The 232,792-nt window shown below is 39.5% G+C and overlaps 2 protein-coding genes across 9 annotated transcripts; both read left to right on the top strand.

Annotated features, from left to right (window-relative positions):
- The first annotated feature begins 69,278 nt into the window (after positions 1-69,278).
- Positions 69,279-146,348, top strand: PHF6 (PHD finger protein 6). 7 transcript variants are annotated; one of them, XM_078362891.1, is made up of 12 exons: positions 69,279-69,405; positions 73,458-73,641; positions 73,884-73,985; positions 89,050-89,183; positions 89,447-89,490; positions 108,441-108,610; positions 108,780-108,923; positions 110,322-110,426; positions 112,524-112,657; positions 120,597-120,723; positions 134,143-134,316; positions 145,984-146,348. In XM_078362891.1, the coding sequence occupies exons 2-10, from the start codon at positions 73,504-73,506 to the stop codon at positions 120,721-120,723; spliced, it is 1,098 nt and encodes a 365-aa protein (XP_078219017.1). In that variant the 5' UTR covers positions 69,279-69,405; positions 73,458-73,503; the 3' UTR covers positions 134,143-134,316; positions 145,984-146,348. The 7 variants fall into 7 exon arrangements, with proteins under 7 accessions (XP_078219017.1, XP_078219019.1, XP_035143612.1 ...); XM_078362893.1 differs by having other exon boundaries at positions 108,444-108,610; positions 145,984-146,092; XM_035287721.3 differs by lacking the exons at positions 134,143-134,316; positions 145,984-146,348 and adding exons at positions 72,538-72,618; positions 121,057-124,169.
- Positions 146,349-152,346: 5,998 nt separating this feature from the next.
- Positions 152,347-195,631, top strand: HPRT1 (hypoxanthine phosphoribosyltransferase 1). 2 transcript variants are annotated; one of them, XM_035288167.3, is made up of 9 exons: positions 152,347-152,684; positions 163,508-163,614; positions 165,389-165,572; positions 178,106-178,171; positions 182,398-182,415; positions 185,808-185,890; positions 193,651-193,697; positions 193,871-193,947; positions 194,981-195,631. In XM_035288167.3, the coding sequence occupies exons 1-9, from the start codon at positions 152,460-152,462 to the stop codon at positions 195,026-195,028; spliced, it is 855 nt and encodes a 284-aa protein (XP_035144058.2). In that variant the 5' UTR covers positions 152,347-152,459; the 3' UTR covers positions 195,029-195,631. The 2 variants fall into 2 exon arrangements, with proteins under 2 accessions (XP_035144058.2, XP_035144057.1); XM_035288166.3 differs by having other exon boundaries at positions 152,347-152,486.
- The last annotated feature ends 37,161 nt before the right edge of the window (positions 195,632-232,792 follow it).

Consider the following 232,792-nt stretch of genomic DNA (forward strand, 5'->3'; position numbering starts at 1 on the left):
CATAGAGTTGTTTGTAATATTCTCTGATGATGGTTTGAATTTCTGTGGAATCTGTGGTGATTTCCCCTTTATCATTTTTTATTGCATCTATTTGGTTGTTCTCTCTTTTATTTTTAATCAATCTGGCTAGTGGTCTATTTTGTTGATCTTTTCAAAAAACCAGCTGTTGGATTTATTGATTTTTTGAAGGGTTTTTCGTATCTTAATCTCCTTCAGTTCAGCTCTGATCTTAGTTATTTCTTATCTTCTGCTGGGTTTTGAGTTTTTTTGATCTTGCTCCTCTAGCTCTTTCAATTTTGACGATAGGGTGTCAATTTTTGATCTCTCCATTCTCCTCATATGGGCACTTATTGCTATATACTTTCCTCTAGAGACTGCTTTAAATGTGTCCCAGAGGTTCTGGCATGTTGTGTCTTCGTTCTCATTGGTTTCGAAGAACTTCTTTATTTCTGTCTTCATTTCATTGTTTACCCAGTCAACATTCAAGAGCCAGTTGTTCAGTTTCCATGAAGTTGTGCGGTTCTGGGTTGGTTTCTGTATTCTGAGTTCTAACCTGATTGCACTATGGTCTGAGAGGCTGTTTGTTATGATTTCAGTTGTTTTGCATTTGTCAGCAGTGCTTTACTTCCAATTATGTGGTCAATTTTTGAGTAGGTGTGATGTGGTGCTGAGAAGAATGTGTATTCTGTGGATTTGGGGTGGAGAGTTCTGTAATTGTCTATCAGGTTTGCTTGCTCCATGTCTGAGTTCAAGCCCTGGATATCCTTGTTGATTTTCTGTCTGGTTGATCTGTCTAATATTGACAGTGGAGTGTTAAAGTCTCCCACTATTATTGTGTGGGAGTCTAAGTCTCTTTGTAAGTCATTAAGAACTTGCCTTATGTATCTGGGTGCTCCTGCATTGGGTCTATATATGTTCAGGATCGTTAGCTCTTCTTGTTGTATCGATCCTTTTACCATTATGTAATGGCCTTCTTTGTCTCTTTTGATCTTTGTTGCTTTAAAGTCTATTTTATCAGAGATGAGAATTGCAACTCCTGCTTTTTTTTGCTCTCCATTTGCTTGGTAAATCTTCCTCCATCCCTTTATTTTGAGCCTTTGTGTATCCTTGCATGTGAGATGGGTTTCCTGGATAGAGCACACTGATGGGTTTTGGATTTTTATCCAATTTGCCAGTCTGTGTCTTTTGATTGGTGCATTTAGTCCATTTACATTTAGGGTTAAGATTGTTATGTGTGAATTTGATACTGCCATTTTGATGCTAAGTGGCTGTTTTGCCTGTTAGTCGTTGTAGATTCTTCATTATGTTGATGTTCTTTAGCATTTAGTGTGATTTTGGAATGGCTGGTACTGGTTGTTCCTTTCTATGTGTAGTGCCTCTTTTAGGAGCTCTTGTAAAGCAGGCCTGGTGGTGACAAAATCTCTGAGTACTTGCTTGTTTGCAAAGGATTTTATTTTTCCTTCACTTCTGAAGCTCAGTTTGGCTGGATATGAAATTCTGGGTTGAAAGTTCTTTTCTTTAAGAATGTTGAACATTGGCCCCCACTCTCTTCTGGCTTGTAGTGTTTCTGCCGAGAGATCTGCTGTGAGTCTGATGGGCTTCCCTTTCTGGGTGACCCGACCTTTCTCTCTGGCTGCCCTTAGTATTTTCTCCTTTATTTCAACCTTGTTGAATCTGACGATTATGTGCCTTGGGGTTGCTCTTCTTGCGGAATATCTTTGTGGTGTTCTCTGTATTTCCTGCATTTGAGTGTTGGCCTGTCTTGCTAGGTGGGGGAAATTTTCATGGATGATGTCCTGAAGAGTATTTTCCAGCTTGGATTCATTCTCTTCATCCCCTTCTGGTACACCTATCAAATGTAGGTTAGGTCTTTTCACATAGTCCCACATTTCTTGGAGACTTTGTTCATTCCTTTTTGCGCTTTTTTCTCTAATCTTGGTTTCTCGTTTTATTTCATTGAGTTGGTCTTCGACTTCAGATATTCTATCTTCTGCTTGGTCGATTCGGCTATTGAAATGTGTGCATGCTTCGTGAAGTTCTTGTATTGTGTTTTTCAGCTCCTTTAATTCATTCATATTCCTCTCTAAGTTATCCATTCTTGTTATCATTTCCTCATATCTTTTTTCAAGTTCCTTAGTTTCTTTGCATTGATTTAATACATGTTCTTTTAGCTCACAAAAGTTTCTCATTGTCCACCTTCTGAAGTCTAATTCCGTCATTTCGTCACAGTCATTCTCCATCCAGCTTTGTTCCCTTGCTGGTGAGGAGTTTTGGTCCTTTCTAGGAGGCGAGGTGTTCTGGTTTCGGGTGTTTTCCTCCTTTTTTCGCTGGTTTCTTCCCATCTTTGTGGATTTATCCACTTGTCGTCTGTGTAGTTGCTGACTTTTCGATTGGGTCTCTGAGTGGACACCCAGACTGTTGATGATGAAGTAATTCTGTTACTTGGTTTTCCTTCTACCAGTCTAGCCCCTTCACTGTACGACTGCTGAGGTCCACTCCAGGCCCTGCTTGTCTGGGGTGCACCTTTAGCAGCTGTGGCACAGTGAAGGATGCTATCAGTTGCTTTTTCTGCTATCTTTGTCCCAGGATGATGCCTGCCAAATGTCAGTCTTCTGGATATAGAGGGGTCAGGGAGCTGCTTGAGGAGACAGTCTGTACTTTTTTGGAGCTCAATTGCTGAGCTGTGAGCTCTGTTGTTCATTCAGGGCTGTTAGGCTGCTATGTTTGATTCTGCTGCAACAGAGCTCATTAAAAAAAACCCTTTTTTTCTCAAATGCTCTGTGGTGGGGGGTTCGGGCTTTATTTTTGGATGTCGGTTGAGGTGTCCTGCCCAGCTAGGAGGCTGACTAGCCACTGTTTGCCTGCCGAGGCTCCGCCCTGCTGTTGTGTGGTTCGTCCTGTTGCTGCAGGCTCTGCTGTGGTCTCTGCCATGCCCTGCGGCAGAGTCTCTCTGTTGTAGCGGGTTGCCTCGGCAACAGCAGGCTGCGTCAGCAGTTGGCATATATCTCAGTATGGACGGGTTGCCTCGGCAATGGCTGGCTGCGTCAGCAGTGGGCGTGTATCTCAGTTGGGGCGGGTTGCCTCGGTAATGGTGGACACCCCTCCCCCACAGAGCATCTCGGACCGTCTGTATAGGGATGGCTTGAAATCGTGGTTTTGTTCGTCCCACTGGGCTACCCCAGATGCTCTGTCCCTGCAATCCCCAGGGCTGGCCTACTGTCCAAGTCTCATTCAGTCTCAAGCCCAGCCCTCTCAAGTCTCAGGTTGCCAGTTCAACAGGGCACCCGGACAAGCGCGCCCTGTGGGAAGCGCTGGGTAGGGCCGGCCGCCGCCACCCCAGCTGCCGGCTTCTCCAGGCAGAGGTACTGCCTGGCATCCCGCGTCTCCTTTATACTTGGGAATTTCCCCATTCTGTGGGCAACAAAGATCAGTCTGGAAATGCAGCTCCGACTCACCTCTCCGCGGATTCAAGGAGAGCTCCAATCCTGGGTGTTCTCACAGCGCCATCTTGAGTCCTCCCTCCACATGCACTTTTGAAGGATGTGTATTCTGCTCCCATTACATGGAATGTTGATATATGTGTCTGTTAGATACATTTGGTCTAAAGTGTAGTTCAATTCCAAAGTGTCCTTATTGATTTTCTGTCTGAATAATCCATCCCATGTTGAAAGTACAGTATTGAAGTCCCCTATTTTATTGCTGCCTATTTTCCCCTTCAGATCTGTTAATGATTGCTTTATATATTTAGGTGCTCCAAAGTTGGGTGAATATATATTTATAGTTATCATATCTTCTTCATAAATTTGCTCCTTTATCATTATATAATAAACTTTTGAATCTCTTTGTACAGCTTTTTTACTTAAAGCCTATTTTGTCTGATGTAAATATAGTCACCTGTGCTCCCTTTTGATTACCATTTGCATAGAATTTGTTTTTCCATCCCTTCTCTTTCAGTCTGTGTGTCCTTAAAGCTGAAGTGAGTCTCCTGTAGACAACATATATTTGGGTCTTGTCTTTTTATTCATTCAGCCACTCTGTGTCTTTTAATTGGAGAATGTAATCCATTTCCATTCAAAGTAATTACTGATAGAAAAGGACTTGCTGTTTCCATTTTGCTAATCATTTTTGTGGCTTTCTTGTACAACTTTTGTTTCTTTTTTTGTCTCTTACTCTCTTCCTTTGTGAGTTGATGATCTTCTGTAGTAGTATGGTTTGATTCCTTTCTCTTTCTCTTTTGTGTATCTATAATAGACTTCTGCTCTATTACCATAAGCCTTACATAAAACATTATATAGTGATAACAAGCTATTTAAAACGAGTAACAACTTAACTTCAGTTGCATACAAAAACTACATTTTTACTACATACAGATGTAATTGTATTTAATTGATATCATGATTTACATCTTTCTATATTGTGTATCTATTAACAAAGTATTGTGGCTACAGTTATTTTTAATATTTTTATTTAATATCTGATTTTAACAACCTTTATACTAGAGTTATGAGCAATTTATATGCCACTATTACAGTATTATATTATTTATATTTGTTTATATATTTATTTTTACCAGTACATTTTATACTTTCATATATTTTCCTGTTACTAATTAGCATCCTTTCATTTCAGCTTGAAGAAATCACCTTAGTATTTATAATAAGACAGACCTAGTGGTGATGAACACTCTCAGCTTTTCTTTGTCTGGAAAAGTCTTTATCAATCCTTTATCTCTAAAGGACATCCTTGCTGGGTAAAGTATCCTTGGTTAAATGGGTTTTTTTTTAATGTTTTGTTTTGGCACTTTGAATATATCATCCCACTTTCTCCTGACCTGCAAAGTTTCTGATGAGAAGTATGTTGATAGTCTTACAGTGTTTCCTTATATCTGAGGAACATATTTTCTCTTGTTTTGATTTTTGATAATTTGATTATAACATGTCTTGGTGAAGACTTCTTTTGGTTGAATCTGATTGAAAATCTTTGAGGTTCATGTAACTGTATGTCCACATCTCTCTCCAGATTTGAAGGTTTGGGGTGATCATTTCTTTAAATAAACTCTCTGACCATTTCTCCTCCTCTTCTCATTCTAAAAATCCTATATTGCTAATGTTAGCTCCCCTGGTGGTGTTCCATAAATCTCAAAGACTTGCCAATTATTTTATTTATGAAGGGAAGGGTAGGTCCCTGATAAAGCCAGTATATAATTGAAAGTGGCTGTGCTCCAGAATTCTGCAGGAAAAGTTTTATTAACATTCCTGTAATAGTTAATTTAGTAATTTCTTCAGAAATTGTGCTATATGTTTTGCTTTCCCCAACAATTTCTGTTATAATCACGATATTTTCTGTTCCATGTTTTATCCAAAGATTATTAGATACATAGGTTGTTATAGAAAGAAGTTTTCCTTTCCAATTAGGCTATTGGCATGTTAATGAGCTGATCATGTCTTTGACAAGAAGCTGAATCTCACTTAAACACAAGTTTCTGGTATATGAAAGAAGAGGATTACTGCTATGTCAATTAAGTACATGCTCTAGTTTATAATTTAAATCCCATAGAATTTTTTAATCATGGGGAATTTATTTTTACACTGCAATGAGAGAATATGAATGGTTAGGTTTCTATGTAATGACTTTACCAACTATTTTGCCAGTCAGTGAAAAGTTCTTCCTTTACTTGTTTGTTGTGAATGATACTGGATTCTTGCCAATTCAGTAACAATTACCTGACATTGTCATCTAAAAGAATCCCACTTATAATAGATTATGAACAAATGTGAACTGAATTGATGAATGATGTGTTTTTTGTGTTTATTTTTCATGGGGGCAGTACAGAGTCATAAATAAATAGTTTACATCACAATCTGGCAACCAATAAATTAAATCCATCATCATTCATGATAAGTCAGATGCCAGAAAGCAGATGGACAGTGGCACGATGACACTTTTTAATGAACGTGGCCTATATTTATTCCTAGCCAAAGCATGTTATATAGGAGTTCAGACCAAAAGGCTAGGCAAGAGTGAGGGTTAGACTATTAGAAGTAACAGGTCTTTCTGTGGTCAATTTCTTTATTTTCTCCTTTAAGCAACTGATCTCCTCTTAACACCAGCTCCTGAATGAAGTCTTTATATTGGGATGTAATATTTTTTAACAAAGCCACAGAGCTTGGGTTTGTTGAGACTAAGCTAAATACTTACTGCTCTGCATTGCCCCTTGTGGATAGGCAAAGGGACTATGACATGGATTTCCTGATAAATTGATATAAGAAACAGCTTCATAAGAGGAGATGAAATAATCAGGGATTGAAGAGTCTTAGCATCTGTAATAGTCAATAAACAAGGACAGAATTAGTCTTAGCTTTAGATTGCTTGCTTGAGGATGGCAGTGGCTTGGGTCACTGGGGTCCTTGCCCTGACTACTTTGTCTTGTTTCATAGACTTTGTCAGCCCAGTTTTTCTTTCCTTCTTCAGAAATGTATTGAAACATCTATAAACTCCAACCTGAACAGCACACACACTTAGGTAGCAGTGTCCTTTCCTGGTATACCCAGAAACTACTGGACAGTCTTTGTAGCAGGTTCAAATTTCTAACTTTCTGCAGTCTTCCTGCTATCTAAATTTTTTAACTGAATTTGAAGCATTGCAAGGATCCTTATGATCCACACAATATGGCCTGGTCCCAGATCCCAAGCACTACCAAGTTCTGATGTAACTTACCTCATCTTAAAGGTCAAGTCAGCTTCTAAGCCTACTTCCCATCAAGAATTTTTTGTGTATCCCCCATTTGTACCAAAAATGGGTTGTCAACATTGGAGCCATGAGATTTCCATGCCGACTGGTATACAACTACCAACATAGGAATTATTCAAGAAAAAGAAATTAGGAAATAATAGACACATCCTGAACTGTTTCTCCATATGTTTCTGTAGGACAGCTATCCCTAAACTTCCAAATAGTGGAGGCTCTACACCTAATAGTAAAAAACAAATATGGGTACTATTTATTGAATACATACTAGGTGTTTGGCACTTAACACAAAACCCTATGAGGTCTACCTATATATTATTATTATTATCTATAATATGAGTACCATTTTAATATTGGAGGATGTGAAGCTCAAAGAGGGCATAATACTTGCTGAAGATTACAGAGTTAGCTTGTGGCAGAATGGGGATTCTGATTGGTGACATTAGCAAAATGGTAGACTAGGAAGTCCCATTCCTTGTCCTCCCATGAAAACAACAAAAAGCTACGACATTTGGGCCAAGATACCTTTAGGATAACTCTATAATCAGGTTAAGAAGTTACATCTCATATGAGCACAAAACCAAGTAAAACTGCTTTGAAAAAGAGTAGTTTCACTTATCTGTGTCACACCGTCCTCCAAATCTGCACAGCTCAGTGTCACAAGAAAGCCACTCAGCCCATGATTTCTCCCCATAATAAATAAAGTGTGAAGTACATGTCCAACATCCCCAGCATTTTAGGGCATTGCCAAGAGATCTACTTTTGCCTTAAGTCATTCACAATGGCGAAGCAACTAGCATAGCTAAAATGCTTAAAGGAAGCTTAAAAAAAGAAAAGAAAAGAAAAGGAGCTCTCATTGGCCAGAAAGGCTCTGCAAAATTGAGAGAAGGCATACAGTCTTGAGACTTTTCCTGCAGGAGAAATAGTGTAGCTCTCAGCAGCCTGAAAAGCATTGCAAAATTGAGAAAACACGCACAGTCCTGAGACTTCTTCTGGAGGGAGGGAGAGAAGTAAGGCTTAAACCAAACACCCTGGCACTTTAGACACTGTCTTAAGAAAGAGGGAAAGGAGGGTCTCAACAGCCAGCGCAGCTCTGTGAGGTATACAGGAAGCTCACAACCCAGAATCTTGCTCTTCAAGAAGGGAGTGAAGTGGAATTTATACACAGCATTCCTGTGTACTCTCAAAGAGAAAAGGGGTTGGTGGCTCTCAGCAGCAGACATAATTCTTCAGGATAAGGAAAAGTCTCACAACCTAGAATCTTCTTCAGGAGGAAGAGAGAGAAGTGGAGGTTGAATGCAACATCCTGGCATTTTAGTGCACTGGTTTCGAGAACAGGAATGGAGGTTTACAGCAGTCTTCATGGAATGACAACATTTGGAGAAGGCAATAAAACCCCTGAGGCTTCTCCCCCAGGAGGGAGTGGAAAAAGTGGAGCGTGCACACCCATAGAAAATGTTTGAGAGGCTTCCAGACTCTCTAGCCAGGCTGATTGGTGAAGGTCTTTACTTGATTTTTTTTAAGTCCATAAAGACTAGAAGAGATGGTTGCTTCTTCAAATGTGCATATACCAAGGCAAAGATACCAGGAATATGAAGAATCAAGGAAATATTACACTACTAATGAACAAAATAAATCTCCCATAACTGACCATAAAGAAATGGAGATCTAATAATTGCCTGACAAAGAATTTAAAATAATTGTATTTAAGAAAGTCAGTGAGCTACAAGAGTACACAGACAACTGAACATAATCAGGAAAACAAGACATGAACAAAATGAGAATATCAACAAAGATATAGAAGCCATTAAAAAAAATTAAATAGAAATTCTGGAGCTAAAAATACAGTAAGCAAATTGAAAAGCTCAATAGAGAGATTCAACAGAAGACTTGACCAAACAGAAAAAAAGAATCTGTGATCTAAAAAATGGGTCATTTGAAATTAATAGTGCTGTCCTGTTAGAGCAGAAAGGAAGGCAAGACCAAACTCAGCTGGTGCCCGCTCATGGAAGGAGCATTTAAACCAGCTCTAGCCAGAGGGGAATAACCCATCCCAGTGGTCCAAACATGAGTGCCTGAAAACCATGCCACTGAGGGCTACAGCACTCAATGTCTCCAAGTAAACTTGAAAGGCAATCCAGGCCACGAGGACTGCAAATATTAGGTAAGTCCTAGTGAGTGCTGAACTAGGCCCAGAGACAGTGGACTGTGGAAGAGCACCTGACATACTGAGACACTAGCTGGGACAGCCAAGGGATTGCTAGCATCACACCTTCCCTAACTCAAGGCTGCACAGCTCATGGCTCCAAAAAAGACCCCTTTCTTCCACTTGAGGAAAGGAGAGGAAAGAGTAGGGAGGACTTTGTCTTGCATCTAGGATACCAGCTCAGCACAGCAGGATAAGCCACCAGTCAGAGTTGTGAGGCCCCCATTCCAGGCCCTAGCTCCCAGATGACATCTTTAGACATATCCTGGGCCAGAAGGGAACATGCTCTCTTGAAGTCCTGTCAGCATTCATCACCTGCTAACTAAAGAGCCCCTAGCCCCCGAATTACCAGCAGTAATACCCAAGTACTACATCAAGGGCCAAATACTACATCAGGAGCCTCTGAGACCTGCTGGTTTCAGATACCAGCACAGCCACAGGGGAATAGAGCAGTGAGTGGGCTCTTGGAGTCCCTGATTCCAGGACTTGACTCTGGAATGGCATCTCTGGACATTCCCTAGGCCAAATGGGAGCCCACTTCCCAGAAAGGTGAGTCCTAGGCCAGGCAACATTCATGACAAGCTGACTTAAGAGACCTTGGGCCTTAAGGGAACATCTATGGTAGACTGGCAGTACTCCTCACAGCCTAGGATGATGGTGGCTAAGGGGCTAGGCTCTGATTTTGAAAAGAGGAGGAAAGAGTGGAAAGGATTGCATCTTGTGATTTGAGGGCCAGCTCAGCTGCAATACAATAGAACACCTGGTAGACTTCTAAGTTTTTTGACTCTAGTCCATGACTCCTGGATGACACTTATGGACCCAAATGGGGCTGAGTGACCTTGCTGCCTTGAAGGGAAGGGGCCAAGTCTGGCTGGCTTTTTCACATAATCATTATAGACCCAGGGTCTTGAGTGAACATAGGCAGTAGCCAGGGAGTGGTTACAGCAGGCCTTGGGTGAGACTTAGGGTTGTGCTTGCTTCAGGTCTCACTCAGTGTAGTCATAGTGGTGGTGGCCATAAGGGTGCTTGTGTCACTTGACTCCCACTTTAGGTGGTTCAGAACAGAGAGAGACCCTGTATAGTTGGGGAAAGTACAAGAAAAGAACAAGAGTCTCTGCCTGGTAATCCAGACAATTCTCTCAGATCTTGTCCAAGACCATCAAGACAGTGCTTTCATGAGTATACAAGAACCACTGTGTTACTGGGGTATCCCCTAAAGAGGATAGAGCTTAGATCACAACACCTAAGAGAAAATCACTGTCACTAGAGGAAGACAGGAAGGAAAGAAAAGAGGAATGCGAGACCATAAAACAACCAAAAAACAAATAACAAAATGGCAGGAGTAAATCCTTACTTATCAATAATAATGTTGAATGCAAATGGACTAAACTCTCTAGTCAAAAGACACAGACTGGCTGAATAGATGAAAATACAAGACCCATTGATCTTTTGCCTACCAGAAACACACTTCACCTACAAAGACACACATAGACTGAAAATAAAGGGATGGAGAAAAATATTCCATGCCAATGAAAACCAAAAAAGGGCAGAGGTCACTATACTTATATCAGACAAAATAGATTTCAAGACCAAAACTATAAGAAGAAGCAAAGAAGATCACAATATAATGAAAAAGAAGTCCATTTAGCAAGAGGATATAACTATTTTAAATATATATGCAGCCAATGCTGGAAGCACCTAGATATATAAGTATTATTAAAGCCAAAGAGAGAGAGATATCCCTCAATACAGCTGGAGACTTCAACACCCCACTCTCATCATTGGACAGATCTTCAAACAGAAGATCAACAAAGAAACATCAGGCTCATTCTGTCCTATAGACCAAATGGAGCTAATAGATATTTGCAAACTATTTTATTCAAGAGCTGCAGAATACAGCATTTCTCCTCAGCACATGGATCATTCTCAAGGATAAACCATATGTTAGGTCACAAAACCAGTTTTCAAACATTCAAAAAAAATTGAAATAATATCAAGCAACTTCTCTGACCACAATGGAATAAAACTAGAAATTAATAGCAAGAGGAATTTTGGAAAAGACACAAATACATGGAAATTAAACAATGTGCTCCCAAATGACCAGTGAATCAACGAAGAAATTAAGAAGGGGAAATTGAAAAAATTCTTGAAACTAATAATAATGGAAATACAACATACCAAAACTTATGGGATACAGCAAAAGCAGTACTAAGAGGGATGTTTATAGCTACAAATGCCTACATCAAAAAAGAGAAAAAACAATCTAATGATGCATCTTAAAGAACTAGAAAAGCAAAAACAAACCAAACCAAAAATTAGAAGAAAAGAAATAATAACAATCAGAGCATAAATCAGTGAAATTGAAATGAATAAAACAGTACAAAAGATAAATGAAACAAAAAGTTGTTGTTTTGAAAAGATTTTTTTAAATGGTAAACCTATAGCCAGACTAAGAAAAAAAGAGATAAAATACAAATTGATAAAATCAGAGATGAAAAAGAAGACATTATGACTGATACTGCAGAAATTCAAAGGATCATTAGTGCCTACTATAATCATATATATATGATTTTTTAAAAATCAAAAAAAGGAGTATACATTATGATCGGATGAGATTTATCCTTGGTATGCAAGGTTGGCCCAACATGTGCAAATCAATTATACATGCACCACATGAATAGAATGAAAAATGAAAATCACATGATCATCTCAATAGATGTAGAAAAAGCATTGACTCAATTCAATACCTCTTTATTATAAAAATTCTTAACAAAACTATGGAAGGACTATATAAAGGCCATACATGACAAGCCCACAGCTGACATTATACCAAATGGTGAAAAATTGAAAATGTTTCCTCTAAGATCAGCAATAAGATAGGGATGCTCACTCTTGCCACCTCAATTCAACATTCTGCTGGAAGTCCTATCCAGAGCAATTAAATATTAAAAGAAGAAATAAAAAGAATACAAATGGGAAAGGAAGAAGTAAAATTGTCTGTTTGCGGATGATATAATCGTATATATACAAAACTTATAAAATTCTGCAAAACTCTGAACTAATAAATGAGCTCAATAAAGTAGTTGTGTTTCTATACGCTAACAACAAACCATCCAAAAAGCAATTAAGAAAATAACGTCATCTAAGATAACATAGAAAAGAATAAAATACTTAGGAATAAACTTAACCAAGGAGGTGAAAGACTTGCACACTGAAAACCACATTACTTTGCTGAAATAAATTAAAGACACTAATAAATGAAAAGATATCCTGTGTCCATGGATTGGAATACTTAATATTGTGAAAGTGTGCCCAATAACCAAAGCAGTCTACAAAATTAAATAAATTAAGTTTATTAAAAAGCAATAATAACCTTCACATGGATCCACAAAAGACCAACAATAGCCAAAATGATCTTGAGAAAGAACAAGGTCGGAAACATCACATTTCCTAATATCAAAATATTTTACAAAGCCACAAGTTATTTTTTAAAGGTATGGTAGTGGCATAATGACAGACATACAGCAATGATACAGAGAGCCAGAAATAAACCCATAAATATAGAGTCAACTGATTTTCAACAAAAGTGCAAAGAACACACAAGTAGGAAGGATCTTAAACAAATGGTGTTTGTTGAACTTGATATCCTCATGCAAAATAATGAAATGATATTGGAGCCTTATCTTACACCATACACAAAAATAAACTCAGAGTGGATTAAAGACATGAATATAAGCGCGGAAATTGTAAAACTCCTAGAAAAAAAACATAGGAGAAAGCTTATTGACATTCGTTTTGATAATGAGTTTTGGATATGACACCAAAAGCACAGGTAACAAAAGTGAAGATAAAGTGGGACTACATCAAACTGAAAGTTTCTGCACAGCAAATGAAACAGTCAACAGAGTAAAAAGGCAATCTAGAGAAGGGGAGAAATATTTGCAAGCCACATATCTGATAAGAGATATTTGTCAAAATAGATAAGGAACTCCTTCAACTCTAAGGCAAAAAAAATAAATAAATAAAAATGGTCAAAGGACTTGAATATACAGTTTTCCAAAAAAAGACATATAAATGACCAACAGGCATATAAACAGATGCTAAACATTATCAGGGAAGTGCAAATCAAAACTAGAATGAGATCTCACTTTATACCTGCTAGCGTAGCGATTATACTATGTAAAAAATAAGATTAAAAGTTCTGGCAAGGATGTGGAGAAATGGGGACTCCATACACTGTTAGTTGGGAGTATACAACAGTGCAACAGCTATGGAAAGCAATATTCCTCAAAAAATTAAAATTAGAGCTAACATATGATCCAGCCATCTCACTTCTGGGCATATATACAAAGGAATTGAAATAAAGATCTTTCAAAATTTATTTTTTATGTTGCAATTTTTTACAAACCCAGGTCAGGTGGAGGAAGAAAGATCTTAAAGAGGTCTCTGGATTCTCTTGTTCATTGCAGCAGTATTCTTAAGAGCTAATATAAAGAAATAACCCACATGTTCATCAACAGGAATGGATAAAGAAAATGTGATATAGGCCGGGCGCGGTGGCTCAAGCCTGTAATCCCAGCACTTTGGGAGGCCGAGGCGGGTGGATCATGAGGTCAAAAGATCAAGACCATCCTGGTCAACATGGTGAAACCCCGTCTCTACTAAAAATACAAAAAATTAGCTGGGCAAGGTGGTGCATGCCTGTAATCCCAGCTACTCAGGAGGCTGAGGCAGGAGAATTGCCTGAACCCAGGAGGCGGAGGTTGTGGTGAGCCGAGATCGTGCCATTGCACTCCAGCCTGGGTAACAAGAGGGAAACTCCGTCTCAAAAAAAAGAAAGAAAGAAAGAAAGAAAGAAAGAAAGAAAGAAAGAAAGAAAGAAAGAAAGAGAGAGAGAGAGAGAGAGAAAGAAAGAAAGAAAATGTGATATATGCACTCAATGGAATATTATTCAGCTTATCTCAAAATAGCTTTAAAAAATCCTATCTCAAAATAGCTAAAGGGGAATTTTCTATGCCCCCACCACCAAGAAATGATAAATGTTAGAGGTGGTGGATATGCTAATTACCCCAATTCAGTTGTTACACAACGTTTGCAGGTATTGAAACATCACATTGTACCCCATAAATATATACAATTATTATGTCAGTTAAAAATAGCATTTTTTAAAAAAGGTGTTATGTATGTATATTGTATGCCTAGAATAACCACTAAAAACTATACAAAGATATATGCTCAGAAACACTATAGATAAATAAACATTTACTTGTAAAAAGTGTTCAGGTATGTTGCAGGAATGTATGGAGAGGAAACAGAGGAACAAAAAGGAAAAGAAGCAAGATGTCACAAAAAATGGCAGCCTGGAGGAAGCCAGGGCTCTCACACCCCAAAAGTAACTAATGAGCTTGCAAAAACTGTCAGAATGAACTGTTATAGAACCCCAGAATATAATAAAAAAAAATTACTATTGTTAGGAAAATGATTAAAAACCCCTGCTTGTCTGCAATAAGAGAGTGTTGTGGTATTTAAAATTGCTTGCTTACCATCCCCCACACCCCAGATGGTGGCAGCTGTGAGAATGGCAGCCTGTACTCCTGTGCAAGTTCCTAGTGCCAGAGGAAGCAATATGGGCCTTATCCTCAAAGAATTGTAGTTGTCAGTCTCAACCTGTCTGGCAGCTTCCTTAAGAACTAGCACAAAGGTTCGCCTTTGTTTTGCCTTACTCAGAGCTTTCCCAGGGCTAGAGTGGCTTCTCATGTGGCTTTTGCTGAAATCATTTAAAGCACAGATATTGTCTCCCATTGCCTGGGTCAAGGGACAACGGTGAACAGACAGGCCAAAAAGCTAAAGAGAGTGAACATTGAAAAAGGGGATATAGGCAGAAATAAGGGCTTTTAAAAGATGCTTCATATAGTGTGGAATTGAGAAAGTCACAAGCACATCCAAGGCTGGACATGTGCTCAAGAAAGGCCTGAGATCACCCTAATGTTTCAGCTATGACTGGCTTTCAGTCTTCACATGAGCAGGAAATGAAAGATAAGACAGAATTTTAAACAATCTGGCTAAAATCTGCAAAGACTAGAATAGTACTTTTTTCCTTTTCTATTTTTTCTTTTTTCTTTTATTTATTTATTTTTGTGAGACAGGACCTCACTCTGTCACCCAGGCTGGAGTGCAGTGACACAATCACAGCTTACTGTAGTCTAAACCTCCTGAGCTCAAGCAATCATCCCACCTCAGCCTCCCAAGTAGCTGGGACTATAGGCACACACTACCACACCCAGCTAATATTTGTATTTTTTGTAGAGATGGGGTTTCATCATGTTGCTCTTGAACTCTTGAGCTCAGTCGATCTGCCTGCCTTGGCTTTCCAAAGTGCTGGGATTACAGGTGTGAGCCACCGTGCCCAGGCTTTTTCTTTTCTTTTCTTTTTTTTTTTCCTTTGAGACAGGGTTTCACTCTGTCACCCAGGCTGGAGTGCAGTAGGGAGATCACGACTTACTGCACCCTTGACCTGGGCTTGGATGATCCTCCTGCCTCAGCCTCCTGAGTAGCTGGGACCACAGGCATGCACCACCATAGCTGGCTAATATTGTTTATTATTTGTAGAGATATGGTCTCACTATGGTGCCCAAGGTGGTCTAGAACTCCTGGGCTCAAGTAATCCTTCTGAGCCCAAGCCTTTTCTTTTCTTTTGTTTTGTTTTCTTTTTAATCCCTCCCAAAGTGCTGGGATTACAGGCATGAGCCACCATGCCTGGCCCATGGTTTTCTTTTAAAATTTTTCTTTTCTTTTCTCTTCTTTGCTTCCTTCCTTCCTTCCTTCCTTTCCTTTCTTTTTTTTTGCTTCAGACATTTAAGGTAACTCTGTCAAACACTAGCTAACCTCTATGGTAATAAGAAACAGACGTCAGTGGCAACATATGAGAAAAAAATGCAGATTTTACAAGTAGTTTAGAAGAGTCATGAAATAAGCCAACAACAACAACCTATCACAAACAGCAACACCAAGCCACGGAGAAGGAGAAGGATCTGATGTCCAGAGTTGCCACATTACAGTATTCCAAATGTCTAGTATTCAACAAAAAATTATGAGGCATGCAGGAAAGCAAGAAAGTATGATTGATTCACAGGAAAAAAAAAAGAATAGAAACTGTCTATGAGGAAGCCCAGGCATTGGACTTACTAGACAAAGACGTTAAATGAAAATATGATCAAAGAGCTAAAGAAAACAAAGAATGAAAGAAAACCAGGAAATTAGTGTCTCAAAAAATAGGGAATATATCAATAAAGAGGTAGAAATTACAGAAAGAAACCAAATGAAATTCTGGAGCTGAAAAGTACAGTAATGGAAACAAAAAATCACTATGTGGGTTCCAACAGCAGTTTTGCAATGGCAAAAAAGAAAAAAAAAGATTCCGTGAACATGAAGATAGCCCAGTTGAGAGCAAACCAGTCTGAAGAGCAGGATGAGAAAAGAATGAAAAAAAATGATCGGAGCCTAAAACCTGTGTGACACCATCAAGTATACTAACATACACATAATAGGAGGTTTACAGTGAGATAAAGAGAAAGAACAGAAAGAATACGTAAGAAACAGTGGCAAAAAACTTCCCAAATTTGATGAAAGACATGAATTTACATATCTAGGAAGTTCAATAAATTTAAAAGATTCACACCAAAATATGTTGTAGTCATGTTGCTGAAAGCAAAAACAAAGAGGAAATCTTGAAAGTAGCAAGAAAGAAGCTACTCATCACATATAGGGAATCCTCTATGATATTAACAGCTGATTCCTCTCTGAATCCAAGGAGGCCAAAAGAAAGTAGGATGACATATTTAAAGTGCAGATCATGGCCAGACACAGTGGCTCACATTTATAATTCCAGCACGTTAGGAGGCCAAGGTGGGAGGATCACTTGATCCCAGGAGTTAGAGACCAGTCGGGGCAACATGGCAAAACTCTATCTCTACAAAAAATACAAAAATTAGCCAGACATGGTGGCATGTCCCTGTAGTCCCAGCTACTCAGGAGGCTGAGGTGGGAGGATTACCTGAGCCCAGAAGCTGTGATCATGCCACTGCACTCCAGCCTGGGTGACAGAGACCTTGTCTCAAAAATAAAAAATGAAAAGTGTGGATCATATATGTGATATGAGTCTTATATCCAGAGTTTATGAAGAACTCTTCCAACTTAACATAAACACAAAGAATACCATTTTAAAATGGTCAAACCATCTGAATAGACATTTCTCCTAAGAAGATATCTGAATAACCAATAAGCACATGAAAAGATTCCTGACAAAATTATTCATCTAAGAAATACAAATCAAATTTGTCATGGAATGTGGTTCATAGCCACTTCATGCCCACTAAGGTGACAATAATAAAACTGAAATAGTAACAAGTGTCAATGGGGGAGTAGAGAAATTGGAACCTTCAAACATTGCCAGTGGGTATGTAAATGGGGCAGCCATGCTGGAAAACTGTCTGTAAGTTTTTCAAAATGTTAAACATAAAATTGTCATGTAACACAGTCGTTCCACTCTTAGGGATATACCCAAAAGAACTGAAGATGGTACTAAAATTAATGCTTGTGAAAAATGTTCGTAGTAGCACTATTCACAATAAAATCCAAAGCAAGAAATCATTTCAATTTATAAAATACTGAGTGAATAAACAAAATGTGATACATCCTTAGAATGGAGTATTATTGAGCTATATAAAGGAATGAAGCGAGCAGGGTGCAGTGGTTCATACCTGTAGTCCTAGCATTTTGGGAGGCTGACGTGGGAGGATTGCTCGAGGCCAGGAGTTTGAGACCAGCCTGGGAAACATAACAAGATCTCATGTCTACAAAAAATTTAAAATGAAAATATTTAGCCATACATGGTGGCACATGCCTGTAGTCCTAGCTCCTCAGGAAACTAAGGTAGGAGGATGGCTTGAGCCCAAGAGTTCAAGGCTGCAGTGAGCTGTAATTCACACCACTGCACCTCCAACCTAAGCAATGGAGTGAGACCTTGTCTCTTAAATAAAAAGGAAAGAAGTTGTCAGCAAGTTGGCAGAATAGGAGGTAACTGGTTTCAGTACCCCCCCCACCACCTCCACAGAAATTCCAACTAACAGCTATCCACAGATAAGAACACCTTTGTGAAAATCTCAAAACTTGGGAGTGATGCTGACACCTCCTTGTGGACCATAGAATCAAGAAAAGCAAAAAAACTCACCTTGTAAAGGTGAGACCAGCCAATAGCCAATAGTCCACCCACAAAGCCAATCTAGTCACGCCCAAAAGGATGGTCAGCAGTTCTACTAGGCTTGAATTCCTAGCCAGCCACCTTGCCCAGCCTCAGATGCCATCCCAAGGTTCCACCCAGGTGGACTGTAAACCACCAAGTACACTTCTGTGGAGCATAGCCACTGGCCACATCTATTACATCTAATACATTGGCCATATCTAAATGAAGACTCTGACCAGTGTCTAAGCTCCACACAGTCAGAGCAACATCCACCACCATACACTTCTGCAGAGTATAGCCACTGGCCCTTCATGACCCAGAAGTCTGAAGAGAGACTCGGCCCAGCCTCTAAGTTCACCCTGAGGCTCTACCTAGGTAAGGAGACATGTGCCATCATGCACTCCTTCAGAGTATGGCCATTGGCCCTGCCCAGGTCAGGAGTCCAAAGAGAGACTCAGCCCAGCCTCTAAGCTCACCCCCAGGCTCTGCCTAGGCAGGGAGAGACCCACCACCACTTCTGCAGAGCATGGCCACTGGCCCTGCCTAACCCTGGACTCTAGAGATGTGACCCGGCATCACAGCCCAGCTAGGGCACCCCACGGCAGGAAGGTAAGCAACAACTGCATGTGCCTGTGAAACATAGTCACCGGCCCCACCCAGCCCTGGAATCTGAACCGTAACTTGGCCCAGCCTCAGAGTTCAGCAAAAGGATACAACTAGGCAGAGAGACAAGCCTGAAACATGCATTTCTACAGAGCGTAATCTCTAGTCACACCCATCCTGAGCAGTCAAGCAGTGACTATACCCAACTTGGAGCCCAGTGTGCAGCCCTGCCCAGCTTCAGAATACAAACAGCAGTACTGTCAAGTAAGGGAATACTGACTGGAAGCCTGTCTGATCAGAGGCAAGTGCAGTTCCCTGGCAACAGCTCTACCTGACCTCAGAGACCAGCCAGTGGCCCCTACACACAGCACAGCCCATCCAAGTGCACCACCTGATCTCAGAGCACACGAATGTGACTCTGCTTAACTAGAGAACCCACCAGAAAGCTATGCCTACCCGTGGTTGTTACCAGCTGGCCCATTAAGAATCCCAGGGAAATCTTCTACCACTTTTCCTCAGTGGTCCTCATAATTATCATTTAGACAATATGCTTCCGATATGCTTTTTAAAAAACTTATTATGGGTATATAACAGTTGTATCTATTTATGGAGTGCATATGATGTTTTCATACAGGCACACAATGTGTAATGATTACATCAAGGTAATTGGTGCATCCATCACCTTCGGCAGTTATCATTTGCTTTTGGTGGGCACATTGCAATTCGATCCCATCGGTTGTTCTTAAATACACAACATATTATTGTTAATTATAGTCACTCTATTTTACCACATTAAAAATTGTTTTTCAAGGTTGAAAAGTACAGTTTCAAGTTTTAAAACTAGATATCTTGGCACTGTGAGATAGTCTTAAAAGATACAGAAAAAAATACTTGAAATGTAAGCCAGCAATATAGACTGTAGTACCATGTCTGGATTAGATGCTAGTAGATGGTGTCAATAATTCTGGAGACTGAAAAAAATGTATACTAATTTGGCTAAATTCATTTTGTTTATAAGTAAATTGCTTTCCAACCAATTCACAAAAATCTTAAATTTTGTTTGTGGGGCCTTCTTTCTAACATTAATTATCTTCTTACCAAAAAAAAAATTGTCTTCAACATTCTGCCCAGGAAGAGGTGAAACGATGAACACATGTCTAGTACATGGCAAAATTATAGTTTATGAACTAAATTGTTTTTTTCTATAAGTCTGTTTTTGAAGAGCTACAGAGAATATTGTTGTTGGTCAGTGAGTAACAAAATCATAGCTGATAAAACTAAGTCAAAGCACACCAGATCATTTTCTTCTGTCATCTCTGAGGTTTGTGACACAAAATATGTAATACCATCTGATATACTGCACTTGTTTAGCATCTCCCTGATTAGAAAAGTGTTCACATCTCTTATCATCTGATCCTCACAACAATTCTGTGTAGACAATATTATCCATATCTTACAGATGAGGAAACGAATATTGAAAGAATTTAAGTGATTTTCCCATTTGACTCACAATGACAACAAACAGTTCCAGGATTTAAACACAAGTCTGCTGACTCTGGTCTCTTTACTGCCTCAGAGCTGCCATGCTTTAACTTGTGAAGGATACATTAGGTCTCATAGCAACAACCTGTTGCTCCATCAGTAACTAAGCCAACATGATTAAAAGTCCAAAATAGATGTTTCTTATGCTGAACTCCTTCCAATGTAAAGAGTTATAGCAAGTGCTACAGTTTTAAAATATTTTGACATTTTAGTTAGGATTTCTCAGAATGTGTATCAATATGTGTCATGAGAACAGATAAGTTATGTCATTGTCTGATCGGGGTAACTGGCTTAGTGCTCACTAAGCCTTATGTATTTTCTTATTTTCAGAAGAAACAATGTATCATAAATATATGACTTGTGCAACCCCATAATAATAATTACAAGCAATAATAATAATAATACCTATCAGATACTGAGCATCTATAATAAGCCAGATTCTGCTGGACACTATGTACGTTTCTTCACGAAATCATTTGTGAGGGGTGTGTGTGTGTGTGTGTGTGTGTGTGTGTGTGTATCCACAAATATATACATATATATTCTTGTGAGTAATATAACTATTTCTCTCACTTTATAGAGGAAGTATTCAGTGGCCAGAGAGATGTAATAATGAGATTGAGACCACATAGCTAATAAGTGGGAAAGCTGGAATTTAAACAGAGACTGACTCCAAAATAAATTCTGTTAACTAATATGCTTCTAACACAAGAGTATGAAACCATGTATGGTTTCAAAAATGAAAGGATTCTTAATTTAAAAAAATGAATAAATAAATAAATAAGAAAAGCAGGAGCACTTAGTCAAATTATGGGTTATTTTGAAAACAACCTTTAAGGGATCATTTCAGTTATTTTATAGAATTCTCTCTCCCTCCCCCTCCTCTCTCTTTATATATGTATACTTTCTAATAGAACAGAATCTATCCCTATCTATGTATCTATATAGAGACATATGTATCTACATATATTTATATTTAATACTTTCTAGTTCACATTCACTTTTTTCTTTAACTTCAGAGAAATTATTAGTGCATAGTGGTACGTTCAATTCCATTACAACCCTACAAGGTACTTCCTGCCTTCACCCATCTTGTGATTTTGTCTCCCTAAAGTGAGAAGCCTAGTTCTCAACAATATTAACCCATTTAATCCAATACACATAGAATAATATATATCTCCCTGTATATTTGTAACCATTAATCATCTTCTCTTTATCGCCTCCCACCTACACACTCTTTCCAGCTTCCAGTAACTATCATTCCATTCTTTACCTCAATGAGATCAATTTTTGTAGCTCCCACATGTGTGTGAGAATGTGCAAAATTTTTTTTCTGTGCCTGGCTTATTTGCTCAACATAATGTTCTCCAGTTCCAACCATGTTGTTACAAATGACACAACTTCATTCTTTTAGTGGGTGAATATAATAGTATCCATTGCGTACATGCATTTTCTTTATTCATTCATCCATGGAGGGACACTTAGGTTGGTTCCATATCTTTGCCATTGTGAATATGCTGTAATAAACAAGTGAGTGCAGGTATCCTTTTGCTATACTCATTTATATTCTTTTGGATAGACACCAGTAGTGGGATTGCCAGATCCTATGGTGGTTTCTTTTTTAGTATTTTTGAGAAATCTCCACATTGTTTTCCACAGTGGTTGAACTAATTTACATTCCCACCAACAGTGTACAAGAGTTCCCTTTTCTCCACATCCTTGCCAACATCTGTTATTTTTTGTCATTATAATAATAGCCATTCTAACTGGAGAAAGATGATAGTTCATTGTGGTTTTTGATTTGCATTTCCCTGATGATTAGTGATGAACAGTTTTTAATATGTCTTTTGGCCAGTTATATGTCTTCTTTCTTCTTCCTCTTTTTTTTTTTTTTTTTTTTTTTTTTTTGAGACAGGGTCTTGCTATGTCACCGAGGCTGGAGTGCAGTTGCGTGATCATAGCTTGCTGCAGCCTCAAACTCCAGGTCTCAAACAATCCTTTACCTCCCAAAGTGTTGTGATCACAGTTGTGAGCCATTCTGCCTGGCCTGTATATCTCCTTTAGTAAATTATTCATTCATGTTCTTTGTCCACTTTTCAATGGGATTATTTGTTTTTTTAATTGTTCACTTGTTTGATTTCCTTGCTCTGGATATTATTCCCTTGTTAGATGAATAGGTTGCAAATATTTTCACCTATTCAACAGATTATCTCTTCAGTCTATTTATTGCGTCTTTTGCTATGCAGAAATTCAGTTTAATATACTCCCATTTGTCCATTTAAAAAAATTGTCAGTGCTTTTAAGGCCCTCGCCATAATATCTTTGCCTAGACCAACATCCTGAATTATTTTCCATACATTTTCTCCTAGTGGTTTCATAGTTTGGGGTCTTACATTTAAGTTTTTAATCCATCTTGATTTAATTTTTGTATATGGTGAGAGATAGGGGTCCAGTTTCATTCTTCTACCTATGTATATTCAATTTTCCCAGCATCATTTATTGAAGAGGGTTTCCTTTTCCCTAGTTTATGATCTTGACACCCTTGTCAAAAATCAGTTGACTGTAAATATGTGGATTTACTTATGGGTTGTCTATTCTGTTCCATTGGTCTTTGTGTCTATTTGTATACTAATACCATGGTGTCTTGATTACCGAAGCCTTGTAACATATTTTGAAATCAGGTAGTGTGATGCATTCAGCTTTGTTTTTTGTGAGTTTTTTGTGTTTTGGAGTTTTGCTTGTTTGTTTTGCTTTTGCTTAGGATTGCTTTGGCTATTTGGGCTCTTTTTTGATTCCATACGAATTTTAGGATTGTTTTTTCTATTTTCATGAAAAATTACTTTGGTAATTTGGTAGGAATTACATTGAATCTTTAGGTTGCTTTGGACAGTATGGTCGTTTTAACAATACTAATTCTTCTGATCCATGAGCATGGGATGTCTTCCCATTTGTTTATGTCATCTTCAATTTCTTTCTATCAGTGTCTTGTAGTTTTCCTTGTAGAGATCTTTTATCTCTTTGTTTAAATTTTTTCCTAGGTATTTTATTTTTTGTAGCTATTGTAAATGGGATTGCCTTCTTGATTTCTTTGTTGTCTATTTTATTACTAGTGTATGGAAATACTACTGATTTTAACTTCCAGTTTAATGGAAAAGGAAAAAAAGAGAAATACTACTGATTATTGTATGATTTTGTATCCTGCAGTTCGACTGAATTTGTTGATCAGTTCTATGAGTTTTTTGGTTCTACAAGTCTTTTGGCTTTCTAGATATAAGATCATGTCATCTGCAAAGTGGAACAATCTAACTTCCTCTAACATCCCAGTTTGGATGCCTTTTTCTTGCCTGATAGCTCTGAGACTTCCAGTACAATGTCGAATAGGAGTGGTGAAAGTGAGCACCCTTGTTTGTTTTAGTTCCTAGAGAAAAAGTTTTCACCGTTTCCCCAAGAATGATTTTAGCTATAGATACGTCATATATGGCCTTAATTATCTGAGGTATAATCTTTGTATGCCTAGTTTGTCCAGAGTTTTTTTTTAATCATGAAGGGGTGTTGAATTTTGTCAAATGCTTTTTGTATGTTTATTGAGATGATTGTATGACTTTTTTTCCTTTATTCTGTTGATGTGATGTATCACGTTTTTTAATTTGTATATATCGAGGAATCCTTGCATCTCTGGTAAATATCTTACTTGATCAATCCCATTACTGGGTATATACCCAAAGGATTATAAATCATTCTACTATAAAGACACATGTGCACATATGTTTGTAGCAGCACTATTCACAATAGCAAACACTTGGAACAAACCCAAATGCCCATCAATGATATACTGAATAAAGAAAATGTGGCACATATACACCATGGAATACTATCCAGCCATAAAAAAGGATGACTTCATATTCTTTGCAGGGACATGGATGAAGTTGTAAACTATCATTCTCAGCAAACTAACACAGGAACAGAAAACCAAACACTACACATTCTCACTTATAAGTGGGAGTTGAATAATGAGAACACATGGACACAGGGAGGGGAACATCACACACCAGGGCCTGTCATGGGGTGGGGAGCTAGGGGATGGATAGCATTAAGAGAAATACCTAATGTCAATGATGGGTCGATGGGTGCAGCAAACCACCATGGCATATGTATACCTATGTAACAAACCTGCACATTCTGCACACGCATCCCAGAACTTAAAGTATAATAAAAAAAATATTGGTTGATCAAGGTGTATTATCTTTTTCATATGCTGTTGGATTTGGTTTGTTAGTATTTTGTTGAGGATTTTATACCTATGTTCACCAGGGATATTATCTGTAGTTTTCTTTTATGTTGGACTTTTGTCTGGTTGTGTTATAAGGGTTATGCTGGCCTCATAAAATTAGTCAGGGAGAATTCCTTTCTCTTCAGTCTTTTTTTTTAACTGTTTGAGAAGGATTGGTATTACTTCTTTATACAAGTTCAGCAGTGAATCCATTTGGTCCTGGGCTTTTCATTGTTAGGAGACTTTTTATTGTGAATTCAATCTCCTACTCATTATTGATCTGCTCAGGTTTACTGATTCAATCTTGGTTATATGTTTCCAGGAATTTATCCATTTCATCTAGATTTTCCAGTTTTTTAGCATATAATTGTTTACAATAGTCTCTGGCTTTTTTGTGTGTTTTTTGTGATATCAATTGTAATATGTCCATTTTAATTTCTGATTTTGTGTATTTGAGTCTTTTCTCTTCTTTTCCTGGTTAATTTAGCTAGTAGTTTACCAATTTTATCTTTTTGAAGAACAACTTTCATTCCACTGATCCTTTGTATTTGTATTTTTTTTCTTAGTCTCTATTTCATTTAGTTCTGCTCTTATCTTTATTATTTTTTTTCTTTTTCTACCTTTGGGTTTGGTTTGTTCTTGTTTTTCTGATTCCTTGAGGTACATTGTTAGATTGTTTATTTCAAATCTTTTTTTTTAATATAGGCATACATTGCTATAAACTTTTAGCACTGCTTTCACTGTGTTCGATAAATTTGGGTATGTTGTATTTCCATTTTTATTTGTTTTAAGAAATTTTCTGATTTATCTCTTAATTTCTTTATGGACTGAAAAATGTTCAGAAGCATGTTTAATTTCCATGTATTTGTGTAGCTTCAATGTTCCTCTTGGTATTGATTTCTAGTTTTATTCCCTTGTGGTCTAAAAAGACACTTGATATGATTTCAACTTTTAAAAAATTTGTTGAAATTTGTTTTGTGATCAAACACATGGTCAACCCTGGAGAGCATTTGTGCTGATGAGAAGAATGTATATTATATAGTTGTTTGATAAAATGTTCTATAAATGTCTGCTATGTCCATTTGGCCTAGAGTACAGTTTAAATCCAATGTTTCTCTTTTTATTTTCTGTCTAGATCATCTGTCTAATGCTGAGAGTGGAGTGTTGAAGTCCCCCAATACTCTTGTGTTGACGTTTATCTCAAATATTACTTAGTAATATTTGCCTTAGGAATCTAGGTGCTCAGTGTTGTGTGAATATATTTTTGAATTGTTATATTCTCTTGCTGGATTGATCCTTTTATTATTATATAATGACCTTCTTTGTATCCTTGGTTTTACTGTTTTTCACTTAAAGTCTGTTTTATCTGATGTAAGTATAGCTACTCCCGATTTCTTTCAGTTTCTGTTTGTTGCATGGAATATCTTTTCTCATCCCTTTACTTTCCGTCTATATATGTCTTTACAAGTAAAGTACATTTCTTGTAGGCAGCACATAGCTCATCCATCCTGGGCAAAACTGGAAGCATTCCCCTTGAAAACAGGCACAAGACTCGGATATGCTCTCTCACCGCTCCTATTCCATATAGTATTGGAAGCTTTGGCCAAGGCAATAAGGTAAGAGAAAAAAATAAAGGGCATCCAAATAGGAAGAGAGGAAGTCAAACTATCCGAATTTACAGACAACATGATCCTATATCTAGAAAACTCCATATTCTCAGCCCAAAAACTCCTTGATCTGATAAACAACTTCAGTAAAGTTTCAGGATACAAAATCAATGTACAAAAATCAGAAACATTTCTATACACCAACAACATGCAAGCTGAGAGCCAAATCAAGGATGTAATCAAATTCCTAATAGCCACAGAAAGAATAAAATACCTAGGAATACAGCTAAACAGGGAGTGAAAGATATCTAGGTGAAAGATATCTACAAGGAAAACTATAAAACACTGCTCAAATAAATCAGAGATGACACAAACAAATGGAAAAACATTCCATGCTCATAGATAGGAAAAATCAGTATCATTAAAACAACCATACTGCCCAAAGCAATTTATAGATTCAATGTTATTCCTTTTAAACTACCATTGGCATTCTTCAAAGAACTAGAAAATAAACTACTTTAAAATTCATATGGAACCAAAAAGAGCCCAAATAGCCAAGCCAATTCTAAGCAAAAAGAATAAAGCTTCCTTCTGCGCACTTGTGCCCCAGGTATTTCTCATGTTCTCTCCAAGATATTCTAGTCCAGGTGTGCTTACCTATTTATAATTTTGGTTCTTCTTTCTGGAGAGGGCAAGTATCTGATGTCTCTAGTCAAGCATCTGGAATCAAAACCTTTCTCATGTTCACTTATGTGAACATAAATTTTCACTCGTCTGGGGTAAATGCCCAGGAATGTAATTGCTAGGTTGTATGTCAAGTATGTGTTTAATTTTATAAGAAACTGTCCAACTATTTTCCAAAGTGCCTGCACCATTTTAGATTCTCAGCAGCAATGTATGAGGGATCTAGTTTCTCTGTATCTTCACCAGCATTTGCTAATGTCAGTATTTTTTTATTTTAGCCATTCTCATATATATGTAATAATATTTCATTGTGGTTTTAATTTGCATTTCTCTAATGGATAATGATGTTTAAACGTCTTTTCATTTGCTTATTTGCTTATTTGTAGTTTTCAGCACACATCTCGTATGTGTTTTGTTAAAATTATACCTAAGTATTTTATTTTACTTGGTGTTTGTTAATGGTATTGTATTTTCAATTCTGATTCCACTTGTTCATCACTAGAATACAAAAATACAATTGATATTTATGTGCTTATCATGTATCTAGTGATCTTATACTTGTGAAGTGCTTTGCATGTAAGATCTCAGTGCTTTCTGGTAAATTCATTAGGATTTTATATTTAGACAAGAAAACATCTTCAAATAGGGAAAATTTTATTTCCTCTTTTTTTTTTCTTTTTTGAGATGGAGTCTCACTCTGTTGCCCAGGCTGGCGTGCAGTGGTGTGATCTTGGCTCACTGCAACCTCTGCCTCCTGGGTTCAAGTGATTCTCCTGCCTCAGCCTCCCGAGAAGCTGGGACTACAGGCAAGTGCCACTAAGCCCAGCTAATTTTTTGTATTTTTATTAGAGAAGGGGTTTCACCGTGTTAGCCAGGATGGTCTCGATCTCCTGACCTTGTGATCCGCCCACCTCAGCCTCCCAAAGTGCTGGGATTACAGGCATAAGCCACCGCACTGGGCCTATTTCCTCTTTTCTGATTTGTATGTCTTTTATTTCTTTCTCTTACCTTCTTGTACTGTCTAGGACTTCTGGTATATGATGAATAAGTGGTGAGAGCAGACATCCTAGCCTTGTTCTTGTTCGAGGGGAATAGCATTCAGTATTTCACCATTAAGTAAGATGTTAGCTCTAGGTTTTCTGTAAATGTTCTTTATCAACTTGAGGATGTTCTCCTCTATTTTTAGGTGAGCGTTTTTTATCAGGGATGAGTATTAAATTTTGCCAAATGCTTTTTCTGAATCAGTTAATGTGATCAGGTGTGTTTTTTCTCTAGCCTGTTAATATGGTAGATTGCACTGATTTTTGAATATTGAACAAATCTTGCATTTTTGGAATGAACCCCACTTGGTTGTAGTATATAATTCTTTTTACATGTTGCTGGATTTGATTTGCTAATATTTAGTTGAGGATTTCTACCTTATCTTTTATCTTTTGTTTGTTTGTTTGTTTGTTTGAGACAGCATCTCACTCTGTTGCCAGGCTGGAATGCAGGTCGATCTCAGCTCACTGCAATCTCCTCCTCCTGGGTTCAAGCGATTCTTCTGCCTCAGCCTCCCAAGAAGCTGAGATTACAAACGCGTGCCACCACATCCAGCTAATTTTTGTATTTTTAGTAGAGATGGGGTTTCACCATGTTGGCCAGGATGGTCTCGATCTCCTGACCTCATGATCCTCCTGCCTTGGCCTCCCAAAGTGCTGGGATTACAGGTGTGAGTCACCATGCTCACCTGGTCTGTCGACTATGTTCTCCCTTCAGCTTGCTTTGGGTTTATTTTGCTCTTTTTTCCCCAGGTTCTTGAGGAAACAGCTTAGATTATTGCTTCAAGAGCTTTATTTTTTTCTAAGTATTTAATGCTATAAATTTCTAAGAACTGTCTTAGCTACATCCCACAAATTTTAATATATTGCATTTTCATTTTCATTCAGTTCAATATAATTTTGATGTTCTTTGAGACTTAATTGAGCCATTAAATTATTTGCATGTGTGCTGTTTAATTGCAGGTGTTTGGAGATTTTCCTTTTAGTTCTCTGTTACCAATTTTTAGTGTGAAAACATGGTCAGAAAACAATCTACACATGCTTTTCATTCATTTTAATTTTTAGAGGTGTGCTTTATGGCCCAGGATATGGTCTATTTTGGTCAACATGCCATGTACTTTTGGAAAGTAAGTACGTTTTGCTATTGTCAGGCAGTGTTAGGTTCAGTTGATTAATGGTTGTATTCATTTTCTATGGCTGCTGTAACTAATTATTACCGACTTAAATGCTGAAAACAACACAAATTTATTATTTTATAGTTCTGTCATTCAGAAGTCTCGCTGGGCTGAAAAACAGTATGTCAGCGGGGCTGCATTCCTTTCTGGAGACTCTAGGGGAAAATCCATTACCCTGCCCTTTCCAGCTTTGAGAGGCTGCCCACATTTCTTGGCTCATGATTCTCATATTCCATCTTCAAAGCCTGTTGTGGGTTGAGTTTTTTCACTTTATATCACTTTGACTTCCACTTCTGTCTCCCTCCTCCACATTTAAGAATCATTGTAATTACGTTTAGCCTGCTCACATAATCAAGAACTAACTCCCTATTTTAAAACCAATTGACAAGCAACCTTAATTCCATCAGCTACATTAATTTTCTTTTGCCATGTAATGTAAGATACATACAGGTTCTGGGGATTAAAACATGGATGTCTTTAGGGGAGATATTATTCTGACTACCGCAATGGCGTCTTTCAGTTCTTCTGTATAATGCTGATTTTCTATCCAGTAGTACTATCTATTGCTGAGAGAGAGGTTATTAATGTCCCCAACTATAATTATGGATTTATCTGCTTCTTCTTTCTGTTCTACCAGTTTTTGCTTCATGTGTTTTGAAGCTTTGCTCTTTGGTGTACACATTTAGGAGCACGGTGTCTTCTTATTGGATTGAACCTTTTGTCATTAACGTGATGTCCCTCTTTATATCTGGTAATATTTGCTCTGAGGTCTGTCTACCTTATCTGATTTTAATATAGCCACTCCTGCTTTCTTTTGATTGATGATTGCATGATATATCTTTTCTATTCTTTTACTTTCAATCTCCTTCTATCAGTACATTTGAAGTGAGATTTTATAGAGAGCATACAATTGAACCCTGTTAATTTATCCACTCTGCCAATCTCTGTGTTTCAGTAGATGTACTTACATTTAATAAATATTAATGTGTTAGGGTATATGTCTTCTATTTTATTGGTTTTTTCTTTCTGTTCATTCTTTTTCATGGAGGTAAAATTTATACAATTTAAAATTAGCCATTTTAAAGTGTATGATTCAGTGGCATTTAGTACATTCACAGTGTTGTGCAATCACGCCTCTATGTAGTTCCAAAATGTTTTCATAGGTTGTCTCTTCACTCTGTTGATTATTTTCTTTGCTGTGAAGAAGGTTTTTAGTTTGAGGTAATTCCATTTGCCCAGTTTTGCTTTTGGCGTCTGTGCTTTTGGGGTCATATCTAAAAGTCATTGCCTAGACCAGTGTCATAAAGCTTTTCCCCTAAGTTTTCTTCCATGGGTTTTATAGTTTCAAGTCTTATATTTAAGTCTTTAATCCATTTTGAGTTGATTTAGTGGTGTGAGATAAGTGTCCAAGTTCATTCTTCTACATGTGGATATCCAGTTTCCGTAACACCATTTATTAAAGAGATTTTTTTTCATTGTGGGTTCTTGGCATCTTTGTAAAAAATCAATTGGCTGCTAATGCGTGGGTTTATTTTTAGACTCTCTATTCTGTTCCACTGGTCGATGTGTCTGTTTTATGTCAGTAACATGCTGTTTTGATTACTATTGCTTTGTAGCATATTTTGAAGTCAGGTGATGTGATATCACTAGTTTTAGTCTTTTTGCTCAAGATTGCTTTGGCTACTCTGGGATTTTGTGGTTTCATATAAATGTTAGGATTGTTTTTCTATTTCTGTGAGAAGTATCATTGGAATTTTTATAGGAATTACATTGAATCTATAGATCATGTTGGCTAGAATGGACATTTTAACAATATTAATTCTTCCAATCCACAAACACCTTTCCTTTTTTTTGTCTTCTTCAAGATTTTCACCAATATTTCATAGTATTCAGAATACGGGTCTTTCATCTCTATAATTAAATTTAGTCCTAAGTATTTTATTTTTTGGTAGCTATTGTAAATGGGATTGTTTTCTTGATTTCTTTTTTAGATAGTTCCTCATTAGTCAAAATCATACAAAAATCAGTATGATTTTTGTATGCTTATTTTGTACCTGCAACTTTACTGAATTTGTTTATTAGTTCAAATTTTTTTTGTGTGGAGTCTTCATGGTTTTCTGTATATATCACCCTGTTGTCTATGAGCAGAAACAATTTAATCTCTTTCTTTCCAATTCAGATGTATTTTTATCTGGCCCAATTGCTCTTGCTAGGACTTTCAGTACTATAGAGAATAGAGTAGTAAAAGGAGGCATCCTTGTCTTGCTCCTGATTTTAGAGGAAAAGCTTCTAGTTTTTTAATATTGAATGTAATGCTGCTGGTGGGTTTGTCTTATGTGACCTTTATTGTGTTCAGGTACATTCCTTCTATATCTAATTTGTCGAGAGTTTTTATCATAAAAGGATGTTGAATTATGTCAAATGCTTTTTCTCCATCTATTCTGTTAATGTGACATTGCATTTATTTATTGATTTTTATATGTTGATTTAGCCTTGCTTTCCAGGGATAAATCTCACCAAGCCATGGTGTATAATCCTTTAATGTGCTGTTTAATGTAATTAGCTAGCGCTTTTTTATTTTTTTGAGACAGAGTGTCACTTCGTCACCTAGGCTGGACTGCAGTGATGAGATCTCCTCTCACTGCATCTTTGACCTCCTGACTCAAGCAATCCTTGCACCTCATCTCCACAAGTAGCTGGGACTACAGGCACATGCCACCATGCCCCAGATAATTTTTTGTATTTTTTGCAAAGACAGGGTTTCGTGGTGTTATCCAGGCCTGTCTCAAAATTTGCCCACCTTGGCCTCCCAATTTGCTAGCATTTTGTTGAGGATTTTTTCATTTATGTTCATCTGATATATTGGCATGTAATTTTCCATTCTTGCAGTATCTTTATTCTGGCTTTGATATCAGGGTAAGGCTGGCCTTGTTTATTGAGTTCAAAACTGCTCCCTCCTCTTCAATTTTTTGGAAGAATTAGGAAAACTGTCCTAGGCCGGGTGCGGTGGCTCACGCCTATAATCCCAGCACTTTGGGAGGCCGAGGCGGGTGGATCACGAGGTCAAGAGATTGAGACCATCCTGGTCAACAAGGTGAAACCCCGTCTCTACTAAAAATATAAAAATTAGCTGGGCATGGTGGTGTGCGCCTGTAGTTCCAGCTACTGAGGAGGCTGAGGCAGGAGAATTGCTTGAACCCAGGAGGCGGAGGTTGCGGTGAGCTGAGATCATGCCATTGCACTCCAGTCTGGGTAACAACAGCGAAACTCCGTCTCAAAAAAAAAAGAAAGAAAGAAAACTGTCCTTCAACGATGAAGAATAAATACTTTCCCAAACAAAAGATAAGCAAGTTCGTTACCACTCAATCTCTTTTTCATATGTATAAGATTAATCTATGTCATAGATTCACTTAAATTGCCTACTTATTTATATATTTTGTGCATATACAGTCATGCATTACTTAATAACAGGATACATTCTGAAAAATGTGTCTGTCATTAGGCAATTTTGCCATTGTGAGAACATCATAGTGTATCCTTACACAAGTCTAAATGGTATAGCCTACTACACATTTAGGCTGTATGTTACGACCTATTTCTCCTAGTCTACAAACCTGTACAGCATGTTACTGTACTGAGTACTATAGAAAATTGTAACACAATGGTAAGTATTTATGTATCTAAACATAGAAAAACATTTCTAAACAGTAATCCCAGCACATTGGAAGGCTGGGGTGGGCAGATCAGTTGAGTTCAGGAGTTTGAGACCAGCCTGGGCAACATGGTGAAAACCTGTCTCTATAAAAAAAAAAAAAAAAAACCACCAGAAATTAACCAGCCATGGTATCATGCACATGTAGTCCCAGCTACTCAGGAGGCTAAGGTGAGAGGATCACTCGAATCCAGGAGGTCAAGACTACAGTGAGCCAGATCATGTCACTGTACTCCAATCTGGGCAACAGAGTGAAACCCTGTCTCAAAACATATTTGAATATGGTATAAAAGATTAAAAAAATGTTGCATCTATATAGAACACTTACCATAAATGAAGCTTACATACAGGACTAGAACTTGCTCTGAGTGAGTCAGTGAGTAAGTGCTGAGTGAAAGTGAAGGCCTAAAACATTATTGTACACTACTGTAGACTTTATAAACACTGTACACTTAGACTACACTACATTTATTTTTTAATGTTCTTGCTTTTATAATAAATTAACCTTAGCTTACTGTGAACATTTATAAAGCTTACTTTATAAACTTTAAAATTTTTAGCTTTTGAATTATTTTATGTTAACACAGTTTAAAACACAAGCTCATTGTACAAGTGTACGAAATATTTTTTTATATTCTTACTCTGTAAGATTTTTTCTATTTTAAAATGTTTTTTCACTTTTTAAACTTTTTGTTAAAAGCTAAGACACAAACACATACATCAGCTTAAGCCTATACAGAGGATCAATATCACTGTCTTCTACCTCGATATTTTGTCTCACTGGGAGGTTTTCAGGGGCCATAACATGCAAGAAGCTGTCATCTCCTGCGATAACAATGGCTTCCTCTGTAATATCTCTGGAAGGAGTTGCCTGAGACTGTTTTACAGTTAACTGTTTCTATAAGTAGAATGAATATACTCGAAAGTAACAATAAATTCTCCCGAATAGATATGCTTACTATGACCTTCCAAGTTGTCATCTGTACTCATCTTTATCATCCTAACTTCATGTTTTTTGATATGTGCTTTGCAAGATGGTCTCAGCACTATGTGGATTGAGTAATGGGATTTGAATGAATATATTAAATAACTTCATACCTAGGAAACATGAGTAAAATTTAACATTGGTTTCTGAAAATATTCACATATTTTGGAATACCAAGGTGCTCAAAACTCAGTTCTGATACATTATGCCTTTGATTTTTAACCCCAAGCGGCAGTTTTTTTAAATTGGCCTTTTACCTGTATATAAATTAATAGTGCCTGCCACCACCATCAAATAGACCTGGTGCTCTAATGCCAGTTGTACCTGAGACACTTGCTGTCATGTCTTCATTGGCATAATAAAATATGGCTACAAAGATAGGTTTTCAGGCCAGGCGCAGTGGCTCATGCCTGTAATCCCAGCACTTTGGGAAGCCAAGGCGGGCATGTCATGAGGTCAGGAGTTTCAGACCAGTCTTGCCAACATAGTGAAACTCCATCTCTACTAAAATATATATATATACAAAAACTTAGCCGGATGTGGTAGTGTGCACCCGTAATCCCAGCTACTTGGGAGGCTGAGGCAGGAGAATCGGTCAACCTGGAAGGCAGAGGTTGCCATGAGCCAAGATCATGCCATTGCACTCCAGCCTGGGTGACAGAGCAAGACTTTGTCTAAAATAAATAAATAAATAAATAGTCCATGTTGGTTACGATTAACTTTGCCCCAGACCTCTGATATAAGGCTCTCTCAAATGTGACTGTGTGAATCTGAATGGGATGATAGACTTAGTTCTGTCTGCTCAATGCCATTGTGCAGAGAAGCACTCTAATGTACAAGCTTTTTAATACTATAAAATATAATTGCTGAAATTAAGTGCTACTTTTTAAGAGGTGAATTAATGGACAGCCTGGTCAAATTCAAAGCTTTTGATGAATAAATCTTGACAAATGGAACTATTCCATTAATAGGCAAAGTGTAACAAAAGCCTATGTAGATGGATAGTATGTAATTTCTACACCCGTCTCTGTATCACTGTATACCAATCAAGAATCTTGCGACAATAAAAGAACATAAATTAATTAATTAGCCATAACAGTATAGTATAGTAAATATATAAAGCAGTAATCATTTATTATCATGATCAAGTATGTAATGTACATAATTGTTATGTGCTGGACTTTTATACAACTGGCAGTACAATAGGTTTATTTACACCAGCATCACCACAAACACATAAGTAATATATTGCACTATGAAGTTATGATAACTACAGCATCAAAGGTGATAGGAAATTTTCAGCTTCATTATAATCTTATGGGACCACCATTGTATATGTAGTCCATTGTTGACCAAAATGTTATCGTGCGGTATGTGACTGTAGTGTAGCTGGCCCCTTAAAAGGATGTAATCAAGTCACAATTTATTCATTTAAATAGAAGTTTGCATAGTGCCTTTTTTATCTGGGGCATTTTCTTGGTCTATTTTCTGTTGCTATAACAGAATATCTGAGCTGGGGTAATTTATAAAGAAAAGAAGTTTATTTAGCTCATGGTTCTACAGGCTGGGAAGTCCAACATTGGGAGGCTATATCTGGTGACTTCTGTGAGAGCCTTGTTCTGTATTATAACACGTCAGAGAAGCTGAAGGAGAAGAGGGCACGCAAAAGGAAGAGTGAACAAGAGAAGCTGACCTGCTTTATAACAATCTACTCACGAAGACTAACCCAGTCCCACAAGAACTGATTCTGTCCTGTGAGAATGAGAACTCATTCAGCAGAAGGGCACCAATTCACCTATAAGGGTAGAGTCCCCATGAGCTAAAAAATACCTCCCATTAGGCCCCACCTCTTAAAGATCCCACTTGCCAACATTACCACACTGGGACAAAACCTTAATATGAACCTTGGTGGGAACAAACCATATTTAAACAACAGCAGGTAGCCTTACTTTTCAAGGAAGTAGTAAAAAATAAAGTATAATACATTTTTCTATGAAACTTTTTTTTCTGGTTCATTCTGTTTCACATTTTATTTAAAATGTTCAAAAAATGAGGATACTTAGGTCATGTACTGGGTCAAACTTCCCTAACTCAAGCTTTCTCATTATAGCAGTTAGTCTGTGAATTCCTAAGCACTAGTCAATAAAAATCTATGGAAGTAGAAAGCTTTATTATTCATTGTGAACTCTATTAAAAACTCAACCAAACTGTATATTTTGTTCTTAGACATCACTCCTGAATCTAAGATTAAAATTTTGAGTTCACTTTTTGCCCTCAAATGATATTTGCTTTAAGATGCACTTAGGAACATTTTAACATTTTGTTGTATTATTCACCAGACTTCCCTCGGCCTTCTGTGTCTACGAAGTCCAGCTCACTCGTTTTCTCTGTAATGCTATAGAGGAATTAGAGTAGAGGCTGGGGTCTCTGATGTGATTACAAAAGAGTCACTTCTAAACTAAATAGGTGAAAAAGAATCTAAAGTTTTCTAGGTCAACCTGCATTTGTTTAGGTCCAAATGAGGTTTGGTGAAGAAGTTGGAAGGTAGAAGGTGTCTAGACCTTATACCATCTCTAGGGTAGGAAACAGGAAAAGCATTTTCATATCATTGTAGACTTTTGAAGTCTGGAATAATCAAAAAACCTTAAAGATTATCTACTCAAGTCACCCATCTGATGCTAAAATATACTTTATAACACCATCACAAACTAGCCTCTGCTCAGACATCTGCAACGATAGTTAATAAAGCCAATTCCATTTTTCTTACATTAATTTAAAATCTGTTGCTTCCACCAATTAATGCTAGTTCTATTTTATGAAGCCATTTAGAAAGAGATTAATATCTGTTCCTCAAATATTTGAAGACAGATTTCATATCCTCCACAACATGGCATCACTAAGCTGAATACCCTTCATTTCTTCACATATTCCTCCTACGACAGTGGTGGTGCTTAATAAATATTTGCAGAATGAATGAATAAGTGGTTACTCTTCTTTGAATATATTTCTGTTTATCTACAAAATTTCAAAAAATAATATTTATGAAGTACTTACTATGTGTTACTTCACTTAATCTTCACAGCAATCCTATTATCTTTACTTTACAAGTGAGGAAACTGAGACATCAAGAGATTAAGTCACATGCCTCAAATCATAGATTTAGAAATAATGAAATTGGAATTTGAAGTAGGGCAGTGTAATGACAATAAAGCTCATATTACACTATTCTCTATTCTTAAAAGTGTAACTCAAAAATAAACACCAACACCTCAAGTGTAGAACAGAGTAAAGTATGATGAGCACTACTACATTACATTTCCACTAACATAACCTAACATCAGTTTAATATTTGAAGGGACAATTAAACTCTATTTGCACACATTCAGCTTACTCCTTTAAAGGGACAGCATTCTCAAACTGTACTCATGCCGTTGGTTTTTTGAATTCAAGTATATGAACTTGTATTTTTCCCCTGTGAAATTCATGTTTCTTGATTCAGTCCATCTCTCTAACTTGCCAATCTCTTTGAATTCTAATCTTTCTAAATAATATAGTTGGCATTTCTCCACGTTTGTGTTGACTGCAAAACAAATTAGCTAATCCTACTTTCTATATCTTCTGGAGAAGATTGATGAGCATAAAAAGGCTACAGGAAGACCGCTGTGGCAAACCACTGGAAACTTCCTTCAAGGGTGCCATCATTTCACTTTCACTTTCATCTGCACCCTTTGAGCACGATCATTCTGCCAGTTGCCAATTCATCAGATTGGTTAAACAGTCAGCCCATTCATAGCAGCATTAGTCACAATAGCCGAAAAGTAGAAGCAACCCAAGTATCCATCAACAGATGAATGGATAAGCAAAATGTGATATGTGCATACAAAAAATTCAGTCTTAGAAAAAATATGAAATTCTGATACATGTTATAATATGAATGAACCTTGAAAACATGCCATGTGAAATAAGCCAATCACAGAAAGACATATTGTATGATTCCACTTATATAACATATTCATAGAGACAGAAAGTAGAATAGAGGTTACTGGGAGCCAGGGGCAGGAAGAAATAATAAGTTACTGTTTAATGGGTACAGATTTTCTGTTTGGATTGATGAAAACGTTCTGGAAATAAATACTGGTGATGGTTTCACAAAATTATGACAGTACTTAATGCCACTGAATCGTATGTGTTAAAATGGTAAATTTCATGTTTTGTGTATTTTAGTATTTTTTAAAAGCCAGTCAACCCATATTCGCTCACTTGTCAAACAGCCCTTGTCAAATGCCTTGCTGAAGTCGAGCACTGTACCTATACTATATGATCAAGCAATTCAGTAATCCAGTCCATCTGCCTAAATTACCCTATCAAAGAAAGAAATGAAATTACACATATATAAATTTTCAATTGGCCCCATTTCTATCCAAGTACTCAAAAACATTTTAAATACTGCTTGCTAGAATCTTACTTGTGTCAACATCAAGCATGACTTTGGGGGAAAATACTCTGTAGTATATTAGGTATCAAGCAGCTAGCATTCATCATTCAAAGCATTGTCTTGCATATTAGGTATATCCTCATTTTACATGTGGGGAAAACTGAGTCTCAGAGAATTACTTTTGTGACTTGACCAAAGTCACATAGTAGTTAGAGTCAGAGCCAGGATTCATCACATGGTTGTCTAATTCCAATGACTTTATATATTCCTCAAAGCTCTTTTGCCATCTTCCACTCCTGCAAGACATTTCTTTTCTTCACATTTCTTCAATCAGAGAAGAAAAGAACACAATAAGAGTTGAAGAGTTAGGTGCTTCTCTATGTTATCTATCAAACTGCATCATCAGCTTGAAACACCAGGTATATATCTTTCCTAATATTCCTCTGCCTGGTGCTCTGAATATAAAGTTCCTAAGAGTCTTTTTCAGTTTGTAGCATTTACTGCAAGTTTCAGATTTTTTAGAGCTCCTTGTCACTATTCAAAACGAGCTATTGCACCCTTTTTGTATTTGTCTTTGCTTGTATGTCCTTCTCTTTTTGTTTTCCTTCACTTATTTTTTTTTCAGTCAGCAAATGTTAATACCAATATGGGGTAGGCACTGAGAGTATGGTGGTTAGCATGATGAACACCATTCCTGTCCTCATGGAGTTTATAGTCTAGTGGGAAAAACAGTTGAGAAGACATTTTTATCACAATACCAAAAGTGCTATGATCAGGGTAAACCACTGAGTTCCGTGAAAGCTTAGAGGAGGAAAACCTAATCTTAACCCTATTAAAGGTGCATGGTAGGATAAGTGGAGGGAGATAAGGCAGGACTATGGGAATCTTCCAGGAAATGACATATGAAGTGAATTTTAACGGATTATTGTTAGGCTTGAAGGAGAGGGCAGGGAAAGGTATTCACAGCAGAAGGGCCAAAATGTTCAAAGGCCAAGAAGGAAAAGAGAGTTAGATGACTTCAGGAATAATGAATAACATGGTATGCTAAAATGTAGGATGAAAGCAGAGGACTACATTTGTTGGAGTTGGAAAAAGTAATGTAAATCACAATCATGCAAAACCTTGTAAACTATCCATAAACTATCCTAAGGTCAGTGGACTTTATCCTGAAAGATATAGGAAGTGTTTGATTTGAAGCAGGGAAGTAGCATGAGTTAAATGTCTTATTTGCCAGTCAATCTGAAAGCAGAGTAGAGAATGAATTGGGTGGGGGTATGAAGAATGGAAGTGTCAAGACCAGCGAAGAAGATGCTATATGGGATAGAAGGCCAAAAACTTAAGAGAAAAATCTCTAAAAATCAAAGCAGAGTTTTCTAGTCTCCTGTTGCTGAGGAGATTAAGAGCAGCATCAAGGACTCTCCAAGGAGAGGGCCCTGGTAAGCATTGCAGGCCCTGGAGGGCTCTGCTCTGGAACAAGGGAGAAGCAAACCAGTCCAAGCATTACCAAACCGCAACCAACCTTAACTAGCTAAGCCCCTGACTAGGAAAAGATGATTGATGACTAGAGCAAGGATTCATCACAATATTGTCTATTTCCAATGACTTTACATTAGGTTGATGCAAAAGTTATTGCAGTTTTTGTCATTACTTTTTCATGGCAAAAACTGCAATTACCTTTGCACCCACCTAATATATTCCTCCAGGCTCCTTTGCCTTCTTCCACTCCTGCAAGACATCTCTCTTCTCCACAATTCTTCAAACAGACTAGCATAAGATGATTGATCACTCATTCTATCTGTCTAGCAGAGAAAAGCTCTAAGAAAGGGATGAACACTTTCTGGAGGAAAAGAACATGATTGGGAGTCAGAGTCCCCACAAGTTTTATATACAACGTCCAACTTTTAATTAAAAATTACTAGGTATACCACAAGAAAAAAAACCTATGGAAATGGACCCATAGGGAATCCAGATATTTAACAAAAACTTTAAAATAAATGTAATTAATGTGTTGAAGAAAACAGAGAAAATTAATAAAATAGATGGCAAGATGGAGAATTGCACCACAGAATTGGAATCTATAAGAAATCATCAAATTGCCAGGTGTGGTGGCTCATGCCTGTAATCCCAGCACTTTGGGAGGCCGAGGTGGGCAAATCACCCAAGGCCAGGAGCTCGAGACCAGCCTGGTCAATATGGTGAAACCCTGTCTCTACTAAAAATACAAAATTAGCCAGGCATGGTGGCACATGCCTGTAATCCAAACTACTTTGGAGGCTGAGGCAGGAGAATTGCTTGAACCCAGGGGGCGGAGGTTGCGGTGAGCCAAGATCATGCCATTGCATTCCAGCCTGGGCAACAAGAGCGAAAGTCTGTCAAATAAAATTCTAGAACTGAAAACCAATATTTGAAGCTAGGAACTAAATATAAGCATTTAACAACCTAGACCTGGGGGAAGACAGTTAAATGCATAGCGTCCAAGTCAAAGCACAGAGAGAAAAAAAGAATAAGAAATTTAGAAAAGGGCTGGGCGCGGTGGCTCACGCCTGTAATCCCAGCACTTTGGGATGCTGAGGCGGGCAGATCACGAGGTCAAGAGATCGAGACCATCCTGGCCAACATGGTGAAACCCTGTCTCTACTAAAAAATACAAAAAATTAGCAGGGCATGGTGGTACATGCCTGTAGTCCCAGCTACTCGTGAGGCTGAGACAGGAGAATTGCTTGAACCCAGGAGGTAGAGGTTGCAGTGAGCCGAGATCATGCCACTGCACTTCAGCCTGGCGACAGAGTGAGACTCCATCTCAAAAAAAAAAATAAATTAGAAAAGAACGAACAGACATGTGGGACACATTGCAAATATCTAATATATATGTAATTTATGGCCCAGAAGGAGAGGAAAAAGAACAAATGGGGCAGAAGTAATTTTGAAGAGAGATAATGGATGAACATTTTTCTAGATTGAGTAAAGACATCCAAGAAATTCTGTGAACCACATGCAGAATAAATGCACACACACAAAGATACATACAGGCAGGTCATTGTAAAACTGTTGAAGATCAGAGTCAAAATCTTAAAAGCAGCAAAAAAGAAAATGAACAAATTACCTTCAAAAAAGCAAAATAAGTCCTAAAACTGACTTCTCCATTCCACCTTTGAACACTTTTAAATTGACTCACTTAAAATCAGGGATACATTTATGATTCTGCCTTTAGTTCTTCTCATCACAGCTCCAACTTACTGTCAACACAGTTGCTTTCTTTCAGTGCTATCAACACTTCCATATTATCTGCAGATTCTCCATAGTGAGGCCGGTACTCAGTCGGAGGCATTATGGTATAATGGAAATAGCATGGCTCTGCCTCTAATGAGCTGTGTGACCTTGAGCAAGTTGGTTATCTTCTCTAAACCTCGGTGATGCTTCTCATCTGTAAAATGTAGACAGAATCCACCTGTTAGTGTTAGTGTGGCAATTATGTAAGAAATACTTTTAGCACAGGAGACATTATGATATAGGAGGTCTATAAAGACAGCCAATATCTTCTTTTTTGTTCTTTTTTAAAGACTTTTTTTTTTAGATGGAGTTTGGTTCCTGTTGCCCAGGCTGAAGTGCAATAGTGCAGTCTCAGCTCACTGCAACCTTCACCTCCCGTGTTCAAGCGATTCTCCTGCCTCAGCCTTTTGAGTAGCTCAGATTACAGGCATGAGCCACCACACCCAGCTAATACTTTTTTTTTTGTATTTTTAGTAGATACGGGGTTTCGCCATGTTGGCCAGGCTGGTCTCGAACTCCTGAGCAGGTAATCCACCCTCCTTGGCCTCCCAAAGTGCTGGGATTACAGCCATGAGCCACCATTCCTGGCCAGACTATTTTTTTAGAGTAGTTTTAGATTCACAGCAAAATTGAGGAGAAGGTAGAGAGATATCCCATATATCCCCTGCCCCCACACATGCACAGCCTCCCAATATTTTCTTTTAAGAGATAAAATTTTCAGCAGAGCAAGTAAACAGTTTACCAGATGCTTCACTTTCTGCAGAAAGAAAAGATACTTCCTCCATCTGATGATAAAGAGTATGATGGTGATCATAATGACTCTAACTACTATTTATTGGAGCACTCGCTATGTGCCAATTTACCTTTATTTACCCTGAACAGCAGCCCTATAAAACAAGAACTATTATCATTCCCACTCTACAACTGGGGAAACTGAGGCTTAAATAAGTTAAGTGACGGCTGGGCACAGTGGCTCACGCCTGTAATCCCAGCACTTTGGGAGGCCAAGGCAGGCAGATCACGAGGTCAGGAGATCGAGACCATCCCGGCCAACATGGTGAAACCCGTCTCTACTAAAAATTTAAAAATTAGCTGGATGTGGTAGCACGTGCTTGTAGTCCTAGCTACTCTGGAGGCTGAGGCAGGAGAAATGCCTTAACCTGGGAGGCGGAGGTTGCAGTGAGCTGAAATCAAACCACTGCACTCCCCTGGCAACAGAGCAAGACTCTGTCTCAAAAAAAGAAAAAAAAGTTAAGTGATATGCTTAGAGTGGCAGAGCCATGATCCAATCCAGTACATACCTGACTTTGAAGTTTGTGCTTGGATTGTTAGATGACCCCCACCACTTGCCTATGCCAGGCTGGCCACCGTCCTTGGCAAGTCTGTTCACACAGTCCATATGAAAGATCTGTGTTATACCCCACAGTGGCACCACTTCCATTCCTCCTTCCATCAGCCTGACTCAGTTTACTCCATGGTTTCTTCACTCTGTGATCTTTGTACTTGCACATGAATGCCTCTGGAGTCTCAAACTATGATATTTCCCTGATTTTGTCTTTTAATGTAGTTACCATTCCACTGTATTGAACTTTCCTTTCTTCTCCACTTTTCACTTGTCTCAATGACATCTCAGTCCTTTCCCAGAAGTTTCCAGTCTCCTTTAGTAAGTAACACTGTTTCAGTTTAGTAATTAAGATTCAATCATGCCGATTCCTAAGCTTCACTCTAATTTCATTCAAAGCACTCTCATTAGGGCAGGGAAGTTTCCAGCAGGGGTCTAGACCAGAGTAGGGAGTTTCCTTCCCTATTGCTCTCTCTGCCCTCTTCTCTGCACCGAGGACTTTAGAGTTGGGATAGGAAAAAGAAAGTGGAAAGCAGACTGTCATTGTGTCTGACCATCTGTAGTGAGAATCCTCTCCCCTATTTATGGGTCATCATTACAGCAGAGTGGATAGTAATAATCCTCAAAATGTATATAATACACCCAGAGGAGATGCAAGATGCTCCGTTTGGTGCTGTAAGAAAATATTAGAACTTCTACCTATAATTTTTCCAATTAAAATAAAATTTTAAAAGTCAGCTTTACTAATGTTTAATGTGCATGTTGACATCAGAAGCTTCCCTGAATCCATGTATCAGACAATCACACACAAGGGCTAGAGGACTCTTGAGTAAGAGGGAGAGTTCCACAAAGCAAATGGCTTGCCAGCAGTATTCTACCACATGCCTTGACTTTTGCAATTTACCTGTGGAGGGTTGCTATGGTTTGAATGATAGCATCCCCTCCAAAATTCATGTTGAAACTTAATTCTCAATGCAACAATAGTAAGAGGCGTGGCCTTTGGGTAGTGATTCAGTCATGAGGCTCTGCCCTCATGAATGAGATTAGCACCCTTATGAAAGGGCTTAATGTTGAAGGGAGCATTCTTTTGCTTTCCCACCTTCCACCATGAGAGGACACAAAGTTCCTCGCCTCTAGAGGATGCAACAACAAGGCACCATCTTGGAAATACAGATCAGTCCTTTAAGAGACACTGAACCTGCTCGTGCCTTGATCTAGGAGTCCCAGACTCCAGAACTGTGAACAAAGACAAAGGTTAAATGTATTCATGCCTATTATCTAATTTTAGCTAAACCAATCCAAATATAAGGTAAAAATGATTTGAGCAAACCTTTAAAAAGAACCCATGGAGGCCAGGCACAGTGGCTCATGCCTATAATCCCAGCACTTTGGGAGGCTGAGGTGAGCTGATCACTTGAGGTCAGGAGTTTGAGACCAGCGTGGCCAACATGGCGAAACCCCGTCTCTACTAAAAATACAAAATAAAGTAAATCAAAACAAAATTAGCCAGGCATTGTGGCACATGCCTGTAATCCCAGCTATTTGGGAGGCTGAGACAGGAGAATTGCTTGAACTAGGGAGGCGGAGGTTGCAGTGAGCCAAGATCGCACCACTGCTCTCCAGCCTGGGCAACAGAGTGAGACTCCATCTCAAAAAAAAAAAAAAAAAAGAACCCATGGATTGAAATGATTGATAATAATGTAAGCACAAACAAATGAGAAAATGGCAAAGCAAATGTTTCTCATTCTCCCAGTATAAGCGCTTCTTCCCTGCATGATCTGTACATGTACCCCAGAACCTAAAGTACGATAAAAAAAAAAAAAGCACTTCTTCATCTTTGGTTCCCAGTGAAGACTGAGACACTGTAAATAGATATGAAAAAGTCAGCCAAAAGTTTTTCTTCTTTTTTTCTTTTCTTTTCATTTTTTTTTTTTTTTTGACAAAAGTCTTACTCTGTTGCCCAGGTGTACAGTAACAGCTCACTGCAACCTTCACCTCTCAGGTTCAAGCAATTATCCTGCCTCAGCCTCTCGAGTAGCTGGGATTACAGGTGGATGCCACCATGCCCAGCTAATATTTTTATTTTTAGTAGAGACAGGGTTTTACCATGTTGGCCAGGCTGGTCTCAAACTCCTGGCCTCAAGTGATCCTCCTGCCTCAGCCTCCCACAGTGCTGTGATTACAGGCGTGAGCCACCGTAACTGACCCAAAAGTCATTCTAATTATCAAGAAGACTATTATAAATATCAATTTACATTCACATTTTACATCTAGTTTGCTTTACTTTGCAGTCTCATTCTATACACTTCAATATAAATACTTGCACTGTAAGCATCTCTCCTGATCCAATTCTGTTGCCTGCTCCCTTTATTCTTTGGCATAATATAAAGAGATGGAGGGGGCAGACACCATGGCTCACTCCTGTAATTCCAGCACTGTGGGAGGTTGAGGTGGGAGGACTACAACATGGCAAGACCATATCTTTACAAAAAAACAAAAAATTAACCAGGCGTGGTGGCACGTGCCTGTGGACTCAGCTACTCAGAAGGCTGAGGTGAGAGGGTTGCTTGAACACAAAAGATTGAGGCCGCAGTAAGCTGTGTTCGCACCACTGTGTCACGAGCATGGGTGACAGAAAGAGAACCTGTCTAAAAAAAAAATAAAAAATAAAACCAATTTTAAGTTAATGGATTAAACATACCAAACAATCAAAATTGTCAGACTGAATAAAGATAAACTACATATGACTTAGAAAAGATAGACCTTAAATATACTGTTGAAAGTAAAAGAACGGAGAAAGGTATATCCTGCAAGTACTAACCACAAGAAAGCTGATACTGCTATACTATTAATAACATCAGACAAAACATGCCTAGAGATAGAGAATAATATTTTGTGATGATGAAAGAATCAATCTACTAGGGAAATATAACACATCTTAAAGCTACATGCACCCATAACAGACATAAAGCAAAAATTAATGGAACTAAAAGGAGAAATAGACAAATCCATAACCATCATAGAAAGTTTAAACAAATGCTTTTTAGTAGATGATAGAACAAAGAAACAAAAAATCATTAAGAAGCTAAAATATGTAAATAACAAAATTAACCATCTTCTCTGTCTCTCTCTTTCTTTCTATTTTATATATAAGTACATAAGTACATACGTGCCACATGACAACATTTTGGTCAACAATGAACCACATATGGGATGGTGATCCCATGAGATTATAATGGAACTAACTGAAAAATTCCTATCATCTAGTGACGGCATAGCCATCATGACATCACAACACAATGACCTTTTAAAAACAAATTTAGTGAGGCTGGGCACAGTGGCTGACACCTGTAATCCCAGCACTTTGGAAGGCTGAGGCGGGAAGATCATCTGAGGTCAGGAGTGCAACACCAGCCTGACCAACATGATGAAACCCCCTCTCTAATAAAAATACAAGATTACCTGGACGTGGTGGCACATGCCTGTAATCCCAGCTACTTGGGAGCCTGAAGCTGGAGAACTGCTTGAACCTAGGAGGTGGAGGTTGCAGTGAGCTGAGATGACACCACTGCACTCCAGCCTGGGCAAACTCTGTCTCAAAAAATAATAATAATAATAATAAAATAAAATAAATTTAGTGTAGCCTCAGTGCATAGTGTTTATAAAGTCTACATAGTGTACAGTAATGTCCTAGACCTCCACATTTACCCACCACTCACTCACTGACTCACCCAGAGTGACTTCCAATCCTGCAAACTCCATCCATGGTAAGTGCCATAGATGTTGTATCATGTTTTATCTTTCAAACTGTTTTTTTGTTTACTGTTCCTTTTCTATGTTTAGGTATACAGAAACTCGCCATTGTGTTACAATTGTCTACAATATTCAGTACAGTAAAATTATGTACAGATTTGTAGCCTAGGAGCAATAGTTTATACCCTATAGCCTAGGTATGTAGTAGAGTATACCGTCTAGGTTTGTGTAAGTATAATCCATAATGTTGTCACAATGACAAAATCACCTAACAGCACATGACTGTATAAGGAATGAGAGACAGGGAGGGAGGTTTGTTAATTTTGCTATACACACACACAACACACACACACAAACACTCTACCCAACAACAGAATATGCATGATTTTCAAACGCAAATGTGACATTTACCAAAATTGACCATATTCTAGGTCCTACAGCAAGTGTCAACAAATTTCAAAGGATTCAAATTATTCAGATTATGTTCTCTCACCGCAATAAAAGTAAGCCAGAAATTCATAGCACAAAAATGACTAGAAAATTATTGGCTGGGCATATTGCCTCATGCCTGTAATCCCAACATTTTGTGAGGGTAAGGCAGGCAGATCACTTGAGCTCAGGAGTTCCAGACCAGCCTGGGCAACATGGCAAAACCCCATCTCTACCCAAAATACAAAAATTAGCTGGGTGTGGTGCTGCACACCTGGAGTGTCAGCTATTCGGGAGGTTGAGGTGGGAGGGTCACTTGAGCCCAGGAGGGAGAGGTTGCAGTGAGCAGAAATCACACCAGTGCACTCCAGCCTGAGTGACAGTGTGAGACCCTGTCTCAAAAAGAAAGAAAGAAAGAAAGAGAAAGAAAGAAAGAAAGAAGAAAGAGAAAGAAGAATTTTCAACTATGTGGAAAGTAAGCAACATATTTCAAAATAACGAATGGGTCAGACAGTAAATCACAATGGAAATAGAGAACATTTTAACTGAATAATAATAAGCATAAAACATTTCAACATTTCCAGAATCAAACGCTTCAAAGGATATTTATAGCTTCAAATGCATATATTAGAAAAGAAGAAAGGCTTAAAACCAGTAACATAGTCTTCCATCTCAAGAAGCTAGAAAAAGAATGGCAAATAGATATCAAAAAAGAAGAAAGGATCAAATAATAAAGATAAGAAAAATAATTAACTAAAATTAACATGCAATAGAAAAAAATTGATAAAGACAAAATTGGTTTTCTGAAAGGATAATAAATTGTTTATCCCTCTAGAAAGATTAATCAAAGAAAAAGAGAGAAAAAACACCAATCACCAATATGAGAATTAAAAAGCCTATATCACTATAGGTCTTACAAACATGAAAAAATAATATCAGAATATAATGAAAAAAAGTTAAGGCCAATAAACTTGAGAATTTGTATGAAATAATAAATAGCTCAAGATCACAATTTGAAGCTAGGCATAGTGGTAAACACCTGTAGTCCCAGCTACTCAGGAGGCTGAGGAAGGAGGATTGCTTGAGTACAGACGTTTAAGTCCAACCTGGGCAACATAGGAAGACCCCATCTAAAAAAAAAAAAAAAAAAGTGAGTTGGACACAGTGGCTCATGTCTGTAATCCCAGCACTTTGGGAGGCTGAGGTGGGCAAATCACGAGGTCAAGAAATGGAGACCATCCTGGCCAACATGATGAAACCCCTTCTCCACTAAAAATACAAAAATTAGTTTGGTGTGGTGGCTTGCGCCTGTAATTGCAGCTACTCAGGAGGCTGAGGCAGGAGAATCGCTTGAACCTGGGAAGTGGAGGTTGCAGGGAACTGAGATAGCGCCACAGCACTCCAACTTGGCAACAGAGCAAGACTCCATCTCAAACACAAACAGGCCGGGTGCAGTGGTTCATGCCTGTAATCCCAACACTTTGGGAGGCCGAGGCGGGTGGATCACAAGGTCAGGAGTTCAAGACCAGCCTGGCCAACATGGTGAAACTCCATTTCTACTAAAAATACAAAACTTGGCTAGGCATGGTGGTACATGCCTGTAGTCCCAACTACTCAGGAGGCTGAGGCATAAGAATTGCTTGAACTGGGACCTAGGAGGTGGAGGTTGTAGTGAGCCAAGATGGCGCCACTGCACTCCAGGCTGGGCTACAGAGCAAGATTCCATCTCAAAAAAAAAAAAAAAGTACACAACTTACCACAAGTGACTGCTATAGTCTGAATGTGTCTCCCAAAATTCATATGTTGAAACAATTGCTAAAGTAATAGTATTAAGGGGTTGGGGCTTTAGGATATGATTAACACATGAGGGCAGAGTCCTCATAAATGAGATTAATGATTGTATAAAAGAGGCTTCTGAGAGCTCTGTAGCCCTTTCATCTCTTCCACCATATAAGGACACAGCAACAGATCTTGCCATCTTGGAAGCAGACAGCAAGCTTTCACCAGACATCAAATCTACTCTAATATGGTGATGCTTGTGAAAATAAATAAATAAAAATGAAAAATGAAAAACAAAAAAGAACAAAAAAATCTGCTGGCTACTTGATCTTGAACTTCCCCTTTCAGAACTGTGAAAACTAAGTTTCTGTTGCTTATAAATTATCCAGTCTAAGATCTTTTGTTATAGCAACAGAAATGAAGTAAGATATTGACACAAGAAAACATACGAAATCTAGTTACCCATTACAGAAACTGAATCACCTTATTAAGCAACTTCCCAAAGAAAACCCCAGAACCTGGATGGCTGTACAAGTGAATGCTCTTAGAAATCTAGGGGAAAAAAGAAAGTTAATCTTCACAAACACTTTCAGACAATGGAAAAATGGAACAATATGAATTATTTTTATGAGGACAAAATGACATTTTCCTCAAAACCTGACAAGGATTATAAGAAAAGGAAATTACAGAAAATTATCTCATAAGCATAGATTCAAAATCCCTAAATACAATATTAACAAAGAAACCAAGAGCTACATACAAAGAACAATACATCAGAAATACGATGAGTTTATTCTGGGAATGTAAAAGTTAACAGTTTAAAATGAATATTTACAAAATAAACAGAAAAAGGAATAAATCTTATGACCATCTTGATAGCTGCCAAACAAATTTTAAATACAACACCCATTCATGATTAGAAAAAAATACTCAGAGCAAACTAGTAACAGAAAGGAATGCTCTTAGTCTTATAAAGTATCTCTACAAAAAATCAACAGTAACATCACTTAAGGATTAATTATTATTTATTTTTTAAATTTATTTAACTGATATTTTAAGTTTGGGAGTACATGTGGAGGTTTGTTACGCAGGTAAATGTGTATCACAGAGGCTTGTTGTACATACTATTTAATCACCCAGGTATTACGCCCAGTACCCAATAGTTATATTTACTGCTCATCTCCCTCCTTCCCCCTTCCCCCTCAAGTAGAACCCAGTGTCTGTTGTTTCCTTCTTTGTGTTCATAAGTTCTTATCATTAGGTCCCACTTTAAGTGAGAACATGTAGTATTTGGTTTTCTGTTCCTGTATTAGTTTGCTAAGAATAATGCCCTCCAGCTTCATCCATGTTCCTGAAAAATAATTATCTCATTCTTTTTATGGCTGCATAGTATTCCATGGTTAGTATGTACCACACTTTCTTTAATGATCAATTATTCAAACATTGTTTCCTGAGATCTGGAATGGGAAAGTGTTATTACCACTTCTGCTCAGCATTAAATTTGGTATCCTAGTCAATGCAATAAGACAGGAAAAAGCAAGAAATAAAGAGTACATGATAGGAAAGAAATAAAACTAGTATTTGTAGAAAACATGATTGTGCACAAAGAAAATCCAGAAGAATCTACAGAAAAGCTATTAAAATTAACGAGCAAATTTAGCGAGAGAGCTAGATATGTTTATCTTTTTAAAAAAGATCAAGTATACTTCTATATGTCAACATTAAATAAATATAAAATGAATTTTTTTTTAAGATAGAGTCTCATTCTATTACCCAGGCTGGAGTGCAGTGGTGCAATCTCGGCTCACTGCCACCTCCACCTTCCAGGTTCAAGCAATTCCCTCTGCCTCAGCCTCCTGAGTAGGTGGGATTACAGGCACCCACCACCATGCCCATCTAATTTTTGTATTTTTAGCAGAGACGGAGTTTCGCCATATTGCCCAAGCTGGTCTTAAACTCCTGACCTCAGGTGATCCACCTACCTCAGCCTCCCAAAGTGCTGGGATTACAGGCATGAGCCACCACACCCAGCAGAAATTTTTAAGATATCATTTACCATATTATCAAAAAATCAAATAATTAGGGAAAAATGTAACAAAGGATATCCAAGAGTTTTATACTAAAAACTACAAAATTACTGAGAAAATTCATTAAAATTTCATTTTAAAAGTATTTTATTTTTTAATTTTATTTTTCCATAAGTTGTTGGGGTATGGGTGGCATTTGGTTATGTGAGTGAGTTCTTTAGTGGAGATTTGTGAGAATCTGGTGCACCCATCACCGAGCAGTATACGCTGCATCACATTTGGTGTCTTTTATCCCTCACCCGCCTCCCACTCTTCGCAGTCCCAAAGTTCATTGTATCATTCTTATGCCTTTGTGTCCTCATAGCTTAGCTCCCATATATCAGTGAGAATATACAACGCTTGGTTTTCCATTCTTGAGTTACTTCACTTAGAATAATAGTCTCTAATCTTATCTGGGTCATTGCAAATGCTGTTAATTCATTCCTTTTTATGGCTGAGTAGTGTTTCATCATATATATACCAGAGTTTCCTTATCCACTCATTGGTCGATGGGAATTTGGGTTGGTTCCATGATTTTGCTATTGTGAATTGTGCTGCTATAAACATGCATGTGCAAGTATCTTTTTCAAATAATGATTTTAAAAACAGAGGGATATGCCATGTTGATGGAGTATAAGAATCAATAAGATGAAGATGTCAATTCTTTCCAAATTGGTCTATAAACTCTGTGCAATGGCAATCAAAATCTCAACAGGTTGTTTTCATTCCATTAAGAAATTGACACATTGATTCTAATATTTATGTGGAAATGCAAACAGCCAAATAGCCAGGATGATCTTGAAGAACAATGCTGAAGGACTTATACTGTAACACATCAAGACCTGTTGTAAACCTGTAGTAACTAAAACAGTGTGGTATTTGCACACAAAAAGAAAAATAGATTATTGGAACAGAAAATGGCCAGAAACACATTCACATATATATAGCCATCTGATTGATGATAAAGGTGATAATAAATAAAATGGGGCAAAAAGATCTTTTTAGTAAATGGTGTTAAACATATTGGATATTCCTATATACATTAATTAATAAATCTTGATCTGTTACATCACACCATATATATACACATATATATGCAAAACATTTAAGTTTTAGATGTATTGTGGATGTAAATGAGAATGCTAAAGCAATAAAACTTCTATAAGAAAGCAAAGGAGAGTACCTTTATAACCTTAGCAAAAGCAATGATTTATTTAAATGAACCAAAAGAAAAATTAAAAGGATCAAAAGGCACTAACCAGCCAGTCACAGTGGCTCATGCCTTTAATCCCAGTACTTTGGGAAGCCAAGGTGGGTGGATCATGTGAAGTCAGGAGTTCGAGACCAGCGTGGCCAACATGGGGAAACCCTATCTCTACTTAAAATATAAAAATTAGCTGGGCATAGTGGTGGACACCTGTAATCTCAGCTACTCATGAGGCTGAGGCAGGAGAATTGCTTGAACCTGGGAGGCAGAGGTTGCAGCAAGCTGAGACTGTGCCACTGCACTCCAGCCTGGGCGACAAAGGGAGAGTCCACTGCAAAAACAAACAAACAAACAAACAAACATTAAAAAGGTACTAACCATAAGAGAAAAGCTGATAAACTGGAGTACATTAAATTCAATAAATTCTTTTTATTACGTGACACTACTAAGATAATAAAACGCAAGGCACAGAGTGAGAAACTAGAATTGTAAATTAGATAGCTGACAAAGGGCTTTCTTGTATCCAAAACATATAAGGAATTTCTGTAAATTGGCTGGGTGAGGTGGATCATGCCTGTAATTCCAACACTTTGGCAGCCTGGGGCAGGAAGATTGTTTGAGGCCAGAGGTTTGAGACTAGCTTGGGCAACAGACTGAGATCCTATCTCTACAAAAAAAATGTGAAAAATTAACTGGGCATGGTGACATGCACCTATAGTCCCAGCTACTTGAAAGGCAGGAGGATCCTCTGAGCACAGTCTGAGGCTGCAGTGAACTGTGATCACACCATTGCACTCCAGCCCTGATGACAGAGTAAGACCCTGTCTCTAAAATAAATCAATAAATACATTTAAAAAAAAAAGAATTCCTGCAGATAATTAAGAATAGGGCAGAAAATCATGTAGAAAAATGGACAAACGACCTGAATAGTCATTTCCCTTTTAGCGCTGCTTTAGCCACATCCCACAAAGTTTGATATATTGTATTTTCATTTTAATTAATTCAAAATAATTTCAAATTTACTTTCAAATTTCCACTTTGATTCATAGACTGCATAGAAATCTGCTGCTGGATTTTTAAGAGCTTGAAGAGTTTTTTGTTTTTGTTTGTATCTTTCCGGAATTGATTTCTACTTTAGTTGTTTGTTACTGTCAAAGAAAATCTCCATTCTACCAACTGTGTTCTGTTTTATGACTCAGCCTTTCAGGCTTGCTTTACAAGAAATACTAAAGGAAGTTCTTCAGGCTGAATATGAGTGACCCCAGATGGTAATTTGAATCTTCGCAAAAAATCAAAAAGCACCAATAAAGGTAATTTTATAAATATGTAGTTATAAGAGACAGTATCAATGCATATTTCATCTCCTTTCTTCTCTTAATTTGAAAACCATTTTATTAAACAAAATGTATATAATTATATTGTTGTACCTATAACATAAAAATGGCATACATCTGACAATAAGAGCACAATGGAAATGGGTTGGAGCAAGTTGTATTGGAGTAAAAAACTGATGCTAAGTAGTAACTGAAATCCACAGGTTCAAATGGAGAGAACCAGAAATGGTAAATAAGAAAGTAAACTCCTTAAAAATATACCTGTTTTCTTTTCTCAGCTTCATTAGTAGACATAAAATTGTATATTCTTTTTTTTTTTTTTTTTTTTTTTTTTGAGATCGAGTCTTCCTCTGTGTCCCAGGCTGGAATGCAGTGGTGCAATCTTGGCTCACTACAAACTCTGTCTTCTGAGTTCAAGCAATTCTCCTGCCTCAGCCTCCTGGGTAACTGGGATTACAGGTGTGTGCCACCACACCCTGCTAATTTTTGTATTTTTAGTAGAAACAGGGTTGCCATGTTGGCCAGGCTGGTCTCAAACTCTTGACCTCAGATGATCCACCTGCCTCAGCCTCTCAAAGTGCTAGGATTACAGGCATGAGCCCCTGCACCTGGCCAAAATTATATATTCTAACAACTATACCAATATATGTTTGGGTTTGGAGCACACATAAATGTAATGTCTATAACAACAGCAAAAAAGGGGACGAGAGAAGAGAGCTATATAGCAGTAATGCTTATTATGTATGTCACTGGAATCAAGCCAGTATAAACGTGAAGTAAATTCTGATAAGTTGAAATGTACACAAGAAGCCCTAGAGCAACCACTTAAACTCAGAAAATATAGTGAAGAAGATCATCAAAGGAATGAAATCATTACACTAGAAAATATTCATTTTTTGCAAAAGAAAGCAATAAAGAAGGAATACAGGAACATAAAAGACATGAGAAGCATAGAAAACAAAAAGTGAAATTGCAATGTAAATCCAACTATATCAATAATAAAATTTAAAATAGATGGATTAAACAGTCCAGTCAAAAGGCAGAGAATGTCAGACTGGACAAAATATAACAAGATCCAACTATATGCTGTCTACTGGAGGAGACGCATTTTAGATTCAAAGATACAAATAGGTTAAAAGTCAAAGGATGAACAGAGATATATCATGCAAACAGCATCCGTAAGAAAGCTGGAGGGGGTATACTAACATCAGACAAAATAAATACTAAGACAAAAGTCATTATTAGGGACAAAGAAGGATATTTGTATAAATAAAAGAGTTGACCCACCAAAAACGTACACCAAATATAAACCTACATGCACCTAAAACAGAGCCCCAAAATAATGCCAGAAGTAAAAACAAGGAGTAAAGGGAGAAATTAAATGAATCAACAGTAATAATTAAAGACTTCAGTACCCCACTTTTAATAATGGATAGTGGGCTGGGGCGCAGTGGCTCACTACTGATAATCCCAGCATTTTGGGAGGCCAAGGTGGGTGGATCACTTGAGGTCAGGATTTCAAGACCAGCCTCGCCAATGTGGTGAAACCCTGTCTCTTATTAAAAATACAAAAAGTAACCAAGTGTTGTGGCACACACTTTTAGTACCAGATACTTGGGAGTCTAAGGCATGAGAATCTGCTGAACACAGGAGGTGGAGGTTGAAGTAAGCTGAGATCATGCCACTGCACTCCTGCCTGGGTGACAGAACAAGACTCCATATCAAAAAATAATAATGATAATAATGCATAGAAAAATTAGACAAAAGATCAAAAGAAAATAAAAGTCTTGAAAAACACTATAAACCAACTAGAGCTAACAGATGTGTATGTAAAGAACACACCAAACAACAAAAGCACACACATTTTTTTTAAGTGCACATGGAATATTTTCCAGGACAGACCATATGTTAGGCAATAAAACAAGCCTTAATACACTTTGAAATATTAAAACCACACAAAGTATGTTTTCTGATCAATATGGAGTAAAATTAGTAGACATTAACAACACAAAGAAATTGGGGGCCGGGCGCGGTGGCTCATGCCTGTAATCCCAGCTCTTTGGGAGGCCGAGGTGGGCGGATCACAAGGTCAAAAGATGGAGACCATCCTGGCCAACATGGTAAAACCCCGTCTCTACTAAAAATACAAAAATTAGCTGGGCGTGGTGGCATGTGCCTGTGGTCCCAGGGAGTCTACACAGGAGTCTGAGGCAGAAGAATCGCTTGAACCCAGGAGGCAGAGGTTGCAGTGAGCCGAGATTGTGCCACTGCACTCCAGCCTGGCGTCAGAGCAACTCCATCTCAAAAAAAAAAAAAAAAAAAAGAAAGAAAGAAATGGGAAATTTATAAATTTGTGGAAATTAAACCACACATTCCTAAATAAACAATGAGCCAAAAAAGAAATCATAAAGAAAATTACAAAATACTTTGAGATAAATGAAAATGTAGACACAACATATTGAAATTTATGGAATGCAAGTAACATATTATTTGTAGCTATAACCACCTACATTAAAAAAGAAGATTCAGATCAATAGCCTAAAAATCCACTGTAAGAAACTAGAAAAGAAGAACAAACTAAACTCAAAGTAAGTAGAATAAAATAATAACACTTAGGATGGAAATGAATGAAATAGAGAATAGAAAAAGAATAGAGAAAATCAATGAAACAAAAATCAGTTCTTTGAAAAGAGTAAGCATATTGAAAAACATTTATCTAGACTGGCCAGGGGAAAAAAAGAGAGAGAGAAGTCAATTCACTAAAAACAAGAATGAAAGAGAGGACATTGCTACCAATTTTCTAATATAAAAATGATTATAAGAGAGTACTATGAACAACTGTATGCCAACAAATTAGATAACTTCAGTGAAATGGACAAATTACTAAGAAGACACAAGCTATAACTGATGTAAGAGAAAATCTGAATAGACCTATAATTAGTAAAGAGATTAAATTAGCAATATTAAAAGTACTCACAAAAAAGAAGCTGCACTGGTGAATTCTACCAAATACTGAAAGAATGAATAGCAGTCCTTCCAAATTCTTCCAAAAAATAAAAGAGGAGAGAATACTTCCTAACTGATTTTATGAGGCCAGTATTACTCTGACACCAAAACCAGACAAAGTCATAGCAAGTGAAGGAAACTAAAAACCAAAAATTCCTTATGAAAATGGAAACAAAAATCCTCAACAAAATACTAGCAAGCTGAATCCAGCAATGTTTAAAAAGAATTATACACCATGAACAAGTGGGATTCATCCCAGGATTACAAGACTGTCTTAACACGCAAAACATCAATTAATGTAATACACCATATCAATAGAATAAAGGACAAAAACCACATGATCATCTCAATAGATGTAGACAAAGTATTTGACAAAATTCACCACCTCAATGATAAAAGAACTGAACAAACTAAGAATTAAAGAAACTTTCCTGATCTCATAAAGGACAACTGTGAAAAACCCGTAACTATCATGGTTAACGTGACTCTTAATAGTGAAAGATCAAAAACTTTCCACCTAAGATGAGGACAAAATATTCTTGTCTCATCTCAACACTTTTATTCAACATTATTTTAGAGGTTCTAGGGAGAGCTTTGACAAAGGAGAAAAAAGCATCCAGATTGGAAATGAAGAAGTAAACCGGTCTCTATTTGCAGATAACATAATCTAGTATATAGAAAATCTTAAGGAATACTCTAAAAATGTGCTAGAACTTTTAAGTGAGTTCAGTGAGGTTGGGGATACAAGACCAATGCAAAACTCAATAGGACTTCTATATACTAGTTATGAACAAATTGAAAATGAAAATTTAAAAATTATTCAGTTTACAATAGCATCAAGAAGAATAAAATACATAGGAATAAATTTAACAAAAGAAGAGCAGACTTGTACATTGAAAACTACAAAATAGTATTGAATGAGATCAAGGCCACATGCAGCGGTTCACACCTGTAATCCTAGCATTTCGAAAGGCCCAGGTGAGAGGATCACTTGAGCTCAGAAGTTTGAGACCAGCCTGGGCAACATAGTGAGACCTCGTCTCTATAAACAATTTTAGGCTGGGTGCGGTGGTTCACACCTGTAATCCCAGCACTTTGGGAGGCCGAGATACGTGGATCACTTGAGGTCAGGCATTCGAGACCAGCCTGACCAACATGGTGAAATCCCATCTCTACTAAAAATACAAAAATTAGCTGGGTGTGGTAACGCACCTATAATCCCAGCTACTCGGGTGGCTGAGGCAGGAGAATCATTTGGACCTGGGAGGCAGAGGTTGCAGTAAGCCAAGATTGCGCCACAGCACTCCAGCCTGGGTGACAGAGCAACACTCTGTCTGAAAAAAAAATTGTTAAATTAGCTGAGTGTAGTGACACGTACTTGTTTTACTACATTCCAGACTGGGTGACAGGGTGAGACCCTGTCTCAACAACAACAACAACAAAAGAAATTAAAGACTTTAAAAAATGAAAAAGCATATCATCATGGACCAGAGGACTTGTTAAGATGGCAATACTCCCCAAATTGATCTACAGATTCAATGCCATCTTTTATAAAAATCCCAGCTGGCTTTGTTGCAGATTTTGATAAGCTGATCCTAAAATTCATCTGTAAATTCAAAGGACTCAGAATAGCCAAAACAATCTTGAAAAATAACAAAGTTGGAGGATTAACACTTATTTCAAAACTAATTACACAACTATAGTAATGAAGATAGTGTGGTACTGGCATGAGGCTAAAGATACCAATCAATAGAATAGTATTGAGACTCCAGAAATAAACTCTCACATTTATGGTCAACTGATTTTAACAAGGGTGCCAAGACAATTCAACAGAGGAAAGAATGTTCATTTCAACAAATGGTGCAAGGAAAGCTCAATATCCACATGCAAAAGATTCAAACTGAACCCCTACCTCCTAGTATATACAAAAATTAACACAAATTTATCAAAGGCTTAAATGTAAAAGCTAAAATATCCTCTCAAAAGTATTTGATCATGGAATACATATATTTTATTAGGAAAAACCATCAGGTTTTTAGACTTGTAGGATTAGTTCCAAGCTCTTGAAAAATATTCATTCGCTTTGTTCTCGGCATCTATGAATTAATCATGTAGGTTCATCCATGTCTGCAATGTCCATCATTTTTAAACACTGCAAACCACATTGGATGCAATTGTAACTTAACCCTCTCTTTCTTAGAGAAAGTGTCTTTAAAGTACAGAAATAACTTGAAATTGTGAAATTAAAATTGAATTCCAAATAAGTTAATGTTTTAATAAAAATGAGAAAGTTTTATTTAATTTGACTCTCCTTTTTTTGGTGTCATTTTATTTGGCGTTCCAAAGCTGTCTGATTTCCAAAATTTACATTTGTACTGTCTGCTGAATATGCAAATAGATGAGCAAAGCTTAGTTTGTTTTTAGACAAGATATCAACAATCTTTTTTGTTTTATGTTTTCTGCAGTTTCATTTTGATCATCATAGAAATCAAGAAGGTGATTTGAAACTCTATTTTTCAAATCAAAGAACCTAAAAGGTAGGGGAAATGGTGATTTGACAAGTCGCTTGATATGCTACTATACAAAGCATGACTTCTGGTAAAATCTGACAGAATCAGAGCTACACTGTATGAGGCAAACACATCTCATACCCAAATTTCCCCTTTTGTTCACGTCGCAACCTCTTAAACAGGAAATGTAACTTTAGTCAGTTTCATGTATGAATGATACAATGATACATGTTTGCACATGTGGCATACTTAAGCTAAATTAGTGACGGTCGATTTCGAATTAACATTAGTGTCTTTGGGGAAGATCAAAAGCTTTTCATTGGTTATTTTTATAGAACTTATCTGTCTCATCCTGGACTTGTGAGATTTAGTTTCCATATGTGCTTTCATATCCTTGCCTCTGCCATGCCTAGTCCCAACTTATTTTCTGCTTATTGCCCAGTATGCTCTGTTCTGGTTGTTTACCTCCCTAATGCAAGTTGTGTGTTTCCTTCTATTATTAAAACAACATTGTCACTTAGCCTTCTGTTTGGTAATTTCTGGGTCAAGCTGGGGTTAGTATTGTAATCATCCTCTTTTTATCTGAACACTTAGAACATGTGGTTACAATATTGATAATGTTAAAAATCTCAGTAGCCCTATCTCCATACAAATCACCCTGGTAATCCACAGACAAAGTCAAAGATACAATGTTAACTGTTCATGATTGCAATGCCCAGAAATTGCACACTTAAGTTACATCCCTTGGAGTGATGCAACAGTGAGTAATCCATTATTGTGAACTACAAATCATGGTTGCCATCATGAGTGGTCAGGGTTAAAAACAAGCACAGGGCTGGGTGCAGTGGCTTATGCCTATCATCCCAGCACTTTAGGAGGCTGAGGCAGGCGAATCACCTGAAGTCAGGAGTTCGAGATCAGCCTGGTCAACATGGTGATAACCCCGCCTCTAGTAAAAATACAAAAATTAGCTAGGTGTGGTGGCTCATGCAAGTAATTCCAGCTACTCTGGAGGCTGAGGCAGAAGAATCACTTGAACCTGGGAGGCAGAGGTTGCAGTGAGCCGAGATTAAGCCATTGCACTCCAGCTTGGGCGACAGAGTGAGACTCTTGTCTCAAAACAAAACCAAAAATAAAAAATAACAGTGACAGTGGCTATGGGTATCTATGCCATAGCCACCAGACACTAAAAACAGTGTTACTTTCAACTCTTATTTTGGGAGACAGGGTATAGGTCTGGTACCTTTGCCCTAAAACTTGAGCAACCATTGCTGAAAAATGAGACTTTTTTGCATCCTGGGGAGGGCTTTCCTAGAATACAGAGTTTTTAGCACTAAAACTGGGATAGTACCAAGGAAATCAGGATGATGGGTCACTCTGTTATGCCTTTGGTTGCTTTCCAGAGTGCCGAAAGAATTGTTTTTGACATCTTTGTCCAGCTTTATAGTAGCTGCTTTGGAGATATGTTAACTTCCTTAATTCATCGTGCTGGAAGTACATATTATTTTTAGTGTGTCTCTGTCTCACTAAAATGTAAACCTGATGAAAATAGAGATTTTTGTCTGTTCTGTTCACTGGTGTATTGCATGTACTTGATACACAGTAGGCACTCAATATTTTTTGATGAATAAATGAATTAATAACATCTGAAAGAATTTGGACAATAGATTGGAGGAGAGAATAATCAAACGGGATAGGCTAGTTAGTAAGCTAGTAGAGAGGTCCACATAAGAGATGGTAGAGAAACTGGAGACAATGAAAAGTAGACTGACTCAAGAGATAGTTAAGAAGCAAAATTGCAGGCTGGGCACAGTGGCTCAACCTGTAATCCCAGCACTTTGGGAGGCTGAGGCGGGCAGATCACCTGAGGCCAGGAGGATTAGACCAACCTGGCCAGAATGCTGAAACCCCATCTCTAGTAAAAATACAACAACAACAACAACAAAATAAAATTAGCCAGGTGTGGTGGCAGGTGCCTATAACTCCAGCTACTTGGGAGGCTGAGGCAGGAGAATCACTTGAACCTGGGAGGCAGCGGCTGCAGTGAACCAAGATTGTGCCATTGCATTCCAGCCTGGGCAACAAGATGAGATCACTCCACTGCACTCTATCCTAAGCAACAAAAGTGAAACTCTGTCAAATAAAATAAAAATTAAAAAATAAACTTGATCACAAGGTCAAGAGATCGAGACCATCCTGGTCAACATGGTGAAACCCCGTCTCCACTAAAAATACAAAAAATTAGCTGGGCATGGTGGCGCGTGCCTGTAATCCCAGCTACTCAGGAGGGTGAGGCAGGAGAATTGCTTGAACCTAGGAGGTGGAGGTTGCGGTGAGCCAAGATCGCGCCATTGCACTCCAGCCTGGGTAACAAGAGTGAAACTCCGTCTAAAAAAAAATAATAATAATAAAAAATAAACTTGAAAGAGAATTTAAAGATCTTCTGGTCTTCCTTCATATTTTACAGAATATAAAAGCATGTCCCAGAAACAAGAAGTGACTTTCCAAGTTCAAAATGAAGTGATAGAAATCCGTTAAGAAGCCAGGGCTCCCAATCTCTAGACTAACCAAGGGCACTGCTCCTTTTCGCGAAATCATTCACTCATTCAACGAATATTTCTTGAGTGCCTACTGTGTGAAGGTACTGCTACCGGCACTAGTTTTTAATCATGCTACTTTTTCATCTGCATTCACCTCTGGTGACTAATAGTTGTATTCATAGTGCTGAGGCATTCGGTAAGCAGAGTTGACTGACAGCTGGGTGTGGCTTACAGCTGGATCATCCACTTTCAATTTATAATCACTTCTTAGTGCCTGAAGGAAGAGGAAATAAGTGGTGGATTAACATATGAAGCAATTAGAGAATAATATACGTTATAAGGTATATAATTAAGTGCTAAAATGCATTGCGTGACTGTAAGTGCAATAGGGAGGAACAGGAGCTAAGGCACGGAGTACAGTGCAATCTTAAATAGGACAAAATCTTTCAACAGTAGTACCCATCGGATCTCTCACATGTTCATCTGAGAAAGTTCAGCCAACACTTACTGGGCAGGCACTGTGCTTGGTGCCTAGGAATATAAAAAGAATAAGACATAGTCCCTTCTCCCAAAGATCTAGTGACAGATGAAATACTTATAATGTTAATATAATACAGTATATGATGGAAATAGAGGTCTGGCCGGAGCGTTATGGAAGCAAAGAGGAGGGCAGCTTTACCTAATCAAAGGACAATGTCAAGGCTTTTTGGACCCTGACATGTGAACTGAATCTTCAAGGCCACTAGGTCTTAACTAATCCAAGAAAGTTGCAAGAGCAGTTTTAGAAAGCAAGAACAGCATGAATAAAGTTTTTCCCTTATCAGGAAAACTGGAGACTAAGTGAAATAAGATAAAAACCACTCTGTATCACTGACTATAAACTAGCTCTTGTAGCTAACTTTCATTGAGCTCTATGAGCCAGAAATTGTGCCTAAATTTCTCACACAACCCTCACAAAAATCCTTGAGAAAAGTACTCCTAGCATCCTTAGTTTACAGATGAGACAATGAAGGCACTGAGAAGTTAACCTGAAACCAGGATTTGTGTCCAGGTCATTTGGTTCTTTGCCTCCCTGTCTGGATTATGTCCTATTGTGAGTATTAGCTTCTCACAAATCTTATCCATATGGAATTACTCTACTTTTTAGACTTATTATAATAATATTTGAGAGGAGTATAGATCTATCTGATCATGTTGTTTAATCAACAACCAAAATAGGGCTGTTGGTTAAAGGAACAAAGGTTCTCAAGGTCACTGGAGACCCAGTGGCAAGGCTAGTTATTCATGTGTGTCCTCACTAAAATATATGCCTAAGAATGATTTTAATCAGAATGAAGTCTCCTGGACATTCCAATGTAACTGATAAGACAGCTATGTTATTATTATTTTTTTCTATTTTCACTTTGATGGCTGCAGGTCAGTGGTTCTCATACTTTTGTGTATATCATGATTTCACCTGGGGAGCTTGTTTTAAATATATAGTTGTTGGGCCCCCATTTCACACATATGCCAGAGTCATTGGGATAGGAATTGGGCTGCTAAATTATAAACAAATTCATGAAATGATTTCATTCTATTTCAGTTCCACTTTTCCCCATTCTTCTTTACATTCTCCTTCCCTCTCCAGGGCCTTACTTCAGTAAATTTACTGAGTGCCTACTGTAGACCAGGTGCAGAGTTCTATGGACTGAGGATAGGGCAGTGGACACAACAAAACAAAGCTCCTGCTCCGATAGAGCTTCATTCTGGTCAGGAGACAGATAATTAATACATGAATAAGTAAATAAGAGGCAGTACAGCACAGCGATTAAGAGCTTGTGCTCTGGAGCTAAAACAAGTGTAGCCCTGAAACATGGTTCTTCCTCTTCTTGGTTGTTTGACTTTAGGCAAGTTACTTAATTGCTCAACAGTTTCTTCCTCTGTGAAATGGGACTAATAATATTCCCTGCTTCTCAGTGCTATTTTAAGGAGCTAATAAGATAATGTACATAAAGTACTGAGTACAGTGCTTAATATATTGCCTGCAGTCAGAGTTAACTCCTTTTGAAATGACTCATTACTGTACCAGTACAGTGAAGTTTAGTTGCTTCTCCAATATTGTCATCAGTGTATTAAGTTCAGCTTCTGTGTTTATCAACAATGTTTCTGTGTAGTAAGTGTATTACACAGAGACAATGTTTCTGTGTAATACACTTACTACGCAGAATTGAAACAATGTTTCTATGTAATAAACAATGTTTTAGAGATGTTCCTATGTCCCTAAAGCATTTCCCCTTCCACAGTTGCTAGTTTCCCGAGCAGTGTCCATAGCATACCAGCTTCAAACTGCTAAACAAGGAAGAAACTGACAACAAAGTCCATCAGAGTCCCCAGCTCCTCGGTTAGGTAGCTGAGTAGTTCGCTAGGCTGGTTAGAATTAAGAATGTTGGGCTGGGTGCGGTGGCTCAAGCCTGTAATCCCAGCACTTTGGGAGGCCGAGGTGGGTGAATCACGAGGTCAAGAGATCGAGACCATCCTGGCCAACATGGTGAAACCCTGTCTCTACTAAAAATACAAAAAATTAGCTGGGCACGGTGGCGCATGCCTGTAATCCCAGCTACTCAGGAGGCTGAGGCAGGAGAATTGCCTGAACCCAGGAGGCGGAGGTTGCGGTGAGCCGAGATCGCGCCATTGCACTCCAGCCTGGGTAACAAGAGCGAAACTCCGTCTCAAAAAAAAAAAAAAAAAAAAATTAAGAATGTTGGCCAGGTGCAGTGGCTCATGCCTGTATTTCCAGCACTTTGGGAGGCCGAGGAGGGTCGATCATCTGAGATCAGGAGTTTGAGACCAGCCTGGCCAACGTGGTGAGGCCCCGTCTCTACTAAAATTACAGAAATTAGCCAAGCGTGGTGGCATGTGTCTGTAATCCCAGCTACTCAGGAGGCTGAGCTGCAAGACTCACTTAAACCTGGGAGGCGGAAGTTGCAGTGAGCCAAGGACGTGCCACTACACTCCATCCTGAGTGACAAGAGCGAAACTCCATCTCAAAAAAGAAGAAAAAAAAAAATGTTATAAAGCCTCACCAATACAGTAAGTGAAAATTTAAAAATAAACAACAAAAACTAAGTAGACCCTTGGGCCAACACTAGTAGGTAGATAATCAGATGATATGACAGTTAAGGGATATATTTTTTAAAAACATCTTTCATATTTGTTGGGACAACATTCACAATCATCATTATCTCTCTTGTGTCTCATAACAACCTTGCAATTCTCATTTAATTGATGTGTAAATGGAAGCTAAGTGCTGCAAATGAATCGCCCAACTAACCTCTGCTAGTTAGTGGCAGGCCAGTGATTCATACTCAGGAGAGCTGAATCTTTGGTAGCATTATGTACAAATACATAGCTTTTTTTCCCCACAGAAATGTTTAAAATGCTTAATCCATCCACTTGAAAAAAAAAATAAGAAATACAAAATGTATTCAATATACAAAATGCAAATATATAATACTTCATTTTCTTTTTGTATATGCCATATTTGCAAGTTTACATTTGCTTATGTGATTACATGATTCAGGTCCATCTCCCCTACTACACCAAAATGAATCATATGAATTTTTATCTAACACATAGTAGGTGATTGATGTGTATTTAATGAATGCATGAGTTATCTACTAGTGTGGATTATAGCCAGGAGGTCACAGACATGTAGGTGAATTCAGCTGTTGGTTTAAGCAGGAGCAGAAATGCTAGCAGTATCTTATACGGAAATACTGAAAATGGGCAAAGAAATCACTTCCTAGTTGCTGGAGAGGATGATTTGCATGTACTGGAGTAGGTGATTTGAAGTCAAGAGCAGGGCTGATCTAAGCAGAGGAGATGCAGTTGCTAAGCACTGGTTTACAGGGTACTGAAAGTCAAGAGGTTGTCTCAATTCTAAAAAAAAAAAAAACAAAAAACAAAAAATAGGGCGGTTTTTAATATTTGGTCCTCATCAGATCTACATCAGAATACCTGGGTAGTTTAAGGAGGCAGATTCTTGAATCCAAACCTTCAGAATTTCCAGGGGACAGTGCCAAAAAATCTGCACGTATAACAAGCTCTCCAGGTAATTGTTACTTCCAAACTACTGGGCCTGGGGCCGGGCGCAGTGGCTCATGCCTGTAATCCCAGCACTTTGGGAGGCCGAGGCGGGCGGATCACAAGGTCAAGAAATCAAGACCATCCTGGCCAACATGGTGAAACCCCGTCTCTACTAAAAATACAAAAATTAGCTCGGCATGGTGGCGCATGCCTGTAATCCCAGCTACTCAGGAAGCTGAGGCAGGAGAATTGCTTGAACCCAGGAGGCGGAGGTTGAGGTGAGCCGAGATCATGCCATTGCACTCCAGCCTGGGTAACAAGAGTGAAGCGAAACTCCGTCTCAAAAAAAAAAACTACTGGGCCTGGAATAGGTCTAAGACTGTGTCTGGGGTAGGGTCAGCCTTATATTAATATTATTAAGTAAGAAAAAGAGAAACTTTTGAAAGAAAAAAAGAGCAGCCAGAGAACCAGAGTCAGGACATATTGTTATGAGCCAAGGGAGGTGAAAGTTTAAGAACAAGTAGATAGCCAAAAATGTCAAATGTAACAGAGATGTCAAGAATGAAGACAGACCAGCCTGGGCAACATGGCGAAACCCCATCTCTACAGAAAAATGTACAAAAGTTACCTAGGCGTGGTGTTGTGCACCTGTAGTCCCAGCTGTTCAGGAGGCTGAGGTGGGAGGATCACCTGAGCCCAGGAGGTTGAGGCTTCAGTCAGTGAGCTGCGATCACATCACTGCATTCCAGCCTACAGAACAAGACCTTATCTCGAAAAAAAAAGAATGACGATAGAGAAAAGCTGTTGAATTTGGCAGAAAGATCAAATGTGGCCTTGGACTATATTTTCTGTACAGTTTTGATGATAAAATACAGATTTTTCTGGGCCCTGATCTGTCTTTCAAGATCCAACTAAAAACATTGCCTCCCAGTAGTGTATTTCTTGTACCGAGTCCACCAGTCCCTGTGGCAGATAATTTTATTATAGCAGTTCACCTGTTATACTAAAATTTCGTTCACCTGTTTTTCTTCCTTATTAGACTGAGAATTTATTGAAGGCAGAAGCTGTCCCTTTTTTTTAATCTCTTTTTCCCCTCCAGCTTTATTGAGGTCTAATGGACAAATAAGAATTGTACATATTTAACGTGTACAACTTGGTGTTTTGATAAGAAGCCATATCTTGTTCCTTTTTAAATCTCCAGGGTCTGGCATAATACCTGGCATACAGAAGATGTCTGTAAATGCCTGCTGAATGAATGATTGAAGAGCAATTGGAGGCAAAGAAGCAACTGCAGTCTGGCAGTGAAAGTAGAGGAATCCCATAGTTTGAAGGCAAATGAGAGCAGGGTAGTAGATGCCACTGGAACAGGTAATAAGTAGGGAATCAGATCCTCCAGAGCATGGAAAAGATGTAATTAAAAGCACAGCTTTGAAAAGTTTTAGAAAGCAAGAGGTACAGCTCTTTCTGGGAGTCTTGAAGGCAGCATGGGAGGGTAGGTGTACAAGATAAAGTAGCTTAGCTCAGATGGCCCTTTGCTAAATAAGTCATGAGATTAATGCCTTTGCTGAGAATGAGGTGGGAAAAGTGAGATCTGGAGCCTGAAGAAAAAAAACTGGAAAAGTGTCGGTGAGAGTGTATCGGTGAATCAATAGAAGATGACTAGATCTCACGCTATAATCGGCAGGCATTAAGGCTTGTTATCACAATCTGATTCCTTTCTGTAGGCCTTGAAATAACAGGCTGCATCTAACAGTCATGCTAATTGGAACTGGCTACCAGACTAAGGGCCTGGAAGTAACTAGAGTCACTGATATATCCCTCTCCTGAACTCTCTCTGCACTTCCTTTCCATGTTTTAAGGCACTCACTGTAGTGTATCTCCTATTGTAACCAACTTTTTCTTGCTAGATTGTAAACAATTGAAGGCAAGGGCTGTGTCTTAGTTACTGTTGTGTTGTACCTCAGCATAGCGCTTTGTACATAATAGGCAGATGTCTGTGCCTGCCACACATTTCTAATACAGCATTGATCACATACTGTATATGTTTGTTTGTTGTCGCCTCTTTTTGACCATGAGCTCAGAGGCAGGGATTGAGTTGTATTGATCTTGGTCTCCATCGTGTTTGGAACTTAGTAGTTTTGCAAGTGTTTATTGAATCAAAGTTTGTTGAAATGAATGCATAGATGAAATAATGAATAAAAGATAGCAACATGTAGGGATTTGGGGGGAAACTTAAAAGGATGGCATACCGCACAGGCACCGCATTTTGTCACACAATCATCTGTCTCACCCTGGCATCAGTAAGTGTGTAAAGTTGGTAGAAAATGATGCTGGGGAACCTGTTTCCTATACAGCATAAATGTTTGGAATACACATTCTGGATCTTCTTATGCAAATCTTTAGCCACTCCCTTTCACAGCATAGGGTCTCAGGTTAAAGGGCTAAGGGTTCCTTGCAGCTAAATGGCTAAGTCGTCCACCTTTATTAGGTACCTATTTGAAAAGTTACAACGTCGCATCACCACGGTCACTGTTTGCTTGGGAAATCAAAGTTGACGTTGCAGACAAAAGTAAAAAGATTGACAAACAGTAAAGAAATAACATTGGATCATGACAGTGGAAATCCACTCCCACTACAGGAAAAATGGCTCTTGAAGAGCATCTTTAAGTTTTCACTGGTTACGTTTTTTTTTAAAAAATTTAAGTCTGTGAAGCCAGTAGAAAATAACAAAAGCTAACCTTTATATAGGGCATATTATGTGTCTAGGCGTTATTGTGTGGTTTACGTATATTATCTCATTTCTCATAACTACCTTTTGAGACAAATACCATTATGATCTCCATTTTGGACAGGATGAAACCGAGGGACTGAGAGGTAGTACAAAGCGATCAAGGTCATAGAGCTATTAGAAGTGGTGGAGCTGGAGTTCAAACCTAAGGGATCTGGCTCCAATACACCAAAGAGGAAAGCACTCGTTTAGGTGTCTGGTTTACAAGTATAAAGAAAATCACCTTCTCTTTTCTGATATGATAATCCCAGCATTTATGGAGAGTCTGTTATATGCCAGGGATGCTAGTAACACGCTTAAGTTACATTCTTTCATTTCTTCCTTACCACAAACCCATGAGGCACTATTTTTATCCCCATTTTAAAGACAAAAAAAAATTAAGATATAGTGGTTAAAACAATTCGCCCAAGGATTGAAATTCAGGCAGAATGACTCCACTACGAGCCTCTCAGTCTTTCCTGGTAATATAATGAACGGAGGACCTCAAAGAGATGCCACGAGAGTACAATGAAATAATGGACGTGAAAAGGCCTCAGCGAACAAGTGCAAGGGATAAGGCCTGTCTACGTGAATCAACGTTCTGAACTGGTTACCCAGGGCCCCTGTCCAACGGTTTCCAGTCCCAACCCTGCCCCTTCTCCGCCCAGCCCACAGCTATATCTTTGAATCTCTTTCTCTATCTTCGCGGATCCGGCCCGCAAACACTTGGCTGAGTGGCGAAGCGGAGAATAGAAGGTACGCGCGCGAGCAGGAGGCGGGGCCTGCCGCCTCGAGTCGTACAGGAGGTGGTTTCTGCACTTGCGCCGTGGTTCTGCGGCTTCAGCTACCCCCTCTCTGCGGCCAATCAGGGCCCGCGGCGCGCTCGGAACGTATCAACGCTCTGTGGGTCGTGTGCGTGCGAGGGGGGCGACGTAAGGGCGCTCCGCGAGCCCGTCTCTCCTCGAATGAAAGGAAACAACCTCCGGCGACAGAGCCCCGCTCTCAGGCACTGTCGGAGAACCGAGATCGACTTCTTTCTCTTTACCCTCATTGGCGCTTCTCTCCTGCCTTACGTCTCTGGGCCCTGCGGGTGAGTCCCCACGGAACCCTGGGGCCCCCCATTCTCTGCCCGGCGGGAGAAGACAAGGAGGATGGCGGTAGCCAGGCCGCCGCCCCTGCCCGTTGTTAAAAGGGACTCTTGGTGGTCTCGCTTTATTGTCAGGGACCCCAGAAGCGTCGCTCATTGTAGGCGCTTGGCGGAGAGGCTGCTGAGAAAGTGATTTGGAGGTGCAGAAGGAGAGGTTAGGCTTACGTCTAGACTTCGGGGGAGGGGGTGCAACATTTGAGGAGGGGAAAAACTGGGAATTTTTAGTTTTTGCCATTGCTTAGAACATATTTGGGAAGGAGAGAGACTCCCAGTTTGGGAAGAGTAAGAGGAAGAATTGTTAGGATGGCAAGAGAGATAGCCATACGGAATGAGAAAAAACTCCGGGGTCGAGGGAATAAGGGGTGAAACTGAGGTATAAAGGAAAGCTTACAACGGTGACTGAGAGAGGGCTAACTCTTGGGGGAGGGGGCATAAAGAAAGTGGTAGGATGATATTTTCCTGGATTCGGGAGGATTGGAAAAGGACGATTAGGGGATCCTGACTTTACGACGGAAAGGAACCTGCTGAAGTATTTTAGAGGAAGATAGTTTTGTGACTTTAGCGCTTGGTTAGAAGGAGATCTTGTAATCTAGTGTGTATTGGGGGAATAAATAACGGAGAGGATCCGGTACTTTATGTGTACCGTCCTTCATTAGATGGATGAACAGCGAGGTATTCTTTTCCAATTTCCATTCGTTTCGATATTCCGCGTGGAAGTTGAAAAATCTTTTGTTTTTAGAAAATCTTTTATTTTCATCGCCTTACTACGTAATGTCAGGTCTTATTTATATTGTTCAAATTCTTTCTCTCCCCTTGGGTTTGAAACAACTGGAAAATTCCTTTAGTTTCCTTTTGAATAACCGCAAAAAGCAGTGCGAAGCATGTAATATCGTGCAACCAAATTCAGGTGCCCTTCCGGTACATCTTACTCGTTTATTTCTGTCCACTGTAACTTTCCTGTTACAAATACTGCTTCTATGGGGGATCGAGTTTGTTATCTATTTTGATTTGTATATTTCAGTTTGTGTTCACATGGAATATCTCAATCTTCCGGAACTGCAGTTTTTGTTGTTTTGTTTGTTTTTCTGTGAAAATGCTTTTTCAGATTCCAGGCATTGAATGAGCTCTCGAGTTGGTTCTTGAATGCTCTCTCTGATGTTTCAAGTTCTTCCTACCTTGGTGCTTCGCAGCATCGCTTCAGTTTAGCTAATCTTCCTTTTATTTTTTTTCCAGGCATTTTAATTATGTATTTCACGCTGTTATGGTTGCCTCTTCATTTCTGCCTTGTAGTATTTTCCATATTGCGATGTTTCTTTTAAGGAAAAGCCTTCATTGTTGCGTGAAAGCATCAAACTTTGATCTCCGCATGGCCTGAAAGACCTTTTAGACTAAAATTAAAATGCCATATAACTGTGAATCATTATGAACCCCTTAGTATTGGTCCTTGGAATGCCCTTATTCTACTTAACTAGAGACCACAAATGTGACAACATTAGATAAAAATCTGTACTTTTATGATAAGGATATTTTTGCTAGAAGTCATTGTTTCCATGATGTTCTCCACTTCATGTTTTACAAGGAGACTGTAAAAAAATTACCAACATATGCACAGATGTATTATTTGAATTTCAGTGGAAAAATCCATTTAGTCATTGCACGTTGGGGAAAGTTTTTAATTGGTTTGGTGCACTTTTTTTGTGGCTCTTCTCACTTTGCAAATTAAATTTAAACTGTTTACAGAAAAAAATACACTAGAATATTTTTGAATGCAAAATAAAGTATACGTTTTTTTCTCTTTTAGATTTTGGGGTCTTCGATATCTAGAAAAGCAGGTTCTCAAAATTAGGGTGAGAAATGTGCTTGTATATACATTGGAAGAGGCAGAATTCAATATAGATAGAAATTTGGGGATGCCATTTCGGAATTAAAGAATACGAAGTGATTTTTTTCCACGCTAGAAATTTTCTTTATCTTAAGCCAGTTGTATAGCCAGTGCTAAGATTGTATGGAAATTACACATTTAAGATGTCTGTACGGATTTGATTTATACTGTGCCATCCTTTCAACTGGCCAGGATGACCGGGAGTAATGCTGAATACATTATTATGGTGATTTCAGAGTGCCTACTATTCATTGCGTAGTAGTAAAGAACGAATTTAGAACTCAAATATAATAGCAAATTCTGATGCTATTTACAGATTTCAGTATTTTGCATAGTTAATTCTAAATTTTGGGCAGCTATGTTTTTGATAAAGCAACCGAACATACATTTCCCTGAGCAAATGCAAACACACTTTCCTTTTGTTTCTTTTGTTTCTCTGTTATGTCCTTTTTTTTTTCCTTTAATCCTGAAAGTATTTGCTGCCTGTTTCCAATCAGTTTCACAGTTTATGGCCAGTGCTATGAATACAGTACCATGGTAAAGTATCTGTTGCCATTTGGAAGACTGAGATATTTAAAATTATAGATAGCATTAAGAGTTTGTGAAACCTATCAAAGCAGAGACTGTCAGGGCCTTTGAAGTTGGGTTAAAAAGAAAATTCTAGACATAAATGGATGAGAAGACATGTTTTCTTTGTGGCTTCAGGTTAAATTTTGATTAAGTGTCTGAATTTTTATATTGAAAAGCACTGAATAGTTTGTAGATAATACCTTCCTAGCATACAGCTGCTACTGTTCTTGCTGGTGAACAAATGCTTCTAAGAAAGCTGCAATATAGTGTTAGACAATTTTTTTCAGTGTAATATTATAAAACTTCACATATGTAGACAAATGGAAAGATTTTAGCAAATTAATTTTAAGACAAAAGTTTGAGATTTTTCTTGATTGTGATGTGTGTTGTGGCAACCTGGGTCTTCAACTGCTTAGTCCTGTTGATTTGGGAAAGCTATGCAAATCAAGTAACTAATTTTAAATTTCTTCTGAAGAATCCATATTAAGATTGATGATATAAATCTGAAATCTTTCATGTTAGAGCTTTCCTTCCCTTTTTTTGTTTGACTACACTGTATTACCTATAATTATAATATGACCAAATTTAAGGCTCATTCAAAAAACATTTCTTCCTTCACACAGTATTACTAATTTAAGTATGGAAGTTACTACATTTAGAAGACCACTATCAGTTTGTGACTTTAATTGACAAGCCAACTTGAGGTAAATCTTAGAGTCATTTAATACGATTGTTTAAAAAATAATTGGGTCTTAAAGTCTGCATTTTTGAATAGACAGTTTGAAGCTTAATTTTTTATTTATTTGAAAATGGAATAGACTAGCAAAAATTAATTTATTAAAGTTATATACCTGACTTTTTAAACCCATAAATAATTATAAAGTACACCAAAGTCATAGTTAGGTAGATTCATTTTACTTTTATTGTTTTATCTATATGTGAACATTAAGAAATTGTTCAAGTATTCTGAAGTTTCCTCAGTAGCTTTTGCTCTGTTCTCAAGAGGTATAATTCTTTATCTCCTTGAAGGGGCACCTAGCTACGCATGAAAAGTATTTTACATTAATTATGCCAGCAGGTGATAATTTAATATTATACATTGTATATTTTTATCCACACAGAAATAGTGTCAGTTATTTCACATATCCTCCAATTTGGGAACAGTTTGATTTTTCTCAATTACTCTAAACTTAATTTAGCTATCTGTCTATCTATCTGTATTTATTATGGAGGCATCAGGTTTTAATGTTAATTTATGTATACTAAATAACCATTTAAAACTGTATATATTAAAACCTAGGTCAAACATTAAGCAACTTACATGAATATTTATAAACTGATTTTAAAACAAAATGAACTTTGTTACCCTTCTTATTCTTTGTAGCATTTCTTGGGGCTTAGAGTGGCTTAATTTGTCTGTACTAAATAAACATTTAAAAATGTGTATATGAAAACCTAGGTCAAATTTTTAACAACTTACATGAATATGTATAAACTGATTTTAAAATAAAATTAACATTATCGCCCTTCTTATTCTCTGTAGCATTTCTTGAGGCTTAAAGTGGCATTCTAAAGGCAATTTAAAAATCATGTCAAGCTCAGTTGAACAGAAAAAAGGGCCTACAAGACAGCGCAAATGTGGCTTTTGTAAGTCAAATAGAGACAAGGAATGTGGACAGTTACTAATATCTGAAAACCAGAAGGTGGCAGCGCACCATAAGTGTATGGTAAGTATACTGGCAGCAACGGAGACCTTGAAACCATGCAAGAGAATCTTAATAACATGTGAATGTCTGAATACTAAAAAAAATGAAAAACAAAAAAAAGCTCAGTTAAATTTTAAGAAATGGTTTATCACTAATACTATGCCATTTTTACTAGAAAATTACCATTTAAATTTAACATATTTACTGTTTTACTGTAATTAATTTATATATGAACCTTAATTTTTTTTAAATGTAATTTATAGCTCTTTTCATCTGCTTTGGTATCATCACACTCTGATAATGAAAGTCTTGGTGGATTTTCTATTGAAGATGTCCAAAAGGAAATTAAAAGAGGCACGAAGCTGGTAAGTTGGTATTTCTGCCTCTTGAGAATAAAAATTATTTTAAACTCATTAAATCAGAAGTTGCTTCTTTTAGAGTGTATTGCATTATTAACTGAGTATAATTTTAAATTGCAGGCTTTTTTTTTTCCTGAGCCAGCAAAATCCAAGGCCGAGTTTATCTTATTTGCCATTCAACAAAAAGGAATGAGTCAATATTTATGCTATTCAATTTTTTTTGCTTTTCAAAGAGAATTAAAATCTTTTTGGAGGCTGTTTACTTAGAAAACAAGCAGTTTGGTTAATTTGAGTATATATTGTGTTAAAGTCTTCATTCAAGTTTATTTTTCATAATTCTGCTATGTTTTCGTCTCTGTGATAAAGTTATTATGGTCATTACAAACGAAGATGATAGTAGCCTCTCAATAGGAAAATGTTAGCACTTGCTGAAAAAAATATTTCACTGTGGTTCAGTTGTATAACACAGCATTTATGACTTTGGATAACTCAGTGAATTTCACAGGAGCTGTTGTTCTGAAGCTGCATTAGAGTAATGTTTCCGTAGTTATCTTCACTACCAGTAACCATATTAGTAAGATACTACATTGCTTTATTGGAATAGTAGTGTCATCTCAGTTGGTACTTATGACATATTATGGTTTGCTTTGGAACAGTTAATGGTAAGATTTATTTTTGTTTTTCTCATTTGAACTCTTTATTAAAATTGCATCAATAAATGTACCTTTAGTAGCTTCACTATCAAGTTTCATTTTTTAAAAGACGGGTTTTGCCGAACATATAACTGTGTTTGTAGTTACTAAATAACCTCTTATTTCACACAGACTCTGAGATGGTAGTTTTTGGATGAAATGGTAATGGGAAGAGGGGGGCTGTCATTTTGATGATCAGTAGTAATACATTTTAAAAAGTAGTCATCTGTTAATAGTTTTATATAAAAAGCAATATGAAGAAATATACATTTAAAGATGACATTTGAGATTTGCTTTAGGATGGTCTCAAATCCTAGCATCAGTGTTAGTACAAAGGAGAGTTCAGAAGTCCGACCATTTTTGTTGTAGCGGGACCTTAACTGTGAAAATGTTTATCTTCCCCATCCCAAAAACTGTAGATAGTAATAGAAAGCTCTGGTTCTTTTTCTTTTTCTTTCTTTCTTTTTTTTTGACACAGAGTTTCACTCTTGTTACCCAGGCTGGAGTGCAATGACACAGTCTTAGCTCACTCCCAACATCTGCCTCCCAGGTTCAAGTGATTCTCCTGCCTCAGCCTCTCAAGTAGCTGGGATTTACAGGCATGCACCACCATGCCTAGCTAATTTTGTATTTTTAATAGAGACAGGTTTCACCATGTTGGTCAGGCTGGTCTCAAACCCCAGACCTCAGGTGATCCACCCACTTTGGCTTCCCAAAGTGCTGGGATTACAGGCATGAGCCACTGCACCCAGCCTAGAAAGCTCTGTTTTTTTAATGTAAATTTTATTTGGTGGTTTCAAGTTTCTTCATGTTACTGTGCGGATATCTGAGAACCATAGCGCTATGTTTTTATTTCCTAGTCTTTAAAATAAGTGCAGATATAAAAAAGAATGATACTTACTTGAAAGTGATTGTGCTATAAACCTTATTACTCCTTTATTTATTGCTTGACATTATGAATCTCCCTGGAAAATATTTCTGTATCCTGACTTGTTAGCATTTTGTCACTTGATACAGCTTCTATCAGAACAAAAGCAGTTTTTGTCTCTAATGTTGAAATGTTATTAACAAATGCAATGCCTAGTGTTAATGTTACATGAAGCAACAGCATACATATGTCAATATTGCTAAATTCAATGGAGATTTAATTTATTTGGATCTATTTGTTAAAGCATAAGAACTTTTGTACAAGTTTCATTATTATAAATTGTTTTGATTAATTTTTAATGTTATAGTGTAGGGAGATAATTTTTTTCCCCAAGTGTAGCATGTTATAAATAACTAAACTTGCTCCTTGATTTAGGGAATGGAACAATATTGGGAATTGAGAGCACAAGATTTAGTAACAGACTTGAGTTTGAATCCCTGCTCTGTCATTTACTAGCTAGGTGATCCCGAGTCAGTTATTTATTTCTCTAGGCCATGTTTTCCTCACCTGCCTAAGGGGGTAGATAATGACAGTACTTGTCTCCCAGAATTATTGCCAGGATTAAAAGAGAAAGTATATAGGATTTAAGATGGTGCTGAGCACATGGTTAGGACTTGATAAATAGTAGCCACCACTTAGAGTTATTGTTTTTTGTTGTGTTTTGTTTTTTTTGAGACAGAGTCTTGCTCTGTTGCCCAGGCTGGAGTGCAGTGACACAATCTCAGCTCACTGCAGCCTCCACCTCCCAGGTTCAAGGAATTCTCCTGCTTCAGCCTCCTGAGTAACTGGGACTACAGGTGCCCGCCACCATGCCTGGCTAATTTTTTAAAGTTTTTTATTTTTAATAGAGAGAGGGTTTTGCCACATTGGCCAGGCTGGTCTTGAACTCTTGACCTCAGACAGTCTGCCCGCCTCACCTCCCAAAGTGCTGGGATTACAGGCGTGAGCACTGAGGAATAGTGGCAGAAGAGAAGAACTTTTGTTCGTTTCCCTCCTCTAGAATGTCACAGTTTAAACAACTTATATAGGGGATAGGAATGTGACATTTATAGGTTTAGGTTCGAAATAATTTTTGAAACTCCTTTTAGCCTTCAATTTTGCTTCTTTCTTTATATCATTTTTATATGACAGGCTATCAGGTAACCTAAATTCCAGATTTTAGTTTTATTCTCTATTATTCCTTATTTCAATTTGACTAAGCAATAAAAGGGCTATAAATCAAATAGGAGGGCAAAAAAAAAAAAGAGTGAAGAGCTTTATGTAACTAGATAAATTACATATAAACTAGGTAATCAACTTCCCTAATTGACTTTTTTTTTTGCGTGATGGAGTTTCACTCTTGTTGCCCAGGCTGGAGTGCAATGGTGTGATCCTGGCTCACTGCAACCTTCACTTCCCAAGTACAAGTGATTCTCCTGTCTCAGCCTCCCAAGTTGCTTGGATTACAGGCATGCACCACAATGCCTGGCTAATTTTTTTGTATTTAGTAGGGAGGAGGTTTTACCATGTTAGTTAGGCTGGTCGCGAACTCCTGACCTCAGGTGACCCACCTGCTTCAGCCTCCCAGAGTGCTGGGATTACAGGTGTGCACCACTGCACCTGGCCACTAATTGACTTTTTAAGGCATTTTATCCTATGAGCCTGTTTGCTCTGGCTCCTGTTCATCTGGATTTCTAGATGAAAAGTAGGTCATGAACACTCATTGAAAATCATCGATCCGGGCATGGTGGCTCATGCCCGTAATTCTAGCACTCTGGGAGGCTGAGGCAGGTGGATCACCTGAGGTCAGGAGTTCAAGACCAGCCTGGCCAACCTGGCAAAACCCCATCTCTACCAAAAATACAAAAATGAGCCAGATGTGGTGGTAGATGCCTATAATCCCAGCTACTTGGGAGGCTGAGGCTTGAGAATCACTTGAAACCAAGAGGCGGAGGTTGTAGTGAGCCGAGATTGCGCCACTGCACTCCAGCCTCGGGGGTAGAACAAGAGTCTGTCTCAAAAATAAAAGCGGGGGAAAAACAAATCATCAAAAACTGGAGTATGGACCCCTGAGTGCTTTCAAGACAGATTCCAATCTGTACCTGGTGTTGACTCCAAAGTTGCTCACTTGCCCCAAAGAAAAGGACAGAGATAAGGAGGCTGGGGTTTGAGGTTAAAATGTATGTATCAACAGCCAGGTGGGTCAGAGTTGTGGATGAGAGGGCCCAGTAGAGCAGGAGGTACGAGTGTATGGTTTTTATGTGTTGCTGCCACAGGAAATTTTCCAAGGTTTTCACGTCAGCCACAAGGATCAGAGGAGGAAAGCCATTCTGTATGAGCTTTTTCACCTCCTTTACACTATCTTTAATTATATAGCACCAGGATGGACCAGGGAAAATTTGCTAGAGTACTAAGGCTTTTATGATTTGAGGCCCTGTTTTTGCAGTTTAGACAGATATATTTTTCCAGGATATATCTGTCTGTAGGATTTCCAATTCCTACTGAAGCCATATGGAGATACCACATCTGTACCATCTATTCTTACTCTCCAGTCACCTAGCCAAGAAATGCAAATTTCCAAGTAAAATTATGAGTTATCATTGCTTTTTTGAATTTGTTTAAGGAGATACTTGAGAGAAGGATATTTGAAGAATTTACTGTTTCTGGATGAAGCTAGCTGGTGAGATCACTAGGTGTATCTACATTGGATAGCTATTACTCTTTTTTTTTTTTTGAGATGAAGTTTCGCTCTTGTTGCCCAGGCTGGAGTGCAGTGTTCCAATCCCGTCACTGCAACCTCTGCCTCCCAGGTTCAAGTGATTCTCCTGCCTCAGCCTCCCAAGTAGCTGGGATTACAGGTGCCTGCCAACACGCCCAGCTAATTTTTTGTATTTTTAATAGAGACAGAGTTTTGCTATGTTGGCCGGGCTGTACTTGACCTCCTGACCTCAAGTGATCCACCTGCCTCCTCAAATAGCTATTATTCTAATTGGTACCTGTGTCAGATTATATCACAGATTACAAGAAGAGAGTGTTCAGAAGGCCATTTAGTTCACCTTTCTTACCCCTCTGCAAGATTACCTGCAAGCCCTTCAAGATAAGATTTTTTGGCCTGAGAGTTGGCTCACACCTGTAATCCCAGTACTTTGGGAGGCCAACTGGGAGGATTGCTTGAGGCCAGGAGTTGAAGACCAGCCTGGACAACAAAGCGAGATCCCTATCTCTACAAAAAAATTTAAAAATTTTGAAATGTGTTGTGTTTCTGTAGGCCTAGTTACTCAAGAGGCTGAGATGGGAGGATTGCTTAAGCTCAGGAGTTTGAGGCTGTCGGGAACTACGATTGTGCCACTGCATCCATCTAGCCTGTGTGATAGAGTGAGGTCCTGTCAAAAAAAAAGTTGTTTACCCTGTTCTTAATTATATCAAGAAATTGTGATTGTACCCAAGTAACCTGAAGCAAGATCAGTAATATATAATTCTTCAGAGTTGAGAAATTCATCCTTCTGTATCAATTAAATATTTCTCTTAATTTAAAGCCATTTTAGATCTATCTCCTTTCATTAAATAAATACTTGGGTTTTTTTCTTTCTTATTAAGAAATCCTTCATATGCTTGATGACTGTCCTCAGGTCACTCCTAAACGTTCCCTTTTTTCAAACTGAATTTTACTCATGTCTTATGAAATCCTCTGAATAGTTTTCCTGCTTTTTCTAGAATTAGAAATAGCTAACATTTTTTTAGACACATAACATGTGCTAGGGACTATGCTAAGTTCTGTAATTATATGATACTTCTTAATTCTCATAATCATGTTGTGAGATAGGGAAGTATTCTCACCTTACATGTGAGGAAACTGAGGCTCAGATAAGTTAAGTAACCTGACTGTAGCTTGTAAGTGGCAGAGATGGGATTTGAATCTAGGGTCAGTTGACTCCCAAACCAGAACTCCTAATCACCAGGTTACACTAGACTATCTTTAAGCTACCCACTCCAAAATCACATTTAAAAAAAATAATGATTACAGCTTAGCAGTTTTCTAACAAAGATGGAAACAGTACTGAATTTAGGATTAATCAGGCTCCTATTAATATGTTCTTTTAGTAGTATTATCTTGTTAATTTTTAGGACAAAAACCCTATATACCACCTATGTAAGAATATTCTGATTATTACCCTCCACATGTTTTCATAGCCTCTGAAAATAAAAAGACCATTTCCACATAGTCCTCTCTTTGTTATTTACTCAGTACCAATGGAGTGCTTGGCATTTAGAGAAACAGAGTGTCTTCTGTCTGGGAGGGGTCTTACCTATTTGAGATAGTTGAGACTGCTTCCTAAAGCTGGTAAGGTTAAAAAAATGGAAGAACAGGAAACCAAACACCACATGTTCTCACTGAGAAGTGGGTGTTGAACAGTGAGAACACACAGACACAGGGAGGGGAGAACATGATACACCAGGGCCTGAGGGGTGGGGGTCTAGGGGAGGAATAGCAGGGGGTGGGGGGATAGGGGAGGGATAGCATTAGGAGAAATACCTAACGTAGATGACAGGGTGATGGTGGCAGCAAACCACCACTATCGCATGTGTATACCTATGTAACAAACCTGCACGATCTGCACATGTACCCCAGAACTTAAAGTATAATAAATAAATTCTTTTTAAATGAAATGAGTCTAGGAAATATTAATAGGTTAGCCATACCAGAATGGGTCTTTGAGACCCATTCTAGTTGAGTAAGGTGAGATGATTGCAGGGTCTTCCAACATTAGAGAGGAATTTCAACTCAGGAAGAAAGGAGAAGGGTAAAGCAGGATTTTTCTGGAGACAGGTGATATACAATAGTCACTGTGAAGAATGAAGTATAATGATGGAAACATGTTTGTCTGCTCTCCATAGATGTCCTGTGGGCATCTTAAAATCAACCTGTCTAAACCAGTATTCATCACCCCGCCCCTCCCTGAAACCTGATTTCTCTTTCTGAATCCTTTACCATCAACTCTTCATTCTTCCATATCAGTCACGTCGATTCTATTTGTGAGATGTCTCTTCCTTTTCTTTCTTAATGCTACCCCTTGTCCAGTCTTGCTCCTCCCAGCCTTCCAACATACTGCTGGTAATTACTTGATCTCTGCTTTTTAAAGCTAATGCCACTTTTTAACTGGAAACCTTTCATGATTTCTTACTGCATTCAATATAATGTCCGGAGGCCTCAGCCTGCCATTCAGAAGCCTTGTCTTAACCTACTTTTCCTGTCCTTATCTCATTCTCTCTCCTCTGGGTTTTCCAAAGCATCCTGTGTGTGTCCCCACTGTGGTGAATGTACAGATGTTCACCTCTGCCTGTGGCTCTGTTTTCCTTCTAGCTGCTTCTCAAAAGTTCTATTTGTTTTTGAGATCCGGCTCAAACTTCACACTTTGTTTCTGTCACATAGCATAACAATATGCATTGTGTTTGATACACAGGTGCAAGCCTTTCTTCTCCACTGTATTGTGGTCTCTGGGAGAGTAAGACGTATTCTCTTTGCCCAGCCTAGCATGACTTGGGGATAATGCATAGAAAACTCTTAATGTGGTGCTTGATGTCTTCTTTGTGCTCAATAGTGTTCTAATAAATAACTGGACACTCATTGTTGGTGGAATTTGAAGACGGAAAGGGCTTCAGCTGGATAATAGTGTGAAACCTTGGTAACAGGCTAGGTATAAATTGACCACAGAAGTCCTGGCGTAGCGCAAAACTCTTTTGTTTTGGTTAGTTAGTGTTATAGTGTTTCCAACTTAACAGTTTGAAAAGGGAGAAGAGCAACTTAGAGGGAAAAATCAGGTTGGTTATATTTTTCCGGAGAGTGGAGAGCTGTGTATGACTCAAACATGAGAGTTTTCATGTCTCTTCAAGCTTCACTCCCTCAGTATGGTTTCGTGTTTGTTGTTTCCTTAGGCATTGTATTGTCAAGGCCCCATATAGTATAGAGTTTAGAATTCACCTGTTTATCAGATACTTGAGTGCCCACTTTCTACCAGCACAATGCTAGGTACTTTGAATGTAAACATGAATAAATATGGTTTTGCCTGAGAGGTATGTAAAGAATGGGACAGGAGTGCTGGGAAAGAGGATCACAATTAATTATGAGAAGTCAGAAAGCTCCATAGAAAGTGACATTCGAAATGTGTTTCACCAGGAGAGTAATACTATGGAAGTCAAAGACGAAGAGTTTCAAGGAAGAGAAAGTGGTCAAAAAATATTAAATAAATATTACATGCCAGTACTATTTATAGTAGAGTGTGTGATTTACTTAGCATTCACTTAGCAAAATGGAATACCCACGTTGTAATACTTTGCTTTCTACAATCACAGAAGCTGAAGATTCCAGGTGACTATCCGTGCTAGGAAATCCTTAGAGCAGTGGTACCTAACCAGCTCTACTAAATCAGAAAAGGGGCACAGGTAAGGGTTGTGTTGCAGAGAGATATCTGTTTTTTTGTGTTTTTTTTTGAGAGGGAGTCTCTCTCTGTCACCCAGGCTGGAGGGCAGTGGCGCAATCTTCGCTCACTGCAACCTCCACAGCTTCCCAAGTAGCTGGGATTACAGGCGTGCGCCATTATGCCTAGCTAATTTTTTTGTATTTTTAGTAGAAACAGGGTTTCACCATGTTAGCCAGGATGATCTCGATCTCCTGACCTCGTGATCCACCTGCCTTGACCTCCCAAATTGCTGGGATTACAGGCGTGAGCCACCACGCCTGGCCGAAGACAGGGATCTTTTGAAAAAGGTTCCCAGGTGATTTTTTTGATGAACACCCCCAGTTATGGACCATTACCTTGGGTCAGGGCTTGGCACACTATCTGTAAAGAACCAGACAATATTTAAGGTTTTGCAAGCTATGTGGTCTCAGTTGAAATCACAGACAATACACAAAGAAATTAGTATGGCTGCGTTTTAATTATACTATTTACAAAAACAAGTGCAGGCCTGATTAGGGCCACAGGATGCCTTCTATAGGGAGGAAAAGAGGTAAATTTTCTTCCTAAAGGTTTGTTCAATGGCTTCATTGTCATCTGTGTAGCCAAGTGTACATGCATTGTGAATGTATTCATATAAATGTGAGTTTTTTAAAAAGCTCCAATTACAGCATGCAGATTAATTTTAATGTATGCAGATATTTTACCAGTCATTTATATTAAAATGAACTTTGCTTTACTTTTGAGGTGATAAAGGAGAATGAATGTAAGGTCAAAGAGAACTTGAAGTGTAATGATGGAGAAAATTGGGTCTTTGGCTATTACTGAATACGTATTTTTTAATGCATAATTTTTTTATTTGCCTCCATTTAATACTTTTTGGTAATTGAGAATACTGTAAATTAATTTTATTATAAAATCCTCATTTATTTTTGCTAATGGAGGAGAACCAAAACTGATAATATAAAAAAACTCGTTCCTGGTTTTGGGGGATATCTCAGTACTTACTTGAGCATAGATGCGTACGTGTTATTCTTCACAGACTATAGCAAGCGGCATAGCAGTTTTGAATACCCTCAACTGGAAAAACCCATACCTGAGAACAGCTTCAGCATAAAAATCTGAGCTCAGAAAACGTCTGTCTGAATCTTTCATCTAAACAAAAAGAAATTTCAGAAACTCCAGTAAGAGAATTTATATTCCTCATCAATCATGATGCAGAAGTTTGGATAGAGTTGGAGTGTGTGATATTCTCAGCAAGGTCAGGAGGTGAGGTTAAGGCTTAGTTCATTTTCCCTCCAATTTCCAAGAGATCTGAAATAATCTATTCAGTAACTGCTTAGATTTAGTCTGTTAAATCTAGTAAAAAGTTAACAAGTACTTTTCAGTGGCCCTATTTTTTAGAAGCACCTGGAATTTAAGGTCCTAATCTGTTTTTCAAGCAATTTATCACTTTTCAATGACTGACAACTTTCAGATTTCACTGTTGTTTTCTGGCTTTCCATTTAAACCTTGTAAGTAGTATTAAATTCGTGTTTTTATGAGACCTCCTTCAAAATGCCATATTTTTAAACAATAGTAACTAAAGGATCAAACTGAAGCAGTTAGGAGTTCATATTCCACCCTGCCATGAAGTAGCACTTTTTAAGACATTTTTAACACATCAATTTAACAAATAAAAACTAAAACATCAGTTAACCAGATAATTCAGAGCCACTCTGTTCTCTGGTTATTTGGATATGTCAGGTATTACCATAAATAAAGCAGTGAAGCTGGAGTTATGGAGCCTTGGGGCATCTCTGAAAACTTGCCCTCCACTGTACTGTCACTTTCTAGTTTTTATTGGAGGTAGTATTATCTGTTATTAAAAACGAAGCAAAAAACCAAACACCTGCATTAGGTAAGCTGCTCTCCCTTTGTTTTTGGCTCATATCCCCTGTGAAAATATCTACAAGAGCTTTTGGCATTTTTCTCTTTGCCTACAGGCTGAAGAACGTGACCTCTTTTTGTACCTTCATTTGCCTTGTCTGTGCATTTGTAGCAGTTTTCTTGAGAACAGTAACTACTTGGCTGTGAGAATGTATATCTATTCACTGGTAGTCAATTACTGACAGACATATTAGATATAAAACAATGAAGCTGGACAAAGCAAAGTTGCAGACAGCCTTTCCTCTGTCAGTTCCCTGTGGCTCTGTCTGACCATTAGGTTCCAGCTTTTCCCCAGCAGCCTTCTCTTTTCGCCTGTCGTAGAAGTTGGCAATCTCATTTTCATTTTACTCCCCTATAGTTACTGAGAAAGCAATATTTTTCCTTTTGCTTATTAAGACTTCTTTTTGCAAACTGAATTTCAGTCCTATGCTAGTTGACTGAGGAGCAGGTATGTCCCAGCCTGTGGCTTCTACCCGACATGAGCTAAATCTCCGTCCGTTTAGTTCCTTGTGTTTCGTCTCATGTATGACTTAGCTTCTCTTTCATCAATGAGTCAGCTCCTTGAGACTCTGCTTATGTCGCACAATTTCACCTTAAGTTAGTGTCGCTTCTAATAACGCTATAGAGATGCTCTGCAAGTATCTGTAATAAGACAGGGCCTCTTTTTCCAATATCCCTAATTTGGAGCTGGTAATTAAATACTAAGGTTTACTAGGTGGACTAGGTAGCAAACTAAATAGGGAAGTAAGAGAAAAATCATTATTAATGAAGTTTTCACCTCTATCTAAATCAAGAACTTGAAATCAGGATACGAGCAGGATAAGCTGAGAATGAACATGTATGCCTATGTTGGAAGCAGGAAATTAGCCCTCCACAGAGTATTTGATGTATGGTACGGGCCTTTTTTGGGGGGGGAGTTGGGGAGAGATCCACCACTGTTCTTAAAAAAAACATGCTTCTGGCCAGGCGTGGTGGCTCACACCTATAATCCCAGCACTTTGGGGATCCGAGGCAAGTGGATCACCTGAGGTCGGGAGTTCGAGACCAGTCTGATCAACATGGAGAAACTCTGTCTCTTCTAAAAATACAAAATTAGCCAGGCATGGTGGCGCGTGCCTGTAATCCCAGCTACTCGGGAGGCTGAGGCAGAAGAATCGCTTGAACCTGGGAGGCGGAGGTTGGCGGTGAGCAAGGATCGCACCATTGTACCCCAGCCTGGGCAACAAGAGCAAAACTCCCATCTCAAAAAGAAAAAAAAAACCATTCAGGTTAACTTTCATTTTTGTACGTTTGAGGGAGCCGTGGATACCGTGCAAGCATGATACATGGCAGCTGACAGTTATTCTGCTGAAGGCCGGGTAGGGACTGTGGTAAATTGGAGAGCAAATGTTTTGTGTAAAGGAGGGCTACTGGGGCCATTATTAGGGTATAACCAACTGGTACCTTGTGGTAGGGGTTCCCCATTTTTTCACCTTTTTCTAGAGAAGGCCTCTTTATTTTTATTTCCTATAACATTTTTTAAGCCGGACTAGCCACCTATCTGGTTTCTCAGCTTCTTTAACTTTTCTTTTTATCTCATCTGAGTTCTCAACCTTGTTTCTAGCAGGGCGAATCTTTTTCCCAAAACAGTCTTGCCACTATTCATTCTGTGCTCCTCCAACGGATTGTTCTCCACAATTTCACCATTCCTAGTCCTAGATCAGAATGTTTACATGTTTTTAGGAGTAGCTGAAGATAATTAAGTTAAATCTGCAGGTATTAGAAACATGAATGGGAAAAAATAAGATTAAAATCTTCAATAACAGAGTATGCTTGCAAGGACATACTTGCTGAGCACTACTTTGTAAGGCACAGTGTTAGTCTTTAGAAAAAAATTTGGTCTAGAAGGAATTGATTGATAAAATTATGTATTTATAAAGATAATTAGCCATATAATGGAGTAAAATAAGAGCCAAAAAACTGTATGTATCTTAAGTCCCATAGGAGTTTAGAGAAAAAGGATTATTTTAGAGGTTGGAATAGAACATGGTAGACTAAGATAATTTTCCCCTTTTGTATTCATAGGTAAGCAAGCAAATGGAAACATTGTATTTTGGTTTTATTATGGATAGTTTTTGCTATTTTGTTAGTACCTTGCCAGAAATTTGACTGTTTGTATGTGAATGCTGCATAAAATAGGTCCTATGAATTCTAATTTAGCAAAGTTCCAACTCCTAACCTTGTAAAGAAGTTTCCACTCCGAAAATACTTTTTATTGGTATGTCTTCCTCTTTCTTGTCTTTCTTGTGTGAAACTAACTATAAAAATAAAGTAAGCTTTAAAAAAGTATCTGTCCTGAGTAGCTGCAGTTAACTGGTTATTTGCAAAATGCATTTATTTCACCATAGCAGCTTAAAACCAGTTACTTTGGGCAGATTTAAATTTATAACCAGCCAAAAACTGTTTTAGTATATTTTGGGCTTTTGATTCCCATCTTATTTTCACCATATTGAAAGATGAGTATTGAAAGCATTTACTAGAGATTTCCTAATTTGTTTCTTAAATGATTTTTTTTTTTTTTTTTTGCCTAGAAAACTACTTTTGCCCATGGTAGAAAAATCGGAAAATACAGGCCATTATGAAGAAAACCAGCCACCCAGAGATAGCCACTTAGCATTTTGCTGTTTTTACTTCCATCTGTTTTAAAGAATCTGTGTTATAAACATAGTTGGGATCATAATTCACATAGTTTTGTATCCTGCCTCATTTTTTCACTTAACATTATACATAGATCTTCCTGTGCCATTACAATCTTTTTGAAAAGAGTGGCTGTAGAACATTCTCTCATATGTATATACTATAATTTATTTAAACATTTTTCAATTGTTGTTTTCCATAGGTAGTTTGACATGTTGTACTGTTCCAAATAATTCTGCAGTGAATGAGCTTCTGCATAAATTGCTTAAGTCTGATGATTTTTTAGACTAGGTTTATAAATTACTGGCTCAGAGAATACAGATTTTTAAAAAATCTTTGTTGAATCAATCAAATTGCTTTCTAGAGAGCATGTATCAATTTCCAGCTGTATACAAGAGTGCCCATCTTATCTGTATCTTGACAAGGTTGAGCTCAGTATAGTATTTGTAATGACACCTTTCTTTTCAGTTTTGCTTGCTAATTGAATTTAATAATTTTTTTTCAAAATGTACCTATCTAAACCTGCTTTAGATGTAAGTTTCAAGATAAACTACTAGCCATAAAGTTCTTAGTGAAGTGGGTTAGTGTTTGATGCGTTCAAAAAAATAGATCGCAAAACAGTACATGTAGAATTACATTTCACATACACATTGTAATACTGTAAGGCGTCTCTGCTTGGTGAGTATGAGTGGTCTTAAAATTTCCTTTGCACTCTTTCATGTTTTCCAGAATTTCTATAATGTAATAGAACTTTGTAATTAAGCTACAGTTCAAATGTTCTACCTCCTTAAGAATTTCTAAGCCATCCAAAAGCTTTCACTTTGTGATAATTTGGCATAGTATTTCTTTTTACAGTAATACTTTGAAGTTTCTATATTTCTTTAGGGAAGAAAGGGGTATTTCTTGTATCAATAATGGGCACTGGCCCTCATGATTTCTGGGAAATAGCTGTAGTGAGAGTGTTTCTGTTTCTGATTTATATATGAGTATTTTTAAATGATAGCCTGAACGAGAGTTTGAGTATTTGACTTGCTTAGAGAAATGTAAGAAATTTTATTGGAATTTATATTAGCCTCTTGGTACAACAATATTGCTTGGAGGCGAAGTAATCCAAAAGTTAGGAATGCTAAGTGTTCTTTGTGTTCAAATTAATAAAATGAGAGATGGGAACACTTTAGAACAAGGTGTCCAGCAGCCAAGAAACAAATGAAGAGTTTTCATATTTAGCTTGTTGTAAATCTGTTTTGGCATGGCATTTATAGCTAAATGGCCTCATTATAAAAGTTCACTTGGTACAGTACATTATGATACGTTGATCAAAACCACTGAAAATCATTGTTATCTACCGTTTTAAAGATGACTTTTTTCCTAAATGTAGTGCATAAACTAGTTAATATGAATTATCCATTAAATTCAAAAGGTAAGGCATATTAAAATACATTGAAAGAATCTGTTGTTTTATCTGTTTTCCTGAATTCATAATGCAAGAGGTAAGTGACATAGATTAAATTGAAGTAGCCAAGCATTTTTTTCACAATGTAGTCAACTTGGCATCACAAAATAGTCTCAGAACTCAAGGTATTTAAAAAGCTACCTAATTCTTTTATCCTCTCTCCTTCCCTCACTTTAAATGGATTTTACTAGGTTCTCAAATAGTAATTATGTGAGATTCTTTTTTTTCCCCACAGAGTCTCATTAATTAAGTGGAATTTTTTTTTTCAGATGGAGTCTTGCTCTGTTGCGTAGGCTAGAGGAGTGCAGTGGCATAATCTCAGCTCACTGCAACCTCCGCCTCCCGGGTTCCAGCAATTCTCCTTCCTCAGCCTCCCGAGTAGCTGGGATTATAGGCATGTGCCACCACACGCAGCTAATTTTTTTGTCTTTTTATAGAGATGGGGTTTCACCATATTGGCCAGGCTGATTTTGAACTCCTGACCTTGTGATCCACCCGCTCGGCCTCCCAAAGTGCTGGAATTTACAGACATGAGCCACCACGCCCGACAATTAAGTGGAAATTTTAAGGAAAACATTTTTTTCTGGTATGATACATTTTCTCCAGTTACTTATACCCAGGAAGATCTGGACTGCATAAAAAGATCTAACTCTTTTATAATGTTATGTACAGCTCACATTCCTGAATTGCAGGATTTCCAATTTTCTCTTGACCATAATGAAACAATAGACATGAATAACATTCTGTTAATTTTGTCAGTGTTTAACATGGGAAAAAAATACCCCAGAAGAATTTTATTCAGGTTATTCTAAGGAGAGAAAACAGGAAAAATAGCATTAATTACAAAAGTTTTCAAAAACCAATTTGTTTTCGTTGACAGAAACTGATATGTCTCTAATCTGATACACAGCCTTAGAAAGTCAAATACTAAGAATATTATTTTGTCTTTTTGCTGTAGATGTGTTCTTTGTGCCATTGTCCTGGAGCAACAATTGGTTGTGATGTGAAAACATGTCACAGGACATACCACTACCACTGTGCATTGCATGATAAAGCTCAAATACGAGAGAAACCTTCACAAGGAATTTACATGTAATTATTTAAGTTTTTTTTTTAGCAATCATACTTTCTTGGGGCTTTCATAAAAATTTTTCCCATTTTAAAGCATTTCATCATCATCATCATCATAAAGGGTGTTTTTGATAAGAAATTTAAAATCGTACAGGAAGTTTAATAGTATTTTTTAAATCCGGCTTGTGAGTGGGGTGAAGTATACTGCTCATTTTCTTAATTTGAAAAGTGAGTTTAATTTAGTTTGCTTACTTAGTAATTTTTGATTTCTTCATTTTTTATAGGGTCTATTGCCGAAAACACAAGAAAACTGCACATAACTCTGAAGGTATGTCATTCAGCCACATTTCAGCCACTTTTCAGTTTCAAGATGAAATCTGAGTACAACATAGTGAATTGTGCTACATTAATTTTAACCATAAGACATATCTCAACATTCAGAACATTTAGAAGAATTGAGAAAAGTGTTAGGATAAACTAATGTGCATAGTGAAAAAGATCTGAACTTTTTTTTTTCTAGACAGAGTCTTGCTCTGTTGCCCAGGCTACAGTGCAGTGGCGTGTTCTCTGCTCACTGCAACCACCACCTCCCAGGTTCAAGTGATTCTCCTGCCTCAGCCTCCTGAGTAGCTGAGATTATAGGTGCATGCCACCACACCCAGCTAATTTTTGTAATTTTCGTAGAGATGGGGTTTCACCGTGTTAGCCAGGCTGGTCTTGAACTCCTGACCTTGTGGTCCACCTGCCTCGGCCTCCCAAAGTGCTAGGATTGCAGGCGTGAGCCACTGCGCCCAGCCAAGATCTGAACTTTTAAGAAAACTTTCACCCCAAAGTTTTTGTAAAGTTTATGTTGAAAGTTGTATATGTAAAGTATATGCATTTCCACCTTTCATTATTTCAGATTTTAACAGTGCATTTATTTCATACTAAGATTGTAATGGCCCTATATGGTTTTTTTCTTAATTTTTAAGAAAATTTTTTATTTTTATCTTTTTGAGACAGAGTCTCCCTCCGTCTCCCAGGCTGGAGTGCAGTGGCATGATCTCAGCTCACTATAACCTCTGCCTCCCGGGTTGTAGTGATTCTCCTGCCTCAGCCTCCCAAGTAGCTGGGACTACAGGAACATGCCACCATGCCCAGCTAATTTTTGTGTTTTTAGTAGAGACGAGGTTTTACCATGTTGGCTAATTTTTGTATTTTTAGTAGAGACGGAGTTTCACCATGTTGGCCAGGATGGTCTCAATCTCTTGACGTCGTGATCCACCTGCCTCTCGGCCTCCCAAAGTGCTGGGATTACAGGAGTGAGCCACTGTGCTCAGCCTGGTTTTTTTCTTCATTTATTTTAAATTTTTGTGAGTACAGATATATATATTTATGGGGTACATGAAATATTTTAGTATCTTTGGTAAGAAGTTGTGCTGGTGGCTGCGTGTTTCTTTCTTTCTTTCTTTTTTTTTTTTTTGAGACCGAGTCTCACTGTGTCGCCCCGAATGCAGTGGCGCAATCTCTGCTTACTGTAACCTCTGTCTCCCAGGTTCAAGGGATTCTTCTGCCTCAGCCTCCTGAGTAGCTGGGATTACAGGTGCCTGCCACTATGCCCAGCTAATTTTGGTATTTTTAGTAGAGACAGGGTTTCACCCTTTTGGCCAGGTTGGTCTCGAATTCCTGACCTCAGGTGATACACTGTCTTCAGCTTCCCAAAGTGCTGGGAATTACAGGTGTAAGCCACTGTGCCTGGCCAGCTGCATGTTTCGTTAAGGATAATAATTGGGATCCTTGCTGTTGTCAGATATTATAAATGATGTGAACTTGATAATAGTAGCACATTTTGTGATCACCAGGCTTTCTGTTAAATTTTTATTCACATTTGTAATACTTAAAAAAATGCAGATGTGTTAATAAGTAACCAAATTTATAATAAAAACTTTAAAAATTATTTTTAGTGTATTTCTAATTAAATTTATACAAAACCAGGTTAGTCACATTTATATGTAACTAGCCAAATAGTACTTAGTCTGTGAAAGGTATGGGAAGGCTCTGATACTGAATTCTGACCGGTTTCAAGCCTTTTCAAACAAATAGTTTTGATACTTTTACTAGCAATATAAAATGGCTTAGATGTAATCTGATATTGTTCTATCCCTTCATTTAGATTAGAGATATTTAAAATTTTTGTGCATTTTTGAGAATATGTTGCTTAGAATTATAATGGCTTGAGCACTGTTTTAGGAATTTGTTTCTTTTATAAAGATTTACCTAATTATGGTATTTGCATGGTAAAATTAGAGGCCCTTTTTGATCTCAAGATCTTGACTTTTATGATACAAAATAGTATTGTTTCCACTTTGGACTGAAGATTAGTTTAAAGTGCTGGTTAAAAATACTGTTGTTAGCAAAATCTAATATTTAAGGTAAACTAACTGGATAAATAATAACAATGTTTTTGGAAATGGTAAATTATGATGAAAAAACCTTTATAGTGCTTTTCTTCTGTTTTCTCCTCGCTTAATTCTAGAATTGAATTGGAAAATCCTTTGTGAAAGATTGAGGTTTTCCACCTTTCATTATTTCCGATTTTAACAGTGCATTTATTTCATTCTCTTTAAGATTGTAGTTGCCCTATATGTTTTTTGTTGTTGTTAATTTATTTTTAATTTTTGGAAGTACAGAGTAGGTGTATATATTTATGGGGTACATGAGCTACCTTGATACAGGCATACAATGTGAAATAAGCACATCATGGAGAATGGGGTATCCATCCCCTCAAGCATTTATCCTTTGAGATACAAACAATACAAGTTCAGCTGAGGATTGAGACTAGGTTATGCTGTATGTTGAGCTGAGGATTGAGACTCATGATCTGGTTAATACAAGTTTGAGCACATTGAGACAGGATATTTGAGATAATTAAAAAGGATGATTAATATACACGGATTAATATAGACAGCTCCCATTTTATTCCCTGGATTTCTGAGGCTGATAGCACCATCTAGTGGTAGGCAGAAGTCACTGCAAACGATATAAAGTAGAATAATTTGGGCCATGTTTTAGCACTGAAACTTAATAGTGAGAGATCTAAATTTATACTTTTCAAGACAACTTGTCTTTTAATGTAACTGGCAGCATTATTGTAACTTCAGATTTGTGATACAATTAATTTGAATTTGGGATTCAATGTGTATGTCTAGAACATTGGGCGGGGCTTGTATCATTTTTATATATGGTGTGTTTGTATTCATTGTGAACCTTGAAAGAATAATTTTATAATTTAAATTAATAAAGCTTTATATTTATTGATTTCTGGATTTTATCGTATTGATCTAGCTCAAATTTAGTTGATTTGAGTGCTTTGTCGGAAATAGAACTTCCGATTATTCCATTGTTCTAATGGGAAGCATATGTTCTCCTTTACGATCGTGGCTTATGATGGAAGGTTGTGGGATTGTATTTCAGGGATTGTCTTTAAGGATTGTGCTGCACTGGTCTCCAGAGCAAAGAGGAATTAATGTCTATGGTAATGTCTTGGTCATTTACCATCTGTGTCTCAATACTTACTTTGCTAATACTTAGTATGATAAATACTATTAACATATCATTTAGTCTGCCATGTTAGCTTTATATAAAATGAGCTGTTTTGAAATATTAAATTTGAGAATAATTGCATAATATGGCAATTCAATTTCCCATCACAATTAAAATATTATTGAATATTAAATACCTAAAACCTATGTGATCAGTTTTGCTTCAGAAAAAACATGGACTGTGAATTTGAACAGCAATCTTAAAAATCTATATGGAGTTTTTAGCTATCATTATGTCACTAGGTTATTAGAATGCCAGTCCCAGGAGCTGTATGTATGTACCTGTTAGTGGCAGTGGGCTTAGATTAGCTGCCTATAAAATGATTTGAAACATATAAGAAAGCATTTCTAGGCCAGCTTTCATATTTGTTACCATTGTAACAAATGTACTACTCTGGTGTAGGATGTTAATAGTAACACGGGTAAGCCTCCTAATACATTTGCTTGTAAAGGGGCAGGCAATAGTTAGAAGGAAGTTAAAGGATGGCTTTTTTTCCCTTAATTAATAGACTTTATTTTAGAACACTTTTAGGTTTATAGCAAAATTGAGCGGAAAGTACAGAGTTCCCATATATCTCCTGTTCCCCAACCCCTAACACACACGCACACAGCCTATCCACTATTAATATCCCACACCAGAGTGGTACATTTGAAACAATAGATGAACCAATATTGACACATCCGAAATTCATAGTTTAAATTAGTGTACTCTTGTTGTGGTACATGCTGTGGGTTTTGACATGTGTATAATGATATGTACCTACCATTACAATATCATACAGAATCATTTCACTGCCCTGAAAATCCCCTGTGCTCCCCCTGTTCATCCCTTTTCCCTCCCAAACCTCTGGCAACCACTGATATTTTTACTCTCTCCGTAGTTGAGCCTTTTCCAGAATGTCATAGTTGGAATCATACAGTATATAGCTTTTTTCAGATTGGCCTCTTTCACTTAATTGCCTTTTATTTTTATTTATTCTTTTGAGACAGGGTCTCACTCTATCCCCTAGGCTGGAGTGCAGTGGCTCAATCATGGCTCACTGCAGCCTCAACCTCCCAGGCTCAAGTGATCCTCCTACCTCAGCCTCTTGAATAGCTAGAACCACAGGCATTTGCCACCACGCCTGGGTGGTTTTTTTAAATTTTTTTTTTTTTGTAGAAATGGGGTCTTGCCAGGTTGCCCAGGCTGGTCTTGGATTTCTGGGTTCAAGCAGTCCTCTACCTCAGCCTCTCAAAGTGCTGGGATTACAGGCATGAGCCACCACTCCCAGCCCTTGTCCTTTTTTTTTTTTTTTTTTTTGGTAAGGAGGAGAATGAATTGATACATAGACCCTTAGGAGAAAGGATGCTATGGGCAGGAAGAGATTGAAGGTCAAGTAAAAAGGATTCAGCACACGAGCAAAACAATTGGCCTCTGATAGGAGGGCATTTTCACTGTAATAGGAGGGAACGAAGGGGATAGGTGGCTCCTATCTGGTCTGTCTTCTCTGTGAAGGAGAGTTTAGGGAAAGGTGTGAGGGTTGGAAGCTGAAGGAAAGAGAATGTTTGAAAGAATAGCTATGAAGACTGGGAGAGGAAGTTTGCCTGGAGAAATGTGAGGTTTCCAGAATAGGTGGAAGGCCCAGTTGAGGTTAGTACCCATGAGTTTATGTAGTGGTTCCCATTGGTCTGGTTGTGTAACTTTTCTACCAGTAATTCCAGATCCTGTATGCGCATAGAGAAGGTGGCTAGCTGGGTAAATAAAAATTGGGATCTTGCCAAGTGAGTGTAACAAAGAAGGAAAGGGATATGGGAGTTTAGGATATTTGCAAGAGAGCAGTTTGAGGAAGGTGGGGATGGAAGTGAAGGCAGGAGAACAAGAAACAAGAAGGCATCAGTGGACTGGAGACCCTAATAGGGGTGAAGAACAATGAGAATGAAAGTACTTGGGAGAACAGACATTTGTAGTCCCAGAGAATGACGTAGGGATGTCAATAATAGAACCATTTTATGTGATTACAATGTTTTTTAGTGTGGTAAACTGGGGAGAGTAATACCCAACTTGCCAGGACACCAGTGCTCCTCCTAGTATTCTAAAGCCCTGTCTGTCCCTTTACCAATTATCTTGTCTTCTTAACCACTGTTTTCCTCATCTTTCATCTTTCTGGTTTATGTTCCATCTTCCTCCTAAGTTCTCACATCATTTAACAGTGTAAAGTAGAAAGGATATCTGGACAGAAAGTCTGAAACTGCCATCCCCTAGGTCTTAACTTGTTTAACTTACTTACCATTCCCAAGGCAAAGTGTCCTCATATATCAAATTATTTATAAATATATATATATAATTTTAGTTTTTTGGGAGTAGGGGAGGACATAATTTAGTGACAGATATGTGACAAACATTAAACCACAGTGGTGACACAGGGAAGTATTTAGAGATAAGGGGGCCATCATGGCTGCATTTTACTCTTGAACGTTTCAGGAGAAAATGTGTATGGATATTGGGAGGGAATGAATGATAAAGCAAATGTGGTAAAATACTTTGGGTGAAGGGTATGCAGGAATTTTTATGACAACTTTTTTGTAAGTCCGAAATTACTTAAAAAGATAAAGTAGTGAGGAGTGTTAGATTAAGTGACCACAAAATGCCACGCTTTCTGAGATGGTGTAAAGGGATCTTTTGTGCCTAACCTTGGAGGCTAGAGTCTGTATTTTATTCAAGGACCTGAATAAAATCAAGATTCCTTAATGGACAGTTCTGAAACTATGTTAGAAATTGTTTGTCAAATGATATAACTTAGTTTATGTTTCAGGAAATAGGGTCACCATAGTTATATTAAAAGTATCTTTAAAATGTTATAATTTATGTAAATTTGAAGCCTTTACCTGCTTTAATATTCACTTCATGGTGGTTTATTTATTTATTTATTTTTTTGAGACAGAGTCTCACTCTATGGCCCAGGCTGGAGTGCAGTAGCGCGATCTCAGCTCACTGCGACCTCTGCCTCCCGGGTTCAAGTGATTCTCCTGCCTCAGCCTCCCAAGTAGCTGGGATTACAGGCACCTACCACCATGCCTGGCTAATTCTTGTATTTTTAGTAGAGACGGGGTTTCACCCATATTGACCAGGCTTGTCCCGAACTCCTGAGCTCAGGTGATCCGCCCACCTCGGACTCCCAAAGTGCTGGGATTACAGGCATGAGCCACCGCGCCCAGCCCTCACTTAGTGTTTTCTTTCCCTGCTTCTTTTTCTCTAGAATATGCTGCAGTTTCCAGTTTTCATTACTTTGGTTAAATGAAAATATAGGGAGATTTTGATGTTGATATTAAGCTCTTTAAAAACCTATAAGTTGAGTAGCATTGAATAGTCTTATGAAGTATTGGGAAGGCAATATTGTACACCGGTTAGGAGTATGGGCTTTGAAATAAGATCAGTGTTTGAATCTTAGCTCTGCCACATCCTAGGCACATGATCTGGGGAAATTATTTGATATTTACAGATATTACATCTGTAAAGTTTGGGGGACTTTTAAAAAAAACCTACCTCATAGGATTATTGTAAGGATTAAATGAAAAATACTGTGTGTACAACTCTTAATAGTGGCTCGGTACAGGCATACCTTATCTTACTGCACTCCACTTTATTATACTTCACAGATACTGCGTTTTTTACAAATTGAAGGTTTGTGACAACCTTGCATTGAGCAAATCTGTTGGCATCATTTTTTCCAACAGGATATACTCACCTTGTGTCTGTCACATTTTGGCAATTCTGACAATATTTCAAACCTTTTCATGATTTTTTTTACCCATTATGGTGATCTGTGATCAGTGATCTTTGATATTACTATTGCAAATTGTTTTGGGACACCATGAACTATGCCCATGTAAGATGGTGAACTTAATTGATAAATGTGGTATGTGTTCTGGCTGCTTCCCCAACTAGCCATTCTCCATCTCTCTTCCTCTTTTTGGGCCTCCCTATCTCTAAGACACAACAGTATTGAAATTAGACCGATTCATAACCCTCTAATGGCCTCTTAAGTGTTTAACTGAAAGGACGAGTTGTACTTCTCACTTTGAATCCAAAGCTGAAATTATTAAGCTTAGTGAGGAAGGCACATTGAAAGCTAAGACAGGCCGAAAGCTAGGCCTTTTGCACCAAACAGCCAAGTTGTGAATGCAAAAGAAAAGTTATTGGAGGAAGTTAAAAGTGCTACTCAGGGGAACCCACAAATGATAAGAAAGTAGAACAACCTTATTGCTGACATGGCCAAAGTCTGAGTTGTCTAGATAGGAGATCAAATCAGCCACAACATTCCCTTAAGCCAAAGCTTAATGCAGAGCAAGGCTCTAACTCTTCAATTCTGTGAAGGCTGAGAGAAGTGAGGAATCTACAGAAGAAATGTTTAAAGCTAGCAGAATTTCGTTCATTAGGTTTAAGGAAAGAAGTCTCCATAACAATAAAGGTGAAAGGTGAAAGCAGCAAGTGCTGCTAGAAGCTGTAGTGAGTTATCCAGAGGATCTAGCTAAGATGTTCAGTGAAGTTGCCTACACAAAACAACAGATTTTTAATATCAGTGCAACAGCCTTGTACTGGAAGAAGATGCCATCTAGGACATTCATAGCTAGAGAGACGTCAATGCCTGGACTCAGAGCTTCATAGGACAGACTAGTCTTGTTAGGGGTTAATGCAGCTGGTGATTTTAAAGCAAATGCTCATTTACCATTTAAAAATATCCTAGGGCCCTAAAGAATTACACTAAATCTACTCTGTTTATGCTCTATAAATCAATGATAGCACATCCGTTTACAGCATGGTTTACTGAATATTTTAAGCTCACTGTTGACACCTACTGCTCAGAGAAAAAGATTCCTTTCAAAATATTACTGCTTATTGACAATGCATCTGGTCATGCAAGAGCTCTGATGGAGATCTACAAGGAGATGAATGTTGTCTTCATGCCTGTTAGCTCAGCATTCATTCTGTAGTCCAGAGAGCCCATGGATCAAGGAGTACTTTGGACTTTCAAGTCTTATTATTTAAGAAATACATTTTATGAGGCTGTAGCTGCCATACATAGTGATTTTTTAATGATGCAATCTGGGCAAGGTAATTAAAAACCTTCTGGGAAAGATTCATCATTCTAGATGCCATTGAGAACATTTGTGATTCAAGGGCAGAGGTCAAAATATCAACATTAATAGGAATTTGGAAGACATTTATTCCAACCCTCATGGATGACTGAGAGGTTCAAGACTTCGGTGGAGGAAGTCACTGCAGATGTGGTAGAAATAGCAAGAGAACTAGAATTAGAAGTGGAGCCTGAGGATGTGACTGGATTGCTGCAATCTCGTGATCAGACTTGAACAGAGAAGGAGTTGCTTCTTATGGATGAACAAAGAAAGTAGTTTCTTGAGATCTAGAGTGTATTTCTGGTGAAGATGCTGTGAACATTGTTGAAACGACAATAAAGGATTTAGAATATTCTGTAAACATGGTTGATAAAGCAGTGACAGGGTTTGAGAGGACTGATTGATTTTGAAAGAAGTTTTCCTATGGGTAAAATGCTGTCAAACGGCATCTCATTCTATAGAGAAATCTTTCACAAAAGGAAGAGTACATCAATGTGGCAAACTTCAGTGTTGTCTTATTTTAAGAAATTGTCACAGGCATCCCATCCTTCAGCCATCCACCACTTTGATCAGTCAGCAGCTAGCAGCATCAAGGCAAGACCCTCCACCAGCAAAAAGATTACAGCTTGCTGGAAATCTCAGATGACTGTTAGCATTTTTTAGCAATAAAGTATTTTTAATGATGATGCTTACCTTGTTTTTTTATACGTAATGCTATTACGCATGTAGCAGACTACAATATAGTGTAAACATAACTTTTAAATGCACTGGGAAACCAGAACATTCATATGACTTGCTTTATTGCAATATTTGCTTTACTGTGGTAGTCTGGACCCAAACCCATGGTATCTTGAAGGTGTCTGTAAATACTGTGTTCTATATCATTACAATTCCTTTAAACTTGTGCCTGCTTTTATCGCCATTCATCTTTTCATGTGCTCTTCCTTAGATGACAATGGAATTTAAATGCTTTGTACTTTAACTTGGAAAATTTTAGTAGTGTATTCATATTGTGGTCTTTGCACCATGTAGAACTGACTTCATATTCTTTCTTTCTTTTTGTTTTTGTCTCATTCTGTCGCCTAGGCTGGAGTGCAGTGGTGCAATCTCAGCTCACTGCAGCACTGCAGCCTCCGCCTCCCGGGTTCAAGTGATTCTCCCACCTCAGCTGAGTAGCTGGGATTACAGGTGCCCGCCACCATACCCAGACAATTTCTATATTTTTAGTAGAGACAGGGTTTAGCCATGTTGGCCAGGCTGGTCTCAAACTCCTGACCTCAGGTGATCCACCCGCCTCAGCCTCCCAAAGTGCTGGGATTACAAGCATGAGCCACTGCACCCGGTTGACTCCATATTCTTTCTGATTCACCAGATATATTGACCACCCATGCGCAGAGTACTGTGTTAGGCATTGTGTATGCTCATCTTAGAATTAGCACATTGTACAGACTTTCATTATAGGAAATTTCAAACTTAAGCAAAGGTAGAAATAAAAGTATAACATTTCATCTTTGCCCCCCACTCACTTTCTTCATCTGGATTATTTTGAAGTAAATCCCAGACATCAGATTTCATTTTAGCACACTTAATAATGTATTTTGGGTGTATGCTACAAATTTATATATTCATGGGTATTTATATGTTCATGTATTTGTATATGCATGTGTATGTATATGTATTACATACATATATACATAAATCATTTGCCTGATACCTTTCCTGAAAAAACAGGAAGCTGAGTTCACAATTGACTCCTCGCATACAGAGTAAATGCATGTCATGTTTACACTGAAAAAGACAGGGCGAGTGACCTCCAGCTTTCTTTTTGCAGCAACCATGAAGATTCAAAGCAGAGGTGGTGATGCTTGCCTCTGTCTTAATGCCTGTCCTTTTTTTTTCTTTTTTTTTTAAACTCTGACAGTCATTGATTGTGTACCTTTAAGGTGTGAGCACCTTGGGAAATTTAGGAGTCCCCATGTGGACAAAGAGCTTATAGTCTACACAAGATATGCCAAGAGTATTAACTAATAATTAAATAGAATTTTGTAGTTTACAAAGCATTTTTCACAAGTAATTTCTTAAAGCAGCCTTGTAAGAAAGGTATTAACATTAGTCCCATTTGACACATGAGGACACTTGTGAATGGTAAGTAGCTTAATCAAATTAAGACATACTAAGTGACAATTTCAGATGTCCGTCCAGATATCCTTTCTACTTCACACTGTTAACTATGTGAGAACTTAGGAGGAGGAAGACGAAGTGTAATCCACGAAGTTGTAAGATAAGGAAAACAGTGGTTATTAGGAAAAGAGAATCAGGAAAGGGACAGACGGCTTTACAACACTAGAAAGAGAGTTGGTGTCCTGGTAAGCTGGGCATTCCCCTCCCCATAGGGACCATACCAGCGGAGAACAGAAGGGTAATAGAGAGGGGCCTGGCCATTCTAAAGTGACAGATGTCTGCAAGCTGTGCTGATAAGAGGTTGGGAATGTTTGGTTGCTCGGGAAGGAGGACAACCCTATTTTGTCACCTACTTTGGCCTGATTTTTTAGAAATTGCAGCTGTGAATGCAAGTGTAAAGTTTTACTTTTTATCATATTTATTTTGAATAGGTACATGAACATTGTACAAAAATCAGGCTTTCCTCCCACCCGTGCCCTTGTATCTGTTTCTGAATTTTTTTGTTAAAAGCAAACACTGCTATCTGTGAGTTTCTTGTGTATCCTTCCAGACCAATTATGTGCATACATAAGCATAACTGTTCTTTTTCTAACGTCCAGGAGCATATGGAAATGTGTATTGCCGTGACAATGAATATTACTATTTTAAGAGCATACTTAGAGTTACTCGCTGACATATATATTTGTCTCAGCTCTGCCACACTCTAGCTTTGTGACCTTGGGCAAAATAACTTAACCTTTCTAAACTTCCTTATCTGGAAAACGGGGTTGTTGGGAAGATGTCTGTTATAAATTTGTGGAGTGATTGCGAGGCTCAAATGAGATAATGCATATAAACCGCATACCGTATCTGGTATTGTGAAAGCTCAAAAGCTCAAATGTTAGCTCTTACTGTTCTATTTCCAACTTACATACACATATTTACAAATGAAAGCGGATAGGATATTTACAAATGAAAGCTGATAAGATACTATACAAGTGAGCAAAGATAAATGGAGAAAAATGTTCATCACATTTGTAACAGCAAAAACACTGAAAACCTACAAGTCATAACCATAAGGGGCTGGTTAAATACGGTGGATTACTATTAGCTCTTACGTGGAAGGAGGTAAATTTCTATATACTGACATGGAAAGTTGTCAAGCTATATTAAGCAGAAAAAGCAAGATACAGAATAGTGTGCTTACAATGCCAGTCGTGTGTATATCCTTTTAAAAAACATGCACATGTGAAGAAAATAATAGCATTTATTGAAAGTGTCTTATGTGCCAGGCACTGTTTTAAGTACTTTACATGCACTGATTCATGTAATTCATTCAAGAACTCCCTGAGGTAAGTTTCGGGTCCAAATATACACAGTATGTGGAATATCCAAGATTCAAATCCAGGCTCTTATACACTAAGGTTGAGAAAAGAAGCAGTTAACAGTGCTTTCCTGGGAGGGAGGTCAGGAGGTTAGGGAGGGAGGCAGGTTAGGGAATCCAAGGAGCCAACTGAGAGCACAGAGCAGATGGAAGCAGAAGGTGAAAGGAAGATTTTCACTTCTTCTTTTTTTTTTTTTGAAACTTGCTCTGTCTCCCAGGCTGGAGTGCAGTGGCTCGATCTCGGCTCACTGCAACCTCCGCCTCCCATGTTCAAGCAATTCTCCTGCCTCAGCCTCCTGAGTAGCTGGGATTACAGGCATGCGCCACTACACCCAGCTAATTTTTGTATTTATACTAGAGATGGGGTTTCACCATGTCAGTCAGGCTGGTCTTTAACTCCTGACCTCAAGCAATCCGCCGCCTTAGCCTCCCAATGTGCTGGGATTACAGGTGTGAGCCACCACACATGGCAATTTTTACTTCTTTTAGGCAAATTGTTCTTTTTATAATTAGAAAGGAAAAGTTTTTTTTAATGTTAAAACATTTTCACAATTTTGAGTTGGGGAAAAACACAATGGGTTGCAACCATGAAAAATGTAAACAGAGGTGCTGTGATTAGGTTTGTATTCATTTTCATGTGCTTTTTCAATTTTTTTTTAGGACAAATGCCTATAATTGAAATCACTAGGTCAAAGGGTCCAAATTCTAAAGGTTCCTGATACACATTGCCATATTGCTTTCCACAAAGATTATACTAGGATATATACCCATCAGGGATGGGGAGCTCCCGTGCCTCACCTCTCACCACTTTGGATATTATAAATTATTTAAATTATAAAAGTAGCAGCACATTGCCCATTATTTAAAGTATTAAATAGTACAAAAGTACTATTAAAATTAAAGTGGTTAAAAAAGCCCTCTCCTCACTCCCAACTCACATTCTTTAGGAGTAACTAGTAATAACAGTTCAGTATATATATTCCCCCAGCTTTTATACACACATATAAACTTATAGATGCATTCACACACTTTTTTTTTTTGAGACAGAGTTTCACTCTTGTTGCCCAGGCTGGAGTGCAGTGGCACGATCTCAACTCACTGCAACCTCCGCCTCCCGGGTTCAAGTGATTCTCCTGCCTCTGCCTCCCCAGTAGCTGGGATTACAGGTGCCTGCCACCACGCCCAGCTAATTTTTGTATTTTTAGTACTGTGCCACTTTTTAAAAAACACAATGGCATCATACTATATATACACATTGATATTATACAACTTGTTCTTTTCATTCTGTGGCATATCACAGACCTCCTTCCCTGCTAGTACATTCTTTTTAATAGTTGTGTTATACTACATAGAATAAATAGAAACATAGTTTATCTAAGGATTTAACTTTTTTTTTTTTTTTGAGACATAGGTTGGCTTTTGTTGCCCAGGCTGGAGTGCAATGGTGCAATCTTGGCTCACTGCAACTTCTACCTCCCAGATTCAAGCAATTCTCCTGCCTCAGCCTCCTGAGTAGCTGGGATTACAGGCATGTGCCACCATGCTCGGCTAATTTTTTGTATTTTTAGTAGAGACGAGGTTTTGCCATGTTGGCCAGGCTGGTCTTGTGATCCACCTGCCTTGGTATCCCAAAGTGCTGGGATTACAGGCATGAGCCACTGCACCCAGGCCTAATGGTTTATCTATTAATAAAATTGGTTATATCTGTTTTTTCATGATTACAAATAACACTGCAACAATCTCCCTTGTACATAATATACTTATGTACTTACACAAGTGACTCTGTAGGATAAAGTCTTAGAAATGGGGTTGCCAAGTCAAAAGGTCTATGCATTTAACATGGGGACGAGTACTGTCACATTGCTTCTGAAACTGTTTACCCAGTTTATGTTCCCACTAACAGTCTAATTCCCATACCTGTGCTAGATATTACCAGTCTTTAATTTTTGTCTGATTATCTCATTTAATTTTAATTTTCATTATCACTGGTGAAGTTGTGCCTCTGTTCATGTTTTTTTAGTCATTTATATTTCTTCTATGATTTGCCTTTTCCTATTCTTTGTGCATTTTTCTCTTGGGATTTGTCTTTTTAAAATTGATACACTGGTGTTCACTATAATATAGATATTCTGTCACTATGTGCAAATGATCTCTCAATTTCCTTTTATTTATTTATTTATTTTTGAGACAGAATTTTGCTCTTGTCACCAGGCTGGAGTGCAGTGGCGTGATCTTGGCTCACTGCAACCTTTCCACCTCCCAGGTTCAAGTGATTCTCCTGCCTCAGCCTCCTGAGTAGCTGGGATTACAGGTGCCCTGCCACCACGCCTGGTTAATTTTTGTGTTTTTAGTAGAGACAGCATTTCACCATGTTGGCCATGCTGGCCTCAAGCTCCTGACCTCAGGTGAACCGCCCACCTTGGCCTCCCAAAGTGCTGGGATTACAGGCCACACCCGGCCCAGTTTGTTTCTTTTAACTTAGTTTATGGTGCCTTTAGCTGTACAAAAGTTACTAATTTTTAGTCAAATCTCTAAGTCTTTTCCTTTGTGGCTTCTTTCTTACATGTCCTCATCCAAGATTATTTTTGAAAATTCTCCTTTATTTTCTATTATTTTCATAGTTTACTTTACAATTAGATTTTTAATCCATCTCTTTTTCATATGGTAGGAGGTATCCATTTTTAAAAAACTGGATAGCCGATTGTGCCATTTTGTCTTCTCACCCTCATCTGAAATGCCACTATTATCATACTTTCAATTTTCATGTGCACATGAGTCTGTTTTCAAATTTGGAAATTCTCTTCCACTGATATATGTCTGTTCTTGTGCCAGGAGTTTAACTGCTATTGCTTTATAGTATATTTTGATATCTTCTTTTTAAAAGATGCTCTTGTGTATTCTTTTTTCCATCTTGTATATTTTCGTTCATTTTCCAGAAAACCACAGAATCAACTTTAAGTTTCAGTTCATTAAGTCAGATTAGTAAGAGCTGATGTTTTATCATGTTCCTTCAGAAACGTCTGCCTCTCCATTTAGGGCGCTTATTTTTTGTTTTGTTTTGTTTTTTTGAGATGGGGTTCTCACTTTGTCGCCCAGGCTGGAGTGCAGTGGGACGACCTTGGCTCACTGCAACCTCCACCTCCTGGGGTCAAGTGATTCTCCTGCCTCAGCCTCGCGAGTAGCTGGGATTACAGGCATGTGCCACCATACCTGACTAAATTTGTGTATTTTTAGTAGAGATGGGGTTTCACCATGTTGGCCAGGTTGGTCTTGAACTCCTGACATCAGGTGATCTACCCACCTCAGCCTTCCAAAGTGTTGGGATTACAGGGATCCCGGCTGGAGCACTTGTTTTATATTTTCTTTCTAACACATGTTTTGTTGGGTTTGTGGTAGCTTTTTTTTTTCTTGTTAACTTGTATTTTAGATTTAGAGGATACACATGCAGGTTTGTTACCTGAGTATATTATATGAGACTGAGATTTGGAGTATGAATGATGCTGTTACCCAGGTACTGGGCATAGTACCGAATAGTTTTTCAGCCCTTGCCCCTCTCCCTCTCTCCTCCCTCTAGTAGTCCCCAGATTCTATTACTGCCTTCTTCATGTCCATGAGAACCCATTTTTCAGCTTCCACTTAATAAGTGAGAGCATGTTGTATTTGGTTTTCTGTTCCTGCATTAATTCACTTAGGCTAATAGCCTCCAGTCACATCCCTATTGCCACAAAGGACATGATTTCATTCTTTTTTATGGCTACAGCGTATTTCATGTGGCAGGGTATTTCATTCCAAACCATATTTTCTTTATCCAGTCCACTGTTGATGGGCACCTAGGTTGATTCCTTGTCTTTGCTATTATGAATAGTGCTGCAGTGAACATAGCAGTGCATGTGTCTTTTTGGTGGACCGATTTGTTTCCCTTTGAATGATTTGTTACCCAGTAATGCCATTGCTGAGTCAAATAGTAGTTCCGTTTTATGTTCTTTGAGAAATTTCCAAACTGCTTTCCACAGTGGCTGAGCTGATTTTCATTCCCACCAACAGTGTATAAATGTTCCTTTTTCTCCACAGCTTCACTAACATCTATTGTTTTTTGACTCCTTAATAATAGCCATTCTGACTGATGTGAGATGGTATCTCATTGTGGTTTTCATTTTAGCTTTTAGTAACTGTTTGATTCTGGAGAAGTTAAATATTTTTAAACTATGCTTAGTAACTACTGATATTCTGTGAATTATCTGATTATATCCTTGATCCGTTTTTCCATTTGGGTTTTAATCTTGTATGAGCTTATCATATCATAATGATACTAATTATTTGTCATAGTAACAGCAGAAGCAGATTTAAAAAAATTTTTTTCCAGTTTATTTTATTTTATTTTATTTTTGAGACAGAGTCTTACTCTGTCACCCAGGCTGGAATACAGTGGTGCAATCTCGGCTCACTGCAACCTCCGCTTCCTGAGTTCAAGTGATTGTCCTGCCTCATCCTCCCTAGTAGCTGGGATTACAGGCATGCACCACCATGCCCAGCTAATGTTTTTTGTATTTTTACTAGAGACAGATTTTCACCTTGTTGGCCAGGCTGGTCTCGAACTCCTGACCTCAAGTGATCCACCCGCCTCTGCTACCACACCCTGCCTTTTTCCAGTTTATTGTTTGCCTTTTAACTTACCACTTTTTTATTAATACTTTTCAGAAGTTTGAAATTTTAATATAGTTAAATATATGAATCTTTCCTGACTTTCACTATTGATGTTAAAGTCGTTAAAATTTTTCAGAATGATTCCATATTTAGAGCAAATATGCCATGTGGGAAACTAGTCATGTTGGCCTGATAATGGAATCAGTTCTAAAGTAATTTTTATGGATGTTTAATAATACAGTGTTATGTATGGTGTTAGTGATATTTGTTTTCATAATAGATAACTGAATATATTATATATGTACATAACAGAATATGTTTTATATATGCATACACATAGAATGATTGAAACAGTTTTTTTATTTTGAAAATTTTTAAAATTTAGCAAGTGCAAGTAATTCTTTTTCTTTGAGACAGAATCTGGCTCTGTCGCCCAGGCTGGAATGTGGTAGTATGATCTTGGCCCACTGCAACCTCTGCCTCCCGGGTTCAAGCAATTCTTGTGCCTCAGCCTCCCGAGTAGCTGGGACTACAGGCGCATGCCACCATACCCAGCTAATTTTTGTATTTTTAGTAGAGATGGGGTTTCACCATATTGGCCAGGCTGGTCTCGATCTCCCGACCTCATGATCCACCCGCCTCAGCCTCCCAAAGTGCTGGGATTATAGGTGTGAGCCACCGTGCCTGGCCAAGTGCAAGTAATTCTAACAGCTTTTAGTGAAATTACATGTCTTAAGAATTGTCAGTTTGAATATTTAAATTAAGTACTATATTCTGACATGAAATTTGCTATTGTGTTAAGGATAGAAAACATCTTTAATTGACTTCTCTATTTTTACAGGAAGAGTTATTCACATGAATTTGTTTTGTTGCCTATAAAACACTATCCCGTAACTTTTACCTTTCCCCTTAACTCCCTAAAGTCCCATCATAGCTATGTGAAGTTGTGCTTATGTAAATTGTTAACTGTTTTGTAAACAACCTAATACTTGTAGTTCTCTTAGTTTATATATATTCAAGTATACCAACTGAATTGCCCTTTTCTTTTAATAAATGTGCTTTCATTTCTAATAACCTGCAAAGTAGTAGGAAAGATATTAACATCTGAGAATAGGAGTTGGTATGCTTTCTCACTGAGAAATTAGTCTCTAGAATTATAATCAATAATGTGGTAAGGGAAAAAACAGGGCAGATATAAGAGCTGTGCTTCAAACTTTCCATAGTTTGACCCCATGGCAGGTGAACATTTTTAATACATTATCTTATAATATACATAAGCCCTCGATAAATAAAATATTTGTAGTAAACTACTGAATGAAACATCTTTCATTATGGTAGAAATTATTTTTAAATTACCAAGAAATGCAGTTCTCAAATTTCTGCGTAAGTTTTGCTTAACTCATTAAAGCATATGCAACTAACTTGCAACATATTTTTTTTACTTCTTGCATTAGAAATTCTTTCTGTACTTAATATTTGTTTAACTATTTGATCCATTAAGTCAATTGTAAATGACTTTCTTCTTGAATTTGTTCATTCAGTTTTCATGATAGTTCAAAGAGTAATCTAGACCAGTGTTATCTAATAGAACTTTTCTTGGCCAGGCACGGTGCCTCATGCCTGTAATCCCAGCAGTCTGAGAGGCTGAGGCAGGTGGATCACCTGAGATTGTGAGTTTGAGACCAGCCTGACCAACATGGAGAAACCCCATCTCTACTGAAAATACAAAAAATTAGCCGGGCATGGTGGTGCGTGTCTGTAATTCCAACTAGTCAGGCTGAAGCAGGAGAATCGCTTGAACCTGGGAGACGGAGGTTGCCATAAGCTGAGATCGTGCCGTTGCACTCCAGCCTGAGCAACAAGAACGAAACTGCGTCTCAAAAAAAAAAGAACTTTTCAGTGACAATGGAAACAGTCTGTATATGTGCTGTATAATACAGTTGCAACTAGCCACATATAGCCAATAAGCTCTTGTAGTGCAGTCAGTGTGACTGAGAAACTGAAGTTTTAATTTTATTTAATTATAACTGACTTAAATTTTTTAAAGGCACATGTTGCTAGTGGCTACTACATTGGATTGCACAGATATATCTACTTTATTTTCATTTAGTTTTCCATGTTATAGCAAGTGTATTTTCTAGGTAAATGTTCTAATTTTACAAACTCCTTGAAATCTATGGTAAAAAACAAATAATGCAAAAGCAAATTCTAAAACTTAATTTAATAAACCGTTTGTATTTGATTTTTATTGCATTTATCTGAAACATTGGGTTGCTATATTGAGCATGCCACAGACCATTTCTCCTCATTTCTGAAGACAGTTATGTCCTAAAGCCTTGTGAACTAATATTTATTTTGAGATAGGTCCTTAAAAAGCTTTTGTTCATTTTTAAGCAGCTGATTTAGAGGAAAGTTTTAATGAACATGAACTGGAGCCCTCATCACCTAAAAGTAAAAAGAAAAGTCGCAAAGGAAGGCCAAGAAAAACTAATTTTAAAGGGCTGTCAGAAGATACCAGGTCCACGTCCTCCCATGGAACAGATGAAATGGAAAGTAGTTCCTATGTAAGTAAAAAAAAGCTGTTGGATTCTTACTTTTTGTTGTACCATGAATATTTCATCTAAACTATCTATAGGTAAAGTTCATCATTTGAAATGTTAAATAAGCTTGAAATACTGATAGCATATTTTCATGAATTTGTTTAAGTTCTTTTTTTTTCTTTTGCATTTGCAGAGAGATAGGTCTCCACACAGAAGCAGCCCTAGTGACACCAGGCCTAAATGTGGATTTTGCCATGTTGGGGAGGAGGAAAATGAAGCACGAGGAAAGCTGCATATATTTAATGCCAAGAAGGCAGCTGCCCATTATAAGTGCATGGTAAGCATGATTCTTTTAAGCCCAATTTTGTTTTTTTGTTTGTGTTTCTTTGTTTCTCCTGTGATCTAAAAGCCCAAATGGTTTTTTATTAAATCAAAGAAACAGAAAATAAACAAAAAAGACGGGCAGATCACGAGGTCAAGAGATGGAGACCATCCTGGCCAACATAGTGAAACCCCATCTCTACTAAAAATACAAAAATTAGCTGGGCATGGTGGCATGTGCCTGTAATCCCAGCTATCGAGAGGCTGAGGCAAGAGAATCACTTGAACCCAGGAGGTGGAGGTTGCAGTGAGCCGAGATCGTGCCATTGCATTCCAACCTGGTGACAGAGTGAAACTCCATCTCAAAAAAAAAAAAAAAAACATTTAGCTAGTAACCAAAAACTAACCCCTGCCAGCATTAGTATTTTAGATTTATGAATAGTATATCTTGTAATCCCAAATCTTAATAAAGTTTAGATTTTGTTAAATTATAGCCTTTATGTTTTAGTAGGATTTGAAGTCATTCTAATTATAGTTACTGTATTTAGGATAATCCATAATTAATTACTTCATAACTATAAAAATTTTGTCTTTATAAGCATGTCATGAAAGATATTTTAGACTTTCACTATAACCTAATAATTATCTCTGTTATTGTATTTAACACACTATATTATAATCATTCATTTATGAATTTATCTTCCCTAACAGACTCTTAAATTCCTTGAAGATAAGAATAAGTTTTTATCTTGACATCCTTAGATCCAGGCTTGACTTAAGTACACATAAATGTCTTTGACTTATATTGTATTGAATGACTCATCCCAAAAATTATCTTGATAAGGTTTTTACAATTACATTTTTTATGTCAGAGGTTCTTAACCAGAGTGCATATCAGATTTACATGGTAAGCTTTTTCCAAAATATGTGCATTTAGGACCCCTGTAGAATAGATCTCATGTATGTCCAGTTTGAAAAAAAAAATCCCCAAGTGATTCTGATCTGCATCTATAATTGAAATATGCCAATTTAAACCATTTTTTAAACCTTTGTAGAAATGTAAAATAATTGAAAATAGGGTGACATTGTTGAAATCTTCATTGTTTGAAGCAGGCTATTTCATCTTGGCTCCACATTGGCAGTCCTTGTCTTATTTCCCACCCCTCCAGAAATAAAAGGGCATCTAGATTTCAATAAACTTGAAAACTGTTTACTCTACAGCCCCACCCTTGGAGAAAAGTGTTGTTTATATTTTAATCAAACGTGGATATATTAAAAATATTTGAGCAGATGCTTGATTATTAAGGAAAAATCATCTTTTTTTGGAAATTAAATATAATACACTTGATATCATGTTTAATCTTTTTCTCATAAGGTTTCTGAATGTTAATATTTCTGCATTTTTCTTCTCTAGTTGTTTTCTTCTGGCACAGTCCAGCTCACAACAACGTCAAGAGCAGAATTTGGAGACTTTGATATTAAAACTGTACTTCAGGAGATTAAGCGAGGAAAAAGAATGGTCTGTAGTTTTTGTATTTGTTATGCAACATTACACTTGACTTGCTGCTTTAAATTTAGAGTGCATCCCAAATTTAGCCACTCGGAAAATTTAACATAAACCAATTCATATGTTAAAGCAAAGTATACATTTGACTTATTTGTAATATAATAAAGGATGCTGATGTTACTGAAACTTATTTCTCTTTACGTGTAAGTTCATTACTTAAGAGAATTATGCTGAGAGGGTTTATATATATTTCAAGGCATTTGCAAGCCCTTTAATAAAATAAATGAAGATATGAATGTGACAAACTTAATTAAGTTTAAAATGTTACATTGTGCAAGCGTGCTTAAAGGAAAATTCTTTCAGGGATTTCTGTTTAAAGTACACATACATAGGGCTGCCTCTTAAAGTGTTTGTCATGGCTTTAAAAGTTTTTTGTATAAAATAATATAAAATGTCCCATAGTCTCATGTTGTTAAACATACTGAATTATCAAAAGTAGCTCTAAGAAATATTGGCCTCTTTATTGATCACTTACTCCTTTTTTTTTCTTTTTTTCTTTTGCTCTTCAGTGACGAAAGGTCACTTTCTCATTTAAAGCTCATGAATGCTATGAAATGTCCCTTGTCTCTAGAAATTAATATTTTAATTTTTTGTTGGGAAAATTTTCAAACATTTTAAAATTGGAAAGCCTAGTAACAGGCATCTGTCCATCATCTTGCTTCATCAGTTACCACAATTTGTAACACTTGTTTCATACAGCTGTTTATTCTTGTTGCTTGAAGTATTTTAAAGCAGACCTCAGACTTTATATCACTTCATATCTCTGAACATTCTTCACCTCCACATAGTTCAGTATGCATCTCTTAATAATTGGACATTTTCTTACCTACTCACAATGTCATTATACCTTACAATTTTTTTTTGAGACAGAGTCTCACTCTGTCACCCAGACTGGGGTACAGTGGCACAATCTCTGCTCACTGCAGCCTCTGCCTCCCGGGTTCAAGTGATTCCCATGCCTCAGCGTCCCAAGTAGCTGGGATTACAGACATGCACCACCATGCCTGGATAATTTTCGTGTTTTTAGTAGAGACAAGGTTTCATTATGTTGGCCAAGCTGGTCATGAACTCCTGGACTCATGTGATTCACCTGCCTCAGCTTCCCAAAGTCCGGGGATTACAGGCATGAGCTCCCGGCTAAAAATGAAACTTTTATAACAGACCCTGTAGTACTGAAGAAAGGAAAAACTACTTTATCATATCATTCAGAGCAGTGCTGTATAATACAGCTAAAGTCCAAATAGGTGACTAAGATAACAGTTCAGTTATCTTACCAACTGATCGTTTACCTCTGTACCGTTGAGGGTTGCAGTAAACATTAACTTAGCATTTCCTCCAAGTGTGCTCCAAAGGAAGTTAGTCCATCAAAATGTTCCCTCACCCCTCCAGAAACAAAAAGGCATCTAGATTTCAATAAACTTGAAAACTGTTTACACCCTACCCTTGGAGAAAAGGCTGTGAGAAGTCCCGCAATGAAGTGATCTGCTTAACCTGTCCTTTCTCCAACTTATTTGACTTGAAACCCTTTTTTCAACAGGTATCTTTTAATCTCCGAACATTCTTCAGGAAAGGCATATCTAGGCCAGACTGAGAAGCCTTGAAAAGATTTCAGCCCGTTTAGTCTCCCTCTGCACTTCTACTTGGTAGCGATTCCTCCATGGGGGGATTGCTTTTCTGGTTTCTCATACTTTTCCCCTAATCATAATGTGAAAGGATCTGATCTTAGGGAGAAAAAGAAGTCAACCACTAAAATATACAACACCATGCTTCTTATTGTGTATTTGGCAGTATTGAGGAGTATCTTATCTACATTTAGATGTCAGACCTCGGATGGTCAGTAGTTTTTCTAACGAGCCAGCAGTTTATAAATGTTAAATAATAGAAACATCAGGGGATGACAATATTAGAGGGCTTATCAAAGTATGGTTTAAGTTGCAGCATTATTTAAGTTATATACTATATAGTAATTTCAGTGTACTCTTTTTCAATAGAAAATGGCTGCTGTTTTCTTGCAATACTGCTTATGATTATTTCTCTTTCCTTATATAGAAATGTACACTTTGCAGTCAGCCTGGTGCTACTATTGGATGTGAAATAAAAGCCTGTGTTAAGACTTACCATTACCACTGTGGAGTACAAGACAAAGCTAAATACATTGAAAATATGTCACGAGGAATTTACAAGTAAGAAAACAACAATTGTCTATTTCCCTAAACATGTTAGTAAGTAACCACCCTTAAATAGATGACATTAGTTTACCCTATCTCTATTCTTAGGTGGTGTTTAGTTAAGTATAGAATACTGAGATATTATGTAAGGAATATACTGCAATTGGCATTTTCCTCTGACTACATATCCCTGGATTAGCATTCATACATCCAATATTGGTTATGCTTCCTATGTGCCAGCCATTGTGCTAGAAGCTGGGCATACGCCAGTGATCAAAACTACATACACTGGGCTGGACACTGTGGCCCACACCTGTAATCCCAGCAATTTGGGAGGCTGAGGCCGCTGGATCACCTGAGGTCAGGAGTTTGAGACCAGACTGACAAACATGGTGAAACCTCATCTCTACTAAAACACAAAAATTAGCTGGGCATAGTGGCAGGCGCCTGTAATCCCAGCTACTCAGGAGGCTGAGGCAGGAGAATCGCCTGAACCCAGGAGGCGGAGGTTGCAGTGAACCTAGATTGTGCCATTGCACTCCAGCCTGGGCAACAAGAGTGAAACTCCGTCTCAGAAAAAAAAAGAAACCACTACATACACTGTCCTCATGAAGCTTACAGTCTGTTGGGAGAGACCTATTATTTAAGTGGCCAGACAAATACACTATTACAACATAGCAGCATAAGTATACTAAAGAAGCTACAAAGTGTTATGAGAGCATACAAGAAGGAAGAGCTAACCTAGTCTGTAGTAGGGAGTGTTTAAGAATTTTCTGAAGGAAATAGTGCTCAGCTTTAAGCTGAAATATTAAGGACAAAGGTGAGCCTTGGTTGGGGGAGGTATTCTGGGCAGAGAGAACAGCATATGCAAGAGCCCTGGGTGAGACAGAAGCAGAGGTGGAAATGGGAGATGTGTTAGGAGGCTGGGGCTGGTGGTCCAGGTGAGAATTTTCGGTACCTTAGAGTAGGATGTGGTAGATAGAAGGCAAAAAAAGTCTCTTGAGAATATGGTGAAAAAATAAAGTTTGAAGATCTGGGATTGGGGGTCACCCTCTTTTTTAATGGGTCTTCCACTTACCCATGCTACCTTGGGCTAGGTGGTATTGATGTATCTCTGGAATGATTCCATTTGTTTAATTGACTGGAGAGTAAGTTGGCAGGGACTCTTGAACTTTTGATTTGCCTCTCAGAGTTGTAAAGCACTTCCTTACTTTCACGTGCCTAGAATGCAATGAACCAATAACTTCAGGGTCTAGTATTCCGTGTAAAAGACAATGTACACAAGCAGTCACCAAGTCATTTTAGTGCCTACATAAGGTGCTAATGCCGTATTATAAAATTTTTGTATATTTATAAAAGTGAGATTGTGGCTGAGCGTGGCTTATACCTATAATCCTAGCACTTTGGGAGGCTGAGGCAGGGAGATCACTTGAACCCAGGAGATTGAGACCAGACTGGGCAACATAACAAAACTCCTCTTCCTCAAAAAAAAAAAAATTAGCTGGGCATGATGGCATGCACCTATAGTCCCAGCTACTTGGGAGGCTGAGGTGGGAGGATCATGTGAGGCCAGAAGGGTGAAGCTGCGGTGAGTTATGATTGCATCACTGTACTCCAGCCTGGGCAACAGAGTCAGATCCTGTCTCAAAGCAAAAAAGGGAGATTAGACAGTCTACAGTTTGTTTTTCTTTTAATGTTATCTTTGTTAGGTTTGGTACCACAGTTATGCAAGCTTTAGAGAATAAACCAATAAGTTTTCCATCTCTTGCTATCTGCTGGGCCTCTTAAATAACCTTAGGATTATTTGTTCCTTAAAGGCTTTATAGAACTCACTTGAAAACATTTGTGCCTTTATTATTATTAAACAGACTTTAATTCAAATTAGGAACAAGACAAGGATGCCAACTACCAGCGTGACTTTTAACATTCTTCTAGAGGGTTAAGCTGATGTAAGATGAAAAGAAAAAGGCCCAGTGCGGGGCTAACATCTGTAATCCCACACTTTGGGAGGCCAAGGCAAGAAGATTGCTTGAGGCCAGGAATTTGAGACCAATCTGGGCAACATAGTGAGACCCCATCTCTACACAACATTTAAAAATTAGCCAGGCAAAGTGGCACACACCTGTAGCCCCAGCTACTCAGGAGGCCGAGGCAGGAGTTTTGCTTGAGCCCTGGAGGTTGAGACCAGCCTGGGCAACATAGTGAGACCCTGTCTCAATATGAAAAATAGAAGAAGGCAAGGCACAGTAGCTCAAGCCTGTAATCCCAGCACTTTAGGTGGCCTCAGCTGGTGGATCACAAGGTCAGGAGTTTGAGACCAGCCTGGCCAACATGGTGAAAACCCATCTCTACTAAAAATACAAAGATTAGCTGGACACAGTGGTGCATGCCTGTAGTCCCAGCTACATGGGAGGCTGAGGCAGGAGAATCGCTTGAAACTGGGAGGCAGAGCAGTGAGCCAGGATCATGCCACTGTACTCCAGCCTGGGCAAAAGAGTGAGAATCCATCTCAAACAAAAAAAGAGAAGAAATAAAATTGTATAATAAAATGATCAGTATTTGTTATTTATATAATTGTCCACAAAGAAAATCCAAAGGAATTAACTTTGAATTTATTAAAATTAGTAAGAGCTCAGTAAGATTGCTGAATATGAGATGACTTTTGGGGCCGGGCTTGGTGGCTCATGCCTGTAATCCCAGCACTTTGGGAGACCAAGGCGGGTGGATAACAAGGTTAAGAGATCGAGACCATCCTGGCCAACATGGTGAAACCCCATCTCTACTAAAAATATAAAAAGAATTAGCTGGGCATGGTGACATGCACCTGTAGTACCAGCTACTTGGAAGGCTGAGGCAGGAGAATCGTTTGAACCCAGGAGGAGGAGGTTGTAGTAAGCTGAGATTGCACCACTGCACTCCAGCCTGGGTGACAGAGTGAGACTCCATCTGAAAAGAAAAAGAAAAGATTACTTTTAAAAACCAATTCCAGGCCAAGTGCGGTGACTCACACCTGTAATCCCAGCACCTTGGGAGGCCAAGGTGGGCAGATCACAAGGTCAGGAGTTCAAGACCAGCCTGAACAACATGGTGAAACCCCATCTCTACTAAATAATACAAAAATTAGCCAGGTGTGGTGATGGGAACCTGTAATCCCAGCTACTCGGGAAGCTGTGTCAGAAGAACTGCTTGAACCTGAGAGACAGAAGTTTCAGTGAGCCAAGATCTCACCACTGCACTCCAGCCTGGGTGACAGAGTAAGACTCTGTCTCAAAAAAAAAAAAAAATCCAGTAACACAGCAATAAATAGTTAGAAAATATAAAGAAAAAATGTCTGTCATAACCCGCCAAACACATACACTAAAGATGAATATTTTCCATTAAAAAAAGCTTTTCTTTTCCGTGGATGGGGAGGTGCAGAGACAAGGTCTCACTATTACCCAGGCTGGAGTGCAGTGGCATAATCACAGCTCACTGCAGCCTTAGCCTTCTGAGTAGCTGGGACTACAGGCACATGTGACAATGCCTGGCTAATTTTTGCTATTTTTTGTAGAGATAGGGTTTCTCCATGTTGTCCAGGCTGGTCTCAAACTCCTGGATGCAAGTGATCCACCCGCCTCAGCCTTCCAAAGTGCTGGGATTACAGCTGTGAGCCACCATGCCTGGCCAAAAGTTACATTTTACAAAGGACTCAAATGAGTGGTGAAATATATTATGTTCCTTGATAGAAAACTCAGCATTGAAAGACACCTATTCTCAATCTATTTAGTATAATTTTGATCAAATACAAATTTTTTGACAGTTTTATCTAAAAAACTAAATTCACTTGTAATGATTGGGTTTACCTTATGTAACAGAAAAAAAAATAGCAGCTTAACAGGATAGAGGGTTGCTCTCTCACCTAAAAGACTTGCAGAGGAAAGCAGTTCAGATGTGGTAAGCAATTTTGTAGTGTCATCAAAGACCGACATCACCATCCTTCTGCTCACCCCTCCTTAAGGTCTCCTTCCACATATATGTGTGTGTACGTTTCTGTATACATAGAAAAATCTCTACAAGCTTAATGTTTATATTACTTCTCATTAGTTGCATAGGGATGGAGGAGAAGTGGCGATTTTATATTCTCCATGATATGATTCTGTGGTGTTTGAATATCTTCATGAGCAGTATAATTAAAGTAGCCATTAATATTTTAAAATAACAGGCCAGTTTTAAATATCCAAAATCAGATTATATGGATATTATATATAAAATGTAACTTTTAGATGATTTTATTATAATAGTTATCAATTTTCATTTTGGAAGAAAAATGGAAATATAGATGCGAAAAAATACTTAATGTCAACTTTAATTCTACCACACAGCGATAATAATCTTAAATATTTTGGAATATTTTCTCCTGGACATTTATGTGATTATGTGTGTGTATTTATAAAAACAAGATCTTCTGCCGGGTGCGATAGCTCATGCCTCTAATCTTAGCACTTTGGGAGGCCAAGGTGGGCGGATCACCTGAGGTTGGGAGTTTAAGACCAGCCTGACCAACATGGAGAAACCCCGTCTCTACTAAAAATACAAAATTCACCGGGCATGGTGGCATGTGTCTGTAATCCCAGCTACTCTTACTAGATCTGAGACATTTTTCTGTGACATTAAAAAACTTTACATCTTTTTAATTTTTGAGACAGGGTCTCACTCTCACCTAGGCTGGAGTGCAATGGTGCAATCACAGCCCACTGCAGCCTCAACTTCCTAGGCTCAGGTGATTCTCCCACCTCAGCCTCCCAAGTAGCTGGGACCACAGGGGCAACCCATGATACCCGGCTAATTTTTTTTTGTACAGACAGGATTTTACCATGTTGTCCAGGCTGGTCTCAAATTCCTGGGCTGAAGCAATCCATCCACTCTGGCCTCCCAAAATGCTGGGATTATAGGCATAAGCCATCGTGCCCAGCCTACATCTGTTTTGATGATTGCATAACATACCATTATATGGGTATATCAGTTTTTTCTATTGGTTCCTTTTTCAGACATCTTGTTTTTACTTTTTAGCTTTTAGAAAACCATATTTCAGTGACTATATCAAAACAAAAATATTAGTGCTAGGATCCATAATAAGTTGAATTGCTCTTTTTCTTTTTTCCCATTGAGATGTGTTTCTGCAATCCACTTGTAATGTGGATTCCAGATAGAGACCATTGAGTTCAAATGAGAGCCCATAGGCATGTAGTGCGGGGAGAGAAGGAGGGACAAATAGGAGGAAATGCAGGGAGGAATATTTCTGAACGAGTGGCTTCCCTGTCTCCTAAATGTGGGTATTCTTCCTTACCAGCCTTTCTGGGTCCTGACTGTATTCGTATTTGAAAGATGAGGGAGGAATATGTAATAATTTTTATTTATGTTTATCCTGTTTGTCTTTATTGTATTTTAAACTATTTCAATATGGATTTTTTTAAAAATGTCAGCCCACTACCATAAAATAGAGTTCTGTGATAGCAGGGATCTTGTTTGACCAGTTGATACCTGTGACCTTGGCACCTAGATGAGTGAAGGGCATATAAGGGCCTATGGGAAATATTCTGCAAATAAAAAAATAATTCCGTAAAATGATTAAAAGTTGTTCCAACAACAAAGTACTTGACCTCTTAGAGGAAACTTTGTATTAAAAATATGATTTTCTTTCTTTCTTTGTTTCTTTATTTTTTGAGATTGAGTATCACTCTTGTCATCCAGGCTGGAGTGCAAATGGCGCAATCTCGGCTCACCACAACCTCTACCTCCCAAGTTCAAGTTATTCTCTTGGCCTCCTGAGTAGCTGGGATTACAGGCATGAGCCACCATGCCCTGCTAATTTTTGTATTTTTAATAGAGACAGGGATTCTCCGTGTTGGTTAGGCTGGTCTCAAACACCCGACCTCAAGTGATCCACCTGCCTGAGCCTCCCAAAGTGCTGGGATTACAAGTGTGAGCCACTGTGCTGGCTAAAAATATGATTTTCAAATGTAAACAAAACAGAATATTATAACAAGTCCTCATATCAGCAGTTAGCAAGTTATTCCCACAGTTGCTTTATTTATTATTTTCCTGAAGTATATTAAACCAAAATTCCAGATCTCTTGTCATTATGTAGTTATATAAACACACTTTCTAACATTAACAGTTATGTCTTAGTATCATCTTATACCCAATCCATTTTCATATTTGCCCAGTTTTATCAAAAATGTCATTTTAGACTTAATTTGTTCAAATCTGCATACATGCAAGGTCCATCCATTGCATTTGATATGTCTCTTAAGTCTAAATACGGATGTACTTGTCCCGTTACTTATTGAAGAGCCTCGATCTATTGTGCTGTCGACGTGTCCCACATCTTAGATTTGTCTGTTTGCCATTTCATGATGCCATTTAACTTGTGTCTCTATCCCTCTCTCCCATTTCTTGTAAACTAGAAGTTGGTTCAGAAGTTTAATTAGATTCAGGTTATATTTTTATGGGAAGATTTTTCATAGGTGCCACTGTGTAGGAATCTCACCGTTGATATTTAAACGCATGATTTAAAATTTTAAAAAGAGGTAGTTCCTAATGTGTAGCATTTGAAGCACGCAAATTCTCCCTAGCTCTTTGGGAGTTATTGAAAATGTTTAAAAACTAAAAAGAAAAATAATGAACAAAACTCAACTAAAGTCAGTTGTTGTTGTTGTCCATTGTCCCAAACCCCACCCCTGCCTTTTATTCTACTCAAATATTAGACCTAGTTTAGATCGTCTATTTGTGACATATGAATTCCTAGATGATTTTCTTTATCTATTGCTGACCACAAGAGGGCATCCAGTGAACATTTACTGAGCATTGTTCCATCGTCATCTTATGTATGATTGACATTAAAACTGAGCTCAAATCAGCCTGCCCTTGTTTGATTGTCCAAATCACTTATCTTATGATCTTTATTAAAAACTTAATGAATTTTAAACATACAGTCTGTATACCCAAATAAAAGGTTAGATCCAAGCCTGATATCAGTATCACTCCACAGATAACTTGCCAGATTTAAAGGGGAAAACCCACCTTTACAATGGAGAAATCTGACCATCACCACTACTTTAACCAAATAATCAAACATGGTGTCACCCAGTAGCAGGACGTTTTGAGATTAGATGCCTCCTGAAGTATTCAGGATTACCTACAAAGTGTCTTGACAGAAAAAGAAAAGCTGAACCTGAAGCTAACCAATCCCTTAGACCTCATTCCCAGTATATAGGAAATACAGGGCAAGAGAGAAGCAAATAAAACGGTACCACAATTAGACAAGTCCAGAATGTGCTACAGTTGACAGATTGTCTGGTCTGATCTCATCCTAAAAAGTCAGTGTCATGTAAAAACAAGAAGTTGGATGGACCAGTTTAGATTATAAGAGACATAGCCAAATACAGTGCTGGAAAACTGTTGGATGGCTCATGTAGGTATCCTAGTGAAGTTTAGGATGCTAATGATGAAAAGACATTTGAAGAGTTTGAGTAAAATTGTTTCATCAAATGTAAGCAGAAGGCAGCAGTATAGATAGAATATATATTTCCTAAAATGTGATTTTATATTAAATACGTGAAACAAATTTATAGAATTTGATTATTTCATCAGTATACCTGAAGCTTGGTATTTTCAAGTTGGCCAAAACTTTGCTTTTAATCTCATTGGACAAAATGAGGAATTGTCTTATGATAACTGTTATCCTAAACCAGAGATTTTGTTTCAGATGAACTTTTATTATCTCAATAGTAGTGTGTTTTCCTGTCTTTTGGATAGAAATGGATCTGTAACTAATTGGGGAGTATTTTTTGAAGTGTGGATGAGGAAATCCAGGTTTTAAATGAGCACTAGCTGCATCCACTAATGATGGGATGAATATATTTTCATCAATAGTGGCAAAGTGTTTTGAGATTTTTGTCTTTCATCATTGTAGACTATACTGTAAAAATCATAGCGGAAATGATGAGAGAGATGAAGAAGATGAGGAACGAGAGAGTAAAAGCCGAGGAAAAGTAGAAATTGATCAACAACTAACTCAGCAGCAACTTAATGGAAACTAGGTATGAAAGTTAATTATATGGGATCTGTTGCCAGGATACAATACACACTGATAAATACATGTTGAAGTAATGGTATGCAGTAAGATTTTTTTTAAACCTATTATGTTTAGTTAAGAGCATGTTACTAAAATGCTGAGGATTTTGTAGCCTTGCATAGTAGTTGTTTTTTTTTTATTAGCTGATTTTGTAACCGTAAAAGCAAGCTATCCACTTTATCAATAAGTGTAGTTGTAATGTCAAATCGATAAGATATTCACACTCCTCAATAACATTATATTGATTGTGTTCCCCTCAAGCATCATATTTTACATTTTTTTATCATCTTTTAAACAGGTTCATGGGACAGAGTTAGAAAACTGGGAATGAATAAGACATCCATAACTACTATTCTTTTTTCACTGTTTTCTAAAATCAAAAAGGGTTTGTAACTTTTTACTGCCCAACTCTTAGATCCTTCATTGAACTGCCTAAGAATGCTTATTTGTTTTATGAGCCTTCAGTAGAAGGCTGAGTTTGACATGTTGATATTAAGTAGCTATAGTTTGCAGTTTCTGGGAAGCAGTCGAAACACTATTAACTCTGTGTAGTGTCAGCAGTTAAAGCAGATGAAATGAAGTAAGCTATATTTCTGGACTGAACAAAGTTCTATTGTTTAGGGCGTTTAAGTTTGTCAGTGGATCCTTAATCAAGGGAAAGCATAAGCAAGTTTTACTTTATAATGCAAACATGCCACTGGTGGCGGCACATGGTAATTTGTGGACTTCTGTTTTTTCACACTCAAGTAATGGAGGCTAAAAATGAAGAGAACCTTCTTTTTCTCTTGGCTTTGACAGCACATGCTAAAAATCTCTTCCAAGAAGTACGCTAAAGCTTTTCATTTGGTTCCTGTTAAAGTTGTTCTCACTGACCAGCATGGACTCGGGCAACTGGTAATGATAAGCTATGAGCTCCAGTGCTTATGCCAAAATTCTCTTGACAGCACACCTCCTCTCTTTCCATGTTATACAAAGGGCTTCTGGCAAAATGATGGAGTCCTTCAAGTTTAAACTAACATTTGGCAACAGCAAATTAAACATTTTACCGCTTGCTAAGGACTTCAGACACCATGTCCGAAACCTGTTCCTCTCAAGTGCCCTGTTGTGTGGAACACTTCACATATTGGCGCAGAGTATGTAAGGAGGTCTCATGTGCTGTAGGAGTAAAAATGTCTTTGCATAAAACAGTATTTATTTTTACTTTTGTGACCACTATTTTAGAAACTTTATTTAATATTTTGATGTTTTCAGTCATTGCTTTGGTTTTCTATAAAATAGGCTTTTGTGCCCTACTTTTCTTCTTGTGGGGCTTGGTGTTGTTTTATCGATCGTCAAAATTGTTTTTGAAAGCCTAAGAACCCAGCTTTGTAGAAAAGATTTTCACACTGGCCTTTCTAGCTAGTGGTATTTTCTTCTACTTACCTGCTGAAGCACATTTATGCATTTCTTTATGGCAAAACCAAAAAACTTTAGTTGTGGTCTGCCTGATATTACCATAGCACCTCAATACCAAGGGGAGGGATTTTGACTAATTGAATTATTAAGCTACCACAATAAAGCAGATTTTAATGTAAGAAACAAACATATTAACTTGACTGTACGTTAAGATATTCTGCGGCTGATAGAGCAGCATTTTTAAAATGTAACAGGTGGAAAATTACACTGTGCTTAATGACTGATTTTTTTTAAACTGAGTTCCTTAAGGTCACGTTTGTCAAGTGTGTATTCACACATTTACTTAAGTCAAGGGACTCAATGCTTGCTTTATTTTAACCATCTTTTACTATTTTTAGAAGGAAACTAGCTTTAGTAGTGGGTTGCCCTATATGTTTTCTCTTTTTGCTCTTAATATGCCATTGGGTATTTGTGTGTATGTGATTTTCAAAATTCATCATGACTTGAAGTGCAAGGACAGACCTAGATGTTTGTTTACCAAGCTATGTGACTTCTCCCAAAGGATCTGTACTTTCTTTCCTTACAACAGCTTGAAAATCATTATTTTTAAAATACTTAAATCACTGTGTCTGGATCACTTTTTACATTGTGTGCCATAGACTTACCCATGGACAACAGAGCTCCTTCATTTTTGGACAACTACTGTAATCTTTTTTTTTTTTTAGGAAAAATGGAAGGTGCCAGGGGTAATCATGGCCAGTCAATAATTACATAAAGCAGTTCAAGTACTATAGCTGTCAGTTGATGGATATGTTATGTAGTAAAATGTACGAATTTGTCTGGGTTTCCTCAGCCCTTTTTCTGCCACTAGCAACCAGAATAGCACTTTACCTTTTGGTTGGCTAGATAAGTGGCTGACTACCTGTTTTTCTCACTGTGGTGTGATTGGCTAAACAATCTTGCATTAAAAACTCAAATGTAAATTGAATTCACATGAAAAATCATGCTTGGTTGTAAACCTCCAATATTTTGATTCTGTAATCATGTTTTCGTCACATGCTGAGTAAAAGTGCCTTACAATGTAAAAATTGTACAGTACTTATGTTCCCAAGTAGCATCATCATCTTCTGGGTAGTAATTACATCGTGGTATTAATATTTAGAAAAATGGACCTCAGCAGTGTATTTACTGTACATCTCTTAAGTCCTTAACTGTAGTTTTAATAAGCATGACATTATTTGATGAGTATATAACATTTACATCATTTCAAAAAATACTGCCGTTACTGTCTTTTATGCATATTTTAGCCTGAAATTTTGAAACGTCTTTTTTCTTTCTTTTTTCTTTCTTGTTTTGTTTTGTTTTTCTGTTATTGATATTAAACAGTGTAATCTTTGCAAGCGTATATTGAAGATTATTCTGGAGCATTTATTGCCTTACCAGAAATGTTAGTAGGAAATGTTCTTTAGAATAGAAAGATAGACTTGAGTTTCTATACTTTTAATAAGAGCTCTTTGTTCCTGGGGGGAGGGGGGCAGGGGGTGAATTTTACTTTCCTCTCAAGTTATTAAAAACCCACAACTGAAGTAAATTTTATTTCAAGGATCAGCAGTTTTAGAATTTCAGATAGTACTTGCTCAGATATGTGCTACTCAAGATATTAAGAGATAACAAGATCTGTAGATCTACTATTGAATCAGAATCAATGAACTTGAACAAATGTGCGAATCTCAAATATCTCAAAGCAAAAGAAAAAGTGTTCTAGAGTGTTGTTGCTTTTTTTAAAAAGCGCTGCAGTTAAACCAAGGTATGCAGTTTTGTTATAACAGACATTTAGGCTAATTGTAATGATAAGGAATGCATAATGGGTCAAAAATCAAACATTCCTCTCATGTTATGTATATTTTGTTCCTGTTATATTGGCTTTATTTTCAAAATTGTAGTTTGTAGTATTAGTTTCCTTTTATTGGTATTCTTGCATATACTATTCATTCAATAAATGACTTATGACTTTCATATTTGTTTGTCTTTTTTGTGGAAGTGTATACTGAAGCTTATTTGATAACAGCAATTGTATTGTGTTCCTTTTAGTCTTGCTTTATTTCAGAGTAAAATACCTAGTTTGTTTAATAACTTGACATTAAACAAGTATGGGAGAAAAAAATGTGAATTCGAATCCAGTTCAGAGTTCCACAATATAAAGGTTTTATCATGGAGAGAAACTGCAGTCTTTTAAGTACAATCGAACTGCATTACATCTTGTTTTTTAATTACATGGTTCAGATAGATACCCATGGCTTCAATCAGATCCTCTGGAACCTAGTTAGAAGGTTATTTTTAGAATAAACTAAAGCTCCTAGTACAGTGTATCAGATTGGTAATATGGGTGCAGGATTAATATCCTTGTCATAAAGAGATTTTACCGACAGCTTTAAATGTGCTACCATTACCATAGACAGTATGCTTCTAGTACAGGGTTCATATATTGAGGTTTGTCATATCCAGGGCAGAAATCAAAGTTGTAATGGGTAGGATCTGCTCATTCCATACACACAATTCCTAACCTGCAGAGTAGGTTAGGAAAAAATCAAGTAACAGGTTCTAATTAACTCCAGAACGTAGGATGGTGTATTTCACTGCAAATGTTACCCAGTAGTGCCTGGTACATGTGTGTCTGTGTGTGTTTAAAATTCATTATTAAGTCTCATTTTAATTGCCACCAATTTTTTTTTTTTTGAGATGGAGTCTTGCTGTGTCACCCAGGTTAGAGTGCAGTGGCGTGATCTCAGCTCACTGCAACCTCTGCCTCCCGGGTTCAAGCAATTCTTCTGCCTCAGCCTCCTGAGTAGCTGGGATTACAGGCTCCTGCCACCCACCACACCTGGCTAATTTTTGTATTTTTGGTAGAGACGGGTTTCACTATCTTGACCAGGCTGGTCTCAAACTCCTGACCTCGTGATCCACCCGCCTCAGCCTCCCAAAGTGCTGGGATTACAGGTATGAGCCACTGCACCCAGCCAACTGCCACCAGATTTTAAAGTCTCGTTTTAATTGCCATAAAAATATGGAGATGGGGAGTTGTGTGGTATTCTTTAGCTAATTGAAACTATTCAAGCTGGTTTTTGTTTTACTTTTCCAGTAGCAGTTACCAGCAATTGCTAAGGTTACTCGAAAGGATGGACCTGGTAGAATTTCTTAGGAAAATTCTATGGCCAGCAGATGGCTGGTTTATCTTTTTAAGAGAAAAACCCAATCCCTGTATATTTACATATTAGACTAAGTCCTCGGTTTGTAGGCAAAATGCTGCTTTATATGTCAACCAATGTTACATACTATTGCCTTGTTCAGATAATGAGGTAACTGGATGTTAATGATGTAAAGCAAAAATGTACTTGAGATTTTTACTCAGAAGATGAAAATATAAAATAACCAATTACTGTACAAGTTAATGGTGGCATTTGGCAAGTGTTACACGATAGCAGACATGATCTACATATGGTCAGTGTACTGAAGTCAGTCAACCAGACCTGCATCCTTGTCAGAAGACAGCAGATCTGTAAACATCCGAAGTACACTTTTGCCTATACCTCTCAGTGGCTATAAGTGAGTTTTTATGCTGGGGGTGGGGCAGTGGTGGGGAGATAAGAAAAATGAAATGCAACTGGGCAAAGAGCTAGCTAGCTCTACTGTGTGAATGATAATATTCCAATTAAAACAAGAATACTGTTTGAGGGAGTAAATTTTTTTTTTTGAGATGGAGTTTCGCTCTTGTCGCCCAGGCTGGAGTGCAATGGCGCCATCTAGGCTCACCACAACCCCCACCTCCCAGGTTGAAGCAATTCTCCTGCCTCAGCCTTCCAAGAAGCTGGGATTACAGGCATGTGCCACCACTTCCAGCTAATTTTGTATTTTTAGTAGAGACAGGATTTCTCCATGCTGGTGATGTTGGTGTTGAACTCCTGACCGCAGGTGATCTGCCTAGCTCAGCCTCCCAAAGTGCTGCGATTACAGGCATGAGCCACCATACCCGGCTGAGGGAGTAACCTTTTAAAGGGAACCTGAGAGACTAGATATTGAAGACACTGTTAGGAGTGGGGAGACAGAAATAAACTATGCTTTAATATGGATGCTGGATTTAGAGTTCTTATTGAGTTTCTATAAAGTAATTGGTTCAGAGGGGTAAGTTGTTTTCTGAGTATTTTTTAAATCAGACCTATTTACAGATTTTGTATTAAATTAATATCTGATCATAAAAAGGAATTAATTACTGATACATGTCAATGTAAATGAGCCTTGAAAATATGCTAAGAAGCCAGGTGCAGAGGTCACGTATTATATGATTTTATTTATACAAATTGTTCAGAGAGGCAAATCCATAGAGATGGAATACAGATTAGTGGTTCCCAGGGGCAGCAAACATGGGGGGGTATGATAAACGACTATTATCAGGTATAGTATTTGTTTTTAGGGGTGGTGAAATGTCTAGAATTAGGTCATGGTTGATGATTACACGACTTTGTGAATATACTAAAAATCATAAATTATATACTTTAAAAGACTGGTTTTTATGTTATGTAAATTTTATGTTTTCTCAATTTTCAAAGTGCTATGTAGTCATTTTACAAAATTAAAATACGAAAATCTATAAAGCAAAATGTGAAAATCCCCCCTCTGTACAAGCCTACTCCCTAGAAATATTTGATACATATTCTTCTAAATGCTTCTGTATATACATAACGCTTTTTTACATAAAGAGAATCATGCATAACATAAATAGAATCATGAATAAAAAATAGAATGTTTTTACCATAAATAGAATCATACTTACAGTTCTGCACCGCATCTTTTTTCACTTGAACAACATTACAAGGTGTCAGTACATCTAGATTTCTCACTTTTTTTTTTCTAGTAGCTCCCTGGTATTTCAATGTATGGATGAACTGGAATTATTCTATCCAACCTTACATATATTCTTTATGCAAGTAATCTCTCAGGATAAATTTCCAGAAGTAGAACTGCTAAGTCAAGGGTATGTACATTTAAAGTTTTGATTAAAATTGCCATCCAGCTGTTTGTGGCTCACATCTGTACTCTCAGCACTTTGGGAGGCTGAGGCAGGAGGATCATTTGGGCGCGGGGGTTCAAGACCAGCCTGGGCAACATAGTGAGATCCCCATCTTTACAAAAAATAGAAAAAATAGCTGGGTGTGGTGGCATGTGCCTGTTGTCCCAGCTGTTCAGGAGGCTGAGGTTGGAGGATCGCTTAAGCCTGGGAAGTCAACGTTGCAGTGAGCTGTATTGGCTCCCATGCCATTCCAGCCTGGGCAACAGAACAAGACCCTGTCTCAAAAATAAAAGTTACCAGCTACTCCAGGGATTAAGCTTGCTTGCTTCTCCATTCCGGAAGAGTGCTTTTAAGTGTGGTGCCTTCAAGAAAAAAACACACACACTCCAGAAAATTCTACGGGGTTTGATTTTATTGTAAAACCCTTATAGACTATATCTGAAAGTGACATATGAATCATCTTTGAGAAAGGGGCACTACATTTCATTTGTGAAAAGGTTAAATCAGAAGGTTTATTTTGCATGTATTAACATCCGTAGCTGGTGAATCATTTCCCTTCTTTCTGAAAAGTAACAGAATGCTCCTCACTGTCCATTGTTTCCAGATGGACCTGCTCTATGTCCAGAGTCATATGTAGCTCTGTTCAGGACACCTGAAGGGTCATGTACTGTTTTGTTAAAGAACTCCTATAACCTTTATCTGTCATGTGATGGCGCTCATCCCAAAATTATGACTGTGCCTAACAAGTGGTCAGTTATGTGAAACAAGATGAAATCATCTAGGTAGTTGTTTTGTCCTTTTATGAATAAAATCTAAGCCTAGCTAGAAAAAATGTCGTGATGCTTTTAGCTCATTTGCCAAAAATGAGCTATTATTTTTGTCATTTAGAAATTTCAAGCAACAGTTACCTGCATGTCTGAAAATAAATTGGTAAAAATAACATGGATATCCAATTATGCTTGTCAGTCAGCCCAGAAGTTTTAAAATAAAGAATAAATTGAATGTAGTGAAGGAGTAATCAATGCTACATGAAAATTAGTTTTTTCTAATTCTCAAAATCACATTTGATGCTAATCAGTATTTATAACATTAGCCAAACAATTTTATTGAAAAAGAATTGTAACTTAGAACTGGGCCGGGCGCGGTGGCTCACGACTGAAGCAATCATGGAGACTGCTGTTATTTTTATTTCAGAGGTTAGCCAGACAATTTAACACAAAGGCTTATTTTCAAACTTTCCTGATCCTTAAGCCCAATAGGCTTATGTTCTATATTTAGTATTGATTTAGTATTACCAGGAAGCAATAATTCTTTGGACCCTGTTCTCATATGTTCCTAGTTAGAGAGTAAGCACAAAAGATAAGCAGTTTCTGAAAGTTACAGATCAAAGAGTTGGAATTTTGGCATTATCCTCAAATACAACATTCTTTCTGGACATCCCGTAGAAGAGTCATTCTTAAGCGTTTCAACCTGTTCCATGTGCCCAAACAGCTTCGGGCAGCTAGCCAGTGTGCTGGGGATGCAGGGAAAAAAAGCATTAAAGAAAACATATGCTGCTTAGCAAAGAGGCAGGGTAGGAGAGAAGACGTTTAGGCAGCCTTTACTGTGGTCTTTGGAGCATTTAATAACTGGGGATATGCCATTGCATGGAACTTGGAAATGCACCCTACAGTTTATAGGCCACTTCCTAGAAAGATGGCTGCAAAACTTGAAACAGTCACAACTTTATTCTGTTTTTCCTTTGATGCCCTCCTGGAAAGTCTCTTTCCCTAGTTCCGATATCTGTACCACCCCATTCAAGACCACTCCTTTTCACACTCTCCTCCTTACCCTGAAGTGCTACCTGGTTCTGCTCTTGCCATCTTGGATTATTCTTCCCTGTCACCACAGTCTGCTTACAGGTGCCACCTGTGGATTCCACATGATTATCCTCTGTTCACTGCAGCTTCATGCTAAGTCTCAACACTTCTTCTGGACATGTCTACCCAATCTGCTGGCTACCCAAATGTGAGTCCCAAACTAAGTTGTCCTGACCTGACTTTTATCTATTTGTTAATGACACCATCAGTCACTAGGGTTACAATTGGTCAACTTGGATTACCACATCTACTTGCTAAGTTCCACAAAGCCTACCACTCTCTTGAATCCACCCTCTCCATTCTTCTTGCTGATAAGCTAGTGCAGTTTCTATTCTTTTTTTTTTTTTTCTCTTGTTGCAGAGGCTGGAGTGCAATGGCATGAGGCTGGAGTGCAATGGCACAAGGCTGGAGTGCAATGGCACGATCTCAGCTCACTGCAACCTCTGCCTCCTGGGTTCAAGAGATTCTCCTGCCTCAGCCTCCTGAGTAGCGGGATTACAGGCGTGCACCACCATGCCTGGCTAATTTTGTATTTTTAGTCAAGGCAGGATTTCACCATGTTGGCCAGGCTGGTCTCAAACTCCTGACCTCAGGTGATCCATCTGCCTCGGCCTCCCAAAGTATTGGGATTACAGACGTGAGCCACCATGCCCGGCTGTCCATTACCTCTTGATACCACCGACCTCAGCTTCCCCACTTATCTCAATTCTCTTCTACCATTTTACCTCCCCATGCCAAGAATTTGCCTCACTCTTAATCTGGGAAAGATGACCTGCTAACGAAAACCACAGCAATGCAGACTGATGCCACTGCAGGTGTTTGGCTTCTTGTCTGAGGTTCTCCACATCAGTCTTCTGTCCTTTTAACCTACTTGTCTTTCCCATTATAGTACCTAGAAACTATTACGAAGATAAGCATGCAGACTATAGACTTTTGTGGCCCAGATTCAAATTCCATGTAAGCTTGCTTAATTTATTAAGCCTCTCTCCACTCCCATTATCTCATCTTTAAAATACAGATAGAGGCCAGGTGTGGTAGCTCACACATGTAATCATAGTAATAACTAATTTGTGTGAGAGTCAGCAATGGGTGCTAAAAGTAGTGGGTGAAAGCTTGATGAGGAATAGGATACTTACCCCCAAACTAAGCCACAAGTTATTAATAACAAAGGGGAAAGTAGTAATTTTACAATGGGAAGACACCACTGTGAAGGGATAATGAAAGAACATCAACAATAATGGGAAAAAACGACGTTATTTACCTCCTGCTGTGCTGCTCTGAGAACAAGTATAATTTCTATGGTAGTCGTCCAAAATGCATAACCTGAGTCTGTTTGTGGGGCAGCGTCAGAAAAACCCAAATTGAGGGACATTCTACAAAACAACTGGCCGAGATGCGTCAAAAATATCGATGTCACCAAAGGCAAACTCTAGGGAACTCTTCCTTGTTCAGGAGACAATTCAGCGTAATGTGCGGTCGTGGACTGTGAAAAGTGACTATGAAGGATGGTATTGATACAATTGTCAAGATTGGAGTATAGCAGTAACAACTCAAGGCCAAATTTCCTGATTGTTCTGTGGTACGTAAAAGAGTGTTTTTGTTAGAAAGTGGCACTGAAGTATTCACAGGTGAAGGAGGACAATAGCTCCAATTTACAAAGGGCTCTGAAAAAATATTTATACGCACACACATACAAATAGAGACAGAGCGAGAACGCAAATGATACAGCAGGTGGGGCAACATTTGTTGAAACTGGTGAATCTGGGTAAAGGGTATTCAGGAATTGTTTGTACTATTGTTGCAACATTTCTGTGAGCTTGAACTTATGAAAACAGTTTAAAAAGGAAATAAGAAAGAGAAGGCATAAACAATATTAAAAATAAAACAGAAGATTACTATAGATGTAGAGGTTTTAAAGATCATAAGGAAAACACTAGAAATAAGAGTTTTTATCTTTTAAATATACATACTGAAATACTTACTATAAAGTGGTAGGGTATCTGGGATTTCCTTGAAAATAATTCAGGAGGCCAGGTACGGTGGCTCATGCCTGTAATCCCAGCATCTTGGGAGGCTGAGGTGGGGGGATCACTTGAGGTCAGGAGTTTGAAACCAGCTGGGACAACATGTTGAAACCCTGTCTCTACTAAAAATACAAAAATTAGCCAGGCGTGGTGGCGAGTACCTGTTATCCCAGCCTCTCAGGAGGCTGAGGCAGGAGAATTGCTTGAACCCAGGAGGCAGACGCCATGCCTCTGCACTCCAGCCTGGGTGACAGAGTAAGGCTCCATCTCATAAATAAATAAATAAAATGCAAATAGAAATCATACTTCACTCATAGACTTGTGGGGATTAAAGGAGTGAGCACAGACCCAAGACTCTCCCATCTCTCAATACATTGGCCCTTGTACCTGTGTTTCCAAGTCTAGCTTTTCTCCTCTTGTCATATAATTCCCAGTTCTCTCCTCATTTAATTTTCTTAAAAGTCAAGTTACCACTTGACATCTCAATTTCTGTATTTTTATCATTTGTTCATCAACCCACTGCACTCGCCTCTGTCTCCCCACCTTCACTTTTCTCAGCTACACAAAAACTGCTCCAGCAAAGTCTACCAACGATTGTTGTGAAAACCAGTAGGTGTTTTTCCAGTTCTCTCTTTCTCCCTCTCTCTCTCTCTCTCTCTGGGACAGGGTCTTGCTTTGTCACCCAGGCTGGAGTGCAGTGGTGCAATCATAGCTCACTGCAGCCTCGACCTCCTGGGCTCAAGCGATCCTCTGGATTCAGCCTCCCAAGTAGCTAGGTCTACAGGTATGTGCCACCATGCCTGGTTTTTTTGTAGATAGAGTTTCACTCTGTCACCCAGGCTGGAGTGCAATGGTGCAATCTTGGCTCACTGCAACCTGCACCTCCTGGATTCAAGCAATTCTCCTGCTTCAGCCTCCTGAGTAGCTGGGATTACAGGTGTGCACCACCACACCCGGCTAATTTTTGTATTTTTAGTAGAGATGGGGTTCAACTATTTGGCCAGGTTAGTCTCAAACTCCTGACATTGTGATCCTCCTGCCTAGGCCTCCCAAAGTGCTGGGATTACAGGCATGAGCCACTGCGTCCAGACAGTTATCTTACATCTTGACTGTACTTGATGTCCCTGACAATCCAAGTGCTGTCACTTGGTCCTCTGCTAATCTGCTCTTGTAGGTGACCCAAGAATAGAAGTAACACGATAATAAAACCAAGATTACGAAGTCCACTGGCTGGGACCCTCCATGGACTATCTACCCACTCCCTTCCCTGCTCACAGAGATTTAATAGGAATCTACATAAATTCTGGTATTTCCTTGGCAAAGGTAAAATGTCTAAATGAAGGGTGGGATGAACTTTACAGGGCAGTGAAAGGGTAGAAGAGAAAAGAGAAAAGTGGGAGGTTGGGGCCAGGGGTAATGGAGGTGATTAACCAATTTGCTTATGAAAAATGCCACATGGCAGAGACAACTCAAAGCTTGAGGTGCATTGTGAAACCAAAATGCATTTATATACATATGTAGACATATTTAATTCTTGTCTAGTCGAGAGAACAGTTGAACACATACCTACTTATGAAACTGTGAAAATCACCAGATGAAAGGTTGTGAGACCAAATGATGGAGAATTCTAGTCAACTTTCCAAGCCCTGTATCCAGATGGAGTCAGGCAGCAGATAGCTGAAAAATGGTGCTGCTGTTCTTCTCCAGGAGCCCTTTCTGCCACATCCCTGAATGACATCTGCCTTCTACTCCAACATTTCTAGGTACAGAGAGCTCAGCCCATTTGACAATTCTTCAATTCTGCTGTTCAAAAAAAATCGCTTCCTTATGCTTGTAATCCCAGCACTTTGGGAGGCTGAGGCAGGAGGATCGTTTGAGCCCAGGAATTTGAGACCAGGCTGGGCAACATAGTGAGGCCTCATCTCTACAAAAAATTTAAAAATTAGCCTGGGCAACATGGCAAAACCATGTCTCTACAAGAAATCTAAAAATTAGCGAGGCATGGTGGTATGCACCTGTAGCCCCCACTACTTGGGAAGGCTGAGGTGGAAGGATTACTTAAGCTCAGGAGTTGAGGCTGCAGTGAGCTGAGACCATGCCATTGCACTCTAGCCTGGGCAACAAAGTGAGACCCTATCTCAAAAAAACTAAAAATTAGTCGAGCGTGGTGGCATGTGCCTGTAGTCTCATCTACTGGGGAGACTGAGGTGGGAAAATCGCTTAAGCCCAGGAGGTTGAGGCTGCAGTAAGCTGTGATCACGCCACTGCACTCCAGCTTGGGAAACAGAGCAAGACCCTGTCTCAAAAAAAAAAAAAATCACCTTCTTGCAACTTCCACCTGCTTATTCTCCTAGTTCTGCCCTCCAGGAGGGCTACACAGGAGCAATGTGAGATTAAGTAAAATAAGGGTATGGTCTGAAACACCTGGGTTTGAATTGTGGATTGGCCATTCATAACTTGTAACTCTGAACAGGGTACCCTTCCCCTTCTCTCAGCCTCAGCCACCGCCCCGTCTGTCAAAACAGGGCTGATAACCCTTAAACCACTGCGTTGTCTTAAGGAGTATAAAACATAAAGTGATTGTAAGTGAAATTAGCTGGTTCATAGTAGTAAGTCCTTTTTGTTCTTTTTTTTAACAGAAAAGTAATTTGTATTCCCTTTTCCACACCATGATCTTTCACCTATAAAATCAAGAAGCTAGCCTCTTATTAAATGTATTTTTTTTTTACTATTAACAGGTGAATCGATGTTTATTACACATAAATTATAAAATACAGACAAGTAAAAATTTGAAATCTCCCATAATTCTGGTAACCATAGGCCACACTGTATGTTTTGTAAAATCTTTCAGACATTTCTATGCATATATATTATTTTTATAAAAATAAGTTCATATCTATTAAGTTATAATCTACTTTTTTCACTTAAAAATTGGAAATGTCTTTCCAGGTCAGCATATTCTGTCATTCTTAGTGGCTACATAATAGTCCATTTTGTGGATATATCATAGTTTACTTAACCATTTCCCTATCATTGTACAGTTGTTTGCAGGTTTTATGGTTGCCATTTTGTTATTGCAAATAGTGCTGATCTTATCACCAAGAAACAGCTGAGACCCTCAGATTGAAGGATGTTCTACAGAAAGAATGGCCTGTACTCCTCAAAAAAATATCCTCAGAAACAAAGAAAGGCTAAGGAACTGTTCCAGACCAAAGGTGACTAAAGAGACATGACAACTAAAAGTAATGCTTCATCCTGAATTGGATGCTGATTTGGGGGTAAGGGGGAATCTTGCTCTGCAGGACATTTTGGGGACTATTGGCTAAATGTAAATGTGGATTCAATATTACATAATACTGTGTCAGTTAGTTTCCTGATTCTGATAGTTGTACTGTAGTTATATAAGAGAATACCCTTATTCTTAGAAAATGTATACTGAAGTATTTAGGAGTAATGAGGTATCATGTCTACAATTTACCTGGTTCAGGAAAAAAAAATGTGTGTGTATATGTGAAAACATAAAGCAAATGGGGCAAAATGTCACAAGTTGGTGAATCTTGGTGAAGGATATACAGGAATTATTTGTGCTTTTCCTGCAACTTTTTAATAATTTTCTGTTTAAATTTTTATTTATTTTTTGAGACAGTGTCTTGCCCTGTCACCCATCCTGGAGTGCAGTGGTATGATCTTGACTCACTGCAGCCCCAACTACCTGGGCTCAAAACATCCTCCCACCTCAGCCTCCCAAGTAGCTGGAACCATAGGCATGCACCACCACACCCAGCTAATTTTTGTATTATTTGTAGAGATGGTGTTTTGTCATGTTGCCAAGGCTGGTCTCAAACTCCTGAGTTCAATCAATCCTCCTGCCTCAGCCTCCCAAAGTGCTCGGATTACAGAAATGAGCCACTGCGCCCAGCAACTTTTCTATGATTTTCCAATTTTGCTTAAAAGTTAAACACAGCAGCAGAAACAGCAGCTCTTTCCAAGAGGGTCTGAAGAAGGTTCAAAACTAGGGTCAGCAAACTCCAGGAACAGGAGTAAGTCTTAGGGAGGTCATCAGGATATTTAACTAAAGAGCCATCTGAAGGAAAGAGTACAAACTGTTTGGTTCAGATGAGCTAGAGAGAACAATCTCCTATCCCAGTACTCAGAATGATTCTCAGCTTCTTCCACTGAAGTGCACTCAAAATAGCGGAAATTGACTTTCTGCACTGTTTTCACCCTTAACTTGTGACTGTTTTGTTTTGTTTGTATCTCCTGTCCTCATCTATCTTAGGTTCCGTTTTCATTTTGCTGAAGTAACACTTCTTTTTTTCTTATAGAACACATGGGTAAGAGACATCTAAAAATAAACAATGCTGAGACGGACATTCTTGTACATACAGCTTTCTTTCTGCCCTTGTCTAATTTTTCCCATAAGATAAATTTCTAGAACAGAAATTCCCAAGTCAAAAGAGTTTTGTTGTTGTTGTTGTTCTGAGATGGAGTCTCACTCTGTCACATAGGCTGGAGTGCAGTGGCATGATCTCGGCTCACTGCAACCTCTGCCTCCTGAGCAAGGTATTCTCTGGCTTCAGTCTCCCGAGTAGCTGAGACTACAGGCATGCACCACCATGCCCAGCTAATTCTTGTGTTTTTAGTAAAGACGGGGTTTTACCATGTTGGTCAGACTGGTCTCAAACTCCTGACCTCAAATGATCCACCCTCTCGGCCTCCCAAAGTGCCAGGATTACATGTGTGAGCCACTGTTGTATACAGAGTTTTATACATATTTTTTAAAGTCCATTGATTCATATCGCTAAATGCCCTGCAGAAAGTTCTTACCATGAACACATTACCCAACTTCAACAATTATGAACTAATTTCCCATCTTGTTTCTTTTTTTTTTTTTTTTTTTTGCCAATCAGTTTGAGCTTATGAGGTTGCTCAGGTTAGCCTTGAACTGATGACCTCGCCTTCGTGAGCGCCATGACCTCTGGCGGGAGCCACTTTGGACCCCCCCATCTTGTTTCTTATTCCTTCTAATTCCCTGTCCCCACACGCCATGGTTTATGTTGAAGCAAATCCCAGAGACATCATTTCTCATCTTCATAGATATCATTATATGTCTCTAAAATGCATACTTTTAACAAATGCAATCACAATACTATTATTCAACACCCCCTCCCCACCCATTTTTAACAATCATCTCTGGTTGTCTCCAAACATCCAGTGTTTACATTTCTCCAACGGTGAATGCTACTAAGTGTTTACCATTGTTATTGAAATTGCTGCAGATAGTAGGAGCAAATACATGTTCTTGGAGTTTTGTTTGAAATCAAGGTGACAATTCATATTATATTTACTATCTACATATTATTTGTGACATATATTACAATTTATATATATATAAAGATATGTATGAATATAGGCATATACTACAGGCAACTGTGGTAAACTGTATCAAATCCAATGCCCATTATTCTAGTTTTATACTAATTTAAACTTCCCAAAGACACTTAAGAATATTAGGAGATGCAGGCCGGGCACTGTAGCTCATGCCTGTAATCCCAGCACTTTGGGAGGCCGAGGTAGGAAGATCATGAGGTCAGGAGATTGAGACCATCCTGGCCAACATGGTAAAACCTCATCGCTACTAAAAATGCAAAAACTAGCTGGGGGTGGTGGTGCGCACCTGTAGTCCCATCTACTCTGGAGAGGCTAAGGCAGGAGAATCACTTGAATCTGGGAAGCGGAGGTTGGAGTGAGTCAAGATTATGCCTGGGGAAAGAGCAAGATTCCATCCAAAAAAAAAAAAAAAAAAAGAATATTAGGAGGTGCAATCAAAATAACAGATAAAATACAATTGCTAAATAATTATTAGATAAAGGTATCAGGAGGCTGGGCAGGGTGGCTCACACCTATAATCCCAGCACTTTGGGAGGCTGAAGCAGTTGCATCACTTAAGGTCAGGAGTTGGTGACCAACATGGCAAAACCATGTCTCTACTGAAAATACAAAAATTCACTGGGTATGGTGGTGGGCACCTGTAGTCCCAGCTACTCAGGGGGCTGAGGCAGGAGAATCACTTGAACCTTGGAGTCGGAGGTTGCAGTGAGCCAAGATTGTGCCATTGCCCTCCAGCCTGGGGGACAGAGTGAGACTTCCATCTCCAAAAAAGAAAAAGGTATCAGGTATTATGGCTTTAAAAGTCCACACACAAAGTGGAAGTAGAAACATTTCTGTCTCGTGTAGTTTTATCTAGATTTACATATACAAATTATTAAAATAAGCTATTTTAAAATTCCCCCCCCCTTTTTTTTAGATGGAGTCTTGCTCTGTTGCCCAGGCTGGAGTGCAGTGGCATGATGTCAGCTCATTGAAACGTCTGCTCCTGGATTCAAGTGATTCTTCTGCCTCAGCCTCCCAAGTAGCTGAGATAACAGGTACCTGCCACTACGCCTGGCTAATTTTTGTATTTCTAGTGGAGACAGAGTTTCACCATGTTGGCCAGGCTGGTCTCGAACTTCTGACCTCAAGTGATCCACCAGCTTCAGCCTCCCAAAGGGCTGAGATTACAGGCATGAGCCACTGTACCTAAGGCTTTTAAAATTTCTAACAAATGGCCAAGGTGCAGTGGCTCACGCCTGTAATCCCAGCCCTTTGGGAGGCCAAGGCAGACGGATCAACTGAGGTCAGGAGTTCGAGACCAGCCTGGTCAACATGGCAAAACCCCGTCTCTACTAAAAATATAAAAATTAGCTGAGCATGGTAGCACATGCCTGTAATCCCAGCTACTTGAGAGACTGAGGCAAGAAAATTGGTTGAACCCAGGAGACAGAGGTTGCAGTGAGCTGAATTTGTACCACTGCACTACAGCCTGGGTGACAAGAGCGAAGCTCCATCTCAAAAAAAGAAAAAACAACTCTAACAAATGGTGGACAATAGGCATAGTCTTAATTATACAGTACACATAGTCTTTATTAGCATTATATTACAGACGTTATTCTTCTAAACTGGTTTCTTATATTATGAAGGTATTTCCAATTACACTCCCATGGTGACTTACGTTCAATAGTATCCATTTGCTGTAGCCTGTGGACCTGGGTGTAGTAGATGCTATTGGTGCCCTGCCAGGGTCTCTTCACCAGCTAGCACTCCATCCCACATCTGTTTCAAGTGCAGCTTACCCCTGTGACCTCTGATTAGCTGCCCTTGCCTGATGGGAACCTAGGAAGCTATACTCCCCTTATAGCCGATGAATGATTGTAGGATACAAAATCCCTGGCCCCTGCCTCAAGCAGGACTACTGCAAATGTTTCCCTCTGTGAACCCAGCCAAGGCTAAACTCTATCTAAAACCACGTCCTTGCTCAGTTCTCTCCCGTTCCCTATTGTGCTTCGTGTCCTCCTCTCACGTTCCCTATCCCACTTCATGTCCTCCCTCATACATTTTCTTTAAGTGCATCCCTTCCAAAAATTAGATAACTGAAATATCATGCCAACCAAGGAAGTAACTGTGCTTTTAGTTTAGAAGTTTAAGTTTAGGTTGGAAGTCTACTGGTAATGAATTTTTGAGAGATTGTTCCTCTCAATGGCATTGATACAGACTACGAAACTGAGCATTAGAAATGGAAAAAGGCCGGGTGTGGTGGCTCATGCCTATAATGCCAGCACTTTGGGAGGCTGAGGCAGGTGGATCTCGAGGTAAGGAGTTCAAGACCAGCCTGGCCAACATAGTGAAACCCCATCTCTACTAAAAAAATACAAAAAATTAGCCAGGCATGGTGGTGGGCTCCTGTAATCCCAGCTACTTGGGAGGCTGAGGCAGGAGAATCACTTGAACCCAGGAGGCAGAGGTTGCAGTGAGCCAAGATCACGTGATTGCATTCTAGCCCAGGCAACAATGCGAGACTCTGTCTCAAAAAGAAAGAAAAGTAGAGAAAGAACAGCCTTAGTAACGTGGTGAAACCCCATCTCTACAAAAATCATAGTGGTGCACACCTGTAGTCCCAGCTACTCAGGGGACTGAGGTGGGAGGACTGCTCGAGCCTAGGAGGTAGAGATTGCAGTGAATTGTGATTGTACCACTGCACTCTAGCCTGGGCAACAGAGTGAGATCCTCTAAGAAAAAAACAACAGGCCAGGCGCGGTGGTACACACCTGTAATCCCAGCACTTTGGGAGGCCTAGGCAGGCAGATCATCTGAGGTCTGGAGTTCGAGACCAGCCTGACCAACATGGAGAAACCCCATCTCTACTAAAAATACAAAATTACCCAGGCGTAGTGGTGCGTACCTATAATCCCAGCTACTTGGGAGGTTGAGGCAGGAGAATTGCTTGAACCCAGGAGGTAGAGGTTGCAGTGAGCTGAGATCGCACCATTGCACTCCAGCCTGGGCAATAAGAGCGAAACTTCGTCTCATCAAAATTAAAATTAAAATTAAAAAACAACAGAAAGAAGTAGAGCAAGAAAGAAAGGGACATAAAAACCAATTCCCAGACAACCGTAACTAGATTTCTGTTATTGATTTACTCAGCCCTAATTCATCTTCCAATTCTATTAACAGTTTACCTTCATGAAGACATCTGCCTCTAGGCTAACATAGTTCTGGAAATCCCTGAGTCTTAGGTGCACTGGAATGGTCCGCCAGTTTTATGCACCTGGTAACAGTATCAGCTTACACTGAGAAGCCTGCTTCTAGAATAATCCTTCCTCCTGAGGCTCTGAGACTATTCTTTGTCATTCTTTCCAGAAGACCAACTCTCTGGCCCAGGGCTGCCTTACAGGATTTTCTACAGTGATGAAAATGTTCTGTCTGCACTGTCTGATGCAGTAGCCACCAGTTACAAGTGGCTATTGACCATTTGAAATGTGGCCAGTAGGACTGAGGAACCAAATTTAACATTTTAATTTTCATTAATTTAAACTTAGATTTAAATAACCATGTGTGTGACTAGTGGCTGCTACATTCGGCAGCACAGCTCTAATTTCTAGCAAGGACATTTAGGCCATTGTGAAGGGAACGCAGAGACCGCCTATTGAAAGGCCAAATTGTTCTGGCTCCTTGCTTATAGTAACCAGAAGTATCCAAATGGAGACAATGAATGGGCCTAGCTGTAAGTAGTCTATGATAACCATGGGTGGGGGCAAGAACATGGGAACAGAGAAGGCCTAGTGAAATCTTCAGGGTGTTAGAATCTGTCCTGTACACAGTGTACTATAATCAGTAGCAAACAATAGAAGTATTTTAGACTTACCAATCAAATCTTTACAAGTTGATTTGTTAAGTTACTTTGTTAGCCCTTACATGTGAACGTGTGTCCTACCCTGCTTGAAAAGACATAATTTCATTATAACATTTTACCTACACAAAATTACCCTAAAGTAAGTTGAACCCTTTCTGATTTGATGCTTTCCCTATATTCGAGCCTGAAATATACAAGTTTATAAGACTTCATTAAGAATATGAAGCAGCTAGGCCAGGTGGCTCACACCTGTAATCCTAACACTTTGGGAGGCCAAGGCAGGAGGATTGCTTGAGCCCAGGAGCTTGAGAACAGCCTGGGCAACAAAACAAGACCCTGTCTCTACAAAAAAAAAAATTTTTTTAAGTACCTGAGTGTGGTGGTGTACGCCTTTAGTCTTAGCTACTCAGGAGGCTGAGGTGGGAGGATCACCTGAACCTGGGAGGTAGAGGCTGCAGTGAGCTGTGATCATGCCACTGCATCCCAGCCTGGGTGATGGAGCGAGTCCCTCTCTTCTCCCTCTCCCTCTCTCTCCCTCTCTCTCTTTCTCTCTCTCTACACACACACACACACACACACACACACACACACACACACACACTATCATACCTAATTATTTCTTTTCTTTTTTTTTTTTTTTTTGAGATGGAGTCTCACTCTATCACCCAGGCTGGAGTGCAGTGACATAATCTCAGTTCACTGCAACCTCTATTTCCTGGGTTCAAGTGATTATTTTGCCTTAGTCCCCCAGAGTAGCTGGAATTATAGGCATGTGCCACCATGCCCGGCTAATTTTTATATTTTTAGTAGAGACGTGGTTTCACCATGTTGGCCAGGCTGGTCTTGAACTACTGCCCTCAAGTGATCTGTCTGCTTCAGTCTCCCAAAGTGCTGGGATTACAGGCGTGAACCATCAACCTGGCCCCTAATTATTTCTAATAAACATCCTACCTCCATTTTTGCTTGTGATGCCATTGTGGGTCACAGGATGAGGAAGCAAGCAGCCATCTAGGAGAATGCAAATGATGGTTTGGGTGTAAGGTACTGTAACAGGAAAAAAAAAGCCAACCTGTTTTTCTTACTCTCTACTCTCCCTCAGCCCAGAACACATCTGTGACAAACGTGTTAGGGTTTTCCCCACACACTAAGCTATTTTCCAGCAAACACCAGCTAGATGCCTTATAATTCAATTCAATTCAATTCTGACACTACCTGGAGATAGCATCAGATCCCACAAGGTAAGAGGTCAGTCCCACAAGATTGCCCCCACCCCACTTCAGATGCCAATTGCAAGTCCCAGGTGTGACCTTAACTTCTGACCAACCAGCTGTAAACTGGAGGTTCCCATTTAATTAATTTGCTAGGACAACCTACAGAACTCATGGAAGCAGTTACTTAACACTTACCAGGATATTACAAAGGATACAAATGAACAACCAGATGGAAGAGGTGCACAGGGCAAGGTGTCAGGGAAGCGCATGGAAGCTCTGTGCCCTCAACTGGTGCTACCCTCCGGTATCTTCACGTGCCCTGCAACCCAGAAGCTCATAAAATCTTTTGGTGTTTTGCTTTTTGGTTTTTGTTTGGCCAGGCACAGTGGCTCACGCTTATAATCCCAGCACTTTGGGAGGCCAAGGTGGGCAGATCACAAGGTCAGGAGTTTGAGACCAGCCTAGCCAACACAGTGAAACCCCTCTACTAAAAATACAAAAATTAGCTGGGCGTGGTGGCATGCGCCTGTAGTCCCAGCTACTTGGGAGGCTGAGGCAGGAGAATTGCTTGGACCCAGGAGGCGGAGGTTGCAGTGAGCCAAGATAGCACCACTGTACCCCAGCCTGGGAGATAGAGCAAGACTCCATCTCAAAAAAACATACCTTTTGGTTTCTGTGGAGCTTGATCTCTAGCCCACCGCCCTCACCCCACACCTGCCAGAGGTTGGTGGGTGGGGCTGAAAATTCCAACCCTTTAATCACTTGGTCCTTCAGGTGACCAGCCTCATCCTGAGATTATCTAGGAGCTCTATCCAAAGTCATCTTTTAACCTAAACTCAGTTATGATCAAAAGTGCCTCATGAGGCCAGGCACGGTGGCTCATGCCTGTAATCCTAGCACTTTGGGAGGCCGAGGCTGGTGGATCACCTGAGGTCAGGAGTTTGAGACCAGCCTTGACAACATGGTGAAAGTGTCTCCACTAGAAATAAAAAAATTAGCCCTGCATGCCTGTAGTCCCAGCTAGTTGGGAGCCTGAAGCAGAAGAATCGCTTGAGCCCAGGAAGTGGAGGTTGTAGTGAGCCCAGATTACACCACTGCACCCCCGCCTGGGCAACAGAGTGAGACCCTCCCAACAGAAGGTGGCAGGGCTCATGAATAACAAAAGGCATTCTTATCATTAGGAAATCCTAAGGGTTCTGGGTACTCTTTTAGGAACCAGTGACAAAGACCAAATACATTTCTCATACTAGAGATACCTTGTCAGATTTATGATTCTGAATTTGGGGCCTGATCCTGAAAAAGAGCAACATTCAAAAGAGATGTCTGATCAAAATATAGATATCTGAGAACTCCAGGTAGCCACAGCCTTATATTAATAACCAAAGTGACAATGCTTTCTGAAAACCACAAGAGAAGGTAATGTAACCTTAAGGATTTTAGCTCCTCTAGAAGTTAGGAACCCTTACTGGTTTGCTGATTTTTCTATAGTTGTGTATAGCAGAAGCACTCAAATGCCACACATAAACATGAAAACTAGCAGACCTTTTTCTTTTTTACGTTTTAAGATTTAGAATTTTCTTTTTCCCTAGACTTCTTAGCAGAATGCAGACCTTTTAAAGAGTATACATTTAAGTTGGGGGAGGTAAAATCTCTCTGCTTTCTATGTAGAAAGTGAGTTATGTTGGGCATGGTGGTGTGCCCCTGTAGTCCAAGCTACTTAGGAGGCTGAGGTAGGAGGATGCTTTGAGCCAAGGAGTGTGAGACCAGCATGGGCAATACAGTGAGGCCTTGCCTCCAAAGGAAAATAAAAAAAGTAAATTCTTTTTTTAGAATTGATTGACTGATTGACAGTCTCACTCTGTCACCCAGGCTGGAGTGCAGTGGCATAGTCATAGCTCACTGCAGCCTCAACATCCTGGACTCAAGCTATTTTCTTGCCTCATACTTCCAAGTAGCTGAAATATAGGCATACACCAACATGCTCCACTAATTCAAAATTTTGTTTGTTTGTTTTTGTTTTTAGAGACAGGGTCTCTCTATGTTGTCCAGGTTGTTCTAAAACTCAAGCGATCATCTGGCCTGAGCCTCCCAAAGTACTAGGATTACAAGCGTGAGCCACTGCACCTGACCAGGAATTTTAAAAATTGATACATAATAGGGATACACATTTTCAGGGTACATGTGATAATTTTTTTTTTTTGAGACAGGGACTCACTCTGTTGCTTGGACTGGAGTACAGTGGCAGGATCATAACTAAATGCAGTCTCAACCTCCTGAGTTCAAGTGATCCTTCTACGTGAGCCACCCAAGAAGCTGGGACTACAGGTGCGCACCACCACACCTGGCTAATTTGTAATTTTTTGTAGAGATGATGTCTTACTATGTTGCCCAGGCTGGTCTTAAACTCCTGGGCTCAAGCAATCCTCCCACCTCAACCTCCCAAAGTGCTGAGATTACAGGTGTGAGCCACTGTGCCTGGCCTACATGTGATAATTTAATACATTCATATAATTTGGTTTTTTGGGGTTTAAAAAAAATTAAATACTTTCTAGTAAACTACCTGGTACACAGTAGAGTTCAGCAAAGGATTCTAAACGTAATGATTAAAGGTGCATTCCAAAAGAAAAAGAAACACAAAAACAAAAAAAGATCCATTCTATTGTTCCTCAATTTCTCCTCTCAAATGCATTACCTCAGCTTCAGTTCAACTTTGTTATAATTCACTTCTTCTTTTTTTTTGAGACAGTCTCACTGTCGCCAGGCTGTAGTGCATTGGTGCGATCTCAGCTCACTGCAACTTCTGCCTCTCGGGTTCAAGCGATTCTCCTGCCTCAGTCTCCTGAGTAGCTGGGATTACAGACATGTGCCATCATGCCTGGCTAATTTTTTGTATTTTAATGGAGACAGGATCTTACCATGTTGGTCAGGCTGGTTTCAAACTCCTGACCTTAGATGATCTGCCCACCTTGACCTCCCAAAGTGCTGGGATTACAGGAGTGAGCCACTGCACCTGGCTCTCTACAAAATTTTTTTAAAAAAATTAGCCAGGCATGATGGCACATACCTGTGATTCCCAGCTACTCAGAGGCTAAGCAGGATCACTTGAGCCCAGGATGTCAAGGCTGCAGTGAGCTATCATTATGCCCACTGCACTCCAGCCTGGGTAACAGAGCAAGACCCTGTCTCAAACATTTTTGCCTTTTGTTTTAGCCTTTTTTTTTTTTTTTCATTCAGGGAAGTACGGCCTTAGACTGTTCTGATCATTACTGATGGGAATAACAAAGGGAGTTGACCCTTTATATGGGACTGTGGAGGGGTGTTTAGAGCCAAGTTGAGATCTGAGCCCATGAATCTATAAAGGTATCAATCTCCATGGTTGTGGGGTTTTCTACGGCAGTACTCAGTGGCTTAGTATATGGGTAGACAAAATGGGGTGTGTTTTGAGCCAGGGTGTGGCTTAGCCATCTTGGCAGAGCTGAACCATAGGGTTACAAAGGGCTTCCAGGATTCGGGGAGAGAGTGCTTCAGGTGGGATCCAAACAGAACTGGTAAGTAAAGGAAGTCAGGAACAGGGTGGTAGACTGTAGAACTGGAGATCTCCATGAATCTGAAGCATAATTAGGGTGGCTAGAGAGAACCCAAGAGGAAGCAAATTGCAGTCAGAGCTTGGGATACTGCAGTTAAAGAGCTGCCATGTATCCCCATACCTTATACCACTGTAGGAGGCTCTACATTCCAGTCTCCCTGAGACAGTCCCAGTTTCTGTATGTTATTCTAGCATTTTGTCTAATTTAGCATTTGTCCCAAACTTTTCATTTTCTAACAAAGTTAAAGTATAAATAGTTGCATTGAAATAAGCCAGAATGAGTCTGTTGGGCCACCATATTTTTATTTTTAGAGACAGCATCTCTTTCTGTCACCCACGCTAGAGTGCAATGATGCCATCGATGTAACATAGAATTCCTGGGCTCAAGTGATCCTTCCATCTCAACCTCCCAAGCAGCTAAGACTACAGGCACGCACCACCATGCCTGGCTATTTTTAAAATTTTTTTGTAGAGACGAGGTCTCGCCATGTTGCCCATTCTGGTACGGAACTCCTGGCCTCAAGCGATCCTCTTACCTCGGCCTCCCAAAGTGTTGGGATTACAGGGGTGAGCCACCTTGCCCAGCCCCAGACCACCGCTTTTTAATTCCAGCTTCTGCCTTGGTCTCATCTACTAGCTTGTGAGATGCATAGACAGAGAACCAAGTACTCACTTTAACACAGAGTTAAACCTAAAAGACAACTAGTGATATCCCTTCTCTGTTTTTCTAATCTTTTCCAAATACAATATAACTAACACCTCCCACTCAAGGACAGCACGTAGGGCATTCACTGATAACAAAGCAAAAGCAGTCAGGCACTAGGCATTAGGGACAACGAATTCATTTTGTTCCCAGGTGGGAGCAAGAGGAGTATTCGCCATTGTGCGCCTTGCTGAATACGTGGTGTACCAGCCAGCTGTCCCCATGCCAAAGCCTGCAAGATAGAGGAAGCTGCCAGGCCACCAGTTGGTAGGCCAGTGGGTACTGGAAATTGTACATTTATATGTATGTAAAATATATTCAGGAAATAAAGGCAGAGGAGTCCTGCCGTCGAATGTATATTGAGTAGTCTGAATACTCTTGGTATAATGGTTATTCATTATATAGTGTGTATCTACAATTCATGTTTTTATTATTATTTTCTGAGACAGAGTTTCACTGTCCACCCAGGCTGGAGTGCAATGGTGCCATCTTGGCTCACTGCAACCTCTGCCTCCCAGGTTCAGGTGATTCTCCTGTCTCAGCCTCCCGAGTAGCTGGGATTACAGGTGCCCACCACCACGCCCGGCTAATTTTCATAGAGACAGGGTTTCACCATGTTGGCCAGGCTGGTCTCAAACTCCTGACCTCAGGTGATCTGCCTACTTCGGCCTCCCAAAGTGCTGGGATTACAGGCATGAGCCACTGCACCCACCCCAACTCATGTTTATAATAATATTTTTTTCTAGAGACAGAATCTCACTTAGTTGCCCAGGCTAGTCTTGAACTCCTGTCCTCAAATGATCCTACTGCCTTGGCCTCCCAGCACCGGGATTACAGGTGTGAGCCACTGTGCCTGGCCAATTTTATTGTTTGGTAATGCTTTTTAAAATTTTGCAATCAACTCTTCCAGCATATGAGTTCAAAAACTAAAGTACATAATTAATGAAAAAGTAAATACTGAATCTGTTTCTCAAGAAAGTTGATGATAAATGTGTAACATGCATAAATCATTTGTCTGCATTTATCAACCACTCATGGGGCACAATGATGTCACTGACCACATGAAAATTGAAAGACATAAATCTGCAGAGAAAGCATCAGCATCTACCTCAAAGGTTCGTAGTTATTTTATTTGAGACAGACTCTCACACTGTCACCCTGGCTGGAGTGCAGTGTCGTAATCCAGGCTCACTGCAACCTCCACCTCCTGGATTCAAGCGATTCTTCTGCCTCAGCCTACTGAGTAGCTGGGATTACAGGCGCCTACCACCATGCCCAGCTAATTTTTTGTATTTTTAGTAGAGACGGGGTTTCACCATGTTGGCCAGGCTGAATCTTGAACTCCTGACCTTGTGATTCGCCCACCTTGGCCTCCCAAAGTGCTGGGATTACAGGCGTGAGCCACAGCGCCTGGCTGGTTTGTAATTATTTTAAGAAGACTGTAGCCAAAGATAATTTGATGAGGTACAGCTGCAGAGGTATTTACATATTGCTCTGTGAAGGACTTTTGTTTAGATCAAATGACTTATTTAGATCAAAATTCATTGGTTCATTTTCCGTTGTATGTTCCTTTGTATGTGATGAAAAGTTAAACGTTACTTCTTTTATTTGATGTATTTATTTTTTTTGCTAGCAAAGGAATATGAATCAATCATAAAGTGAAGCACTACTTCTAATGAGTAGCTCTATTAGCAAAACCTCACAGTTAAATGATGCCAGTTTAATGTTGATATGCTTAGATGGTTCCAATAGGAAATCAGTTGTATTGGTCGGGGTTCTCCACAAAAACAAAAGCAACAGGATGTACCTAGATCTATGTCGATCTATCTGTATGTCTATATGTGGGATTGGGGGGATTGATTTATTTTAAGGAATTGGCTCACACAGTTGTGGAGGCTTGCTGAGTCCCAAATCTGATGGTGCAAGCCTGCAGTCTGAAGACCCAGGGAGGAGTTGCAGTTCCAATCCAAAGGCAATGTGCTGGAGAATGCCTTCTTGCTCGGGGGAGGTCAGTGTTTGTTCTTTTAAGGCCTTCAGCTGATGAGGCCCATTCATATTATGGGGGGTAATCTGCTTTCCTCAAAAATCCATCGATTTAAATGTTAATCTCATCCAAAAAACACCTTCACAGAAACATCCAGAAAAATGTTTGACCAAACATATGGGCCAAGTTGACACATAAAATTAACCATCACGTTAGTTAATTCCAATTGTCATTTGATTTTACATCTGATTTATGGAATAAAAGTAAAGCATATAGAAAGTTATTCTGATGAAAGTGAAACATCTGACATTATTGAGAAAACTGTTATCGACTCATTAGAAATTAAACATTTAGGATACATATTTTTGTGATTTTTTTTCATAGAAATACAAATTTTGGAGGAGCACAGCACCATGGTTAAAAAGACTTCTTAATAAAGAAACTTTTAGAGAAGAAACATAGTTGGACTTGGTTGTGGTGCAAACATAATTCATAACTGTGTTCAAATAAGTCAATTCGAAAATTGTTTCTGGATGAGTACAGTGGCTCATGCCTGCAATCCCAGCACTTTGGGAGGCTGAGGCGGGTGGATCACCTGATATCAGAAGTTGGAGACCAGCCTGACCAATATGGTGAAACCCCACCTCTACTAAAAATACAAAAATTAGCCGGGTATGCTGGCGTGCACCTGTAGTCCCAGCTACTTGGGAGGCTGAGAAAGGAGAATTGCTTGAACCGGGTTGAGCAGGTTACCAAGAACACGCCACTGCACTCCAACCTGGGCGACAGAGCAAGGCTGCATTTAATAAAAAAAAAAAAAATTGTTTCTGGAAAGGCATCAGGAAGAGGAACCGTAGGTTACACTCGTGCTTCCCTTATGTCTTCCTGCATGCAGATATTCCAGTAAAGAACAGTGACACACCTAGCATGTAGGGCGTCCAGAGTAGATAATTTTTTTTTGAGATGGAGTTTTTGCTCTTGTTGTCCAGGCAGGAATGCAATGGCACAATCTAGGCTCACTGCAACCTCCGCCTCCTGGGTTCAAGCAATTCTCCTGCCTCAGTATCCCAAGTAGCTGGGATTACAGGCATGTGCCACCACACCCAGCTAATTTTGTATTTTTAGTAGAGATGGGGTTTCTCCATGTTGATCAGGCTGGTCTTGAAATCCCGACCTCAGGTGATTCGCCCGCCTCGACCTCCCAAAGTGCTGGGATTACAGGTGTGAGCCACCATGCCCGGCCCAGGGTAATTTTTTTTTAACATTTTTCACCTCTATGGCAAAATTGTTTTCAGTAATAATCATATAATAATTAGGAATAATTATTTTCTTGCTTTTGTCTGTAGTGGGAAAACAACATTTTAAAAGACTACATTTCCACTTTAAATATAACGTCCAAATTCAGTAAGCCATTTCATATGTGAACCAGATTTTCACTTGTCAAGAAAAAGTCTTACATCTTGCAGATTGCAGTTGTTGCTGTTTTCCATTTTAATACAAATAAAAACTCCAAATTGTTACATAGAATGATAAGATTGAAATAATAATACTGTTTCTTTGTCTTTACAATCACCTGGCTATCATTATTTGTTTCAAATCTACTGTTAAAATACAGGAGTATCTGGTACCACAGGATTTGGAGAAAGGAACTGCCAGCCAGAGGCAAGCTGGAAGGATTCTGAACTGTTGGGTACCTAATTTAGAAACAAATGTAAGTAGCTGAGTCCACATGGTCAGAGGCCAAATATATAACCAGAAGTTCTCTGAATTAACTTCCTGGTAGAACACAATTAAGGGTAAGTAATGAAAATGTTCTAATATAAATTTCAAGTTCTATGCCAAATAGAAACACATTCATATATATTCACCAAAAGATAGGTACAAAATGTTCATAGCAGCATAATTTGTAATAGCCCAAAGCTGGAAACTGCCCAAATGTCAATCAACAGGGGAATGGACAAGAAGTCTTAAAGGCAGGCTGGGCGTGGTGCCTAAAGTCTATAAACCCACCACTTTGGGAGGCCAAGGTGGGCAAATCACCTGAGGTCAGGAGTTGGAGACCAGCCTGGCCAACATGGCGAAACCCCTTTTCTACTAAAAATACAAAAATTAGCCAGGTCTGGTGGCACATGCCTGTAATTTCAGCTGAGGAGGAGAATTGCTTAAACCCAGGAGGCAGAGGTTGCAGTGAGCTGAGATCGTGCCACTGTACTACAGCCTGGGGAGCAGAGTGAGACTCTGTCTCAAAATTAAAAAAAAAAAAGTCTTAGAGACTAGAATAAAGTGAAGAACTGTTTAAAGCAAAATTATGGAACACATAACATTGGTATCATCATGTATTGAACCAAGCTCTATGTTAGGCACTTTTGCATATATTGTTTAGTCTTCACCACACTCTGTGACAGAGATATTAACCTCATTTGACACATAAGAAACCAAGCATGCAGCAACCAAGGATCTTGCCCAAAGTCATAATGCTATAATAGTTAGTGGGGAACTCAGGATTTGAACTCAGTCTAAAGCCCATATGTACCTTTTCCATTATAGCCTGCTGTCTCTCTAGAATAGAGAAGGAAGACAAGGAAAGTAGGGAAATAGGGACTTCACAAATTCATACATGCTAAAATTATAATAGCTACTGTTTCTTGAGCACCTATGATGTGGCAAATACTATATGAGGTAATTTACATAAATGGTTTTTATAATTCTTGTAAAACTCTTCATGGCAGTAGTTATTTTTCTTCTCTCTCTCTCTTTTCTTTATTATTATTTTTTGAGACAGGGTCTTTCTCTGTTGCCCAGGCTGGAGTGCATTGGCATGATCTTGGCTCACTGAAGACTTGACCTTCTGGGCTCAAGCCATCCTCCCACCTCAGCCAGCCAAGTAGCTCGGACTACAGGTGAGTGGCCACCAGGCCCAGCTAATTTTTCATTTTTGTAGAGACTGAGTCTCACCATGTTATCCAGGCTTATTATTCTCATTTTTTAGATGAAGAGACTAAGGTTCAGAGATGCTCAATGGCTTGCCCAGTTTCACAAATTTCCTGCCACCACGTACCCCTCAGCATCCTTAATAAGAGTGAGGGGCCGGGGGTGGTGGCTCACACCTATAATCCCAGCACTTTGGGAGGCCAAGGCGGGTGGATCATGAGGTCAGGAGTTTGAGACCAGCCTGGCCAACATGGTGAACCCCTATCTCTACTAAAGATACAAAAGATTAGCCGGGCGTGGTGGTACGCACCTGTAGTCCCAGCTACTCGGGAAGCTGTGGCAGGAGAATCGCTTGAACCCAGGAGGTGGAGGCTGCAATGAGCTGAGATTGTGCCACTGCACTCCAGCCTGGGCCACAGGGCATGACTCCATCTTAAAAATAAAATAAAAGGGAGGCCACCAACTACGTGCTGGGCACTGTGGTGGATGCTGGAGCTATACTGATGAGTCTATAAGGAATGGTATTGCTGGAGTGACTATTGCTTGCTTACCTGACCTATCTGAGAATTATCAGGGGAACTTTTTTTTTTCAGATTCCATATAGGGAATTCTGCAGGTAAAAATAAAGATCAGTAATAAAAGCAGTAGTTCCCATTTGCTGACTGTGTACTATCCTAAGTGCATATATGTACACACATATGCACACGCATACCTATATTCCTCTAATCCACACAGTGATCCTGTTTATATATTAATATGCTTTTGTTTTTTTTAATTTTATTTATTTATTTTGAGACGGAATCTTGCTCTGTCACCGAGGCTGAAGTGCAGTGGTGCGATCTGGGCTCACTGCAACCTCCACCTCCCCGGTTCAAGCGATTCTCCTGTCTCAGCCTCCCAAATAGCTGGGACTACAGACAAGTGCCACCATGCCTGGCTAATTTTTGTATTTTTAGTAGAGATGGCGTTTTGTCATGTTGGCCAGGCTGGTTTCGAACTCCTGACCTTAGGTGATCCACCCGTCTTGGTGTCCCAAAGAGCTGAGATTACAGGCGTAAGCCACCGCACCCGGCCAATATGCTCATTTTAAGCAAAAACAGAGGCTCAGAGTCTGATTTGGTAGAAAGTTACTGAGCAGTTAGGTGACGTATCAGATGTATACCCTGATCTGGCTGACTCTAGGGGTCTAGGTCTCAACCATTACAACCAGTTAAGGGTTTGGGGAAGCACTGAGCCAACAGTCAGGAAAATGGAAGCCACAGGTAGTGCAAAGTCTTGGGAAGGAGACCTCTGGTCCAAGGAGCCACGCGGTGACTGGAACCCGAAGAGCCGGCGCCCAGTCTACTGCCGCTGTGAAGCGACGCGGACGGCGGTAGGTTTGGGAATCTGGGAGCCCTCTGAATAGAAGAAAGGGGGGAGAGGGAAGGGGGCTGCGCTGTGGGCTTCCGGGAGAAAATTCCCACGGCCACCCAGAGAGATTGCAAATGGGTAGGCGCTGTCGGGGCCGGGGGCGGGGCCTGCGGGGCGGGGTCGGTGGGGATAGGCGTGGAGAGGGCGGAGCCTACTCTGCGGCTTCTAGCAGCGGCGACTAGCCCTCAGGCGAACCTCTCGGCTTTCCCGCGCGGCGCCGCCTCTTGCTGCACCTCCGCCTCCTCAGCTCCGCCGCCGGCTTCCTCCTCCTGAGCAGTCAGCCCGCGCGCCGGCCGGCTCCGTTATGGCGACCCGCAGCCCTGGCGTCGTGGTGAGCACCTCGGCCCGCCGGCCCTGGCCGGCTCAGGCCCACGCGGCCGGTGGCGGCCGGGCCCTGAGGCGCGGGGTCCGCAGTGCGGGCTCGGGCGGCCGGGCCCGGGTAACCCCGGTGCAGGGGCTACCACAGTTTCCCGGGTTCGGCTTTACGTCACGCGAGGGCGGCTGGGAAGACGGAATGGCGGGGTTTGGGGTGGGTCCCTCCTCGGGGGAGCCCTAGGAAAAGAGGGCTGCGTGTGGGAAGAGAAGGTTGAAATGGCGTTTTGGTTGACATGTGCCGCCTGCGAGCGTGCTGCGGGGAGGGGCCGAGGGCAGATTCTGGAATGATGGCGCGGGGTGGGGGCGTGGGGGCTTTCTCGGGAGAGGCCCTTACCTGGAAGTTTGAGGTGCGGTGGTGAGGTCCTCGGGGTACCTCTGGGGGGTCTCGGCACGGAAAGAGACCACCTGGGAGGGGATGTGGGGACCGGGCTTTGCCTTTAGTTCTGCACATGCTGTAGTTCATATTTATGGAGATGCGCATGGCCTCATTGAAGTCCCACCACAGTAGCGGTAACCATGAGTATTTGACACACGAAGGAACTAGGGAAAAGGCATTAGGTCGTCTCAAGCGGGGTCTTGAATTCACGTGTGCTAGAATCTGGATTCCAGGCTGTCCGATGCCCCAGGATATAGAAAATGAGAATCTGGTCCTTACCTTCAAGAACATTCTTAACTGTAATCAACCTCTTGTATCTTGGCTCCACCCTAATTGGTTCTTTTTCTTGTTTGTAGAACCTGCCAAGCTGCTGGCTTCCCTGCCTCCCTCCCCAGCCGTTCTGATCATGCTTGCTAAAATATTCCTAACCCCTGCCACTTAAATGCCTTAGCCTGCTTTATTATGATTATTTTTTGTTGTTTTGGCAATGACCTGGCTACCTGTTGATTGTTTTTCCCACTAAAACTTTATAAGGGCAGGAATCATCGCCCATACTCTAGCACATAGCACAGTGCTTGGCTTGTAGAAGGTCCTCGATGATGGTTTGTTGAATGAATACATTGAATAATTAGCCACTTGAGCCCGAAGACGATTCTCTTTCATATTAGACATTGTAATGACTTAAGGTAAAGAGCATTGCTATCAACTTATGAGTCTGACTGGGAATCAGTCTGACTGGGAATCCAGCTTGTTTGGGCCATTTACTAGTTGTGTGGCTGTGGGCAACTTACTTCACCTCTCTGGGCTTAAGTCATTTTATGTATATCTGAGGTGCTGGCTACCTCCCGGAGATACTGAGAGGATTATAAGGCAATCTATATGAATAAACAACCCTTGCATGGTCCCTGGCTGGGAATAGTAATAATAGCCATCATATTTACATGCATAGTCCTAATTAGTCTTCAAAACAGTCCTGTAGCAATGATCTGATTATTACTATTTTAGAGATGAGGAATCTTTGATGCCTCAGAGAGGCTAACAGACATACCCTAGGTCATACAGTTATTAACAGGAGGAGCTCTGACTCAAACCTAGCTCTCTCTCTGGAGTGTATGCCTTTAAAAAATAGGCTAATAATAAGTGCTCAAAAAATGATAGTGGCTGTTGTTGGTTTTTTTGGTTCAGTTGCTGAGGAAGTTAGGTGGATGCTTTTTAAAAAAAGAACAACGTTGATTTTTCATCTCTAAACATCAACTTAATTCTGCCAATTTTTTTTTTTTTTTGAGACAGGATCTCACTGTATCACCCAGGGTGGAGTGCAGTGGTGTGATCACTGCTCACTGCAGCCTTGACTTCCCGGGCTCAGGGGATTTTCCCACTTCAGCCTCCCGAGTAGCTGGGACTACAGGTGCGCACTACCATGCCTGGCTAATATTTGCATTTTATTTTATTTTATTTTGGAGACAGAGTTTTGCTCTTGTTGCCTCGGCTGGAGTGCAGTGGCATGGTCTTTGCTCACTGCCACCTCCGCCTCCTGGGTTCAAGCGATTCTCCTGCCTCATCCTCCCAAGTAGCTGGGATTTACAGGTGGCCGCCACCATGCCTGGCTAATTTTTTGTGTTTTTAATAAACACGGGGTTTTACCGCGTTGGTCAGGCTGGTCTTGAACTCCTGACCTCAGATGATCCACCCGCCTTAGCCTCCCAAAGTGCTAGGATTACAGGCATGAGCCACCGGGCCCGGCCTAATATTTGTATTTTTTGTAGAGACATGTATTTTGCCATGTTGTCCAGGCTGGTCTCGAACTCCTGAGCTGAAGGGATTTTCTGGCCTATGCTTCCCAAAGTGCTGGGATTACAGGCATAAGCCACTGTGCCTGGCCTAGGTAGATGCTTTTGGCTTTGGGGTATGATGCCTGTCCCCAGTATACAGTGAATTTAATTATTGCTAGAGCTGGCTGTTAGTTTTCTTTGAACATAAGGTACTCATTGTTTTTAGTTTGCAGATCCCTATCCTTTTTTAAACATTTTCCTTCCCTTAAATTGCTTACATGTTAGCAATAACAAGCTTAAATGGTGCTATGTGCTAGATACTCTACTAAGGCCTGTTATGTATATTAACTAATTTGATTTTTTTTTTAAAAATTACACAGATCAGAGAGGTTAAGTAACTTGCCCAAGATTACCCAGCAGTACTAGGATTTGAACCTAAGTCTGTCTTACCGCAGATTCCACTCTTAACCTCTAAACTTTTAGTAGTGACAATAGTCGATGTTGATTGAATACTTAACTATGTTTTAGGCCTTGGAGTAAATATTTTGCAGGCATTATCTAATGTAAACACCCTAAAGTTACGTAACAGGTACCTTTTAGGTAAATAAACACTAGTATGACCTTGAAGGCACAGATAGATGAGGTAACTTACCCAATATCACTTACATGAAATTGGCCCTCAAATCTGTCTGATACAACCCATGCTGCTTGTAACTACCGTTTTCACCTGCCAAGGTAAACTTGGACACATTTGAACTAAGAAAAAGCTTATAGATTTTTGCAAATTAATATGAAATATCAGATATACTTTATGTGGATATAATATCTTCCAAATTTCAGGGATGGTAGTACTAGAACTGTAATCCTGCCCTAGCTGAACTTACCCTGCCAATAATTTTTTACAGAATTTGTAAAATGGAGGACTTTTTTTTGTTCTTGGCCACATTGTTATCAACAGGGTATGGATTGACATCAGTCTGTAGGTATAAACCAGAATTATTCTTTGCAACCACCAAGAAATAGAGCAGTTCAGTTCAGGGGTTTGTTTCTGTGAATTTAGCACTGTGACCTGCACACTACAAGTCTATCTTGTTTTCTATCCATTGTTTGTATCTGGGTATTGCAAAAGGTGGGGAAAAGACCAACCAGTTCAGCAGAGAAGAGGTGCCTTGGAGTTTTGTTTTCATTTTCTGCAGTTCATTAGATAGTAACTAGGCCATGTCATTGTAATCCTCTGTAGTAAAGGTATGTTGACGTTGTACTTAATGGAAGTGAGTCTAAAAATAAGCTATGTGAATTCAGAGAGGTACAACAATAGATAAACCACATTTTATTTAGTTATCTAGTAATTAATAGCTTTTCCAAACTTCTGGAATGGGCAGAAATTGCTAGGTGGCATATTTTTACCCTTTATATTCAGATACATTAAAATTCTCAAAAATAACCCTCAAAACAGTATACCCCTCTGCCTTTCTGTAATTTTGTATTGTGTGGGTTTGATAAAATTTATGTGTCAATCATTGCCATTAATAGCAATATTGAGCTTCAATTCTTATTTTCCTGCCAGTGGCGGCCAAATTACTAACATTTATAATAATTTTCTATTACTAAGATAATTTGCTACTAATTCAATCACATACTTCAAATTATTATGGAACTGCCATCTTCAGCATTGTGCTTCTGATAATTGATAGGTATAATTTTTTTTGTCCAGAATGAACATGCTTATCCTTCCACTGTACACACTAATAAAAGGAAAAATTGTAGTATTGGGTAAATTCATGTCCTTACACATATAGTAATTATGAGCCTACTTCCCTAGAATGGGTAATAATTTATCCCTATCTGGGTTGAATAGTCAAGAATGCTATTTTGAATTCTTAGAACAGCTCAGAAGGTAAGGCAAGCAAGTGATATATGTAGTTTATTTTTGAAACTGCTGTGAAATTGGAAGATGAATCTATTATTAGCGTAAATTATTTTTGCATTTAGGAATATTACATCAGTAACTCATTATTTTTGTTTTGTTTTGTTTTGTGAGACACAGTTTCGCTCTTGTTGCCCAGGCTGGAGTGCAATGGGGTGATCTCGGCTCACCACAACCTCTGCCTCCTGAGTTCAAGCGATTCTCCTGCTTCAACCTCCCAATAATTTCAGTTTTATGTTATTCTGAGTTAACACAAATTATCCAAGGAGATGGTGGATCATCTGCTTTGAGATTTTTTTTTTTTGAGAATTTTGATGTATCTGAATATAAAAGGTAAAAATATGCTACCTAGCAATTTCTGCCCATTCCAGAAGTTTGGAAAAGCTTTTGATTACTAGATAACTAAATAAAATGTGGCTTATCTATTGTTATACCTCTCTGAATTCACATAGCTTATTTTTAGACTCATTTCCATTAAGTCTTGTTTAGACCCATAAACGTTATCTTTTTTTTTTTTTCCTGAGGCAAAGTCTCCCTCTGTCACCCAGGCTGGAGTGCAGTGGCACAATCTCGGCTCACTGTAACCTCTGCCTCCCAGGTTCAAGCAATTCTCCTGTCTCAGCCTCCCTAGTAGCTGGGATTACAGGCCTGTGCCACCACTCCTGGCTAATTTTGGTTTTTTTTTGTATTTTTAGTAGAGACAGGGTTTCACCATTTTGGCCAGGCTGGTCTTGAACTCTTGACCTCGAGTGATTCACTCACCTCAGCCTCCCAAAGTGCTGGGATTACAGGCGTGAGCCACTGTACCCAGCCATCTTTTTTTTTTTTAAATAGCAGTTTGACACTCTTCACAGTTATTCATGTACATGTCACACCATCTACTACATTGTAAGTTCTATAGGGTAGCTGTATCAAATTTATCTAACTCTATCCAGTATTCATGACATAGTATTCACTAAACATTTGCATGTTAGTGATAAGGATGCAGGTTCTTAATGCTAGAGCATTTAAGAATTAGTATTTGATCATTATGAATTAAGAGGACTTAGACTTTTTGTTAAATGTCAAGTTGGGAAAAGTTGTCATTTAAATGAATTGCCTCTTATTTAACTTTGTATGATGATATATTTTGTTTTTATTTTGTAAAAAATTATTTTTTTCTTTTTAGAGACAGGGTCTTGCTATGTTGCCCAGGCTGGTCTCGAACTCCTGACCTCAAGCAGTCCTGCCTTGGCCTCCCAAATGCTGGGATTACAGGCATGAGCCACCTTGCTCGGCCTTGTATTACAATACAGTTCGAGTATCCACAAGTAGACATAGTAGTATAATGAACCTGCATGTACCCATTACCAAGTTCTGACAACTATCAATAGCCAATTATGCATTTCTTAAATTAGACCCCCCAAATATACCCAAAAATATATATGGCAAATTGTAACAAAGTTGCGAATTCATGCCTAAAGTGTCTCAAGTGATGCAAGTTTTAGGAATTTTTTAATGCCTTTTGGGAAGAGTTATATTGACAATTTTTTTATACTTGAAGTAAACCATAAATCTTTCAAGAAAATAAAATGTAGGATGCAATAAAACAAAACAACTCTTTGACATAAATGTGATATGTAAATCTGTTTCCATTGGAAATCAATTTGTTGACAGATAGAATTCCTATTTTAGAATACATCTCAGCTGATCTGTCTGTATTCTTAGACTGCATATCTGGGATGAACTCTGTAGGGTCATGGCCCTACAGGGTCGTGGGCTGTCCCCTATCGCTGTGCTGAGGTGCAGGATCCGAGAAATAAAGAGACAGGACACAGAAGGACAAAGAAAGCACAGCTGGGCTCAGGGGGGCCATGCCACTTATAAGTGGAGATAGGTGAGGCCCTGAACGTCCAGAAGCATCTGTATTTATTGGGTATAGGTTAGGGGTCAGGGTAGTGAGTGAGGTCATCTTTAAGGATAGTGATAGGGTCATGAAGAATAAACAGGGGGTTCATCCCCATTAGGTCACCTAGGCTAGGAGGTAGGCAGTGAGCAGCAAGAGGTCCACCCCCATTAGGTCACTGAGACAAGGAGGTGAGCTGTACACAGTGAGGGGTCCACCCCCATTAGATCACTGAGGCAAGGAGATAGGCTGTGCTCAGTGAAGAGGGTGCAGTGTGCAATATTTCTTATCCAGGGGCAGGCTACTTCTAAGAAATTCTATAGGAGGATGCTCTGAGCAACTACAGAGCTGACAAGGTCTACAGCCACCTGCTGGCAGCTTCCAGTGATTGCTATAGGAGGATGCTTTTGAGCCAGCACGTAACAAGAGCTGATAAATTTCGCAGTCACCAAGGCACGATTATACTGGAGGGGTTTTAAGCCCTCGGATGCTTGCAGCATTGCCGGTCTGAGGGCAGCCTTCCACAAGAACTGGACAAGGTCCTACAACTCCTTTATCAGGAGGAGTGGCTCTTGCCCCAAGCCTGCCATACAGCGGGTATCTTTACGATACTGAACGCTGCCGCCTGGGCCATGGATTCTTGTCCTGGTATAACTGTTTTTCCCTTAAATCATGCTCTGCACCATATCTGTTCTAGACATTCCTCTGACTATGAACTGTTTATTCCTTAATTCATGCTCTGTACCGTGTCTGCTCTAGGCATTCCTCTGACTATGAACTAAGATATAATTTTATATATATATATATGGAAATAAGTGAGTAGTAAGATATTCTTCAGGCACACATTCTATAAACTCTAATACGTGATTATATATAAAGTATTATATAAAAGGAAATAACTGAGTAGTAACACTGTAAGATACTCTTCAGGCACTAATGGTACCAGGAATCTGCTTAGCTCTCCTTCCTTGGTGCCTAGATGGGGGGTTACCCACAAACTCTGGGCAGAATTCACATTGGCTTCATTTGAAATAAATGAGACTTCAAATTCTTAGTCCATCTGCAGAACCTGTAGCCAGGCACTGAACCATTTTGACCCAGTAGTCGTTACAAGTGTATATTTCAAGAAGTTCTGGCTGGGCTAGTTTGTGCTTGTGGCAGATGCAGTGAGAACTGGGAGGAAGTTGGTGAGTAAGCTTCAAGGAAGAAGTCATTTTTAGTACTCTGGATCTTCTTGATTTTAAGGCACTACAAAATGGTGCCTTTTCATTCTCGTCAAGTGGTTGAATATGTTGCAATCCCCAAGTCTCTCTAACTGTTCCTGTCAATCCAGCCACTGGATTGTTAACTAATCCATATTAGATGGGGTTAATATATATTCTGATATATTCTGCTGAGCCTGAAATGAATATATATAGTATCATTTTAATAATATCTAGCAAGGTTTGTATTTTCCCAAAACTTGAATTGAATTTCAGTTCATAAAATTTATCAAAGTAATATTTGTTGTAAAATATTTTTTGGAATGCTCACATAGGTAATACGCAAATGTCCCATTTCCATTCTTTTTATAGTAAATATGTTCTGATATGATGTGAAGGTTTAGCAGATACATCAGCACTTAAGCCTAGAGGATCTGGCATAATCTTTTCCCCAAGAATAGAAATTTTTTCTGTCTATGAAAGTAGTACATGTTTGTTTAAAAACAAATCAATATTGACTTCTGCCCACTGTATAGCACTACACCCCCACTTGGCCATGACCAGGAGCATATCCTGGTCCACCTACCTGAAAATGTTTGTTGCCAGCCTCCTGGCCACGTACACAGGGGCTGAAGTCGTCCCACAGGTATTGCAGGCCAACCTGAGCTTTGGGGACTGGAAGAGACACAACACAAACCTCAAATTTCTCAGCATTGGAAGCCTCAAAATACAACTGAGTTCTGTAAATAAGATTTTAAATTTTAAATACGTATTTTTAGATGTATTAAAAGAGAAGCTGCTTGTCCTTAAGCACCTAATTCAACGCTAATTGAAAGAGGAGATGTTCAATAGGTACTAACTGATATATTGAGGTTTAATTATGGTTTGACCAATATTTCTTGGAAACTGCCAAAGCTTTTATCATCAGCTTCCTGAATATGATTTGAAAGGTAATTTAGTCTTGAATATCATATGGGCTAGAATATTTAATTCTTTCTGGTGTATTTCTTCAAATAGACTGAATATATTGGTGAATGGGCATTATAAATTAATAAAAATGACATTGAAAATGAAGAAAAAACAAATATTAAAGTATAGAAAGTGGCCAGGCATGATGGTTCATACCTGTAATCCCAGCACTTTGGGAGGCTGAGGTGGGAGGATCACTTGATCCCAGGAGTTCGAGACCAGCCTGGGCAACAGAGCAAGAGTCTGTCTCTCAAAAAAAAAGAGAATAAAAATTTAAATTGAAAAAAGAGTTTAAAAAAAGTGTCAAGTTCTCGATTCTTAACATTATTTGGTATATTTCTGTATACTCACCCTTACTCCCTCCCTCCCTTTCCAATCTTTTTATCTTTTTGTATTCTGATTTTTTTGTTTGTACGTTTTGCTTTAATGTATCCTTTAAAAATTTCCCATATGCTTTATATGTATGTATAAAAACGCATGCTGCCAAAGGTAATTTATAAGACCACTGAATTTTTTTTAAAGTGACTTATTCATTAAAGAAAATTTAGAATATATACCAATGTAATAAATAACTAAATAAACTTGCTGTAACTCTTCTTTTAAAGATAATTGCTTTTATGATTTTGTTGTTTTTTTCTGTATATAGGTACATATATAGTATTTATAAAGCTGTAATCATAGTATATTTTAGCATCACAGATACGTATCAGTCTTATTAAATGTTTTGTATGCCAGGGGCTAGACATACCAAGACAACCAATATGTGGTTCTACTTAAATAATATTAGAGTATCTTTTATGATGGCACTTCATGAGTTAACTATAACAATCTTAGACTTCTAAGAGTTTGGGTTTTCAAAAGATCACTTAGCTTTTTTGGTGATTTTTTTCCCCCTACTGTGAGATGAGAGAGGCTGTTTGGATTTTGGACTGGCAGGGGGTGAGGAAACAGCAGTTTTTCTTTTTCTTTTTTGAGACAGGATATTGCTGTGTCACCCAAGCTGTAGTACAGTGGTGTGATTTCAGCTCACTGCAACCTCCACCTCCCGGGCTCAGGTCATCCTCCTGCCTCGGCCTCCCCAGTAACTGGGACTGCAGACACATGCCACCATGCCTGCCTAATTTTTTTATTTTTAGTAGAGATGGGGTTTCACCATGTTGGCCAGGCTGGTCTCAAACTCCTGACCTTGGTGATCCACCCACCTGGGCCTCCCAAAATGCTGGATTTACAGGCATGAGCCACCACGCTGGCCAGCGGTTTTTCTTGTGTGCTTTTATTTTTGAGATAGGGTCTTGCTCTGTTGCCCACACAGGAGTACAGTGGTATGATCATAGCTCGCTGCAGCCTCAAACTCCTGGTCTTAAGTAATCCTTCTGCCTCAGCCTCCTGAGTAGCTGAGACTACAGATACGCACCACCACGCCCGGCAAATTTTTAAAAAGTTTTTTGGGCCAGGTGCAGTGGCTCACTCCTGTAATCCCAGGAGTTTGGGAGGCTGAGGTGGTCAGATCATGAGGTCAGGAGATCGAGACCATCTAGGCTAACATAGTGAAACCCTGTCTCTACTAAAAATACAAAAAAAATAGCTGAGCATGGTGGCGCACAGCTACTCGGGAGGCTGAAGCAGGAGAATTACTTGAACCCAGGAGGCAGAGATTGCAGTGAGCCAAGATCCCGCCACTGTACTACAGCCTGGGCAACAGTGCTAGACTCTGTCTTTTTTTTTTTTTTTTTTTTTGGTCAGTCTATTGGCTTGATATTGAGAAAGTAACAAGTACTTTTACAAGTCTGGTGTTCTCCCATTTGTTGTTGCTTTCAGCTAAACTAAAAGAGGATGAAATCAAGTTGTCAGATGACAGATGATAAAAAATAATTTTGATAATAGCTCACTATGATTTTTGGCATATAATTAAAAAGGAATTCAAAGAATCAAATGACATTCCTATAATAAAACCTCTTTTTTAAGACTCTGTCTTAAAAAAAAAATGGTTTTTTGTATCGACAGGGTTTTGCTACATTACCCATGCTGGTCTCAAACTCCTGGCCTCAAGCAACCCTCCTGTCTCAGCCTCCCAAAGCACTGGGATTACAAGTGTGAGCCACCACACCATGCCAGTTTTTCCTGTTCAGTGTGATATTTTACCTTGTTAGACTACAGTGTGTTAAAATTTGTTTTACTAAATTTTCAAATATACTCAGAAGTGGAGAAAATAGTATAATGAATCCCCATATGTTCATCACCCATCTTTAGAATATTACTAAATAGTGAGATTTTGCTGCATTTGTTTTAGCTCTTTAAAATTTTTCTTTTTCTCTTTGTGACCTAAAGGAAATTCCGTATCATATCATTTTACTTCCACATTCTTGATTAAGACACATAGTTTTTTTGTTTTTTTGAGACAGAGTCTTGCTCTGTCTCCCAGGCTGGAGTGAAGTGGTGCAATCTTGGCTCACTGCAACCTTCGCCTCCCAGGTTCAAGTGATTCTCCTGCCTCAGCCTCCCGAGTAGCTGGGACTACAGGCACCTGTCATCATACCCAGCTAATTTTTTGTATTTTTAGTAGAGATGGGGTTTCGCCATGTTGCCCAGGCTGGTCTCAAACTCCTGAGCTCAGGCAGTCTGCCTGCCTCAGCCTCCTAAAGTGCTAGGATTAGAGAGGTGTACCAACATGCCTGGCCTGTTGTTTTCTTACATAATCATTATCATACCTACAAAGTTAACAGTTGCTAATATCATCTTATACCAAAATTTCTCTGATTGACTAAGGTTATTTTTTAACATCTAAATCCAATCAAATGTTTGTATCCTGTAATGCTTTTATTGAGACAGCTATATTTCTTTTTCAGATTAGTGATGATGAACCAGGTTATGACCTTGATTTATTTTGCATACCTAATCATTATGCTGAGGATTTGGAAAGGGTGTTCATTCCTCATGGACTAATTATGGACAGGTTAGTAAAGATCTTAAAATGAAGATTTTTACTTTTTCTTGTATTAATTTCAAATGTCAGCAACTGTTCTGAGTACTTGCTATTTGAACGTAAACTAGGTCAATTTATTAAATAATAGATGCTTTCTATTTTAAAAGTCTTCTTTATCAAAAAAAAAAGAGGAGGTCCTTACTAATTCAGTATAAGTTGTGGTTTAGTGGGAGTCTGTAGGGACTAGAACAAAGTAAACATTGAAGGGAAATGGAAGAAGGAACTCTAGTCAGAGTCTTGCATTTCTCGGCCCTAAACAGGGTAATGGACTGGGGCTCAATCACTTGAAGGCAAGGTCATATTTTTATTATTATGCACATCTAGCTTGAAAATTTTCCACCAAATCAATTACAATGAAAAAACCTTACCTGGTATTGAATGCTTGCCTTGTATGTCTGACCAGTCTGTAGTTTTATTTTAAAATTATAATATCAAAATGTTTGTGTTATAAAACATTCTAACTGTGGAGGCTATAAACAAGAAGACTAAAGTTCTCTCCTTTCAGCCTTCTGTACACATTTCTTCCCAAACACTGGCTGTGCACGTATACTATATGCAAATGTGCATATATACATTTATATTTTAAGATGAGTGTAATTTTAAATTTTATTGGTCACTTTTCATATTAGTGCATCTAGAGCTATCTAATATATTTTAATGGTCGCATAGCATTCCATCTTATGTAGGTATTATAACTGATTTAACCAGTCCACTATTGATAGGCATTATTTTGTTCTTACAGACTGTACTAGAAGAAACATTCTTTTACATGTTTGGTACTTGTTCAGCCTTATTCAAGTGGAAATTCTGGGTCAAGGGGAAAGAGTTTATTGAATATTTTGGTATTGCCAAATTATCCTCCAAGAAGTTGAATCATTTTATACTCCTGATGTTATATGAGAGTCTTTTTCCTCACAATCGCTCTCTCTTTTTTTTTTTTTTTGAGACAGGGTTTCTGTTGCCCAGGTAGGAGTGCAGCAGAGTGATCACAGCTCACTGCTGTCTCAACCTCCTGAGCTCAAGCGATCCTCCCACCTCAACCTCCTAGTAGCTGGGAATAGAGGTGTGCGCCACCACTCCCAGCTAATGTTTTTATATTTTGTAGAAACAGGGTGCACCATGTTACCCAGGCTGGTCTTGAATTCCTGGGCTCAAGCGATCTGGCCCACCTCAGCCTTCCAGAGTGCTGTAATTATAGGCGTGAGCCACTGGCCTAGTCTCGACAATCTCTTTTAATATTATCCAAGAAATTTCATTTAATCAGAACCTGCCAGTTTATAGGTGAAAACATTATCTTGTTTTTATTTGTAATTTTTTTAAATTGCAAATGATATGATATGGTATGCTTGGCTTTTTTGAAGGTATCAAATTTTTTACTTTATGAAATAAGGATATGCTTGCTGGGGGCAAAGGATGTGTTACTTGGAAGATTTTTAAAATATTTTTAATGCATTTTTTGAGACAAGATCTTGCTCTGTTGTCTAGCCTGGAGTCCAGTGGCACAATCACAGTTCACTCCAGCTTCAAGCTCCTGCACTAAAGTGCTTTTCCCACCTTACCTCTCAAGTAGCTGGGACTACAAGGGTGTGCTACCATGCCTGGCTAATTTTTTTTTTTTTTTTTTGCCAGGATTGGGTCTCACTATATTGCCCAGGCTGGTGTGGAAGTTTAATGACTAAGAGGTGTTTGTCATAAAGTTTAATGTTTGAAACTCTCTATTAAATTCCTGATTTCATTTCTTTAGGACTGAACGTCTTGCTCGAGATGTGATGAAGGAGATGGGAGGCCATCACATTGTAGCCCTCTGTGTGCTCAAGGGGGGCTATAAATTCTTTGCTGACCTGCTGGATTACATCAAAGCACTGAATAGAAATAGTGATAGATCCATTCCTATGACTGTAGATTTTATCAGACTGAAGAGCTATTGTGTGAGTATATTTAATGTATGATTCTCTTTAATGGCAGCAGTAGGTTTTTTAATATTTTCTTTGAATTTCTGCAAACCATATTTAGTTCATTTCACTGGTTATAGTGAGATTTTTCTAACGTATTCACTAGTACTTTACATCAAAGCAAATATTGTCTTTTTTAAACTAGTTACCTTGGAGGATATATACTTATTTTACAGGTGTGTGTGTGTGTTTTTTTTGTTTTGTTTTGTTTTTCTTTTATTAAACTCCTTTTAGGAATAGTTCTTGGGACTTGGGATGCTTTTTTCACTATACATACTCACTGATGGCAGATATCCTCTCTTGAGCTAGGTTCGTTTGCAGGGGAGTCATAAGTCCTTTGGAACTAGGTTTGACAAATAAGGTGGGTCAACCCTTGTTTTCTAGAAAGCACATGGAGAGCTAGAGCATTGGTGAATTGAAGAAACCACTTTAAGAAAAGGGGGAGTGCAGGTATACTCAAGACAGTGAGTCATGCCAGAAACCACTGTTGATCCACGGTAACTCTGCCTGTGTCACAGTTGAAATGCATCACAACATTGACACTATGGATGAAACAAAATCAGTGTGATCTTTAACAAGTGACTTTCATCCATAATTTGATCATACAAATGTTTGATTTTTATTACATTAGACTATTGTTTCGTTTCTGATTTTATATTGGGTTGGTATTTCCTTTGAGCTAGTATTTTCCTTTAAATAGGAATTATTCCTACTCTTCAAAGATTAGAACAAATGTCCAATTTTTGCTGTTTCATGAATGAGTCTTGTCTATCTTTGTAGAGACTCACCTTATGTTCACATTTTTATTGAGAATAAGACCACTTACCTACATTTAACTTTCAATCAGCCTCTCCATTAATCATCTATTTGAGCGACCTAAGTTCTTGACCTTTTCCATTTTTATGTCAGTCCTATAGGTGATTGGGCAGCCATTTAAGTATTATAGACATTTCCCCTATCCCATTAAAACCCTTTATGCCCATGCATCATAACATTACTTCCTACTCATAAGCTCCTTTTAACTTGTCAGAGTCTTGCTTGAATTAGAGACTTGTTTAAACACAAAATTTAGATTTTTACTCAAAAAAAAAAGTTATTGATTGATTGATTGATTGATGGTTTACACTAGGACTTCATTCTAGTCAGTATGCTGGCAGTATAGCTGGCCAGCCTTTAATATACTGTAGCTTAAAGTCAAAGCCTGTACTTAGAGTTCATGGTATGATTTATCCTATTGGTCTTCTATATCCTTCTTCCCCATCCCCATCAGTCTTAATCAGTCTTGTTAAGTTATGACTAATCTTTGGGGATTTGTGCAGAATGTTATTTTAAATAAGCAAATATGAGCAAAAAAGTTAGGAGAGTTTAAGATTTTCTTTTAAAAAGCATTTTATAGTTACAAGAGCAATTTTGAGTGAGAAACACTTTGACATTTTATTTCCATTTTCTACTTACAGTTTTTTTCCTATTTGTTTTAGATCTTAGAGGATTATTAAGCTGAATTCCTCAACTGATAAAAAGCCTGACATCTTAAACATAAGCAAAACATATTTTTACGTTAATTTTCACATAGAAAGCAATGTATTTTAGGTGGAATTCTGTGTAGAGATACTATTTATTTAGTATTTATTGACATGCTTATTTTTTAAAAAAGGCTTTACTGGGGTATATTCTATATAGCATAATAATCTCATGTTTTAACTGTACAATTCCAAGCTTTTTGGTATATTTATAGAGCTTTGCAAGGAAGATATACTGTTAAACAGTAGAAATTGAGAAAGCTCTTCTGATAATATATCTTAATTTGGTGATGGCTCACGCCTGTAATCTCAGGGCTTTGGAAGGCCAAGACAGGAAAATCACTTGAGGCCAGGGGTTCTAGAGCAGCCTAGGCAACTCAGTGAAATCCTGTTTCTACAAATAATAAAAACAAAAATATCTGTTGATTTGAAGTAACTTTTTTTTAAAGACAGGGTCTCATTCTGTCACCCAGGCTGGAATGCAGTACTGTGATCACAGCTCACTGCGGCCTTGACCTTCTGGGATCAGGTGATTCTCCCACTTCAACCTCTCAAGTAGCTGGGATTACAGGTGTGCACCACCATGGCTGGCTAATTTTTTTTATGTTTGTAGAAATGGGGTCTTACTATGTTGCCCAGACTGGTCTGGAACTCCTGGGCTCAAGCAGCCTTCCCACCTCAGCCTCTAAAAATGCTGAGGTGACAGGTTTGAGTCACCATGCCCAGCCTGAAGTAACATTTCTATCCTGTTTAGTATAATTCAACAGCTTGTCATGCAAGATATTCACATATGCATATAAAACATTAGGCAGCCTAATTTGGCAAAACTGTAAAATGGAAATTTTAAATTGTTGGCAGCATTAATAACATTGATGTTAGTATAATTTTTACATGCTGCTTGACCAATTTGAAAGAGTGAGTTAAAAGCTGGTTGATCCATACTGATCCTAAATAAATATTCTATGAACTATTAAATGTTTCCAGAATATATAAGGAAGCATTATGATGTCAACACACCTGTTTTTTTTTTTAAATAAGAACTCAATTTTTCTTATTTTAAAAAATGCTTACTAGAAAACATGCAGCTGGGTGTAGTGGCACATGTGTAATTCCAGTGCTTTAGGAGATCAAGGTGGGAGAATCACTTCAGGCCAGGAGTTTGAGTCCAGCCTAGGCAACATAATGAGACCCATTCTCTACACAAAAAGAGATAGTTAGTTGCACATGGTAGCATGCACCTATAGTCCCAGGTACTTGGGAGGCAGAGGTAGGAGTATCCCTTGAGCCCTGGAGTTTGAGACTGCAGGAGTTTGAGACTGAGTGGAATGTAGTACTGTATTCCAGCCTGAGTGACAGAGGGAGACCCTGTCTTTAAAAAAAAAGAAAGAAAACACAACTGTAGAAAATTGTAAAGGATTTAAGTCATTCCAAATATCACTGCCACTTTTTATTTAGAATATTTTAAAGAATTTTCTTTCTCTATACACACACATATGCATACTTTTAATCAGAGTAGCTAGCCAGGATTTTATTTACCTTGTGCCTAGATGGGAAATTATGTGGGGATTCCAAATATCTATTTCATTAAATTAAAGATGCCACTGATTTTAAAACTTAACACTATTTTTTATACTGCCAGGAAAGAAAACACTTGCAGTTATAGTTATAAATTGCCTTCAATTGTAATTTATCAATTTTAGAGCTGTTATTAATAAAATGTGAATGTGCATCTTAGAATAATGAAATATAGTACTGTATATTTGATGACCTTTTCTGTAATATTCAGAAAGTGAAAGTTAAATATGGGCCAATCATGGTGGCTCACACCTGTAATCCCAGTATTTTGGGAAGTCAAGATGGGAGGATGGCTGGAACCCAGGAGTTCAAGACAAGCCTAGGCAACATAGTGAGATGCCGTCTCAAAATATTAAAAATAAGTAAATAAATAAAAAGGTTAAGTATGCAAATGTATTTCTTTTGTTGTGAATTTATTTCAGTTTTATAGTGACTTTTTTTTTGCCACAGGGTCTTGCTCTGTCACCCAGGCTAGAGTGCAGTGGCGCTATCTTGGTTCACTGCAACCTCTGCATGGGCTCAAGCAATCCTTCCACCTCACTCTCCAGAGTAGCCAGGACCACAGGTGTGTGCCACCACACCTGACTGATTTTTGTATTTTTTTGTAGAGACAGGGTTTTGTCATGTTGCCCAGGTTGGTCTCAAACTCCTGGGCTCAAAAATCCAAAAAAAGAAAAAGAAAAAACGAAGCCCCAGGAGGAAAAGTTGATATACAAGTAAATTTTATTGTAAATGTTTTTGTGTAGACCTTAAGCAGAGGGAAAATTAGTCTGCATTATAGTGTATACAGACTAAACGACTGATATTAAAATGAAATTTAAAAAAAATGAACTTATCCTTAGGATTTGCAATCTTAGAGAAAACTTTTTCATTTTTTTTTGAGTTACAAATTATCTTCATTTACATTTGTGAACAGTGAGTCACAGAGGGAGTAAGTAACTTACTCAAGATCATACAAGTCTTTGATTCGAACCCGGTCTTTTAACTCTGCAGAACTCAAAATCACTGTTATTTGGAAAAACTTTTTAACTGATGTGGATCCTCTAATATGGGCTTCCTATTATTAATTCTCTATTAGTCAGAATTTTTACAAGCAGACAGAATTCATTTTGCCAATTACGGGATTTTCCCTCAGTTGCAGTCAAGGTTCATAAAACTATAACTCTTTATCTTTAATTAGAATTTTTTTTTGAGACAGGGTCTTGCTTTATTGCCCAGACTTATGCAGTGGCATAGTCATAGCTCATTGCAGCTTTGAACTCCTGGGCTCAAGGACCCTCCACTTCAGCCTCCCAAGTATCTGGGACTGCAGGTGCATGTCATCACCCCTGACTAATTTAAAAAAAAATTTTGTAGAGATAGGGTCTTGCTGCGTTGCTCAGGCTGGTCTCAAACTCCTGGCCTCAAGCAATCCTTCTGCCTTGGTCTCCCACAGTGGTGAGATTACAGTTGTCAGCCGTTGCAGCTGGCCAAAACTCTGTGTGTGTGTGTGTGTGTGTGTGTGTGTGTGTGTGTGTGTGTGTGTGTGCATTTATATTTATTTATATTTCAAAGGCATCAAAAGAGAAAAGCTATAACTTTCAGTCTTGATCTTGATAGTGACTTGATTAGGCAATCTGTTCAACATCAAAAATGCAAATTAATAGACTTTCTTTGAGCATATTAAAATGCAGAAAATATTGGAGTAGTTTTTTATTTTAAATAAATTGTATTCTGTATATTTAAGGTATACAACATGATGTTATGGGATACGTAAAAGATTAACCATCTATATGTATCAAATTAACATATCCCTCAACTCACATAGTTAACCTTTTTTTGGTGGCAAGAGGAACTTAAAATTTCATTTAGTGTGAATCCCAAATACAGCACAATTTTATTACCTATATTTCTCATGTTGTACATTATATTTCTAGACTTGTTCATCCTACATATCTGCTACTTTGTATCCTCTGAGCTACATCTCCCCATTTTCTCACTTGCCCCCAATTAGTTTCTTAAAGTGTCTCATACACAAGAGGTCAGTAGCTTTCACCTTAAACTTTGTTCTGTATATATTTACTCAATTTCTTTGAGGTATGCTTTTCTCTCCAGAATAGTTAGATGTAGGTATACCACTTTGATGTTGACACTAGTTTACCTTGAACTTATCTTCTGCAAATCTGTCTCTATCTCCATCTCTGTATATCTATCTGTCTTATCTGTCTATCTATCTGTCTCTGTCTGTCTGTCTCTGTCAATTTATCTGTCTGTCTGTCTATCTAAAGCAAATTCATGCTCTTCTATTTATTGAATCAAGACCATAGACAGGGGTGAGGGAAAGAATTTGGCAGGAATGGGGATGCATATTATCTGTGGCATAAGGAAACTTGACAGAACTAGAGTCAAAAGTATACTTTCTAGTTCTTTCCCATGGCTTTCCACTTTGATGTAGTCCTTATCAGGCAACTGAGGTTTTATGTAAGTCACCTGATTCTTAGAACATGAAAATGTTGCATTCAAGTTTGGTCCCTTGAAACCACAAATTTTGTAAAAAAAAAAGAAATAATAATAATAATAAGAAGAAAACTGAATGATTTCCTTATCAAATACATATTGATTATCTGTTATATAGCCATGAGAAGTGGTTCTTTTGAACACATTTATTTTATCAGATCCTAATCCCAAACCAGACATAGAATGGAAACCATGAAGATCGGATTAAATAACTTCTGAATGTTTGAAAATAGTGTACTTAAAAATACCAGATTTTTTTTGAGACAGGCTCTCACTCTATCACCCAGGCAGGAGTGTGATGGTACAATCTTACCTCATTGCAGCCTTGACCTCCCCAGCTCAGGTGATATCCCACTCCAGCCTCCCAAGTAGCTGGGACTACAGGGTGCATGCCACCACACCCAGCTAATTTTTTGTAATTTTTATAGAGACAGGGTTTCACCATGTTGCCCAGGCTGGACTAGAACTCCTGGGCTTAAGTGATCCTCCCACCTCAGCCTCCCAAAGTGCTAGGATTACAGGAATTGAGCCACCATACCTGACTGAAAATACCAGGTTTTTAAGTATCAGCACTACCTTTTCAATCTTTTTTATTATTATGTTGTGCTAAATGGTGTTTTTTCATTTAATTAGAGCAGTGCTATTCAATAGAACTTTCTTTGAGGATGAAAATCTTTTATGTCTCTGCTGTGTGGTATAGAGCCACAAGTGACATGTGGCTTTTGAGCACTTGACACATCTTGTGCAACACAGAAACTGAATTTTTAAGTAACATATATTGCCACATGTGGCTAGTGGCTACTGTATGGGACAGTATAGGACTAGATGATCTCTAAGGGCCCTGCTTCACCAGTGTCATTTTTTAACTGATTAAAAACCTTTTTTTTAAAGCAATATGTTTATTTAAAAGAATTCATAAAATACAAGTAAATAAATACACTTATTGCCTGGGCGTATATCCTTCCATACTTCTTTTTTCTGCATATGTATTTTGGAAATTGGAATATCTGCCATTTTTTATCAGAGATACAATCTACCTCTAAAAATATATGATTCTAACATTCTCATTTTTGTTGGCATTTAATCAGGGTATAGAAAAACAGTAAAAGCACAGAGGATGGTCGAAAGATTATGATATGAAGGGAAAATGTGATTGATTGTGGTAGACTTGGGGCCTACCTGAATGTCGAGAGAATGACTGTTTTCCAATAAGAAAATTCCATTCTAAAGAACGATCCAAGATGGCCGATTGCAAACATCTCGGAATTGCAGCTCTCAGTGAAAGCGCAGAGAACTAGAGGACGCCACACTTTCAGACAAATTCTGGTCGCTCACAGAGCAGAAGATCCCCAGTGGAGGAGTCACACTGGTCGCCAGCACAACTCTTGTGGCTGGAGTTTTGCCGGCACCTCGGCGTGGCAGCTCTCTGAGCAGAGTAAACAGGGCTGGCTCCCCTTCTGACCGAGGTTTGGAGGACCCACGCGGGTCCCCAGCACAACTCCTGAGGCCGGCGCAGCAGCTGTGACAGCACCTTGGCATGGCAGCTCTCGGCGCAGCAGCTCTCGGCGCAGAGTAAACAAGACTGGTTCCCCTTCTGACCGAGGTTTGGAGCCCCAGGGAGGCAGAGTCGCCTATTACGGACACAAGAAGGAAGCCCGACAGGAGAATCCTGGGCAGAAAAGCACCATCAGTCTTAACGTCGCTGTTCTGGCCCTGGGAACTAACAACTTGGACGTCCACTCAAGAGACCTAATCTGAAAGTTGGTAATTTCAAAGACGACAGGAGGATAAATTTACAATGATGGGAAGAAACCAGCGTAAAAAGGCTGAGAATACTCAAAATCAGAACGCCTCTCCCTCTAAAGATGATCACAGTTCCACATCAACAATGGAAAAAGGCTTGATGGAGAACGAGCGCATCCCAATAACAGAATCACACTTCAGGGAATGGATAATAAGAAAATTCTGTGAGTTAAAAGAACATGTTTTAGCCCAACGTAAAGAAACTAAGAACTTTGAAAAAAGGTTTGATGAAAACTTATTGAGAATAGACAACTTAGAGAGGAATATAAGTGAATTAATGGAACTGAAGAATACAATACAGGAACTCCGAGAAGTATGCACAGGTTTAAACACTCGAATTGTTCAAGCAGAAGAAGGGATATCAGAGGTCAAAGTCCAACTTAATGAAATAAAACAAGAAGACGAGATTAGAGAAAAAAGGATAAAAACGAATGAGCAAAGTATCCAAAAAATGTGGGACTATGTGAAAAGACCAAATTTACGTTTGATAGGTGTACCTGAATGCGACGGAGAGAATGAATCCAAGCTGGAAAATACCCTTCAGGATATCATTCAGGAAAATTTTCCTAAACTAGCAAAGCAGGTCAATATTCAACCCCAGGTAATACAGAGAACACCACAAAGATATTCCTCAAGAAGAGCAACCCCAAGGCACATAATCATTAGATTCACCAGGGTTGAAACAAAGGAGAAAATACTAAGGGCAGCCAGAGAGAAAGGTCAGGTTACCCACAAAGGCAAGCTTATCAGACTTACAGCAGATCTCTCAGCAGAAACTCTACAAGCCAGAAGAGAGTGGGGGCCAATATTCAGCATCCTCAAAGAACAGAACCTTCAGCCCAGAATTTCATATCCAGCCAAACTAAGCTTCACAACTGAAGGAAAAATAAAATCTTTTATGAACAAGCAAGTACTCAGAGATTTTATTACCACCAGGCCTGCTTTACAAGAGCTTCTGAAAGAAGCATTACACATAGAAAGAAACAACCAGTGTTAGCCTTTCTAAAAATATACCAAAAAGCAAAGAGCATCAACATAAAGAAGAATTTACACCAACGAATGGATAAAACAGCCAGTCAACATCAAATGGCAGTAACCCTAAATTTAAATTGACTAAATCCCCCAATCAAAAGACACAGCCAAAACCCAACGGCATGTTACATCCAGACCTGTTTCACATGCAAGGATGCACAAAGACTCAAAACAAAGGGATGGAGAAAGGTTTACCAACCAAATGGAGAGCAAAAATAAATAAATAAATAAAAAGCAGGAGTTGCAATTCTCGTATCTGATAAAATAGATTTTAAAGCAACAAAGATATAGTGGTAAAAGGATCAATGCAACAAGAGCTAACGAGCCTAACTCCCAGACACATAGAAACTTAGATTCAATGAGACAAAATTAATAAGGGTATCAAGGACTCGAGCTCAGATCCAGAACAAGTAAACTTAATAAATATTTATAGAGCTCTCCACTTCAAATACATAAAATATACATTCTTGTCAATACCACATCACACCTACTCATAGGTTTAAATGAAACATTGATTGGCCATTATTAATACCCATTTTTTTCAGAATAAAGCAATATTTCTGTTCACCCTCTCTCTTTCTCTTCCTCTTTCTTCCTCTCCTTTACTCATTTTTTTTCTTTCTTTCCTTCTCTCTCAAAAAAAAAAAAAAGAAAATTCCATTCTAGGATTCTAAAAGAAAGGTCTGAAGTTCACTACAGAAAGCCAGCTACATAGTAGTAAGCCACTAAGAGGACGTGGAGCTAGGACTTCCTACCTTATTAGTACTCTCATCATCCCTCTTGGGAACCCAGCCTTGTTGATTAGCCTCTCTGCTTTCTCTCCTTATAGTTCAACCTTCCTGTTTGTTCCAAGCAGTTCTTTTCCAGCTGATTTATTATGCATTTCTGTACAGCTTTTCCTCCTCTTCACCTATAGCATGGTGCAGTTCTTATTTCCACCTAGAGGTTTTCAAAATTCCTAGGGGTGGGCAAGTAGGCATAAACAAAGTTCTTCCCTATCATCCTTCTTATTTTTCCACCTTGACCAAAGAGGTAGACAAAATACAGATAAACACATTAAGGGGGCATGTGTTTGTAGTCCAAAAGGACTCTGGCAATTTTATATAGTTGACAGTGACATTCTGAGTTCAGGACAGATTGGACTCCTTGGCTGAGAGGAGTGAGGAGATAGGACAGTAGAGAAGAGGGTAGAGCAACTCTGGCAGAAGCTTTCCCCTCACCTTTGCGAGTCTTGTTACCCCAGACTTCGCCATGATTAAAGATGAGGGAGGCACTCAATAAAGGGATCTAGTGGGAAGCTTGTTCCAGACAGCCAAGGAGTGAGGATCACACAGTTCCTTTGGCCACCAGGTGGGGTAATTGATCCATGTATGCTATTTGTGTACAATTTTGGCACCTATACCTGCATTCCAATGTAGTGAACTATTCCATTAATCTTATATTTTTTATTAGCTTACATTTTGGTGGCTATAGGCCAAGCAAGAGAGTTAAGAAAAAATAAATTGCCAGGTATGATGACTCAAGCCTGTAATCTCAGCACTTTGGGAGGCCAAGAGAGGAGGATCGCTTTAGTCCAGGAGTTCAAGACTAGCCTAGGCAAAATAGTGAGATCCTGTCTCTATTTTTTTAAAAGCCTTGGGGCAAACAGGAGTATGGAGGTTTGGGTGCTAATAGAACAGCAATGCCTTACTGCTTGGAGTTCTCTTGTTTCTTGTCTTATCACCATAGCCTTTGGATCACAGCAATTGTTCCATGACTCCATACTTTTCAGTTCTTGAATATTTTTTTCTTTATTCCTCTTGTCTCTGTAAAAAGTAATCAACTGGAGTTGGACTGTAATACCAAGTATTTCCAGAAGATGTCACTATTTAACAAGCTTTACAATATAAATTATTTAGTGTGACTTACTGTCATCTTGTCGAAGCTTCTCTGTTTTTTTGGTTTTTTTTTTTTTTTTTTTTTTGCCATCAATTCTGTATGTTTGAAATGCTGGGTTTTAAGTTAGTTAGAATAAGGGATGTTTGTAATTTCCCTAAAATGAGAAGTAATAGGCAAAGGTTGATATCAGAAGTCATATGCTCACTTTGCAACACCAAACCATACTGGCCCATTTGTGTTTTTCAAAAATAATACTCCATAATAAATGGATGTGTATACAGAAGCATAACAAAAATAGCACATAAAAGTGAAAAGTCTCATAAGCCCCGTTCTCACTACTCATGTAATTGCTGTTATAAATGTGTTTAAATGTTGAATAAAAATGGTTTCATAGGCAACACAGTGTCCTACTAGTTGGTGTTTTAAATAGCATTATTATGTCCCTGTGTGCATTGGATTACCAGGTTCTTTTTAATAGTTGCATGGTTTTGCATCATGTAGATGAACTTGATTAAATAGTTCCCTGTTAATGGACTGGATATGTTGGTTCATTTTTGTGAACAGTTGATACAGTGAACGTTTTTTTTTTAATAGTAAAAAGAGAGACAGGGTCTCACTATGTTACTCAGGCTGGTTTTGAACTCCTAGGGTGGAGCGATCCTCTTGCCTATGCCTCCCGAAGTGCTGGGATTACAGGCATGAAGCCATCGCACCCAGCCCAGTGAACACGCTTGAATGTACCTTTGTATACTTGTCAGCGTTTTTGTAGCATTGATTCCCACAAGTAGGACAACTGGGTTAAGTGGCATGCATGTTTGCAATTTTAACAGGTATTGCTATATTATTTTCAAAAGAGGCTATGCCAGTTAATACTCTCACCAAGAGTGCTTATTTCCCCTCAGCATATCATCAGGCTTGAGTTTTGCCAGTATGGGTGAGTGAACAGTAGAATCGTGTTGTTTTACTGTTTGTTCCTCAGATAGACATAATTTTACACCTTATGGCCTTTTCTTCTATAAACTGTCTGTTCATTCTCCATTTCCCATGGGTTCTTATTGTTGGAGCCCAATATGTAAAAGGGTATTCATTACAGAACTTTTCTTTCTGTTTTGGTTCATGTCATGCCTAGGTTTTTACCCTTTCTATGGATGTGAAAAAAATTTCTCCTATATTTTCTTCCAGTCCACTTATGGCTTTATTTTTTGCATTTAGATTTTAATCCATCTGGAATTTATATTTGTGTATGCTGTGAGGTAGGGACCATACTTCTACTTTTTCCCAAATGGATTACTAGTTGACCAAACATCATTTATCGAATCATTCATCTTTTCCCTACTGACTTGAAATACCATCTTTATTGTATACTAAATCCTCATATATTTCTGGGTCTGTTTCTGGGCTCTACTTTGTTCATACACTGTGCTGGTACTGCACCACTGTAATTGCTGTGACTTTATGGTATGGTATGGTTTGCTCTCTGCTAGGGCAAGTATAAACTCTCGTTCACCTTCTCTTTCACCCAAATTTTCTGTCCTGAATCCAGCACAGCCAAATTATGGTCATTGTCACCACCAACTTCAGTGGGTGTTGAGCGTTCCCTGTTGAAACACCTGTAAGGGTTTTTATTAGATTCTGTGATAGCAGGAAAGTGGGAGCCTAAGAGGTATTCCTTAAAGGACTACTAATCAGATCTGGTTTCCCAGACATTGCTGAATATGACTGGGCCTGGGCTAGACTTTTGAGGGACATATCCTTGGGGTTGGTTGTGATATAGACCAGACCTTACAATTTTGTTTGACTCATGGGAATTGTACAGGGCCAGAACCAGACACCTGTCATGCTAATAACTTCCCTCACAATTCAGAAGTCACTGTGATTATAGATGGGTGGCCGTTATGCTGCCCACTTAAAAATGGGTGTAACCTGTTTTTTGGACTCTTGAAAACATCAGATTAGTAATGACCAATTAGGACTTTTTAATTTTTACTAATCTCTACTTGAAAGTTATCTAGTCATTCATTTCAGGAACCCTAATTCTTATAATTCATATCATTTAGAATATCATAATGCTATGGACATTAGATAGCTAACTTCTCAAATCTTCTAGTTCCCATTTAATTTGAAGTTTGTGTATATACATAAGGATATACATATACCTATGTGTGTGTATATAGATACAGTTTTGTTTTGTTTTGTTTTTACTAGAATGACCAGTCAACAGGGGACATAAAAGTAATTGGTGGAGATGATCTCTCAACTTTAACTGGAAAGGTATGTAACTTGAAGGGGAAGAAAAAAAAGCACTGCATACCAAGAGTCAATTAGTAACACTGTGCTTTCAATCAATCACTAAGTGATAGTTTACATAGTATAACTAAATAGGTTATTTAACCCTTTGAAGCAATCTAGGTTCATTATCTTTCCCTAGGTCATGTAGGAAAAAGACAGTAGAATCCAACATTAAACTTAAATGTCCATGTTGCCAAGTACTGCTGTTTGCCTCTGTGGAAATTTAATTTGGGATCCTTCAAAAAATATTGATAGAGGAAAGATAGCCTTTTTTAAACAAATAGACTCACATAGTTTCCTAAAAGATAGCAAAGCAGTATCATGTAGTGGCTGAAAGTGTGAGTTCCAGAGACAACTGATTCAAAGCCTGACTTAATACTCCCTAATTCTGTAACCTTGGGCAAGTTACTTAACCTCTCTGTGGCCCATATGTGATTAGGGTGAGGTTGATAATAGCAGCCATAGAGTTAAGAGGATTAAGTAGGCCGGGAGCGGTAGCTTATACCTGTAATCCCAGCACTTTGGGAGGCCGAGGTGGGTGGATCACCTGAGGTTGGGAGTTCAAGACCAGCCTGACCAACATGGAGAAACCCCACCTCTACTAAAAATAGAAAATTAGCCAGGTGTGGTGGCACATGCATGTAATCCCAACTACTTGGGAGATTGAGGCAGGAGAATCACTTGAACCCAGGAGGCAGAGGTTGCAGTGAGCCGAGATCACACCATTGCACTCCAGCCTGGGCAACAGGGTAAGACTCTTATCTCGAAAAGAAAAAAAAAAAAGGATTAAGTGGTATAATGCAAGTAGAACTCTTAACAACAGTTTCTGGTAAATAAATGTACTCAATAAATTCAGACATATTATTAATTTAAGAAATCTCAAAAGAGTTTTCTTAGTACATTAAAATTCTCCTAGTGTGGACCATTGGTTTTAGTATGTTGTGCTTCCATGTAGTTTATCTCAAGATGTTTTTAGATTTCGCTTTTGATTTTTTGATTGACCCATTGGTTGTTCAGAAGCATACTCTTTAACTGAAAATAATGGAGATATTAAGGTATTTTGAATATTTCTCTTCTAGTACATTGAAAAACTTTTTGAGTAATTAGTAATAAATGATGGAATGCTGCTGCTTTTTTTTTTTGAAGTTGCCAGTTATTTACTTACACTGTGCCAAACATAAAGGCGTTAATCTCATAAAAGTTTCTTTTTTTGAGATGGAGTGACTCTGTCACCCAGGCTGGAGTGCAGTGGTACAATCTTGGCTCACTGCAGCTTCCGCCTCCTGGGTTCAAGCAATTCTCTGCCTCAGCCTCCTGAGTATCTGGGATTACAGGTGCCTGCCACCATGCCCGACTAATTTTTGTATTTTTACTAGAGACAGGGTTTCACCATCTTGGCCAGGCTGGTCTTGAACTCCTGGCCTCATGATCCACCCACGTTGGCTTCCCAAAGTGCTGGGATTACAGGTGTGAGCCACTGCTCCCGGCCTCTCATAAAAGTTTCACAACAATCCTGTGAGGGAGAGCATATCCCCATTTTACAGATCAGGAAATTAAGACTTAGTAAGGTTAAAAGACTTGCCTGAAGTCACAGAACCAGTAAGTGGTAGAGCTTGAATTTGAATGCAGATCTGACTTTAAAGCTCTTTTCTTCCTTTAGATTTTTAGTGTTCATTGCTTACTTGAATGAATATCTATAAGAAAACTTTAACATATAAAACTGAAATTCTCTGGTCCTATATCAGGGTCATGCCAAACTAATGTCCTCCTCAGCATCTTTGGAAAACTTCAGAGGAGAAATTAGAATATGTTGACTCTTTGCCCCTCCTGTTCATTTCATATACCACTGCTAGACCTGTCCTTCCCTTTCAGCATGCTTTGTCCATATTTAGAGGCCATCAAAGCCATTACTCATCTAATCAGTTTTGAGTGCTGGAATGGACCTAGCCTTTTAGGCCTTCCGTGATTTAGTTTGATCTCGTCTTTCCCACCTAATGGCTCTGTTCTACTACATAGATCTGATCTGAAACAGATCTCTGTTTCTAAAGTAACTTTGTTTTCATGATAGTCACAGTAAAGTACATTTGCTATGGAAAAATCAGTAAGTATAGACTGAGTGAAAGTTATTTCTTAGTGGTAAGATTATGGGATTATTTGAACTTGCTGTTTCATTTTATCTTTTTTTTTTTGAGATGGAGTCTCACTCTGCTGCTGGAGTGCAGACGTGCAATCTTGGCTCACTGTAAGCTCCCCCTCCCAGTTCAAGTGATTCTCCTGCCTCAGCCTCCCAAGTAACTGGGATTACAGGCACGCACCACCATGCCCAGCTAATTTTTGTATCTTTAGTAGAGACAGGGTTTTACCATGTTGACCAGGCTGGTCTCAAACTCCTGACCTCAAGTGATCTGCCACCTCAGCCTCCCAAATTACTGGGATTACAGGTGTGACCCACTGTGCCTGGCCTCATTTTATCTTTTGGGAGCATTTTTGTGTGCAGATATATATGTATATAAATATTTTTCCCTTTTTTTCCAGTTAGTTCTTGAGCATATGAACTTTGGACCCCGAATACCTGTGTTCAAGTCCTTAATACCACTTACTGGCTATTTTCATTGTATCAAATGGCCTCTTATCCTCATTTTTGTCATTTATTAAGTAGAGCTGTAACTACTTGATCTAACATTAAAACTCAATAATGGTATTCTTTTATTTTTAGACTCTAGTATCTGTATTCCTTGTACTGTGCTGGGATTCATTTGAACAGTTACATGGTTTTTTAAAGTGTATTATTAAATTTGCAATTTACTTAGAATTTACTGGGACTTTGTACAAATGGGAAAAAAACATAATTTTGTTACTCATTGGCTGTGTGCCTTTGGATTGTTCCTATTTTTTGTATTCATTTTCTCCCCATATCCTGAGCTCCACTTTGAATAAAAGGTAATTTTTTCCTGCCTGTAAAATAGGCTATCAATAGGCCGCAGTTGTTTATAGCTGCTTCACTGAGGATAACTCAGCCTGAGCGAAGTAGTATGAATTTCTTGGCACAAGTTATGGGCTAGCCTTACTTCATTCTGTAATTGGACCTGTTTAGGCTTATAAGAGATCGTACCTCCAAAGATAAACTGCTTTGAGACATAAAAAGGTTAAAGCTTTACTTGGCTAAAATTTTACTTTTGATACCTATAACAGTGAGTCTTCAAACCTGTATTTGCATGCCCAATTTAGAAAAAGTTTTCTTAGCCTTTACCCCTAATATATGCATTTTTAAATTATATATGATTTGCGGTAATATTATATATATTATAAAATACATATAAAAATATAGATTAAACAAGGTGAGGTAAAGAATTAAGCAGTTCTAATCTTTCTTGCAACTCAGTGGATCTTGTGTGCCCTACTCTGGTAAACACTGTCTTAGAAGAATATATAGAACACTAAAATCTTGATGCTATAGTTATAAGAGAGCTACAGATAAACAATACGCATGAATCTTCTTGTGGCAATGTTTATAACCATTATGTGAAATGCTACCTCATTCTTATAACTAGCATAAGAACAGATGAGACTTTCTCTGCTTTGAGGGGTAATTATTAGATGGCATTTTCTGTATTTTCTCTTAAGGGCTCTTCCAGCTATAAAATTCTTAAATGTAGAAAGTAAAGTGAGGGTTTATGGTGAGGGGAAGCATTGGTATCATTTTTTAGTCTAATCCAAGAATATCGACACATCCAGAAAATGCAGATCAATTTTAGCCTAATGAGAAAATATATTTTGAATTAGAGTACATATGGTAAATTAAATTATATGCTTTTTGAGTTATTGTACAAATATAATTCTTAGAATGTTATAGGCAGGAGACTATAAGAGACCAACTAGTTCAAGTTTCTCATTTAACACATGGGAAACTGAGGCCAGAGAAATTTCAAGACTTGCCCAAGATTAGACCTCCCGTTAAGTAATAAAAGTGTCTTAAAAAACAGATGGGTCAAATTGTGCTTTTAAAATTTCCATCACAATGAAAATTTCTGTATGACAGGCTTCCAAATTCCAGCAGATGGCCTACTTGTTTAAAGGAGAGTTTGATATAATGTATCTAAAAACAAGAGTTTGGATAATTCCTTGGGGTTGTTAGGATATGATTTGACTTATAATTGGAAATACTGTCTTATTCATTGTACTGATTTTCATTTCTCTTTTTCTTCTAGAATGTCTTGATTGTGGAAGTAAGTTCACATTTACTTTTAATACAACATTTATGATTTTTCTAACTTAGTGTGCACCATCCTAAGGGTAAGCCAGGGAAAGAAATTCCTCTGCATCAGTTTTAATGGTGGGCTTGTGTTCTAAAGGAGTGAAACGGGTTTTATGTAAAGACTACTTAATAATTTGTTTTTACCAATAATGGAATGATGTATTTCCTACCTCTCTCTTTTAGTTTGAAATATTTTCTTTCTAAACATAACTCTCTCTCTCTCTCTCTCTCTATATATATATATATATATATACACATACACATATTTATATTATATTTTATATATCAATATATATCTTGCTTAGACTGTCTTATGTAATATTTGGTACATAAAATAATATTTCTAATTTATAGACTATTTCCATTTGTTATTATGTCTTAAAGTATTTTGTATCTCAGCACAGAGAGGCTAAACAGTCTCTTAGGGTTACCAGCTAGTAGGCTAAGGGAAACCTTTACTTCCTTTTAGCTCAGTGGTTCTCAAAGTGTGGTCCCTAGACCAAAAGTATTAATATCAGACAAGAACCTACTGAATCAAAATATCTGTAATGAAACCCAGCAAGGTATGCTTTAACAAGTCTCTGAGTGATTCTGATGTATGCTAAGGTTTAGGAGCCCTTGTTTTTACTCATGAATCACTTTCTCATTAAGGCCTTCCCTGGCCATCCTATATAAAATCTCACGTTTTCACCCTATCTACTTCCTATATATATATATTTTTTGGTCTGTGGTCATCTGTTGAAATCTTTCTGTCTTACTGAATTCTACTAACATCTAAAGCACAGCTTGTGATCCTGCCTCTTACTCAGACCCCTTTCTCCCATTCTTTAGTCTTTAGGCTACATTCTTTAGAGTTTTTCAGTGTGACCTCCAATATACATTACCAACCTTGTTTTCCAGAAGCTTCCTTTCATTTTCTCCATACTTTTCACTGCTTCCCAGAGCTTATACCTCCATTTTCCTGCCCCTGTTGTTTGTTCTTTATTTATTTATTTAAAATAATAGTTTTATTGAGCTATAACTCACATATCACACCTTTCACCCATTTAAAGTGTACAATTCAATGCCTTTTTATTATATTCGCAGCATTGTGCAATTGTCATCACATTCAATTTTCAAACATTTTCATTGCCCCACAAAGAAACCCAATCCCCTTAGCCATCACTCCCCATTTCCCCTTCTCCTAGCACCTAGAAAACTGATCATCTGCTTGCTATCTATAAGATTTGCCTATTCTGGACATTTTGTATAAGTAGAATCACACAATATGTGGCCTTTTGTATCTGGCTTCTCTCACTTAGCTTAATGTTTTCAAAGTTCATTCATGTTGTGGAGTTTCATTCATGTTCTGCACTCATTTCTTTTTATTGCAAAAATGTATGGATATACAGGTGTTCCTCAACTTAACTGTGTCCTGATAAACCCTCCTTAAGTTGAAAATGGATTTACTACCTTGATAAATCTATCTGAAGTTCAAAAATCTCATGTTTAACCATTGTAAGTTGGAGACCATCTGAATTCCGTTTTCCATTCATTGCTTGACAGACATTAGGTTGTTTCACTGTTTGTTCCTTATTTCTTGTACCTGAAATGTCCTTATTCTTATTCCCTCCCTTCTTATCCCACGTTTAAGTCATTTAATTAAGGCAGCCCAGCTCAAAAGTCACCTTCACAAAACCTTCCTTGGTACCCCTTTCCTCCTCAACTCACTTGGACCTTTTGCATTTAATTTTTTTTTTTTGACAAAGTCTCACTCTGTTGCCCAGGCTGGAGTACAGTGGTGTGATCTCAGCTCACTGCAACCTCTGCCTCCCAGATTCAAGCAATTCTCATGCCTCAGCTTTCCAAGTAGCTGGGACTACAGATGCGCCCCACCATGCCTGGCTCTGTGTGTGTGTGTGTGTGTGTGTGTGTGTGTGTGTGTGTGTGTGTTTTAATAGAGATGGGATTTTGCCATGTTGGCCAGTCTGGTTTCAAACTCCTGGCCTCGAGCCATCCTCCCACAGTGCTGGGATTATATGCATGAGCCACTGTGCCTGGCCTGCATTTAATTTTAATTATGAAATATTTGAACTCAGAAGAAAGGATATGCTCAATACCTATGTACCCACCACACAATATTAACATTTTGCCATATTTGCTTCTGATCTTATTTTTTTTAAAGAAATTAAAGGTCATAATACAACTAATGCCCCATTTCTTTCCCTTCATTCCCTCACATAACAGAAATGTGACAGTTATCCTTAAAGTTGATATGTATCATTCCCTTACATGTGTTTTATACTTCCTTAGTACAGGTTAGCTGTGTGCTCTGCTCAGGGGCTTATCAGGCTGAATCAAGGGTCTCACAGTCCTCTTCCAAGTTCTTTCAGGTTGTTGGCAGAATGTAGTTCCTTTTGATTTTGTAGGAATGAGGGCCCGTTTTTTTCACTGACTGCTGGGCAGGGGTTGCTGTCAGCTATTTAAAGGCTCATGCCCTAGCCCATGACACTCTTAAAACATGGCAGCTTACTTCTTCAAAACTAGCAGGAGAATCTTACTCTAGTCTGCCACATAACCTAATCACAGGAGCAGCTATCCCGTTCTTTTCACACTTAAGGGGAGGGAACTCTTCTGGGTGTATACACCAGGAGGCAGGAATTTTTTTCCTTTTTTTTTTTTAAACCTTAAAATCTTTTATCCCTAAAGGAGGCAGGAATTTTGAGAGCCATTAGAATTCCGCCTGCTACAGCCCAGAAATCTGCATTTTTCACAGGTCTCCAGCCATGATGTTTCTGATGGCTTGTACTACTTTATTCTATCTCTAAAGAATATTTTTATTGAAAAGCATTAGGGTGATAGTTTAAAAAATATTTTCCCTAACAGAGATGGGTTTGTTTAAAGTCCTACTTTTGACTGAATAGCTGAGATTCACATTTATGTAAAATCATTTTATAGTCTTATTAATTTGGGTGCCTTTAAAAATGGTATAAAGCAGTATTTCTGAAAGTGTAGTCTGTTTGCCACCTATATTGGAGAGTTGGGAGGAGAGAGTCTCTATCTTGAATTTATGGGAAAAAATCTAAAATACCTTTTATAATGAAGGATAACATCATAACTCCCTAATAAAATGTGCATGTATATATTTAAATTTGCTGTCATTGACTTCTGCACCTACAAAATCCAGTCCTGGAGACTGGCATTCTTACTGCTTACAGAGGGCCAGATGATTTACAGATTCCAGAATATCTCAGTGTGAATTTTGGTGAGAATTACTGCACAGAAAAGAATGGCAGTATTGCAGTTATACATGGGGGTTTTGGTACTTTATGTTTATATAGTGACTCTGAGTTTAAAGCTATGCAATGTCTTCTTTTTTGAAAGGATATAATTGACACTGGAAAAACAATGCAAACTTTGCTTTCTCTGGTCAAGCAGTATAATCCAAAGATGGTCAAGGTCGCAAGGTATGTATGACATTTTGACATAGAATATTTTCCTCATTTGAAGGAGGATTAAGTGATTGCTTCTTTGTAAGAATAAATGTTTTCAACTGTCATTTTATCTTCAAAAAGTAATGTAATCTCATATAAGAGTTAAGATATAATCACTTTAAATAATTTTGTCATGTGTTAATAAAGCTCATAATTACTTCCTTGCCTAATATTAACATTTGTTTTTTCAGCAAGCTAATAATTATATCAATTTGTCCTGAGTAGCATGGCAGAGGATTTTGGGCCCCCTTACAAAATTAAGAATAAGGATTGCAAAGGGGGTGAGGAAGTGATAGGAAGGGGTGGGCCCTGAAGATCTGGGCCTCCTAGAATTGAGTGATGTCTGTTGCATCTTCTTTGTGTCTATGGTATAATTTTATAATACATGCTTCCTTTTTCACTAAGTCAGCCTCACCTTGTCGCCTTACCTGTGCTGTTTGACTTTTGCTTTTATAGTTCTACCTGTGTTTATTTCTCTCTTTTTTTTTTTTTTTGAATGTCACCTCTTCCAGGAAGCCTTCCTAATTCCCTGGTAAAACAGACTCACTCTCCATCTATCCCACCCCAGTCCAGCCCCAGGCATATCATCCTCAGAATTCTTTTTTAATGAACTTAAACTCTAATGATCTATTTAAGTCTCCTCAATTAGACTGTGAACCCCTTTCGTGGGACCAGGACTTAATTCATCTTGGTCATCTTGATCAGCTGTCAGCACAGAGTGTGGCACAGAGGAGACTCAAGTGAACATTTAATTGTTGGCGTAAATATCGTCAGGGTAACAAGTGGTGCAGTTTTAAAGGATCCTTCTTCTGTGCCAGACCCTGTGTAAAGTGCTTTACATGCATTACTTCATTTTATTGTTCCAGGAGCCCTGTGACAAAGGTTTCTGTATTAGTCAGGACTCATTTGGTTTCAAGTGACAGATTGATCTCACACTGCCTTGAGAAAAACAGACATTTTGAACTGTGTGGTCCAGCATAGATTTGGGCTTCAGGCATGCCTGGATCCAGGGACTCCAGCAAGGCCACTGGGCCTCTCTCTCTGTTTCTTAGCACTGTTTTCCTTGTGTTGCCTTCATCCCAGGCTGACTCACACTACAAGGTGGTCCCCAAGGCTCAAGGCATCCCTCCTACCAGCTTAGCTCTCAAGGCAACAAAGAGCAGTTTTCTTTTTTTTTTTTTTTTTAGAGGGAGTGGTTTTTATTATTATTATTTTTGGCTTGAGTTTTGTTTTTAGCCATCTTAGGAGGTGGCTATTTTGTTTCCCACATCACTAATGCTTGGAGGAGGTGTCCTTTTCTTTTTTTTTTTCCAAAGAATCAACTTCCCTTGTCATTAAAGATCCTATCAAGTAAAGTTTTTGCCTGTGGTTTTCTTTTTTTTTTTTTTGAGGGAAAAAGAGAAGAAGAAGGGGAAAAAAAGAAAAAGAGGGAAAAAGGAATATTACTTCATTCCTAAAATGGGTTTCAATAATGGCCGATCAATATTTTGAGTGTTTAAAGTGGTTAATGCATATTTTATGTGTTTAAAATGGAGACCTCTATTGTGTTTCTTTGTTCTGGCTCTGAGTTCAAGTCCTGGATATCGTTATCAATTTGTTGTCTCGTTGAATCTAAATCTCATTACGTGTCTTATGTATCTGGGTGTTAAGATCTCTTATTGTTGCATTAATCCTTTTACCCTTGCATCCTTGTAGCTTTGAAATCTATTTTATTAAGTGTGAGAATTGCAACTCCTGCTTTTTATTTATTTATTTTTGCTCTCCATTTGGTTGGTGAGTTTTTTTCCATCCCCTTGTTTTGAGTCTTTGTATATCTTTAGATATATCGTTAGATTTTGTGGATAATGTATATTTTGTGTGTTTAAAATGGAGAGCTCTATTGAGTTTATTTGTTCTGGATCTTAGTTCCAGTCCCGGATATCGTTATCAATTTTCTGTCTCGTTGAATCTAAATCTCATTATGGGTCTTATGTATCTGGGTGTTAAGATCTCTTATTATTACATTAATCCTTTTATCCTTGTAGCTTTGAAATCTATTTTGTCAAATGTGAAAATTGCAACTCCTGCTTTTTATTTATTTATTTTTGCTCTCCATTTGGTTGGTACGTTTTTTTTTATCCAACCCTTTATTTTGAGTCTATGTATATCTTTGGATATACCATTAGATTTTGTCTGTATCTTTTGATTGGGAGATTTGGTCGATTTAAATTTAGGGTTGCTGCCGTTTGATATTAACTGGCTATTTTGTCCTTTTGTTGATAAAAATTCTTCTTTATGTTAATGCTCTTTACTTTTTGGTGTATTTTTAGAAAGGGTCATACTGGTTGTTCCTTTCTGTGTATAGTGCTTCTTTTAGAAGTTCTTGTAAAGCAGGCCTGGTAGTAATAAAATCTCTGAGTACTTGCTTGTTCCTAAAAAATTTTATTTTTCCTTCAAATGTAAAGCTTAAATTGGCAGGATATGAAATTCTGGGCTGAAAGTTCTGTTGATTAAGTATATTGAATATTGGCCCCCACTCTCTTCTAGCTTGTAAGGTTTCTGTTGAGAGATCTGCTGTAAGCCTAATAGGCTTACCTTTATGGGTAACTTGATCTTTCTCTCTGGCTGCCCTTAATATTTTCTCCTTCGTTTCGATCTTGGTGAATCTAACAATTATGTGCCTTGGGGTTGGTCTTCTTGAGGAATATCTTTGTGGTGTTCTCTGTATTGCCTGGGGTTGAACAGTGTCCTGCTTTGCTAAATTAGGAAAATTTTCCTAGATAATGTCCTGGAGAGTATTTTCCAGCTTGAATTCATTCTCTCCGTCACATTCAGGTACACCAATCAAGCGTATATTAGGTCTTTTCACATAGTCCCATATTGCTTGGAGACTTTGCTCATTCCTTTTTATCCTTTTTTCTCTATTCTTGTCTTGTTGTTTTGTTTCATTAAGTTGATCTTCGACCTCTGATACCCTTTCTTCTGCTTGATCCATTCGGCTGTTTAAGCTTGTACATATTTCACTAAGTTCTCGTGTTGTATTTTTCAACTCCATAAGTTCATTTGTATTCCTCTCTATATTGTCTATTCTTTTCAACATTTCATCTAACCTTTTTTCCAAGTTCTTAGTTTCTTTACATTGGGTTAGAACAAGTTCCTTTAACTCCCAGAAGTTTCTTATCATCCACCTTTTAAAGCCTACTTCAGATAATGGAACACAGTCCTTTTCCATCAGGGCCTGTTCCATTACTGATGAGTCCTTTTCCATCAGGGCTTGTTCGGTTGCTGATGAGTCCTTTTCCATCAGGGCTTGTTCTGTTGCTGATGGGTTCTGATTTTGAGTATACTCGGCCTTCTTAGGCTGTTTTTTTTCCCTTCATTGTAGATGAACCGCCTTTCTAATTAGTTTTCTGAGTCGACATCCGACTTATTGATTCCCAGTGTTGGGATCCGAGCAACCCACTGTGGCGGCCTAAATAGCAGCGGTAAGACTGATTGGTGCTCTTCTGCCCGGGAATCTCTGGTCTGGCTTCCCTCTTGAGTCCGCAACAAGCGGCTCTGACTTCCCGGAGCTCCAAACTCCGGTCAGTAGGGGAAGCAGTCCCGTTGGCTCTGCATGAAGAGCTGCTGCGCCGAGACGCCGGCAAAACCGCTGCGGCGGCCACAAGAGTCGCGCTGGCGACCCTTGGGGCTCCTCCACTGGGAATCGGCTGATCGGTGAGTGACGAAAATTTGTCTAAAAGTGTGGCGTCGTCTCGTTCTCTGGGCTTTCACTGGGAGCTACAATCCTGAGCTGTTAGTGGTTGGCCATCTTGGATCGATCCTGTGTTTATTTCTCATTTTGGTTTCATCCCTCAACAACTCTGGGGTGGCATTATTATTCCCACTTTACAGATAAGGATACTGAGGCATAGGGAATTACCCAAAGGCACAGAGCTAGTCAGCTATAGAGATGAGATTTAAACCCAGGGAACCTGGCTCAGAGTTTATGCTTTTGCTACCTTAAGTTGTTAATAGAGTGACATCTAACAAACATTTAAGAATTTTTTTTCCTTTTACAATGTCATTAAAAAATTTAAGTCTCTGATCAATCTGCAGTTTTTATGTAGAGGTCAGGTAGTGATCTTTTATTTTTTTTCCTAAGTGATTAACAGATTTTTATAAACCCCTTTAAAAAAAACAATATCTGTTGAGCATCTTTGAATCAGAGTAGGCCTTCTAGTGAGTCATATGTCAGCAGTTTAACTGTATGGGCTTTTTGGGATAGGCACTATGAGAGTGTATAAGTGATACATTATAGGACACTAAATAGTAACCTATGAAATGGCAAAAGCTGCAATCACTTTTGCACCAACCTACTGTAAACTAATGAGTGCACTTGCTTATTTTTCTACATGCAGTTTAGAGTTTTAAATGTCAACCTACTATGGCACAGACTTTAATCCTCCAGGTATTCTCTTGTTCATTCCTGGTATATGCTGTGGAATTGAGATAGACTGGCTTGTGAGAGAGAGAATTTGTGTTGCCGTAGGTAGGACATGCTCAAAGAATACTTGGGTCATTTGTTGACCCAAGTCATTTATTCGCCATAGTTTTGTAGCACTGATCTTGCATACATTTCATGTATCTTCCATGAACTCCACGTCAGCGCTGCTTATATGATACTCAGAGAGAAATGGAACACTAAGGAATAATATTGTCAGGTAGGTTTGAGTTTTGGAGGGCCACAAATCTTGTAATGTCTAAGATTTCCACCCTCTCTATGGAGAATTAGTTTTGGCTTCCTTGGAGGTGATATCGCCTCTGTTGAGAATAAGTGGCCTACTGTGTCACACCACTGCACTCCAGCCTGGGCAACAGAGCGAGACCATGTCTCATAAAAAGAGAGAATACATGGCCTAGATGACTTCTAAGTTTCCTCCCACCCAGTTCCAGTTTTCATGCTCTAGGCAGAGCAGTAAAGTGAGAAAGACATGGACTTGGGAGTTTAGCCTGGCATTTCACTGCCACTTAACCTGAGAAACTATTCCATATTTAATCTCTCTGAACATATTTAGTAATCTTTAAAGGGGAATGATTGTTGACAGTTTTTCTCAGGGAAACTATGTGAGTCAGGGAGATAAATGTATTTGAAAATCTTTTTAACTGCAAAGCACTGTTTCATTGTTGGTTATAATGTGATTGATCTCATTGTAGTGAGCAGCTGCTTAATTGTGCCTTTTAGAATGTGGGGACAATAGTAAGATTTTTAGCATAGCATATTATATATGTAGCTGGTTCTAGAACTGTAAACATTCTCCTTTTTTATGGAGATACGAGTCACATATCATAAAATTCACTCTTTTAAAGTTGTACAGTCTAACTTGGGTATATCCGGAGTTGCGCATCTACTACCACTATTTCATTTTATAATCTTTTCATCACCCCCAAAAGAAACCCTGTACCCATTAGCAGTCATTCTCCCTTCTCCCAGCCCCTGGCAACTACTAATCTACTTTCTACAGAAAGTTCATACAGATTTGTGGATTATGGACATTCCATATAAATGGACTCATGCAATATCCTGTCTTCTTTGACTTAGCATAGTGTTTTCAAGGTTCATCCAGGTTGGAGCATGTATCAGTACTTCATTCCCTGTTTTGGCTCAATAATATTTCATTGTACAAACATATTACATTTTGTTTATCCATCTGTTGGTGAACATTTGCGTTTTTACCTGTTGGCTCTTATGAATAATGTTTGTATACAAATTTGAATACCTGTTTTCAGGTCTCTTGAGTATATAGTTGCTAGATCATATGGAAACTCTGTATTTGACATTTTGAGGAATTGCCAGACTGTTTAACAAATTATATGTACTATTTTATACCAGTAATATATGAGGGTTCCAGTATCTCCACATCCTTGACAGCACTTTTTACTATCCTTTATATTATTGCCATCCTGGGGGCTGTGATGTGGTATCTTATTGTGGTTTTGATTTGTTTCTCTGATGACTTATGATGTTGTACATGTTTTCATCTGCTTATTGGCCATTTGCATGTATCTTCTTATGAGTGGTTATCCATTTACAGTATGGAAAAATGCTTCAGATGCAACTCTAGTCATGCCTTAGAGATAGAGCTTTATTAAACATTCAGATCTGTAGGCATACGAGGTGCTGAGTTCTTCTGAACTCCTCATACAGATTGCACTGAGTTTAGTGATAACTTTTGTGAAGGACTCCTGAGTTCAGGTAGAGGGAAGGGTTTTTGCTGTGATTGGCTTGTTATGTTCTTTCTAAATGGAAATGAAATTGAAGGTCTCCTCTATCCATTTGCTGGAAGAGTCATGAGGGACATGATTAGAAGCTCCCTTGGAACCTACGACTTAGGTCAGTGGTTCTGTACTTAGACTGCACATTCGAATCACCTGAGAGTTAAAAACAAAAACCAGGACGGCCTATGCCTGTGTCTCATCTCCAGCAATTCTGATGTAATTAGTCAGGGGTGTGGCGTGGGTATCTGAGTTTCGTTTTTGTAAAGCTCCCAGGTGATTCTGATGTGCATTCCAGGTTGAGAATCACTTTAGGCCCTTTCCAGCTCTTTAAATATATGTATTTATCTAGGAAGGTATAAGTTTTCTTGAGACTACCTTTAAAATCTATAAAGGCTTTCAAAGCAGCTTCTGTAGTTTTTTTTAATGGCTGAACATTTTTCAACAGTCAGCATTTGGGTTATAAAATTAGCTTATGGTAGAGTTGATTTATACCACCTCCAGCTTTTACTCTCAAAAATAAATACTAATTCTTTTGGCACACTAGTTGTTTTGGCCTAAAGTTCCTCTTTGTAAGCCAGTTATTAAAAGTTGTGATGCAGCCAGGGTGAAGTGGTACACACCTGTAGTTCCAGCTACTTGGAAGGCTAAGGTGGGCAGATCGCTAGAGCCCAAGAAGTCAAGGCTGCAGTGAGCTGTGATTACACCACTGCAATGCAGCCTGGGCCACAGAATGAGACTCAGCTCTTAAAAAAAACGAATGTTGTGGCCAGGTCCAGTGGCTCATGCCTCTAATCCCAGCAGTTTGGGAGGCCAAGGTGGGTGGATCACAAGGTCAGGAGTTGAAGATCAGCATGACCAACAATGGTGGTCGTTTTTATTAGAGATGGGTCTCTACTAAAAAGACAAACATTAGCTGGGCGTGGTGGCACATCCTTGTAATCCAAGCTACTCAGGAGGCTGAGGCAGGAGAATCACTTGAACCTGGGAGGTGGAGGTTGCAGTGAGCTGAGATCATGCCACTGCACTCCAGCCTGGGTGACAGAGCAAGACTCCCACCTCAAAAAAAAAAAAAAGAATGTTTTGATGAAAGGTGATGCTCACCTCTCCCACACTGTTTTATAGCTTAGGGATTGTATTTCCAAGGTTTCTGGACTGAGAGCCCATATCTTTACTCACTGACACTCTGTACTCATTCATCCTGATAAGCTGCCCTTCAATAGACACCTGGGTAATCAGGGTGCAGGTCTCAGAACTGTCCTTCAGGTTCCAGGTGATCAACCAAGGACCTTGTCTGTAGTGTCAACTCATTGCTGCCCCTTCCCAATAATCCTCATAATTTCGCTGTCCATTTCATGGTCATTCTTTGGGTGTGTTAAAAGTGACCATGGTACAGTCAGCATGTATGAAATCAAACAGTGTTTAGAACCATTAATCTTCTCTTTTATAATGCCCTGTAGTCTCTCTGTATGTTACATGTCAAATTTTGTAATTAACAGCTTGCTGGTGAAAAGGACCCCTCGAAGTGTTGGATATAGGCCAGACTGTAAGTGAATTACTTTTTTTTAATCGATCATTCAACCATCTTTAACCTAAAAGCATTTTATGTGAAATGGCTTATAACTGCTTAGAGAATATTTGTAGAGAGGCACATTTGCCAGTATTAGATCCAAAAGTGATGTTTTCTATATCTAAATGATGAATTATGATTCTTTTTAGTTGTTGGATTTGAAATTCCAGACAAGTTCGTTGTAGGATATGCCCTTGACTATAATGAATACTTCAGGGATTTGAATGTAAGTAATTGCTTCTTTTTCTCATATTTCAAAACCCACATAAAAATTTAGGAAAGAGAATTGTTTTCTACTTCCAGCACCTCATAATTTGAGGAGACTGATGGTTCCCATTAGTCACATAAAGCTGCAGTCTGTAGACATTCTTAGAACTGGAACCTGGCCAGGCTAGGGTGACACTTCTTGTTGGCTGAAGTAGTTGAACAGCTTTAATATATAATAACTGTTGCATTATTATTTCAAATGATAAATGTGGTCATAAGTAAGAAACAAATGATCAAGTTTAGTCTTTCAATTCACTGTCCTTTAAATACCTGCCCCTTACTCTGGAGGCGGGAGTCCCATGGATGTGTTTACAAACATGGTTGAGGAAGATTCAGGAAGACTGCAACAGCACTACCTAAAGCAGGTTTTTTTACTCCATCTTTTTTCACCACTTACCTTGGCCTCCCACTTTGATATGCTTAAATCCCCTACTTTATTTGTCTTTCAAAACTGCATATTGAAGCCAGGCACGGTGGCTCACGCCTGTAATCCTAGCACTTTGGGAAGCCGACGCAGGCAGATTACCTGAGGTCAGGAGTTTGAGACCAGCCTGGCCAACATGGAGAAACCCCGTCTCTACTAAAAATACAAAAGTTAGCCAGGTGTAGTGGTGCATGCCTGTAATCCCAGCTACCTGGGAGGCTGAGGCAGGAGAACCACTGGAACCTGGGAGGCAGAGGCCGCAGTGAGCCAAGATTGTGCCACTGCACTCCAGCCTGGGTGACAGAGCAAGACTCTGTCTCAAAAGAAAAACATAAACAAAAACTACATATTGAGACAAGAAACAAATTAAACTAATGAGATAGACTACTGCTTTGTTTTCAAAAGATACATTTCCCAAAAGTTACTGGTCTAAAATACAGTAGTACTGTCTGTTCGTTTAATAAGAACCCTGGCTGCATAATAGTGTTCTTATATGTAAAGTGTTGTTCTTGCCTTTCATTTCAGAATATACTTTTTTAATGTGAATTTCTGGATTTTTGTTTTATAGCATGTTTGTGTCATTAGTGAAACTGGAAAAGCAAAATACAAAGCCTAAGATGAGAGTTCAAGATGAGTTTCGAAACATCTGGAAACCTATTGACGTCGCCAGTAAAATTATCAATGTTCTAGTTCTGTGGCCATCTGCTTAGTAGAGTTTTTTGCATGTATCTTCTAAGAATTTTATCTGTTTTGTACTTTTAGAAATGTCAGTTGCTGCATTCCTAAACTGTTTATTTGCACTATGAGCTTATAGACTATCAGTTCCCTTTGGATGGATTGTTGTTTAACTTGTAAATGAAAAAAATCTCCTAAACCACACCACTGTTGAGTGAAACATTGAAATCGTATCTGTAAGAAATAAAGAGAAGATATATTAGTTTTTTAATTGGTTTAATTTTTATATATGCAGAAAAGAGCAGAAGTGAATGAATATTGTTAATTATACCACCGTGTGTTTAGAAAAGTAAGAAGCAGTCAATTTTCACATCAAAGACGGCATTTAAGACATTTTGTTCTGTCGAATAAACCTATGTCCTGGAATTATCTTAGTAGTGTTTCAGTAGTATTGACTGTATTTTCCAGCTTGTTCAGATTATTACCGGTGAATCTTTGTCAGCAGTTTCTTCTAAATGCAAATCAATAAATTCCCCAAAATGTACCGCTTTTTGAATTCTTCAATGTAAAAATCCTTAAAATAAGGTCTGTCTCTTTAAAGAAACTGTGCATAGTTATCATTTCTCTACAGATTAACCTAGTACAGTTTTCTGTTGGTTCCATTTTCCTTGTTTGTTAAGTATTAGTAACTAGTTTAATTGTAATCTTAATGATTATGTGATAGAATGGGTTGGTGCAGCTATAAAAATGCCTAGCTGGGAGCAGGAGAAAAGTTTTAAGCCAACTCTTCATTGCTTATCTGCTCCACTTGAGGTGTGAACTAGCAACCTGGTGAGCCATCTAGCTTATACTTCTTAAAAGTTTGTTGTTGGCTGGGCACAGTGGCTCACACTTTTGGGAGGCCAGGATGGGGGGATCACTTGAGCTCAGGAGATCAAGACCAGCCTGGGCAACATGGCAAAACACTGTCTCTACAAAAATATTTTTAAAAAATAGCTGGGTGTGGTGGCATACACCTGTAGTCCCAGCTACTTGGGAGGCTGAGGTAGGAGAATTGCTTGAGCTTGGGAGGTCAAGGCTGCAGTGGGCCTTGACAGTGCCACCACACTCCAGCCTGGGCAAGAGTGAGACCCTGTCTCAAAAAAAAAAAAAAAGTTTGCTGCAATTCCCAGCAGCAAAGTAGGAGACTCCAACTAATACTAAAATAATAATTTGCTGTAGTCCTAGACTGTCTTGGTTTACAAAACATTTTTAATTCTGTTACCACATTTGATCTTCATACCCACGTAAGGTTGAGGTAGATGTTACCACATGTGTGTGTGATATCCAAAACTCCTGAGTCCTCTGCTTTCCCTAAAATGTCAGCTCCTGAGGTCCACTTGGCTACCCTCTTGAATACTGCATCCAGCTTCCCACGGCCAAACCTCTTCTTTTTTTTCAGCTGCACTTACCACCTTCTAGTAAATTGAACCACATGAAATTACCATTTTTATAGGTAAAAAAAATGGTCGGTGATAAGCAATTTGGCATTGTATAACCTAATAACATGTTATATAATTTACGTGAATGACACAAGTGGTAGGTTGCTGTGTCCTGGAGGAGTCAGCTCCATACTCCAGCTATATGATTTTATAGCCTTGCAGCTTTCCCCTACGTGAGAAGGCAATGTTGAAAGTCCCATGTCTTATCAGAACCAGGGAGGCAGATGAGAAACTGCCTCATGGCAGCTCCCACAACATGGGGAGGTGGGTGACAAATGGCCTTGGGACAGCTCTTCACAAGACTGATTATGTTACAGTGTTCCTGGGAGGATCACATGGCATTCCTCCAAGAGGGGTCAGACTGCTGTTGACCTTGTCTATGTGGCCTATGTGGAGACATTCATGGCAGAGCTGTTCCCTTAGAAGCATCTACTAAATTGATCTTTTCCTTTCTTATTTACTGTCTGTCTCCCTTAGGAGACTGTCAGCTCCGTGAGTGCAGGACCTTGCGAGTCCTCATTACTGCTATATCCTCAGCACCTACAGGAGTGCCTGGAAAATTGTAGTGCTCAATAAATATTTGTTGGATAAATGATAGGAAGTTAAAAAGCAATCAAAGTACTTGAAAATTACAATATCTGTATTACCTAGAATTAGAAGCAAAACATTTTTCAGGTTAAGCAAAAAACAAAAAACCTTACTAAGAATAGCTAACATGTATTGAATTCTATATGCAATGGAATCATACTACGTGCTTTTGAATCCTTGTGATAACCCTATAAGATAGGTTGTTTGGATTTTAATTGTCCCAGCTTTACAGATGAAGAAGTGCAAGTCCAGAGAGGTTGCATAATTTGCCCAGGATCACACAGCTAGTAAGTAGCAGATGAGGAATCTGAACCCAGGCAGTTTTATTTCACCATCTTCCCTCTTAGTTCATTGCCACTTAACCTATAGTGCCCAGCTCTTATGTAGAAATTAATACACTGATAACATAGAGGAAAATATAAAGCTCAATGAATGTAGTAGGTCCAGATGACTTGTACATTAAACACAGCTTTTTGAGGTCACAGCTGATCTTTAAGAATGTAAACTGATTTCCCCTGGCACTAGAAAGCATTTTCAAAGACTGTTACAGAGTTTCTCCAACATTCTCTTCAGATTTTTCTCCTGGCTTATTTTATGATCCTGTGGACAGCTTCAGACAATATAGCTTTCTGGTATGAAGGATTATGTTTGCTCTGTCTTTTTTTGTTTTTTGAGACAGTGTTGTCTGCTGCTGCCCAGGCTGGAGTGCAATGGTGTGATCTTGGCTCACTGCAACCTCTGCCTCCCTGGCTCAGGCCAAGTGCATGCTACTACTCTCAGCTAATTTTTATGTTATGTTTTTAGAGATATGGTCTCACTATGTTTCCCAGGCTGGTCTCGAACTCCTGGCTCAGGCAGTCCTCCCTGCATGGCTTCCCAAAGTGCTGGGATTACAGGCATCAGCCACTGTGGTTGGCTTGTTCTGCCATTTTCAAATGTGAATTTTATAGACACTTTAAACCACTTGAAAGAGTAATGATGTTTTAATGGTTCTCATTATTTGCAACTTCAAGCATTACTGTTAAACGCTGCCAAATTAAGTTTCAAGTTTTCTCTTTACACAATGTGGATGTACTTCATAATGGACTTCCTCATCATGATTAATGAGTGAAGTGGCATTCAAACTTGGTAGCTTTTCAGTAGAACTTCCTTTCCCCAACATTTTTTTCTGTTCTTTTAATTATGGGCAATATCTGAGAGCTCTGAACATAAGTCAGAGGTTTGATTATTTTTATTTTTCATGTGGCTTCCTCTGCCTGGAACTTTTTGCCCTGCATCCTCCCATCACCCTCTGTGTCCTCTTGTCATGTCCCTACCCTTTTTTGAGTGTGTCTGTTTTCTGCCACTACAAGACATTACAGGCTCATCTTATGTTTTCCCTACCCTGTTCCAGAATCAGCCATTAATTCACAGAGCGCTGGTTCTGTTATTGGAGAATGCCATTAGAAACCAGGATCTGGTGTAGGCATGCTCATTTCTATTGGAGTGTCATACAAATAATTTGTAAAATGTTTGTAGGTCCTCCCAGTGGGTAGGATTAGGAAATAAAGCATGCATACTCACCACGCATACACACACATCTACATCTATTTCTGTATCTGTGTGTATACATACTAAAATAAACATGAGTTGATAAGTCATGTTTCCGCTCTAATCCACAGCACAGATTTCATCCTAGCCTCCCCCTCTTCCTTCTTTGTAGCTTTTTCAACAGTGGGAAATGTGGCTCTTGTTATGTATACTTACTCACTTGTTTGACCCTAGGATCATAAAATAGTTCTGTATGCCTGTAGCAGATTGGCTAACTAGAATTCATTATTTGTGTACAGATTCTTCAGCAGGGACGTCCAATCTTTTGGCTTCCCTGGGTCACACATAAAGTACACTAACACTAATGATAGCTGATGAGCTAAAAAAAAGAAAAAACACAAAAATAAATTTATAATATTGTAAGAAAGTTTACTAATTGGTGTTGGGCCACATTCAAAGCCATCCTGGGCCGTAGGTTGGACAAGCTTGCCTTAGAGTATCCAGTCAAAATACTGTTTTCCAAAATTACTTACTTTTTTCTTCATCCCTTTCAGTGTGGCCATTATTTACAATGCAGTTTGGTTTATTAGTGTTTGTATTTTAAATACACCCTTAGCCTTCATATCATAGTTTTAATGATTTATTAGGGTGAAACATAATAAGAGTTGGAGCTATACAGAAAATTCTACTCAGAGGTGCTTTGTTCCCTCCTATTCTGTTCCCACTACTACTTTCCATTCCTTTTTCCACTGAACCTGTGAGCATCATATTTCTTTTTAATGGCCATTACATTTTTACCAAGTGCTTACAACATCCTCTTGAGGTAGGCCCTATTATCACCCCCACCGTTTTTTTGAGACACAGTCTCACTCTGTTGCCAGGCCGGAGTGCAGTGATGCGATCTCAGCTCACTGCAACCTCCACCTCGCAGGTTCAAGCGATTCTCCTGCCACAGCCTCCTGGGTACCTGCGATTACAGGTGCGAGCCACCCTGCCTGGCTAATTTTTGTATTTTTAATAGAGATGGGGTTTTGCCTTGTTGGCCAGGCTGTTCTTGAACTCCTGACCTGACGTGATCCACCTGCCTCGACCTTCCACAGTGCTGGGATTACAGGCGTGAGTGACTGTGCCCAGCTGTTGTCCCCATTTTTTTAGATGAGAAAGCTGAATCCCAGAAAGCATGAGGAGCTTGTCCAGAGTGACATCGCTGATACATAACAAGTACTCGAACCAGTATTTTTCTGACACCAAGGCCAGTGTGTGGACTGTAAAGAGGCTGTTTGGCACCTAGTTTCCTAAGGTTGTCCAAAACCTTCTCAGGCCGGGTCTTCCTAAAGCTTCACACTTCTGAAGTCACCTTTCTGAAAACATTCTGGTAACAGTTAGATCCCTTGTTCTAGCTATTCATGTATTCTGTGTGGTTAAACAAGGTTCACAGTGGGCCACCTGGCCTTTGGAACTTGAGTGAAGAGGCTGCCTTCAGTTGATCCTCCCTACCCCATTTTCAAAACACGAGTTTATATGTGTTATTTGTAACTTAGGAAACATACCATGCTTTGAGCCTTCATAGAAAACAAACGTCTGGGATCATACAGGTTAAAGGAGCAACCAAATGCAGCACTATCACTGTTCTATTCACCAGACAAGTCTGGGGCCTTCCTGTGTTTCAGGTATGTGAAACAACTGTAGTAGTTGTTTCAGAACTTTGGGATAAATACAAACTATCCCTGCCCTCAGGGGGCTTAAGGTCAGGTGTATGAGTGATTCTGATGCAAGGTAAGGCTGGATTCGGTCCTGGAAGAGGAGGGCATACCTAATGCCAAGGGAATTCAAAGAGGAAATGATCCGAATGAGAAGGGAAAGATGGGTCATTCCGGGAGAAGATTCAGGGAAAAGCAACATTTAAAATGAGACTCTGGAGAGTGAGGGAAATTTGGACAGGCGGATATAGAGGATGTAAGGTTAGGGAAAAGGTTTTAGCCAGAAAGTCTGCTTGTGCAAATGCATGGGTGGAAAAAAGAAAATCCACTTTGGGAGGCTTAGGTGGGCGGACTGCCCGAGGTCAGGAGTTAGAGACCAGCCTGGCCAACACGGTGAAATTCTATCTTTACTCAAAATACAAAAAATTATCTGGTCTAATTTTTAACTACTTGGGAGGCTGAGGCAGGAGAATCGCTTGAGCTTGGGAGGTGGAGGTTGCAGTGAGCCGAGATTGCGCCACTGTACTCCAGCCTGGGTGACAGAGTGAGACTCCATCTTAATAACAATAATAAAATTTTTTAAAAGTTATGGATCTGGATGGAAGGAAAAGGAATGTATAAAAGAAATAAATGGCTGGGTGTAGTGGCTCACACCTGTAATCCCAGCACTTTGGGAGGCTGAGGTGGATGGATCACGATGTCAGGAGATCGAGACCATCCTGGCCAATATGGTGAAACACCGTCTCTGCCAAAAATACGAGAATTAACTGGGCGTGGTGGCGGGTGCCTGTAATCCCAGGTACTCCGGAGGCTGAGGCCAGAGAATCACTTGAACCTGGGAGGCAGAGGTTGCAGTGAGCTGAGATCGAGCCACTGCACTCCAGCCTGGCAACAGAGTGAGACTCGATCTCAAAAAAAAAAAAAAAAAAAATACACAAGAAGTTACAAATACAGAATAAAAGTAAGGTGCAACCATCACCCCACATACCAGGGTATCCATTTTTACATCTTTTCTTTCATTCTTTCTGTCTTTATATAATTGTATAAATGCTGCCTAAACCTCCTCTTACCTGCTGCCTCCTTGACCTCCCTTCCTCTCTCTCTCACTGCCCCTTTTTGCTCCTGGAGAGCTGCCCTCTCTCCATTTACCCTTCCCCTCAGCTTCAGGTTCTTCCCGTGTTACCAAAAAGAAAATCTTATAAGCCTGTGTCATTCTCTACATATCCCCCCATCTCCTTCCATTCATAGCCTTTAAAACATATATGTAACAGTTATTGTGGTTATTTTTCTGATCACAAAATTTAAAAAAAAACACTCTTTCTAGAAAACTGGAATATAGAGGCAAGATTTTTTTAAGAAAACCAGTTACTCCATTACCCAGTGAAACTCGAAACGTTGGTGTACATCCTTCCAAAATTTCTTTTTATGACAACATTCTTTTTATTTATTTTTATTTTATTTTGAGTTCTGGGATGCATGTGAAGAACGTGCAGGTTTGTTACATAGGTGCATGTGAAGAACGTGCAGGTTTGTTACGTAGGTAAACATGTGCCATGGTGGTTTGCTGCACTGATCAACCCATCACCTAGGCATTAAGCCCCGCATGCATTAGCTGTTTATCTTTATGCTGTCCCTCCCCTCCCCTCCTGCTCCCCCGCAGGCCCTGGTGTGTATTGTTCTCCTCCCTCGGTATGAGGACACTTTCTTGACATAAAGGTTTCATTTATTCCCATGGAATTCTAAAGTCTTTTCATACTTGTGAAGGAGTAATAGTTTAGAAATAAACTGAACTTTAAAAGATATCATTTTAATAAATAATCTACGGCCATCAAAAATTATGTTTATGAGAACTATGCAATAATATTAAACCCTATCATCTGCCGACTGCCTCCGATATTCCAGAAACTTGACATACACCAACTCTAATCCTTACAAGAACTCTGTGTAGGCTTCGGCATTAGATGGACCAGGTTTCACCAGCTGTGTGGTCTTGGTAAGTACCCAACCGCCTGTCCCCAAGTTTCCTCACCTGTGAAAACAGTTTCTACCAGCTTCCAAATGAAACTATCAATATAAGGCACTTGGAACGGAGCCTGACACATCATAAGCACTCTATAAATGTCTATTATCACCAAATAAATTCCAGGTGCCTTGAAAATGTAAATGTAAATGAAAAATAAAATCAAACCATGACAATACTAGAAGCAAATTCAGGTGAACGCTTTTCTAATCCTGGGGTGGAAAAGACCTTTCTAACCATGATACCAAAGGCAGAGATGATAAAGGCAAAGGATCCACAGAATTCACCATCTCACAAAAATCACTTCTGATGCTGAGTGCGGTGGCTCACACCTGTAATCCCAGCACTTTGGGAGGCTGAGGTGGGCGGGTCACTTGAGGCCAGGAGTTCGAGACCAGCCTGGCCAACATGGCGAAACCCCCGTCTGTACGAAAAATACAAAAAATTAGCCTAGCGTGGTGGTGGTGCCTGACTAATTTCAGCTACTTGGGAGGCTGAGGCATGAGAAGAATCACTTGAACCTGGGAGGCGGAGGTTGCAGTGAGCCAGCCTGGGTAACAGAAACTGCATCTCAAAAAAAAAAAATTAGCCAGGTATAGACATGTGCCTGTAGTCCCAGCTACTCAGGAGGGTGAGGCAGGAGAATCACTTGAACCTGGGAGGTGGAGGTTGCAGTGAGCCGAGATCACGCCACTGCACCCCAGCCTGTGTGACAGAGCAAGAAAACAAACAACCAACAAACAAAAAGGTCACTTCTGAATGGTGGAAAGCACCACAAAGTTAGAAGTCAATCAGTAATTTGGAGAAAACAATTAGTAACTTGTTGGACAGACAAAAGACTATCTTAATATAATAAAAACTTTAAAAATAAAAAAATACACATTTGAGGACATTTTCCTAGAAAAACAGGCAAAGGACATAAACAGCAAAGTGAAAAGACAGCTTGATGTGGCCATTTTACCCGGGGGGACATTTTGGTGAGCTCTATGGACACAGCTACCATGATGCCACCAGTGTGACAGCTGTCCGTTTCAAAATGTGTGAGCCCCAGCTCTTCCTCACCCCCAACCTCCATTACAAAGGACCTGCATTCTCTACTTTATTCCTTTCTGCATTCATTTTCTTTTACAAATATGTTACTTGTCATCAGAAAAAAGAAAGAAACTGTTAGGGTTAGCCCCTTAAAGGGAAGCAGGAATCACCTTTCTAAAAGAAATTTTGTGGCCAGGTATGGTGGCTCATGGCTGTAATCCCAGTACTTTGGGAGACCAAGGCAGGTGGATCATAAGGCCAGGAGATCAATACCATCCTGGCTAGTATGGTGAAACCCCATCTCTACTAAAAATACAAAAATTAGCCAGGCGTAGTGGCACGTGTCTGTAGTCCCAGCTACTCGGGAGGCTGAGGCAGGAGAATTGCTTGAACCTGGGAGGTGGAGGTTGCAGTGAGCCGAGATCACGCCATTGCACTCCAGCCTTGGCAATAAAGCAAGACTCAGTCTCAAAAAAAAAAAAATTCTTTGTTAAATATAGTATTTGCATATGTAAATCTTGAGAGAAAAGTTAACAGTTGAGTTGAATATTTCCTCTGTAGTCTGGAACTAAAAAATAAGGAATCTTACTGTGTCCTAATGTTTTCTTTCACCCAGTGTCTGTCTAGATACAATTCATTCATTCATTCAACAAGCACTCAGCCAGGCTTGTTGCTAAGCCTCAGGGGGATGTCAGTGTGAACCAGAAACAGCCCCTACCCGCCCGCCCCGCATGGTACAGGCATTGTTGTTGGGAGTTGGAAGAGGAACAGGTAAACAATAATTAAATATTCAGGTTAATGATATATTGTCAAGTTTGAGGGTTGAGGAAAGGACGAGGAGAATGGCAGGGCCAGGAGGCCTCTGAGGAGGTGACCTTTGAGAAGACACATGCAGCAGATAAGGGAGGAGTGAAGAGGATTTCTAAGAACATTCCAGGAAAAGAGAACAGCGGCGTCCAAGGCCCGGAAGCGGGCGGGAGCCTGGTGTGTGTGAGAAACCTCAGGGTTGCCAGCACGGCTGGAGCAGAAACATGAAGCAAGAGGGCTGTGGGTGATGAGGGCAGGGAGGTCCCGGAGTAGGGAGATCAGATGGGGCTGTGTGTATCATGCTTTGCATCGTTACAAGAGCTAAGATCACTGACATGATTATGGGGGGAAAAAAGGCCAGAAAAGCAGAGGTATCTGTTTTTCCTATTTTTTTCATGGTAAAGATCATTTCAATTAAAACCTGATTGCTGGATATATGTAATTTGTAGGCCAAATGGTGCCAATCCCTAGTTCCCTCATCCCCTCACTTCCCTCTTCCTAAAACCTGTACCTCGACTCCCGTTTGTAAGTGATGGGAGTTAGGAATAGGGAAATCTCCCGGTTGGGTGTTCTGAGGGAAGAGGTAACATAACAGCTCTGTTATTTTCTTTCTTTCGTCTCCAAGGGAACCATGAGTCACCCTGAGCTATCCCCCGGGAATGTGGCCCTCGGAGTGTTCTTTTGTTACTGATTGATGATTTTGTTATGTACACCTGGAGCAATGGAACATACCATACCAGCTTGTCAAGGTTGCTGCGGGCAAAGGTCAATGACGTATGTGAACAGGGTTCCGTGCTTGGGGTCCTGAGTTTCCGGTGCCATGGCCAGCTTCTAGCAGGTTGTATGTGTATGACCAGCCCCTATCTGAGCCTCTCAGACCCTGAAACTCCAAACAGGCTTCCCTGGACAGAAGCATTCTTTTCATGCTCTCTGACTTGCTGCTCAAGAGGGAAAGATTATATCTTGTGTGGCTTCCTCTCAGATGAAGAAGGACATTGGAAGCCTGTGCTGGGCTTCTCTGGACCCCTCTGATGTATATGTGTGTATGTTAAAGAGAGACTGGGGTCTCACTCTGTTGGCCAGGCTGGTCTCAAACTCCTGGCCTCAAGCAGTCCTCCCGACTTAGCCTCCCACAGTGCTGGGATTACAGGCATGAGCCACTATGTCCGATGTATATATTTTTCCAGCTCCTTTCTTTTTCATATCATTTGCTGTTTCTAACTCTTAGCTATTAGTATAAACTGCTCTTGAGTTGCATAAATCTTTCTGGTGATTGACTGTGATGGGATGATTATGTTCCCTCAAAATTCCTATGTTCGAGTTCTAACCCATGGTACCTCAGAAAGTGACTGTATTTGAAGATAGGTCTTTAAAGAGGCTATTGTAAATTAATTGATGAGGTCATTAGGGTGAACTCTAATCCGATACGACTGGTATCCTTATAAGAAGAGGAAATGAAGGCCGGGCGCGGTGGCTCAAGCCTGTAATCCCAGCACTTTGGGAGGCTGAGGCGGGTGGATCACGAGGTCAAGAGATCGAGACCATCCTGGTCAACATGGTGAAACCCCGTCTCTACTAAAAATGCAAAAAATTAGCTGGGCATGGTGGCGCGTGCCTGTAATCCCAGCTACTCAGAAGGCTGAGGCAGGAGAATTGCCTGAACCCAGGAGGCGGAGGTTGCGGTGAGCCGAGATAACGCCATTGCACTCCAGCCTGGGTAACGAGAGCAAAAACTCCATCTCAAAAAAAAAAAAAAAAAAAAAAAAAGAAGAAGAGGAAACGAGCATACAGACACACACAATCAGAGGGAGAAGGCAGCCATCTACAAGCCAATAAGACAGACCTCAGAAGAAACCAACCCGGCCTGCACCTTGATCTCAGACTTCCAGTTGCCAGACCTGTGAGAAAACAAATCTCTTGTTTAAGCCAGTTTCCAGCGTATGGTACTTGTTAATACACTCACTGAATGAGGCAGGTAGCTATTTCTTTTCTTTTATTTCTTGAGACAGGGTCTCACTTTGTCTCCAAGGCCAGAGAGCAGTGGTGTGATCACAGCTCACTGCATCCTTGACCTTCCAGGCTCAAGTGATCTTCCCACCTCAGCCTCTTGTGTAGGCATGCACCACTATGCCTGGCTAATTTTTGTATTATTATTTTTTAGAGGCAGGGTTCACCATGTTGTCCAGGCTGGTCTCAGACCCCTGAGCTCAAGTGATCTGCCCTCCTTGGCCTCCCAAAGTGCTGGGATTATAGGCATGAACCACTGTGCCTGGCAGTGGTAAATTTTTCACATGCTATTTTCTTGATGATTATGTTTCTGTTTCTGTTATAATGCTTTTTGATGAGAGAGTTTTAGGCCTGGTGCGGTGGCTCAAGCTTGTAATCCCAGCACTTTTGGAGGCCAAGGCGGGTGGATCACGAGGTCAAGCGATCAAGAACATTCTGGCCAACACGGTGAAACCTCGCCTCTACTAAAAACACAAAAATTAGCCCGGCGTTTGGCACATGCCTGTAGTCCCAGCTACTCAGGAGGCTGAGGCAGAAGAATCGCTTGAACCTGGGAGATAGAGGCTGCAGTGAGCTGAGCCTGCCACTGTACTCCAGCCTGGGTGACAGAGCAAGACACCATCTCAAAAAAAAAGAAAAGAAAGAAAAGAGATCATCTATGAGAGTTATCTGTTTGTTTTTATTTTTTAATGTTTGAATTTAAAAATATATATTTAATGTAATTTGCATAATTAAAATTGTATTTGAATAATTTAAATATATTTGAATAATTCAAAAAGTATGAGCAAGTATACAGTGAGATTTTCCTCTCATCCTTTTTTCCCATTTAATCAGTGCACTTCCCAACAGCCAGCAAATAATTTGTTTCCTCACTCCCTGAGTTATTTTATGTATATACAAGTAGATATATACATACATATTTCTGCCTCATAACATAAATAGTAGCATACTATACAACTGCTCTTCTCCTTCCTTTTTTAAGCTAAGAATGTTAAAAGAGTAGAAAAGGTATACACTAACAAAAATCAAAAGAAAACTAGAGTAGCATTATTATAAGAACTGATTATGTGGATTTCAGAGCAATGAATACTCCTAGGAAAAAAGGATAATTTCACACTGATCAAAAAGGTCAACTCATCAGGAAGACATAATAATAATAAGCGCTTCTGTACTTAACAGAGCATCAAAATACTTGAAGCATAAATGATAGAACTGTGGTGGAAAGCAGACAAATTAATGACTAGTTGAAGATTTCAATATCCCTCTCTGAAAAACTGGGTAGTACAAGTACACAGAAAACTGGTAAGGATATATGACTTGAACAACAGTATCAGCAAAATTGACCTCATTTACGTTGGTAGAATACTCCAACTAAGACTATCAAAATACATACTCTTTTCAAGAGCACATAGAACGTTTACCAAGATAGGCACTATTTTGGGTCATAGAACAAGTCTCACCAAATTGAAAGCATTCAGATCATGATGAAATTGAATTAGAAACCGATAATATATCTCTAGAAAATCCACAAACATTTAGACATTAATATGCCTTCTAAAAAATTTATGCATCAAGAAGAAATCAAAAGGGATACTAGAAAGTACTACGAACTGATGGCCGACACGGTGGCTCACTCCTGTAATCCCAGCACTTTGGGAGACCAAGGCAGGTGGATTACCTGAGGTCAGGAGTTCAAGATCAGCCTTGACAACATGGTGAAACCTCATCTCTACTAAAAATATGAAAAATTAGCCAGGCGTGGTGGCGGGCACCTGTAATCCTAGCTACGCAGGAGGCTGAGGTATGAAAATTGCTTGAACCCAAGAGGCGGAGGCTGCAGCGAGCCAAGATCTCGCCATTGCACTCCAGCCAGGGCAATGAGAGTGAAACTCCATCTCAAAGAAAGAAAGAAAGAAAAGAAAGAAAGAAAGAAAGAAAGAAAGAAAGAAAGAAAGAAAGAAAGAAAGAAGGAAAGAAATTCACCATTTAGCATCCGTCGTAGTAATAACTGATTTGGGGAAGAGTCATCGATGGGTGCTAAAAGTAGTGGGTGAAAGCTTGATGAGGAATAGGATACTTACCCCCAAACTAAGCCACAAGTTATTAATAACAAAGGGGAAAGTAGTAATTTTACAATGGGAAGATACCACTGTGAAGGGATAATGAAAGAACATCAACAATAATGGGGAAAAAACGACGTTATTTACCTCCTGCTGTGCTGCTCTGAGAACAAGTATAATTTCTATGGTAGTCGTCCAAAATGCATAACCTGAGTCTGTTTGTGGGGCAGCGTCAGAAAAACCCAAATTGAGGGACATTCTACAAAACAACTGGCCGAGATGCATCAAAAATATCGATGTCACCAAAGGCAAACTCTAGGGAACTCTTCCTTGTTCAGGAGACAATTCAGTGTAATGTGCGGTCGTGGACTGTGAAAAGTGACTATGAAGGATGGTATTGATACAATTGTCAAGATTGGAGTATAGCAGTAACAACTCAAGGCCAAATTTCCTGATTGTTCTGTGGTATGTAAAAGAGTGTTTTTGTTAGAAAGTGGCACTGAAGTATTCACAGGTGAAGGAGGACAATAGCTCCAATTTACAAAGGGCTCTGAAAAAATATTTATACGCACACACATACAAATAGAGACAGAGCGAGAACGCAAATGATACAGCAGGTGGGGCAACATTTGTTGAAACTGGTGAATCTGGGTAAAGGGTATTCAGGAATTGTTTGTACTATTGTTGCAACATTTCTGTGAGCTTGAACTTATGAATACAGTTTAAAAAGGAAATAAGAAAGAGAAGGCATAAACAATATTAAAAATAAAACAGATTACTATAGATGTAGTAGAGATTTTAAAGATCATGAATAAAATACTAGAAACAAGAGTCTTTATATTTTTTTTATTTATTTTTGAGATGGAGTCTCGTTCTGTAGCCCAGGATGGAGTGCAATGTCGCCATCTCGGCTCACTGCAACCTCCACCTCCCAGGCTCAAACTATTCTCCTGCCTCAGCCTCCCAAGTAGCTGGGATAACAGGCCTGTGCCACCATGCCCAGCTAATTTTTGTGTTTTTAGTAGAGACAGAGTTTCACCATGTTGGCCAGGCTGGTCTTGAACTCCTGACCTCAGGTGATCCTCCTGCCTTGGCCTCCCAAAGTGCTGGGATTACAGGTGTGAGCCACGTGCCTGACCCTTTATCTTATAGATACTGAAATACTTATTATAAAGTGGTGGGATATCTGGGATTTCCTTGAAGATAATCCAGGGTGCCAGGCACGGGGAAACCCCATCTCTATTAAAAATACAAAAATTAGCCAGGTGTGGTGGTAGCACATGCCTGTGGTCCCAGTTACTTGGGAGACTGAGGTGGGAGGATCACTTAAGCACAGTAGGTTGAGATTAGCCTAGGCAACATGGTGAAACTCCATCTCTAAAAAATATACAAAAATTAGCTGGACTTGGTGGTGCACGCCTGTACTCCTAGCTACCGAGGAGGCTGAGGTGGAAGGATTGCTTGAGCCCAGGAGGCAGAGGTTGCAGTGAACTGAGATCATTTCACTGCATTGTAGCCTGGGCAACAGAGTGAGACCTTGACTCAAAAAAAAAAAAAAAAAGCCAAGATGGGCAGATCACCTGAGGTCAGGAGTTTGAGACCAGCCTGGCCAATGTGATGAATCCCTGAGGCAAGAGAAAGAGAGACAGAAAGAAGGAAGAAAGGAAAGAAGGAAGGAAGGAAGGAAGGAAGGAAGGAGGGAGGGAGGGAGGGAGGGAGGGAGGGAGGGAGGGAGGGAGGGAAAGAGAGGAAGGAAGGAAGGGAAGGAGGGAGGGAGAGAGGGATGGAAGGAAGGAAGGAAGGAAGGAAGGGAAAGTGAAGGAAAGAAGGAAAGAGGGAAGGAGGGAAGGAAGGAAGAAAAGAAAGAAGAGAGAAAAAGAAAGAAAAAGGAAGGAAGGAGGGAAGGAAGGAAAGGAAGAAAGGGAGGGAGGGAGGAAGGAAGAAAAAGAAAGAATGAAAGAAAGAAAAGAAAAAGGGAGGGAGGGAGGGAGGAAAGAAAAGAATCCAAGGGGATGAGAGAGATTGGGTGGATATAGGAGCAACTACAGGGCCCATATGTTGGTGCTGGGTACGTGTGGTTCATTACGCTCTTTTACTTCTGTGTATTTTTGAAATTTTCTATAATAAGAGAATACTGTGAAGACTTTATAGAAATAAATTTTAGAACCTGAATAGAGTAAATACTAGAATTGAAGTAAGGAAAAATGGAAAATCTGAAAAAATTCAATAATCATTAAAGACATAGACTTGGTATTTGAAAATTTGTCCTCACAAAAGACCTCCTCCTTCTACTATGGTCGGTATCTTCGGCAGACATGAGATCAAATGTATGGGCCAGTCCAGCCTAAGCCTGTGCGATTCAGTCATTCAGCAAATATCTGTTGAGTACTACATATGGGCCAGGCAGTCTTCTAGGTACCGGGGACTCATAAGTGAACAACAACAACAACAAAATGGCTCTAATTCTGCGGCACTTCACATACAATCAGCTATAGTGTGTAAGTGCTATGTAGTATGTTAGGAGGAGAACATTACCTTGGAAAAATATAGCAGGATAAAGGAGACTGAGAGGCAGAAAGATGGGCCAGTTTGTAATTGGAAAGACAAGGTTGTGGGCAAGGTTCAGATTAGAACACTGAAACGTGATTTCCCATAGAGACGAACAGGTCTCCTTGGAGAGATGGCTAATTCAAGGTCTGGGTCAAGAAGTGTACAGGAAGAGCCTGGAACATTTTGCACCAAAAAGATAAAACAGAACAAAACAAAACTCAGTTAATTAGTTACTGTTGGAAGATGCTAGCAAGCCAGTCCTTTAGTGATTTTAAAAAGACAGATAAATATTAAAAAAAATTTTAATAAACAAGCATTTATACTGTTTTCAACACAAACAACCACTGACTATTCAAATAATATATGAGGATATTTCTTTTTATGGAAGTATTCTGGCTAATAAGTAAGAAGAATAGAATTAATCACCAGTGGCTGCCAGCATCGCGAAAAGAGATACAGCTAGATATTATGTGTTTAACAAGGTTTTTGTATGTTTTGTGCTGACCTCTTACATGTTTATTTTGGGGAAACAGACTTCCACCACCCGACTTCATCTCCTAGGGCTTCATAATAAAGTACCACAAAATAAGTGTCTTAAAACTTAACACACAGCTGGGCACGGTGGCTCGTGCCTGTAATCCCAGCACTTTGGGAGGTTGAGGCGGATGGATCACTTGAGGTCAGAATTTCTAGACGAGCCTGGCCAGCATGGTGAAACCCCCATCTCTACTAAAAATAGAAAAATTAGCTGTGCATGGTGGCAGTCGCCTGTAATCCCAGCTACTCGAAAGAGAATCGCTTGAACCCAGGAGGCAGAGGTTGCAGTGAGCCGAGATCGCACCATTGCACTCCAGCCTGGGCAACAGAGCAAGACTCTGCCTCAAAAAATACCTAAAAAATAAAGCAAACAAAAAAACCAAACCACATTTATTCTCTCAAAGCTCTGGAGGCTAAAAGTCAGAATTCAAGATGTCGATAGGGCTGTGCTTCCTTCAAAGGCTTCAGGGAAAGATCATTCATTGCTTCCTCCTCGCTTCTTTCTGGTGGTTTCTGGCAGCCTTTGATATTCTGTGGCTAATAACAGCATCATTACAACCTCTACCTCCATCTTCATGTGGCCATCTTCCCTCTGTGGATGTCTGCGTCCAAATTTTTCTCTTATGGACACCAGTCATACTGGATTAGACTCCCCGCAATCCAGCATGACCTCATCTTAACTTGATTACATCTCTGAAGACCCTATTTTCAAATAAGGTCACATTCAAAGTTTCCAGGTGGACATGAAATTTGGGTAACACTATTCAACCTAGTATACCACCTACGAAATATTCTTTTTATTTTTCTCTTCAACTTTTAAGCTCTGGGTTACATGTATAGGATGTGCAGGTTTGTTACATAAGGAAAGGTGTGCCACGGGGGTTTGCTGCACCTACCAACCCATCGCCTAGGTATTAAGCCCAGTATCCATTAGCTACTTTTTTCTGATGCACTCTCTTGCCCCTACCCCCAACAGGCCCCAGTGTGTGCTGTTCCCCCTACTGTGTGCATGTGTTTTCATTATTCGGCTCCCACTTCTAAGTGCGAACTTGCAGCGTTTGGTTTTCTGTTCCTGTATTCGTTTGCTTCCTGCTCCATCCATGTCCCTGCAAAAAATATGAGCTTCTCCTTTTTTATGGCTGCATAGTATTCTGAAGTATTCTTGACAAAAAGAAAAAATCAGTCTGAATCCGTTCAAGCCTCTAGAGTCAACTAAAAATTTACAGAAAATACAGAAAACTGAGTAACACGTTAAATGACATCACAGGGATGCAATTAGCCAACTCCAGACTATGGGAAACTCCACAGGACAAACTACCTGGTATCTTCAACAAATAAATTACAGGGAATAAAGACACAATGGAGGAACCTAGACTAAAAGAGACTTGCAGATGAACCAATAGCTATGTTTGGACTCCATTTGGATCCCAATTCAAACAAACTTTAAAATACACACCCACTGGGACGGGCACAGTGGCTCATGCCTGTAATCCCAGCACTTTGGGAGGCTGAGGCAGGTGGATCAAGAAGACAGGAGTTCGAGACCAGCCTGGCCAACATGGTGAAATCCCATAAAATCCCAATAAAAATACAAAAATTAACCAGGTGTAGTGGTAAGTGCCTGTAATTCCAGCTACTCAGGAGGCTAAGGCAGGAGAATCACTTGAACACAGGAGGTAGAGGTTGCAGTGAGCTGAGATCGCGCCATTGCACTCCAGCCTGGGTAACAGAGTAAGAAAAGAAAAAAAAAACATAGTGGTGATTCCTCAAGGACCTAGAAATAGAAATTCCATTTGATCCAGCAATCCCATTATTGAGTATATATCCAAAGGATTATAAATCGTTCTATTATAAGGACACATGCACACGAATGTTCATTGCAGCACTGTTTACAATAGCAAAGACCTGGAAACAACCCACATGCCCATCGATGATAGACTGGATAAGGAAAATGTGGCACATATGCACCATACAATACTATGCAGCCATAAAAAATGATGAGTTCATGTGTATTGTAGGGACATGGATGAATCTGGTAACCATCATTCTCAGCAAACTGACACAAGAACAGAAAATCAAACACCACATGTTCTCACTCATAGGCGGATATAGAACAATGAGAACATATGGACACAGGGAGGGGAGCATCACACACTGAGGTCCATGGGGGGGATCTAGGGGAGGGACAGTGGGGGGCGGGGAGTTGGGGAGGGATAACATGAAGAGAAGTGCCAGATACAGGTGATGGGGATTGAGTCAGCAAACCACATTGCCATGTATGTACCTATGCAACAATCCTGCATGTTCTTCACATGTACCCCAGAACCTAAAAAGTAATAAAATATTTTTTAAAATGCACACCCATTTATGACACTTATGAGACAATTGGAGATTTGAACACTGACTTGAAGATCCACTGATATTAAGGAATTATTGTTTTTGAAAATGTGAAATAATAAAATTAAGGACTCTTTTTTAAGAGAGCCCTTGTCTTTTGGAGACATATACCAAATTTGCAAATAAAAATAACTTGATGTTGGGGATTTTTTTCAAAATAATATGGGAGTTGGGGGACCTGGGTGTGGATACGGCTGTGACAAGATGGAGCACACTGATAATTGTTGAAGCTGGGCGATGGGTATATGTGGGGGTTCATGATGCTGTACTTTTATATGTTTGAATCTTTCTTTAATAAAAAAGTTTTTTTAAAAAAGAAAGAAAGAGAAAGAAAGAAGAAAGAAAGAAAAGGAAAGAAAGGAAAGAATGTCGTCCTTGATGGCTCATGCCTGTAATCCCAGCACTTTGGGAGGCCAAGGCAGGTGGATCATAAGGTCAGGAATTTAAGACCATCCTGAACTGGGTGAAACCCCGACTCTACTAAAAATACAAAAATTAGCCGGGGGTGGTGGCACGTGCCTGTAATCTCAGCTACTCAGGAGGCTGAAGCAGGAGAATCCCTTGAACCTGGGAGGCGGAAGTTGCAGTGAGCTGAGAGTACACCACTGCACTCCAGCCTGGTGACAGAGCAAGACTCCATCTTAAAAAGATGTATTTTTATTAATTAATGTATTTATTTTTAGAGACAGGGTCTTGTCGTGTTTCCCAGGCTGGCCTTGAACTCCTGGGTTCAAGTGATCCTGCCTCAGCCTCCTGAGTAGCTGTAACTACAGGTACCCACCACTGTGACTGGCCTCTGTCACAAATGCTTTTCTAATTCTCCCCTTAAGAACTGGAGCTGGCTGGGCATGGTGGCTCATGCCTGTAATCCCAGCACTTTGGGAGGTGAAAGCTGGCAGATCATGAGGTCAGGAGATTGAGACTATCCTGCCTAACAGGGTGAAACCCTGTCTCTACTAAAAAGTAAAAATGAAAAAAATAAATTAGCTGGGCGTGGTGGCCCACGCCTGTAGTCCCACCTACCTGGGAGGAAGAGGTTGCAGTGAGCCGAAATCGTGACACTGTACTCCTGCCTGGGCGACTTCATCTCAAAAAAAAAAAAAAAAAAAAAAAAAAAAAAAAAAAGAGCTGGAGCTAATTCCCCTCCCTCTGAATTTGCTGTTTGAATTTGTTCTGGCCTTAGAGAATTGCTTGACCAATAGATGGCAGCAGAAGTGAAGCTCCAGGGCTTCCCGGGCTAAGTCATAAGAAGCCTTCTAGCTTCTGTTTGGCAATCTTGGAACACTCTCTGGATGTCCTGGGCTACCATATGAGAAGTCAGCTTACCCCAAGTCAGTCATTCTGGAGGTCATGCTCCGGCAAACAGTCCCGGCTGACTCATTCTTCAACCCAACCCCGCCAAGCCTCCAGACTGGGGATGAGAAGACTTCACTTGCACTTCCCAGACCGGCCCATCTGCTGGGTGAAACGCACAGTCACCCAGCTGAACCCTGCCTGAATTATGAACCCATAACATCAGGAGATACAATTCAATGGCTGATACTCTAAGCTACTAGGTTTTGAGGGTTTGTTTTGTTTTGTTTTGGGGACGGAGTCTCGTTCTGTCACCCAGGCTGGAGTTCAGTGGCATGATCTGGGCTCACTGTAACCTCCGCCTCCTGGGTTCAAGCAATTCTCCTGCCTCAGCCTCCGGAGTAGCTGGGATTACAGGCATGCACCACCAGCCCCGGCTAATTTTTGTATTTTTAGTAGAGATGGGGTTTCACCATGTTGGCCAGGCTGGTCTTGAACGCCTGACCTCAAGTGATCTGCCTGCCTCGGCCTCCCGAAGTGCTGGCATTACAGGCATAAGCCACCACGCCTGGCTGGGTTGGAGGTAGTTTTTAAGTCAGCAATAAGTGGCCAGAACATAGGTTTATAATATGTAACAAACTATTGCAGTGGCACCATCACAGTTCACTGCAGCCTTGACCTCCCAGACTCAAGAAATCCTCCCACCTCAGCCTCCTGAGTAGCTGGGACTACAAGCAGGCACCATCATGCCTGGCTAGTTTTTTTTCTTTTTGTATTCTTTTGTAGAGATGGGGTCTTGCTATATTGCCCAGGCTGGTCTTCACCTCCTAGGCTAAAGTGATCCTCCCGCCTTGGTCTCCCGAAGTACTGGAATTACAGGTGTGAGCCACCACACCTGACTGGTTTTTATTTTTTATTTTCATTTTTAGAGACAGGGTCTCAGTCTGTCACCTAGGCTGGAGTGCAGTGGCACAATCACAAATCACTGCAGCCTCCAACTCCTGGGCTCCAGCCTCAGCCTCCTTTGTAGTTGAGCTACGTGTAGCTGACACTACAGGCATGCACCACCAGCACGTACATTTAGCTGACATGAGCCACCACGCTTCGCCCAAATTTCTACTACTATAACAAGGAGGGCAGGTGGTGAAGTGCTGTTTATCAATGTTGTAATTAGAAAGGAAATGGTTAGGGCAGAGAGGCAGATAAATTGCTATTTTTCCATCTTGCCCAACACAGTAGTAATCAAGCCTGCACAAGCATAAAAGCCATTAGCCAGTAATTGACCTGCCTATTTCTTCTATCTACAAGAGACTAATTTTAAATATAAAAATGCAGAAAGATTAAAAAAGATGGGCTTTTTTATGCTGATAGTGCTCTTGCAAACCTGGTGAACATTCTTGACATTTACTAGACTCTCTGTAAGAAGTTAAGGAATCACCAACCCCACAAAGTGACACAGTACAAGAAGGGCACGGATTGTCTGTATGTCCAGGGAAAGCGGCATTATGACAGGAATCAGAGTGGCTATGGTGGACGGACTAAGCCGATTTTCTGGAAAAAGGCTGAAACTACAAAAAAGATTGTGCTGAGGCCTGAGAGCATTGAGCCCATGAGGTCAGAGAATGCAAACATTTTTAATTAGGAGGAGATAAGAAGAGAAACGGCAGAGTGATCCAGTCTAGCATGATCTTTTTTATTGGGAAGAGAATACAATCTTGAGGTTATGTTCACTTCATTCAGTTACAGTTGACATTTACAAAAAAAAATTGTTTTAGACAGAATCTCGCTCTGTCGCCCAGGCTAGAGTGTGGTGGCGAAATCTTGGCTCACTGCAACCTCCACCTCCCACATTCAGGCAATTCTCATGCCTCAGCCTCCTGAGTAGCTGGGATTATAGGCGTGTGCCACCATGCCTAGCTAATTTTTGTGTTTTTTTGTAGAGATGGGGTTTCTGCATGTTGCCCAGACTAGCTTCAAACTCCTGGCCTGAAGCGATCTGCCCTCGACCTCCCAAAGTGCTGGGATTACAAATATGAGCCACCACGCCCAGACTACAGTTGGCCTTTGGGGAGGGAATAAAGTAGAGCCATCATTAAAATTCCCTATGGAGAAATTTATGCTTTGTGAAAAAAAAGAAACTAAAAGGATGGAAGAAATGTATTGTGTAAAAAATATAAGAAAGCTGGCATGGTTATATTAATATAAGACTAAATAACTTCAGTAACTTCAAGACAAAGAGAATTACCAGAAAGAAAGAGGCTCATTAGATAATAAGAAAAGAAGCAATTTACTAGGGACATGACAATCCCAAATACGTATGCACCTAATAACAGAGCAAAAAAGTTCACAAGTAAAAACTGACAACGTTAAATAGAGAAATAGACAGATCCACAATCATAGTCAGATATTTTAAAACCAATCTCTCAGCAACTGATAGAAGAAATTGACAAAAAATATCTGTGAGGAAAAAATGGAGATCTGAAATTTGCTATCAACCAACAGAATCTAATTACAGAACAGTATACCCGACAACAGCAGAATACACGTTCTTTTCAAGGCCATATAGAATGGTCACCAAGATAGAGCATATTCAGGGGGATATGATAAGAGTTAAAAATTTTTTTTCATCGACCTTTATTTTAAGTTCCAGGGTACATCTGCAGGAGGCGCAGGTCTGTTATAGAGGTCAGCGTGTGCCATGGTGGTTGCTACACAGATCATCCCATCACCTAGATATTAAGCCCTGCATTCGCTGTTCTTCCTGATGCGCTCCCTCCTCCAGCCCCACCAACAGGCCCCGGTGTACGTTGTTCTCCCTGGGTCAATGTGTTCTCATTGCTCAGCTCCCACTCATAAGTGAAAACATGCTGTGTTTGGTTTTCTGTTCCTGCATTAGTTTGCTTAGGCTAACCGCTTTGAAATCTTCTAAAGTGTGTTCTCTGATCACAGTGAAATTAAATTAAAATTTAATAACATATCAAAAAATTCCCAAATTACGGTAAGTCTCCTAATTAACACTTCCATACAACTCATGGATCAAAAAAGAAATTAAATGAGAAATTAGATTTACAAATAAAATGCTGTCCTTATGTTGCTATTTCCTGGTTTTACATTTTATTTTTTGTTTTTAAAAAATTTTTTGAGACACGGTCTTGCTCTGTCACCCAGGCTGGAGTGCAGTGGCATGATCTCGGCTCACTGTCACCTCCACCTCCTGGGTTCAAGCAATTTTCCCACCTTAGCCTTCTGAGTAGCTGGGATTACAGGTGAGCACCACCACACCTGGCTAACTTTTTGTATTTTTAGTAGACACGGGGTTTCACCATGTTGGCCAGGCTGGTCTTGAACTGCTGACCTCAGGTGATCTGCCCGCCTCGGCCTCCGAAAGCGCTGGGATGAAACCCTGACCCAGAAGCAAGTTATCTACAAATGCTTTAGCATCAGGTTTTGCAGAAACATGCATTGCATGATGTGGACATTAGATTTTCATTTGAATAAATAATTTGAAGCCCAGGATATTGTTGTATTCCTCCAAAGAATATTTGTACTTTTGTCCCCAGGTGTCAGGGGCTATTAGCTATCTGAAATCAACTGAATCTAATTTCAGGGTATGAGATTTTCCTGGTTTACTCAGATGAATGGAAGGCAGGCTGCAGTGCATGTAAGAGCTAGTTTACTTCCAAGTACATTCCATGTACTCATAGGGTACAGCCTTTCAGCACACCACCCCAAAGCAGGGGATGGTTTCCCAGAGTCTCCATTATTTATTTTTTTAGAGACAGGGTTCTCCCTACATTGCCCAGGGTGGTTTCCAACTCCTGAGCTCAAGCAATCCTCCTGCCTCGGCCTCCCAAAATGCCAGGATTACACCATACTCAGCCAGAGTCCCCATTTTGGACTGACCCTGGACTCTGACTTTTGTTCCCTATCTCTGAGCAAAAGTGACGCTCAAGATTTGGGCTCATCTCTCTGGGTTTTTGCCCTCTTCTGGACCTCGATTCACTACCTTCTCACCATCTTGTTAAGTGTTTTATACTTTCAAGGCTATTTCAAAATGATTTTGTCCACCTTCTCTGATATTTTTAATGGTAGTGGTAGTCCAAATTACCTAGCCTGTGATTCACAAAAGCTGGTGTCTCTCCCTCATTTTGCATCCACCCTCCAGTAGCTTCCTGAAAAAAGGGCAGCAAAGGGAACTTTGAGACTGTGCCTGTTTGAAAGTGTTTATATTCGAGCCTCACACTTAACTGTTGGTTTGGCTGTGTATAGAATTCTATGTTGGATATTAATTTTCCTTCAGAATATTCGTCTAGCTCCCAACACAGTATTTCTTTGGAAAAATCCAAAGCTATTTTGATTCTTTATCCTTTGTATATAACCTATTATTTTTCCTTCTGAAAGCTCTTAGGATCTTTTCTATTTTTTCTTTTCTTTCTTTTTCTTTTTTTTTTTTTTTTGAGATGGAGTCTTGCTCTGTCACCTAAGCTGGAGTGCAGTGGCACGATCTCGGCTCACTGCAACCTCTGCCTCCCAGGTTCAAGCGATTCTCCTGCCTCAGCCTCATGAGTAGCTAGGATTACAGGTGTACGCCACCACGCCCAGCTAATTTTTGTATTTTTGGTAGAGACAGGGTTTCAGAATTTTTTTTTAATTCTTGTTTTGGAAATTTACACCAAAAGGTGGCTTAATGTGGGCTTTCTTCATTCACTCTGTTGGGCACGCGGTGTATTTATTCTTTAAAAACTGCAACTTCATGTCTTTGAGCTCTGGATAGTTAAGTGTATTATTTCTTTGATAACATTCTCTCACTTTTTTCTTATCCCCTTCCTGGCACTCTTACTGTTGGTCACGTTTCTGGAACAATCCTCTAACGTCCTTTTCCTTTTCTGGTCTGTTTTACTGTTCTTTGTCTTCTTCGCTCTGCTCTCTGAGTGGTTTCTTGAACCTTTAATTTCCTAGAGCTCTTTCTTGTTCTTTAAATGCCCCTTTTTTTCTTCTTGGTGAATATATAAATTATCTTATGCCTCTGAGATTATTGTGGATTTTTTTTTTTTTTTTTTTTTTTTGGTAGTTAAAAAATTAACATTTATTAAAAATAGATAGTATTATCTACATTTGCAAATGAGCAAACTGAAGCCTTGTAATCCCCACTACGTGGGAGGCTGAGGCAGGAGAATTTCTTTTTTTTTTTTTTTTTTTTTTTTTTTTTTTTTAAATTTTTTATTGGATTATAGGTTTTGGGGTACATGAGCAGAGCATGCAAGACAGTTGCGTAGGTACACACATGGCAGTGTGCTTTGCTTTTCTTCTCCCCTTCACCCACATTTGGCATTTCTCCCCAGGCTATCCCTCCCCACCTCCCCCTCCCACTGGCCCTCCCCTTTTCCCCCCAATAGACCCCAGTGTTTAGTACTCCCCTTTCTGTGTCCATGTGTTCTCATTTTTCATCACCCACCTATGAGTGAGAATATGCGGTGTTTCATTTTCTGTTCCTGTGTCAGTTTGCTGAGGATGATGTTCTCCAGATTCATCCATGTCCCTACAAACGACACGAACTCATCATTTCTGATTGCTGCATAATATTCCATGGTGTATATGTGCCACATTTTTCCAATCCAGTCTATTATCAGTGGGCATTTGGGTTGATTCCAGGTCTTTGCTATTGTAAACAGTGCTGCAATGAACATTCGTGTACATGTGTCCTTATAGTAGAACGATTTATAGTCTTTTGGATATATACCCAGTAATGGGATTGCTGGGTCAAATGGAATTTCTATTTCTAAGGCCTTGAGGAATCGCCACACTGTCTTCCACAATGGTTGAACTAATTTACACTCCCACCAACAGTGTAAAAGTGTTCCTTTTTCTCCACATCCTCTCCAGCATCTGTTGTCTCCAGATTTTTTAATGATCGCCATTCTAACTGGCGTGAGATGGTATCTCAATGTGGTTTTGATTTGCATCTCTCTGATGACCAGTGACGATGAGCATTTTTTCATATGATTGTTGGCCTCATATATGTCTTCTTTCGTAAAGTATCTGTTCATATCCTTTGCCCACTTTTGAATGGGCTTGTTTGTTTTTTTCCTGTAAATCTGCTTGAGTTGTTTGTAAATTCTGGATATCAGCCCTTTGTCAGATGGGTAGACTGCGAAAATTTTTTCCCATTCTGTTGGTTGCCGATCCACTCTAGTGACTGTTTCTTTTGCCGTGCAGAAGCTGTGGAGTTTCATTAGGTCCCATTTGTCTATTTTGGCTTTTGTTGCCAATGCTCTTGGTGTTTTGTTCATGAAGTCCTTGCCTACTCCTATGTCCTGGATAGTTTTGCCTAGATTTCCTTCTAGGGTTTTTATGGTGCCAGGTCTTATGTTTAAGTCTTTAATCCATCTGGAGTTAATTTTAGTGTAAGGTGTCAGGAAGGGGTCCAGTTTCTGCTTTCTGCACATGGCTAGCCAGTTTTCCCAACACCATTTGTTAAACATGGAATCCTTGCCCCATTGCTTATTTTTGTCAGGTTTATCAAAGATTGTATAGTTGTATGTATGTTGTGTTGCCTCCGGTGCCTCTGTTTTGTTCCATTGGTCTATATCTCTGTTTTGGTACCAGTACCATGCTGTTTTGATTACTGTAGCCTTGTAGTATAGTTTGAAATCCGGTAGTGTGATGCCCCCCGCTGTGTTCTTTTTGCTTAGAATTGACTTGGCTATGCGGGCTCTCTTTTGGTTCCATATGAAGTTCATGGTGGTTTTTTCCAGTTCTGTGAAGAAAGTCAATGGTAGCTTGATGGGGATAGCGTTGATTCTGTAAATTACTTTGGGCAGTATAGCCATTTTCACGATATTAATTCTTCCTAACCATGAACATGGAATGTTTCTCCATCTGTTTGTGTCCTCTCTGATTTCGTTGAGCAGTGGTTTGTAGTTCTCCTTGAAGAGGTCCCTTACGTTCCTTGTGAGTTGTATTCCAAGGTATTTTATTCTTTTTGTAGCAATTGCGAATGGCAGTTCGCTCTTGATTTGGCTTTCTTTAAGTCTGTTATTGGTGTATAGGAATGCTTGTGATTTTTGCACATTGATTTTATATCCTGAGACTTTGCTGAAGTTGTTTATCAGTTTCAGGAGTTTTTGGGCTGAGGCGATGGGGTCTTCTAGGTATACTATCATGTCGTCTGCAAATAGAGACAATTTGGCTTCCACCTTTCCTATTTGAATACCCTTTATTTCTTTTTCTTGCCTGATTGCTCTGGCTAGAACTTCCAGTACTATATTGAATAGGAGTGGTGAGAGAGGGCATCCTTGTCTAGTACCAGATTTCAAAGGGAATGCTTCCAGTTTTTGCCCATTCAGTATGATATTGGCTGTTGGTTTGTGATAAATAGCTTTTATTACTTTGAGATACGTTCCATCGATACCGAGTTTATTGAGGGTTTTTAGCATAAAGGGCTGTTGAATTTTGTCAAATGCCTTCTCTGCGTCAATTGAGATAATCATGTGGTTTTTATTTTTGGTTCTGTTTATGTGGTGAATTACGTTGATAGACTTGCGTATGTTGAACCAGCCTTGCATCCCTGGGATGAATCCTACTTGATCATGATGAATAAGTTTTTTGATTTGCTGTTGCAATCGGCTTGCCAATATTTTATTGAAGATTTTTGCATCTATGTTCATCATGGATATTGGCCTGAAGTTTTCTTTTCTCGTTGGGTCTCTGCCGGGTTTTGGTATCAGGATGATGTTGGTCTCATAAAATGATTTGGGAAGGATTCCCTCTTTTTGGATTGTTTGAAATAGTTTTAGAAGGAATGGTACCAGCTCCTCCTTGTGTGTCTGGTAGAATTCGGCTGTGAACCCATCTGGACCTGGGCTTTTTTTGTGAGGTAGGCTCTTAATTGCTGCCTCAACTTCAGACCTTGTTATTGGTCTATTCATAGTTCCAGCTTCCTCCTGGTTTAGGCTTGGGAGGACACAGGAGTCCAGGAATTTATCCATTTCTTCCAGGTTTACTAGTTTATGTGCATAGAGTTGTTTGTAATATTCTCTGATGATGGTTTGAATTTCTGTGGAATCTGTGGTGATTTCCCCTTTATCATTTTTTATTGCATCTATTTGGTTGTTCTCTCTTTTCTTTTTAATCAATCTGGCTAGTGGTCTGTCTATTTTGTTGATCTTTTCAAAAAACCAGCTCTTGGATTTATTGATTTTTTGAAGGGTTTTTCGTGTCTCAATCTCCTTCAGCTCAGCTCTGATCTTAGTAATTTCTTGTCTTCTGCTGGGTTTTGAGTTTTTTTGATCTTGCTCCTCTAGCTCTTTCAATTTTGACGATAGGGTGTCAATTTTGGATCTCTCCATTCTCCTCATATGGGCACTTATTGCTATATACTTTCCTCTAGAGACTGCTTTAAATGTGTCCCAGAGGTTCTGGCACGTTGTGTCTTCATTCTCATTGGTTTCGAAGAACTTCTTTATTTCTGCCTTCATTTCGTTGTTTACCCAGTCAACATTCAAGAGCCAGTTGTTCAGTTTCCATGAAGCTGTGCGGTTCTGGGTCTGTTTCTGAATTCTGAGTTCTAACTTGATTGCACTATGGTCTGAGAGGCTGTTTGTTATGATTTCAGTTGTTTTGCATTTGTTGAGCAGTGCTTTACTTCCAATTATGTGGTCAATTTTAGAGTAGGTGTGATGTGGTGCTGAGAAGAATGTGTATTCTGTGGATTTGGGGTGGAGAGTTCTGTAAATGTCCACCAGGTTTGCTTGCTCCAGGTCTGAGTTCAAGCCCTGGGTATCCTTGTTGATTTTCTGTCTGGTTGATCTGTCTAGTATTGACAGTGGAGTGTTAAAGTCTCCCACTATTATTGTGTGGGAGTCTAAGTCCTTCTGTAAGTCATTAAGAACTTGTCTTATGTATCTGGGTGCTCCTGTGTTGGGTCCATATATGTTTAGGATCGTTAGCTCTTCTTGTTGTATCGATCCTTTTACCATTATGTAATGGCCTTCTTTGTCTCTTTTGATCTTTGTTGCTTTAAAGTCTATTTTATCAGAGATGAGAATTGCAACTCCTGCTTTTTTTTGCTTTCCATTAGCTTGGTAAATCTTCCTCCATCCCTTTATTTTGAGCCTTTGTGTATCCTTGCATGTGAGATGGGTTTCCTGTATACAGCACACTGATGGGTTTTGGATTTTTATCCAATTTGCCAGTCTGTGTCTTTTGATTGGTGCATTTAGTCCATTTACATTTAGGGTTAATATTGTTATGTGTGAATTTGATACTGCCATTTTGATTCTAAGTGGCTGTTTTGCCTGTTAGTTGTTGTAGATTCTTCATTATGTTGAAGCTCTTTAGCATTCAGTGTGATTTTGGAATGGCTGGTACTGATTGATCCTTTCTATGTGTAGTGCCTCTTTTAGGAGCTCTTGTAAAGCAGGCCTGGTGGTGACAAAATCTCTGAGTACTTGCTTGTTCGCAAAGGATTTTATTCTTCCTTCACTTCTGAAGCTCAGTTTGGCTGGATATGAAATTCTGGGTTGAAAGTTCTTTTCTTTAAGAATGTTGAATATTGGCCCCCACTCTCTTCTGGCTTGTAGTGTTTCTGCCGAGAGATCTGCTGTGAGTCTGATGGGCTTCCCTTTGTGGGTGACCAGACCTTTCTCTCTGGCTGCCCTTAGTATTCTCTCCTTTATTTCAACCCTGTTGAATCTGACGATTATGTGCCTTGGGGTTGCTCTTCTTGCGGAATATCTTTGTGGTGTTCTCTGTATTTCCTGCAATTGAGTGTTGGCTTGTCTTGCTAGGTGGGGGAAATTTTCCTGGATGATGTCCTGAAGAGTATTTTCCAGCTGGGATTCATTCTCTTCGTCCCCTTCTGGTACACCTATCAAACGTAGGTTAGGTCTTTTCACATAGTCCCACATTTCTTGGAGACTTTGTTCATTCCTTTTTGCGCTTTTTTCTCTGATCTTGGTTTCTCGTTTTATTTCATTGAGTTGGTCTTCAACTTCAGATATTCTTTCTTCTGCTTGGTCAATTCGGCTATTGAAACTTGCGTTTGCTTCGCGAAGTTCTCGTATTGTGTTTTTCAGCTCCTTTAATTCATTCATATTCCTCTCTAAGGTATCCATTCTTGTTATCATTTCCTCGAATCTTTTTTCAAATCTTTTTTCAAGGTTCTTAGTTTCTTTGCATTGATTTAATACATGATCTTTTAGCTCACAAAAGTTTCTCATTATCCATCTTCTGAAGTCTAATTCCGTCATTTCGTCACAGTCATTCTCCGTCCAGCTTTGTTCCCTTGCTGGTGAGGAGTTTTGGTCCTTTCTAGGAGGCGATGTGTTCTGGTTTCGGGTGTTTTCCTCCTTTTTGCGCTGGTTTCTTCCCATCTTTGTGGATTTGTCCGCTGGTCGTCTGCGTAGTTGCTGACTTTTCGTTTGGGTCTCTGAGTGGACACCCAGAATGTTGATGATGAAGTATTTCTGTTACTTGGTTTTCCTTCTACCAGTCTAGCCCCTTCGCTGTATGACTGTTGAGGTCCGCTCTAGACCCTGCTTGTCTGGGGTGCACCTCTAGTAGCCGTGGCACAGCGAGGGATGCTACCAGTTTCTTTTTCTGCTCTCTTTGTCCCAGGATGATGCCTGCCTAATGACAGTCTTTTGGATATAGAGGGGTCAGGGAGCTGCTTGAGGAGACAGTTTGTACTTTATAGGGGTTTAATTGCTGAGCTGTGCACTCTGTTGTTCATTCAGGGCTGTTAGGCTGCTATGTTTGATTCTGCTGCAACACAGCTCATTAAACAACCCTTTTTTTTTTCTCAAATGCTCTGTGTTGAGGGGTTTGGGCTTTATTTTTGGATGTCCGATCAGGTGTCCTGCCCAGCTCAAAGGCAGACTAGCCACTGTTTGGCTGCCGAGGCTCCGCCCTGCTGTTGTGTGATTCGCGCTGTTCCTGCCGGCTCTGCTGTGGTCTCCGCCACGCCCTGCGGCGGAGTCTCTTTGTTGTAGCGTGTTGCCTCAGCAACGGCAGGCTGCGTCAGCAGTGGGCGTGTATCTCAGGTGGGGTGGGTTGCCTCGGCAACGGCTGGCTGCGTCAGCAGTGGGCGTGTATCTCAGGTGGGGTGGGTTGCCTCGGCAACGGCTGGCTGCGTCAGCAGTGGGCGTGTATCTCAGTTGGGGCGGGTTGCCTCGGCAACGGCTGGCTGCGTCAGCAGTGGGCGTGTATCTCGGTTGGGGCGGGTTGCCTCGGCAACGGCTGGCTGCGTCAGCAGTGGGCGTGTATATCAGTTGGGGCAGGTTGCCTCCGTAGTGGTGGACGCCCCTCCCCCACAGAGCGTCTCGGACCGTCTGCCCGGGATAGTTTGAAATCGCGGTTTTGTTCGTCCCACTGGGTATCCCAAGCGATCTGTCCCTGCAATCCCCTGGGCTGGGCTACTGTGGAAGTCTCGTTCAGTCTCAAGTCCAGCCCTCTCAAGTCTCAGGTTGCCGGTTCAACAAGGCACCCGGACAAGCGCGCCCTGTGGGGATTGCTGGGTAGGGCCGGCCGCCGCCGCCCCAGCTGCCGGCTTCGCCAGGCAGACCTACTGCCTGGCGTCCCGTGTCTTTTTATACTTGGGAGTTTCCCCGTTCTGTGGGCAACAAAGATCAGTCTGGAAATGCAGCACTGACTCACCGTTTGCGAATTCAACGCGGGCTCCAATCCTGGGTTGTTCTCACAGCGCCATCTTGAGTCCCCTCCCCTATTGTGGATTTTTAAGAATTGCTTTTTTGTTGTTTGCATTGTTTTTCATTTGAGTTACTTTTTTTCTATTTGTTTGTTTCAATCTTAGAGGCTTTTAATTTTTATTTATTTATTTATTTTGAGACGGAGTTTGGCTCTTGTTACCCAGGCTGGAGTGCAATGGCGCGATCTCGGCTCACTGCAACCTCCGCCTCCCGGATTCAGCCAATTCTCCTGCCTCAGCCTCCTGAGTAGCTGGGATTACAGGCACGCACCACCATGCCCAGCTAGTTTTTTGTATTTTGAGTAGAGACGGTGTTTCACCATGTTGACCAGGATGGTCTCGATCTCTTGACCTCGTGATCCACCCGTCTCGGCCTCCCAAAGTGCTGGGATTACAGGCTTGAGACACCGCGCCCGGCCGAGGCTTTTTATTTTTTTGAGACGAGGTCTCGCTCTGTTGCCAGGCTGGAGTGCAATGGTGTGATCTCAGCTCACTGCAACCTCCACCTCCTGGGTTCAAGTGATTCTCCTGCCACAGCGTCCCCAGTAGCTGGGAGTATAGGTGCACACCACCATGCCCAGCGAATTCTTGTATTTTTAGTAGAGATGGGGTTTCACCATATTAGCCAGGTGGTTTTGGTCTCCTGACTTTGTGATCCTCCTGCCTCAGCCTCCCAAAGTGCTGGGATTACAGCTCACACCTGGCCCTTAGAGGCTTTTTATTAGTGGCTTGGCCAGAGGCAGGAATAGGGTGAGACAAGTAGAGTGCCCGTGGTGCAAAATGTCAGGGGGCCCTCACGCTCAGGGTCCTGCAAGTGCAGAGTTGGCTCCTGAGAGTGAGGGCTTCCTTACCTCTTACACCCAGAGCACATCACTTCCCTCACTGTTGTCCTAGCCATGGGCCCTAATCTTGGCTGTCCATACTTAGGGTTGAGAGCCTCATAAGCTGACTGGAAGCTCTGTGGCATGAATGGGGCCTGTCCACTGGCTTCACTCTAAAATGATTGGACTATGCCTGGCGCAGTGGCTCACGCCTGTCATCCCAGCACTTTGGGAGGCCGAGGTGGGTGGATCGCTTGAGCTCAGGAGTCCCAGACCAGCCTGGGCAACAGGATGAGACCCCATCTCTACAAAAAACACAAAAATTAGCTGGGCATGGTGGCGCACACCTGTAGTCCCAGCTACTCAGGAAGCTGAGAGGGGAGGATTGCTTGAGACCAGGAGTTCGAGGCTGCAGTGACCCCAGATTGCACCACTGCACTCCAGCCTGGGTGGCAGAAGGGGACCCTGTCTAAAAAAGATAAAATAAAATAAAATAATTGAACTAGAACACAGACATTTAATTACGGCCCCTCCAAATGGAGAATATCTTAGTTTGGGTTTTTTCAAAGCAGAGGCTGAGAAGAGGATTTGAGAGCCGGTGGTTTATCTGGGAGTTGGTCCTGGGAAATTGGGTGAGGGCACGAGAGAGTGAGGTGGGAAAGAGGAAAAGCCAGTAAAAAGGTGAATTAGGAATGAGGTCATCCTTGTGGGAAACAGGAGGCTTCCTTGGAAACATCCAGAAGGCTTTCAGAATTGTCCACTGCAGAACAGGAAGCCAGAGCCTGTAAAGCAAAGCTCCCACCCCCACCAGGCAGGCTTCTCCCTGGGATGAAGGCAGAATGGTTCCGCCTGCTGTTAAAAGTCAGCCAGCTAAGAGAAGGCCTTGAAACTGAAAGCAGAAAGAGACTTAATGCTCCCTCAAGGGCAAACACTGTGCTGCCTGCATGAGGTCAGGTTAATCTTGTAGAAAACAGTGCACTTCAGCAGCTGAAATCAGCGGGGCTCAAGGGTAAGTGACAGGAGGTACTGGAGGCATTGGCTAGGAGAGTAAAAGCCAGCCTCCTCCTCGGAGCATATAAGATGGTTTCCTGGGAGCTCAATGGGGAAGGGCGGCAGGGGTGGGGATCGTGCAGTTGTCATGCATTTAGACTTTCACTAATTGTCCCAGTTTTCATTTGACACATCATTCCCATGCTCAATGGTGTTTACTGAGACCAGGATTGGATCTTCTAGAATTCATGCCAGTCCCAACTGCTCTAAATGTTGATGGCCTCCTCACCCCACTTAGGCCAAGATTTGACCATGCCAGGCTGTCCTTCACCTGTACGCCCTCTGAACCCTGCTTGGGCTCTGAAACAATGTTCCAGGCCACCCCATGACATAAATACCCTATACACCCTGCCTCAGCTCTGACACCCTATGCCAGCCTGTCCCTGACCACATGGATCAGCTACTGACACCTCAGAATCTGACACCCACACCAGCCCACCCTCCTTCCCTGGTTTGAGCTCTAACACTCCAGGCCAGGCTACCCACTGGCAGCAGTGTCCTGAGCCAGCTTGGCCTTTGACAGCCACACTGGGCCCTCCTTGCACCTGGCTGACCTTGCCTTGCTCAGGCTTCAGCTCCTCATGTTGGTCTTCAGTGTGTGCCTCAACCCCACCACGAACCTTTTTTTTTTTTTTTTGAGATGGAGTTTCATTTTGTCACCCAGGTTGGAGTGCAGTGGCGCGATCTCAGTTCACTGCAACCTCTGCCTCCTGGGTTCAAGCAATTCTTCTGCCTCAGTCTCATGAATAGCTGGGATTACAGGTGCATACCATAATCCTGGGCTAATTTTTATATTTTTAGTAGAGATGGGGTTTCACCATGTTGGCCAGGCTGGTCTTGATCTTCTGACCTCAGGTGATCCAGCCGCCTCAGCTTCCCAAAGTGCTGGAATTACAGGTATGAGCCACTGTGTCTGGCTGCCTTTTGCTTTTATCTCAGGTTTGGAAACCTGCAGGAGGCCACCCCAAATCCCGGGCAAACACCCTCCTTACTCCACTTGGACTCTGGCTTCGCGTGCCAAGTGGCCCCTGTGTGAATGCCCTCATGACCTGGCTCATGTCTGACACCGTCTTGCCAGGCTGCCTCTCCAGGGAGATGCTGACTCCCTGGTTCAGCCTCTGACTCCCCAGGACAAGCCGGTCCCCATGTGGATGTTCTACTCACTACACTTGAACTCTGAGTCCCTTGTCTGGCTGCCTCCGGCATGGATGCCTTCCTTACCCTGCTTGGGTTCCAACCCACACCAGGCTGCCCCTCTACACGGATGCTCTCTCCTCCCTGCTCGGACTCAGATAGTCCCCAACAGACCATCCTGTGGGGATGCCCGTTTTGTGATGGGATCTCACTCTGTCACCCAGTCTGGAGTGCAGTGGTGCCACCAAGGCTCACTGCAGTGACCTCCCTGACTCAAGCGATCCTCCCAACTCAGCCCCCTTGGGCTGAGACCACAGGTGCATGCCACCGTGCCTAGCTTATTTATTTATTTATAATTTATGTATATTTGTTTGCAGAGATGAGGGCTCATTATGTTTTGCAGGCTGGCCTTCTAGGTTCTAACATCCTGTGCCAGGCTGGCCCCATGCGTGGACACCCTCCTCAGGCTCTGTATGCCACACTGGGTGGCCCCTCCACACAGATGAGCTCTTCACCCTTTCTGGGCTCTTACTCCCTACTCCAGGCCAACTCCTGTAAGGCCACCATCTTCAACCCACTCAGGCACAGACTCCCGTGATGAGCAGACTCTCCCCATCCTTATGCACTTGGATTCCCTCCTCATGTTATTTTGTTTTTTTTTTTTTTGAGACAGAGTCTTGCCCTGTTACCCAGGCTGAAGTGCAGTGGTGCGATCTCAACTCATGGCAACCTCCGCCTCCTGGGTTCAAGCAATTCTCTTGCCTCAGCCTCCCAAGTAGCTGGGATTACAGGTGCCCGCCATGATGCCTGGCTAATTTTTGTATTTTTTTTTTTAGTAGAGATGGGTTTTTACCATGTTGGCCAGGCTGGTCTTGAACTCCTGACCTAAGCAATCCACCCACCTCGGCCTCTCAAAGTGCTGGGATTACAGGCATGAGCCACTGTGTCCAGTCATTTATTATTTTTATATAAATATTTTAAGATATTTAAAAAATATTTTTCTTTAAATTATTTAACCCTTCTGACATACATTGATTTTTCCCCATTTCTTCTTATTGTGGTTATATTTATATGGCATACAATTGACAATTTTAACGTTTTTTTTTTTTAAAAAAAACAGAGTCTTGCCTAGTAGCCAAGCTGGAGTGCAGTGGTGTGATCTCGGCTCACTGCAACCTCCGTCTCCTGGGTTCGAGTGATTCTCCTGCCTCAGCTTTCCAAGTAGCTGGGACTACAGGCACACACCACCACATCCAGGTAATTTTTGAATTTTTGGTAGAGATGGGGTTTCACCATGTTGGTCAAGATGGTCTCGATCTCTTGACCTTCTGATCTGCCCACCTTGGCCTCCCAAAGGGCTGGGATTACAGGTGTGAGCCACCTTGCTCGACCCATTTTAACCATTTTAAAGTATATAATTCACTGGGATTAAGCACATTAACATTGTTATGCAACCAGCACCACCATTCAGTTCCAGAACCTTCCCATCATCCCAAATTAAAATTCTGTACATGTTAAACACTAATTCTATCTTCCCTCATACCAATGCCCCTGGCAAGAACCATTCTACTTTCTGTATCTATGAGTTGGGCTGCTCATATGGGACTGCTCATATGCTCTTATAAGTTGAATCATACAATATTTGAACCCAGAGGCAGAGGTTGCGGTGAGATCGCGCCATTGCACTCCAGCCTAGGCAACAAGAGTGAAACTCCATTTCAAAAAAAAAAAGAATATTTAACAGAGCTGCCCAGGTTGAGTGCTTGTAAAACTGCCTCTGCAAAATTATAACTCAGGAAATGATGACAGTGAAGGAAATCAGACCTAACCTTCAAGCTGTCCTTGTTCATGCCTGGGCATAGGCCGAACTAACTTTGGGAAGGAATTCAGTTCATGGTTTGACTCTGAAACAAAATTGATAAAAGCCTTTTCCTAAAAAGCCCCCTTCTTGCCTGGGGACCAGTCTTTTTGTGTCTGGATTATTTTACTCAGCATAATGTCCTCAAGATTCATCCACCTTGTAGCATGTCTCAGAGTTTCCTTCCTTTCCAAGGCTGAATAATATTCTATTGTATGGATATTTTGTTCATCCATTTACCCATCAATGGACATTTGGGCTGCTTCCACCTTTTGGTTAATGGGAATTGTGCTGCTATGAACACCGGCATACAAACATGGGTTGTAGAGCTTAACATCCCATCAGACTTATGCTATAAGAAATGCTAAATCCATATTGGCAAAAACTCATCAAAATGTATACATTAAATATGTTCAATTATACCTCAATAAAGCTCAAAAGAGGGAGTGTTCTGCTTATCAATTGTGACATAACAAACCACACCCAAACTTAGTTCATTAAAACAGCAATGATTATTTCTTTTGCTCACAAGTCTGCAGTTTGGCAGGGGTGACCCATGATACCCGGGGTCTTGCCTGGAATGACCTGCGCCACTGACGGCTGGAACAGTTAGGGCTGCCCAGTAGCTCTTTCTCTCCAAATCATAGTCTCAGGATTGCCGCATGCCATTGCTCCACTTGGTTTCTCCAGCATGATGTCCTTTGAGTGGATGCCCACGTGGAAGCTCAGGCTCCAAGAAACCCAGTGGAAGCTTCGAGGCCACTTCAGCCACCTTGGGCAGCGAGTCACTGAGGCCAGCACAGATTTTAGAGGAGGGGATGTAGACCCCATTTCTCAATGGGAGGAATGTCAAAGAATTTGTGGCTATCTTTAATCGGCCAAAGGGAGATCTATTTGTCTTGCAGGTGCTCCACTCTGAAGAATATGAGTGGCCCAGCACGGTGGCTCACACTGGAATCCCAGCACTTTGGGGGGCTGAGGCGGGCAGATCAGCTGAGGTCGGGAGTTCAAGATCAGCCTGGCCAACATGGAGAAACCCCATCTCTACTAAAAATACAAAATTAGTTGGGCGTGGTGGTGGGTGCCTGTAGTCTCAGCTACTCGGGAGGCTGAGGCAGGAGAATCACTTGAAC

This window comes from Callithrix jacchus, chromosome X (genome assembly GCF_049354715.1).
Source record: "Callithrix jacchus isolate 240 chromosome X, calJac240_pri, whole genome shotgun sequence".
Taxonomy (NCBI): domain Eukaryota; kingdom Metazoa; phylum Chordata; class Mammalia; order Primates; family Cebidae; genus Callithrix; species Callithrix jacchus.

Excerpts from the sequence above, each read along its gene's own strand:
- PHF6 (XM_078362891.1), top strand. The coding sequence starts at position 73,504 with ATGTCAAGCTCAGTTGAACAGAAAAAAGGGCCTACAAGACAGCGCAAA. Across the intron at positions 108,924-110,321 it reads CTGCCCATTATAAGTGCATG|TTGTTTTCTTCTGGCACAGT; the intron begins GTAAGCATGATT and ends TTTCTTCTCTAG. Across the intron at positions 110,427-112,523 it reads TTAAGCGAGGAAAAAGAATG|AAATGTACACTTTGCAGTCA; the intron begins GTCTGTAGTTTT and ends TTCCTTATATAG.
- HPRT1 (XM_035288167.3), top strand. The coding sequence starts at position 152,460 with ATGGCGACCCGCAGCCCTGGCGTCGTGGTGAGCACCTCGGCCCGCCGG. Across the intron at positions 152,685-163,507 it reads ACGGAATGGCGGGGTTTGGG|ATTAGTGATGATGAACCAGG; the intron begins GTGGGTCCCTCC and ends TTTCTTTTTCAG. Across the intron at positions 185,891-193,650 it reads AAGATGGTCAAGGTCGCAAG|CTTGCTGGTGAAAAGGACCC; the intron begins GTATGTATGACA and ends TGTAATTAACAG.